Source organism: Pinus tabuliformis, chromosome 9 (genome assembly GCF_031772625.1).
Source record: "Pinus tabuliformis cultivar Carrire ecotype Pingquan chromosome 9, CPIR1, whole genome shotgun sequence".
Taxonomy (NCBI): Eukaryota; Viridiplantae; Streptophyta; class Pinopsida; order Pinales; family Pinaceae; genus Pinus; species Pinus tabuliformis.
In genome coordinates, this window is record NC_142307.1 from 1,433,596,674 (window position 1) to 1,433,885,031 (window position 288,358).

At 36.9% G+C, this 288,358-nt stretch overlaps 2 pseudogenes; both read right to left on the reverse strand.

Annotated features, from left to right (window-relative positions):
- Window positions 1–111,008: 111,008 nt before the first annotated feature.
- LOC149153944 (putative purine permease 11 pseudogene) lies at window positions 111,009–111,803 on the reverse strand (annotated as a pseudogene).
- Window positions 111,804–245,202: 133,399 nt separating this feature from the next.
- On the reverse strand, window positions 245,203–246,308 carry LOC149153945 (putative purine permease 11 pseudogene; annotated as a pseudogene).
- Between the last annotated feature and the right edge of the window lie 42,050 nt (window positions 246,309–288,358).

Here is a 288,358-nt window from a genome sequence, read left to right on the forward strand (position 1 = left end):
TAATCTAATTAAAATCATATTAGTATTTATGAATATAAATCTATGAATATAATAATTATTTATTAATTAATCTTATTGCTTTCAATAAGAAATTTTAATCTTATTTTTCTTTCATTATCAATCTTTTTTTAGATTTTATTTTTAAAGCTATAAATTTATATTCGTAAATAATTATTACATTTCATTTCCAATTAAATTGTAAACTTTTTTAGTTATTCATATTTTTATTTAATAATTTTAATTATTTAATAAAAAAATTTAATATATTTTAATATACATTTTAATCTAATTAAAATCATGTTATTTGCTTATATAAGTCATAATGTTTGTTAATGACTAATGTTATAATTAGCTTAAGAGAGGATTAGGGGAGGGGTGTCAAAGGTCTAGGTCAAGGAGGGGGTTAAAAGGCTAGGTATTAAAAGGGTTGACAGGGACAATAGAGAATCAGAGGGAGAATGTGAAATAGGTGAGATAGGGTGTGGAGTTGAGGGATCAATAATGGTGAGGATGATAAGCAAGGGGAGGCATTTTAATCTTTGGTACTATGGGAGAGAAGGGAAATCCAATTTCGGCCGACCTCTAAGCCTTCATCCCTATTAAGGTTGTGATGGTGTTTGATGATTTCAAGAGCCTCCCGCATTTTACATTTAAAATGATGTTTTTCATTGGCAATGATCTTCGTATCTTCAAGGCAGATATGGTGGTTAGTCTTGCCTACATGCTCAGCTAAAGTTGAAGAACGAATTCTTTCATTTCAGATATCTGCACCATGTTCTTTAAGCCTGATCTTAACGGACCTACCTGTTTCCCCAATGTAGTATTCTCCACAAGAACAATTGATCATATAAACACCTTTTTGCTAGAGGTGATCAAGGTTATCCTTGACAGATTTCATCCTTTGTTTAATAGTCATCAAGGGTTTGAATGAAGTTTTGATATCTTTCTTCATGAGAACTTTGGCTAGCTTGTCAGTGACTCCACAAATATATGGGAGGTATGCATTAGCAACCTGGGGATTTTCAGATTTATCTTTTCTGCTTCCAGATCTGGCTTTTCGGATAGCCTTGATGATGTCTTTATTACTATATCCTAAGCTTGTGAATACTCCTCTTAAGTAAGAAATCTCCTCTTCGGTGTGAAACTCATCTGATATTCTATAGGCTCTGGTAAAAAGGGTTTGGAGAACACCCATCTTTTGTGTTGGGTGGCAGTGTGAATCAGAGTGAAGGTAATTGTCATTATGTGCCTTCTTTCTGAACAATTTGTGCCCTAGAGACCCACCTTTGTTTCTTATGAGGAGGATATCAAGGAATGGTATGCAATTTTGCTCTTCGACCAACAGATAGTATGCTAATTATTTTTACTTTTATTAAAAGTTTTTTTACCATAAGTAATTCCGATAAAGAATGTCAACATACGTCAATGTAAACTGAGATGGAGAGTGGGTCCCAACTAGCCACGTAAATAGCGTGTTGGAATCTACAATCAGGATAAGGGTTGCCTCTGTTGAGGGGACAGGGTGGAAACAAAGGTCACAAGACAATCTAACTTCAACGTGTCTCCACATATATGGCATGAATTTTAATATATTGAATGGAATTTACCTTAGAACATAGCTAACGTTTCCTGGAGGGGCCTCATTTGTCCTTATAGTCCACTCCCAAATCAATTTTTGATGAATTCTCTCATCCATTGACTAAGGAATAACAAAATTCAAGGGGGTATAATTCTTGACGAGATCCCCTTCATCCAAATTTACCACTTCTTCTGCAAGTTGATCTGTTGCAAAGTTGTATGGTCACAACACATTAAAGAACCTTATGCTTGAGAAGGTTTATTTCATATCTTGAATTTCATTGATTATACTTTGCAATTTGGCATCATTAAGTAGTGTTTCTTGAACAAGATGGTGGATCATTATTAGAGAGTCTTCCAACACCACCAAGTCTTACATTCTTGATTTTTGGCCAGAGTTAGACCTTCCAATAGTCCATAAGCCTCTAATGAGTTATTTGAAAGTTTGTCTAGACCCCATTTACACTCCATTTTAGGTTTTTTTAGGGTTAAGAATAACCCCTCCAACTCCTATTGCCCCTAAAGATAATATTAATTATTATAATTAAAATGTTGACAAGTTATTATCTTATTGTATTAGTTAAGCCAAATACATATAAATATAAATATTTTAAAGGAGAATTTCTTAATCAAAATTATTATTATTTTTTATATTTTTTAAAAGGTATTATTTCTTGATATATAATACATTTTGTTAATAAAGTGAAATAAAAAATAAAATATTATTGTATAATTAAATCTCAATGAAATTAGGTGAAGGATATATCGTCAACTAAATAAAATTGTGAAAAAAGAAAAAGGAAATTAAACATTTTCTTTTTATAATTATAATTTAAAATTTATATTTACATTGTTTTGGAATAAGGTTTTTAGAATTTTAATTTAATTAATAATAATAATTAGGTGGATGATAATGATTTAACTTCCACGAATATTCTAAAGTTGAAATTTATCTCCAAACTAGTTATGTCATTTTTACTCTTTTAATGAAATCGATTAATTAAAAACAAATCATATGAAAAAGTGGTATATGAAGTGAATTATGGTTTTTAGATATGTGATATTGATAAACCATGCTATTGGCCCATGGTACCATATTAAGAATATCCATGGTAAAGTGGGGATATTCCCCATGGTAAATAATTTTGTTGCATGTTTTTTCAAATGTATATATATATATATATATATATATATATATATATATATATATATATATATATATATAGATAGATAGATAGATAGATAGATAGATAGATAGATAGATGATAGATATTACAACATGAGATGTACCATTTAATTTATATGTTTTGATATTTTATTATAGATTGGCACCTTTTAGTGTTTACAAACCATTTAATTTATATGGTTGTGCTGATATATTTATTTATATTATAATGAAATTTAGAAAATATAAAATATAATAAAAGTATTATATTAATATGTAACTAATATTATCATAAAATAATATTTTACTATGATATATATATATATATATATATATATATATATATATATATATATATATATATATATATATATCTAGGGGGGGTTCGGTCGTCCGTGCAGGATTAGGGTAAAACCCTACGGTTTTTACTGCAGATTACTACAGTCTACTGGAGCTATGTACTGTAATCGACTGTTGTTGCCCGCCATTTCTGTTTCTTGCCTGTCACTTTTGACTGTCGATTTCTGGCTAGGAATATGGGGGACACTATGGATGTTGAAGAGCTCGATTATTCTAAGGAGCCCTTTCTGGATCGTGTCATATTTGGTAACCCCTAATTTTCCTCGCCAGTATCTGGCCCTCATTCCTTATGTGAACCTGCATTGCCCTTAACGTCGCAGGTGGTCTCATTTTGGGGGCATTTCTCTGCGCCTCCTCTCTCTCCAGGTCGACTCGATTGATTCATCTGCTTTGGATTGTCCTCCTCTTTCTCCAGGTACCCTGCACATATTAACCATGAACACACCCCCATCGCCCTCATTTGACCCTCATCCGTCCATTTCAAATTTTTTCTCCATGCCTCCTGCAGACATTCCTTCCTCTAAACCTCCAAACCCTCCCTCCTTAGCTCACCTGCCATCGAGTTGTTTTGAGACCCCTGTAGTCAAGGTTAAGTCTGCAAAGTAGTTTCCTCCAGAAGGAGTCCCTGATCCATTGGTGGACCACCCTTCCACTCCTCACATGGGCAAGAGGAAGACTAAGTGCGTGAAGGCTACCTCTAAGGATATCACCATCAAATTCGGTGAGACCTCTGCAATTGGGGAGGCTGCTTTCATGGCTAGTATGGTGCTTGTTGGGCATGTGTGTGGTAGAGCATAATCGGCCAACAGACTCACCCTATGGGTTAAGGAGATATGGGGTGGTTTGCTGAAGGAACTGCCTGAGGTGCAAATCTTTCCCAGGGGATGGTTTTCTCTACACCTTGCAAAGGAAAACTACACTGATTTGGTTCTTGCCAGGTATTGGCACATCGAGATGGCTACGATCCTTCTCAAGCAGTGGAGCCTTTTATTTGACCCTGAACGTGAACAAATCGGGGCAGGACCTCTCTGGGTTCGCTTGCCAGGGCTTCCATTATAGTACTGGTCCATGGAAGTCTTTATCAGGATTGGAAATGCTCTTGGCACATATTTCGATCATGATCATACCTTTGTGAAATCGAAAAATCGAACCCTCACTCGTATTCTGGTCCACTTGGACACCCGCGAGGGTATGGCGGAGAAGATAACACTACAGTGGGGGAAGTACATTAGGGTCCACATCCTGGACTATGAGGAGGTTCTGTTTCGCTACCGACGATGCCATAAGGTGAGACATATCTTCGAAGATTGTCTACTTATTAGGAAAATAGAGGATACCCTAAAGGCAACACCTACTCCATCTAAGATTGATCCACTAGCTGCTTTGCGCTCACCTGCTCTAGGTCCTACCCCTTCGGCAAGTTCTCCTCTACATAAGGTGGTGGATGCAGTGCACAGATCGATCTCGCCACTGCTCACCAGGCTTGAGCTGCTGCTGATGTAGTGAAAGCTTTGGGTATTTCTCTAATCTCTTCTAACTCATCTTTTGCTTATTGCACATCAGTTGTTGCATCTTCCGTTTATACCTCCATGGCTCACTACACAATGTTAATTCCTCCTCTTATTGCCACTACTGCCCCCTCTCTGCACTCTCTTTCTACTTCCTCCACCTCGCCATCATCCTCTAGGGTCTCACCATCTCATCATTATTTTCTCCATTCCTGAACCCTTGCTAAAGGTACCCCGGTTCGATAGATTGGACTGGGCCTCACCCTTCCTAGTTTGGTTCCTTTGTCATCTCGGGGGAGGAAGTCTGATCTCTCCAAAGCCATTAAGCATGTTGGGGCTAAGGTAGCCTCTGATCGTCAATCCATTCTTGACGGGGTTCTTAGAGCTTTGAATACCTCAAGAGGAGTTCCCCCATGAAGTGTTTGTCTTTTAACTACAGAGGCATGGCTAGTGCCTCTAAGAAACTAGCCCTACAGAGACTATCTGAGGTTGAGTCGATTGATATTATACTACTTCAAGAAACCCTTGGTTCGGGTAATCACATTACCTGCTCCTTGTAATCTCTTGCCCTGGGTTGGACCTTCATGGCTATGGATGTTGTGGGGAGATATGGAGGACTTCCCATTGGATACAACCCTCGAACCATCAAGGTTGATGCATCATGGGGGGGCTTAGGATTTATGGGCATTGATATTTTCTCAACTGGGCTTGGAATTAACCTTCAGATTGTAAATGTTTATGGACCCTGTCATCAGAGGGAATACTTCTGGCAACATCTGTTAACCCTCTCGATCCCTGCTCCTGACCACATTATCATTGGAGGAGATCTAAACTTTTCCTTGGGTTTCAGTGAATCATGGAGGTCTTTGGCACAAGTGGATTCTCCCTCTGGGTATATGACAAATCTTTTGGAACAGACCAATTTTGTAGATGTCCCCATGCATAAACCCCTTCCCACTTGGAGAAATAGAAGGGTGGGTGAAGTTGCACTGGCTCGAAGACTAGACAGATTTTTAATGAAAGGCCCCCTTCTACAGCATCTGCACCATTACAAACAATGGGTTGTCATAGGGGCATATCAGATCATTTCCCAATCTATCTGGAGATTCTGGGACCTCACCAAAAACCTAAAGCCCCCTTTAAATTCAACAATGTTTGGTGACAGGATCCCGCTTACATTAGTTTGGTTATGGATTTATGGGCTGCCAACCCGATAAATAGAGCTAAATCTTTGGCAAAAGGATTCTATAATAATCTATCCAAGCTCAAGCACCTTACTATTAATTGGGCTAGAGAGAAGCATATGAGGGAGAACTCACATCTGGTCCAAATCGAATATGAGCTGAGCTCTTTGCTTGATGAAAGAAGTCCAAGGTTCATTTCTACTGAAGACAAGTCTCATTTGATTGAGCTGGAAAACCAAAAGGCACATATCTTAAGGGGGTGAGAGGAACCCCTGAGATTAAGGAGTAGAGCCATTTGGTTGAAAGCTAGTGATGACAACACTAGATTCTTTCAAAATTATGCAAAGGGAAGGAGGGTTTCTAATACCATTTGGAATCTTCCTCTACCTAAGGGAGGAATTGTTGACTCTTTCAATAAGCTCTCCCACCTTGGCTCATCGCATTTCCAGAATCTTTATAAAATCCCTCCTGGAGAAAATCTTGCTGATATTATCAATGTGGTTGGACATTTCCCAAGATTTGTCAATGAGGAAGAGGTAGAAGAGCTATATGCACCAGTAACTACTGGGGAACTTGAAAGCATGTTAAAATGGTTCAAGAAGGACAATAGCTCAGGCCTGGATGGTTGTACCATTGAATTATATCTTGCTTTCTATGAGATTTTGGGACATGATCTGCTGAAAGTTGTGGAAAGTGTAGAATTACTGGATCTTTATACAATGCCATAAATTCGACCTTCATTTCCCTCATTCCAAAGTCCAACTCTCCATCCTCTTTCGATGATTATAGGCCTATATCTTTGTGCAATTGCTTGTACAAGATTATATCTAAGATCATTGCCAATAGACTCAGGCCTATTCTCTCCCAGCATATTGCACCTCAGCAATTTACCTTCCTTGAACATAAAAAAATTCATGAAGCCATTGGATCAGCTCAAGAAGCTATTCATTCTATCTATACTAGACACCAAAAGGGAATCATTCTCAAGATCAATCTGGCAAAAGCCTTTGATCGAGTCAGCTGACTTTACATTAAGATGCTCCTTATCCATTTAGGCTTTCCTCAACACTTCATCACTTGAATTATGGCCTGCATTACTTCCCCCACCTTCAGTGTCCTCATAAATGGCTCTACTTCTCATTTCTTCCATTCTAAAAGGGGGCTTAGACAAGGCTATCCGCTCTCTCCCCTCCTTTTCCTGATTGTCATGGAGGGACTTAGTCACTTAATTGCATCGGCTAAGAGGGATGGAGATCTCTGTAGTCTTAATATTTCTGATGATTGCTTTCTTACTCATCTCCTTTTTGTGGATGATTTTCTTATCTTCCTTGATGGTAGTATTTGGGATTCTGGTACTTTCTCCAAAATCCTCCTTCTTTTCTCGTCTACCACCGGGATGTTAGCCAATGACTCTAAATCTACCATCACTTTTGCCCGAGCCTCCATTCATGAGTCCCACTTTGCTCATCAGCTCTTTCCTTACTGTATCCACCCTATAGATAGGGGCCTCAAATATTTTGGATTTTGGATAAAACCTACTAGTTAGAAGATTGCAGATTGGGTCTGGCTTGTTGCAAAACTCAAGAAAACGCTATCCATTTGGAGTCATAGATATTTATCCAGGGCTGGCAAGCTCGTCCTTATCAAATCTGTCCTGGAGGCTACGCCAATTTTCTGGATGGCACTTGCATGGATTCCCAGGAATATCTTAGCTCATTTGCAACAACTTTGCAATAGATCTCTTTGGAAAGGGAATCATGACAAAAGAATTTTTGCATGGATTAGCTGGAAGAACATTGCACTGCCAAAGAAATGGGGTGGTTGGGGATTAAAAGATCTCCTTCTTTTTGCACAAGCCCTTGCTGTAAAAATGGGCTGGACTCTATTGACTGGACAGAATCTATGGACCTCTATTTCATATCATAAGTATATCTAGCCTCAACACATCATGGATTGGGTCCGACTGCCAAGTTCTCTAACAACAGGCATCTCAACAGTGTGGAAGGCACTGCTACACTCTTTTCCTCATATCATGAACGATCTGGTTTGGAGAATTAATGATGGTTCCCTGGCCTGCATAGGTCTGGATCCTTGGACTGGAGGAGGTGGAAGACATCAGCTATCTAGAGATCTCATATAGTATCTACACTCTCATGAGATCAAGGCAATTGCAAATATAGTAGATCAACATAACACATGTATATTTTCCCAAGCATGGAAATCTGCTCGCCGGCTTGAACTACCTCCATGTTGGCACCAGGAATGGCAGGATTATATCTTTGATCTATCCGAATCACACATTAGGATAAAAGAGGGCCCTTACGAACTTGTATGGTGTCATGCAGAGAACGGTATCTACTCTCCAAAGTCAGGGTATATATCCTTGATTCTCCACAAAAAACTAGATCAGATTTCATCTTGGTGGAAGTATATTTGGAAACTTACAGCACCTCCCCAGATCAGATTGTTCTTCTGGTGTATTCTTAGAGATAAAGTGCCTACGGGGGAACACCTCTCTCACAGATCCTTTTATGGGCCAAACTGGTGCATCTTATGAAAATGCGCATCCGAATCGACTACACATCTCTTTTTGCATTGCTCTGCCCTGAACACTCTCTAGTAAAACTTATCTTCCTCCATACATTTTTCTAGGCAATGGACTGGCGATGATCTTGGTAGAGCTTGGGATGACTGGTCTAATCGACACAAGGGATCCAAACTACAAAGCCTCCCCTTGATTACCAGCTGGTATGTCTAGTTGGCCCGCAATCGATCCATCTTTGAAAATAGACTGTTGTGTTGGCCACACATTGTCCCAGGTATTGTTTCAGCTTATAACGAGATGCTCGACCCTCTACCATCTAGAGAGCATAGACCACATGCACCTCCTCTCATTGACAAAAACACACCTTGGGCGTTTTTTGATGGCACTGCTAATCAGCTGGGATGTGGTGGTGGTTTCATTCTTTATATCAATGAACAACATTTCTACAAAGTAAAGATGGGTTTAGGAGCTAGAAATAATAATTTCGCTTAACTCATTACCCTTCGACACCTCCTGCATTTCTCCTTGGGACACCATTGCATCAATTTAAATATAATTGGAGACTCAAAGATCATCATAAATTGGTTCAATAATATTACTACTTGTCACATTCACACACTCAATAATATATTGAATGAAGTCAATATTTTCAAGGCACAATTTAATAACATCTCTTGCAATCATATCTACAAGGAGCATAACAACAGTGCTGACCAGCTATCCAAGGAGGCCTCGGCACTACCCAGAGGAGAGTGGATGATTCAGGAGTAGTGAGGGTCAAATGAATACCGCTATTTCCATTATCCATATATAGATCAGCACTACCAAAGGGCCGTGAGCCCTTGATCACCAGTTGTTTTTTGTTTACTACTGAAAATCATAATTTTTGATATTGTACATAGACATATATGCTAGTTTTTATTTTCTGAAATACCCTGTGTGGCATATGTACAGGCTTATAACATACTCTTTCACTGATATTATAGTAGATCGCCCTGCGTGGTGAATCTGGATAGTATATAGTCTTTTTGTGTCATATTTTGAAATAGTCCTTGGTGACTAGAAAGATACAGCATATGCAGCTGCATCTACAATATGTAATTTTTCTATGATTAATGAAAAATTAAGGATTTTTCCAGTGGTATATATATATATATATATATATATATATATATATATATATATATATATATATATATATATATATATATATATATATATATATATATATATATATATATATATATATATATATATATATATATATATATCTATATATATATATATATATATATATATATATATATATATATATATATATATATATATATATATATATATATATATATATATATATATATATATATATATATATATATATATACAGACACACACACACACACACACACACATATAGCATGATTTTTTAGGGGTGGTAGGAGCGGGTGGGGTTATTTTTAAATCAAATGGAAAGTTTGAAATATAATATAGCTAGGTCTAGGGAAACTCACAAATAACTCAGCAGAGGGTTATGGGCTATTGTAAGGGTTATCCTTGTCTAAAGAGGCAAAAATTATAGACTTGGCGGTGTTGAGAGACTCTCAAGTAGTAATCTGACATCTTGTTCACATAGCCTAGCCTGAGGACTGCAAATTGCAAAGCATAATTGACCAAATCCAAGCTTTTAAATCAACTTTTTCAAAAAGAAGGTTCTTTGATGTGTTGTGATCGAACAATTCTATAGTAGATAAACTTGCAAATATAGGCATAAACTTAGAGTAAAGGGTCCTTTTTCAGGAATGGTAACCCCTCAATTTTTGTTATTCCATAGCAATGGTTGGGAAATTTCAACGAAAATGATTTTGGAGAGGTTTGCAAAGTCCCTTGAGGCTCCTCCTCTAAAAATCAACTTTGTTTTAAGTTTACATCATTCCATTTCAATTCCAGCTTGTAGTGGAAATGTGGAAACATGTTGGCATTGGACTACCTGGTGGCCTCCGCTACCACCCACTCTACTCAACTTTTTCTTTTTCTATGATTAATGAAAAATTACAGATTTTTCCAGCGGAATATATCTATATATATATATATATATAGATATATATATATATATATATATATATCATCATTTTTTAGGGGTGGCAGGAGAAGGTAGGGTTATTTTTAAATTGGATGGAAAGTTTGAAATATAATATAGCTAGGTCTAGGGAAACTCACAAATAACTCAGCAGAGGGTTATGCGCTATTGTAAGGATTATCCTTGGCTAAAGAAGCAAAAATTATAGACTTGGCAGTGTTGAGAGACTCTCAAGTAGTAATCTGACATCTTGTTCACATAGCCTAGCCTAAGGACTGCAAATTTTAAAGCATAATTGACCAAATCCAAGCTTTTAAATCAACTTTTTCAAAAAGAAGGTTCTTTGATGTGTTGTGATTGAACAATTCTATAGTAGATAAACTTGCAAATATAGGTATAAACTTAGAGTAAAGGGTCTTTTCTCAGGAATGGTAACCCCTCAATTTCGGTTATTCCATAGCAATGGTTGGGAAATTTCAACAAAAACGATTTTGGAGAGGTTTGCAAAGTCCCTCGAGGCTCCTCCCCTAAAAATCAACTTTGTTTTAAGTTTACACTATTCCATTTCAATTCCAGCTTGGAGTGGAAACGTGGAAACATGTTGGCATTGGACTACCTGGTGGCCTCCGCTGCCACCCACTCTGCTCAACTTTTTCTCTTGCATCATCCTTATTAAAGTTAAATTATCTACCTTAATGGAATTTGTACGGGGTTCACTGCACTCTACATACATGGGAATCATGATCGATTGATAGCTTGGAGCACATTTAATTTGTATAATAATGTGTATTGGTTCCTATTTAGGCATGAGACACTGAATTGGGAGTGTTGGTGTGGTGAGTGTGAAAAGTCCCTTTGCGTTTCCTCCTTCCTTAGTTTTTCGTTTTTTTTCAAGTTGAAGGAAGTTTGTGGAAACAATCACCCTTTCATTGGAGTTTCTCCTCCTCAGGCAAGTTGCAATTTCGATGAGGATCTCTGGTGGATTGTAACTCAATCCCTCTTTGTTTATTTGGTTTACTTCCTTATTTACTTTATTTTATTCCTAATTTCAATTTAAAATGGTAGTAACTAGTCAAAGGAAGCTTTTGGATGCAATCACCTTTCCAGTGGAGTTGTTCCTTCCCTGACAAGTTGCAATTTTGATGAGGATCTCAAGTGGACCATAACTTAATCTTTATTTGATGATTTGGGTAACTTCCTTCCCTCTCTTATCTCAATCCCACTTTTAACTCATAATGATGGTGTGTTGTTAATTTAGAATGGTGCTTCAAACTTATAATTTTTCTCTTCTTAGTGGAACATGAGTCTATCTCTAGTTATAGCTCACAGCTTTGGCTACCTGATATGGTTCTAGCCATGACTTAGTCTCTCTTTACATAAATTCAAAACTAGTAGCTAACTATCAATTCCCCCCTCCACCCCACCCCCTCTTACCCTCCCCCCATCAGGTTCAAGGCAAGAAGAAGAAAGTCTCTTTGCTACAAGATTTCTCCATACTCGAGAATGAATTCTTTAATATGACTAATATATCTTCTTGGTTACTGTATAAAATTACCAAGAAAAGGTCCACCCAAGGTGAATAATTGTTCTTGTAGGGTTCTTGTGATTGGAAAATTTATCTTAATTGTGAGTATGCTTTCTACATTGGTCATAAGGGAAAATATCAAACACAGATATTTTATGTGGCCAACTTGATGGAAATGTTTTCATTAGGGAAACTGATGTGGAAGTGTAGAAAGTGAAGATGAAATTTCCCAGAGAAACCCAACACTATAAAACTATATCTATTTGGAGATGGGAATGTGAAACATCACTTTGTTTTCATATCGAAGACTAATTTTGTTCTTGTTGTTGATGACTTCTTCCCAGTAAGAACTTCTTCATATTCATTTGAAACTACTTTGGAAGTGGTGTCATTAATATGATCAAGTGCCAACTATTGATGGGAATCAATTTCAAACAAATAAGTATTATGAATAAGAACTAGTTCATATGATCACTCTTTCTATATAATTCATCTCATTGGATCTATGATTCGAGTTGGAGAAACTCATTTTTTACTTGTGCAACTTGTAAACAAGTTCAAACATTTGTGAGAATGAATTTGTTGATACTTACTGTATCATCAATAGTAGAGAGAATATGAGTATCCAATAGCTCTAATAATTTATTAATTTGAGTCATTTTTCAAGCTCGACAAATGAAGGGATGTCGTGGAAAATTCACCCGTAGACTTATAAAAAGATTAATTCTGAAGAAGAGAAGATAGTTCCCTATTAATCAAGAATCCATATATCTGGATGTTGCATGTTTTTAGAGATGCATATGGAATAGAAGTTAAATCTAGATAATAATAGAGGAAAAGAATAAATTAGCTAGAGAATAGAGTTGATCGTATTTTATGATGCTCATGTTTTTGAGATTTTCTCCTCCTAGTGAGATATCAAGGTATATTCTTAAGCAGACATAGAGACTTAGGTAGATTTACTTCAATAGAGCAATGTGTCTCTTGATGACTATATTTGAAGCATCATACAAACTACGAGATGAAGATAAAACTTATTCATTCAAAAAATAAATGCTTATCAAATTATGAAGAAAATCTTCACATTTCTACGAAGAACACTTTTCTCTCAAGTGTAGCCCCATCTATGTTGGCCTAGATTTTCTTAGGATGAAAAAAAAAATGTTTCTTTGTTGTCAAATTACAGTGTGTGACAGAAAAGAACAACAAGCACAAATGCACCTGGTGATTTCCTCATTGTAACCATCTTCCCTTGAGTAACAACAATGACATGCACCCATTTTTCTTGTTGATTCTTTGATCTTTCTCTTTTGCTTGTTCAGGAGGATTTCCAAAGACCCTTTGTACACTCATCTATGTAATTTTTATATATCCATAGTGAGCGATGAAGGAATTCTACAAGCCTCAACATGATTATCACAAACCTACCAACTATATACTAGACACCGTTATTACTTGTGATAAAATTTGACACTATGTTTTATAACCAATAGTCATGTAGTTCCATAGACATTGACATGTATTTGATTCTTTACAAATTCTAACTCATGCTTGGTATCACCATCTTCTCTTTTGTATTCCTTGTCTACAAATTTCATATCGTGGTTTAACTTCTCATATTATCTAATAATCAACAAATACTTCAAGGAATTGCTCATAATACTTAAAATTTGGATCAATATGAGGCTACCTATAATATCTAAGACTCTTGAAATAGGTTGAGGGGAAGAAGAAATTAACAAGTCAATTCTCGCTTGGTATACACAGAATCTAAATTATGGCTAGTTCTTGAGAATAACTCTCCAACATTGGTCTAGTCTCATTTAAAGAGGAAGAATATTGTTGCATTTTGCTTCACGAGGAAACACATGTCCTTATTCATAATCTCCCATAATAATAATTTCCTTGGTACTTTTTCCATATATTGTGTACTGATGGTACTCCACTACATCGTGAACTTCTTACTTGTTAGTGAAGTTATGACCATCATTATTTCAACAACAAGAACAAGGAAGCATAATAAGCTTGTGAATTTTGTCCATAATTCAATTTTGAATAAACAGTTCCACAAAATGGCTAAGTGGTGTAAACTAGGTCAATGAGAACTATTATTAGCATGACATTAGCTCACTATTGGGGCTCCCATGCATCACTTATGCATTTCACTACAACACCAAAGAGGTGTAGCTTATGAGCAGTGAAGGTGAGCCAACATGAGTGATATCCACTAAATCAATTTCATTCCCATTTCTTTTGGTCCTTCGACCTATTAGTACTCCACATTTTAGATCCCTTCACACCATTAAATATTTTTTAGATGACCACAAAGCCATGAAACTTCCATAAACATGGTTTTATTTAGTACTCTCTACGTAAGGGACTCTCTACTATCTAGAGAGTGAACGATTGTTGGGGTCATATATGAATACGTTATTTGGATGCAACATAAATAATCGAGGGGTAAAAGGTGCATGAGTACAAGTCAAACATAGTTAATATAGAGTGGAATAGGGGAAACATTATTGCCATGGGGAGTGGAGGCTTTGATGTAGTGCACCACTCTAGTTGTCTAACCTTGGTATTACATTAACATTGATTTAACCTTAAGTATCACACATTATTCTTTGAGGAACTTAGGTTGAGCATCCATACACTTTACTATAATATATTGATGGATGTGATGGATGTGTTTATTTCCCAGTCGGTGTTTTGATGATGATAACTTTGATGGATATGTATTTTTTATAATAATTTTATGATGATGATACCTTTAATGGATAGGTATGTTTTCTAATAATGTTATGATGATGATAGATTTGATGGATATGTATGTTTTATTGCTGATATGATGATGATAGTTGTGATGAAAGTGTTTAGTATGTTGGCTACTTACATTAGTTCTAGTTCACGATGAACAACGATGTGGATAAACATGTCATGTTGATAATTTAACATATGTTATAATTTTAATGAATAACACTGTGAAACATTGTTAGTGATGATTATCAAGTATAAAAAGAAACCACCAAATGCACTAGCATGTGATGAGTTGACAAAATCTGGTTTAATGGGATTAAGTATTTTATTTTTGAAATTTTAAATCATAGTTGAATCTTACTATAAATTCTAATGACATGTTAGTGGTTGCCAACATAGATTAGTTGCTTGGATGAATGAATCACACATAGGTGATGAGGCTATACAAATAGATGGAACTACATGCGAGGGGTGCGACAATGCCCCTACTTTCACCTGATATCACTGCCGCCATGACTTGGGTTGGAAGGGTTAGGACACCTTCACCTTGAATATCATGATGTCGTGGGGGTAGGTCTCAAATTGGGTGACTCACAACGATTTTACTAGGGGCGGGCACATCAAGGTAGATTCCTTAATACCTAGCAACATTGGTCTAGCTATAAATGGAAATACAAGAGATGATAGCAGTCTATGTTATTGCACCTAGATTTTCCCCCTCGTAGTCATGGGATGCTTGAAGGGAAAGCAGCGTGGCACCCGTTGAAATTCAAGGGAAGTTCTTAAAGGGAATGACCGAATTGGCACCCTTGGAATTAAGAAAAAACTATTAGGAATGGCACCCTTGGAAATTTAAAATGAAGTTATTGATGGGAATGACTGGCTTGGCATCCTTGGTAGAAAAAATAAACTACTATAATCAAGATATGAAAATACTACTAATTCAAATCAGGTGGTAAATTAGATTAGAACCAAGGCAATTAAGTCAAGAATAAACTTGGGGTAAAGGGAGAATAGGAAGAAATAAAAATATTGTACCTTGAGAACTCTACCCTTCCCATGTTGGAAAATTTTAGGTAGATAATGTACATAAGTATTTTAATAGGAAAAAAAGGGGGGGAAAGGGACATAGAGTTAATTATAAAGATTCATCCTAAAATAGTCAAACTTCATTAAGAAAAGAGGGTGGTGAATTAAAATAAAGATTAATAATTAAAATTAGAGAAATTTAGAGAACCGCCATGTGGCAAGAGGCAACATAATACTATCCATATAAGAGGAAAAATGAGTTAAATTAGGAGGTAGTTAGGTGACAAAAAGTGATACATATTAGTTGAATTCATTAATGAACACAAATTAAGGAGCAGAAAAGGGGGATCAAGAGACAAATAGGAGAAAAAATGGGGAGTCTTGTTGGGGTGAGGAAAAATATTATTTTTGAATTAAAATTTAAGTAAATAATGTTTGATAGGTTTGGTGAGAGGGTTACACATGGGTGGGTGAATAATCAAACTTTTGGATTAATAAAAATAATTAATTATTCATGAATTTCCAAGTGTCACCTATGAAGCCGCTTATAAAAGAAGGGGCAAGGCATGGTAGAATGGAATTTTTTCTTACCCTATTATTGGATGGATGATATTATGTCATTTTGAGTGGCTACAAGCTATAGTAAGTTTGTTGAGGTAGAGGTACTTAGAGGGGAATCTTCAACCAAGGAGTGCTCACCTCTAACAACTAGCACACTTCCTCTATTATATAGCCCCATTGTAGCTTGGGGGTCTATGGGGAAGAAGTGTACCCAAGGAGTAGGTTGGGAGGTCAACTGGTGGATCTCATTATTTGGTTGGAGCATGTCAACATTCACACTTGACAAAAACGACAACAAGGGAGTGCAAGTAGAGGCAAGGCCAAGATCGAATCTCCACTGCGAACGAATGGTACCTATTGTATTATGATGTTATATTACATGATTTTGTTGTATCTATGTTAATAAAATGTAAAACAAATGATATGTGGAATATATTGTAATTCATGGATGTTTGATGTAAATGCCTTAATATCTTTGAGTTTCCAATGTTGGTGGGTGTTAAGGTGTTTCATGATCATGGTATGGATGTTGCTAGCTAATGATTAGTTAAATTGAAATTACTTATTTGCTTAAGGTTGTAATCTAAACTTAACCACATTGTTTATTTCTTCTGTTTAAAAAACAAAATAAGTATTGTCATAGTGAGGGTCTCTACACTTGACATGCACAAATAATTGATAGAGATGATAAAGAAATGACAAAGAAAGAAAGGAAAATGTTATGTGCAGAAAAATATTTTATAATGGCGGCTCTACAAGGATCTTACCATTGTAGCCTCATAAACCCTTTGAGAATGAGCACATTGGCTAACTCAAATCTCGTCATCATCAAGAAAGAATGATATTGCATTGGAACTAAAGGTTCATGCAAACCAATGTTGATGGGAAAAATAGGCATGCGAAGAAAGGGAAAGATCATAATGAGAATTCCCATGTCAAGGGCCACAAAATTAGTATCTCAAACAATCAAGCAAGGTAGGAATATCCTTGTTATTATGCCACTTTTAGATTCATGTAAATGGAAAAGATAGATTTAGATAATCATGAGATACAAATATTATTCATGTGATACACATAAATGCACAAATTCATGACCCTTGGTTTCCTTTTCTAAGTGGTCGCTTGGACTCTTTATGATTATTTACATTCACTTGTGACTTTTCGTTTTCCTCTCAAGTGAATAATACAATTTTACATAATCCCCTAAGAATTATATGTCCAACAAAATTAAAGTCAAAATCTATTTTAATTTATGTTAAACTAGCCTAGATCCATCTTAACCCTAGATCTGTCAAGCACCAAGACAGATCAAATCTCTCGAGGTGCAAACCTTTTTTTAGTGCAAAATTTGAGGAAAGGATTGCAAATAGAGAGATTTGATTACTCTCAACGCTTGATAGATCTGGGGTTAAGATGGATCTAGGCTAGTTTCAGTAATGCATGATCACACAAAATTTGTTGAACATGTAATTATTTTGATAATTTTAAATATGTTAAATATGCCTAAGATTAATTTGGTCATTTTAATATTAAATTTTCTTTGTTACCTTAATTTGTTGAGATGATAGAGACTGTTTATGACTTGAATGATGAAATAAAAAATTTGAATGGAAAGTGACAACGCAATAGTGGTGAATGATAGAAAATGTGAATAATAAGATTGTAGTCATTTACAAATAGTCTTTGTTGTGATAAATCTCAAACTATTTTCTTCGACTGTTCCTATTGTCACTCCTGTTACCTTTTCCATCTTTTCATATCGATCATATGAAAATGGTGGTTGAAATAATAGACAATTCAAATCTTTAGCTCGAGCTATTGTAGTAAATGTCATACATTGTGTCTCTTGCTCTTCAATATTAATAGTAACTTTCTTCAAAGTCAGTCATTGTGACTTATGGAGTGTTGAACCCCAACTAAGTTTTAATGGTAGTTGTTTTCTATTTCCTTGTTTGAATACAAAGTGAGTAATTTTTTTGAATGATGGACAATGAGAATAATAAGAATGTAGTCAATTAAAAATCACTTACAACTTCAAGAGGCCAAAATTTCAGCTAAGTGAACATTTTTTTAGATGAAAATTCAAGTATTTTATTTATTGTTGAATCACTGTACAAAAAAATCAATAGACGTCGTTAATAATATTTTTGTGCTTATACTAAAATCAATGAACACTATTAATCTAACTACTTTGAAATTATTGTACATCATACATCTAGCTACATATAATTAGAAATCAACGTCTACATTTAAATCAATGCATCTAGTGCAAACAATCAAATGGGATTATAAATCAACATCTACACTAAAACTAGTGCATCTAGTGCAAGCAATCAAATAGGATTAGAAATAAACATCTACATAGAAATCAATGCATCTAGTGCAAACAATCAAGTAAGATTAGAAATCAACATTTACACTAAAGTCAATGCATCTAGTGTAAGCAATCAAATAGGATTAGAAATCAACATCTACATTGAAATAAATGCATCAAGTGAAAGAAATCAAATAAGATTAGACACAAAAAACTACACTGAAATCAATTCAACTGGTGTAATCAATCAAATAGTATTATGAATCAACATCTACACTGAAATCAATGATGTTATTTCATGGAAAATCCTAAATATTCATGGATTTCTTAATCCAACTTCTTTTATCTTTTATAAAAGCCTTACTTCCTTTTCCTCTATGGCTAATAATTTTCAATATTATATAATATCTATATTTGTCTCTATGTGTTTCTTTCTTCTTCCCTCTCTCCCCCCCTCCTGTTGATAAATCGATAGGGGCAATAGTTAGGATGATTTGTCTTTACTTGATAATTGTTTGTGAAGTTATGTTGCCTTTGTATTACTTTATTATGTTTTGTTAATCAAACAATTACCAAAACCATAAACTATGAAGGTCACAAATAGACAATGAACACAAGATGTATCCTCCAAGCGAGGGAAAAACCCTCCAAGAGGAAAACCAAAAAAAAACTTCTCTTCTTATAGAATAAGATCAAATGAAAAATCCAAGACCCAAACAACAAAACCAAGACTGCGAATAGGACCCAAGTCAAGAATCCTCCTAATATCTTCCTGAAAGTGAAAGACAGCTCAAGTCAAAACCTTCCAAAACAACTCCAACTTTAGAATTTCAGCCTCCACCTTCAGAATTTTGGCCCCCAGTTTCATAATTTCGGACCTGCAGTGAATTTATAACTTCACGCCTTATAGCAACTTCAGAATTTTGTGCATGTGAGAGATCGAGGGAATATTTTAGGGAAAAAATATTGTCTTCTTCTTTCTCTCTCCTCCTTTCTTGCTCCTCCCTTTCTTGAATTTCACTCTTTTTTTCTTGGGTACAAAAATTACATTTCTGACACAAATAAATTTCCTTTTCTACTTTCTTTTCAAATTCCAAATGGGACTTGACTCTAAGACAATATTTTTTCTTATGACAAATAATATTTTGACTCAATAAAACCTAGAAGCATGAATATTATGCTTGACCTAGATGACAAATCAATTTGAGCATAAAACCCATGCTTGAAAAATAATATTTACTTTTCTTCTTTTTGATCTTTTACATAAAATATATAATGACATAAGTACAATATAAATTATAAATATTGAACCTAGTTACATTTTATAACACCTCCATCTTTGTGTCTATCTCCCTCCCTCTCTCCTTTCATCTCTCCCCCATCTCTTTCTCTTTCTCTCTCTCTCTTCTTCCCTATCCCCTCTTAATACACACACACACACACACAGATATATATATATATATATATATATATATATATATATATATATATATATATATATATATATATATATATAGATATAGATATAGATATATCATTTGTCTCTCTATCTCACACCCTCAAACACACACACTCTATTGATCCATATATATCTATCTCTCCTTCCCTCCCTCTCTATGTATCTCTCTTCTTCCCTCTCCCCCCTCCATCGATATCTCCATCTACCTCTATCCCTCCATATTTGTCTCTCTATATCACCCCCAAAGTAGACTCTCTCTCTCTCTCTCTCTCTCTCTCTCTCTCTCACACACACACACACACACACACACACACTCTCTCTCTCTCTCTCTCTCTCTCTCTCTCTCTCTCTCTCCAACTCTCCCTTGTCACTCCCTTTTTCTCTATCTCTACACCTTTCTCTCTCTATGTATTTCTTCTTCCCTCCCTCTCTCACCCTCGAACTCCATCTCTCTTCCGCTTCCCTATCTCCTCTCTCTCACTTTTTCTCCCACCTCCCCCTGTCTCTCCCACCCATCACACACACACTCTCTCACTATTCCCTCCAACTTTGTCACTATCTTGATCCCTCTCTCCTTCTCTCTCATCCCCTCTCTCCCACATCCACCTCTATGTCTCCCTCTCTATCCTCCCCTCTCTTCCCATCCATCTCCATCTCTCTCTCTCTCCCCCCCCCTCCTACTCTCCTCTCTCCGTCACTCTCTCTCCAACTCTCCCTTATCACTCCCTTTCTCTCTATCTCTCCACCTTTCTCTCTCTATGTATTTCTTCTTCCCTCCCTCTCTCACCCTCCAACTCAATCTCTCTCCCCTTCCCTCTCTCCTCTCTCTCACGTTCTCTGCCACCTCCCAGTGCTTCTCCCCTCCATCACACACACTCTCTCTCACTATTCCCTCCAACTTTGTCACTATCTCGATCCCTCTCTCCTTCTCTTTCCTCCCGTCTCTCCCACATCCACCTCTATGTCCCCCTCTCTATCCTCCCATCTCTTACCCATCCATCTCCATCTCTCTCTCTCTCCTCTCCTTATATCTCTCTTACCTCCTCTTCTCTCTCCCTCACTTTCTCTCTCTCTCCATCTCTCCCTTCTCACTCCCTCTATCTCTCCACCTCTATCTCTCTATGTCTTTGTTCTTCCCTCCCTCTCTCTCTCCCTCCAACCCAATATCTCTTTCCCTCCCTCCATATCCTTTTCTCTCCCATCCTCTCTCTCTCTGCCCTCCAACTCTATCACTATCCTCCTCCCTATCTCATTCTCTGCCCCCCCTTCCATCCATATGATTGAGAATTGTCACTCTCTGTAAGGTAATATATGTAAAGGTATAATATAATAATATATGTATGGTATAATATAATAATACTTATAATGGAGATGATTATTACTATAATATATTGGAATAATAATAATAATTAATATTATTGATTATTATACCATTGATAATATATAATGAAATAACCTGTTAAAGAAATAATAACATGTTAACTTTACATTATAGATAGGTCAATTTCTTCTTATCTAAGTGGTATATTTGTGCCTTACATTTTACATTTTGTGTTTTGTATTTTTCATTTATAGATGTTTTAATTTTAATATTAATCAAACATATGAAGTCGACATTATATATATATATATATATATATATATATATATATATATATATATATATATATATATATATATATATATATATATATATATATCTATCTATCTATATCTATATATATATAGCCCATTATTTAAAAAAAGTTGACATACTTACATTACACCTCAACATCTCCCCCATATTGGGTTGTAGAGAGCTTTGTAGAGAGCTTCTCGTTGTCTCTCCTTATTTGTCTCTCTTTATCAGCCCCCAAGTATATACTCTCTCTCTCTCTCTCTCTCTCTCCTCTCTCTCTCACTCTCTCTCTCTCAATCTATGTCTTTCTTCTTCCCTCACTCCCTCTCCATCTTTCCCTTATCACTCTCTTTCTCTCTCTCTCTCTCTCCAACTTTCTCTCTCTCTATGTATTTCTTCTTCCCTCCCTGTTTCGACTCCCCCTGCATCTCCATATCTCTCTCCTTCCCTCTATCCTCTCTCTTACTTTATCTCCCACCTCACTCTGTCTCCCCCCCATCACTCTTTCTCTCTCTCTCTCTCTCTGTTCCCTCCAAATTTGTCTATATCTCCCTCCCTCTCTCCTTCTCTCTCCTCCCCTCTCTCCCACCTCCATCTCTATGTCTCCCTCTCTCTACTCCCTTCTCTTCCCCATCTATTTGTCTCTCTTTATCTCTCCTCTCCTGATCTCTCTCATACCTCCTCCTCTCCTCTCTGCCTCACTCTCTCTCCATCTCTCCTTTTCTCACTCCCTCTATCTCTCTATGTCTATGTTCTTCTCTCCCTATCTCTCCCCCTCCAACTCAATCTATCCCTCCCTCTCTTTCTCTCTCTCCCCTCCTATCCCTCTTCCTCCCTCCATCTCCCTCTCTCTTCCACCTCCATCTCTCTCTCCTCTCTCTCTCTCTCTCTCTCTCTCTCTCTCTCTCTCTCTCTCTCTCTCTCTCTCTCTCTCTCTCTTCACCCTCAAACTTTGCCAGTATCCTCCTCCCTCTCTTATTATATATCTCTCTTCCCCCCACCCATCCATATGATTGAGAATTGTCACTCTCTATAATTAATGATATATGCAAGGTTTAATATAATAATACTTATAAATGAGATGATTATTAGTATAATATATTGAAATAATAATAATCAATGTTATTGAGTATTATACCATTGATAATATATAATGGTATAATATATAAATAAATAACCCATTAAAGAAACAATAGTATGCTAACTTTACATTATAGACATGTCATTTTCTTCTTATCTAATTGTTAACTCTATGCCTTACATTTTACATTGTACATTACATTACTTTTTATATTTTATATTTTCAATTTTTCATTTTTATATGTTTTAATTTAGATATTAATCAAATATATGAAGTTAACATTCTATATATATTTAATGTTGACATACTTACATTACACCTCAACATCTTCTCCATACTGGGTTGTAGAGCACCCCTCGACGCAACTAGTGTAACCATGTAAATTAAATGGATAAAAAACACATAAATCCTTTATAAGAATCAATACACTTATTATATGATACATCTCACATTACTAAAATTAAAAAAAAAAAAATAAATTATAAATTTATTTTCAATAAATATTATTATTATTAAAAATTTATATATTATATATATATATATATAATATATATATATATATATATATATATATATATATATATATATATATATATATAAATAAGTTAAGCATATATACATTTAAAAAAAATGGAACAATATTATTAATCAAGGATCTATTTACCTCCACTTTACCATGAGTATTCTTAATTTGTGAATATTCTTTGTTATAATGCCATGGTTTATCAATATCACATGCCCAAAATACATAACTCAATTCTTATGTTACTTGTTCAAATGACATTTATCTTTGACTAATTAATTTAATTAAAAGAGGAAAAACAACATAACTAATTTGGAGATAAATCTCAACCTTTTATTCATGTAATCTACTCTAAATATTCTAGAATATTCCATGGAGGTTAAATCTCTACCATCCACCTAATAATTATTGATAATTAAATTAAAATTCTAGAAACCTTATTCCAAAATAAACACAACTATAAACATAATATAAATAACAATTATATCTATTTGTATATAATTATTCTTAATTTATTTAAATAACAATAACTTTCAAAAAATATTTCAAAATAAAGAAATTATACTTTCAAACTATTTAACATTAATTTTCAATAATAAATTTATTCTCAAATTATAATCTATATATCTAACTAAATATATTAATTCTATAAACTAATTGTATATTGATTTATATAATAATAATTTAATAACCAATACCTATCTTTAACATGTTAAAACTTTGTTAATGTAAAAAAGTGAGAAGTCGATATAACGACTCGACACCCAAGGTCTCCAAATTTTGCCAATTTTTCTTCACTTAAAACTTTGATATAGATATCTACAACTCAATCTTTCCCTCTCACTTCTCGCTTCTATTTTAATTTATTTTTTTTGTAGTTTAATTGTTTTAAGTTTTGCATTTTTTCATTGTATATTTTTTTATCAATATTACATTATTCAAAATTTGTGTTGGAATCACAAGTTTTAGTTAGACTATATAATTTTAGTGTTTCTGGACATTTTGATGATACTAAATCCATTAATACATTCAAAACACATTTTAGACAACTAAAAATCACAATCTCACCAAAAACCAAAACATAAAACAAATAGATTGTACCTTTTAAAATATTAGAAATCATCTTTTGCATTAACTCTCAATTGGAATGACATTGAATCTTTCTATGTTCATTTATGGCATGGCACACCTGATTTCTTTGTTATTAAAAAAATAATTTCATATCAAATGCTTTTCAATGTAATTTTTTATTAAATTAATAATTCTTAATAAAATGTAATAAACATTAACACATGTTATACATGTATTTTGGATTTAATCAACATTCATTTTTAAACTTAATCAACATTTTTTTAATGATAAGTTTTTTCGCGTACTATATGTTTCAATAGATACATTATATAATATCTTGATTTCTGTTGGATATTGAACAGAGCAATAACTGAAAACTTTATTGATTTTCCATTATGTAAAATATTCATATATATAAGATTTTGTGACCTTTGGTTTCATGTTCCAAGGTTTGACATCTCTTCTTATTATAACTCTTCAAATTTCTCCTATTTTAAATATTTATAATTCACAACAATCCCTAAAGATTATGTGTTTAACATTCCCTTTTTAATGCAAAGGGTTGTTTGTGTCTAAGGAAAAACATGAAGGACAATTTTTGGTAGCGAAATGTTCTCTCTAAATCTAGTGGTTTTGGGAATACCACAAACAAAATTACTAGAAGAAGCTTATGACTTCTACTAAATGGTGGTTTAAAGATGACCAAAAAATGATGTCTAGTAGAAGCCTTGAGTCTTCTATTAAATCAAGGTTTAAAGATGACTATAAACCGAATCATGTTGATGGACTAGGACTCTAGCTATGGCTCTAATGTAGGTGCTTTAATATTGTAATGAGCAACAACTTAATGAGAATATATGGATGATTTATCATTTGAAAAATCTAATGCTCTATCTCTATCTTCTTTCTAACCTTTATTGTCTTTGATATTCTCCCAAGGGAATATGTATCTCTTTTCCTCATGTCCATTTATGCCACACCAATAATATTGGTGATCAAATCTATTTATTTTTTACTACCTTCTGGTTTAAAAGAGTCATTTGATTAGTTCTGCCATTTCTGAGTAAGGCACAAAGTTTATTTCATGGGTTAAGTTGTTTTCTTACTTTCAACACCTTTCTCATGTTTCACAACATTTTCCACGAAAGATTGAAATGTGATGGAATTAATTTGGCCACTAGTTTCTAGGGATTCATGATAGTGGGAGTATGTAGCGTAGAGCATTTAATTAAGGTTGTGAGAGGAATGTCTATATTCACTCTAGTGGAATCTATGGCATGCATGATGGATTTGATATTAGAGGCTAAAGTCATGGGATCATCATCCTCCAACTACATGTTGGAAAGATTCTCCATCAATTGTACAAGTCCCAATTTTGAGTGAGTCATAGAAGTCCTTTAACTTCTGTATGGCTCCATATGAATCATTAATGTGAAAAATATGGCAATTAACCTTTTCACTTACTATCATAGAGATCAAGGAATATGTTTTCTTTTATTTGTTCTTCCAAAAGGAAAGCTCCTTAGATGATATAGGTTTGGTAGATCCACCAAGATTTCACCACACCTCTCCTTTAGCTAATTTTTTTATCTTTTTCTTCATATATTCCATCCCATAAATCATTAAAAATCAATGTATTTTTTACCTTCCTAGACCACTTTAGGTAGTTCTTGTTAGGCCAATCAATACCACACTAACAATGGAGATGAGAATGCATCTTAAAGTAGTCATATGAGATGGTAGATGAAGAGGATCTAGATTGAATTTAGTACCAAAATTGAATGTGAAAAGATTGGGTTGGCTAATGATGATTGAAAGTATACAGATTCAACATCTAACAATGGATGAGTGTTGAAATCTTAGTTTAAAACTTATGAAACGAATGATTTTTTTTAGTTAATTTAGTCTTCTTTTCATCCATAGATACCCATACACTTGGCACCATTGTCAATCTAAACTATAGTGTGCTTCCGCTAGATATTTCTAGTAAATACCCTAAGGAATTCCCTACAAATTTTTCAATGATGCTATGAGGAACTCAAACAACACGAGGAAATTGTTTACATGAGGCAAAACTTAAATATCATGAAGAGTGAATTCACATGAGGAGTATTAGATCAAATTTTATGTGAAGTGTAACTAGGTAATGGATGAGAAAATGTATAATGTATAAATGGAATGTAGATATGGTATGTAGAGAAATAAATGACTTAGTGGAGCAAACAAAAATGAAATCTTAGCATTTACTAGGGATTTAAGAATCAAATACAAAAATGGAACGGAAAATGGAATGGTAGATCTCAAAGGTTAGGTCCCCAAAGAATATGATAGTGAATACCCTAAAGAGACTATGACAGAGATAGACCAAGAAAGAATGAAACATACCTTGGAGTTATATCCAATTTTGATACCACTGCTAGATATTGGACAAAGGAATAACTCCAAACTTCATATTTATATTATCTTATATGTTTGTATATAAAATATTTCATGACCATTGGTTTCACCTTCAAAGGTTTGATATCTCTTCCTATTCCAACTATTCATATTTCTCCTATTTTAAATATTTATAGTTCACCACAATCTGTAAGGATTAGGTGTTTAACAATTTTTACCCTTTGGAATTTCTAAGCTCAATTATGTATATGATGTATTTATGTTTTTGATTACTATATTTTGATCCATGATATGGGGTAAAATTACCATGGTGGTTTTGAAAGACTCATAGCATGATTGTTTTGAATTTAATAAAAGGTTCCAGGTTTGATTAAGGTAAACACCTAAAGGGGCATGAGCCCAGTAGAGGTGAAATGTGAAGGGGTATAAGGGGATTAAATTATGTCTCTTGGCTTTCCATATCCTAACTATGTTCTAATTTCTAAGAGATTATCATATTTTTCCACATTCTCATAATTTTTATGTTAATTAAGTTAGGAGGCCATTTAAATGAAAAGGAAAATATAAAAGAGGAAATCATGATTACATCAAGTAATTAACCCACTAACTTAAGAAAAAATATCTCATACCTTGAAGAAACTAGCTTGTACTTTCATGGAATTATTCATAAATTGTCGTGGATACTCCCCTAGATAGTTTGTCACAATAGATCTGATAAATTATACTTAAAAATCCAAAACCTATACTATGAGGGTTTATTTATCTTTAGATGTATGCATATATAAATTATTTTTTATTGCATATGCATGCAAATTACAATTATGAAAAAGAAAAGGGAAAAACAAAATAAAAACTCACAAAAAACAATTGACAGAAGATATAACTTGGGAAATCCTTTCAGGAGAAAACCCAACTAGAAGGTGAGGTCACTTTTCCCTCTTTCTCTAAATAGAACATGACTGAAAGTACAAAGAATTAAGGCTCATGGCCCATGGGCTACTATATTGAAAAAATCCTCTCTATGTGCTCTTTCCCTATCCCTCTTGTCTAATCTTTGTATATGGAACAAAATTCCCTCAAAACGAATTGGAACTACTTTTCCTTCTAGTGTCCCAGTTATAACACAGCCTGATAGCCAACTCATGGTTAGGTTGGCTCCTTCAACTCTTAACTAGAGTTACAATATGGACTCTTATAAAGTCTTATCCATTATGATAATGTGAATAACCATTTTTCCATGAATAATTTGGGACGAAATGGCATGCTCTCGAATTATGGTGGACAAATTAGGAAGGTCAAGTTCCTGGTGGCATAAATTTTTCATACAAACTCCAATAGAGGAAATTATTGTGTCGTTGAAAAGGTATCTATGTGTAGAATAGGGAAAAATTGACACAATTGAAAATAGTGTTTAACCCTAAAAAATGATCCATAAATTGTCATGGATATTCCACACTAGACAGCTTGTCACAATAGATCTAATGAAATTATACTTAGAAATTTCAAAAAAATATACATTGTTACAATTTTATATCTCTTTAGATCTATAGATCTGTAGATTACTATAATAGCATATGCATATGAATTAAAATTATGCAGAAAATAGAAAATAGAAAAATAAAATCTCATAAAGGCATTTGACACACAATATCGCTAGGGAAACCCTTTCAGGAGAAGAAACTAGCTAGAAGGTTAGGCTACTCCACTCTCTTTCTCTGAATGGAAATATGGAAATATGGTTGCGAGTAAAAATAAGTATGGCATGTGGCCTATGGGCTACTATAGTGCACAAATCCTCTCTGTGTGCTTTATCTGCTATCCCTCTTGGCTATTTTTTCTCAACTATGGAAAAAATGCACTTGAAAGAATGGAATCCCTTTTCCTCCTAGTGGGCTCGTTATAACACAAGTCAATAGCCTACTACTCATTAGATTTGACTACCTCAACTCTTAAGCAGAGTTACAATATACTCTTTTAGATTCTTGTTCATCATAATCATATGGCTATCCCCTTTTCCATGAATTATTGCGGTTGACATGGCATCCTCTCGAACTATGGTGGTGAAAATAGGAAGGTCAAACTCTTAATGACATAAATTTCGCATAAGGATTCAAATTAACATGATTATTACATCGTTGGAAAGGTATCTATGTGTAGAATATAAAATAAGGGTGTGATGCTAAAGCAACAAATTTTACCCCCCAAAAAACATTGCTTGAGGCCTCAAAACACTCCTAGAAGGTTTCAAATGCCAATTTTCCAAACTGGGTCCCATTAGTAAAAATGGTCATAAGAGTTGATGGGTGAATGCATGAAGATGGGTTACACTTTTGGACAGAATTTGGCAATAAAATTTTAAAATTTTAATCTTTTATTGAATTAAAGCCCTCAAAATTCATATAAGGGTTACGAATTTGTATATATGTATATATTATATATATATACCCATATGAAATTCTTTTCCTTAAATGTAATATATGTATATATATAAAATATATGTATATATATATATGTATATATATATATATATATATATATATATATATATATATATATATATATATATATATGTATATATATATATATATATATATGTATGTATATATATGTATATATATATATGTATATATATATATATGTATGTATATATATATGTATATATATATATATATATATATATATATATGTATATATATATATATGTATATATATATATATATATATATATATATATATATATATATATATGTATATATATATATATATATGTATATATATATATATATATATGTATATATATATATATAGATATATATATAGATATATATGTATATGTATATATATATTTTTTCCAAGGAAAAAAGCGAACTTTTTATTAAGCATAATAAAGAGTTACAAGTATATGCCTGGGCATTCCATTTGCTGTATGATGATCTCATATAGCTGCTACAAAAAAGACAGTCTTTTCTGCATCTCAAAACTGACTAAAGTATCTTCTGAAAACGTAGAAAACTTCATAACAGTTTACGTTTTCAGCTTAACAGTCACTGTAAACAGTCCAAAAATGTTATGCATCTAGAGATGTCAATTTTTCTATTTCCTGGGCCTCCTCTTAAGACGAAAAAAGTGCAAAACGAAAATAGAAGAACCATTCAGGAAACTATGGAGAACTTTGTTCCCATTATGTCTCAAAGTATAAGTATGTTTTCAAGCATTTTTTAAAATAACATAAAAGTCTTTTAGAACTGTAATGATAAAAGAAAAGCACTATGTGTGGGGTGGCTGATCCGACACATGGATCTGTCCATGAGATTCTTCCGCTATTTTCCAATTGCCCATAACCTGCTGTAAACCTTCCTTAGAAAGGTTGTCTGCTGCAACATTTCTCTCCATGTAAATATGGCATATTGAAAACACATTAAAAGAGAGTTTCAAGGACTTAATTTCTTCTAATAAAAGTCTGAGCATATAACTGTGACATCTACTTTGACCATTGACCCATTTTATGACAAATAAAGAATCTCCAAAGATCTGAACCGTGAGGATGTTTCTGTGAATGAGCCAGCATAGAAGGAGTTTTAAGGCTGAGAGTTCTGCGAAGTTGTTTGTCCCCATGCCTAAACCCACTGAAGCTTTTAAAGACTGGTTTTCATTTAGGTGGATGATCATCCCTGCTCCTGCTTTGTTGTTCTGTGAAGCCCCATCAAAATATGCCCATGGGATTCCTTCTTTGAGTTGTTCCTCCCTTATCTGCCTAGGATTTCTTTCCTCCTCCGATTCAGGAATATTTGACAGGATAGAAGTGCATTGAATCGCTATTGATTCAGCTGTGGTTTCCTTTTCCATAAATATACTCCTGTTCCTTGCAATCCAGATTCCCCAGCAGATAATGGGTGGTAAATTTCACATTTTCCCCTCAGGATAATTGCACCACCATTTGTCCCATACCTCCTGAAAATTTTCCCCCTCCCAATCAACCTGTTTATCAATAAGCTTTCCGACCTCTGCCCAAACTTTTTTGACAGATGGGCATGCTAGAAACAGATGTCTTATGGTTTCAGATTTTGATTTGCATAGAGGACATCTCCCCGGCCCTTGTTTGTACCTGGCTTGAAGTATATCCCATGTAGGAATTTTCCTTTTTAGAATACACCAAAAGAAAAGTCTGGCTTTTGCTGGGCATTTGAGTTTCCATATCAGCTTGACCCACCATTCCTGATCTCCCCATCCTTTTTTTTTCATTAGGTATTTGTACCCAAATTTTGGGGAGTAAGATCCATTTTCCGAATGTGCCCAAACCAGCTGATCCTGTCTGTCTTTTATCCTTACATTTGATTGAGTTAGCTCTTCGGTGTATACCTTCCACTCATTCCACCAGGCTGGCCGTAGACCTAGATCTTCTCCAGATTTCCAAGCTTGCCCCCATATAGAAGAGAAACCAATTTTCTCGACCTAGCTTAGATACAAGATGCCTTTTGATTCTAGATGTCTGATTAACCCAGGGGAAAGGGCAAATTTTTCATTGCATCCAACCCAAGGATCTTTCCCTATCCTCAGATTTTCCCCATTTCCAATCTGCCAGGCCAGACCTTGTTCAATCACCTTGAACGCCTCCACCGTGGCTTTCCAAACCACTGAAGCATTTTTCTCCTTCTTGATTGGGTTCCTGATCCATTCTTCTAAGGGAGTAGGGTCTATGTATTTCCTTTTCACCACTTTTGTCCATAGATTTTCCATTATGATTATTCTCCAACCTGATTTTGCTACCAGAGAGATGCTGAAGTCAGTGAGATTTTTTATCCCCCATCCTCCCCATTCTTTAGGTCTTGCCACTTTTTCCCAGGCTACCCATGGAAGTACAGAGTCCTCCTTTGAGCCTGCCCAGAGAAATCTACTGCAGATTCTTTTTATCTTTTCTAGAATCCCTTTTGGGACCCATGTTAATGCAGCCCAATAGACTGGCATGGCTAGTAACACCGATTTGATTAAGGTCAGTCTTCCTACTCTGGAGAGCCATTTGAAGCTCTAGTGTGAGATTCTAGCTTCAATTTTAGCAACCAGCCAGTTCCAGTCTTGTTTCCTGTAAGCGTTAGGCTTCAGCCAAAAACCTAAATATTTGAAAGGATTCTCCATGCTGAGCACATCAAAGGGAAGAATTGAGGTGATCTGGTTTTTCTCAAGCCTATCTAATCCTTCTATGATTAGTTGGGACTTCCTCTAATTTATTTGCATTCCAGTCGCTTTCATGAAGAGGTCAAGAATGTTTTTTATTTCCTTAATTTCATTTAGGTTTCCACTGGTGAACAGTAAGATGTCGTCTACAAACAAGAGATGTGATATGAACATGTTGACTGCTACTTCCAGTCCTTTTACTCTTCCCTCCCTTTTGGCCAAACGGATCAACTGACTCAGTCCTTCTGCCACCAGAAGGAAGAGAAGGGGTGACAGGGGGCAACCTTGTCTTAATCCCTTGTAACCTTTGAAAAAAGGCGAGGCTGCACCATTTATTAGAATTGTGAAGCTGACACTAGAGATGCATCCCATTATCCACCTGATGAAATCATATTTAAATCCTAAATGGGTGAGGAGCATCCTTATATAAACCCAGTTTATTCTATCATAAGCTTTCGACAAGTCAATCTTAATCACTGCTCCCTTCCTCTTCATCTGCTTGACACTGTGAATAGTTTCCTGTGCCACTCCTATAGCTTCGTGAATCTGACGACCATCCAAAAAACCGAACTGCTCATTGGTGATACATCTTGAAAGGATTGGTTTTATTCGAACTGCAATCACTTTGGCAATGATTTTGTATATACAGTTACAGAGGGAGATAGGCCTGAAGTCTTCAAAAGAATTTGGAGCTTCCTTCTTTGGTATAAGTGCTATGAAAGTTGCATTGAATGGACTGTATACCTCTCCTTTTTTCCTAGACTCTTCCACTACCTCTGTTAATTATGTCCCAATCTGATCAAAGAAGTGTTGAAAGAGTTCTATGGTCCACCCATCCGGGCCTGGACTCTTGTCTTTTGCCATTGATTTGATAACACTTTCAACTTCCTCCTTTGAAACTTCATTCATTAAAATCTCTACTTCTTCCTCCTCTACATACCTAGGGAAACATTGGGCAGTCCTGATTACTTCTGCTATTATGATCTCACCTTGCTCCACAAACAGAAAGTGATTTCTCCCCAGAAACGAGTTCCTCAAAGGTGTTTGCCTCTTGCCCTCCTCATTCTTTAATTTCCAAATTGTATTTGAATTTTTCCTCCCTTTTGCATAGTTATGAAAGAATCTTGTGTTTTCATCCCCGGCTTTCAGCCATATTGCCCTACTCTTCAACCTCCATTCCTCCTCTCTTGCCAGTAGAATTTGGTCCCTATGTTTTTCAAGCAGTAAGATTTTCTCTTTTGACTCCTGCGATGCGTAGCCATCTGCCTCCATACATTCCATCCCCCGGAGCTCTTCATTGATTTGGGATAATTCCTCATTCTGTCTTTGCCTCCTAGATTTTTCCCATTCGATAGTTGCTTTCTTTAGCCTTTTTAAGTTTTCCATGAACTGGAATCCTTTCCCTTCCTGAGAACTTCCATCTGGATGGTTCCAGGTTTCAATAAACAGCTTATTGTAGGATTCCTCTTGCAACCATGATGCATTAAATTTGAAAGGCACTGCTGGTTTCCTAGGAGGTTTGGATAGCTCTAGAAAGATTGGGAAATGATCTGAATTCCCTCCCTCTCCCACCCATTGCCGAAACATAGGAATATTGGTAGCCAGATCTTCACTTAAGAGGAAACGATCCAATCTCTTAGCAATTCTGGCTTCTCCCACTCTTCGATTCCTCCAAGTTGGTTTTAGCTTGATAAGATTAACGTCTATCAGATTATGGGAATTTATGGCATTCAGAAAAAAGTCTGATAGAGGGTCCTCTCTTGCCGCAGGTCCCCAGGCCTCGACGCTTCCTATTGAGAAATTTAAGTCTCCACCCAAAACCATATTGTGGCTTCCCATTATAGATTTTGATAGAAGATCATTCCAGAAGTTCATCCTCCCCTAGCAGGGCCCATAAATGTTTAGGATCGTGAAAGGGAAGCCAAATTCTGGAGATTGAATCTCCATTCCCATTGCATGATCCAAGCCCCATTGGTTTATGGTTCTCACTCTTCCTTCTCTGTATCCAATCGCCAAACCTCCCGAGTGGCCGACTGAATCCATTGCTGTGAAAAGCCAGCCCGGGAGCAGAGACATTAGTGTTGTTTCTACTTCTACACTTTTACCTAGGGTCTCTTGTAATAGAATAAAATCTGGTTTCAAACTCATGACCATCTCCTTTAAGGCCAGTTTTCTGGGTTTACTGGCTAAACCTCTGCAGTTCCAGGATAACAAAATCATTTGATAACATTCTCTTGGGGATGCACTACTCTAAGCGCCCCATGGATTGACATCTGTTTCCCATCTGCCACATCAAACTTTGCTCTAACCTGTGCTTTAGATAAGTAGGATTTCCTGCCCCTCACTTTTCTTTTTTGAGGGGATGTTCGACCTATTCCGCCAATCGATCCTAAAAGCACAGGTTTTTTATCTAAAGACCGAAGATTATAGTGACATGTAAGAGAGGCAGAATGTGGTTTAACTTATATGTGTATATATATATATATATGTATATATATATATATCTATATATATATATATATATATATATATATATATATATATATATATATATATATATATATATATATATATATATATATATATATATATATATATATATATATATATATATATATTATATATATATATATATATATATATATATATATATATATATATATATATATATATATATAAGCATGATCTACATAGAGAGAAACACGTTTTGCATATTAAAAAATAGCTCAATCAAGCGCTAAAAAAGAGAGACACGTTTTGAGGGTTGAAAGATTGCTCGATCAAGCACTTAAAAAGGCTCGATCGGGCTGTTTTTTTCACCCACAATGCACCCTCACTTGCTAAAAAGTGTAACTAAAGTTCATGTACAGACTCTGATGCCTCCAACTTTTCCACTCTAAAAGCATCAAGATTGATGAAAAACAACGTAATGATCTGATTCAGATAGAAAAATATCATTTTATGCCTTAAAATGCTCCCAAAAGGTCTTAGACCCCCAATTTTCCAAGTTAGGCCCTGCTAGAAAAAATGGTCTTGTGAGTTGTTTCCTTCACTTTTCCACTTTGAATTAAGCATCAATATGGATGGAAAATAGATCCTATCAGGATCACACCTCCCCATTTTGGGAGAAATTTGGTTCCCAAAAGCTTCTATTTAATGATGTGAGGACATTTTTCCTCCACCTTCTCTCAAGTGTACCATTTAGCTTTTCCTAGCATTTCAACCAAATATAGAAAAGGTCATATCGCCCCCATATTTTAGCTTTGGACCCCTTATGAAAAATTATTTCCTCTATTAACTCTGCCTAAGCATCTAGTGCCAAATCCTCTATAGAAGGTAGGGCATGTTGCTCTTCTTGATCTAATATAGAAGTCTCATAGAGTTTCAAATTATCTATATTCACAAAAAAATTAATGCACATGTATGGGGTAGACTAGATTTATAGGCATTATCTCCCACCTCTTTTAGTATCTCAATGGGACCATACTGCAAAGCCTTGATTTTATTACCAGGACCATGTAACCTCTCCTTGTTTAAATTTAACCACACTTTGTCTTCCCCCTTGAAAAATTATTTTTTCTATGTTTGCTTAAGCAAGAGTCTTACCTTCCAATTGATCAAAGTGTAAAATGCATTACATAATGTACACTAGTTCACAAGGAACTGTGATCTAAGTGAAAAAACAAAAACTACCTTTTACCAGGCCCAAGGCCTAGGCCTCGCCCCTTACCCACAACACTTCTAACCCTTAATAGGAATACAAATCCTCCAAACAGTCAAACCACTAAAGCCGAATCCCCAAGCAGAAGAGGCAACTCTGAAGCTGAGAATCTAGGTCAGAAAGACACCCAAACTCGAAAAGCCGTCAAGAGCCTATTATCGTGCACAACCCACCTTGCATCTTTAATCTCAGCCGTAAGATCCTCTTGATCAATCCAATGGTTGTGGAGGATTTCGCACTGCGAAGATGCCCGACCCTTATCCAAAAGGTCCCACTGACTTGCTCGATCCATCCTGACCATTGATCCGCCATCCCTGATCTGATGGCTGAGGATCATATCGCGCGGGGCAACCCTACTGAACATTACTGCGTGATGAGGGCGGTATTGCAACAGATCCCACTGCCACGTGTTGTCTGATGTATGGAATTGCTCCCAAATCTCCAAAACCGCTTCTCACTTGCTCAATATGCCATCACCGAAGAACCACCCCCTACGTGGTAAGATGATCACCGATGGAAAACTGGGGTTATTGCGGCCAACAAACAATCCCGGAAATTGATAAGTCATCACTTTCAATCTGCACCTATGCCTAAACCCATGAAAAAAATACATCTGCCCTTCAACCATTCTGCTAAAACTCTATAACTCCCCATTTGTTTCCCCCTGGGATTTCTAGGAAAAAATTTTCCTTGGCTGTGGAGGTCAAAAAAAGTTTTCCGCCCATAACCGACCGGACCATGCAGGAAAAAGCTACCCATATAGAAACAAAGTCAACAGGACCTAGCCTCAAAGTCCCTGTCCTCTTCCGCTTACTCATGACACAGAGTTTTTACTCTGCTCTGAGGCCACTCCTGCCACTCCATTGTTACCCTGATATCAGAACAGTTCACCCCTTGGTTGGCCAGAAGATCCGCCAGTTTATTGGCTTTTCTACGAACATGGTTAAAACTAACTGTACAAAGTCCTTGGAGGTGACCCTGAATTCTCTAGAAAACCCGGATTAGCCTCCAATGTTTTGAAACTTTCTCTGGCCCTATTCCATATCTGATTATTTTCACCGAGTTAATGATTAACTTAGAGTCTGCTTCTATAATCACATTCGAGCAATTGTGCTACTTCAGAAGCTCTAAGCATTGCTCCATAGCCATTGTTCCACCATGTTATTGGTAACTTTTCCTAAATGGCCATGGAAGATGGAGATAATACCTCCTCTTTCATCCCTTAAAACCCCACCATAAGCAGCAGTTCTTGGGTTTCCTTTGGAAGCCCCGTCAATATTGTATTTCAAATACCCTTCCGGGGGGATGCCAGAAATCTTTCTCCGTATTTATTGAGATTCCTTGCCTATCCAGGCTTTGAGGAATGAGCCCCTGGATACCTAACTACCTAAGCATTTTCATATCTACCTCTGAAGGAGGATTTTTAGGATAATTATGCACTGTGGTTCCTACTGTCTCCTTCAGCTGTTTCAAAATCATCTCAAATAGGAGATGAGGGGGTTTCTTTTCTTCCTTAAATATTCTCTTGTTCCTTTCTTTCCAAACATTCCATATAATAAAGCTTGGTGTTAGGGCCCAGGCCGAGTTAAGCAATTCATAATCCGAAAATTTTCTTCTCCAATTATTGAGGGTGTTAATAATACTCCCTTTGTCCCTGTCGGATTGACGAAAAATGATAGCAAAAGTATCCCATAGCTAGGAGGTGAAGATGCAACTATTGAGTAAATGTTCCATAGTCTCCTCTTGAGCTTCACAGAGCTGGCATCTAGAAGGCCCCAGAACCCCCCTCCTCCTAATATTATCCCAAGTCAAGATTTTTTTGTGATGTACTAACCACATGAAGAGTTTGATCTTCATCCACCCATGGTGCCCCCATAATTTTGGCCAAGTCTTATCCGGTATAAGGGAATTCAGCTCAAGTAGAATTTCTTTTAAGGTTAAAGGTACCCTCATTATTATTGCCCCATATTAGCTGGTCTTTCCCCCCTGTTACTAAGATCTTCCTTTGATCCAACGTTCTCCTTAGTATCTCTACTTTTGTTTTCAAGGGGCTCTCCTCTCTGCAATCGATGTTTTTCCAGATTCTCCACTTTTCTGTATGTTGAGTATGCTCCCAGAAGTCCTTTACCTTAATTAATCCTTGCATATCTGTCTCGTGCTTAAGGTCTAAAAAGTCCTCTTTCAGCAGTATTGGTTCTTGTTGCCACTTATCCTCCCAGAATAGAGCTAGGTTTCCCTCTCTGATTTCCCAGAAACTATTTTCTTGTACTAGGCTTCTATTCTCCCAGGCTTTGTTCCAGATGTATGAGCCTTTTATATTTCTAGACATTCTTATGAGATCACTAGTTTGCCAGGAGCTAGCATATTTTTCCTTCCAGATATTTGCCCATTGGGCCTTTGGATTTTGAACCCAACGCCACCATAGTTTGGCCCCTAAAACATTGCTAAGAATTTCTTGATCATCCAAGCCTAGGCCTCTGTGGTTCTTGGGCCTACAGATTTTATCCCAAGAAACTAAGGCCCACTTTTTCCTTGTTTCCTCCTTACCCCACAGAAAATCTCTTTGGATGTTTATGAATTGCTGTAAGACCCCTTTAGGAGTTGGGAGGGCTAATAACATGAAAACTGAGATAGCTTGCAGGACTGCCTTTGTGAGAACCGGCCTACCGACTAGGTTTAAAGATCTAATGGTCCATTTTTTGACTTTTTCCTGTAACTTGTTGATCAACGGTTCCCAGATGCTTTTATGCATTGGTATAGCAATAAGAGGGATTCCCAAATAATTCGAGGGGAAGGAATCCCTTTGAAAGCCTAGAATTCTAGAGATATTTCTCTGAATCACAATATTGGTATTAAAGAAATTTATTTTTGATTTAGAGAGATTAACTTCCATACCCGTGGCCATGGCAAAGACGTTTAGGATTTGTTTGTAGGCTGTAGCTTCTTTGACTGTGGGGATTATCTGTAGCATATTATCATCTACAAATTATTGATGAGTCAAAGCCTGACCATTCTCAGTTAGTTGTAGTCCATTAATCTTATCTGTTACTTTAGCATGCTTGATGGACCTACCAAGTCCTTCCATCATGAGAATGAAAAGAAATGGAGAGAATGGGTCTCTCTATCTGAGGCCTCTAGAAGGACTAAAAATCTCAGAGGGAGAGCCATTCACCAAAATTGAAAAGCTGGAGGAAGTCACTAAGGCCATAACCCATCTGACCCAATTATGATCAAATCCAAATGCAATAAGTACTCTCTTCATATAGGTCCAGTTTACCTTATCATAAGCTTTGGCTATATCTAATTGCATGATCAATCCATCCTGCCTTTGCTACTTAACGAGTGAACCACCTCTTGGGCTTGAATGATGTTGTCTAAAATTTGTCTGCATTCCACATAGCCTTATTGTTCCCCTGAAACTAGGGTAGGAAGCAGAGGTTTAAGTCTATTAGCCACTACTATGGATATTATCTTGTAAACCACATTGCATAGAGCTATGGGTCTATACTTATCCGGATTTTGATCAATATCCTGCTTAGGGATACGGGATATGAAGGAGGCATTGAGCACTGTCAAAATAGTTATGTTCAACCTGGAATCCTCCACTACATTCAAAATATCTTGTTTAACAATATTCCAACATGCTTTAAAAAAATCCACGTTGAAACCATCCGGGCCTGATGCTTTTCCATTCTGCATGTCTTAGAGGACATCACCTACCTCCTCTTCAGAAACTGGCCTATTTAGGTTGAAATTGTCCTTTCTGGATACCAGCTTTGGTATGTTTCTAGTTACATCACTGATGGACTATTCTCTGTCTAACTTATTTTCCTGAGTAATTCTTCGGAAGTGCTGAACTAACACAGCTTCAATGTTCTCATGGGAGGTGAGAATATCCCCATCCTCGTTCTTAATTGAAGATATTTGTTGCAAGCTCTATTCGCCATGGTGGATCTGTGAAAAAAATTCGTGTTACACTCTCCTTTTAGCCATTGAACTCGAGACTTTTGTCTCCAAAAAATTTCCTCTTGTTTACACAGATTATCCCATTCTTGATGATTTTCATCTACTTGATTACTTTTAACTTTATCAAATCCATCCATGATCAGAGCTTGGTTGAGAACCTTCATTTTGTTTTCAACAGATTTTTTTCCACAAAAATATTGCTAAAATCATTCTTGTTCCAATCCTTTAGTCTGAGTTTGATGTGCTTTAATCGTTTATGAAGAAGAAACATTCTTGTTCCTTGAAACTGTAAATCTTCTGACCACCATTTTTTAATATTGTTGATGAAATCTAGGTGGGAAAGCCAGACATTTTCAAATCTAAAAGGTCTATTTCTAAGAGTACCTATACCTTTGATCTCCAGTTGAACTGGCCAGTGATCTGAGCCTCCAAAGGGGAGAACTTTCGCTAGTACTTCCTTATCTGTTAGCATAAGATCCTCTAAGATAATGAATCTATCTATCTTTGAGGCTACCTGAGACTCTCTTCCTCTTTTATTATTCCAAGTAAAGAGGTCAGTATTCATATCAGTGTCAACAAGGTTCATATTGTCTATAAAGGATTAAAACTCCAAAGAGTCTTTACTTAGAGTTTTGATTCCTCCTTTTTTCTTCGAAAGAGATTTGATCATGTTGAAGTCCCCTCCCATGATCCAAGGTATTCCAGCATGTCTATCCCTGAGATCCACCAGGGAATCTAGAAACCTGAGTTTGTCGTCTATTCTTTGAGGGCCATATACATTTGTGACCAGATAGGTGTACCTGTCTCCTACAAGATGAATAATTACTGATAAATAGTTCCTGGATGCCTCAACATCTATTATGCTAATTTTTTGTGGGTTCCAAAGAGTGAGAATTCCCTCCGATGTATTCTCTGCTTTGACTTCTAGAAACTCAAATCTACTGAGCCATTTGCTATGAATTTGTCTTAATTTTTGAATGGAACATTTTATTTCATGGATAAAGAATATATCCAACATTTCTTGTTTCATTTTATTACTAAGAATTCTCTTCTTTCTCTTACTCCCTATACCTCTGATATTCCAAGATGTAAACTTCATAATTAAAGATTTGTAAAGGAGTAGCTGGCTAGATCTTTCATCTTACTTGAATCTATCATTAGCTTTCCACACTCCATCAAGAGTTCATTTTGCTTTTTCCTGCCTCTTTTCTTACCTGGGTTTCTTGTTGCTAGTCCCAGAGTTGTTTTCATCATTTTCACACCTCTATTATCCTGCTTGTCTATGTTTTTTCCTTTCTCCAATGCATTAGCCTGCGTTTTCCATAAAAACAACTGTTGTATTCTATTGAACTCTTCTTGAGGTAACGAATCTACTCCTCCCATGGTTCCCTGAATCGAGATCCCTTCTAGATCCAGGTTTTCTTTATCAACAATCTCCTGTAGCTCATGGTCCTCCAGGTCCATTTCACCCTGGATCATTTCCTGATCCATCTCAACTTATGTTTCACTCATCATAGTTTCTTTCTGACAATCAATTTCCTGTGTTTGTTCACGATCTTCTTCTTTTTTCTTTTCCCAGGATTTCATTCCATTGCTTGATCTTCTTTTGTAATCTCTTTGTCTTCCTCAAGAAATTGGAATTTATTTTGGCTGACCTGTAGCCCTTCATCTTGATGTTGCTTTAGTCCTCTTTTGTCACCTTTTCCTCTATTTACCACTTTCTGGAAGCTCTCTGTTTCCTTTTTTGTGTTATCTTTGCTTTTGTTTACAACTCTACTAAGTGGACAGTCTCTAAATAGATGCCCATGTTCATGACATCTGCAACATTTGAATGGACTGTGCTCATAGTCTACTATTTGCATCCATTCTTCATCAAAAACTTCCAAGATCACTTCATCTAGTAGAGCTCCTGATAGATCCATTTCCACACATATCCTAGCAAAGGAAGTGTATTCCCCCTTCTAGTGGCTTAAGAAGCTTTAACAAAACGACCTAATTTATTGCCTATGGTTGTTAACGATTCATTTTGCCAGTAATCAAGAGGTAAAGAATAGAGTCTTACCTAGACCGGTACCGAAGTAAAAGTCTCACGTTCCAGGACAAAATTCATCATCCATGGCCTCATATAGAGTCCAGCTCCTGCATAGAAGTAGGGTCCTCCTTCAAATACTCTATCCTTGTCTTCAATATTTGTGAACACCATAGTGAAGAATCCCTTTGACCCAAGATGTAGGTCAATGCTCCCTTTAGGTTTCCAGTGATATTTGATCCATGTCTGTAATGCTTTTTCAGTGGGCCATAGTCCCATGAATTTACAGATAATGGCATACGTTCGCATGTGATCCCTGTGCACTTGCAGAGCAGGATCGTTTAAAATAACTCTAGGTGTGATCTCAACCTTGGGTTTGCAAGGTCCGTTATGCTTTTTGTGTTTAGTTTCTTGTTTTTTGTCTTCTACCTCCTTGTCCTTTGTGCTATTGTTTTCCTTATTTTTGGCTTCTACTATCTCCACTTCCATATTTCTTTGCCCTTCCTCCGTAGTACCTCTAGCATTTTCCAGAGGTTTCTTGCCTCTACTAGCAACAACCTCCTTATAGGAGGGAGTGGCACTCCCTCCTCTGTGACCCTCCATGTGGAACACTGTCTGCAACTCTCTGAAACCCTCATTGTTCACCCTCCTCTTCATTTTTCCTCCAAAATTCTTTGTTCTATGTTGATCATGCATGGCCTTATATTTTTCTTGTGACTTCTATAGTGTCTCTTGTACCGGTATATGAATTTTCCTCATCTTCTCAACAATTCTTTCAAACCTCAAGGATTCCCCTATAAGATCCTCCCTCATTCCTCCTTTATTCCCATATCCAATATCCAAAGGTGAAGGTGGAAAATATATAAAGCATGCTTCAAATGGGGACTTATGAGTATAAGTGTTGACTGCTCTATTTGTTTTCCTTAAGAGAAAACGTAATTTTATTCCATGTGATGATGATATAAAATTACACTTTATCTATACATTTCCATGAATGCATTTTGACACAAGTAGCAAAGACCAAAATGGCTAAGATGTTTATCCACCTTTCTATGTCACACATATCTGTATCGGAAACTAAATTCTTCCTTATGGAAACAATACATATACATAAATAGGGACTTGAAGAGCCTACCGGTTAATGATGTTTATAAAAATCTAATAAGGAAAAAATAAAATTGTTCTATTGATGATGTGGCTGATTATTTGTTTTTTCTTCAACGAAATGGCGGTAGTAAAATTCATATTGATGTGCACCTCTAGTTTACTTAATTAGCCAATGCCCAAAATCCTTCCGAAGGCCTGCTTTATATATTTGATTGGTGACATAGTTCATTTCCCTGTAAATATGGCAACATGAAAAGAAATAAAAAGTAGCTTTTATATGAAGAAAATCTTCCACTAAGGGTATAAAGTTTAGGTTGTGACATCGTTGCAATCCTATAAGCTAGTTTATAGGAAGTTTAGAGTCCCTGTAGACCTATAGAGATGAACAACCTCTTTCTTTTGCAAAGAGAAATAGTAGTTTTAGACCCAACAATTTTGAAAAATTATTTGAGCCTAATCCTAGCCCCATTTCCATAGTGAACAAGTCTATTTCTGAAAGATAAAGGAACCCCCCCCCCATATTTCCTTTCCTCGCCTTGGTAGGCTCCATCAAAGAAATCCCAAGGTCTTGCTTTGTCAATCTCTTCTTGGCACAATGTGTCTTTCATGACGCATCGAGGTGTTTTGAGGAATATTGGTGAAAATAGAAAAACATTGAGTCACTGTTCTAACAGGGCAGGTGGTGGAAACTTGAAAAAAATCTCTATTTATTGCTAGGAAAATGCCCCAACAAAGGAGTATTGGAATAGCATGAAAATTTTGAATAGCTTTGTTTTCAAGCCAGGTCCTCCATGCCTCTAGTAAATTCCTTCCATGCCAAACAATTTGTAAAGATAATTTTGATCTACATATATTACATACAAACTTTGCAAAGGGGTAATTGAGGAAGAGATGCTAGAAAATCTCACTCCCATCCTTACACGAAGTACACCATCTTGGTCCTTCAAATTGTCTCTTATGTAGATTGTCCCAAGTTGGGACCTTATTTTCAAGGAGACACCACATGGAGAGTCAGGATTTGATGGGACATTTAATCTTCCACAATGGTTTCCACCACCATAATTGTTCTCCTTCTAACCTCTATGCTATTAAATCGATATATCCCATCTTAGGTGTATAATCCCCAAAAGGGGAAAATGACCAAAGCAACTCATTCCCTTTGTCTGTTAAGAAAACATGAGTAAATTGTAGACCAATAGCGTAAGCACTCCATGCCTCAACAAGGTCTTCCCTTATTTTGAGTTGTTCAATCAAAATCCATCCTTGTGCCCAAAGAGTCGTAGTCTCCTGATTTGAATCTAGGTTTAAGGCAAAGGTTCCATCCATGTTTAAATAATTTACTAACGATTGAGGTAGTTGGAATTTATTCCCACAGTTTGACCAGGGGTCAATACCCACTCTCAATTTTTGGCCATTTCCAACCCTCCATGAGAGATTATCTTTAATTAAAGGAAAAAAGGCAAGCACTACTTTCCAAATTATAGGCATGTCACAGCTAATTTTATTTCGAAGTCTTAACCACTCCCCAATTGAATATGGATAGATGTATTTTGAGTGAACCATTACTATCCATAGGCTCCGTGTAGATAATAGGCACCATCCTACCTTTGCTGCTAATGATTTGGAAAAAAGTGGGATATTTTTAAGGCCCCACCCACCCCAAGATTTTTGGAGTGTTATTTTATCCTGTCTTTCCCAGGGCATAAAAAAATGATTTTGAGATCCCACCCACAATAATTTTAAGCATACCTTCCTCATCTTTTCCAGAATTCCTTTCAAGATCCAAGTGAGAGCCACCTGATAGACCGATATTGCTTCTACTACTAATTTGATCAATACAAGCCTTCTTACACCAGATATCCATCTCACACTCAAGGTTTTTAGTGAGTTTTCCAATTTATCTAGGAGGTAGAACCATTAATCTTTCCTGTAGTCGTTCGGTTTCAAGTGGAAACCTAGATATTTGATCCTATCATCAAATTAAATCAGAGTAAAAGAGAATATGAATTGTACAAACTTGACCTCTAGATATTCTAGAAGGTGGTTAGACAACATTAATTTTTTGGAATTTATTTACATGCCTGTGGATTTCTAAAAAACAGATAAGAATTGTTGAAGAAGTTCTATAGCTCTTCACTGTTAGTTCTTGTGGCATCGAATTTGTTCTAGACACTAAATTTGGTGGAGAGGATAGAATACATGAGATATTCAAAACCCAAAAATTGTTTCTTTAAATTCTACCCAGAAGTGTATGAATTAGATTATTAACTATTTTTTAAATATTTCCTAATTCTAAACTTAGGGAATATGGTTAATTAATCATTATTAATGGAGATAAGGCAAGAATAGTTTAGAAGTTGATAGGGATTGATCCAAAGATGATCCTAGCCATCAATTATGTTTTAATATTGGTCGTTCATGCTCCAACAGAGTATTATAAGAGGGGATCAATGTGGTGATGGAGAATAGATCTGAGAGCATGAGAAGTTTGATTTATTGGCATATCAATTTCTAGAGTAGCAGCAGTTAGTTGTTATAGAGAGCTAGAGATCAAAGCAATGTGTGAAGGGTAGAGACAGTGAGGTTGGAGGAAGTATTCTAGATCCAGCGAGTGAATTTATACAGAGATAGAAGATCCACAAAGAAGATGACGTGGGGACTCCGCAACAACTTCTAGATGCACATTTGATTTGTTGAGACGGAAAGACGTATTCAGTTCCATAGGTCGGGAAGGAGTCCTAGAGTGTCGAAGAAGAACTCTTAGCGCCAGAAAAAGGCATAACAAATTCATCAGAGACCAGTCATAGGCTTTACGTCAAGCAGGTTGTGCATAGGCTGACGTAGAGGGTCAGAGGGTTGAGTTTTCTGAAGGCGAGATGTGCTGGGGTTTTCCTATGGGGTGAGGAAATTCCTCACTAGATTTTTTCTAGTATTGTTCTTTGTAGTATTGCCAAATTTTGGCATCTAGTTATACTCATAATTTCTCACAGTTTCATAATAATAAAACACTTAGCTGCTACATTGGTTTTCCCAAGTTGGGTTTTTCTGGGGACTTTTGTCCAAAAATATTTTTCTCATATTTTATGTGCATGCTAGAATTTCTTAGTTTCCAATGCATTATTTTTCCACATTATTTTATTTGTGAAGGTTGCAGTGTGTTTATTTCAATATTTATCGTAACAAATAAAGTGTTAAATTAATTAACAATTAGGAGAAATAATATGAGTTGTTGCAATAGGATTCCAGCTGTGGAGGTTTGGGTATCATAGTGCAATTGATCAACTAAAGAGCTCATAAGCAAAAAGAATGGATTTCACTACTTAGTGTGGGTGGCAGGACGGAATTCCCTGGTGCAACACAGTATTCATTAGGGGACTTTTGAGGTCTAAAATGAGCCTCCTAAGAAAAATGTACAACCAAAATAAACTTTATAAGAACCAATACGATTCAAGATGATGATGTCAAACATGGGGGATGATTCAACATTTTTGGAGTAAAAAAAGTAAAAGGATTAAAGAATAATAAAATAATAAAACTACTTTTTCAGCTCGTATTATCAACTTATCTCTCTAAGACCTTACTCAAATTTCAAGTGGGAGTAATCATTGGATGCAGAATTTAATTCCTCATCCAAAGAGTACCCATGTTGCATACTTTCAATGGACCCTGCTACATGAAAAATGAGAAATACATGAAAAAAACGTTATTGCAATTACGTTTTTCATGTATTTCACATTTTTCATGTTGCAGTGTCCATCGAAAGTATGCAACATGGGTATTCCTTGGATGAGGAATCAAATTATGCATCCAATGGGTGTTTCCACTCTTAATTTTAGTAAACCCATAAGGAGATAAGTTGAAAATACAAGTTGAAAAAATAGTTTTTTCAATTTTCCCTCTAAAATTTGATGATGTAATTTAATATTATTTTATTATTTTCACTATTAGTTTATAATTTCCTTAGGAGCCCCATTTTAGACCTCCAAAAGCCCCTAATGTTTTCTAAAAGGTCAAGCTACTCAAGGAAGTTCGATTTTTGTGAGGGAAGAGTAGAAAAATTCGATCCTTCCAAATGAAGTCATTCAAGAGGCGGAGGAAGCAGCTCAGTCATTTCGTTGGCTAGATCTCTAGCTAGACATAAAGGGTTTTGCAGCAGTACGTTGAAGCAGAAAAAATGTCAGGCTGGAAGAGAGAAGACAACACACAAAGGGAAAATTTTCCTCAGGGAACTTCTAGTCTCAAGAAGTTTGATTTTCCTTGTAGATCGATAGTAGTTGTGACTAGATCTTCTCACTGGAAAAGGGAGTGCAAGTAAGAAAGCAACAACTAAGCAAAAGGAAAGAGGAAATTTTCAACATTTTGTTGAGATGGCAACTGTTGGGTTTCGTGATGAGGACAGGTTGGATGGAGCTTCCAACTACATCATCTGGAAGGCTAGGAAGTCCTTCCTTCTAGATGAATATGGCCTGAAAGAGTGTAATGATAATGTAGTGGAAGTTTCCCAAGATGCAGATCAACAAAAAGAATAAAAGAAAGATGTGGCTTGGGTGAAACAATTGATCTTGTATGGAGTCTGAGATCATATTGTCTCACATATCACTGGGAGAGATACTACCAAACAGATGTGGGATGTTGTCTCCATGTTATTCCAGGGAATTTGTGAGTAAGGGAAAATGTTTCTTGAGGAGAAGTTGGGATGCATCCAGATGCACAAGTTGGAAGGCATAGATCCCTTCCTTACTTAGATTCAAGAGGTCTGATACCAGCTATCAGTCGTTGGGGCAATGCCTCAACCCACAGAGCTAGTGCAATTAGAACTTAACGGTGTCGTAGAGGATTGGTAGGTCTTTGTCCAAAACATATTGGGTAGAGATAGACTACTAGAGTGAGACATGATTTGGGCCTATTTACATCAAGGGGAGTTAAGACAAGCTCTTTTGAAGAGCTCCATTAGTGGGAGAAGTAGTAGGATATCAAAGGTGGTGAAGGAGGAGGAGAATGTGGTCCTCGCATCAAAGGGTTCTAGTCAGGGGCAGGTGGAGAAGAGAAAAAATAAGAAGGGCCTATCAAAGGTAAAGTGTTTTAGGTGTGGTGAGTTTAGTAAATATAACACCTAGTCTCCTCTCAAGAAGTAGTACAAGGAGGAGAAGTAGGAACAACTGGAAACTTTTGCAGTGATTGACAGGTTGTCCTCTAGGTTGGAGGAAGACTTTACGATGTTCGCAGATATACCTTCAGGAGTGAGGTGGGGAGATTTGGTACTGTAGTCCTAGAGAAATACAAATATTGGGAAGGGTCCTTGAGGAGTCCACGTCATGGATCATTACCTACCTACGGGGTCCCATATTATTTAGTAGAAGGATGGATCAGTGGTAGTTGAAGTAATCAGAGACCGAGTGACAATTTTAGAGAGTAGTAGTAGTCAGATGTTGGGGAGCGTAGTGGAGAGTTTCCAACTATGCAGATGGCACATTGTAGAGATAGCAAAAACATATATTCTTTAGTGACAGTGCAAATGCTAGTAGCAGTTAAATACTCGTGAGAGATAGGCATAAAACTAAACAAAGTTGATTTAGTATTTTGGATGCTTTTCAGTTGTAGATGTTGCAGTTGCAACATAAAATGATGAGAGGGAGTTTTATCCAGGTGGATATTGGTGGCCACCCACCTATTACACCTATACCTCCAGTCGGTTTCATCAATTTCCTTATTTATAGAAGAATTTAATATTTTTAGTATTTTTTTGGTTCCTGAACTTTTAGAGCAGTTTTGACCCCCTAAACATTGTTTTTTCAGGTCTGCAGTAGGCTTGTGGTTGTAGAGACTTGGAAATAATCCTATAGTACTCCAAGAGATATTTCCAATGAGGTATCGTACGTGTCAAATAGAGATAATATGACCAAGTTACAACCTTGGGAAGTTGGCGGCCCAACTAACCCCAACAAGATCCACAAAATTTTGGCGTTACATCTCTTGGGGTTAGGGTTTTGGTTGTTTAAGTACATTTTCCCTTGTTGTTCAATAATAAAAAGGCTCTTGAGCCTCATTGTAACATAGTTTAGAGGCATGTAGCCACCACATATATTCTATGATATAATCTACCATCGTCTGAGCTAGTTTATTTCCATTTCTATATGTAAGATTATTTTAGTTCTTGATGTTAATGAAATGAATTTTTATTTGTGCCGCATCTCTATGTTTATGTGTATATATGTATTTTTTTGCATTCCTCAATAAGTCCAGATTAGCGGTATCAGAGCGGTATATATTCTTTCTCTGATTTTGTTTGCATGTCCCCAATGAGGCCAAGGTATAAGGAGTTAGGGTTAAAACTGGTTGAACCTTTGCAAGACCAGCCTTGCCAGTCCCGATGGCCTCCCATGTTGGAAGAAAAGAAAGATGAGGGGGCAGGAGATCCTTTCAAAATATTGCTCAAGGAAGCCCTCAAGTGGAAAAGGAATGGAATGATGGATAACTTTTCCCAAATCCTTCAGTGACCACCCACAAGCAACGTATCTTCATCCAGCATCCACTCTGGAAGCACCACTCCTTCTAAGATACAAGTTAACTTTCACATTCCCATATCTGAAGGCCAGAGAGATGTAGATATCATAGATAGATGGTTAAATCTATTGGAAGGATATTTTTTAGTTCATGACTTTCCCAATTGGGAAAATGTTACCTTTTCACTCCTCGAAGCTACCCCAATTTCATGGAATGGTGGGAAACCTATTGTGAACAAAAGGATGAGAGAGAATCCTCACTATTTTCAGTTGCACCCACTTGGAATTCTTTCTGAGACACCATCAAGGAACAATATTACCCTGTTTTGAGCTATGAAGATAAATACATAAAGTGGACCATGCTGTCGTAGGGAAGGAACCAAGATGTGCTAGAGTTCACAAATGTTTTCCATACCCTTCACACAAAGCTCGGTATCAAAGATTCTAAGCAACATTTGGTACTCAAGTACCATGAATGTCTGCACAAGTATATCTAGGACGAGATGGAGTTCCTGAACATCTCCTTGCTTGGCGATGCCTATCGATATGTTGTCAAGATCGAGTAGAAATTTAAACAGAAGAAGCGAGACATTGGATCTGTGAATTTGAAGTAAGGGAAATACATCCCCAAACTACTAAACAAAGAAAAAATCCAAGGCGCGGCAACCCAAGACAACCTATCAAAGCTTCAAGCAAAAAATAAGACCACGAAGATGAAGAAGGACACAAGGAGATGGTGTGAGTTCCATAAGAGCCCCACTCACAACACAAGTGAGTGTCGAGCCAAACATTCACTAGCATCCGAGTTGAAGGCTTCCGATTCAGATTGATGTTCTGACTCTAATTCAAAAACCAAAATGGGGAATGACAAAGGGAAGCAGATTATTGATGCAGATCCTAGTGGAAATGGCCACCATTTCCACCATAAAGATCCAAAAGGATGAGCCAGAAGATCCAGAGGACGGTGAGAATATCTTCCACTCACATATGTGGGTGAAGGGTTCTCCATTGTAGTTCATTATCCATAGAGGGATCCAAAAGAACCTCATTTTAGAAGATGCTGTGAATCAGTTGGGCTTTTTGACCACACCACACCCGCATCCGTACACCATCAGGTGGCTTCATCAAGGGTGAGATCTTTACGTCAGCCAACAATGTTGCCTTCCCTACAAATCAATCCCTTCATAAATGAGGTACTGTGTGATGTTGCTCCTATTGAAGTTTGTGATGTATTATTAGGCCAACCATACTTATGGAAGAAATATGTTGTGTATCAGTCTAGGCCTCGCACTATTATTATTACTTTGGGAAATAAGATCTATAGGATATTGGAGGTATACCAACTACCGCCATTTCTTTGATCACTAAAAAACAATGCAGTAAGATCATTTCCCAAACCGGAAAATTTGTTTTCCTTATGATTTGCCCTTAGGGAAAGAACAAGATTATGGCCATGGCCTCCAAACAAGGCTCCTCCGCACAGCAACAACATATGGAAAAAGTTGTGGAGGAGAACAGGGACATCTTCACTTCACCTACAGGGTACCTCTACACTGTCAGTTAAAGCACTCCATCGATCTAACCCTAGGCATGCCGCTACCCAATGGACCAATCTATCAACACTTTATTTTGGATAATGATGAAATCAAGAGGAAGATTCAGGAGCTATTGTATAAAGGGAACATCAATACAATTTCATCACCCTGTGGGAGCCTAATCATGTTGGTACAGAAGAAGGAAAAACCTGAAGGCTTTATATTGACTATCAGGTGCTAAACAAGGTCACTGTCTAGAAAGGTATTCAATCCCATGGATTGATGACCTTCTGGACTAGCTCAAGGGGGGAAAATATTTCAACAATATTGACTTGAAGTTTGATTATCACCAGGTATTGATCGACCCCTTTGATGTGTGGAAGACTACCTTCAAATCCAAGGAATACCTTTCCAAATGGCTCATCATGCCTTTTGGGTTGACGAATACCCCTAAAACCTTCATGAGGCTGATGGATGACATCTTGTGACCCTTCACCAACTCATTCATGGTGATTTATTTGGATGACATCCTAATCTTCAGCCAGAGTTGGGAAGAGAATCTCCACCATATTCGACAGGTCCTCCAAACCATGCGGTAAGACAAGTTGTGTGCCAATTTGGAGAAATGCACTTTTGGTATGGCCCAGGTTCAATATATGGGGTACATCATTGATGAGAAGGGTGTGCATGTGTACTCAACCAAGATGCCAATAATTTGGGATTGGCTAGCCCCAACCACTCTAATAGAGCTCCGCAACTTTCTGGGTCTTTCCAACTTCTACCGTAGGTTCGTGTTGGGGTTCTCTCATATAACTTGGCCTTTGAGTCAAGTCACCAAAGGAGGAGTGAAAGAAAATTTATTTTGGTTTGAATCCCAGTAGAATGTGTTTTTAGAGTTGAATCATCACCTCTTCTCTACACCAAAATTCACATTACTAGACTTGCAACAACCATTTGAGATCAAGGCAGATGCCTACAACTATGTTATTGGTGCAATCTTAATTAATAGGGGCATGCAATGAAATATCATAGTGAGACACTTTAGACACAGTCCAAAAGTATCCCACCTATAAAAAAGATATTTATTCCATTGTACAGGCTTTCTGACAATGGAAGCATTACATTATGGGGAAGGAAATGGTCATCCACACAGAGCACCAACTCCTGGAATTCATACAGACTTAAGGGAAGTTGCAGAATGATCACCATCAAAATTGGTCCACATACCTACAATAGTTCCATTTGAACATTAAGTATATAAGGGAAGCACCAACAATATCTCAGACTGCCTTAATTGACCATCGAACATGGCGCTAAGTGTTGTTCTCGACTCTTACGGGAAGTAGACAGTGGGGTAGCTGCATATTTACCATAGTGATCTAGAATTCAACAACACATACCATATGCTCCTAGAAGGTAAGAAAGTTCCAAATTTTCACCTCCAGAATGCACTATTATGCCACCTGAGACACCTCTATGTTCCTTCAAGAAAGAGTGCCAAGATGATTTAGAAGGCGCATTACAGTCAGGTCATTGGACATTTCAGGATAGAGAATGTTGAAAAATATAGGGCATTCAGAGTCACCAAATTTCTCTTCTTGATAATTGCTTGTGATATACTTTTACTTCTAAACTTATAGTCTTCTCTTTGTTAGCTTATTAATGTGTTCTTCTCATTAAGACAATTACCAATATGCCCAATAAAAGAAAAGTGACACAGTATGTAGGCTTGCCAGCCAGGGCCAAAACCTCTCACCTCTTGAGAGGAAAAATTGATCAAAATTCTTCTTCTACATCTTCAATTGACAAGTACCAAGACCATGACATAGACCCTTGACTCTAGTATCTTCCCAAGAATGTTTTCATTGACCTTGATGCTCTTCCTCTCCCCTTCCTTACCTTTCTTCTTGATCTCGAACTACTCCCCTCAACTCCTTATAGAGAAACTCAGTCTCTATCCTTCACACTGATTCTTCTTGAGTTACTCTAGATAATCTCGGTCCCTAGATCTATTTCTACGTCTCCTAGAAGAATCCTTCCTTTTCTTCCCTAGGAGAAACTTCTCCTTAGCTGTTCAAGAAGAAACATCCTCTTTTATGCCCCTAAATAATCTCTTCTTCGCTGCCCAAAAGAAACCTCCTTCTTCACTAGTCCAAAAGAACCCTTCTTCATTGTCCCAGAAGAAAAACTTTTCGCTTCCCTTTCTTCGCTCCTCTTCTGCCTCTTCTTCACACTTCTGCTTCACCTTTGCTTCACACTTTTCCTTCACTTAGTTTAAGTCAAGTTTCTTGATCGAATTGTGTTTTCAAGTGAGACGGAGTTTGGTTATTTATACACTTCCACATTTTTCCTTTAGGCTGACATGTTAACTTGTGGTTAGGCCAACTTCATCTAGCAGTTTCTCCCATCATTGTAGGCTAACTTGAAGAGGATAGGTGACAAGGTATTGGAGGATAATTTAAATAGACAAGATTAATTCTTTTACAAAGTGTAACATGACTTCATTACATGACAATGATCTAACATTTTATGACTAGATGAAAAATAAATCCTAAAGACTCTCAATGGGATTCTTCACTTAAAAAAAAAACCCTTGCTCATGAGACCCATGAAGCAAGTTAACATAATAAATTTATTTTTATTATTTACATCTCATTACACAAAATCATATTTATATGTCATTATGAAGACCAAACCTAGTTACACTTTTCAACACTTCCTCTTAACTAGGGAGGCATTGATAATGGTACTTCGACTTTCTCAATTTGAAGAATCTCTCATAAGAAGAATTTGGATTTGTAACTCATTTTTATAGCACCATATCAACCAGCATTGTGACATAGCAAGTCCTTGACTAACAGCTACAACTCTCGATAAGATCTGATCTCAATGACGGGGAGACCAATGATTTATAGACACACTCATCATTGTCTCTCTTAGAACATACCCCACTCGGGTTCTCTCAGGATATATTCCATGAGGACTATTCTTATATTGGACTCCCCATTCCCACAAAGAATATCGGTCCTCCACAACTACTCTTACTATTGGATGCCCTATATCATCCTCAAAGAGCATGAGATTCCAAATGATTACACAACCCTCCATCTTGTCTTTCCAGGTGACGACCAGAAAAACATATCTATCTCTCCTTTTCCAAACCAAGAGGAAATATTCCATTAAAGGAATGTACTCATTCCTATCACAAAGGAATGTACCTAAGCTCCCTTCTTAGGATTTTTTCCAAGTTTATTCCATGTAAGAAACTTATTTTCAGGCTACCTCTTAACTAGAGACCTACCTCAACTCCTCATGTGGAGGTCCTGGAACAATCAGCTTCTTGAAGAGCTCCTTCCTTCAATGTCACGAATTTCTTCTTCATCAATGAGTCTTCATCTTTTGGGAAATTCTACATAGGGCACAGATCATCAATCAATTTTATCCATGAGTTAGTCATGTCCTCAACTCATTAGAAAGTGATCAATTAGATTTTCCATCTAGCTTTGCTTCATGTCATTATGCTTTCATTCCATACTTTTTGGAAGGACATTACATCCTTCTATATCGTCTTCTTGGAATTCATCCACAGATTTCCCTTTGGAAGTATTACATAAGCCCATCCATATATTAGTTCAAAAATAATGAATGAACACTTTGAATCAAAATTAACTTCGTGCTGATATTCCAGCATGACATCTTCCTATACGTATCAACATCCTATAGGTTTTAACCCTGTACATAAATTACCTGCATACTAATTCTAGAAAACATAAAATAAACAATGTGAGAGCATAACACATAAAACACATATACACAGAGAGTTTCCACTGGATCCCAAAACCGGGACTACTACCTTCATTTTTCATTATGTTCCTTTCAATGTTATAATACATATTTATACATGCTGAAGCATCTCATACCATGGACTAAAAACCATCGTGTCCAAAAACATGTGCAAAAATCATACACAAAACCATAGGTGGGTCTACCCAACCTAACATAGGTTCCAAAGCCAAAATTTTCTGGGGTGCTACCCCAAGCCCCATAGAGTGGGGTTACCTACACCCTCAAACCCCCTGTGACCCCCCCACTGTGCAATCGGCACAATGAACAGGGGGATCCGCCCCCCCCTAACCCCCCAATTAACTACGTGGGCTACTCGCGGAAAGAATATAACACAACCCAACATTCTCCCACTTGTTTTTTTCTTTCCACAAGGGGCCACAAGAGAGCTTAGTCATTTATCCAGCCCTGCAATGCCCATTGTTTCTCTACACCAAGAGAACTTCTCAGAGCTCATAGATTTTTTCAATGTATCCCTAGTATTTTTCAAAGTGTCCACCTTTACTATCAACACCCTTTTGTCTTCTATCATATCCCTCACAATGTGATACTAAACATCAATGTGCTTTGTCTTTGAATGATATGTAGGGTTCTTTGCCAAGAAAATTGCACTTTGGCTGTCACAGTCTATCCTTATAGCTCCCTGTACTAACCCCATACTTGAACACAATCTCTGCAACCACAATGCTTCCTTGCTTGCATGAGTGGCTTCCATGTATTCTGCCTCTATAGTTGATAGTGCCACTCCAGATTGTTTCTTACTCATCCAACTGACTGCACCTCCAAATAGTTTAAACACATAGCCACTTGTAGATCTTCTCTGATCCAGATCTCCAGCCCAATTTGCATCAACAAAGCCACGAATATCCAACACTCTGTCCAATCTTGGTCTTCCTTGGTAGCACAAACCATAATCACTAGTGCCACGCAAATACTTGAAAACCCACTTCACTGCTATCCAATGCTCCTTTCTTGGTTTTGACATAAACTTTCTCAATACTCCCACTGCATATGCAATGTCTGGTCTAATACATACCATTGCATACATTAGGCTATCGAATGCACTTGCACATGGAACATGGGACATGTCCTCTTCCTCTTATTATGTCTTCGGACACTATTCAGCAAATAACTTTACACCTACAAGAATAGGAACCTTCACCGGTTTACTATCCTACATATTAAATCTCTACAATATTGTCACGACATACTTCCTCTGGTTTAACTAGATCTTCCTATTTGCCCGATCTCTTTTAATTTCCATGCCCAAAATATAGTTTGCAGCACCACGATATTTCATGTCGAATTTGGACAATTGGGTCTTCAAATCCTGGATAATTTCTCTGTCATTTCCAACCAGCAACATATCATCCAGATACAAGACCAAATAAATAACATGGTCACCAATTAATTTAAAATACACACAGTGATCTGCTTTGCTTCTGGTGAAGCCAAGTCCCTATATAAATGTATCAGATTTCTGATACCACATCCTTGGTGATTGTTTTAACACATATAGAGACTTCTTTAACTTGCATACCAGTTCTTTCTTACACGTCACCGCAAAGCCTTCAGGTTTCTTCATGTAGATTTCCTCTTCCAGATCCCGTGAAGAAATGTTGTCTTCACATCCACCTGTTCTACCTCAAAATCAAAAGCAGCAGCAACAGATAAAAGAAATCTAATAGAAGTTACCTTGGAAACAGGAGAAAAAATATCAGCCAAATCAATTCCTGACACTTGGGAATAACCTTTTGCTACCAACCGAGCTTTGTATTTCTCCACCTTTCCTTCTACATTTGTCTTCTTCTTGAACACCCATTTGCTGCCAATGGGTTTCCTTCCAACCAGCAACTCCAGTAGATGCCAAGCCTCATTTTTGTGCAAAGATGCGATTTCATCAACCATGGCCTCCTTCCATAGTTCTGGGATCATCATCAGTAATAGATAAAGCAAAATTTGAACAAAAAGCAGATGGACTATACCTTTCTAGCTGCCTTCTTTCTCGAACTGATCTTCTAATTCCTCCTCTGTTGTAGAGTCTGATTCTTCCTCCTTTAGCTCAAACTCTATCTTCTTAGGTTCCTTTGGTTGGACTTCATGTTTAATAACATCTTTCACCTCTCTGACCACCACATCTCTGTTGTACGCAACCTTCCTTGTTACTGGGTTCCAAAGCTTATAATGCTTTAAACCATCCTTATACCCAATAAAGATGCACTTTTCAGATTTACTATCCAACTTGAATCATTTCTCCTTTGTAACATGTACACATGCATCACATCCAAATACTCTTAGATGTGAAAGAGAGGGTTTCTTATCAGTCCATACCTCTTGTGGAGTTTTATCCTCCAACACTGATGAAGGTGATCTGTTGACCAGGTAACATGCTATCTCCACCGCCTCTGCCCAGAATTCCTGTCCTAACCCGGCACCACTGAGCATGCTTCTTGCCCTTTCCATCAATGTCTTGTTCATTCTTTCTGCAGCTCCATTTTGCTAAGCTGTATATGGAGTAGTCTTCTGCCGTGTTACACCACACTTCTTACATAATTCTTCAAATTCCTTACTGCAAAACTCTCCACCGTTATTTGTCCTCAGCACCTTTATCTTCTTCTCTGTCTGGTTTTCCACCAGAGCCTTGAATTCTTTAAACCTGTCAAAGACTTTAGATTTCTTCTTAAGGAAATATATCCATGTATTCCTTGAGAAGCCATCTATAAATGATACATAGTACACAGACTTACCCAGTGATGGAACCTTCACAGGTCCAAACACATCACTATGCACAAGCTCTAATATATGTTTCACCCTCTTACCACTAGAGGGGAAGCTCACACGGTTATGCTTCCCATATACACAACTCTCACAGAAATCAAAATCCAGAGAGCTATTACTCATACCTTCTACCATACCTTTACCATGAAGTATTCGAAGGCCCTTCTGTCCAATATGTCCAAGCTTTGATGCCACAACATGGTCTTCTCTCTAGAGGCCACTAGATTTTCTACTCCACTTTCAGGGACCACAAAACTATTGCACCCATCAACAACTATGCTACCTTGCAGCTTGTACAGAGTTATAATCCAAACTCCTCGCATCAATACCAGTGCTCCCCGAACCATCTTGCAGGTATCCTTCTCAAACACTATTTTTACACTTGCATCATCCAACTTGCTTACAAAAATCAGATTTCTAGCCAATGTAGGAATATGCAGAACAACCGGCAGTGTTCTAACCCTTCCACCTTGCAACATCAACTTTACTTTTCCACGACCAACGATTCTAGCCTTCCTATCATCCCCTAAGAAGACATCACCACCATCATATTTCTCATACTCGCAGAACCACTCTCTATGGGGAGTGAAGTGAAAGGATGCACCTGAGTCAATCAACCATGCCTCATGATCTACATGTGTACTTGAAGAAGCCAAGTACACATACCCACCTTAATCTGAGGTGGTTTCGCCTCTGCAGAAGGACCATCATCAGATCCCTTTCCTTTATCAGGAGCTTTAGATTTACAGTCCCTTTTGTAGTGCCCTTCCTTTCCGCATTTCCAGCACACCACATTTACAAGTTTTCCTGGAGATTTAGATCTCTCTCTAGATTTAGATCTCCCACTTGATGACTTATTTTTGTTTTTGTTCTGGGATAGTCCTCGTATAGACAAGGCATCACCATTCTGGCTCTCCATATTTTTTTGTCTCATCTCCTCCATCAGCAAGGATGAGACTATTTCATCAAACTGCAAGGCAGTTGCATTGCTACCTATTGCAATAACCATACTATCCCACGAATCTGGTAGAGAACACAACAAACTGATGCACTTATCTTCATATGAAATTTTAATATCAACAGATGCTAACTGACTTACCACAGTATTAAATTCGTTCAGATGCTCTGTCATCGAGTCTCCATCTTTCATCCTCAGGTTATACAGCTTTTTTCACAGGAACAGTTTATTCACCAGAGACTTAGATTGGTACAAAGTCCCTAACTTGTCCCACAAAGCCTTCACCGTAGCTTCCCCTGATACATTTAGCAATATTGAATATGAGATACACAATCATATTGTGCTCTTTGCCTTCCGATCCAGCTTCATCCATTATTCATCAAACACTCTCGTTGGTTTAATACCCAGATCTACTGCAATCCACTGATCTTTATCCACCAACAGATCCTCCATCTTGAGTTTCCACAACTCAAAACTCTAACAATTAAATTTCTCAATCTCTATCTTTCCATTGCTCACCATCTTCTTTCACCACTAGAATCGATCTCGCAGATCTCCCATTGAATAGGGTCTACCAAAACAGCTCTGATACAAAATGTAGGTTTTAACCCCGTACAAAAATTACCTGCATAAGAATTCTAGAACACATAAAATAAACAATGCGAGAGCATAACACATAAAACACATATACACAAAAATTTTCCCCTAGATCCCAAAACCAAGACTGCTAGCTTGATTTTTCATTATGTTCCTTTCAATGTTATAATACATATTTATACATGCTGAAGCATCCAATACCATGGACCAAAAACCATCGCATCCAAAACCATGGACCGAAAACCATCGCATCCAAAAACATGTGCAAAAATCATGCACAAAACCATAGGTGGGTCCACCCAACCTAACATAGGTTCCAAAACCAAAATTTTCCAAGACACTTCCCTAGATCCCATAGAGTTGGGTTACCTGCACCCCTCAAACCCCCTTTGACCCCCCCGCTACACAATCGGCACAACGAATGGGGGGTTATACCCCCCCTCTAACCCCTAGTTAACTACGTGGGCTAGTCGTGGAAAGAATATAACACACCCCAACACATCCTTCATGTAGATTGACACATTTCCCATAGATATCAATTTTCAAGGGTCTCTATCCTTTTCCGACTTCCATCCGAGTCCTCATATCTTTCCGGGGGATATCCTAGTCAAATATTCTTAGACTTTGGATGTTCAATGCCTTCTACCTTTTTTGCAAATTATCGTGATCTCTTCATATCTTTTCACACTTCTTTCCTAGGAGCTTCCAATCAGAGTTCCTTGATTATAGTCGGCTTTCTCATGATTCATATGAGAACATATTATGTTGATTTCATCTAGTGTGCCTTGTGCTTTTCTACAAGCTTTCGAAGGATGAGATCCCTTATTCTCTTTATCATACTTCCCAAGATGGAAATAGTAATCCATATTATTTGCAACCATATGACATGAATTTCATAATATCCTACATAAGCATACATACCTCATCTTTCTTTCGGTCATCCAGAGTTCGAAGGAACTTTATCCTTTAGACTTTCTTTTATGTTATGTCATCATACCATCATCCCTTGAATCCATGAGTTGGAATTCCTAATGAAATATTTGCTTCCTTTCTTTTATTAGTATTTCATTAGAGAGACTTGAGGATCATTCATATCCTCACCCAATAGATGTTTCCTTATTGACCATGATGATCCCAGTCAATGATGACCTTCGCTTCTTTTTATAAGGTTTCAATGAGGTTTCCAAGGGCTCCCATTCTTTGTAAATACAATTTCTTTTAGACATTATTTCTACTACACATGTCACGAGATATTTCTTCTAATGCTTCTACCATGATGATATTTTCTCAGTCAAATGCATCCTATCTTATATACATTTCTCCCTATCTATAATTTACAAGTGAAAAGTACCCTCTAGTGAAGAAGATCATCTCAGTCATAGTAGAGATCTTTTTTCTTCTTTCTTATTAAGCTTATTTGTTTTAGGTTCTTCCACTTCCTTAATATGGGCTTCTTCCCTATCCCTCTTGTGATTAGGATAATCTCTTCTATAATGCCCATGTTTCGGACAACCATAGCATCTTTCCTTAGTAATGTTCTTTTTATTTTCGTTCAGAGTATCAAACTTTCCAAATTTTCCGTTTCGTCTTGCCACTAATTGTTCCCTTCTATTTGATCTTTTGTCCCTTTATTTCTTCATCCTATCTTATTCTGCCTTAAAAAGAGACCATAATTTGATAAATCATATAGCTTCCTTTTCATCGGTAGATATGAGGTTACCTTTTTCATCAGTTAGTGCATTTATAATAACAAAGATCATTTCTTTCTTAGATACCATCTCTCCTAGATCCTGCAATTGAACTTTTATTTTAGATGCTTTTGAAAGACATGACGATATCCCTTCATCCTTTCAAACCTTCAATTTGTATAGATCAGATCTAATTGATATGGTCTTTCCTATCATTCTTTCATAGAAAAGTTCTATCAACTTATCATAAATTTCATTAGATGTCTCCAGCTCAGCTACATAGGAAAGGATAGGACCTTTGATGGATTCCTTGAGAATATTTTGAGCCTTTAGATCTCTTTCCATGTACTCAGATAATTCTTGTTCTTAGGATGACTTGGAGACTTGTCCATGGAGATGATCAATGACTTCATTTACTTTGAGGAATGTGTCTATTCTTTTTTTTTTCCATTCAAGGAAGATTGATACCCCAACCAACTTATGGTTCTCCTTGAAACATGAAGTCATTTTTACTAGATTAGATTATAATAAAATGTACTTACTTGTGAAGATAGAATATTCAACTTGATGACGAAATTGGTGTTTCAGATGATCTCTTTCAAGTGAGATCCTTGCTTCAATAAATGGAATATTTAATTTTCATCTATCCTTCCTTAGATTTTAAGATCTTCCACTTCTTTGGTGATGATGATCTCTAAAGTGCTTCTAGGGTTTTAGTATTTATTCCTGATTTCTTCTTGAAGATAATTTTAATAATCTTGCTTGGAGTATTCTTTGATCTAGGGTTTGAGTTTAATGAAGATCTAGATCTCTTGCTTGATCTTCTTTGACTTGGTTTTGTCCTTTTGATTCTTATGTGTCTACTTGCTTTGACTTCCCCTTCTTGTCTTCAGCACCTAAGCTCTGATACCATGTTGAGAAAAATAAGGCATTCAAGGTCACCAGATTTCTCTTCTTGATAATTCTTGTGATATACTTTTACTTATTAAGTTATATTATTCTCTTTGTTAGCTTATTAATGTGTTTTTCTCATCAAGAAAATTACCAATATGCACAATAAAAGACAAGTTACACAGTATGTAGGCTTGTCAACCATGGACAAAACCTCTCACCTCTTCAGAGGAAAACCCAATAAAAATTATTCTTCTATATCTTCAATTGATAAGTACCAAAACCATGACACACACCCTTGACTCTAGTATCCTCAAAAGAACTTTTTCACTGACCTTGATGCCCTGCCTCTCCCCTTATTTTCCTTTCTTGTTGATCTCAAACTGCTCCCCTTGACTCCTTCAAGAGAAACTTGGTCTCTATACTTCACACTGCGTTTTCTCAATTTCCTATAGAGAATCTCAATCCCTATATTTATATCTCGGTCTCCTAGAAGAATCCTTCCTTCGTTGCCCTAGGAGAAGCTTCTCCTTCACTTCTGTAGAAGAAACCTCCTCTTCTCTGCCCTAGAAGAATATCTTCTTCACTTCCTAGAAGAAACCTCCTTCTTCATTAGTATAGAAGAACCCTTCTTCACTACCCTAGAAGAATGTATTTTGCTTCCCTAGAAGAAACTCTTTTTGCTGACCTTTCTTTGTAGCATGACTTCATTACATGAAAATGACTCTAACAATTTATGACTAGATGAAAAATAAATAATAAATACTCTCAATGGGAGTTTTGACTCAAAAATAGAAACCCTTGCTCATGAAACCCATGAAGCAAGTTAACAAAATAAATTTATTTTTCTTATTTACATATCATTAGATAAAATAGTATTTACATGTCATTATGAAGATTGAACCTAGTTACACTTTTCAATAGAGAAAATAGTGACAGTTTTGCAGAAGTATTTTTATTGGCCGAACCTTTGACAGGATGTTGGGAAGTACATAAAATCCTGCACTCCCTGTGCCATTTCCAAACCGACCATCAAGAAGCAAGGCCTATATACTCCTCTTCCTACTCCTACTTGATCTTGGGAATCCATATCCATGGATTACATGTTGGACCTTCCTTCTACTAAGCATGGAAATGACCGTGTTTTCATGCAAGTCGACAGATTCTCTAAGATGGCCATTCTAGCAGCCTGCAAGAAGAGTATCATAGCAGGAGCCACTACTAATCTCTTCTTTGAATGAGTGTGGGTACACTTTGGGATCCCAAATTTTGTTACCTTAGATAAAGACAATGGGTTCCTATGTACATTTTGGTCAAGTCTCTGGTCAATGTTGGAAACCAAGCTCACTAGGTCCATGACTTTCCACCCCCAAACTGATGGCCAAACAGAGGTCATGAATAGGATGATCATACACATTATTCACATGTACAACTCAAAGCATCCATGCACATGGGATGAAATCCTCCCCTATGTCCAACACAACTACAACAGATTTCTCCATAGCTCTACTACACGTAGCCCCTTTCAAGTGGGATTGGGATTCTAGCCACTATGTCCCATTGATGTAGCCATACCATTTGGAAATACTCAAGGAGATTAAGATCATGTCTAGTCCAAAGCTAACAAGGCTAACAACTTCTTTGAGCGCATTCATCACATCCGCCACTAATTCCATGACATAATGGACAGAGCTAATGCTAAGTACAAACAATAGCATGATTAGCATTGAGTGCCACACAAGTTCGGGGTGAGCGACAAAGTTTGGCTACATCTGCAGAAGGAACGCCTCATTGGGACCCATTGCAATATTTTCCAACTCTTACATGGGACATACACTATTAGCAAGGTTGTAGGGTACAATGCCTTCGAGCTCAATATTCCATTGTTCCTTGGCCTACACCGAATATTAAATGTGGACTAACTTCGACCATACTTTCCACAATTGCCAGACACATCAGATATTGCAGAACAACTCACACCAATGGAGTTAAACCTAAAATGCATGGAAAAATTCATAAATGATTGGATCATGGACACATAGATCGAGAAAACTCACCAACAGAGGATCCAACTATGTCGAGTTGTCAAAGCGAACCAACTCCTTCACCAAGGAACATGTTCAACAGAAATTTCCTCACCTCATGAAGGCTCTGCACACAATGGGGACCATTACTTGTTAAGGAGGGAGGAATTATCCAGGTGGATATTGGTGGCCACCTACCTATTCCACCTAGGCCTTTAGTTGGTTTCATTAGTTTCCTTGCTTATAGCAACATTTACTATTTTTAGAATTTTTTCGAGTCCTGAACTTCCAGAGCCGTTTTGACTCCCTAAATGATGTTTTTTTGAGGTCCACAGTAGGCCTGTAGCCACCAGCATGAATACAACTACGGGCCTATGGAAACTCATGTATTACTTAGATATATATTTCCAACAAGGTATCGTATGCGCCAAACAGATATAATATGACGAAGTTACAACCTTGGGAAGTTGGTCTCCCAACTAACCCCAACAAGGCCTAGAAACTCGTGTCGTTCCATATCCTAGAGTTAGGGTTTTGGTTGTTTAAGGTTTTCCCTTGTTGTTTAATAATAAAAATACCCTTGAGCCTTATTGTAACACATTTCAAAGGAATGTAGCCACCACATCTCTTCTCATAGATAAGCTACCATCGCCCAAGCTAGTTTATTTTCATTTTAGTATGTAAGCATATTTCAGTTCCTGATATTAATGAAATGCAATTTTATTTCTGCTACATCTCTGTGTTTATGTGTATATTTTTATCTTGTTGCATTCCTGCATCAGTCCATTAGAGTTGTAGTGTGAATGCAATGTTGGAAACAGTATGGTAGCGTTAGAAGCATCATGTATGCATCGCATATCGGAGTTACGTAGTGGTTGGTGGGAAGTACGGCCAAACATCAACAATGTGACATGAGATGATGCAGAGATAGGATGTTGTGGTAAGGAGTACAAAACTAGAACGCATTCCTCTCTAATAGGAAGTGTTAGTTTTTGTAGCATGAGATGTTTTCTAGCCACAAAATTTTGCGAAAAGGCTAGAATACATGAGATCTCCAAAACCCATAAATAGTTTCTAAAAATTCCACTTAGAAGTGTCTCAAATAGATTATTAACCATTTTAAAAATATTTCCTAACTCTAAAATTAGATAATATGGTTAATTAATTAGTATTAATTGATATAAGGTGAGAATAGTCTAGAAACTCAGATAGATCGATCCAGAGATGATCCTAGCCATCGATTATGTTTTAATCTTGGTTTTTGGTGCTCCAACAGAGGATTATAAGAGGAGATTGATGTGGTGATGGAGAATACATCTAAGAGCACCAGAAGTTTGATTTCTTGGCACCTCAATTTCCACAGTAGCAATAGTTAGTTGCGGAAGAGAGGCAGAGACATTGAGGTTGGAGGAATTATTCCATATCCAATGAGTGCATTTATAGAGAGGTAGAAGAGCCACAAATATGCTAACTCAGAGACTGCACAATAGCTTCTAGAGGCACATTCAATTTGCTGAGAGGGAAAGATGTCTTTAGTTCCAGAGGCCAGGAAGGAGTCGTAGAGTGTCAGAGAAGAACTTTCCTAGCCATCGAAAGGCATAATGAATTGATAAAAGAGCCATCAGAGGCTTGATGTTAAAGAATTTGTGCAGTGCAATGTAGAGGTAAACACAAAGGGTCAGAGGGTCGAGTTTTCTAAAGGAAGTTGTGTTGGGGTTTGTTTGTGGGCTGACAAAATTCCTCACTAGATTTTTTACAGTATTTTTTTCTCTGTAAGATTGCCAGATTTTGGCATCTAGTTGTACTCAGAATTTCTCGCTGCTACATAATAATCAAACCCTTAGCTACTACACCAGTTTTCCCAAGTTGGGTTTTTCCGGGGATCTTTGTCCAAAAATAATAGTCTCAGATTTTATGTGTGTGTGCTAGCATTTCTTAGTTTCCAGTGCATTATTTTTTTGCAATATTTTATTTGTGAAGGTTGCATTTGTTTATTTCAATATTTTTGTAGTAGATAAAATGTTAAATTAATTAAAAATTAGGAGAAATAATACCAGTTGTTGTAATAAGATTCCATTTGTGGAATTTTCACATTCACAATCCATAATAAAAAATTAGAATGTCATCTATGAACAATAGACATGACAAAATTAAATTTTCTACGACCACTATTCATCTATATGCCCCTTTTTTTCTAGCATCAATCAATAGATAACTGATCCCTTTAACTACAAGAGGAATAAAAGCAGGGAAAGGGAAATCTTTGTTGTAGTCGCATTTGAGTGTGGAAAAAATGAGATGTAAAACCATTGATCAAAACCACAAAGGAAGTTGTCATGAGACAACTCCTAACCCAAGTGATGAAAGGAACTTCAAAGCCAATATGAGTTAATAATAGGCAAAGATAAATCCATCTAACCCAGTAATGGGCTTTTGAAAGATCAATCTTTAGAGAAACACCCTTTAGTTTCCTTGTTTTAAGGTTGTGTAGACCTTCCTAAGCCACTCCAATGGCTTCATGGATTTAGCCTCCTTCCAAGAAACCAAATTTTTATTTTACCATAACTCTGGAGAAAATGGTTTTTAGTATTTGGGAAATAAATTTGGAAATAATTGTAAATGTAATTTCAAAGAGAAATTGGTTGAAAGTCATTAAATTTAGCATGGTTGTCCACCTTTGGGATTAAATCCATGAAATTTGACTTGAAAGAGTCTAGCACTTTCTATGACTATCTAGAATCCTCTGCAACATTCGGAAAATAATTCCCCAAAAAATCATAGAGGCCCAAAAAAATCTCTATGGGTGATCCATCAGGACCTAAGCTCTTATCCTTCTAAAATTTGGGTAAAACTTCCTAGAGTTATTCATCTAATATTTACTCCATTAAATTTTGATTGTCTTCCTTCATGACAAATATGGGAAATAATTGATCTACTCTAATAACATCCACTATGGAGGAACCTTACTCATCTTTGAAAAAGGGTGCCAAAATGATGTTTCCCTAAGCTCACCAGCTCCTCAAAAGAAGAGGTAGATCTCCTTTCCTCGTTTCCTAGCTTCTATATTGTGTCATACATTTTCTTTCCTTTAGCCTAACTTGGGAATAATTTGGTATTTTCATCCCCTATGTACAACCAAATAGATCTTCTTTTTAACCTCTGCACCATCGCCTTATCTTCCAAAAGTTTCATTTTCCTAGTCTCAAGCTAGAGAAGTCTTGTCTTTATGTCATCATTGAGGAACCCACCATCCTTAGAGTTCCCCAGGTTCTCCATCAACATCATTCAACTATTTTACATCCCTGATCCTGTTTAAAGTTTCCCACTAATTTATAGCCTCCTTAACCTTGGAAATATTTATTGCAAAATGGACTCCGGCAGAAACCCCAAAGGTAGGGTTATGAGGGACCCAGATGTATTTAACCAACTTTAAAAAATATTCTTCTTTTGACCATGCCGCATTGAACTTGAAAGGACTCCTTGGTTTCTTTCCCACCCCTTTTATTTCTAGGAATATCAGATGTTGTTAAGATTCTCCCTCTTGACCAACCCATTCTCACATTATGGGAAAACTTTCCACCAATAATTCAGAGATTAGGAACTAGTCCAATGCTTTGGTTGCCTTGGCCTCTCCAACTCACTTGTTTCTCTAGGTTGTTGGAATATTTTTCATCTCAACATCTATTAAATTATGGCTCGGAACTAAATGCTCAAATAAATTTGTTAGAGGATTTGGTCTTGCATGTGGCAACCAAAATTCAGTTTCTCCTAAAGAGAAATTGAAATCCCATCCCAAGATTATATTCTCTACATGCAACAATAGCCTTTTGGAAAAGGTTTACCAGAAGTTTGTTTAATCCATAAAAGGTCCATAGATGTTTATAATTATCAATTCTAGGTTTAAGTATACAAATATGAAATCCATGGCTAAAATTGATTCAAAACCCCGTTAGTTTAGGGTTTTGATGTTCCGAGGACTCCATCCAATAGCCAAGCCACCCAATCACCCTCATGCATCAGAACTGAAGAAACTCCAACCTTTAAACAAATTCTTTAACACATTTAAAATCACTTCCCCCTCTCCCATCGTCTCCTGTAATAGAATAATATGGAGAGATTTAAATATACTAACCTCCTAAGGGCCAATATTTTAGAGGGGTTGGTTAAACCCCTACAATTGAAAGAATGTATAGTCATTGGGTGACTCCTCATAGGGCCTTCACTTTTGTAAGTGCCCTAATGATGGAATGTTTCTTTTTGATGGCCATGTCCAAATGTGCTTTGAATTGGGATTTGACCAAGTGAGTTTTTTTTCTGCTTTCCTTCCCCTTAGTTATGAAAGAGTTTTTCCTCAACTGAAGAGCGATTTTATCTTTGGAAGCTTGAGTAGGTCAAGCCTAAGAAGTAGCGTGCAATTGAGGTAGAGGATTCTTCTTTGTGGCCCTCCTCTAGGGATACTATTGTTGGTGTCGTAACTATGGTGACTGGGGGACAAAGGCAGGGTTGAATGGAAGGTTTGGTGAGAGTGGGTTGTGGGGAGATAACAATGTCACAACCATCAGTGTTTTCCCAACCCTTATCCATTTCTACAGTTGAAACATGTAAAGAGGACATGAGTTTAGAAACAAGTGTATTACCTAGTACAGGAGCTTCCATTTGGGTGGGATTTGAGGGAATGATACAATTTTTAGGTGACCTTATGTTCATTTCAACCATCTATTTATTTTTCTCCTTTGCATGGAACTTGTTGGAAGGTTGAGGGTGACCCAAGAGGATCCCAAAAGGAAAAATATTCAAATTCCTCAAAATGAAGCTAAACTAGTATCAAATTAAAGAGCTCATCATTCTGAATCCAATGGCACAAATGAAACCTCAATCTAACATTGTATGAAGAATTTATGGCCCACTAAAGTTTTTCAAAAATAACTAAATGTTTTACAGGTAGGACCCATAGGGACACTTGGCATGCTGACATTAGCAGTATGGGTGTTAACTTTAGCCATACGGACGACGACGTCAAAATGGTGACGTGGTTGAATGCATCGAGGAGAGCCAACCAGTGCGTGACATGTGGCAGCTGACATCGACATGATGTTAGTACCCCGGTCAACAAATAGTTCATCCATATAGCCCAATCAAAGCACAACACGTGATATCCCAGTAGCAACAAATTACACCATTCCATCGACCAGCCGTTGGGCAGTCAATCCTCATCGACCAGACAACAATGTGAACATTATATAATATATGTAATAAAAAAACACCAGTGGCAGGTGTTGAACCCACCCAGCGGGTCCATTGGCTAGTCCTTTGGCACTAGTCACCATACATAAAAACACACCATTAACCAACACCAGTTTAAAAACATAATCAGTGGGTCAGTTGGGGGGTCGACCCCACAAACTTCGTCAGCCCAAAGACTTCACAACATTCCACCATCAATGTTCCAAGTGGCACCACCTTGTTGGTAACGCCACCCACATATATTTAAATCACTTCAACTTGGCACCAAGGAGGAGTGGATGCATGGAGAGTGAGGCCAGATTTTAGAGCATGTAGACCAGAGTCGAATTTACACCCCTCCTGGCATGTTTTTCGAGAAATATTCTTTTGGAATATTAGGAAATATTCCCACAAGGAAACTAAAAGTTTCCCTAGAGCCCCGAAGGTCACTAGCATAGAACAAGGCCAACTTTAAGGTCATTTTTCTCAAATTTTCACCAGGAATCCAACTGTGAAGTCTCTTTCTTTAGTAGAGGTCTACATTTTCAGGCCATCCATGGAAGTGTACATATAAGGTTTCATTTTGTAATTGCTTGTAATTTGATTTCATTGCCATTTAATGAAAGTGGGCTCCCCACATTGAGCAGGGCCTGAAGACGTATACCACACTGGGTGAACTCCATTATCAAGTTGTTTGTGTGCCTTTGATCTCATGGTTTATTTTTATTTATGCTTCTTTTATGTGTATATGTCACTTGGTTACATGCTCTTTTAAATGCAATTTTGTATGCATCCTTGAAGTAAAATGTTTGGATCAAGTTTAGTATCAGAGAAGGTCTTCTTAATATGAGTTGCATTTGTGAATGCTAACCAGGAACAAGCTTCAAAAAGGTGAAGGAAAACTCAAATCCTTTGATCCAAAAGTGGGGCGGGCACCATGAAGGTGGAAAATGACAGGTGAGGAAGCTCAAATAAAGGAAGATCGAAATTATCGCAAGATCTCCTTCATCATGGAAGAGAAAGGGACAAATTGTTTGCAGAATATGAGAAGATAATCAAGCCTAAGAAGAAAGAGCTAGATGATCATGCCTCGGTAAACCATGGAGGTGGAGGAGAAGAGCCCTATCCCTCTCCATCTTCTAGTTATAGTTATTATTCTTCCTCTTCTCATCATTCTAACTGACATCATAGGAATGCATCTAAAAAGCCATTTTTTAAGCTAGATGTAAAGTTTGATTTGCCCACATATAATGAATAATGTAGTGTAGAAAAGTTAAACAATTGCATTAGATATATCAAGGTCTATTGCCAGATTCAGTAGATTAAGGAAGATGAGCCCAAGATCGAATTAGCATCACTTTAGCTTAGGGGCACCACTCTCGTTTGGTGGGAGAGAAGGTTGCATAAATGTAGCAAAAACTTGGGTAATCTCCTTTATTCTTGGTCCAATTTTGTTTCTACATTAAAAGAACAATTCTATCCTTTGGCTTATCGAAAAAAGGATTTAATGGAATGGAAATATTTGAGATAAGGAAAGGCTCAAAATGTACAAAGCTTCATAGATGAGTTTAGAAAAAAAGCTTTAAATTTGGGCATTTCACTCGATTCACCAGAAATTATAACAAAGTATATTGGTGTTGTACATCATGCATTCCTTATTGTTATTTGAGCCTACTACTATTGATGTGGCTAGTGTGAAGGCCATTCAACTTGGAATCCTGGGCAAGAATGACAAAGAGGATCAACCAAAGAAATCATCTTTCAAACCTCATAATGGAAATTTCAAAGGAAAAGGCAAGGGAAAGGACTAGAAGGAAACTGTAACCAAGAAAGAAGAAGGAGTAAAGCCATACTACACACATTTCAAGAAGGAAGGCCATGATGATGAACATTGTTGGAAGATTTATCCATATTTGAAGCCAAAGATATTGTAGGTTTTAACCCCATACAGAAATTACCTTTATACAAATTCTAAAACACATAAAATAAACAATGCGAGAGCATAACACATAAAACAAATATACATAGAGATTTTCCCCTGGATCGCAAAAGTGGGACTACCAGATTGATTTTTCATTATATTCCTTTCATATGTTACAAAACATATATATACATGCCGAAACATCCAATACCATGCACCAAAAACCATCGCGCCCAAAACCATGTGCGAAAACCATGCACAAAACCATAGGTAGGTTCGCTCACCTAATATAGGGTCCAAAACAAATTTCCCCGGGGTGCTACCTTGGACCTCATAGAGGGGGGCTACCTACACCCCTCAAACCCCTTCTGACCACCTCATTTCACAATCAATGCAACGAAGGGGGGACTATGCCCCCACTCTAACCCCCCGGTTAATTAGGGGGGCTAGTCATGCAAAGAACATAACACATCCCAACATTCTCCCACTTGTTGTTTTCTTTCCACAAGAAAGCTTAGTCATTTATCCAACCCTGCAATGCCCATTGTTTCTCTACAACAAGAGAACTTATCAGAGCTCATAGATTTTGTCAATTCATTTGCAGTATTCTTCAAAGTGTCCACCTTTACCAACAAAATGTTTTTGTCTTCTATCATATCCCTCACAAAGTGATATTGAACATCAATGTGCTTTGTCTTTGAATGGTAAGCATGATTCTTTGCCAAGAAAATTTCACTTTGGCTATCACACTCTATCCTTATAGCTCCCTGTATTAACCCCATACTTGAACACAATCTCTGCAACCAAACTGCTTCCTTGCTTGCATGAGTGGTTGCCATGTATTTTGCGTTTGTAGTTGATAGTGTCAATATAGATTGTTTGTTACTCATCCAACTAACTGCGCCTCCAGATAGGTTAAACACATACCCAATTGTAGATCTTCTTTGATCCAGATCTCCAGCCCATTCTGCATCAACAAAGCCACGAATATCCAAAACTCTGTCCAATCCTGGTCTTTCTTAGTAGCACAAACCATAATCACTAGTGCGACACAAATATCTGAAAACCCGCTTCACTACTGTCCAATGCTCCTTCCCTGGTTTTGACATCAACCTACTTAATACTCCCACTGTATGTGCAATGTCTGGTCTAGTACAGACCATCGCATACCGACTGCACTTGCATATGGAAGACAGGACATGTCATCTTCCTCTTCTTGTGTCTTGGGACACTATTCAACAGATAAATTTACACCTATAGGAATAGGAACCTTCACCGATTTACTATCCTACATATTAAACCTCTAAAATATTGTCTCGACATACTTCCTCTGGTTTAACCAGAGCTTCCTCTTTTCCCGATCTCTTTTAATTTGCATGCCCAAAATATAGATTGCAGCACCAAGATCTTTCATGTCTAATTTAGAGGACAATTGGGTCTTCAAATCCTCGATAATTTCTTTGTCATTTACAACCAACAACATGTCATCCACATACAAGACCAGATAAATAACATGGTCACCAATTAATTTAAAATACACACAGTGATCTGCTTTGCTTCTGGTGAATCCAAGTCCCCATATAAATCTATCAAATTTCTAATACCACATCCTTGGTGACTGTTTTATCCCATACAAATACTTCTTTAACTTGCATACCAATTCTTTCTTACCCTTCACCGCAAAGCCTTCAGGTTGCTTCATGTAAATCTCCTCTTCTAGATCCCTGTGAAGAAATGTTGTCTTCACATCCAGTTGTTCTACCTCAAAATCAAAAGCATCAGCCACAGATAAAAGTAATATAATAGAAGCTACCTTGGCAACACAAGAAAAAATATCACCAAAATCAATTCCCGACACATGGGAATAACCTTTTTCTACCAACCGAGCTTTGTATTTATACACCTTTCCCTTTGCATTTGTCTTCTTCTTGAACACCCATTTGTTTCCAATGGGTTTCCTTCCAGCCATCAACTCCACCAGATGCCAAGCCTCATTTTTGTGCAAAGATTCCATTTTATCAACCATGGCCTCTTTCCAGAGTTTTCCATCCTCTAAATATACTACTTCCTTCATAGTTCTGGGTTCATCATCAGTAATAGATAAAGAAAAATTTGAATATAAAGTAGATGGACTATACCTTTTTGGTTTTCTTCTTTCTCGAACTGATCTTCTCACAACCGAGGTTTGTGACTCTTCATCTTCTGATTCCTCTTTTCTATAGAGTCTATTTCTTCCTCCTTTGGCTCAAACTCTATCTTCTCAGGATCCTTTGATGTGACTTCATATTTAATAAAAAATTTCACCTCTCTGAACACCACATCTTGGCTATAAAGAACCTTCCTTGTTACTAGGTTCCAAAGCTTATAACCCTTTAAATCATCCTTATACCCAATAAAGATGTACTTTTCATATTTACTATCCAACTTTGTTCTTTTCTCCTTTGGAATATGTACATATGCATCACATCCAAATACCATCAGATGTGAAAGAGAGGGTTTCTGACGAGTCCATACCTCTTGTGGAGTCTTATCCTCCAATGCTGATGAAGGTGATCTGTTGACCAGGTAACATTCTATCTCACAATCTCTGCCCAGAATTCCTATCCTAACCCAACACCAGTTAGCATGCTTCTTTCCCTTTCCATCAATGTCTTGTTCATTCTTTCCGCAACTCCATTTTGCTCAGTTGTGTGTGGAGTAGTCTTCTGTCGTGCTATACCACACTTCTTATAGAACTCTTCAAATTCATTGATGCAAGACTGTCCATCATTATCTGTCCTCAACACCTTTATCTTCTTCTCTATCTGGTTTTCCACTAGAGCCTTAAATTCTTTAAACCTATCAAACACTTCAGATTTCTTCTTGAGGAAATATATCCATGTATTCCTTGAAAAGTCATCTATAAATGATACATAGTACACATACTTGCCCGGTAATGGATCCTTCATAGGTCCAAACACATCACTGTGCACAAGCTCTAATATATATTTTGCCCTCTTACCACCAAAGGGGAAACTCACCCGATTCTGCTTCCCATATACACAATTTTTACAAAAATCAAAATCCAGAGAGCTATTAGTCATACCTTCTACCATAACTTTACCATGAAGTATTCAAAGGCCCTTCTCTCGAATATGTCCAAGCCTTTGATGCCATAGCATGGTCTTTTTTCCAGAGACCACTAGATTTTTTGCTCCACTTTTAGGAACCACAGAAATGTTACACCCATCAATAACAGTGCTACCTTGCATCTTGCATCTAGTTCCAATCTGAACTCCCCACATCAATACTAGTGCTCCCCGAACCATCTTGCAGGTATCTTTCTCAAACATTGTTTTTACACCTGCATCATCCAGCTTGCTTACAGAAATTAGATTTCTGTTCAATTCAGGAATATGCAGAACAACCAAAAGTTTTCTAACCCTTCCACCTTGCAACTTCAACTTTACTTTTCTGTGACCAATGATTCTAGCCTTCCTATCATCCCCTAAGAAGACATCACCACCATCATATTTCTCATACTCGCAGAACCGCTCTCTATGGGGAGTGAAGTGAAATAATGCACCTGAGTCAGTCAAGCATGCCTCATGATCTACATGTGTACTTGAAGAAGCCAAGTATACATCCCCACCTTCATTTGAGGTGGTTTTCGCCTCTGCAGAAGGAGCATCATCAGATCCCTTTCCTTTGTCAAGAGCTTTAGATTTACAATCCCTTTTGTAGTGCCCTTCCTTTCCGCATTTCCAACACACCTTTATAGGTTTTCCTGGAGTTTTAGATCTCCCACTCGATCACTTATTTTGGTTTTTGTTCTAGGACCATCCTCATACAGACAAGGCATCACCATTCTATCTGTCCATATTTTTCCATCTCATCTCCTCCATCAGCAAGGATGAGACTATTTCATCAAACTGCAAGGTAGTTGCATTGCTACCTATTGGAATAACCAGACTATCCCATGAATCTGGTAGATAACACAACAAACTGATGCACTTATCTTCATCTGAAATTTTAATATCAACAGATAATAACTGACTTACCACAGTATTAAATGCATTCAGATTCTCTGTCACCAAGTCTCCATATTTCATCCTTAGGTTATACATCGTTTTTCGTAGGAACGGTTTACTCACCAAAGACTTAGATTGGAACAAAGTCCCTAACTTGACCCACAAAGCCTTAGCTATAGCTTCCCTTGATACATTCAACAATGCTGAATTTGAGACACAAAATCCTATTGTGCTCTTTGCCTTTTGATCCAACTTCTTCCATTCTTCATCGAATACTCCCATTGGTTTTAGTATCTGAATCCACTGCAATCCACTGATCTTTATCTGCCAACGGATCCTCCATCTTGAGTTTCCATAACTCAAAAATTTGACCATTAAATTTCTCGATCTCTACCTTTCCACTACTCGCCATCTTCTTTCACCACTAGAATCGATCCTTTCGATTTCCCACTAAACAGGGTCTACCACATACCCAAGCAAAACCCCTCAGCAATAAATGCATCCTCTTGAAGCCAAAATAGCTCTGACACCAAATGTAGGTTTTAATCCCATACAGAAATTACCTGCATACGAATTATAAAACCCAGAAATAAACAATGCGAGAACATAACACATCAAACACATATACACAGAGATTTTCCCATGGATCCCAAAACTAATGATTTTTCATTATATTCCTTTCATATGTTACAATACATATATATACATGTCGAAGCATCCAATACCATGGATCGAAAACCATCACACCCAAAACCATGTGCGAAAACCATGCATAAAACCATAGGTAGGTTTTCCAGCCTAATATGGGGTCCAAAAAAAAATTCCCCGGGTTGCTGCCCCGAACCCCGAACCTCGTAGAGGGGGGCTCCCCATCCCCCTCAAACCCCTTATGACCCCCCATTGTGCAATCGATCCAACGAATAGGGGACTCCACCCCCCCCTCTAACCCCTTGTGACCCCCCGCGTTGCACAATCAATGCAACAAAGGGGGGGCTCCACCCCCCCTCTAACTCCCCGGTTAACTAGGGGTGCTAGTCGTGGAAAGAATATAACACAACCCAATAGATATTTGGTGGAAAGGGCATGCAAAATCTAGTGGAAACCGTGTAGCAGGACCTTGGATCTGATTTCGGTGACGAGACACAGATCACAATAGTGGGCATACAAGGTTACCTTTCTCTTCATGCCAATGAAAATTCTAAATTGGATGCAAGTACAAGTTCTTCAAATGGGTCTCTTGTTAGTGAATGAAAGAGGATTGAATTGTTCCATATTATAGTTGTGATGAAACATACCAAAGTGGAATCCTTGTTTGATCTGGGCTCACAAGTGAACTTGATTTCAGAATCCTTGGTTAAGAAACTAGGGTTGGAGACCAAGCCTCATCTGAAACCATAACCTCTTGGTTGGGTGTGTGACAAAGCAAAATTACATGTAACCAAACAATGTAGGGCTATATTTGTGATTGCATCCAAACTAGTACATGAGGTTGAAATTGATGTTGTACCTTTGGATTTATGTGGCATTGTATTGGGCAGTCCATATTTGTATGATAAAAAAGCAGTTTTCTTTCGCCATGAAAACAAGTATCATCTCAAGAAAGATGAGGTGGAATGCATTGTTAGAACTCATCGTGCCAAGATCAGTGCAAGTCTTATAAGTGTAGTTCTGATGAAGAGATTGATCAAGTTCAGCAAAAGGGTCATGCTCATGGTTGTGAGAGTGAAAGATGCAGAGACATCTGAATCTTTTCAAGGTTTTGATCCCACTCATAAAAAAGAATTATATGAAATTGTTTCTAACTATAATGGGGCTTTTTAGGAACAAAGTGGGTTGCCTCCAAAGTGTGATATCCAACATGAAATTCACTTTTAGCACGATTCTCCTTTACCAAATATTGATATGTATAGGTTGTCAACCATTGAGATGGAGGAGATAAAGAAACAAATGAAGGAATTGTTGAAGCAAGGGGTCATCAGGCTAAGTTATTCTCCATTTTGCTCACCCATCGTGTTGGTGCCAAAGAAGGATGGAACATGGAGGATGTGGGTGGACTATAGGGCACTCAACAAAATAACGGTGAATAATTGATACCCTCTCCCTTGCATTGATGATTTATTAGACCCATTGAAAAATGTTGTGTATTTCACAAAACTAGACTTGCACAGTGGCTACCATCAGGTCAAGATTTTAGGGAAGGATGTATGGAAGAATACATTCAAGACAAAATAAGGGTTGTTTGAATGGCTAATGATGCCATTCAGACTATCCAATGCTCTAACCACATTCATGAGGGTGATGAGTGACATTTTTAGATATTTTCTTGATGATTTTGTACTTGTGTATCTTGATGACATTGTTGTTTTTAGTAGAACATGGGAAGATCATGTGAGTCACATTAAAAAGGTTTTTGATGTTTTGAAAAAGGAAAAATTCTATGTCAAAATGTTTAAGTGTGAGTTTGGTAAGACCTTTTTGGTTTACTTGGGTCACGTTATTGGAGGTGGAAAATTAAAAATAAATGTTGCTAAATTTGTTGTGATTGTGAAGTGGCCTAAACCCACCAATTTTACTGAGGTTCATAGCTTTTTGGGTGCAATATAATATTAGAGAAGATTCATCTCCAAATTCTCCATCATTGCATCCCCATTACATGCGTTGAAGAACGTGAAGCAAACCTTTCAGTGGGGAGGAAAGAAGTAGAAAACCTTTAATACACTGAAAGAGAAGATCAGTACCGCACCATTTTTTGCCTTACTTGATCTCCAACAACCTTTTGAGATCGAAATAGATGACAGTGGGTATGCCATGGGAGTCATGTTGATGTAGAAAAGGAAACCTATATGCTACCATTCAGAGACATTCACCCAAGCCATTGTGAACTATCCCACCTATGACAAGGAGTTGTATGACTTCTTCCAAAGCGTGAAGAAGTGGAGGCGCTAGTTGATTGGAAAGGAGAAAATTATTCACACCGATCACCAGCCCTTGCACTACCTCTAATTGCAAAACAAGCTTCAATAGACACGTCATTTTAGGTGGATGGGGTTCCTTTAGCAATTTCACTTGGTAATAAAATACAAGAAAGGAAATAGAAACAAAGTGGTATTTATATGATTTCTCACCCTCCTATTTATACATCTATTGTTTTGAAAAATGCCTCTTTATATTTTGAAATTTATGTTGAATAGTATGTTGATGATGAATATTTTAAGGATATTTATCCAAAGACGACTCATGGATCGCAGGTAGACAATTACCATTTGCAAGGAAAATTGTTGTACCACCTTGGCAAACTTTGTATCCCAACCAATGAAAGGATACATGTAATCAGAGAGGAACATACCTCTCTTTTGTCAAGTCATTTTGGTGTATGGAATTTTTTTTTTCATTTGCAAAGGTTTTGTTATTTTCCTCACATGAGAAACATTGTAATAATATATGTAAAGGGATGTGTGTTCTGTTCAGTTTGCAAACCCACTAATATAAAATTGGGGCTCTAGACACCACTCCATGTACTGAGTCGTCCATGGTAGACTGTGTCAATGGATTTTGTTGCTAGTTTTCCTTTGTATAGGAGAGGTAAGGACTATTTGTATGTCGTGGTGGATCGATTTAGCAACATGTGCATCTGAATGCATTGTAAAAATCAGATCACTACAAAGCAAAATTCTCATCTCGTCTTCCAATTTGTATGGCTCCACTTTGGGATTCCCACATCCATTATGTTTGATTGAGACTCTTGTTTCCTTGGATATTTATAGATGATTTTGTGGTGAATGATGGAAAGCAAGCTAAAGAGCAGTATGACATTTCATCTGCAAACCGACGGGAAAACAAAGGTTGTCAATTGCACAATTATACATCTACTATGGGGCTATTGTGGCAAGCATCCCAAGTTGAGGGAAGAGAAACTTCCTTATGTACAACATGCATACAAAAAGGTTGTGCATTCATCCACTCAAAACTCACCATTTGAGACATGCTTTGGATATTTTCCAAAGGATCCCTTAGACATGGTATTTGGGAGAGATGAATATTTAAGTGAGCCAAATGATAAGGACAAGGCACAAAAGTTCATTCAACGAATTTAGATGATTCACAAAGGAGTGCAGGAGAAATTGGAGAAACTTCAAGCTCAATACAAGGCTAGACATAACAAGCACCAAGTTGATCATCAATTATATAGAAATTCCCTATAGATTTAAATTGTTAATTGTAATTTACTAAAACAATAGACTTGAATCTACTATACTTATTAGCAGAAACAATTAATCAATTTGAGAAATCATGAAGCATACAAGAGAAAGAATTCAATCAAAACATTACACAACGATTTCCTAGGGAATACCATAGCTAAAAATCCATGGTATCTGTATATTACATTAGTCATAAAATATTAGAAGATTACAATGCTTTGCTCAAGCTCGAGCAACCTCTACACTATCTTTATCTATCTCACTGCTTCCTAGACAAGCTTGGGTCGATACTTAACCAATTTCTCACTTTCCCAAGTCCCTATTTCCTTGCGTTGTTTTGTTTGGAATTACCCCCTATTAATTAGGGAAATTCCTCAAAGGAATTGGGCAATCCATCATAGGCCTTCCTTTGACTGCATGCACCACCTGTACAATTTAAATGATTATACAATTGATAGTGCAATGTCCATGAACTCCAATCTCAATTGGGTAAATCTAAGACTTTACATGCACAAGTTATTTATGAGTGAATCATTATTTAACTAGTTGATCACTGCAGAAAACACCACACTACTAGACCTCCCACAATTCCTCCAATAGTTGGAACTAGTTTAACTAACTTTAACACATTTAAACTGAATTAGTTAATCACAACTCAAAATAAACTCAACCAGAGATCCTATAATGTAGGAGGAACTCTACACGACTCAAATTAGACCCTCAAATCGAATTAACTAAACCAACTAAGTCAAATTAACTTATTTAACTAATAAAAGTTGTCATGAGATGTGGAATTACAATTTTATTCCTAGTTTAATTCAAGGAAAAAATTAAAATAGGATTTTCTTGTTGCATTTTCAACACCCCCTCTCAATAAGAAAGGGATTATCTTCTACCCGAATCCTGACTCTATGAAACTAAAATTTACATCTTGACAATGTCTTTGTCAAAATATTTGTATTTTGTTCCTTTGTAGGAATGCACCCCGCAACATGATTCTCCTCTACACATAATCTCATAGATGGTGATATCGAATGTTGATATTCTTGGACTAATCATGAAAAATTGGATTCTTAGAGAGTTTTATACAAATCTGATTGTCACATTAAATCACTATAGGATTCATCTACTAACCAAATAACCCAACAAGTATCTTCCTCATCTAGATAGCTTCACAAGTTGCTTGACTAGTAGCCATTTACTCTCCTTCTACTGAACTAAGTGCAACTGATATCTACTTCCTATTGTACCAAGAAATTGTTGTTGACCCAATACTAAAGATTCCCCCTTATGTGATCATCCTGTTAGATGGACTCCCTTCCCAATCTGCATCTGTGAAGCCCTAAAGCTTCACTCCCTCTATCCGTCTACACCAAATACCAAGCTGAGTGGTGCCTCTGAGGTATCCCAACACATGTTTAGCTTCCTTCCAATAGAGTTTGGTTGGCTTAACCATTTATTGACTAATCTTTTAACTAAAAAACATATGTTCGATTGTGTGTTCACTAAATACATAAGTGAACCCACAAGCTTCCAGTAAATAGTAGCCTCCACTACTTCACCTGAAGTAGCATCTTCCTTCCTCCAATTTCTTGCTATAGGAGTCTCCATGGGTTTGTTTCTCTCCATGTGGAACTTCTTCAATATCTTGTTGGCATACTTTCCTTGAGAGACAAACAATTCCTCATCTCCTTGTCATACTTACATACCAAGGAAATAATCCATGATCCTAGGTCCTTCATCTTCAATTCTCTTGTAAGATCCTCTTTATAAGATTTTACCAGCTTCTCGACACCAGTTATAATTAAATCATCGACATATCAACAATTTACCTTCAACCACAATATGGTAAAAGTTCGCATATGCTTCACTTTTGGTGAAGCCAAACCTTGTGAAATAGTTAGTCAAACCTAGTGTACCGAGAACGGGGTGCTTTTTTTAATCCATACAATGCTTTCTTGAGTCGCACACATGTGACTGTCTATTCAAGGTCTCAAATTCATCTGACTACCTAATGTAAACCTCTTCCTCAATCACTCTGTTGATGAATGTTGTCTTCAAATCCATCTGATTTATCTTCCATCCCATCTACGTTGAAAATACTAGAATAGATTTGATTAAAGAGTGCCTTGCTACTTGAGAAAAGGTCTCCTTGTAATCAATTCCCTCCACATAAGAGAACCATCTAGCCATAAATATGGCCTTGTGTTTCTCCAAACTCCCATCTACTACTTTCTTTACCTTATAAAGCCATTTGGAACTCACCATTGACTTGTTTGCTAGTCTTCGGACCACTTCCCAAACATTGTTTCTAATAATGGAGTCATACTCCTCTACTATGGAATCAACCCATGCTGGTTGTTGCACTACCTATTGGAATGAGGATGGCTCAATCTCTATACTCTCGCTCATCAGATCCATGTAGCCAGTGTACCGATCTGGTGACGTCCTCTACCTTCATTGTGATGTGAGTGCTCCCACATTCTCTCTAGCATCATGCATCAATATTTCTACTTCTCTAGTGTACTTCCTTCCATCTCTATAAGTCTCTACATGAGTGGGTTCTTCCACTCTTTTCTCATCTACATGTGTCTACTCCACATCATCTTGCGGTTCTTCCTTTGGAGCTAAAAGCTCCTCATATGTATGTAATTGAATCTCTCTCTCAAGGGAAAATCTCATGGCGTTATTTTCATTAAACTTCACATCTCTACGAACCAGTGTCATCCTGTGAGATGGTAGGTACACCTGATAGTTGTGAGGTGTATCAATGTACCCCACAAATATGCCCAACTCAGCTATTAGTCATATATTTTTCCTTGCATCCTTGGTATCATGACAGTAAATTGATGAACCAAAGATCCTAAAGTGTGCCACATCTAGTTTCTTACCTGAAAAATATTCTTCTGGTGTACTTATCCCGAGGGTCCAATGAGGAATCCTTTTCTACACATATACGTTTGTGTTGCATGCTTTAGCCCACAAGTGCAACAGTAGGCCTTGATCATGTAACATTGTCCATGCAACTCCCACAATAATTTTTTTCTTCCTTTTAGCCACCTAATTCTGCTTTGGGTTATGGGGTGCTATTAACTCCCATCAAATTCCTTCTCATACATAGAGTTTCTTGAATTCAATCGACACATATTCTCCATTATTATCTCTCCTGAGAGCCTTCACTTTCCTGTGAGTACGTTTTTCAACAAGTGGTTTAAATTCACAAAATTTAGTGAACGCCTGACATTTCTTCTACATGAAGAAAACCCACACTTACGAGAGAAATCATCTACAACTATTACATAATACCTATTGTTCACCATGGATGTTGTTGAGAATAGTCCACACACATTTGAGTGAAATCTTTCAAGGATCGCTTGCGCTCAACTGTCCTTATCATGAAAGGTGGCTTTGGTGTACTTCCCCAATGTAAAACCTTTGCATGTATCTCTCTACTCTAGTGTACCTTTGGGAAGTCCTGTAGAAATCTGTTTCATGATCTTCAAAGCTCCGTGGTGCAAGTGACCCAATCTTTTATGCCACAACTCACCGATGTCTCGGCTCCACACCTTCTCTTCTTTTGTACTTAGTGTTGCACAATCTTCTACATCCAATTTTTAGAGGTTCTTCAACTGAGCCCCTATCTGCTTCACTTGTCCTAAGGCTATGTGATGAAGGAAGTACTTTCCCTTACTAAATATCTCATTGTAGCCACAATCCTCCAATATAGCAACTGAAACCAATTTCTTCTTCAAACATAGAACATACATGACATATTTTAATGTGAGAGGAGAACCAGAATCCCTCTGAAAAGTAAAATATTGATGTCGGTTGCACTATAGCTTCCATCATAATCCATTTCGATGTGCATTTGGAAGTCCTTCTCCTCCAAGTCACTAAAGAATTCTTTGTTATCGGTCATATGGAAAGAGGCTCCACTATCTAGATACCACACACTACCCATCATTGATGCCACCATGCAAGTTATGAGGGTGAAATACAACTCAAATTATGAAGCAATATCTTCACCTTTTGCTCCTCCTAAGGGGTTCTTGTCGACTTTCTTGTGTGGACACTTCCTGGCATAGTGTCCTAGCTCATGATGGTGAAAACATTTAATCTTTGACAAGTCCTTCTTCTTTCCACCCTAACTAGAATCTGATTTGGAATGGGATTAATTCCCTTTCTGTCTCTTCACCTTTCCAACTAAGGTACAATTCTCCTCATCGCCATGTTTGGATGACGATCCACCTCTGGTGTTTCGTTGAATCTTTTCTTGCACCAAGTTAGACCAAAAATGCTCCCACTCGGGTAGCTTCTCCCTCCCATTTACCAAGTCATGGTAGCTATTATAGCTCTTGGGAAGGCCTAGAAGTGCCAAGCTGAACAAATCATCTTCAACAACTGTAACACCAACACTTCCAATCTCATCCCAACACTGGATGAACTTGGTAAGGTACTTTGGTATTGTGTTGCCCTTCTCCATCTTGATTTTTCTGAGCTTTTTTTTAGTGCTAGCTTCCTGTGGTCACTATTGTTTTGAAACAGGTCTATCAAGACCTTCCACATTTCATATGGAGACTCCTTACCATGGAGGTTCGAGACAATATGATCTCAAACTCCTTCTAGGATAATCCTCCTTGTCTTTGCAACACATTTTCTCCACTCTACCAGATCTTGAGCATCAATTGCTAGAGGCTTAGGAATATCTTTGTCTATGATTTTCTTAATCTCATTGTCTTCCAACAATGCCTCCATCCCTTCAAAGAAATATAGTTCGAACTACCCTCAAGGGCATATTCGAGTCTCAATCCGTAGAACGACATCCTATTGGATCTAAAGTATGATACTGCAAATTGATTTCACTTGTAAAAGACAAACTGTTATTCTCCTCTTCTAGAGTGATTTCTGCTCTAATACCATCTAGAAATTCCTTGTAGATTCAAACTGCTAATTATAATTTACTAAAACAATAGAATTGAATCTACTCTACTCATCAATAGAAATAATTAATCGATCAAGAAATCATGAAGCATACAAGAGAAATAATTCAATCAAAACATTACACAATGATTTCTTGGGGAAAGTCACAATTAAAAACCCCTAGTACCTTTATATTGCATTAGTAAGAAAAAAAGCGAAGATTACAATGACTTTCTCAAGCCCAAGCCACCTCTGCACTATCTTTATTTGTTTCATTGCTTCCTAGAAAATCCCAAGCCAATACTTAACCAATTTTACACTTTCCCAAGTACCTATTTACTTGTGTTATTTCATTGGGAATTAGACCCTATTAATTAGGGATATTACTCAAAGGAATTGTGCAATTCATCATAGGCATTCCTCTGACTGCATGCACCACATGTACAATTTGGATGATTATACAACTGATAGTACACTATCCCTGAACTCCAATCTCAACTGGGTGACTCTCAGATTTGACATGCATGAGTTATTTATGAGTGAATCATCAGTTAATGGTTGATCACTACAGGTAGCTCCACACTACTAGACATCCCACTAGTTTCTCCAATAGTTGGAACCAGTTTAACTGACTTTAACTCAGTTAAAATGAATTAATTCATTACAACTCAGAATAAACTCAACCAGGGCTCCTATAATGTAGGAGAGACTCTACATGACTCAATTTAGACCCTCAAATCAAATTAATTGAGCCAAGTAGGTCAAATTAACTTTGTTAACTAATACAATTTGTCATGAGTTGTGGAATCACAATTTTATTCCTAACTTAATTCAAGGACAATATTAAATTAGGATTTTCTTATTTCATTTTCAAAAAAATTCCAGATTGGAGACAGGGTGTGGCTCCACATTAGAAAATATTGAATGAAAGGGGGAGGAAATAAGTTGAGACCAATTCATTACGGCACATTCATCATATTAGAGAATACTAGAGACAATGATTTTCACCTTGATTTGCAAGTATACATACAAATGTACTCATTAGTGAACGTTGAAAACATGAAGCTTTATGAGCCTCCTTTGATCATGGATATCGAATAGGTTAGAGAGGTTCCTACAATGGACAATTTTTCATCTGGATACTTGGAAAAGCTACCTGAAGATATTGTTCTTGATAGGAGAACTGGGACTTCAGGACGAGGAGATGTGGAGTACCTTTGTACTAGTTTCAAGGGAATGCATTCAAGTAAGGCTCATTGTATTGAAAAGGAGAAAGTGAGGGAGAAATACTATCACTTTCCAATTGACTTATAAATATTTTGGCAAACCACAAGTTCATTAGTGGGGAGGAATGATCCAAGAGGATCCCAAAAGGCTGAATTTTCAAAGTCCTTAAAATACAGTGAAACTAGTCTCAAATCGAATATCTCGTCATTCTAAATCCAACAGTGTGAACGACACGTTAATCCGACATTGTATCAATAAGTTATGGCCCACTGATGTTTTTCAAAAAAAACTAAATTTTTTACAAGAAAGACCCATAGGGACACTTGGAATGCTGAAATCAAGAGTGTGAATGCTAACATCATTCTTATAGATAATGACATCAGCATGGTGACGTGGTCGTACGGATGAAGGAGAGCTAACCATTGTGTGACACGTGGAAGCTAACATCAGCACCCCAATCAACTGTATAGTCCAAACAGAGCCTGACATGTGGTAGCATAGTCATGATCACCGAATTTTGCTAAGGATGTGACAAATTACACCATTTCAGCCACTGACATTGACCAAATTGTCGCCGGTTTAAAATTACTAGTAACCCTTAAAAAACGGTGGGAAGAGCTAATTGTCGGGATTATAATTTTTTATTTTTTAAAAAATACGGTTGTTGGCTGGCAGGTGATTAAACCTCGTCGACTGGTCAGCCGACCGGCCAGCTAATGACCAATGGTAGGAACAATATATAATATATATAATAAAGCAACACTGGTGGCGAGTGTCGAACCCGACCAACATGTCTGTTGGCATCAATCACCAAATATAATAACATGCCATCAACCAATGCTCATTTAAAAACACATCTCATGGGTCAGGCGGGGGGTCAACCCCATGACCTCCGATGACCCAATGACTTTACAACTTTCTACCACCAATGCACCAAGTGGCGCCACCTTGTTGTTAATGCCACCCACATATATTTAAATTACTTCATCCCAGTGCTGAGGAGGAGCATGAAGCCATATTTCAGAGTGTGTGGACCAGAGCCAAATTGGAGCCCCTCTTGGGCGCATTTCTCAAGAAATATTATTTGGGAATATTGGGGAATATATAGGGAATCTAAAAGATTCCCTAGAGCCCCAAAGGTCACCAACAAAGAACTAGGCTAACTTTATAGTCACTTTTCACTAGTTTTCATCGGGAACCCAACCATATAGTCTGTTCCTTCAACAGAGGTATACATTTTCAGGCCATCCCCAAAAGTGGACGTATAAAGTTTCATTTTGTAATTTCTTGTAATTTGATTTCGGTACCATTTAATGAAACATGCCTCCCCACATTGAGCAAGGCCTAAGATGTAACCCACACTGGGTGAACTTTGTTATAAAGTTGTTTGTGTGTCTTTGATCTCATGGTTGCTTTTGATTTCAACTTCTTTTATGTGTATGTGTCACTTGGTTACATAATGTTTTAAATAAAATTTGGTATGTATCCTTGAAGTAGAATATTTGGATCAGAGGGTCATCTTGAACTCTCTCTTGTCTATCCTTATATTCTTCTATAACATTTGTTAAGTCTACCTGGGGAAGGCTTATTTTCTTTATAGTGAGGCAACTCTAGTTCCCTTTTTCTCCATGGAAGGGGAATAAGAAAGCCTTAAAAAAGTTCTTAGTCTTATGGCACCTCCTCTCATCCTCTAGGATCTGTGTGTGGGAATAGTCATGCCACCCAATTTCCAATTATGCTAGCAAGCCTTCGCGAATGCTAATATTTAATAAAATGTTTGCTATTGTCATCACCCATGTTAAGAGGAAGGACAAATATTCTTCTTTGAATTTCGCCAAATAATTACCAATATCTCAAGATGCATCCTACGACCATAATTACATAGGTAATCCCATAATTTGCACCCAAATAGGTGCCTTCTCCATGACTTCTTTTTTGGTGGAAAAAAGGGGGGATCCATCTTTTAGAGAAAAGGGGTTGAGTATTACCCAATTTTTAGACAACACCCATAAGTAATTTTGTCAAGTGCTAAAGAGGAAGCATAACCAACCACTTTCTAAAGTGGTTACCATTAGAAGTGGATCAATCCAGTGCCCCCACATCTGGTTTACCCATGTCTCAAGAACATACATATTAAACCAACACCCTTGAGCTCGACCTACTACATAAAAAGCCACCTTCCTTTCTACCTTGTGCATCAATACCTCCTCACTAATGACCATATTATAACCTCCTTTCTTGATGATGACACACTTGGGTTTATTCTTTTTCTTATCACCCTTTGATATTTGGCTAGTATCAACCCTTGCCTCTTCACTAAAATTTGTTGTTGGTTCCAATGAATCCCTACCAGTCGAAATGGGTAGCTCATGGCCCTTTGGAAGGGTTTCCGCATAGGATCCTGGAGCCTCTAGCAACTCTACCAAGTATAATCGGGGGTTTAAGTTTGGATTACCTTTCCATGAGAGAACCGTACTTTCCCCCTTAAGAGCTGGATCCACCAAAAAATCCTCTGCCATAAAAGTCTTCAAGTATTTTTTCGATTAAAAGGGATGCCCCTTAGAAGACTATGTTTGTTGCCAAGCCTTCCAAAATCCAAACCAAATCCCCTGTCGCCAACCAAGGCTCCAGATAACTGGTAGGAAGAGGGATGGGGAGAGAGTCAAGACACGAGCCTCTTGTTGAACCAAAAATCCCTAATTTATGTGTCAAAAAAACCTCAGGGGGGAAATATACCCATCCATAGGCCATGTCTAAGCCTCCCCCATAATCCAGCATGGAAACAACAATGGGATTTGACTATATTTGGAAAAACGCAAGCATGTTGAAGGAATAATCTACTTGAATATCTTCCATGCCAACCCCCCTGAATTATCATCACCATATTTATACTTCTCTATTACAATAGTTTTCTATATATACTTGATTTTTATCCTAGGTCATTGGATGCTTTTGATTGGAATACCTCAAAATCCACATCAAAGGCATGTTGACTACTTCTATCGGCAAATCTATTTGTGGATAGAATGTTGTAGACCTCTTCAAATTCATATTAATTTTCTCCTATAATTTATTCGAGAAGGAATAATTAATTCCATTTAATAACGGAGGCATGTTTGAAGAATAGCATTGTTGGTTAGCCATTTTCTTGTAGGATTATCCTTCCAACTGTTAGATTGTATTTGAAGGATACCCACTCTTATACCAATTTTTGAAGACAAAATAATACTGATAGGGGGGAGGGGTTGAATCAACATTATATAGTTTGCAAAAATATTTAAAACCTTTAACCTATTTCTAATAGGACATACAAAAACACCATAAATAAAAATGAACACACATAGATAAGGAGACTTAGAGTTTTATGTGGAAACCCATATGAAAGAGCCACAAAATAACTTATTCTTTATAGGTGAATGTAGAAACCAACCTAAAGTTACATTAATTTATTTTCACTAACTAGAAGGAGACACCCATCACCTAATTTATAGGAACCAACCTAAAGGAGACACTAATCCCTTGATTTACAGGGCGAATGCATCAAGATGGGTTACACTTTTGGACCAAATGTGGCAATGAAATTTCAAGTTTTATCTCTTATATCGAATTGAAGCTCTCAAAATTCATACAAGCATTGTGAATTTTGATTCAGAGTAAAAAATACAAATTGTGGAGAATTATGTTGTTGTACTAATGATATTTTTTGTAAAAAAAATTATGTTGTATAATATATCAATTTTCTATTAAATAAAATGTTGGTCCTTGCAAATTTTTACACATCTTAAGAGGTATGTCCGTGTTCATGTAGCGTAACTTAGTCTAAAATGTGTATATATATATATATATATATATATATATATATATATATATATATATAGATATATATATGAGTGTGATGTATAGGGAGAGAGCTAAGTATTCCATATTAAAAAAAATATTTTGTTGTGCAAAATTATGTTTTTTATTATTTTTTGAACTTGATGAAGTAATATTTCAATTGCATTTTGCAGACAAATGCGTTTGGGTAAGGTTTTTTCAACTATTAAAATAAATTGAAGAATCAATACTACACTTTTGAAGAGTTCTCGTAAATGAAGATAGTGGTATTTAAAAAAAAATTGTTTTGTATATTTTAGGATATTGATTTTTCATTCAACCTCTTCAAAACTGTCCAAAAACATTTCAAGCATTATGTTTAAAAGAAATTAGATGAAAAATATCATATGAATTCGAAAATGTCAAATTCATATATCATTGGATAGAGGACTCCTTCATGAATCCAACATGATCAACTCCACCACCTAAGGATAATTTTTCCCCTAAGTTCGCTAGGGTACAAAATGTTGTTGCAAGAAATTTTGCAAAAGGAGTGCTGAAATTGTGGATTTTAGGATTTCAGAGGCTCGATCAAGCATTTGAATTTCAAATTCAAGTAGCTCGATTGAGGGTTTCATAAATCCTCGATCGTGGCTCAATTGAGCCTCTATAGGAGAACTTGTGAATCCCATAATTTAGATTTTAGAATCAATATAGATCTAAAATTTAGGTTTTTATCACATTTTCAAATTCCAATTATAATTTTTGTTATCATGTCATGTAGATACTTTATTAAATTTAATATTAATATTAAAAAATTATTACTATTATTATTATTAAATTAAATTATGAAACCTGATATTATATAATATATATATATATATATATATATATATATATATATATATATATATATATATATATATATATATATATATATATATATATATATATATATATATATATATATATATATATATATATATATATATATATATATATATATATATATATATATATATATATTATTGTTAACATTAAATTTATTAATTTTGGATTAATATAATATTATTTACTTTAATATAATATAAAATTTGTTATATTATGATATATATTAGCACAACCACATTAATAAATGTGGTTGATATATGTTGTAGGCATTAACAAAAGAGTCATACAAGCTGACTCAATATGTTAATTTTATTTAACCTAATCTTTTTATAAATCTAAAATAATAAAATATATAATATTTTTAAAATCTTGAAGTAATCATAACTTTAAGCTACCTAAATAAATAAAACCTAAACAGGTTCAATTGGAAGACATGAAGCGCTCTATGTATCTTTGATGGAGGTAGCTGGAACATTAATACTTTGAGAAAAAATAGATAAGATTTTAGATAAATTGCTTGCACTAGATCAATTGATTTCAGCGTATAGATGCTAATTTCTAATCCTATTTGATTTATGTGTAGATTTTGATTTCTAATTATATTTCATTACTTGCACTAGATGCATTAACTTCATTAAATATGTTAATTTCTAATCTTTTTTGATTGAGATTGCATTAGATGCATTTATTTTAGTGTATATGTTGATTTCCAATCCTATTTGATTGCTAACACCGAATGAATTGATTTCAGTGTAAATGTTGATTTCTAATCATATTTGATTGCTTACAACATTAGATACATTGATTTCAGTGTAGATGTTGATTTATAATCCTATTTGATTTTTTGCATTAGATGCATTGATTTTCTAGTGTAGATGTTGATTTATCATCCTATTTGATTGCTTGCATTAGATGAATTGATTTCAGTCAAGATGTTGATTTCTAATTTGATGTAACTAGATGTATGGTGCACATTACTTTCAAGGTAATTAGTTTAACATTGTGCATTGATTTTTGTGTAAGAACAAAAAAATTATTGATGACTTGCATTATGACTAAGCTTTTGTAGATAACCTCAAACAAAATAAAATCAAATAAAACTTGTATTTGTAACTTTTACATGTCCATCTCTTTTAATATTTAAATATAACTTAATTCAATCATATTTAAGTTTTTAAAAATTGAATAAAACTTATTTCAATCATGAGGAATTGATTGAAATACTTGGATAACTACTCGTAAATTTAAAGGAAAGTTAATAACATTATACAAAATTATAGAAATGTTGTCATATATTGTTCTTTTACCTATATATTAAATTTCAATACGATTGACTTATATCATGTTATGACTAAGCTCTTTTTTATAATCTAGAAAGAAATAATTTTGAATAAAACTTCTTTGTTGTTTACATGACATTTTTTAAAATTGAATAAAACTTATTTCAATCCTATTTGTATTTTAAAATGAACCTTGAGATAAAAGATTGATTGAAATACTTTAAAAAGTTGTCCATGCAAAGCTATATGAGTGAGTTATATATATATATATATATATATATATATATATATATATATATATATAGATATTATAATATGGATGATTATAATTCAAATAATTTTTTTTAAATTGAATTGTAATAACATACTTGTTGATCAAGAACTAAAAGAAACTTTCTACAAGCCAACATGAAGCATGATTGTAATTCTTTATGTTATGTCAAATAATTATAGAACTATGTTAGGTTAAGTAGTTATAAAATTATGTTAGGCTATATATATAAAAAAGATGTTATAACTTTAAAATAGATAAATATATATCGTTATATTTAAATAACTATATAGTTATGTTACATGCTATGTTATACGTAGGTGTTTTATGTTAAATAACTTTATGTTATATATGTTAAATAATTAAAGAGTTATATATATATATATATATATATATATATATATATATATATATATATATATATGTATGTATGTATGTATAACCAACTTAAATTTTTTGTTATAGATACCGACATGATGTTATATATAACAATTTTTCATTTTTAGACTTTTGAATTTAAAGATTAATATTTTATTTTTAAAACTAATTGTACCATATTTATTATTAAAAAATATTTAAAATATAAATTAATTTAAATTTAGATTAGAATAAAATAAAAAATCTTATTTTATAAATAGAAGTTCACCATCAACAACCATAACAATCTTAAGCTCCTAATTTACTTATTTATTGATTATAGTTTCATTGTTTTTTATTTTGGAGTTTTTTGGGGTATATTTTCAGTGAAAATTGTGAGAAACTTAAAATGCATTTTAAATAACAAAGAATTAAAAAAAATTGAAAATTTATTTCAAAAATTCCTAAAGAACAACTTTAAGACCTAAAATAATTAGAAAATAATATTTTTACCATTCAAAATCAGAAAATATGCATTTAATAAACAAAACATTGCAAGTAAGGAAATAATTTGAAACCTAAATTATAGCTTTTTTGGTGGGTTCAAAGCGCTTTCTAGGTTTGCTTTTTATAGTTTTATAAGTTTTTTTGAGGGTTTTTTTATGGTTTTATTTTTTTTTCTAGGTTGGTTTCGGGGGTTTCTAAGCTGTTTTGAAGGATTTTTTTTGGTTTTCATGATTTTATATGGTAAGTTTTATTTTCTTCAAATTAATTTGTTTAATTTTTCAAAAAAATATGAAAAAAGATAGAATATCTATAGTCATTTGCGCCTCTGGGACGTCGGCAGGGTCATTGGCGAGATTGGTTTGAATGCTCCATCCTTCAATTTCTCGATCAAGCTCCAATACTCTCAGTCGAGCTACCTAAAAACTCTTGGTTGATCTCTAAAATGCCCCATGATCTGTGTAAATGGTGTGTGCAGACTGCAGGTAGGATATTTAATTGAAAAAATGGCTCAATCAAGCCCTGAAGTTTGATCGAGGATTAATACAAACCCTTGGGCGAGTTATGTTTTTAGCGCTCGAGGAGCTCAATTGAGCCATCTTTTTTTCCACCTAAATGCGACCTCTCTTGCCAAAAAGTGTAAACCGGCTCCATGCTACCACCTTAGAGACACCAACATAATGTAGACACCAATCCCTTCACTGTTTTATATTTTGAATTTTAATTTTTATTGATCCAATCAACTCCTTCTTCGGGTTCATTAAATATGTTTCAAGTTTTTACATTTCACTTCTAATGTAGTCCCTCTTCAACTCACATTTTTTTATATGACTCAGCTTAGCATTCAACCGCAACTTTGATTTGCATTCAAATCTATTTTGGTCTATTTCTTTGTATAATGTTGACTTTCATGACACTCTAATTTGTAATTCAATCTATTCAGGATCTCTTTGCTCAAATTATCTTACTCTCTTTCACTTGGTCTACTACTTTTATGTAAATATTATTGGTTTAAGCAACTCACCTGCATATATGCACAGTCTCAACAGCATTTTCAATTTATTTACCTTATATGGCCACCTTAACCATGGGTATTGATCCATGGTATTGATCCCGAGATATTTTTTGGTTGAATAGGTTACAAAAATTTCCTGCACACTCTTATTAGTCCCTTGACTCCCACAAATATCACACATTTCTCTCCCACTCCTATGGTGCAATTCATATTCGTAATGTTGTCATCTTTAATTTTTTGTTATCCGATAGTTCCCTTCTGCCCATCCAATTGAATCATAGTGTTTAAACCAATTTATCTCAATATGACCATATTATATGACCATGCCCTTTGATGGAACCGTGACAACAAGAAGGTTTTCATTTCATATTACATACCAGATTGTTTTCATATCACCTTAGATTTGAAGCTCTAAGCCATCAAGCACCTTCTACTACATGTTGTGACCTTGGTCCTAACATACCACTATAGTAGCCTTCGAATTGAAAATGTCCTGGTACTAGTACTTTAGCTCCAAGTGATAAATTGTTAAGCACCCATGACATGGCATCATCACCAAGTGCTTACATACTAGATCACCTCATATCGAAGGATAATGCTTGTTATGCATCCTGCTACCATGGTACTCTGATACCTTGGTATAGGGCCCATACGGGTTGAGCCCATGGCCCTGTGAGTTTTCACCCATAACCTTGATTCTCAACATTTTCAACCAAATCTAAATACATAGGAACACCTTGTCAAACTAGGTCTTGGCATGAATCCCGAGACCTCTGATTCTTCCACATCAATCCATGATGACCAGTCACTGTCTTCCACATGGTTCTTTTAATGTACCACTTGTGCCATGTCATACATATTGACCTTGATGTTTATATCTAAATACAGATTATGGTCCCTGGTGCTCCAATACCCTATTATGGGACCCACATTCAATGCATCACTTGCCGCTTTGCCTTCCATGTTATTTTTTAGGACCAATAAATGTCTTCCACATGTCTGAGTGGTGACATGTACCTACCACATGTCACTTGTTATTGTTGCCATGTCAGATAGGCTGCAACTTGCACCACATCATCTCTTCCATGTCACATCAGATATTGGCCTCTGCTCTTCAATGTTTATGTTATATGCCTAATGTCAAATATACTTAAGCTACGATAATTTAGATCCGATATTTTTTAACTTAACATAAGCATGGTATAAAGCACTAAAGAAGCACTCAATATGATCCCCTCTGGTACCCATATGCATTAGCAATTTAAATGTATCTAATACTTCTAATAATGATTTAATTATGGTTAAACATAGGTAAGTGGGTGAGATTAAGAAAACAACGTGGGTGGAAAAGTTCATTTGATCTAGTTATAAAGTTTCACCCTTATTTTACATACTACATCATGCCTTTTGGGCTTATATATTGGAACCTGCCTTTGCCTTGTGGAAGAATGTCAAGAGGGGGGCGTCAAAGGTGGTTTCCAAAATTTTCTAAGGGCCCCCTCGATATGCTTATACAACTGCCACATATCCTAGTGGTTTACCACTTAGGAAGCATCTTGAACCCCCCTTTCAATTACAGATCAAGCATGTTGGCCCCCTAAGAAGTGGAAAAGAGCCATTAATCTCAATCCCCTACCACATTTGAGTTGTCTACTAGGCCCTTTGTTGTCCTTGTTGTAGAACTTCCCTTGACATCATTTGTGCCTCAAGTAGTTTTCTCGCCCAATTGTTTCCTCTGCTACTTGAACTTCAGAACCTTTTTTGACATCAATGAGAACACTGCAGTTGATATCAATGACAATATATGAGAAACATAATTGCTATTACATGGTACATGAAATGTATAGGAAGAAGAATAATATGAGGTCATAAGTGGCAAGCAAGCCATTAGATGTCAATATTATTAAATCACAAGGTAGGTCTACATGATCATTCCAAATCCATGTAGTAATAAACCATTGGTGCATTCATCATGCATGTGGAGGCAATATATCAACATGAGGTCACATACATATGCCACATGCATATCAATCAAATCCTACAACAACAATACAAATCACCATTGTCAAAATCAAGTAACATGTGTTCCATATCAATGCTTAGTGTTTCAATCCATATATGCAAAATATACCATTAACAACCTATGTTTTTTGTATGCAAAGACTCACCTTGTATCATATAACACATATTTAAATGAAATTTGATAAGGTTGAAACAACATTATGTGTGTGCATATATATATGTGTGTGTGTGTTTGTTTGTGTGTGTGTAGATATATATGTATATGTGTGTGTGTGTGTGTGTGTGTGTGTGTGTGTGTGTGTGTGTGTGTGATGTTGGTTCAGCCTTATCAAATTCCATTTGAATAGGTATTATATGATACAAGGTGAATCTTTTGTATACAACAATAATTGGTTGTTAATGGTATATATTACACATACACACACACAATGAGAGAGAGAGAGAGGACTCCTAGACTTGAATCTCTAGGATTTTTGTTTTATGAGAACATGATATCACCCACCAAATAATTTCCATACAAACTATCACTTTGGGTGAATGTCAACAGATGCTTCACCAACAAGTAATATTCAATAATCAAAACATGCTAACACATGCAGAAGCTATATGGTATGATAAAAATCCATGATCATAATGCTATGTAATCATAAGAGATGTGACAAAACCACAAATTAAAGCTTCACCAAGAAGCTATCAATGTCATCAAACCAAGTAATCCTCCTCTCACCATGCTCTCCAATGATATATCTTAAGATCCTTAATGTAGTATAAGTGATGGAACCCCCTTTGTTTTTAATAACTAGTCAAGGTGTTATATAATGAGGGTTCAAATCAAATGTTCCAATTAAGTTAGGTTTATAATATTAGTTTTTTTTTCAAAATATATATGTATTTATTAAATAAATTTGCAAATATTTATGAAAATATTATCATTAATTATAAATTAAATCAATAAAATATATTAAAAAAATTCATATAAAATGTATTTAAATAACATTTATAAATTTTACCCCTAACAAATTTTAATTATAAAGAGTATTAATTAATACAATTATGAAATGAAAGCACTCTTAATTTTTTACGTAATCCCAACATCATGTCATTAAGTGTCCAATGACATTAAATCTGCTCGTTGAACAACATTAAACTTTTTAACATTAATAATTACACACACAATATAAAGACTTGAACTATGTTATAAGGCTTAGAGATGGAATTTTAACCCTATAAAAATATCATTAACATAATTTCATAACTAGACATAATATACATTATTTTTGTGACATAAATCATCAGTTATATTAATAACTAATTATTTTTTATCAATATATCATTTTGGGGCTTATAATCCATTTATATAGTGCTAGACTATAATTTGTAGTTATATTATGGAATTGTAATTTATAAAAGTACTACAGAATAATTTCTTAAATTAAAGACATTGATTCTGATTGTTGTGCATAAAAAAATGTTTTTCCCTCTAAACATAGAAAAACACCTAATTAATATTTGAGCTTTAAAAAAAAAAGTATTTATAAGTCCTTGAACCACAAAATGGCCGATGGATGTTTTTCATGAAAGAAGGATTCAAAGCCCACTTTTATAAATTAGGGGTAAATAAATGGTTCTTGTGGCACATATTGATCCTAGGCTTAATTGTGGATTTTGTTCCTCATCCATGATTTTTTAATTTAAAATTAATATATGAAACACCAAACTACACTACAATCCCTTAAGATTGAATTATCTCTATTAAAAATATTATCAATTAAATTTCATAAATAATATGGGTGATTATTGTGATTAAAACCATAACTTGTTTAAATAACTTTATTTCTTATAATTCTTTTTTCTATATTAAAATCTATCATTAAACCTTAGCCATATATTTAGCCTCGGAGATTTAACTCTCATGTTAGAAATTTAATTAGTGACCGAGGAACTAATTTCATATATGAAAGGCAATATAGATAATTCGTATAGCACAAATCATACTTTTAAATATATACATAATCAATATCACAAATTAATCACTAAATTTAAACCCTTGAAAACATTTCCAAATTCTTCAATAAATTTAAATACTTAAACTTATCTTCAAACTCCACAATAACATCACGACCATAAAAATATATATTGTTATTATGTTTATTTTTATTCAAATCCATTTGTGTATATATTGTTTTAAAGATTCGTATGCTTTAACAAGAGCTGCATGCTAGAGTAGTAATAGTCCTTGCCGGAAAACAATAAACCTTCAATATCTGCATTCATAAGTTAGGGGTTTAGCTTTGAACTGTACTCAGAGTTTTAAGTACACAAAGGGCATAAGCCTATGAATTCTCTATATACATAGATGAGTTTTAAGTTGATATTAATGACCACAATGGACCAACTTTGCTGCCCAAATCAATCCAATTAAATGTGAATACAAAATAAATTTCCATTGAGTTATATTTTTGTCTTTGTAATTCAATTGGCCCGAAATCAATTCCCAATTAAATTTGAAAGCAAAATAAATTTGCACTGAGTTACATTTTTTCTTTATGATTCAATTTGCTAATACCAAATCACAAAAAAAAAATATTTTTTTTTTTCAAAAAAACAATAATTTTTTTTTTAAAAAGCTAAACATTTATGGTTGCTTGGAGGAGAATTTTTACAAACAATTTGTATACAATCACTACATTTCCACACATTGTTAACATAATACAACATATTCAAAATGAAATGAAAAGGTGGCTAAAACCATATATAATGTTTTATAATACACCAACTTCACATAAATCAATTTGATATTTCTAATGCATGATATGACCATTATAGCCAAGTAGAAAATGACAGTGTAAAGAACTCTTGCTATAACTAGCATAAGTAAATCGATTTAATTCACATAAGCTATATAAGCAATATGGTATTTTTAAAAACCAACACAACAATTTCAATTGTGATTTTATGCTCACTTCACAAATCCATGAATTCTAGTTGTGGCATGGTATCAAAAACCTACCTATGATCCTTGTATAAAATGAATGTAAAATATTTATGCCACCAAAAATATTCATATGATTTGGGTGAAATTGTCTATCTCACTCTAAGCATTTTATATCTACTACAGGGCGGGCTGAAATTTCATAACCCTAAGATGTAATCCCATGCTTTGAGAGAGATATTTTTAATGGTTATGCTAGTTGTCTAGATTACTTATGTTTTAGTCAACTTTGAGAAACTTGATTTGAATAAACCATATATGACAATCAAAGTAAATTCAAGATTAATTGGTAATGCAACATCCAAAAACAAAGTTAAATAAAGGAGAATATAAATGTTAGCTGCATATAAACCATATACGATTGGAATTAAATGTTAGTTACATTTGTCTGCACTAATGAGATAGGCTAAATAAAAACAGAGACAACATAACATTCCTTGAAATTTTGAACATTATATTCATAAAAACAATCTACATTTTAGTTGTAATGATAAAGAAATAAAGCCATCGTTGTTCCCTTGTCAACTCAATGCAATGGAAATTATTTGTTAAGTGGATGAAAAAAATTGAATTCATTGATCGATTGGATTAGGATGGGTGAAATATTGAAAGGTTCTATGAGTTTGACAACCACACTACCATGATTTCTCCCAATGAAATCAATAGATGTAAATTTTCAAAACATAAATTCATGTAGAATAAAGGGAACTGAGAAGTAACTTGCATTGTATGAGACGTTGGTATGAAGGGGAGAGAGAGCGCTATGAATGGTACACTTAAAAATAAGTTCATATGGGTTGTAGAGTTGTTATATGCTAGTGGTAGGAAGAAAAAAAAACCCAAAAACAATAATAATAAGGGAAGTTGTCATGAGCACATGTCCTTGGATGTGTATCTTTATGGTACACCTTCTTATTATTCTTCATGTTTATATTACCTTAACTTTTTCTACTAATGGAGATCTCAAGTCTATTGTTTTTGCTTCCTTCTATGAGAACTTCCTCCCCTCTACCAAACTTTTTGCTACAAACCCTAGAGTCTTAGAAATTTAAGCAGACAGGTGCCCACAAGAACAAACTAAAGTTCATAATTATCTTTCATGGAAAAAGGAGACAAGATCATGTAGTTGGGTTTTTTTGAAGAGAAAATATCTTGGATGGCAATACACATGAGCTCTGAGTTAAGATTTCTATGTGTACCTGCATTGTAATTCAACCTTTCAACATTGGTAGCAAGTTCAAACCCAACATGGAGTCATGCACTGAAGAATTAAATTATTGGTGTTGGAGAGAATCAAACTCTTACATACCTCATGATTATTAATATTATGTGGTTTCTACTAGAACCAATGATGGAAAGTGTAGGAAGGATATTATGCTATAGAACCCACAGCTTTACCTTTGGACAACTATCCAACACTCACAGGTAGACATGCAACACTTAAATAACCATAAACAAGTATCATTGTACATTAACATTAAATGAAAGATTCCATACAAAGGCATATCATTACTCAGGAAAGGACATAACCATGTTAATCTACATGTTTTCATAATAGCTAGTACCATGAAAGGATGGAAAAAGTCTTAAAGAGTTTATTCCCATTGGATTAGGGTGAGGTTTCCACCAAGCATTGACAAGTGTTTCTTCTTTATCTTTAAACTCTATTTTGGTCTAAGACGATGATGATAAGACGATGACGACAATAGGGAGTACAATTGTCTAATATACCTTCCATAGCATTGTCCACTATCTGATAATAACGTAATGGTTTCTCCCAATACAATAGTTACTAAATGCACATGACACAACAATCTAGATGGAGAGCTTAGCCTCCACACACAAACTCAAATTATGTGTGTCAGTGCTGGTCAAGTCAAACGCAGACCTCATAAATGCTTGTAATTGTTGGTTCTACATATGCGTGTGTATTCGATGGCTTATTATTTACTATTAAATATTAGAAGTGGAAGTACACAATCGATATGCCAAAAAAGTGGATGAGGTTGGTATCTAGTAAATTAGCAAAAACCATTCATATGCATGCACTCAACAAAAATCCACTATTATGAGGATGCTCGTTGATTGGCATAATAGAACAATATTTGACAACTCAATGCCAAAAATTAAATTACCTCTTTCTATACCTCAAAAAACTCACTCTTAGTTTCTTCTTCCTAACAACCTCCTTTTCAAAGTACCTTTCTGTGAATTTGCTCACATCAATAGTGATTATATCAATCTTGGTGGAGGTTGCAATACCATATGCTTTATTTACCCTTTTGACTAGAAAACCATTCAATTTAGATGGGGGTGGAATAAACCCACACAAAACAATAAAGAATAAACATAACATAGAAACTATCAAAATACTGACAACCCACAAGGAGATATAAAGATCCCAATTCCATGTAAATTATATTACTGTTTCTCTATGCATGGCACCAACTTATGAACACTAGTAAGGGAGCACAAGAAATTTAATAGACCCATCAATTATAAACCCATAGAAAGCATGAAATATAATTGAGCCCAAATTTTACAAGAGAATGAAGTTAAATGATGAGGAATTTTACTAACCTTGAAATTTGTGCCTACCCTTATCTTTTGCCTCAAGGTTTCTATAAACCTACTAAGAAAGGTTGATTTCAAGTAGAGAATTTTAAAAACCACTGGATCATAAAGGCAAAGTAGCGAATCCCTCGCATCCCTGCCTTTTCCCTTGCTTGTGATGTTTCTGACCTAAAATGTCGATGGGAGATAGAATGTCAAAACCCAAAAACAAGCTCCCTTGATTATCTTGTCAACCTTAGGAGACAACGAGTAGACTCAACCTACAATCAACACAATAGGTAGGATCTTACTTGGATGAAGCAAGGTAGTAGTCAAAGACAAGTTGTGAATATTGATAGTCTTGACATGAAACATATATATTCTCTTGGCCCCACAAGACATTTTTTCCATTCCAAATGACATAATCATGAAAATAAATGTTATCTAGGTGATCGTCTGCAAAGTGATTAAAGTTCTCTTTAAACATAATGTGTGGAATAAAAAAAAATGCATTAAAAATGACTCTATGGACCATGTGGTCCCTCGCATGAAGGTCATGTGTGTCACCATTCCAGCCCCATAACATAGCATGGAACTCTAAACCATGCCACTTAACATTGCATCATGCTAATATGTCTATATGGGGGGCAAATGATTGTCTCACATGTAGTATCTGTGTCAAATTGGACTGGTGGAAGCCACAAATTCGGTGAGTGATGCCCATACCACCTTAAACTTCATATTATTGGTGTATTCATTGATCACAGATTGGTGGAGCCTACCTCTCCAACAACACTCACCCATTGTGGGGAAAGAAATCTAGACATCTCAAACCCATGACCTGCGATCCATGTGTTGTGCCAAATAATTGCAAGGATTTTGAGTTAAAAAATTCCAAATGGTTCAAATTCATGATTTACCCCTTCATTCAAACCCACAAACTTTGAAAAACACAAAACTACAATTATTCCTTTGTTTTTCTGAAATACACAAAGATATGATTTGGTTGATTGTCGTAGTGACTACTCTAGTAATAACCATTCTTGTAATTGGCATAAGATTCTTTCACAAGTACCATATTTTTTATGTTTCTAGAGAATTATGCATGAAGAAATAACATCCAAAAAACCCATGGAAGATGACCTCATTCTAGTGTTTGAGCTTCACAATACAAGATATTTTGCAGTGCTTGAAGCCTGATAACATGATTGGAATTGGAGTAGCCACTACAATTTATAGGTTTGAAATATCAGGAGGTCAAGTCATAGCCATGAAGAAGATATTGTTGGTCGATAAAGAGAAAGAGAATGAAATAAAATGGTATCAGTAGAGGTAGAAGTCCTATGAAATGTTAGGCACATGAACATAGTTAAATTGTTGGGTTGTTGTTCGATCAATTAGGAGGCTCTTCTTCTCTATGAATACATTCCTAATGGAATTTTAGCTAACCTCTTGCATGGGATAAAGGAAGAGAATATGCTCACTGTAGTGGGAGTGGCTCAAGGTTGATGCTAGCTTCATCAAGATTGTCATCCTACCATTGTACATAGGGATGTTAAGCCTAACAATATATTGCTTGATTGTTACATGAATACAAGGGTTGCAAATTTTGGAGTTTCAAAGCTGTTTTGAACTGTTTCAAAGACCATGTCCTTTGTTACTAGCTCATATGGCTACATTACTCCAGGTGAAGTAGTTTCCAACTTTATAACTAGAAGTGATTTTGTTATTTATGGTAACTTTAATTTCTTTTTAGAAACCATATGCATTCTAACATCTTAGGATATATATCTTTTTGAATGATACTTTGCCAATCCATTTAATGTTAACATGATTGTCTCTTATGTGATTTTTTTTTTAGAAATTGTCTTTGGATAGTATAAGTGTATTTTTTTTTTCAGTTTCATGTTTGAAGTGTATTATGGAAATAATCTAAGCCCGTCAAAAAACCACATCAACAAAAATCTTGGATGTGTTAACTAAGGTGACATGGCCATTTTCACTTAGTTGTCTTAGTCAATTCGAGTTAGGGGAATGAATTTCAGTTGTGTGTAGTGATTCCTAAATTTTTGGAGCCTAGGTTGAGTTAATTTTGATTGTAATAAGTTAAACTAGTTCTAACTATTAATTGAACTAGTTGGCGGCTAGTTAAGCAGTAGGACATCAGTCTAACTCAGACATCATATTTAACTAATCAATCAACTATAAATCAACTCATGCATGCGAATAATATGAGTTTCCAAGTTGTGGTGGAATGGCCAAGGCAGTGAACCAACAGCTGTAAACTAGTTGAGTGTACATGTGTTGCATGAGGTTAGGTGGACCATCCTTGGGAATTGCGCAATGAATTGGAGGAATTGCCTATTTAATAGGGGCCCAATTCCTCAAGGAACACCACGATGAAATAGGGGTGTGGTGTACTGACTCGGTTAAGTACTAGCCATAATCAATCATTCATTAATACAGAACAGATAAAGTAGAGTTTTCCTTTTGTAGGCTAAGCTCTGGGATTGAGCTGACAATTGTAATAGATTCTCTTGAACACTTTATTAATGAAAACAAGGTTGAAGGGGTGTTTAGCAGTTTATTTCCCCTTAAATATGTTTGTGTTCTCATGTATGTGATTAATGTATGTTTGCCAGATTATTGTTCTAAATTGTGAATTGAATTCTGCAGTGCAGTAGAGTGGGATTGTGCCTTGTGAATTAGATTAAAATTTCATGAGTCGTTACAATTATACACATAATTTCTACATGATATCAAAGTAGGATTCACATTATAACCAATCCTTGAAATCCTCATGTACAGTAATCATTGAAGAACTAATGAGTTGTTAGGAGGTAGAGTTATGGAGCCCTAGTTAAGGGTAGATCCAATAGACCCTATGTGCAAACTTCTTAATTGATCTAGAAAGATGGTAGTGGGAAGATAAGTGAGCCAATATTTATTGACACAAAATGGATTTGTGATCATTGATATTGGTAGATTCAGGGGTAGAGATATTTCCCACAAGGAGATCGAGACTTAGAGGGAGTCTAGTTTTAGAGGGAGCAACCCTGTGGAAGTCTATACGTCAGGATCTAAGGATATTAGATCCATTATTGTAGTAGTTACAGTAGCAGGGTGGAAGTAGCAATAGGGAAGCAGTAACAATAATATGTGTATATCATATTTTTCTTTTCGTGTAGTTATACCTCCAGAAGCGAGGTGGAGTGATGTAGATCCTTAGTCGAAAAGTTGCAAAAATTTGAACAGGGTCCATTGAGGTGTTCTCCTCATGGATCATTACCCTTGCTATAGGGGCCCACAATATTCAGTAGTAGGAGGATCAGTTTCAGTCATATATTAAGGAGTGAATAGGAGTGTTTACAAAAGAGTAGGAGGCTCAGCAACAGAGTCAACGGTAACACAATTTTCTGAGTAGACAGTTGTAGATTGATTCAATTTTATTGTTTTTGGGTGCTTCTCAGTTGCAGATGTTACAGTAGCAACAACAACAACTATGAGAGGTGTTTCATGTAGTACATTCCATAGATGCATAATAGGGGTGGGCGGTAATCACTTTCTTGTTGAGAGGGAGTGTTGAAATATGCAACAGAAAATTCTCAATTCGATTTTGGCTTAATTAAATTTGGAAAATATGAAATTCCACATCAACAGATAGCTTGGATGAGTTAATTGAGGTGGCATGGTTTTTTTCACTTAGTTATCTAAGTTAATTCAAGTTACAGGCATGATGTTTACTTGTGTGCAGTGGTTCCTAAACTTTAGGAGCCTAGGTTGAGTTAATTTCAGTTGTAATTAGTTAAACTAGTTCTAACTATTAATTGAACTAATTGGTGGTTAGTTAAGTAGTAGGACATTAATCTAACTCAGTGATCATCTAGTTAACTGATCAATCAACTAATAATTGTCTAATGCATGCAAAGAATACGAGTTGCCCACTGTGGTGGAGTTTCCAAGGCAGATAACCAACAATTGTAAGCTAGTTGAGTGTATAGGTGTTGCATGAGGTCAGGTGGACCATCCTTGAGAATTACGCAATTAATTAGAGGAATTTCCTATTTAATAGGGGCCTAATCCCTCAAGGAACGATGCAAGGGAATATGGGTGTAGTGTGCTAGTTTGATGTGTTGAATTGGTTAAGTACTAGACAAAATCAGTCATTCATTAACATGGAAGAGATAGAGAAGAGTTTCTCTTTTGTACATTGAGCTCTTAGATTAAGCTAAAAATTGTAATAAGGTTTTTCTGTTCACTTAATTGATAAAAAGAAGGGAATGGGTTTTTATTAGTTGCTTTCCCCTTAGATACATCTCTGTTCTCATGTATGTGATTGATGTATGTTTGCAAGATTATTGTTCTAAATTGTGAATTGAATTCCACAGTGCAGTAGAGTAGGATTGTGTCTTGTGATTTAAATTAAAATTTCATGAGCACTTACAATTCTACACATAATTTCTACATGAAATCAGAGAAGGATTCACATTAGGACCATTCCTTGAAGTCCTCATGTATAGAATCATTGAAAAAATAATGATCTATTAGGAAGCATTGTTATGGAGCCCTAGTTCGGAGCAGATCCAGTAGACCTTATGTGCATACTTCTTAATGGAGCTATAAGGATTCTAGTGGGTAGATAAGTGAGATGTTTAGTGACATAAAATGGAGTGTTGATCATTGATATTGGTAGATTAAGGGGCAGAGAGAATTCCCACAAGGAGATCAAGACTCAAAGGGAGCCTAATTTCAGAGGGAGAATCACATTCTAAGGAGATTGGACTCATTATTGCAGTAGTTGCAACATCAGTGTGGAAGTAACAATAGGGAAATAGTAGAAGCAATCTGAGTATATCAAAGTTTTCTTTGCATGAAGCTATACCTCCAGGAGTGAGGTGGAGTGATGTAGATCCTTAGTCCAAGAGTTGCAAAATTTTGGGAAGGGTCCATTGAGGTCTTCTCCTCATGGATCATTACCCTTGATACTAGGGCCCACACTATTTAGTAGTAGGAGGATAAATTTAGTCAGATATTGAGAAGTGAAGAGGAGTGTTGATAGAAGAGTAGGAGGCTCGGTAGTAGAGTAAACAATAGAAAAGTTTTCCCAGCAGAGAGTTGCAGATTGATTCGATTTTATTTTTTTTGGGTGCTTCTCAATTGTAGATGCTATAGTAGCAACAACAAAAGTGACAGGTGTTGCACGTAATAAATTCCTAAAAGGAATGATAGGGGTGGGTGGTAATCCCTTTCTTGTTGGGAGGGAGTGTTGAAAAATGCAACAAGAAATTCTCAATTTGATTTTTCCTTAATTAAATTTGGGAAATTTGAAATTCCACATCAATAGATAGCTTGGATGAGTTAACTAAGGCAACATGGATTTTATCACTCAGTTAGCTTATTTAATTTGAGTTATGGGCATGAAGTTCAGTTGTGTGCAGTGATTCCTAAATTTTAGGATCCTAGGTTGAGTTAATTTCAGTGGTAATCAGTTAAACTAGTCCTAATTGTTAATTGAACAAGTTCATGGTTATTTAAGTAGTAGGAAATCATTCTAACTCAAAGATCATCTAGTTAACTGATCAATCAACTAATAATTACCTCACGCATGCAAAGAATACGAGTTTCCTAGTTGTGGTGGAGTTTCCAAGGAAGTTAACCAGCAGTTATAAACTAGTTGAGTGTATAGGTGTTGCATGAGGTCAGGTGGACCATCCATGGGAATTTCGTAATTAGTTGTAGGAATTTCCTATTTAATAGGGGCCTAATTCCTCAAGGAATGATGCAAGTAAATAGGGGTGTGGTGTGCTAATGTGGTGAGTTGACTTGGTTAAGTACTAGCCAAAATCAGTCATTCATTAACACAAAACACATAGAGAAAGGTTTTGCTTTTGTAGGTTGAGCTCTGGGATTGAGCTGACAATTGTCATAGCTTCTCTTGTTCACTTGATTAATGAAAACAAGGTTAAAGGGGATTTTAGTAGTTTCTTTCCCCTTAGATACATTTGCGTTCTCATGTATATGATTGAAGTAGGTTTGCAAGATTCTTGTTTTAAATTGTGAATTGAATTCCGCAAAGAAGTAGAGTAGGATTGTGTCTTTTTATTTAGATTAAATTTTCATGAGCAGTTACAATTTTACACATAATTTCTACAAAGCCACTATCTGGTTTTGTATTCACTCATCTTGAAAGCCTAAAGGGTGAGTTTTGCTTCTCTCTCTCTCTCTCTCTCTCTCTCTCTCTCTCTCTCTCTCTCTCTCTCTCCCCCTCTCTCTCTCTCAATTTTTTCCTTCTATTATTTCAACTCAATGTGGGAACTTCAAATTTGTACACTAAATACTATGGGCATGGAGTTACCATTCTCTAGCTTTGCATTTTCCAAATTTACTAGGAAGAAGATTGCCCAACCGAGGCTTTTGGAGAGAAAATATGCTTCACTTATAAGGCACATATGAATCTTTGTTCTCTACCTCTTCAACCTAATTTTGTGATCATTTTATATTTGAAGGAAACTCCTTCGGTGTTAGTGGTTGTGAATAGGGGTTTCTGAATTGTCAAAATGCCTATTCATATACCCTGATCTTGAAACCCAATTTACATGTGTGTTATTTCTTTTGTAATAGTTAGGATTTATAAACTAGTACAACCACATTAGTAAATGTGGTTGATATACAACAAACCCATCATTTTCCATCATTTATATGCCAATAAACTTTTATAAATGAGACCAATCAACATAATTTAATATTATTTATTAATATTAATATTAATATTAGTAATATCTATATTAAAAACGTTAATGTCATTAATAATATTAATATTAAATATTATTAATACTAAAGTAATATAGAACATAAACCTAATTTTAGTGTCTAAAGTGTCAATGCTTTTATTTTCCATTGACAAATTACGTTTACTCTTTCTACAATCATAATGGATACCAATTTTTTATATGATTGACAAGAAGATAAAATTCCAAAATTTGATAAATACACTGAAATGATTCATAAAAAGTATTACAAAGTTATCTGTATACTTTATCTATAAATAACTATGAATACATTGTATTAATCACCAAATAAAATATATCCTATCATGAAATTATATTTAAAAAAAAAAATATGTGAAATGTTTAAAAAATATTTCAAAAAGAAGAATTAGAAAATGAGTTAAACATATAAAATAATGAACCCGAAAATGGCCTTATCTAAGAATTAAACCCACAAAGCTTACGTGTAAAACCTCTGGAATAGAACCTGATCCTTTCTAAAAACTCCTCAAATTAAGTTTAACAATTTAGTAATCATAACAAGAAATTTAATAAACTAAATGTCATAAACTAATGGCCACTCAATGACCATTCCAAATGATAAATATTATAAACTAATGGACACGAACTCAATCACAAATGATAAATGTTTTAAACTAATGGAAATGCACTCAATCACCACTCCAAATGAAGTAAATTGAAGTGCTAGAACAACTTTTGATAAATAAATTTTTAATAAATTATAATGCCAACCACTTTTTATTAATGATTTTTTAATAAATCAAAGATAGGAGCAGACCAAAGAAACTACAAAATCATTCACATATTTTCTGTACTATCTGTTAAATCATGTATTAGACGAAAATTATTCTTAGATTATCAAATCTTGGCCATTCATAATTTAAAATTTTGAAATTCCTCAAGTCCAATCCCAAAATAAACTATGTCAATTATGAAATTAACAAAACTTACTTACCAATTCTTCTCTCAAATATCTTCGCATGTTCACTTTGTCTGTCGTTATCTAGTACTCTCGATCTAGCCATCGTAATAGGATCTTTGCTTCTAGTCTTGGATTTACTCCTACATTTGCTTCATCTACGGGATGAAAAAATGATTCCACGAAGGCTAGACCAAGAGAATTGAATCAACCTTGACCGAAACTAGTTCTGCTTCAGGTGACTTTGCTGCTTGAACTACATCTTTCGAACATATGTGATGTTGGTGTGCATGTGTACAAACACTAACTCATTAGTGACAATGGCAGTCCAATCTACTTATTGTGCAGTATGGTTTAGATAAGAAACTAGAGACAAAATTGTATTAGCTAATTGGTTGTGATTTATGCAGGATTTCAAGTAGACGAAAGGTGTGATGTATATAAGTTGCATTGGGACTAGGAAACTGAAGCTCATGTGACATAAGTGGAGAATCATCTCACTATTGGAGAGAATTCAACTAATTATTGAAATGTTGCAATGGAATAAAAAGGGGTAGGAGGATGTAAGAGGTGAAAGGAGACAAGAAGAAGTGGTAAGTGGCATGTTGTTAGAAGTTGTGGCAAATTTTGGATATATATGACGATTTACAAATTTGGATATGAATAGGAGTTTCAAACTTGAATAATTTTAAACTTTGAATAAAAATAACATGATTTCCCTTTCAAAAGTCGGATAAATATCCAAAGGTTGTTAATACTCTTGAAAACTTTGTATAAAAGAATTAAAATTTTGATTTTTTTAAATATGTAAAGTTATTCCAACCTAGCCATAAAACCTCCAAAACTGAAATTTTAGATAAAAGGTATTTTTTTAAATGGAATACTCTCGTTAAAATATTGATTAAATTGACCATATAAAAATGGTCAGCCAATATAAATCAATATACATCTTGTTGATTACTTCAAGGGTATTTAATTATTTGTTAGGGAATATGTGACTTACTATATTTAGTTTTTTATTCAAATTCATTTGCAAATATACTATTTCAAAAACTCTTCTAAGTTTGTATATCTTACAACTTTATAGTATATATGGTTTAGTTTTTCAAAGATTTTGGGTTTCAAAATTTGTTTATGAGAAATAATAATAATGATAATAAATTTTGTTTAATTAACAAATGTTTTGTTGGAATTTGTTTATATAAATTTAGTAAAATTGTTATTTATTGTTATTTAAAATGAATTTTTGAATATATAAATAGATTGAACACTTAGAAAATTTTCTACATTTTTTCTTGATGATAAATTTATTTATGCATTAAAAAACACATTGTAAATAATAAAAAATAAGAAAGGAAAATTGTATCTATTAATTAAGTTGAATCTATTTATAAATTATTTTATGTATTTAATCCTATATACTAAATATTTGAAATGCAAAACATTGTTCATATGTATGTATTCTATAGATACTATAAACTAGCGCAATCATATAATTTAAATTCTTAGCAAATGTTGATAGATATCAATTCATAATAAGCATAAAAAACTCATAATAAGTTACTTCTTAAAATTACACAAAAATATTAAATGAACTAAATTATAACATCATCATCATCATTATTATTATCTATGGAGATTTAGCCCCACTTTATCATGGAGATTTATTTACAAAAATTTATAAATAGATTTTGTTACAATACAATGGGCAAATACCGTGGTTAATTAATATCACATGCCCAAGAAACGATAACTCATTTCATATGACACTTGTTAATATGATACATTTTTTAATTAATTTTAAAGAGCAAAAAAAGCATAACTACTTTGAAGATAAATCTCAACCTTTGATTTGTGTATACTACCAACTTATATCCATTAATTCCAGATCTACTAAGGGCTAAGGGAGATCAAATCTTTTTCACTCTTAAAAAAAGGTTGTGTATCAAGAAATTTGATCCCCATACTTGGTAGATCCAAATTTAAAAATAAATATAATTTGGTTTATTTCCCCTTTAAATAAGCTATATTCCATATAAATAACATAGATTCTCCCTACCATCATAAACATGACTATATCTTTAAAATAAATAAATACAATCTTTGATTGGACTATATCTTTAAAATGAATAAATACTATATTTGATTTGCACCAAATAACTCATTGGGTCAGGTATTTTATACTGTAAAGTTGTAAGAAAGTTGTAATAATCACAGAACACATGACTATGTATCACAAGTCCATTTTAAATGTAGAAGACTGGCTAACTAGTTAAGTCTCAGTGACCGTCCGAGCACCAGCGTGAGCAGCAACCTTGGAGTCGTTGTATCCACCGAAAACATAGGAAACAAACCCCCATATTCCCAAGAGCATGGCCAATACCTTGATCCCATCCAGCTTATCATGGAAGATGAACACAGCCAAGATGGGAACAACAGGCAGAGACAATGCGACGATGACTTTAGAAAACAACGAAGAAATCAAGAAAATCAATCCAAATGTCCCCAGGGAATACATTTGATATGCTATAGCATATCATAGTAGAGTCATGACGTATCCCATTTCCCCTGACCTAAAATCATGGGACTCTGGTACCAGGTCTCTGAATTCTCCGCTGGCTAACAGACCCAATACACAAATGAAGGTACCAACAATGTAAATGAGCGCCTAAGATATCATAAACACAGTGAAATTTTGTGCAACATGTTGGAATACAAGTTGCAAGAGTGCGAGGAAGAGACCATAAATGGCACAGACCAAAATGGTGTAAACAAAGCCCAGAATGAAGTGGGTTCTGTTTACTCCCTCCGGTCTTTCGCTGCTCAACTGGATACCTAGCAGAATGACACTAAAGGTAAGAAGCACGATTGAATTCAGAATATATGGAGTTATCCTCTGCTTAACCACAATGAAAGAGAACAGGGCATTGAAAGGCAACTGTGTGGCGCAGGGAAGAGAGTACGTTGATACTGGCAGATATGCAATCCCAAAGGAGTAGAGCAGACCATTCCCACCTGCAATATCACCCAAAGCTCCACAAACCAGAAGATATCTAGTGGTAACAAATGCAAGCATGGCTGATTTTTTTGTGGGTTCAGCAATGGTGGTAGCAGAAGCAATGGCGATCCCGCGAAGCAACAGCGATCTGAGCCATAGGCTGTGCCCACCCTGCTCGAAATAAAAGCGACTCAAAATCAACGCAGCAGACTGCCCCACCACAAGAGCAATAACGCTCATGCCAACGAGCAACCAGTGCATTCTCCCTTTTTTAATACCACTGTAGCTTTCACTGGACTCTGCGCCTGCAATTCCTTCTCCATGGGAATCCATCACAACGAACTGGACCGAACTCTCAATGAAATTTCTGCTGGGAGACAATCACCTCTCCCACGTTAGCTTGCACCCAAATCAAATTTATAATATAATTCCGAGAAACAGAACTGAACTCACTGGTTCAAACTGCACAGGTGCAACTTTGGAACGCATGCGTCCTTCGCAATCCGACATGTCTACAGAATCCGATCGGATCACCGAAGACATAAGTTGATAGCGACTTTACATTGATTTAATTATAAACTTTTCATTTTGTTATGTAATGTGATGTGCTTATTAAGATTTGGTTGGACATTTTTAAGTGCTTTCTAATTTTTAAAACAAAATATTGAACTTATTTTTGCTTTTTATTTTATGAGACATGGTATTGGTTAAAAATTTTGAAGTCTTATTGATGAATTGTGATCATAAACTAGGTTAAGCTAGTTTGAGATTCATTTCATATTAATATAAAATTTCCTTATAAAATTTGATTATGAAATTTTCGTATTGGATGATGTCCTTGTTAGAATTCACAAGGTTTTATTTAGTGCCTTTCAACCTTGCCAATAAAAATAAAATATTTAATGATTTTGAACTTTGCAATTCCACCCATGATATGTTTTCCACTTCTTTTTGTTTTATGTGGCATGGTATTAGTTATAACTTTGAGGTCTTACTGTTGTGTTATCATTATAACCCTTAAAATGCTTGGATGATAAGTTTATTATAACCTTTAAAATGTTTGGATGATAAGTTTGACACAACTTCTTTCACAAAACCCTCTTGACATATAATAATTACAACATTAATGTTTTTAAAATATTGTTTATCTAGTAACAATCAATTATTAACAATGTTAGGATTTTTCTTAAAGAGCTCTTTTTCACTCTCGATGCATTTAGCTTTGGTTTGCCAATGCATTTTCCACTTGGTGCGAGTAGATGAATGCATGTCCAATCTAAATCATTTCCAAAAATAGGCATGACAATCTATTTGCTATCTTTTATATATCGAAGATTTGTACATTATAATCTTACTCATCCAAAGGGCATTTATTCATTAGGTAATCTACATATTCCTGATTATATCTTTCTTTGCTATCAAAATTTACATTGATCTTATCTTCTTACACTCCAAGAGAAGAAACCAATATCACTGACAATGTCATTTACATAGTTCATTTATTAGTATACAACAACATCCATCCACGAAGGCTTTGTTCAAATATGTAACTAGGTTTGGTCTTCATAATGACATGTATGATCATGATTTTATGTAATTAATGCCAATAAGGAAAATTAAATAATTTTATGCTTGATTCATCGGTTTCATGCTCAAGGAATTTTATTTAATAGATAAAGCTCCCATTGAGAGCTATTAGGTTTGGCCATTAAGTCATAAAGTTAATTGAGTCTTTGTCATGTATGAGAGACCCTTCTTGGGCATGTTACATATTTATTTGAGTCATTGTAAGAGACAAAAGATCCTCTGAGACCAAGTCCAAGAGAATCAAACAAGTCGACCTTCAAATGAAGCAATAAGTCCACCCCAAGTTAACATGTTAGCCTCGGCTCAAGTCAAGTCGACCTACATGCATGAGGAAGAAGTCTATATATAGAAGAACTCAGGCTCACTTGAAGATTCATTCATTCAAGCATCTAAAATAGAAGATCAAGTGCAAGAAACACAAGAAGAGAAGCATCTCATCAAGCAAAGAAAGGAGAAGAAGGAGCTGAAGTGATTTTAATATGTTTTGGGGCAAATACCTCTCGCACGTGTGAAGAAGATTGGTACCATATGCTACAAAAGAAGTCGAGCTATCACAGTCATCCTAGAAGGTTGAATCATGAAATAATCCAAGTCACTTATCAAGCCAAATTACAGAAGAAGGAAATACTATCCAAGCAAGAAGGAAATTAATGGATAAAATCGTTGTTTGTCCCTCACACATGTTGCAACTAGGGTTTTTGAAGAGTCGAGAATTGCAGGTATGTGTCAATCATGGCGGCTTTACTCAATGAACCTCTAACATATCGTGTGCATTGGTGGAATACTAAATAATACCCTTGATTTAACTACATACTGAAACATACCTCTAAAAATCATATTCTTTAACCCCCTACCAATATGAACCGAATACACCTTCCCAATTTAAAAAACCCTACTTTCACCAGATATTATAGGTATCCTTTTTTTCATTAACATTTTTTATATCCCTTTATATTTTTTCATTAACATTTTTTATACCATTTTATATTTTTTCATTAACCTTGAGCTCCATTTTTCATACCTGCCAATATAAAAACCCTTTACCCCCTATTATATGCTCAATACATTATGTCCTTTTTTCCTCAATATATATCCCCCAATATTAATGCACATGGTATGGTATTTCTCCCTAATGAAGCCACCTATGGTGTCAATAGGCCAAAATCTGAAGAGAAGCCAAGAATTATGGTAAAGAAATTAGTTTGACTAGTGTTGACTCAAGGAAGAAGAATCATTTCGAGAAATTCTTGTGACTTGGTCTTGGAGAGATTGTTAGGTCAAAGGTTTTGGTCTTGGACTTCATTACTTGAATATTCTATAAGTAGAAGAATTTGTTTGGGTTTTCCTCTCAAGTATGAGAGGTTTTGGCCCTAGCTGATCGCCTACATCTTGTGTCCCATGTCTCATTGTTGTTCATAATTGGATAGTTATTTGATGGAAAAAACGCTATAATGATCAATCTAAAGGAGAACGTAATCAAATGAAGTAAAAAGTATTCACAAACAATTATCACCTCTATAGAAATCACTTCTTATCTCTGCCCTAGATTTCTCGACAGACTTTACCGTGTTGACCAACATCTTCACATGTTGATTCATAAAGGGGGTTTTTAAATTGTGAAAAGTAGGGTCAATATATTGCAGGTATTATGGAGTAAGGATATGGGGTGCATGGGGGTTTATAGGTATTAGAGAGTATAAAAATGGGAATCGAGTAAAATAAAGGGTTTTTAATATTGGAAAGGTTTATTGGGAAGGGGGGTTTCAATGAAAGAATTTTTGAGACACTTTTCAATATCTAGTGAAATAAGGGGAGTTTTTCAATCTCCTGTGAATGCACATGTTGTGTCATAGGATCATTAAATGGAAATCCTATGAATCCATCATAATCGATTATTGCAACATAATTACCCATCTCACTTTACAAAAGAACATATTACTTCGCACAAGGACATATGGTTCCATTATTAATAGTTATGTTACCCTTTCTTGGTAGGTAAATAACTTTTAGATACTTTATTTGCTTTAATGTTTCCTTTGCTTCTTTAACTACATCTTTCACCATTGTTGCTTATGTAGGTGAATTTGGAACCAAGCAAAGCAATGCTAGGAGAGGTACTAATGGTTGTTCAACTTAAATTAATGTTTCAACTACTTAGTCAATCACATATGGTGTAAGAGTATTGCAAGGAAACCCTTTTTGGACTTAATTTTATTCTGTCTTCAAGTAATGAAAATTGGCAAATCTATACTAATGTTTTATTTTAATTATAAATCAAATCCATAACTAGGGTGGTCTCAATCTATTAATTTCCATAGTGAATTCTTAAACATAAATAGAGGTGCACTAACCCCAACAAACTAGAAGTGCTAGTAATTAATGGTTTTTCTCAATTGTGCCAACATTTATCCATACTAAGTTTTAGGCTAACCTTTTTGGAACTTGCCAAGATCTTTGCATGGATTTTCTTAATGGATAGTTCCTAAGTAAGTGTTTCTTCTTCAACCTGAACTAGATTTTCACATATCAAGATCTGATATTTCCACCTCATTACCATTTTCCTTCTTAGAAAAGCCTGACTAAACTCAAGTGTATTGAACTTAGGTGTGATTCCCTTTACCCTCATTACCACATCCCATCGATTTCCATGTGTTTAGGCCTAGTCATCTACACCCTCATTATGCATGCTCTATGGGTTGTCGCCACTACTCCAAGGAAAATGGGTTTAAGTAGTATTGGGTTGGAAAAATTATGAGAGACCATTGGTTGGATTATTGGTTTCCATGACTATGTTAAGTTTTTGGTGGTTTAGCTAGCCTCCTGATCAAACCTCATGGGCTCCCAAACTTCATTTTGTTTGGTTATATAATAATGGAAAAGCATTAACCAATTCGTCATTTGCTAAAATTAATTGGAAAACTGGGTGTTGTCATGTTGCGGCCCTTGGTTAGTCCATTAAATGTTGATTTTTCCAACCAATTTTCCCACATGGTAGCCCCAGATTGATCCATTCAATGATGAGTAGCCTACTAATTGTGGTTCCATGTGGCACCATTTTATTAGGTCACATGGTAGGACCAACTTACCACTTATCTACTACATCATTGACACATGTCGACACTAGGTGTTGCCACATCAGATGCCAACTTAGCCCCTACCATGTCAGCTATACAGCCCTGCCACGTGGCAGATAAGTTGATGTTTTTCCCTGTTTGACCAGAACTTTGACTGTCCATAACTAGATGGTATATGCATATACAAACAACAATTCAATTAACAATTTTAACAGAACACAAAAGAAAATTGATATCTATATATATATATATATATATATATATATATATATATATATATATATATATATATATATATATATATATATATATAAAGAAAATTCAAACATGACGAGCTTCAATTCATCTAGCCTATTAGTAATATGATCCCTGAGGGATTCAATGTAATCATTCAAACATTTCCTAAACTCAGCCCCAATATTCAGGTCAACTGTTGATAGCCAACCTTGATGCCACAAAGGAGAAAGATTTGGATTTGTGATATGATCCAATCTTTGCAAACCACGATCATGGAGACAATTAATCAAAGGAGTTGGTAGCCTATACCACATATCGTAGTTAGTCCATGGATCCAGGCCTAGTCGAAGCTTATCACCAGAACCAATATTCCAAGCAAGCATGTTCCCAATTATATAGAAAGTGTTAAGGACAACCCTCCAGATTATGGAAATGTTTGATCGAGGTGAGATTTTTAAGTTGCCACCCTCCCAGCTATTTTGGTTTGGAAATTAAATCCCATTTGATCCATGGAAAGACATATTTATCACTCTTACCAGACCACAAAAAATATGAACATAGCTTCTTGATTCTTTTAAGAATGCATTTCAAGATCTAGGCTAGAGAGGCCTAATAGACCAGAATGACTTCAACGATAGATTTTATGAGCATCAGGTGACCCACTCTTGATAGCCACATGTGGCACTAATGATTTAGAATGATAGTCCACCTTTTCCACCAACCACGCCCAGTCCTCTTTAACATAAAAATTGGGCTTAAGATGAAAGCCCAAGTAATTTAAGGCTTAATCCATTAGTTTGGCAGGATGAGGGAGAAAACCATATAAGAGATGAAGCTCCAACTTAGAGATATGTAATGGAAAACTTTCCAACATTGATGGAAATGCTAGTGGCATGGCCAAAATGAGATAAAATATAAGCAAGCCTTGAAAAATCCTATAACTTCCCACTATAGAAGATCAAAATATCATCCACAAATAAAAAATGTGAAATATATAAATTTATTGCAATACATATGCCCTTGATGAATCCTCTCCTCTTTGCATAATTTATTAGTTGACTCGTACCTACCACAATTAAGAGAAAAAGGAGGGGTAATAAAGAACATCCTTGCCTTAATCCCCTCTATGCCTTAAAAAAACGAGAGGTGACTTAATTTGTCAAAAAAGAAAACGAGAGAAATTGTATGCAGGCCATCACATAGTTGATGAAATCAAGTCTGAAGCCCAAATGAATGAGAAGAAATTTGATGTAAATCTATCTCACTTAGTCATAGGCTTTTGATAAGTCAATTTTTATAATGGCCTCCTTCATATTCTAAGATTTGAGGCTATGTAGGCCTTCCTTGGCTGCCACTATGCGCTCATGAACCTGGGGACCCTCCAGGAAGGAAAATTGATCTAGAGAGATATACCTGGAGAGGACAGACTTAAGTCTGTGCAATGACTTTCACTATTATTTTTTAGATTGCATTACATAGAGAGATAGGCATGAAGTCAAAGAAGGAGGAAGGATAACTAGATTTAGGAATGATGGAAATAAAATTATATTTTATAGTGGAGAAAATACACTCGTCCATACGAGACCCTTCAATGACTGCAAGTAGGTCCTGACTAAAGAAATCAAAACGCTCAAGAAAAAACTCCACACCCCATCCATCAGGTCACATACTCTTGTCCCTCTAAAAATTATGCAAAGTTTATTTCAGTTCCTCCATCAAGACCTCATTCATTATAACATTATTGTCCTTTACTTTAACAATATGAGGGAAAACCTAAGCCATTTGGACAACTTCAACAATGGAGGAAACCTAGAAAGCTTTAAAATGGTTCTCGAAAAATTATTTTCCCAAATTTTCCAGACCATTGAAAGAAGAAACCTAAAATCCTTGATCATCATGTAATCTCTAGATAATTTTCATTATTTTCATTCCTTTTGCAAAATCTTGAATTTTTTTTGTACTTTCATCCCCGCCCTTGAGCCAAATTGCTCTACATTTTAACCTCCATTCCTCCTCCCTATATTTTAAAAGGCATAATCTCTTCCCTTCAAAAGATCTTCACAAGGCTAATGATTCTAGAGAGGAGAAACCCTCCCCCTCACTAGAAGAGAGGGAAACTAGTGCTTTCTCCATCTCTTCTAGCTCTTTTACCTCCAACCACTTTTTCCTCTTAGCCCATTCCTTCACTTTGAATTTTGTCCTTTTTCAGGTTTGATTCAAACTGGGCATCAACTAAGGCCTCCTTAATCCGTGAAAAAACAACCCAATGTTCCTTTATTAGGGAAACAAAATCCTCCTTTTCTAGCTAGGTGGACCTAAATGTAAAGGGACTAGTCAGCTTCTGGGGAAAACCCCTAATATATAGTAATACGGGAGAATGGTTAGAAATGTCTCCCTCCCTAACCCACCTCCTAACCATAGGAAGGGACTGCATTAGGTATTCAATGATCAAAACCCTATCAAGATGCTTCCCAACCCAATCCTCCCCTACACGTCTATGCCTCCAAGTCGGGGAGAGCTTTGAAAGTTCCACATCAACAAGCATATTGTGAAAGAGTCGGGTCCTAAAAATTCCCCTTGAGGATCAGGATGAGCTTGAGCCCTCGATGATTCAGCAATACCCAAGGATAAATTGAAGTCACCAATGATAATCACATTATTCTTTCAGAGGACAGACTTGCTAAGAGTAGCCTCCTAGAAATCAAACCGGTTTTGAGTAGGGCCATAAATATTAACAAGAGAGATAGACTTCCCCAAAATGAGAGGAGAAATATCCAAACCCATGATCAATTATGAGCTTCAAATACTAGATACCAAGTCCTTATGAGGTAACCAACTCATAGCAAGACATCCAAACTAGCTTGAAGCATCCACAACTAAAAAAGACCAACCCTTCAACAGGATTTCGAGACATGATGAAATGAGTTCACCCTTTCCCAAAGTCTCTTGAAGAAATATGATATCTAACATAGTGGATTCCACAAGCCTTTTCAAAGCTTGTCTTTTAGAGGGACAAGACAAACAATGGCAATTGAAAGATAGAATTTTCATTGAGGAAGGGTTGACAAGGTTGGGCTAGATATAAGGGCCATTTGGATGGAAAATTGTTTCTTCACTTCAAGGTCAAACTTGGATTTCTTCTGAGCTACATAAAGGTAATCTTTCCTACCTCAACAACAATTTTCCCTAGCCGAAAGGGAAAGATGACCCAAAGCCCATGAAAAACCACCCTACTAGGGAATTGTGATTTAAGAGCATAAATTGTAGTGCACATCATCAGGAAAGGGTTGCTATGAGGATAGAAGAGGAATACAATGATGGGGAGGATAAATCACGCAAAGCAACATAAAAGGGGCACAAAGACAGGGAAATATGAGGAGAAAGCTTCATAAACAGAGGGGAAGAAACAACAAGTATTAGGACCACTGGTGATGAAGAAATTACAGAAGAGCATAGAGGAATAGATGAAATGACATCGAAAGAAATAGAATTTGAAAGAGAAGAGGAGGGACTTGAAAAAGTACCTTCAACTATCGGGGGAGATGGAGTCAGAAGAATGGACTCTGGCTACAAGCCTTTAGAGACAGGATAGAATTGTGAGCCATAATAGAAACCCCATGCGATACAGAGCATGAAACTAAAGGAGAAGATGCCATAGAGTAAGAGGTCGAGCTCGAGACATCCCCGACATATGCGCTCGAGGGCCCATTACCCTTCTTTTTCATCGACAAAACACAGTCCTTTACACTACTACCATGTTGGTGGCGGTTAAGTGGGATTCCTTCATAATATAACACGACTGGATCCATTCCTTAGCCCAAGTCCATCGCACTAGGTAGACCATCTTTAATATCCACTCTAACTAGAATATAAGCCACACAGGTGTCACTAGAGGTAATATAGGAAGCATCATGATCCATGTAAGATCCTAATTTTTTTCCAGCCAAACAAAAAAAATCTTCAAGCCATAGATGTGCTGGAAGACCAAGAATACAAACCCACACCAGCACCATATCATTCTTCTCAAAGTATGGCATAGTTAATAAGCATATAAACACTTAATACTTACTATATAACAAAATTCTTAACCATAGATATTCACCTCCATTTTACCATGGATATTATTAAGTTGTAGATAATTTTTTTACAATACCCTAGGCCAATATTACATCTTATCAATACGGCATGCCCAAAAATCATAATTCATTTCAAAATCAAAATTTAATTTTATAACAATTTTTAAATTAAATCTAAATGTATGGAAGAGATGTTGTATGTAAACCTTTATAAACATTTACATGTGCTTTAATTAAAATATAATAAAAAGTTAAAAGTAATTGCAAGGAGAGGAACTCTTGAGCTCAGAGTAGTAGAGATGTTGCAATGTCTTATAAACGTTTTGACTCTGTTAAAATGAAATAAAAATAAAAATAACAAATATAATTATTAATTACATAAAATTCAAATAAAAGAAAATAAGTATATTATAACTATAATTAATAGTAAAACAAACTTAGATCTATATTAACTTTCTAACATTATCAAAAATCAGCATATATCAAATCTCTTGAGATACAATTTTAAATTTTCTTTAAAATGAAAAGAAATTTGATTTTTCTAAAAATTAAAATAAAGATAAATATAAACTAATTTATAATATATAAATATGGAATCCCATAAACTAATTTCTAAATCATGAGACTCTGATCCTAGGTATCAGAATTCTCCACTGGCTAACAATCCCAACGCACAAATGAAGGCAGTAACAATGTAAACCAGCGCCTGCGAGATCATAACTACAGCCAAATTTTGTGCAACATTTTGGAAAACAAGTTGCATCAGTGCCTTTTCTAACGCCATTCTAATTTTCACTGGACTTTGCATCTGCAATTCCTTCTCCATGGGAATCCGTCATTACGAAACAGTATTGAACTCACTGGTTCAGACTGCACAGTTCCAACTTTGGAATTCATGCAGAATCGCCTGGAATAAAAACTGTAAACTCCTGGTTCCTTCTCCATGGGAATCCGTCATTACGAAACAGTATTGAACTCACTGGTTCAGACTGCACAGTTCCAACTTTGGAATTCATGCAGAATCGCCTGGAATAAAAACTGTAAACTCCTGGTTCTGCTGGGAAGGCGATTTGTTTCGGGCTGTTTAATGAGGGATTATTTTTGTTCAAAATATTAATAGAAATTTTGGTTAAAATTTGATAAATTTCTGCATATTTTTTTGGGAATTTGAATTTTCTAACTTCAAAATTGTGAATCCTCGATTTTTTTGATTGATACTGAATCCATTTCCACATAAAAACAAGATTCAAACAATGACAACGTTGTAGTAAGTTTTGGACATCTGGAATAGACAACGGTCGTTGTTTTGCTTGTGTACTATTTTGGGTTCGAGCTTCGGACAGATGGTAGTAGAATCACTAAACGTACAATAAAATTAATTTATCTATAAAGAGTACAAGGCATTATATTACGTTTGGTACAATTTTTTTGAATTTTTGAATACCCGTTTCTTATTATTATTATTATTTCCCAGATAACTTGGAGTCTTGAAAGTGAAACCATGAATCCACAGACGTGTTCAGTGAAGGCGAGGTGGAATTGTCGAACCTTTTTCAGTAGCTCATCCGTGCATGCATCAAGATCCAATAGTTTGATCGATTAAAGAAAATAAAAGTAGCGGTCTGCAAGACTTGGCGTGCTCTGCCGTAAATTTTGTCGGTTGTCGCTTCAGCAGAAGTCCCGATTGTCGAGCTTGGCAAATATATCAGGGTTTGAATGAAATTTGTGGCACTGGTGTGGTTTGGTATGTCTATGCAGCGGTTCATGGCTGATCTTTAACGTACTAAACAGTTACACGAAGATTATTTCTGCTTTTTCTCACTTGATTCTCATTTCTTCGCGGGCTGATGTAACATTCTTCGGAAGGCGAAACGATGTCAGCCTAAAGTACAATGAGTTTGTTCTTTGAGGACAATTTTTAAAACTTTAGGGCTCTATGGATGTTTCCCACTGTGTCTCAGATTTGGAGCGGGGTCCTAGTTTCAAAAATTGGAAACAAGTTGTTCGTAGAAATTTATCAGTGTTGTGGCTTAACCAAGCTGGGATCGTTGCGGAGCGAGGGATAAGAAGGATAGATGTCGAGCTTTGGGCCACCTGATTGGCTGTTGCTTTTATCTTCAAAGTTTTCTGTTGACAAGCAGTGAGCAGCGTGGTTAGTAGTGGGAGCAGCAAGCAACGAACAATGAACAGTATGAAAGCAGGGAGATTTTATGCAGGAGTATCCAGTAGCGATAACCTGAACAACAAGCAGTGAGCAGCGTGGTTAGTAGTGAGAGCAGCAAGCAACAAACAATGAACAATATGAAAGCAGGGAGATTTTATGCAGCAGTATCAAGTAGCGATAACCTGAACAATCCGGGGAGCTGTACGAAGTAATCTTGGCATTTTATAGACCTACATCTTTCTCTAAACAGGTTGGACGGCAAATATATTCAAACATGACAACCTGAACAATCGGGGGAGCTGTACGAAGTAATCTTGGCATTTTATAGACCTACATCTTTCTCTAAACAGGTTGGACGGCAAATGTATTCAAACATGACAACGGGAGAAGAAATTTTAAAACATGTGGAGACAAAGGATTTAGGACAAGTAAAAGTTAACTCATCCACAAAAAATGGGAAGTGGGTTTGGGTCAATCCAAACAATATCAGGGCATTTTAAAACGAAGACTAGCCCGTCTAAAATGGGAACAGACAAGGAAAAACAGTCTAAAAAGGAATGTATTCGACACCTTCGCAAGAAGCACTCAAACAATTCCCCTCTACAAGCACGTGGCAACAAGAAGTCTAAAGGAAAAGCCATCGATGATTCTGTTTATATAGTCTCACATCTACACTTCTCACCTAGTCAAGTGATCTTTATGTGAAAGAATTGTTAAATGCAAAACAAAGGTTGGAGGTTTTAGAAGCTAAAGAGGAGGAAAGAGATCATAAAATTCATATATAATAACATTTGAGAACAAGGTTTTAGCAGAAAGCAATATAGTCTTAAAAGAAAAAGTGTCATTGCTACAAGGAGCTCTCCTGATAGGGAAGACAGAATGGCAACACATGAAGGCGGACGTGATAAACATAAAGAAATCTATAGTGGAAAGTACAAAGGTGGTGAATGCGAAATCATCCTAGGATAAAGGGAGACAGAATGGCAACACATGAAGGCAGACGTGATAAACATAAAGAAATCTATAGTGGAAAGTACAAAGGTGGTGAATGCAAAATCATCCCAGGATAAAGGGAAAATGATTGCCCAAACAGACAACCATGAAGAGAAAGCAAGAGAAGAAAGGAAAGGAGATTCCACCAAAGTTTCCAAAACTTGGTTTTAAGTTATTAGCAATTCTGCTAATAAGGAAGGGAAATATTCAGGTTGACAACATGCAAGATAGAGAAGGCAAGGAAAGACAAAATAGAGCAGCAAACATTATTAAAAAGGTGAAAGACTATGAGAAAAATGAATGTACTCCTGACTTTGCAAGAGACTTCTTGAAAGACAAGTTGCTATGGCAAGGACAAATATGTCAAGCATATAGGGTGGGTAAGTTTAACGGCGAGAGAGACAGGCCCATAAAAGTGATCATGCCTAGCTTGCATGATAAATATATCATTCTAAGCAAGAAGCATCTCTTGAGGGGTTCTTGCTTTTTCCTAGAAGAAGATTTAACTTTAAAAGAACAGGGGGAAAGGAGGGAGGAAATGTTAAAGGTTAGGGAAGCAAAAGATGAAGGCAAGAGAGCATGACTTTATAAAGCCAAAGTCATAATAACGCGATTTGGACCTCCTTCCAAAACAGAGAAGCAAGATATTAATAAAGAAGAGGCAACAAACTCTTCAACAGGAAATCAGGAAGCAAGGTCAGTATGGGAAAGAAGGGACAAAGACTCAAATGTGAGTCTTGCATGTCGAAATAAATAGTAATCAAGTCATACATAGGGTTCCTTAAGATTAGTTTGTTGGAATTGCAAAGATTACCCATGGAGACGAGGACCTGGGTTAAGGCCTATTGCGGTAGATAGAAACATAATTTGTCTCATAAAAACACATGAGCATGAAGGGTGCAAGACACATGTATTTGAAGGATAGTAGAAGATGGAAGTGTGGAACAAGGATGCAGGGAATGGCAAAGGGCACGAGGGTATCATAGTTTTCGTAAGGGAGAAAGAAGGTCGTCTCATTCAATTAGAAAAAGAAGACTCAAATAAGCAATTCATTTGGTTTAAAATATAAAAAAAAGGAAACCACATCAGAATTGTAGCATGCTATTTTGCGCCGCAAGTTTCAAAAATCTACAAAGGTAGAGGGCTTGACCACAAAGATCCATTTGCAACCTTAAAAGCGGATATTGTAACATATTTGCAAGTAGGTGAAGTTCTTATAGTGGGTGATTTCAGTGCTGGACTGCAAGTGAGCAAGCTAGCATTCTTTGTTGTAAAAGTGATTTTGACCCTATTTCGCTTACACAAGAGAGTAATCATCAGTAGGAAAGAATTTCAGAGGACAAGGGCTAAAATCTCTTGAGTGAACAATTTCTTACTCTATGTGGGGCCTTTGATTTAGTCATTTGTAATGGCTTGACTAGATGGGCAAAGTCCGATAATTTCACTTGCAATACTTACAATGGAGAAAGTGTAGTAGATTATGTAATTTTCTCGCATGGTTTGTGTCAGAAAATGGAGAAAGTTTTGATTGGAGATCAACTGTGGGACTTAAAATCAGATCACAAGCCAATTTATTTATGTTTCTCTTGGACTAGAAAGAAACAATTAGAGTCAAAAAATCAGCATGTCCAACAAAATCTCCCACAGGGCAGAATACTTTTGACTTCAAAAAATTGTAATATCTTCAAAATGATGTTAGAGAGGCCCTTCGAGAATGAGAAAATCACAATTCACAACCTTCATAGTCATGAATTAACACATTTAATTCAATGCATACTTGCAAAGTGCAAAAGAGAAAAAATTAAGAACCCTGAAACAAATTGCTTTCTGGTTAATGCTTGGTTTCACAAGGAATGCAAAAAGGAAAGGGGAATGTGGAAAGAGTCAAACAATGATAACATAAAGCTTAAAGCTTACAAGCAGTTATTAAGCAAGAAAAAGGTCAATTTCATGGTTTCAAGGAGGGAAGAACTAATCTTCCTTGGGAAAAATAATCCCAAATTATTTTGGAAGGAGCTCCAATCGAAAAAGGTACAAATTAGAATTAGTATCACAACTTCTAAATGGTTTGACTATGTAAGACAACTCTATGAGCAAGATCCCAAGGTTGACCCTCGCCCCTTGGTCAACAATGATACTAAACTCTTCACAATGCAAGAGGTAGAAATGGGTATCAAGCAATTGGGTGTTGGAAAATCAAAAGACTTAGTTGAACTCCAAGTAAAATATCTAAAGTGGGGCTCAAAGATCTTTGCACCTCAAATTACAAAAAAAATTGACAGCATCATATAACAGGGGCTCCCCAGAGATTGGACAACTAGTCTGGAAATACCTCTTTTCAAGAGCGGTGACGTCAGTAATCCCTCCAATTATAGGACCATCATAATAAACCCTTTCTTTGCAAAGCTATTTGGAAGCATGCTAGAAAATAAAATTACCAAGTGGGCAGAACAAAGAGATAAGCATGCTAAATGGAAAGCATGTTTTAAACCTAAACATTCCATAGTTGATCATTGTATAACTTTAAGGCACATCCTTGAAAAGGTTTGGGAGGAAAAGGAAGAAGTATTTTGTTGCTTTGTTGATTTCAGAAAAGCATTTGAATCGGTTCCTAAGGATAAGCTTTGGCATAGAATGGAAGAACTTGGGGTTCCTAAACATTTGAGAGCAGTTGTGCATAGACTGTATGAAGAGGTGAAAGTCAAAATTAGAACTTCAGCTGGCATTTCTGAAAGTTTTAGAAGTGATATCGGGGTCAAGCAACGTTTCTCATTGTCTCCTACCCTTTTTGGTTTATATATTGACAAGCTTGAGGAGTGGTTAATTTCGCAATGGGGTGATGGTACCTATTTGGGCAAGTTTGTTATAAGGCTTATTTTGTATGTAGATGACCTTATTACAATTGCTAAATAAACTCTTGGTTTTCAAGAGAACGTACTATCCCTTGAGCATTTTCGTAAAAGTGTGGGCATGCAAGTCAATATCAGCAAACCAAAAGTAGTGGTTTTCTCTAAGAAAATAAAACATAACCAACATAAGTTCTACTTTGAAGGAAACATTCTCGAAGAAGCTACGGATTACAAATACCTCGGAATTGACTTCAACAAAATCTAAGATGGGATAGTTGTAGAAAGAAAAGAACATTTGGGGGTTGGAAAGCATTTTATGCTTTTCAAAATAGGTGTAGAGAGGTAGAGTTATGGGACTGGAAAACCACTCAAACTCTTTTCGGGTTTCTAGTGATTCCTGTGATTCTCGATGGTTGTGAACTATGGGCCAGTAGTACATCCGACATGCAGTGGAGACAAATTGAGAAAATTCAAAAGCGTTTGATTACAAACAAATTCAAGATTAAAAGTGCAATTCCTTATGCTATCTTGTTAAGTGAAATAGGGGTTGCTCCTATTGAAGCAATTTATATGGTGCGAGTCATAAGGTATTTAAAAAAAATTGAGCAAATGGTTGAGGGTAGATGGCCTAAGGTTGTCTTTAATGACAGATTGTGAAAAAAAATATAAATAAAAAATAAAAAATAAAATTGGATGTAGCAAAATAACAAATGGTTTAGTAGATGGGGTATTTGCTTGAACGCGTGTCCCATAAACAACAAAGAGATAAAATCTTTTTTTATGGAAAAGTTTCACAAGTGTACTTGGGATAAGGAGATAGGAAGAAATAAAAAGTACTATATTGAAGTGTTTAATCCCACTCATAGTCATCAACCAAAAGCATACATAGAAGCCAATATCTCTTGGAGAGCCAAAATTCTTATTGCTCAGTTTAGGACTAATTCTCATCAACTCTGTTGTGAAACAAGGCACTGGAAAATGCCAAAAGAAGTGTGGGAGGAAAGATTATGATTTTTTTTTTCTTCCGGAAAAGTGGAAACAAAAAAATATTTCATTTTAGAATGTGAGGCCTTCGAAGACAACATGGAAAGTTATGCAATATGTTGGCAGCTAGCTCTTGGGATAATCTATTTAGTGAGGGGTTTATCGAGAAGTTGGGAGCATTTATTGTGAAGCTTCACAGAAAAATGGCCAAATACATCAGACAGATGAATAAGCAATCTGTCCCATACGCTATATTTAGCCTCGTGGATGTTAAAATAATTTATTTCTTTCAACAAAGTGAAGAGAGGTGTTTAGTACATTTTCTAAGTTTGTAATATATAAAGTGAACAGAGAGATAATTAGGGCCAATGTGATTAAGTTGTTAAACCATGGCTATTATTATTATTATTATTATTAATTGAGTTAGATATTAAATTAGTGTATTAGATTATTTTATTTATAGAATAAGGTATTCATTTTCTATGATTATTTAATTATTAAAATTTATAAAAATATACATATATTACTTTCAATAAATTTAAATATATAACATATTCTTAACCATTATTACAGTGAATTTAATATTTATTTTATACTAATTTAAAAATTGTAGCAATAAATTTTATTAATTATTTTAAATTATTTTAAATATTACAATAAATTTCTACTGATATTATATTAATTTGAAAACTGTTGTAATGAGTTTTATAATACCTTTACATTACTTTGAAATTTAATTAAAAAAAATCATATTTTTAAAGATGCTCTCATTAAAATTTGATTGGACATCTTTTCAATTACCTTTTTAACTTTTTAAACAAATTCTTTATTGATACTAAACTTTACCATTCAGTTGCATGGTATGATATGTTCTCCACTTGTTTTTGCTATGTTTTCCACTTGTTTTTGCTAGATTATGATTATAATCTAAGTTACTTTGATATTGACTTTATATTGATTATAATTTTTTATATTTTTAATGAGTTTTTCATTGGAATTCATAACAATATATATATATATATATATATTTTTAAAGTGCTTTTGAATTTTTTTCAATAAAATCTTTAATGTTTTTGAATTTTTCAATTCCACTATATAATATGTCTTTTATTTGTTTTTGCTTTGTGTGGCATGTTATTAGCTAATAATTTTGAGGTCTTATTATTGTATTAAAACACCATGGGGTCTTCACTCAATGAACCTCTAACATAGCACGTGCGTTCATGGCATACTAAACAATACCCTTAATTTGACTACATATTGGAAAATACCTCTAAAAATCACTTTATTTAACCCTCTACCAATACTAACCCAATACACCTTCCCAATTTAAAAAACCCCTAATTTCACTATATATTGTAGGTATACACTTTTTCATTAACATTTTTTGTACCCCTTTATATGTGTATCCCTAGTATTCCATTCAATTGCACCTTCTCATGTTCTTATTCTTCTTTTGATTCCAACTTTTAAGAATTCAAGTGAAATGTATATCTATCCTTCCTTGATTTCAAGAAACACTCTATGAAATATATCCCCTCAGGCACATGGTATCTTGTGAAACTAGAAATTCAACGTGATGTGAGTGTTAGGGAAATGTAAACACGATAAATATTTATCAATTGTGGCCTCTAATCCAAGGGCCATAAGTTATTCAGGTTTGAGATAACTAAAATGGAAACTTCTTATCCTTTCATTTTTAGATGAGATGAAGTTCAAAGTTATCACGAAGCTTCTACTAGCATTAGATTTTGCCTATTGTACTGTAGTGGTTCCAGCTAGGGTGCTAGACTGGACTCTATATTTAATATCGACCGAGGTGCGTAAGCTTAGAGGCGTGGTCTAAAATATATAGACATAAAGAATTACCGCCCAGGTGATTATGAGGTAAATTGCAAGGCTTCTTTACGGAAGACCGTGATATGCAGCCTATCCTTCACACACCTAGATTACCCTACTGATGTACTTGACTACAATGCTGGTTATGAAATGCATCTATCAAAGCAAACTGTGAATCTAAAGACTGTGTATGATTGTGGCAATGATTCTAACCCCCTTACAGAGGTATCACTCAGAAAACCTTTGCTTAGTAAACACACACAGCATGCAAGATATTTACACTATGAAACTATATAAAAAGAACATGAATAGACTGTGAAATGAGGCAGAGTTTATGAGCATGCATCTGTAAATCACACAAGGACCAAATCCCTTACAAGATTCTCGTTCCAGATCCTAGTGCTGACCATTCAACATAACAATAAACCCTTCGGATGCGCACACCATATACATGTAATGAAACTCAAAACATAAAGGAATCGAAAGCTCATATGACTGCAGCGTATATGCTATGTGAATCAACAGTTATGTAAATCGAAACTATGATGCAACCTGTGTGATACATAAATCGAAACCAATACAACGCTGTGTAAGCATATAGATTGAAACTAATACAACGGTGTGCAAACATATATATATATATATATATAAACTGAAATGAAGTGTAACAAAATGAAGAGCAGTATATCAAACAAAGGACGCAGGGCCCGTCCGCGCCTAAGGGTATACTGACTACCACCGTTCAGCAATCAACCAATGCAAAAGAGTGAACACACATTGGGACTGTAACCGGTTTTGTGTATTAACTAAACTCTGTTCTGAGCAAATGTTTCAACAACTGATTAATTAACCTTCAAAACATTTAACTAACTGTATTTACACATGCGTTCATACAGCCATGTCATCGATGCAGTGAATGTACATAGTGCTATTGCCGCGTTTTTTTACATAGCTTTTTGCGAAATGTTTCCATACCATAAGTTTCAAAAAGAACAAAAAATGAAAATGAAAATAGAACAATGCTGTTGCTGCTTTTATGCGCCAGAGTACCCTGCTTTGACTGAAGTTGTCCACATGCATAGGAGGCTCGATTTGGATGGAAGATAGGTGTTTGTCCATCCTTGGACATTCCACTTTTCGCCCATGCTTTTCGTTCTCGCTCATCCGCTGCGCCACATGTCAAACGGTAAACTCATTACAGGTTGTGGGTACTTCCTGTAGTCAAGTCATCAAAAACCTCTAATTCTGGAACATAAAACTCCTAAATTAATTCTTATGCAATTTAATAACTATAGAACAATTAATAATCAATATTCAAGGATTTTGAGGGGTAAATGGTGAAAATGTATGGATAAATGATGTGAAACTGGGAAGGAAAAAGGGGCTTAGGATGATACCAACATCTCTCCCCGACTTAAGGACTTAGCATGTCCTCATGCTACCCCAGAGGTACTCCCTTTGAACTCTGTGCCTGCATGGATCTCTGCTGCCTTGAGCAGGGTATCTACATTCTTCTCCACCTGTTGATCCTTCTGTCCCTTGAGCTCTTGCTTCAACTTTTTATATTTCTCTTTAAGAGCCTTTTTCTGGTTGTATCACTTAGTGGCCCAGTTGGAAATCTCAGATTGCTCAGTCTCTAACTCACTGATCCTTTGCTTTAGCTTTTCATTTGTCTTATGTACTTCTTTGCTTTGTGCCCTGAGCAGTTCATTTTCTCTTTTGATAACCTTTTCCAACATGTTAGCTTCCATGAGCTCTTCTTTTAATTCCTCAATTTGCTTTTCTAACTTCTTCTGTCTCTTGGTAGGAGGTGGTGAAAATTTCTCCTGCTGGTTATGGCTTTCAACCTCTATGTTAACTTCTGGTGCTGGTGGTGAATGATCACCACTTTCAACATCCAAATGGGCAGGGGCAGGAGATTCAAATTGGTCTTCTTGCAGCTGAGTTTTTGATGTCCTCCTTGATCTTCGGGAGTAGGTGGTGAAGATTTTGTCTTTCTCAGCTCTCTTGACATCCTCTTTTTGCATGTTTCTGGTCCTTATGCTGCCCTCAGGTTGAGGTGCTCTGCTGGCCTTGGACACTGGAATTTCCTCATCTATATCCTTCATAAACCCAGAATCTTCTTGCAGCTCTTCTTTTTCCTCCTCCTCTCTGATTTGGTTGACAGTTAAAAATTCTTTCCATGGCTTCCCTCGCTTCTGCAACTCATGTTCAATGAGGATTTTAATCAGGCCAAAATGGTATAGACTTTTGTCCTCATTCCCTTTTTGTTTTTGGATAGTTTTGGCCATCTTTATTAAACTTTGCAGCAGAAAATATGGCACACTGATTACACATTGTTTCTTTAGATGGAGGAGTAGCTTGATGTGATAGAGATAAACAATGCTGTATCTACCTTCACATGTTATAAACTTTTGGATAATGTAGACCATTTCATCCCAAGGATGAACTAACCAGCTTCTTGGAACCCCCTTTTTCCAGTTTACTGAGGAAACTCTAGACCTGGACATGAACTGTGTCCATGATTTCTCCTTGAATTGTTTAGTTTTAAAGTACTTTTCTCCCTCAGGGCTGAGTCCAATTGCCTGAGCTATGGTATCCTCTGAGATTCTGAAGGAGAAGGTGCCTATTAGGGCCTTTTCTCCATTGAAGGTAAAGGCAAATTGTTTTGTGACTTCTTCATTGCTCCCATGGAATTTTTCCAGAAAAGGTAACCACTGTGCTTCTTGAAGAATCTCAATGCAATCGTTATGGTACTGTGAGCTATCGAATGTACTAGGTTCAACTCTATTAGTCATGGTGATGGCAGAGGGTTATGCCTCTAACCCTTCTCTGTCTACACTTTTAGAATTTAAACACAGAGATGTCAAGTCGGTTACCTGGTATATGTAGCTTCCTTCAATCTTCAATTATGGTGCTTAGCTGGTCGATATGACTGCTGTGGGTGTTAGAAGTAGAATGGTGATGCTTCCCTTCTCGGCGCTCACCGGTCTCACTGTGTAAACCGACCCCAAACAGTGATACTTTCCTCTGCGCTCTTTGTTCAAATTTTCACTTTGTAACCCCACTCAAATGGTAACAATTGCCTCGGCGTTCCTTGCTTCACTCCTTTACGTTGTAACTCTACCCATATGATGACAATCTCCTCGCGTCCCTTGCTTCAAACTTTCGCTTTGTAAGTTGTGGGAACCGAGGATGTGAAATACCCTGTACTCGCCTTACAATGTAATCATACAATTTAAAAACAGAGGGCTGTACGCTTGTATGCATATTAGCATAAGGACGCTGAGAGCGTACCGAAAGTGCTGAGCTATAATGCTGGGTAGCAATGCTGGGTGGCAAGGTTATAATTCGGGTGTGTGTGTGGTGTAAAACATATAGGCCGTTTGTTATGATTTGACTGTATGGAGTAAAGAATATATATAGGCCGCTTCTATCTCATCCTTTGTATTTTTTTTAACAAACACACAGTTCACCACGTGTCCTTTTCAATTATATTCAATCATGTAGAGAATGTTGGTATGTCTGGAGGGTATATGTGTTGGTGATGGGTGTTAGGGATAGGTGGATGTAGGGAATGATGAAACTTGGTGGGATAAAGGGTGGTAAGTGGATGTATGAAGGTGTCCTTGAAATTAATTACAACAGCTTATAGTCACCAAAATTACATTAAAACTAATCTAGGAAATTAAATGCCCAAGAATAGAAATACATTACTCCTTTGTTGATCATTTGACATGCTGAGTTGCTAATCCTTTTGACTGTTCTTTTGACAGGTCCTCTGAGGGAGGTTGAATACACAGGTCCTTTGAGAAAAGTTTTGAAGATATAACAGGTCCCTTTTGAAAAATTTGAATGTACAGGTCCCTTTTTGAAGACTGAAAATGTAATAGGTCCCTTGTGAAAACTGAAGATGCAATAGGTTCCTTAGGAAGATTTGAAGATACAGGTCCCTTGAGAAAACTGTAACAGGTCCCTTGAACAACTGAAGATGTTCATGCAGCTCTTTGTATTATTACAAGTTTACTGAGCTTGCAATTTGCTGGAGTGTTTTTAACAGGTCCCAACTGAATGTTTTAAACAGGTCCCTACTGCTGGCTGGAATGTCTCAAACAGGTGTCAATTGCTTAAAACAGGTCCCTTCTGAATATCTTAAACAGGTCCCATTGCACTAATGGTGTTGATAGCATATGTGTCTGAACAAAACAGGTCCCCCTGCAAACTATTTATAACCAGGTCCCTCTGAAAATCATGACAGAACAACTTATTTGTTAAAGTCTAGAATGCTGGTAACAAGCTGCTGTTGGAAATTTACAGTGAAATATAGAATAAGAAATCTGAAGAATTTACAAGGGAGAGATAAAAGTAACAGAACAGATGTCTCCCTCTCCCCGACTGAAAGTTTGACTTGTCCTCAAGTCATGAAACAACTGAGAAATGAAACAATGAACAACAGAAATAGAATTCATACCGGCCAATAAATTGGTTTTCAGGTAGGAATTTGGGGTTAGATTGTGCCAGATACTGGTTTTCACATCTAACCCATTATTAATTTTTTTTTTTTTTTTTTTTTGAGTTTTTGTTTTATTTAATTTTTTTATATATATATTTTTTTTATTATTTTTGTTTTTTTTTTCTTATTATTTTTTCTTGATTTTGAAATTGAAAGAAAATGAAACTAAGGCAGTGATACTGCAGCTGAGGGCTGCAGTACCTCAACCTCTTCTTGCTGAGATAATGTATTGAGAAAATCTTGTTTGCTGATGGGCTTGTTGTACAGCTTCAGGCGATGACCATTGACTGTGAAATAATGACCTTTGCCATCAATAGTTTGGAGTTTTACTGATCCATTGTCATAAGCCTGAACGATTTCATAAGGGCCCATCCAATGGGTGGTGAACTTAGCTTTATGATCCTTGAATTTTGAATCAAAAAGCAGAGCCCAGTCACCTTCTTTAAAGTGCTTCTTCTTAATGTGTGAATCATGCCATTGCTTCTTGTGCTTTTGCATGAGGGTGGTGGTTTGTTCTGCTTGTTTCCTCATCTCATCCAGTTGGTTCAACTGCTGGATTCTCTCTTTCTGTGCTTGATCCAAATCAATGAGTAAATCTGCAGCTAATTTAAAAGTGTGAATTTGGAATTCAATAGGAAGCATGACATCCTTACCATACACCAACTGGTATGGTGTAAATCTGGTGGTATCTTTCCAAGTAATCCGATAAGCCCAGAGTGCCTCCTTGAGCTTTTCCTCCCAGTTTTTGCGGTTCATTGCAACAGTTTTGGTAATGATCCCCTCCAAAGTCTTGTTGGTTGATTCCACCTGCCCATTGGCCTGTGGATGGTAGGGGGTACTTTTCCTATGCTTTATCTGGTACTTGTCTGTGATGTCCTTCATGAGCTTGGAGGTGAATTGGGTACCTTGATCAGTGACAATTTTTCTTGGCACTCCATACCTCACAAAGATCTCCTCAAAAAGGAAATTGACTACTGTGTGTTCGGTTTCTCTTACCAGTGCTTTTGCTTCTGCCCACTTTGTGACATAATCAGTACACACTAAGATGTACTTCTTACCATTAGAGGCTGGGTTGATCGGTCCTATGAAGTCCAGAGCCCACTTATCAAATGGTTCTAAGTGAACATGGGGCTGAAGGGGCATCTGATCCGTAGCTGTGGGTCTGCCCATCCTTTGGCAGCTGTCACAACTCTTTACATACTTCTTGGCATCCTTGAAAATAGATGGCCAATAGTATCCAAGAGTAAGAACTTTGAAGGCTGTCCGCTTCGCTGCAAAATGCCCACCACACGGTTCATCATGGCAAGATTTTAAAATGTCAATTACCTCATCATTTCGGACACATCTCCTAATGATCATATCAAAACCAGTGTAAAAGAGATCGCCATTGAGCCATGAATATCTAGCACTTTGTTTGATCAGTCTTTTCTTTTCCTTTGCAGTGAAATGTGGAGGTGTCCTACCTGTAGACAAGTAATTAGCTAAATCAGCAAACCGAGGAGTTACTATGGAAATTGCGAATAAGTGCTCATCCGGAAAAGAGTCCTCAACAGGAACAATCTCACCTGGATTTTGTAGTCTAGAGAGGAAATCTGCCACCTGGTTTTCTTTGCCTGGTCTATCTAGCACTGTGATGTTAAATTCCTGCAGCAATAGTAACCATCTGGTAACTCTGCCACTAGTTATTGGTTTATTCATGAGATGTCGAATGGCAGAGTGATCAGTATGTACAAAGACTTCATAACCAGTTATGTAATGGCGAAATTTGTTCACAGCATAAATGATGGCAAGTGTTTCCTTTTCTGTAACTGTATAGTTAAGCTCGGTAGGTGTGAGATTTTTACTAATGAAATAAATTGCATATGTACAAGATTCTTCTTTTTGGCCTAAGCATGCACCTATGGCAGTGTCAGATGCATCGGTAAAAATATGAAATGGTAAACTCCAATTAGGCCCTCTCAGGACTGGTGCAGTAGATAGTTTCTTCTTAAGTTGTTCAAATGCATGTTGGCAGTTCTCAGTCCAATTAAAAAGTACATCTTTGGCAAGAAGTTTAAACAAAGGTAAGGCTATCTTGCTAAAATGTTCAATGAATCTGCGGTAATAGCTAGCATACCCAAGAAAACTTCTTACCTCTCTCTGGTTCTGTGGAATAGGCAAATCAGCAATAATCTGTATCTTGGCTGGGTCAACCTGGATGCCTTGAAAAGAGATATAATGGCCCAACACTATCCCTTCATTTAGCATCATGAAGCACTTTTCGTTGCTGAGGGACAGGTTAGCTTCAATACACCTTTTCAAAACTCTTTCTAGATTTTCTAATGCATGTTCAAAAGAATTGCCATATACTGAAAAATCATCCATATACACTTCAACACAATCATGAATCAAATCAGCAAAGATAGCTAACACAGCTCGTTGAAATGTAGCTGGAGCATTACAAAGTCCAAATGGCAAAACATTGTAGGCATAGGTGCCCCAAGGACAGGTGAAGGTGGTTTTGTCCTGGTCTTCAGAGGCAATCCGGATCTGGTTGTAGCCACTGAAACCGTCAAGAAAGGAAAACGATGATTTGCCGGCTAGGGTGTCTAACACTTGGTCAATGAATGGCAGTGGGAAGTAGTCTTTGAGTGTGGCTTTGTTCAGCTGTCTGTAGTCAACACAGATACGCCACTTGCCATTCTTCTGAGGCACAATAACCAATGGGGATACCCACTGACTGTCAGAAATAGGATATATAAAGTTGACTCTCAAGAGTTTTTGCAACTCTTCTCTGACAATGTCTTGGAGCATGGGGTTCATTCTTCGTTGCGGTTGCCTCACTGGTTTAATGGTGTTATCAGTGTAAATGTGGTGAGTGCATGTGTCGGGGTGAATCCCATGCATGTCAGTGTAATCCCATGCAAAGGCTTTTTGGTACTTTGTCAAGAGTCTAATCAATTTTTCTTGTTGAGATGAGTCAAGGTGGTTGCCTATGTTTAAAGTTTTGCCTGGACTGATCTCTATGACTTGACTCTGAGTATTGGTGATGGATTGAACTGGAAAGATGTCATGAAATGTAGACTGCAAGGAGTGGATAGTGCATGTTTCTTGAAAGTTTTGAGCTAGAAGTACATCTGCAGCATTATACTGTTCATTTCTCAAGTTTTCAGATATATCAGGCTGTGAGAGAAATAATTCTACCAAATCAGTATTATCTTCATGGAAATCATAGATCTGGTCAATGCTAAAAATAGATTGTACCTCCTCTTTGTCATTAAATTTGTCATCAAGCCACAAGTTATGTGTGACTGCAGGTGATTGTGCTGATGGATATAGGGTGAGCTGTTTCCTTTCGGTCCCTCTAGAGATAATCATGTTACCTGATCGGCATCCAATAAATGCATCAATAGTCGCTAACCATGGTCTGCCTAGAATGATAGGATGTCCTCCTAGATTGGATTTGGGTTGAAGGACTAGGAAATCCACCGGATACTCCCAAGAGTCCAGTGAAACAATGATATCTTCCAAAATCCCCTCAGGAATGACTTTGGACCTATCAGCTAGTTCAAGAACAATTGTGGTATGTTGCAAATTCACAAGCTGGAGTGTTCTCATAGTTTCAAGGGTCATGACATTAATTGCAGCTCCAAGATCTATCAAAGTGTTTGGGATCCGTATGTTGTTAATGATGGTGGTCACTTTTGGAATGCCCGGATCAACATACTTCTCCATGGAGATGGTATTGGTCATAAGGCCTGCTAAATTTCCTAGAACATGAATGGTCTGAGGATCAATCCTCTTCCTAGCAGGTTTCTTTAGACACATATCTTTGATGGCTTTGGTGTAAATAGGAATGTCCTTTATAGCTTGCAGCAAAGGGACTTTTATGTAGACATTTTTAAGTTCATCCAAGACATCAAATTGTGGTGGAGGCAATGGTGGTTTGACTTGGACCAAACGGTCCGGAAAAGGTGGTTGCAGTGACTGCATTTGTTTGTCTCTGGTTTCACTGCTTGGTTGTGTTTGAGTGGTCATTTCATTTTCTTTTTCTAAGTTTTCTCCTTGCTGATCTGTTATTGGAGAATCCTTTTGGAGGATCCTACCAGACCTCAGGTTAATGTTTTGTAAAGGCAGTGTGGAGTAGGAAGTTCCTTCCTCTACATTATAAGCTGGCCTCTCTGCTCTATTGTTCGGATTTGGGACAGTTTGAGCAAGTATTTGTGTGGGTCTGGGAGGTGGTGAATTAGTTGGAAATTGAAGTTGTGGGACATTTATTTGTGGAGGAGCAGGAAAAGTTTGTTGAGAAGGTTGGGGCTGATAAACAACTGGCTGAGGGTGCTGCTGATATGGCTGTGAATGTGATGGATATGACTGAGGGTACTGCTGATATGGCTGTGAGTAAGGTGGGTATGATTGAGGATACTGATGGTAGGATTGGGGATATTGTTGAGATGGTCTCCATTGATTTTGTGATTGGTTTCCATGCTGCCATGGCATAGGTATATTCCATGAGTTTTGTGCATACATCTGATCATTCATAGGAAATTGCATATTTTGATTAGGAAACATACCTTGGGGTGCTTGCCTTGGTTGCCATGGTCGCTTTGCACCCATGTAGTACACGTTCTCCATCTCTGTGCTGGCTGCCATGTTACAGTTCTGCACAATTTTAACTTTAGGACAGTTAAATATATCATGATGCTCAGTACAGAAAGCACATACTTGTATATTGTCTAAAGGACAGTCTTTTAATGCATGCTTCTTGCGACACTTGGGGCAGAAAATGGCCATGATATTGTCTTCTTCCTCTTGTTTCCTTTTGGCTTTTAAGGTATCAATTTGATTTCCTAGAGTACTCAACAAATCTGTTTTGAACTCTTCTAAAAGATTACCAATTTCAGCCCGAGTGACACTAGCAGAGGCAGTTTTTATGACCCTAGATGACAAGGTCCTCTTTCCCATTTTGGCTTTACTTCTTGAATATTTCTCACACAGTTCAGCTATTTCTTCAAAGGGTAGGGCAGAGATATCACCTTTGCCCATTAAGTTGAGATCATCCATGTATTCTTCCCTGATACCTTTCAAAAAGATTGTGCGGACTAGATCAGGAGGCATGGTTCGGTGTTTAGATTTTTGCAAGTTATAAACAAACCGTTCTAGATATTCTTCTAAGGTTTCATCCCCCTGCTGACTCATTCTAAAGATGTCATCTTTAGATTCTTTGGATCTGCAATAAGGCTGATATTTCCTCAGAAATATCCTCCTCATGCCATCCCAATCTACTATGGCATGTTCCCCTAGCCCCATAAACCATTTCAAGGCTGCTGCCTTTAATGTGGCTGGAAACAATCTCAGTCTGTGAGCATCATCTGTATAACCATAAGTGCGACACACAATGTCGAACTCGAATAAGAATGAGTCCGGATCCTCTGATGTCATACCATAGAAATTGGGTAACACGGATGGGGGTATATTTTTCATTTTAATCTCCTCATCCTCCTGTGGTTCTTGTATAGGGAATTTAAAAGTGGATTCCTCTTCCTCTTGATGGGGAACTGATCCAGATCCCTCCTCAGCCATTTTTCTTGGTCTCTTAGTGTCTCTTGGTGGAAAAGAGAGAAAGGAATATTGTTTGGTAATGGTGCTACTTTTCCCTTGGGTAGAAGATTTAGGAAAAGGGTGTTGCTGTGATTTATGTGCAAACAGAATTTCTCTCTCAGCAAGAGTAATGTGTTGTCCTGAATAAAATTTCTCAGCTAATGTTTGAATATCCTCCTCAGTTGGTGTTGAGTCTGCTCCAGATGATGATGGATTAGTGTTAAGATGGTGGGGGGGTTTCACAAATCTCCCTTGATTGTCCCTAAGTCTAGGCATATATGAACATGATTCTAACTGTGTTTTGGTTTTTGTGAATTTAAATTTTTTTCTTTTTGCTTGTTTGAATTCTTCACGTACGCCTCCCCGGCAACGGCACCAAAATGTAGTGGTTCCAGCTAGGGTGCTAGACTGGACTCTATATTTAATATCGACCGAGGTGCGTAAGCTTAGATGCGTGGTCTAAAATATATAGACATAAAGAATTACCGCCCAGGTGATTATGAGGTAAATTGCAAGGCTTCTTTACGGAAGACCGTGATATGCAGCCTATCCTTCACACACCTAGATTACCCTACTGGTGTACTTGACTACAATGCTGGTTATGAAATGCATCTATCAAAGCAAACTGTGAATCTAAAGATTGTGTATGATTGTGGCAATGATTCTAACCCCCTTACAGAGGTATCACTCAGAAAACCTTTGCTTAGTAAACACACACAACATGCAAGATATTTACACTATGAAACTATATAAAAAGAACATGAATAGACTGTGAAATGAGGCAGAGTTTATGAGCATGCATCTGTAAATCACACAAGGACCAAATCCCTTACAAGATTCTTGTTTCAGATCCTAGTGCTGACCATTCAACATAACAATAAACCCTTCGGATGCGCACACCATATACATGTAATGAAACTCAAAACATAAAGGAATCGAAAGCTCATATGACTGCAGCGTATATGCTATGTGAATCAATAGTTATGTAAATCGAAACTATGATGCAACCTGTGTGATACATAAATCGAAACCAATACAACGTTGTGTAAGCATATAGATTGAAACTAATACAACGGTGTGCAAACATATATATATATAAACTGAAATGAAGTGTAACAAAATGAAGAGCAGTATACCAAACAAAGGACGCAGGGCCCGTCCGCGCCTAAGGGTATACTGACTACCACCGTTCAGCAATCAACCAATGCAAAAGAGTGAACACACGTTGGGACTGTAACCGGTTCTGTGTATTAACTAAACTCTGTTCTGAGCAAATGTTTCAACAACTGATTAATTAACCTTCAAAACATTTAACTAACTGTATTTACACATGCGTTCATACAGCCATGTCATCGATGCAGTGAATGTACATAGTGCTGTTGCTGCGTTTTTTTACATAGCTTTTTGCAAAATGTTTCCATACCATAAGTTTCAAAAAGAACAAAAAATCAAAATGAAAATAGAACAATGTTGTTGCTGCTTTTATGCGCCAGAGTACCCTGCTTTGACTGAAGTTGTCCGCATGCATAGGAGGCTCGATTTGGATGGAAGATAGGTGTTTGTCCATCCTTGGACATTCCACTTTTCGCCCATGCTTTTCGTTCTCGCTCATCCGCTGCGCCACATGTCAAACGGTAAACTCATTACAGGTTGTGGGTACTTCCTGTAGTCAAGTCATCAAAAACCTCTAATTCTGGAACATAAAACTCCTAAATTAATTCTTATGCAATTTAATAACTATAGAACAATTAATAATCAATATTCAAGGATTTTGAGGGGTAAATGATGAAAATGTATGGATAAATGATGTGAAACTGGGAAGGAAAAAGGGGCTTAGGATGATACCAACATGTACTATGTCTTAGTTAGTACTCTATCAACAACACTATAAGTGGTTAATATAAGTGTGCACATAGGTGTGTGCATGTGTGTATATAATCTTTTCATGTATTATATAAATTTTAAATTTAGATGTTATCCCATTTAGTGTGGCTAAATCTCTTTACCATCTCATTTCATTTCAAAAAGTCACAGATTGACAAATAAATTACCTAATATTAAGGATATCTGGCAACAAACAGGTCATATTATTTTAAGGTGTGCTTAGGTAGATATGTTAGACAAGTTTCTTATTAATATGGTAGTATTTTTTTTATTGAGGGGTATTTTTTTAACATGTGGTTGACAATGGACACAATGAGTTGAATGAAGAGAACAAAGTATATTTTCAATATCTTTGGGAAGCATTACTTAAGGTTGGAGAAGAAAGTGTTTCCTAGGTTTCCATGGATGGTGCTTTAAATTATGTGGGTGTTAAGAAGCTGATCATGGATGAATTTAAAATAATTGATGACATCCCTTGTGTCATAGTGCCACTCATTGTGTGGATTTATTGCTTCATGATCTAGACAAATTGCCTTGGCTGAATGGGGGATTTGTAGACGAAAAATAATTATGAATTTAATCATCATCCATTAATTTTCAGTGAGCATCTCCAGGAAGCATGATAGCAAGAACTTAATGAGGCCTTTTGACAACATTTTCCCTATTTACATCATTTCTGCAAAGAGCGGCTAAGGAGAGGTTGACAAAAATCTCTCTTCTCCATGCCTATATCTACATGGATTAGTTTACTTATATGATGCACATATATGGGCAAAGACAATGTAAAATTAACCTGTGTAAATTGACCTGGGATTACATTGTTCAAACATTTAACTAGTTTGTAACATTTCCGCATTTAAAAATATTTGTATTTTGTGTTCAAAATGAAAATTCATTCAACCTTTATGGAACACAAACCACTAACCATTTTATCTAGCCAATTCTAGACTATTCTTGTGAACAATATCAATAAAATCTCTTTGGGTCGCTTCATCAGTTGCAAGCTTAACACACTAATGTTAAGCCAAATCCATTTTAGATTGATTAATTGGCGCATTAGTCAGGATGTGCAGCCCACTAAACTCTAAGCCAAATGTGTTTTCAGAATAAATATCAAGTGTAATCCTGGAAATTCCACTCATATCACTTTATTAAGCTATGATGCCAAACCTATTTCAAATAGCTTGCTAGTTTATTATTACAAAAATCACCTCGACACTTCATCAATTACAAATCACTCACAATTGAGTATTTTCCGAAGTGTTGCAACCTTGTGGTAACATATTTACAGAGGTTGTTTTTCATTGTTGAATATGTTACAGTGTCATGTCAAACATTTATTAAAATCTCATGCAATACTCTATTGGCCTCTTGGGGTGTATCTTCCCTTGCATGGTCCATTTGTAAGGATAGTATATGTAGTCATATCAGGGAGATGCATGTTACCTTTCATCAGTTTAAACAACTTTATTCAATAGTTAAGAATCTTAAATAATTTGTGGATAATTTCCCTCATATTCACAACCACCTCTATCCACCAAGCTTTGTAACATTCAGTGCTATGAAAGGTGATATATAGATCGTTTGATTTGAATAGTTGAATTTGATGGTGTATATATCATTTACAATGACATTCATTAAACCTAACAATTTGTATACCACTGGAAATAGCATTGAATATTGCATAATCAGATGGATGGATGTGGCCACAACATAGTGAGGTCGATTGAAAGCAAGGTGGGGGTCAATGAAAGTGAGGTGGTATTATTGTATTTAGTAAGATTTCATTTCCATGTTAAATTGTAACATGAAATCCCACATTTTGATTGGTTGTGGATGCTAAACAATCAAATATCAAGCATCTTACAAAATCTTTGAATCTTGAAATACCTCCAAATGAGAGAAAATAACGTGTCACAAGAGATGGGATGGGTTGAATAATTTTTCAATCTCTCCAAATGAGAGAAAACAACGTGTCACGAGAAATTAGATGAATCACTTTCAGAAGGGTTAGATAGCACTGAAGATGAACGTGTCCACTACAAGGTTAGGTAGAAAGTTCAAATGTTTCGTTGTCCAACATATTAGTCGATTAGGTCCATGTCTATACAATGACATGCTTGAGCCTATGATCATGCTTGTGTGCCCCTATGTTTGTAGAAGACAATTGGGTCTAGGTGCATGCCCTAGGCAACTTTGGCAAAAAGATAACCCCCCTTAGCGGCCTCGTAGTCGAATGGTGATGTATGTAGCATGGTGTTGGGATGAGAAAAAGGTACATTTTCTCCTTTTAAATATCTTATTTAACATTCGTCTTCATATATCTAACTTCGTTTTATAGATAAAAGTAGAGGAAACAACAAATGAAGTTGGGTAAAAACAATCAGTAACAAATTAGATAAATCTAAGCATGAAAAGCTAAATTTTACTATCTTTATGTGTAGAAGAAGCGAATTGGACGATGGTTGTTCAATCAATAGTACATCAACATCCCGTAAATAAGAAAGACATCATCAGAGGCAAAGCAAGATAGCGGAAGATCGAGCAGACTAATGCTATTTTATGACAGAATCAGATCGAGTATTGTGAAATCCTCAGGATCCCCCGATCCTGAGGATTCTCTTTTATTTATTTACTTTTCTAAATGTTATATATAATGCCGAAAGGAAAACTACATGGCTAGTTCAGAAATTCATAGTTTGTAACTATTATTTTGGACATATAATACTTTAATCTTGGTGATGTTGTAACTCTATTACTTGTTTTAATGAAGAAGACTGCGTTTAATTTGTAATCAGCTTATGAGTATCTAAGAGCAGGGACTTCTAGAGAGTTTGGGCCCAATCAAGAGAAGATATGCTACTTTACCTGTGTTATAATTCTTTCTGTGTATTCTTTAATTTTTTTGTTGTTAAGTTAATATCATTTTGGTTACTGTGAGGATTGACTATTCTGATTCATATTTGTTGTTTATTCAAGATTCAGATTTAGTTGTACGTTAGATATGTGTGATGCTCTTGATTGAATTGGTTATGATTAGATTGTTGTTCATTCCAAATAATGTTATCATATATTTTAAAGACATAATTGATTGCCTCCTGTAAGATGTTTACAGGGTTATTTGTTGTTCATTTATTACTTGTTGTTCATTTATCATTTGCTATTCAATTAGTGTTTGTTGTTCAATTACTATTTGATGTTCAATTGTTATAGTCCCTTTCATGATTAAGCAACTTAGTTTCAATTCCATTTGATATTTCCAAGTGTAATTCTTTACATTTGTATTCAAATTCATTTACTTTCATAATAGGTTAAGTAGAATTGCAAAGTGTGTTATGAATTTCTTTCAGAGTGGTTTGGATTGGATTTAAAAGAGATAGTCATTAGCTATTGCAACGATTCCAATTTCTTTCATTATCAGTTAACCTCTGAATTCACTGCATATATCGTGTTGACACTCTTGAAATAAAAAGACTTTCCTTGGATTGACGATTAATGTAGGAATTAATATTTCCTGTAAAAAGACATATTAGTGCACCAACATTTTGGCGTCGTTGCCAGGGAGAGTGTTTCAAAGTGATTTCCTTTTTATCTTGCTGTAAAAGAATTGGGTTTTAAAAATGGGAGGTAAGAACCTGCATACCTAGAAAATAAAGTGCTTGCTCACAAGCCCTCTTTTTAGTAAAAGCATAAAGGTTAAATAGGAATAGTTTTTTTATGAATAACTAGGAATAAAAAGATAGAAAAAGATCAAAACCCCCCACCTAAATCCACAAAAACCAAGGGATCGGTGAACCTTGGGAGAACGACCTTTATAGACGAAATCGTAAGAAAAGTAGAGTCTAAAGCATCAGTAGGATTCCAGACTATATCTGGAAAAAGTCCTACTATAATCCCTCTGGTAGTTGGCTCACCATCTGTAACTTATGCTGAGATTCAAAGCCAAACTGGAGGATCTGAACAGAGTCTTCAGGTTATAGCAAATTTACATTATGATCCTCTACAAGAGGGAAAATCGTGTAACTTAAGAGAAGGAGAGGGAGAAACCAGTGGAACTACTAAGGCGGGACCTCAACTGTCTAAACAAGGATCTTCTGTGATGACAGCTCTAGGCAGTGCTACAAAACTAACCCGGATTTCTAATCCTCCGCTTACTTAAATAGCACCCCTTGAAATCCCTGAAAGATATTGGCACATATTTGACCAAATGGTAAATCAAGCACCTCAAGGTCAAACCTCGACATGGCAATATCCCATAGTCAACCAAGTGGCCAATGCCCCTATGAAGGTTCTTCCTTTGCAGAGCATCCCAACAACTCATGGGATGATCATAGAGGATCTAGATGACTTCCTATTCGAGTTTGAAGTCCTCTGCAGAGGGTATGACTACACCACTGACCCTCAAAAGCTAAAACTGTTCCCTTCTACTTTGAAAGGAGCAACTTTAAGATGGTTCATGGGTCTGGGAGGACGTACTATTAACTCTTGGGATGATATGAAAACTTCCTTCCTCACAAGATACCAGGACTTTTGCAAGACTAGGGAACTAAAAGATGAAATCTTTAAGATGGCTGCAAAGGATAATGAAACTCTAGAAGAATATGTTGAACAGTTTCATTATAATTTACAGAGATCTCCACACACCACCTTATGAAAAGAAGTCCTAAGAGATATCTTAATTAAAGGAATAAAAGAAGAATGGATAGAAACTCTAAACTTAATGGGGAAATGAGATATTTCTCAAGAATATTATGATGAAATCATTTGCTTATGTATCAGGTGTTCACAAGGGAGCAGACGCACAGGAACAGGAAGCAAATCACATAGTGGAGGCGTACAAGAATAGAAATCGATAACCTCCTGGAAGATTTCAAGACAGACATTCTAGGCACCCTCATAATACAGCTGGACATCCTATAAGCTAAACAAAATCAAGCCTTAGTAGAACAAAACTTGGTCATTTTCTGCCCACGCTACCAGAAGAAGCACAGCCAACAGGAGTGTCCATTGGATATGGTTCATACATGTGCTATCTGTACTAAGGATCACATCACAGAGAAATGTCCATCACTTCCAAGGCCGAAAGTAGTCTTCAAGGAAGAGAATAAGAGATAGAACCAATGTATCTAATGAACTAGCATCAATAGTGGCAGGCAAAACCTACATATATGTCACAAGATGCATCCCAGTTCTTTCCTTCTTCACAGTTTAATTAGCAACAGAACCCTGGGGCAGCATGGCAAGGCCAATCACCTTACTCGAATTGGAAATCGCAGCCATTCCCCATGAAACCATGGTCAACTCAATCCTTTCTGGGTAATAGCTGGCCAAATTCTCCTTTTACTCATGTTTGGCAAGGTAATCCCTATCCATCCTAGTGGCTTGCCTCCACTTCTCAAAATTTGAACTGGTCTACAAATTGGTAACGGCCTTTGGGAATATCCAATAATCCTATGGGGATAGGTCCTCAACCTCAACCTGCGTTATCAACTACTTATACATTACAACAAAATCCTCAACTTGTTTTGCACCCTCAATTGCGAGCTCAACCGAATTCGAATCCAAATAACAGACCAGTTCAACTGGTGCAAATTGTTGAAAGCTCAAACTATGAGATTGAACAAAAAGAATGTAATGAACTTAGATTGAGGTCGGGATGTATCATTACCCCTGAGGAAAGCAGGGACCAACAATCAATTGAGATCGAAACCCCACTTGTACATTTACCGCCACCTGTAATTGATATCGAAATAAAACAAGGAGAATAGATAAATCAACATAAAGATCATGAGGAACTCATAGTCACTTCTCCCCCGTTCCCTAAAAGGTTAACGATACCTAAACCAATTGTTTACCCAGATTTTGATCTTTTAGGGGAACTAAAAAGTCTTTTTATAAAAATTTCTCTCCTCCAGACCATCCAAGATATTCCCATCTATGCTAAAACAATTAAAGAGCTATGTGTAAAGAAGCTTGTGAGGAAAGAAAAAATTTCACCCACCATTCATGTTGTAGGAAACTTATCTGATTTACTCTTGGGAGGGGAAACTCTGGTAAAGTATGAAGATCCTGGGAACCCCATAGTTACAGTTCAGATATATGGTCGTTCATTTCCTAATACACTAGTTGATCTGGGTGCAGCCATTAACATTTTAACAGCAAAAACCTGTCAAGCGCTTGGTATTACAGCTTTGGAACCAACCACCACCTTACTAGAATTTACTGATTGTTTGGTCGAAAGGCCAGAAGGAACTTTATAGGATATTACGGTTTTTGTTGATTCATGGGAGTATCCAATAGATTTTGTTGTTATAAACCCAAAGAGTCGATTGGATGGGCATCCTTTGATTCTGGGTTGACCTTGGCTGGCAGCAGTTGATGCTTATATAGGCTGCCGAGAGGGCAGCATGACAATTGCTAAGGGAGATGTTGTAAAAAATTTTGTCTTATATCCTCCTGCCAAACCAAGTCTGCCCATTGTAAAAATATGTAGACAACCACTCGCATACCTGGAATAAAGCATCCGTTCACCACTCGCAGTAGTAGAGGTACTTGAATTCAAAGATCAGACTGAAGATGATGTTATCAACAACTTTATCAACCATCCAGCTAATGTGAGCAATGTAAAGTGTGAAATTTTAAAAGAAATTATTGATAATGGAGCCATAGAAGATCCTTTGAAGGATATCGATGATCAACACATCCAGACAATTGTTGTTCATAACAACAAGCCTGTTGGGATTGAACCAGGCAAAGTTTTAAACATTAATGATAGTTTGGACAATGATCAACAACAAAAGCTCATTCAGGTCTTGCAAAAATATAAAGGGGATTTTGCCTGGGATTATCCTGACATAAAGGGTATAGACCCATAATTGTGCACACATCACATCTATACTGAAAAGGATGCTCATCCTATCCAGAAGCCTTAACAGAGATTGAATCTGCATCTCAAGGACATTATGAAGGAAGAGTTGTAGAAGTTGTTGGACATGAATTTTGATTTATCCTATTTTGGATAGAAAATGGGTCTCTCCATTGGTGGTAGTCCCCAAGAATAATGGGAAGTGACATATCTATGTGGATTACCAGGAATTGAACAAGGAAACACATATCACTTCCCTCTTCGATTTATTGATCAAGTCCTTGATACTTTGGCAGGGAAGCAGTTCTTTTCCTTTCTAGATGGCTTCAACGGCTACAATCAAATTCAAATCGCCCCTAAAGACAAAGAAAAAAAATGTTCACCTACCCTGGGGTACATTTTCTTACAAAGTATTACCATTTGGCTTGTGCAATGCCCCTGCTACATTTCAGAGGGCTATACTTAGTAGTTTTGTTGATTTGATAAATGAAGGCCTTGAAGTTTATATGGATGAATTTATTCCATATGGGGATGACTTTGATCAAGCACTGCAAACATTAGAAAAGTTTTTAGAACGATGCATTCCTACCAGGTTATGTTTAAGCAATGTCAAGTGTCACATGATGTTGATCAAGGGCGTAATCTTGGGACATTATATTTCTGTAGCAGGGATACAGGTAGATCCAGCAAAAATACAGGTAATTTGTTTACTACCTACACCCTATACTCAGATGGAGGTACGTAGCTTCCTGGGATATGTAGGCTATTATCACAGGTTTATCAAAAACTTTTCACAAATTGATGCGCCTTTATATGCTTTCACTAGAAATGTTGAATTTAAATGGTCTGACAAATGTGACACAACTTTTACAGGTTTAAAGAAACTAGTCTCAACGACACCAGTATTACATGGACCAAACTAGGAGCTTCCTTTTCACATATCCATGGACGCATCAGATGCAGCAATAGGTGTTTTCCTCTGCCAGGACGATGACAAAAACCTTATGCTATATATTACATTAGCAAAAATATTAATGTTGTAGAACTTAATTATACAGTGACAGAAAAAGAATTCTTAGTTGTCATTTATGACATAAATAAATTTAGACATTATATAATTGGCTACCAATTTTTTCTGTATACTGATCACTCCACCATTACATATTTAGCTAATAAACCTATCATGAATGGTTGAGTGACTCATTGCCTATTGCTTTTGCAGGATTTTTATATTACTATCAGAGATCGTCCGGGGAAGGAAAACCCAGTCGCTGATTTTCTGTCTCGAGTCCCAAAGATAAATGAGCCATTGTAATGGAAGACCAATATCTAGATGAGCATTTGTTTGTTGTAGCAGTCAAGATGCCATGGTATGTAGATGTAGCAAACTTTCTGGCAGTGGAGAAGCTTCCCAGTCATTTGACAGCAAGGGAAAGGAAACAAATTGTCTAGCGTAGCGCCTGATTCTCTTGGATTGGTGGATATCTTTTTCATAGAGGGTCTAACGTGTGTATATGCAGATGCATTCGTGAGGATGACATTTATGACATCCTGAAGGCTTGCCATGACGAGCCCTGTGGGGGACACTTCATAGATCAAAGGACATGGCATAAGGTACTACAAATGGGATATTATTGGCCCACTATTTTTAAAGATGCTAAGAAATATACCCAAGGTTGTGATAGTTGCGAAAGGATGAGCATGCCTAGCCAATCTAATGAAATGTCACTGCAGCCCCAACTGGTCATAGAACCCTTTGAACGATGGGTATTGGACTTTGCTGGTCCATTCCATCTGCCATCAAATAAAAAGGCATACATACTAGTTTACATAGATGATGTGACGAAATGGGTGGAAACAATAGATTTTCCAAGAGCCATAAAGGAAGCTGTGATTAACTTCCTTTTTGGGCTATTTGTGCAGTATGTTTTACCGCAAGAAGTGATAACGGATGGGGGAGGGTGATTTGTAGGACACAAGATTACATCCACTCTTTGAAACCATCACATTATGCACAGGATCACTTCTCTGTATCACCCACAGGTGAACGGTCAGGTTGAAAGCACCAATAAGGTCATTGAATCAATTCTGACCAAAACAATCTCAACACATCCTCGAGACTGGGCTGCTTGACTGCCAGAGGCCTTGTGGGCCTATCGCACGACTTGGAGGAATACTACTGGATACTCTTCATACCAACTTGTGTTTGGAAAAGAACCTATTTTTCCGATTGAATTCGAAGTGAAGACTCTAAGAACAACTCAGGAAGTGGGACTGGATTTAATAGAAGCCCAAACCAAGCAACTTCAACAAATCAACGAACTAGATGAGGCTCAACTACTCGCTCTGCAATGGACTGCAATTATCCAGTAGAAAAGGGCAAAGTGGCATGACAGCCTTATAAAAAAGAAGACATTTCAGAAGGGAGATTAGGCACTCCTCTATGACTCTAGATTCCAAGACTTTCCGGGAAAGTTACAAACAAGATGGCTCGACCCTTATGAAATTGAAGAAGTACATAACAATGGTACTCTCACTTTGACTACCATTGACAGGTCTGGCCATTCTTTCAAAGTGAATGGGCATCAAGTGTGTCTCTATCACAAACCACTCAACAAGGAGTCTTTCTGCCAACATGTACGCGAGGACCCCACTATACAAATTATAGCTGCAGGGAGTGAAGACCGACAACTTTTCTTTCGTAAAATTGTGATTTTATTTAATTGTAAATAATGTATATATTCCTTTTTTCAATTAAGTACAATTCAGTTAGGCATCACCATGTAGATATGCGGATTTTTCTTGTTTTGGGTGTTTGGCAAGTATTCTTCAATCGATTGAACAATTGTTGTTCAATCAATTGAACAACACTTATTTTTGTGTGTATTTGTTGGAAATAATACTGAGAGGGGGGGTGAATTAGTATTAGTCAAGTCAATAATCTTTTTCTTTTCATACTCAAATTCATATATGCTACTTCAATGAAGGTAACCCAAGTGTACACATAACTGTGTTTAAGGCAACTAGCGTATATCCAGCAAACTTGTGATTTAGTTAATTCATCATATGTTGATCTTTAATTAGCACTTAATTAACAATATAAATAATAACCATGTGTAGTAATATCAAAACAAACCATCACATATAAGAAACACACATGAACACCAAGATTTAAGGTGGAAACACAATGTGGGTGAAAACCACCTGCTGCTGTCATCTTTGTCTTCTTTTAATAATAAGAAAATATGTTTACAACATTGTATTGGTGCAAACTCATACTAGTTCATAGTCTTCTACCTGCATAAGGTTACTACCTTCTCTCATTCTCCAGCTTCTACTAGAAGGGAGCTACAACCCCCTAGCTCTTGTACTAGCCAATACGTTTACTAGTACGTAGGCACCAACCTACATAACGCTACAACCTTCTCTCTTCCTCCAGGGACCACGTTTCATAAATTTTCAGACTGGATACTCCTGGAACACAACACCATAATATGAAGGTGATGTTTCATCCAATTTTCATACTAGACCCATCAACAACATTGAAGCTCAAAATCAATACAACCATAAAATATATCTGCATTAACCAATCATCATAAATATCTGAATCACCCACAACTGAATCACTGAAGTCCCATCATCACTGAAGCAAATCACAATCAACCAATTAATCTAAACATTCAGTATATTGTCATCAAAATAGAGTCACCAGAACACAGAGCAGAACCTAGAATTTCTACAGCAACATCAGATCCAACTGCAACTTCAAATATCATATTTCATAATGTATACACTACTCTGATGAGCCTAACCAACGTGTATACGCGCTTTTACCAAAGCCAACCAGCTTATGCATCTGCAAATATTAATTCATAATTTTGCAGCTATTCCAGACTTCAGTTATACCCAAATCATAACATTTACAAAGAAACACGTGCATCAGTATTCAGATCTAGACTATGCATGATCAAACCACATAATGATAATGCATTTCAGGTCTTATGATCCCAATCCATCATCCATCACTAACCACATAGGTGCATCCTTAGTTCAGATCAAGCAAAGCATCAGAAACCCATAACCTGTATACTTGATCTCACACTCCATTAGATATTCAATACTTGCACACCTTGGCCTAATGATCTTCTCCTCCTTATATAGTTTTAGGCCTTTCTCAATACCATGGATCAAAACTACTTAGGACCAATACCTTGGACCAAATACCTAGGGTCAATACCTCTGACCAAATACCTTGGACCAATATTATGGACCAAAATACCTTGGACCAAATACCTCAGACTAAAACATAGTTTTCGAACATATACGTGCTTTTCCTTCTGTGAATGTGCTTGTGTACCATTACACTACTTGTGTTCAGTGAATCTGCATGTATACATAGCTTGGTCAAGGTGAACTTGCATATACCTCTCTTCATTCTTTGTAATCTGATCTATAATTCTTTGTTGTTGACATGCTGCATTGTGATCTTTCATTTGAGTGAGTTGCCATCAAGGACAACACCTATATCATAATGCCAACAATCTCCCCCTTTGAAATCAAGGGAAAAGGGTAGACCAAGATAATTTCTCCTTGGGCATGCTCCCCCTGAGTACATGCTAAATTCTCTAATTAAGCTTGCCCTTTGTACATGCTGAGATGTACTATATCATCCATGCTCCCCCTGAGCATTTGCAGAGTCTGCAAATATTTCCAAAAGAATAACATGACTCTATAACTCAACTAAGTGACTTTTACCTTCCTATCACCAATGACTCATACATATATCAATCTCCCAATCAAGTGGAGATATACCAAATTTGACTCATCATCCCAACCAAGTGGGGATATACCAATTTATACATGACTGAAATGTAGCAATTATTACATCATCCTTCCCATGCATGGTGGGGTTACAAATAACATCATATGATAAAAAAGGACTCATCAAAAGACTACGATAGATAGAGACAAATTATTACATCATGGGTCTTTATATGACCTTTACATCAAATGATATATATGACATTTATAACAGAGACCAAATATCTAAACAAGAACATGATAGTCATCAACAACTATCATACACTATGTATGATCTACTCCATAAGCATCTGTCAACAATATCCAGATCAACAACCTGTATATTTCCATCATTAGTTACCAACATATCATCAACCTGTGACAAAGTATGTTTGCATATATCAACTCATCTTCTTGATCTCATCAAGATCAACTTGCTTCGTTTCCTTAGTAGAAAGAGCCTTATCATAACCTTCCATGAATCCACTAAGCATATGTCATATCTGCAAGAAGTAGCACAAAATCATTCACATCATATCATATGTATGTGAAAACACCATAGACATCATCTATGACCATAAGAATTGCATGATCTTTTCACAAGGACCTTCATTGTATCATCACTAGGGAACATCCCACATCTGATAAGCATCAACCATGATAATCAACATATGTGAGTATCAACCTATCATCATAAGGTAAGAACTCATCATCATTGATTAGGTACCAAAGAATTCTAAACATAATGCCAACCATGCTTTATTAGAAGCATAGCATGTTCTCCCCCCTGAACCTGTTCCACATGTTCATTGTCAGATATGATCATTGCATATATCAGTATCAAGGTATCTTCATCAATCAGATATACATCAAGTTATCAACAACTAGTGAAGATCAAAACACTTCGAAATAACATCCACAGACTGTATTCATCTATGACAGAAAAGATAACTGATAATTTTCTGAATCATATTACATTAGTTTTTCTGAGGCTGTCCCACAGCATTTTTCTCAAACCACATATACGCAACTGTGCAGCTTCGAACTCACATATATACACGACTTGTCTTCATGAAACTTGCATATAAGATTTATAACATTGAAGTTTCATACTTTCAGCTTCCACTGAGTTTGTTATGTCTGTACACTATGCCATGCCACATTTTTATAACTATACTTTGTTCTTCTTCCATATCTTCGAGTGTGATGATGTTTTCTCCTTTTGGTATGGTGCCCGAAATTTTCTCCTGCATTCCTTTTCTATGTGTCCAAACTTGTTACATGGATAACATCTTACATGTTTCATATTTCTTCTATAGCAGTCAACGACTTTGTGACCAAACATATTGCAAGAGAAACAATATCCCTTAAAGTACCTGGAAGCTGATGATCTTTCTGTGTGATGGTCTTGAACCATTCTAATTTTGCATCTCGCTGCAATGTGTCCAAAATTATGCCATATAAAAAATTCAACATTATTCATCAGAGGAAATAACCGACTATCTCTTCCACAGTTAGGAGTAAAAGATTTTCTTTGAATACTTTCTTTCCTTGGTTGTTGATGGGGTTGACCTCTTATCTCCTTGTTCAACATTTCAAATTTTGCATTAGAGTTCCTTGCCTCACCTTGTGAGCTAGATTCACGCTCAACATATTCATGAAAACCAAGACCAGTTTTTATGGTAGGAGACCTTTGACTACTAAGAATATTATCCAAAATCTTAGTACTGTCTTGAAATCGTAATAGTTTATCCTTTTCTTCTAATTTACCTTTTAAGATATTTACCTCAACCTGATATTGATCTTCCTTTTCTAGATATTTCTTCTTCAAGATTTCTTCAGCCTTTCTTCCTTCTTCCACTTGTTGCCTTAATTTGAGAATCTCATTTTCTTGTTCTTCATCTGCTTGAGGTAGTTCTTCATTCTTCTTAATTTCTAGATCTTCTCTTAGAGAAAGGATCTTAGCTTCAAGACTTACATAGTAACTGGTTTTGTCTTTAAGTCTCTTGATTGTTATACTCTGATCATTTATTTCATTTCTTAATGATGTCACTTCATCCTGTAGCTTTTGACATTGATCTTCCTTTTCCTTGTACTACTTCCTTACTTTGTTTCCTTCCTCTAGCTGAGCTTTTAATATGGTAACTTCTTCTTTAAAGGCATATTCCATTTTGTTAAACAGATCTTGTTGATCTCTGATTTTATCTATGAGTCTTTTAACTTTTGTCTCTATGTTTCTCTCATGATCACTTCCAATATCTCCAATATTGCATGAACAAAGAAAAGTATCACTAGAAGACCAAAAATTTGTACATGATGCTTCATTTGCTTGTCCATCTTCCATCTGAGGTGATTCGGAATCTGAATCCTTGCTTTCACCTAACAGCCAATTGTCTCTCCCGCTGTCATTGTTCCTTTGAGTTGTCTTCTTCTTCTGAGGTGCTTTCTTCTTTAGCTTCTTTCCCATTGTTCTATGGATCTCCTTCAAGCGATCAAGCTTCCACCAAAGGACCTAATCTGATACCAGTTGATGGAAATAATACTGGGGGGGGTGAATTAGTATTAGTCAAGTCAATAATCTTTTTATTTTCATACTCAAATTCATATACGCTAATTCAATGAAGGTAACCCATGTGTACACACAACTGTGTTTAAGGCAACCAACGTATATCCAACAAACTTGTGATTCAGTTAATTCATCGTATGTTGATATTTAATTAGCACTTCATTAGCCATATAAACAATAACCATGTGCAGTAATATCAAAACAAACCATCGCACATAAGAAATACACATGAACACCAAGATTTAAGTTGGAAACCCAATGTGGGTGAAAACTACTTGTTGTTGTCATCTCTGTCTTCTTTTAATAATAAGAAAATATGTTTACAACATTGTACTGGTGCAGACTCATAGCAGTATGCAGGCTTCTACCTGCAGAAGGTTACTACCTTCTCTCCTTCTCCAGCTTCTACTGGAAGGGAGATACAACCCCCTAGCTCTTGTACTAGCCGATATGTTTACTAGTATGTAGGCACCGACCTATAGAATGCTACAACCTTCTCTCTTCCTCCAGGGACCACGTTTCATCCAATTTTCATATTAGACCCATCAACAAGATTGAAGCTCAAAATCAATACAACGACCAAATATATCTGCATTAACCAATCATCATAAATCTCTGAATCACCCACAACTGAATTACTGAAGTCCAGTCATCACTGAAGCAAATCACAATCAACCAATTAATTTGAACATTTAGTATACTGTCATCAAAACACAGTCACCAGAATAGAGCAGAACCCAGAATTTATACAACAACATCAAATCCAAATGCAACTTCAAATATCATATTTCATAATGTATATGCTATTCTGATGAGCCAAACCAACATGTATACGTGATTTTACCAAAGCCACCCAGTGTATGCATCTGCAAATATTAATTCATAATTTTGTAGTTATTCCAGACTTCAGTTATAGCTGGATCATAACATTTACAGAACAACACATGCGTCCGTATTCGGATCTAGACTATACATGATCAAACCACATAATGATAATACATTTCAGGTCTTATGATCCTGATCCATCATCCATCATTAACCACATAGGTGCATCCTTAGTTCAGATCAAGAAAAGCATCAGAAACCCATAACCTGCATACTTGATCTCACACTCCATCAGATATTCAATACTTGCACACCTTGGCCTAATGATCTTCTCCTCATGTAGTTTTAGGCCTTTCTCAATACCATCGATCAAAACTACTTAGGACCAATACCTTGGACCAAATACCTAGGGTTAATACCTCGGACCAAATACCTTGGACCAATACCATGGATCAAAATACCTTGGACCAATACCATGGATCAAAATACCTTGGACCAAATACCTCGGACTAAAACTTAGTTTTCCAACATATACGCGCTTTTCCTTCTGTAAAAGTGCATGTGTATGTATACGCTGCTTGTGTTTAGTGGACCTCCATGTATATGTAGCTTGGTCAAGGTTAACCTACGTATACCTCTATTTCTTCATTCTTTGTAGTCTGATCTATAATTATTTTTTTTTGACATGCTGCACTGTGATCTTTCATCTGAGTGAGTTGCCATCAAGGATAACACCTGTATCATAATACCAATAGTATTACTATTCAATTAGTTGAATGATTGTTGTTCAATCAATTGAACATCACTTTTCACATTTTTTTATTTTTTTGTTCAATTGATTGAATGGTTACTATTCAATCAATTGAAAAACACATTTTTTCAATTTTCAATTTTTGTTGTTCAAGCGATTGAACGATTGTTGTTCAATCAATTGAACATCACTTTTTTGCATTTTTTGATTTTTTTTGTTCAATCGATTGAACGATTGTTGTTTAATCAATTGAACAACACTTTCTATGTTTTTTTATTTTTGTTGTTCAATTGATTGAACGATTATTGTTCAATCAATTGAAAAAAACTTTTGTGTTTTACAATTTTTTTTGTTCAATTGATCGAACGATTGTTGTTCAATAAATTGAACAACACGTTCTGTGATTTTTTTTATTTTGTTGTTCAATCAATTGAAAAATGCGATTGCGTTTTTTTCTTTTTAGATTTGTTGTTCAAACAATTGAACTATTGTTTTTCAATCAATTGAACAACACTTTTGCGTTTATTTTTCTTTTTGAATTTGTTGTTCAAATAATTGAACGATTGTTTTTCAATCAATTGAACAACACTTTTGCGTTATTTTTTATTTTTGAATTTGTTGTTCAAATGATTGAATGATTGATGTTCAATCAATTGAACAACACTTTTGCATTTTTTCTTTTTGAATTTGTTGTTCAAACAATTGAACAATTGTTGTTCAATCAATTGAACAACGCTTCTGTGTTTTTCTTTTATATTTCATTGTTCAATCGATTGAACGATTATTATTCAATCAATTGAACAACATTTTAGCACTTCTACAATTTTGTTATTCAATCGATTAAATGATTGTTGTTCAATCAATTGAACAACACTTTTTCTATTTTTGTGTTGTTGTTAAATCAATTGAACAACATTTTTTTGAGTGAATGATGTTCAATCAATCGAATCAGCTTTGTTTTTTCTTTTTGTGTGTAATCGGTAGAATAAACAACGGTGAATTCTCTTTTTTGTTTCATTGTCGGTCACTCTTTTTTCCATTTTTCATTTTCCTTTATGTTTCGAATAAAAACCATCTGGTTCGATTTGTGTCTAAGATAAAGAAAAACAATAAGGTTAATATCATTATGACCTATAAAACCTTTTGATGGTTTGTTACAGATCTATTTGGGCACATGAAATCCCAACATTCAGATCAGTGTTTTAGGGCTCATCAAACCCTAATTTTAGTTTCTACATGCCCTAAACAAGTCACCCCTTTGAATGCCTCCTTCCCAGAAAGTTTCATGACCTAAGACATCTAGAAATGGTCTCTAAAGGGACCAATGCAGGTAGATACACTGCTAGGGTGCTCTGCAGTGCAGGTAGATACAATGTCAGGGTGCTCTACAAAGCATCTAAAACCTCTTTAGGCTACGCTGGGCGAATTTGAACGAAATTCAATTGGATTTTTGGGAATATTCTTATCTCTTGGAGTCATCTAGAAGCTTCCCTCAGTTATCTACTCTTATGAGCTCGAAAATGGATGAGGAATGAGTTAAGGTGCATCCTATCCTCTCAACGCTTCCTCCATGGAACTAATTCTAAGTATGGAAGGCCATTCAATGCCATTAATGACAAAAGCTCCTTCATCCTCCTATAATTTGACCACTCATCTAAGTGATCAAGGGCTGGTTGGCTAGATTATGTTGAATTGTAAGGAGATAATGCTGCTATGAGACTTGACTTTGGAGAAAATGATGTGATGCCGAAAACTTGTCTTTCTTTTGATGTGATGTGGATGGGATCCAAGCTGGAAGAATGACTTCGAATCATACATTGATTTTTGTAATTCCTTCTTCTATCTAATAAAGTGTTTGAACATTTTTCAATATGATGTGCTCTTTCATAATGCTTATATGTAGGAATTGCTTCTGATTCCTTTCATTTATATTCAATGGATCGTATTCTTTGATTGATTTTCGTCTTCTGCTGTGTTGACAGGGTACTTTTCAAGCAGATTAAGTATGGGAAGGAGCAATGGAATCTATGTAAGGGAGACGAGAGGAACGCGAAACTACAAGTAGGCCTTCTATACTCTCTTCTTATCTATTGCTTATAGGGAAAGTCTAAAACACTTTAAATTGTTGTTCTAGGCACAACTACTTGTCTAGTGAATTAGTATTTATCTCTAGATGCTAAATTCTCAAAAACAGATTGGCGACTCCACTAGGGAAGAATCCTATTTCCTAGTAGCTTATCCACCTCCTAATACATCCTTGTAGGCCTTATTTGTTTTCATTGATTGTAATTTAGCTGTTTACATTGAAAAATTGGTCAAAAATTGAGGTTAGATGACTCTTGAGTGGCCTCTCAGAAATCAGCGCAGGCTTGGTCAGGGGACAGTGCTCTATAGAGAACCCTTGAGTGAGAGACAGTGCTCTGTAGTGCAGTTAGGCCCTCTTTGACCTACGTTGATCAACCTTAGGTCAAATTCCCACCTTTGGAAAGTGTTTTTGACAACTTTTCTCTGTCTGTTTTCTTGTTGATTGATCAATGAATGTCATGTCTCAGAGAACAAATTTTATCTCCTTTGCCAGCCCTACTTTGTTTTGGATTGATTAATGTTTATTCATGTTTTCTTTGTCATTATCAGTCTATAGTCAAAGTTAGGATATAATTGATTAATATTCATTCGAAAGAAAGTGTCGTAAAGTCTTCTCTTCCTTCGAATTAGAACTGTCATAAAAGTCTTCGTTCTTATGAAAGATTGATTGATCATATGTTCATATTTCATTTTCGTTCATTTTAACATTAAGGGATTCGAAAAGAAAAACTTGCATCGTTCATATTGTATTTTGTGAATGCTTGAAAGGAATAGCTAGGGAAATTGCATTACATGTGCTCTTTGCTCTTTGTCAAAGATCTGATTGCTCTATCCCTACTAGCTAAGGATTTTCATTGTTAAATTGAATGGAAAGAATGCCTATCATATTAGTTGCATTTTAGGAATTGAAAACATACATAGCGTGGCAAACCTTGAAAGGAAAATTCTAAAGAAGATCAACTTAAAATTTATTTGAATTTACCTAATGGAGCATTGTCACCTAACAAAAAACATTTAGAGGTCTAGGCTAGAGACGTGTTCTAGTTTTGTAAAACAAAGTAGCTGTTGCTAACTTGTCTATGATACATCCCGAGTGTGATACCTCATTCCACATACGTGAGTATATCGTAGCTTGTCCACGTACCTTCAGGTATATAGGGCGGTGTTACAGTACATAAAGTATATGGGAATGCTCTCACTGTGCAGTTTTGCATTAGAGAACACTTATACAAACTAGGTCTCCACATACTTTCGGGTATATGTGGGAGGACAACACTAGGTTGCTATCCATCCTTAGGTAACTAAGTTGGCCACCTTGTACACTATGATACACTGAACACAACATTCAGGGAGATTGCTTGCCTGTACTTCTTGGTTCGTCAGGAGGTATTCTGCAGTTCACAGTTGCTTGGTAAACCTTTTGCCTAGATTATTCCTCTTTTGTTTTGTTATGTTACTTTGATTAAAATAAAATTAATTGACCGTGGATAACATCCTCCATGCTCTCTCCTTAATCGATCTTAGGTTAAAACATATGGCAACAAATCCAGAGTCCACTGATCAAGGAATTCATTTTGATGGGAATCCTAGTCCTTTTCCTCCTTTTGGAAATATTGGTGCTCCATATATGGCTACATTGTCCCTTCTAGGATTGACCATTGGCTTTCTAGTATGGTTGTTTTCAACCTCCTTGGTTTAAAATGTCATGATTTCTCCGCAATTGAATACACCTCCAACTACACAAAATCAACCTCCAGTTGATCCTAAAGTTGACCCTTTGCCTTCTTCCTCGATTGTTTCTTCCTCCCCTTCTTCCTCTTCGCCTAGTGAAAGTATTGGTACTAGTAACCAGGTGGCTAAGAAGAAGAAGAAAGGGAAGAAGAAGAAGAAGAAGAAGAAAATTCATCAAAGGGATAACCAAGCAACCATCGCTTTGAATGCAACATCTGATGAGAAACCATCCGTCAAGCCTCACAAAGTTCGATATCCATGAAAAAAATTTGTGGGAGACCATCTTCTTTGAAATTTTCGTGATATTCCTCAGATCTTAGAAGAATTGTCTTCCCATTCACATCATCCTGTGTCATCAACTTCTAGAGATCATTTTGGTGACACGGCATCAATTACTAGTAGTAAAGTTCATGGAAAGAAGGGTAAAGTTAAGTTTCCCTGTAGTTTATGCGAAGGGAATCACCCCATTCACCTTTGTCCATATCTGGATGAAGCCAAAAAATTGTTGGATAACTGTCCTGCGTCACTGCAGCGACTTCCATCTGGTTATAGGAAACTCTCCCTAAATCCTTCACTAGTTGATGAATTGACTGACCAAAATCAACCATCGGTCAAATCCACTCTCTCTAAAAGTGAATTCTATGAGTCTATACCCGACCCAAATCAAGAAGTCGAGGTAACAGTTGACCCGATTTCACCTTCACCTAATTGTACCTTTCTCGAAGAGAGTGAATATGATATCAATCAGGTTCTTTTTGTTTCTTCAGATTCTAATGAGCTTGGGGGCATTCCTCCTGTTCCAGCAAGACAGGAGGAAAATACTCCCATTCTTGTAACTCAAGGGGTTAATTCTCCCGTTTCTGCGAGACCCCCTCCAAGTAGTTTGGTCACTTCCTTTGATTGGAATCGACTGGCAGGATTTTGTCTTCCTTCTTATGTGCCTTTCCAGATCATAGTACAGGTTTGTAATATGATTGTATTTGGAATTATTATAGATGAAGGTGCATCTGTGAGTATCATTTCCTCAATTGCTTGGCAAGCGCTCGGTTCGCCGCCGCTTGTGCCTATTACCCAGAATCTATTGGCTTTTAACAGAGAAACCAGTCAACCATTAGGGATCCTCCCTCAATTATCTATTACTTTGGGAGGAAAAATCATTTATCTGAAAGAAGGACGACAACCATTATGGATCACATGCAGATTGATTATGAACCTGCGTCAAATATTGTTGATGAGACAAATGACTTGACTTTATATGATGTTAATTCCCAAAACAAGGTCATTTTCCTGTTAATTGCTTTAATGTTCGTTGCTACTATTCTAAACCGTGAAAGTGGAAGAGAAGTGCATGAAAGCAAACCAGTCATAGGAAAACAACAACCATGGGAGGTAGAGCCATCAAAAATGAACCCACAATGCTCATGGTATCAAACCAGGCTCATGCAATTATCAAGCATGCTGGTAGGCTGCAATATTTTGAATAAATTGCAGGGATTTTACAAAGAGATGACACTTGAATTCCTGCAGAATTTGCAAAATAATAGCACCACAGTAAGAGGTAAGAACATAACGGTCTCCGAAGTAGTCATAGCCGAAGTCACTGGACTTCTAGCTGAGTGAACAAAATGGACAGATAAACATGTCCTTCTGTACAATGCGGTCGTAGAATTTTAGGACCCAGGTGAGCAATTGGTGTGAACAGGGAAAGGGATTCACCCTTCAGCGTTAAGGCAACCGTGGTAGGAATTGGTAGTCGTTGTGCAAAGGTACATCACATGTGACAGTCGACAGGATGTGGTAAAGCCTCACCAACTCAAACTGTTAGCCATCTTAAAATAGAAAATTTTAGTTAATTTTCCCTTTTATTTGAATTCCCTATTGCATGATGTTGCTCATCGAGTTAGAAAAGAAAAGCACCCACAAATAGTCATCAGCCATCATGGTCTTATCAAATTGATTATCATGCATGGACTGGCCCAGCAGCAGCTAACTTGGGACAATATTGTAAATCCTACTCTAGCCCCACCTATAGAAAACCCAGCAACAGAATAACAAGGGCCAAGAACCCTAGGTCCGAGAAGGACACTCAACAGGAAGAATTTCTTTGTGCCCATGAACCCAGAAAAACAAAGGTGCTCTGAGTGGGTGAAGTCATAGAAATAGACCCTGATTCAAATAAATGAGGCCGAGCCATCTCACACACCACCTCCAAGTTTGCAAAATGACCCTTTGTAAGACTACGAGGAAGAGGTGGCCAAGGTACTGGAAAACATGGGGATATTTGGTGAGGGAAGAGAAAAATTTGAGAATGTTGAAGGACAGAATTGTGCCCCCAACCAGTCTACCTCTACTGACAGCCCTGGTTATGATCAAACCCTGTTGTTTACTGATTTTTTGGAAGAACAAAGGGAACGAGTCCCTTCTGTGGAAAAACCCCTGGAAGAAGAAGTGCATGAAGAAGAAACCATTAGAGGAAAATCAATCAGCATCTACCGGTCCATTATACCGACTCGTTGAAGAAAATCCTACATATTAAACCATGGGAGATTAATTTCAACCAGGAAATGCTAGTTTTATGAAGTCCCCTAAGGACGAGGCCCACCTAGAAGAAATCTCGGAGAACGATCATTTCTCAGGAGACACCATTCCATTGGGGTCTCCTGAGAGAGAAATTCATGATGAAAAATAACTGGAAGGTGAAGCTCCATCGAGAGATATGGTTCCAATTGAAACCCTCCCTGATGCTGACACAATTCAACCTGAGCATGAACCTAAGGTAAATACAGTTGCACCATCTCCGGTCGGAAGTCTCACAAGAAGGGAAACCTACAAGGACAACCTCAAAAAAATGCTTAAAGAGTATAGGAAACAAAAGAGAATAATTGGGCAACTAAGACAGTGGTTAAAAGAAGTAGTCAGAGTTAGAAAATTGAAAGTGGAAAGGAGACCACAGGGACACAGATAGATTTTTTTTTTTTGTAAAAGATTCTGAAACCCAAACTGAGATTCTTTTGGTTCATTCAAAGGAAACTCAGACAGAGCCATGTCTTGTAGAATACAGTGAAATGCAGACTGAATACCCTTGTGTTTGCCCACAAAAGACCCAAACGGACTTCCTTACTGTGAATGTTGTTGTTCAAACTAATGTTGAAGAAAGCATCCCAATTGATTATTGCATGATTCAAGAAGCAGCCAAGGCTGTTGTTCAGACTGAGCCTGTGGAGATGCAAGATAATGACGCCCAAACAGAGGAGACACCTGCTTACATTCCCCTAGTAAGGGAAGCAGTCATTATAAAATTGCAGGATGAACTAACTAAGGTCCAGCAATAATTAACTCAGCACAAAGAGGAAGTAGTGCCCCTAAGTGTACATTAAGAATTAACAAAGAAGTTTGAGGCACTCGTAGCCATTGAGGATGATACCTTTTCTCAGTACAAGGTTGAGCAGAAAATGGTTGAGAAAGTAGAGGAAAAATTACAAAAGGCTAAAGAGAAATTGGAGATTGTTTGCTCTCTTTATTCAGACACCCTGTCATGCCGAGCTCATGCTACAAACTATGCATTATTCCTCCTAGAATGGTATCTCCTACTAAAAATCAAGGCTATTAAGGCTGGCAAGTCTGTGGAAATCAAGACTACCCTGGACATTATCAAGTGCTTCAGAGATCAGAATGAGCAAGTGCAACGCCTCTTGTGTGAACTTTACATGCATAATTTCTTTTTAGAAGATGACATATATAGCAACCTTGACCCCTTTATAGGGGATGTCCAATTACAAGACTTTCTTTCCTTTGCTACTAACCAAATTAAATGGGACAAGGCCCATAATACTTTTAGAAAATGAGAATATGGCATTGACCTATGGATTAGGGGGAAGCCTACAAAACCCCTGCATCTCTCTGTGAGGCACAAGCAATTTATGAAGCGAGCTGGTGTTGTGGGCCAATTAGGGTTATTCCACATAGACATTTTACAAGCTGAGAAGGATTACTTCTAGGAGATTAAGGAAGAATCCTTGTTTGTAGCCAGACAAAGGTTGGAAGTCTCCAGCAATAGTATTAGGAATAGAGAACCATTCGGATACTGGAATTTTAAAGTTGCCTCCTGTCGCTTCCATAAATACAGTAACATGGTCTTAACCATGGGGCCCAAATGGATAGGATGTTGGTATAGGAGCCCAATCATATGGTATCCCCCAGACATGTACCACTGTGATTATAACTTGACAGATCAAGAAGTGAACCTAGATTTTGTTGTGCTTAAGAAGAAAAATGTTTTCAGAGTTTATAAGGAGGAGGTATATCCTACCTATTCCCTAACTCAGTTGCACCTAAACCATTTAATTGCATGAGGACATGCAATAAAGTAAGTTAGGGAGTATGTTGGGATGAGAAAAAGGTACGTGTTATCCTTGTAAATAGCTTATTTAGCATTTGTCTTCACATGTCTAACTTCGTTTTATGTATAAAAGTAGAGGAAAGAATAGTTGAAGTTGGGTAAAAGAAATCAATAATAAATTAGATAAATCCAAGCATGACTAACTTTTACTATCTTTATGTGCAGAAGACACAAATTGGATGATGGTTGTTCAATCGACAAAACAATAGAATCCTGTAAAGGAAAAAGACAATGTCAGAGGCAAAGAAGGACAGCGGAAGACCAGGCAGGCCGATTCTATTTTATGACGGAATCAAATAGAGTATTATGAAATCCTTAGGATCCCATGATCCTGAGGATTCTCTTCTATCTATTTACTTTTCTAAATTTTATATATAAGGCCGAAAGGAAAACTACATGGCGAGTTCAGAAATTCACAGTTTATAACTATTATTTGGACATATAGTACTTTCATCTTGGTGATGTTGTAACTCTGTTACTTGTTTTAATGAAGAAGACTGCGTTTAATTTGTAATCATCTTCTGAGTATCTAATAGCGGGGACTTTTGGGTACTTTGGGCCCAGTCAAGAGAAGATTTGCTGCTTGTGTTATAATTCTTTCTGTGTATTCTTTATTGTTTGTTGTTGTTAAGTTAATATCATTTCGATTACCATGAGGGTTGACTATTTTGATTCACATTTGGTTTTTATTCAAGATTCAGATTTAGTTGTACGTTAGATATGTGTGATGCTCTTGGTTGAATTGGTTATGATTAGATCATTGTTCATTCCAAGTAATGTTATCATAGATTTTAAAGACATAATTGATTGCCTTCCATAGGATGCTTACATGGTTATTTGTTGTTCATTTATTACCTGATGTTCATTTATCATTTGTTGTTCAGTTAACATTTGTAGTTAAATTACTATTTGATGTTTAGTTGTTATAGTCTCTTTCATTATTAAGCGAGTTAGTTTCAATTCCATTTGAGATTTCCAAGTGTGATTCTTTACATTTGCATTCATATTCATTTGCATTCATAATAGGTTAAGTAGAATTGCAAAGTGTGTTGTGAATTTCTTTCAGAGTGGTTTGGTTTGGATTTAAAAGAGATAGTCATTAGCTATTGCAATGATTCTAATTTATATCATTATCAGTTAACCTCTGAATTCACTGCATATATCGTGCTGAAACTCTTGACATAAAAAGACTAGCCTTGGGTTGACGATTAATGTAGGAATTAAGATTCCCTATAAAAAGACATCTTAAGGCACCAACACATGGCAAGATGTTTCTATCCATTAAAGATAAAAAATAAGGCCATTGTAGTTTTCTCATGTCCATCCGAATACTTAAACCAACCAAAAAAAACAATGGGCGAAAATTAAAGCAGAGTACTAAAGAGGTATTTAACACCAAACTCTTGAAAAACTAAAATTCTAAGGTATGAAATAAATACAAAATTTCCTACCATTTCAAACCCATTAAATTCTAATAATGGTCCTGAGACAATACATAAGATACATATTATAAAAATTATGTTATGTCCTAAGAGGCACTAAACATGCACAAAACAAAACAAAAAATAGCACATGATGTTTTCATAGATGCAGCATTTGAAATGTCATCATCATTGGGCTTAGAGAGTTATCCAACCATCATAGGTGGCTAATTGACAACCAACGTGATCCAAAATATTTTGCTTATAGATGTGTTAAAGAATTACATGCATAAATTGTAGCTTAACATAGAAATTTAATGTGTACATGAGAGATGAGGAGAAACACATAAAGCATGAAAGAAAACAACAAGACTTGATAACGGAGTTCATTCGACTTGGACTACGTCTCTGGGCCCTACTCGATCAATGGGAAGGCCTCCATTCATTAAGTGGCATGAGAAAGAAGAGTACAAGCATCAGTTACAAAAAAGGAGTTTTATACCTCTATACTAAAAAAATGGCTGAAAAATGCAGAACTCTGATAGAGAAGCAAATAGCACCATTGCGTTCGTGCAATCAAGAAATGCTAAAACCATATAAAATTTGTCAAAATATGACAAAGAGAAAATTCACCCTCCTACAAAAATCTACCTCGAACTGTGTGTAATGCCTCCTCTGTCTGGGCACATTGATGAACTACATTTAAATAATAATTCACCGACAAATTTTCCAAAGTTGACGGTTGGCATGCTGGCTAAAAATTTTGGGTTGTTTGAGAGGGGTCGAGGGATCAAATCCCTTCCCTCTATTTTTATTACAGAAAAACGTTGGAAGGTTATAGTGGGAGGCGGGCTGCCGGTCTCAGTGGCCCGCTCCCCCAATTCAAATCAATGGTCCATTGTGTTTGAGTAAGGTGGAGGGGTGGCGGGGTTGACAGCTCGTGCCCCACCATATTTATGTTATATTTGTTAAGGATAAGATTGGGGAGGTGGGGTTGGTGGCCTGCCACCCCTTTTTTTAATATTTTTTTTAATTATTTTTTTAAAAAACCTGCCCTTTTTGAAGATTCGGATTTTTGACCGAAGGAGTCGTTTTAACCAGGCGACAATTTCGCCCAGAATATGGCCAGAGTTGGCAGGATTCCGTCCGCTGGAAAAGTTCAAATTGTGTCTTCGTTAATCTTGCCCAGTGAGCAAAAAGTCAACCCAACTTTGACTGCCTCTATCTCCTTCATCTGAACTCAAATTGGAGTGTTGTTTTCACCATTGGAATCAGGGCAATGAACACTTCGATCTGATGTCAAGTTCATCATCTTTCCACCACTTTGAATTTTGAGCCTTTTCCATGCCACTGGTGTTTGGATGTCCACCTGGATCAATCCTCCCCATTGAGCAGCTTTTGGATGACCAAAAGCTTTATCAGTCAATTGGAAAGTGAGGGAATTGTTCCCTCACTCTTTCTTTTTCCGGCCATTTTGACTTGCTAGGGTGCATCCCCTTGAAACCAACTCGAAGGAATTCCACATCTCCCTGTCATGAAGTCCTCATTCTTCTGTCAAGGATGATGTCTTCAGATAACTCATCGAGATACTCTGTTGCAAAGTCATCAATTGTAGAAATTGTACCCACCTCTTCGGTGTCCATAATCAATGGTGGCTCATACAACTTTAAGTTTTCCACATTCACTACGGAGTACATTTTCATATATATCGATAAATCGAGACGGAAGGCATTGTTTCCAATATTCTCCAAGATGGTGAATGGACCATACCAGATTGGTCACAACTTCTTCCCTTCTCCCTTCATCCTGTCCTTGCTAATATGGAACCACACTTTGTCGCCCACTTGAAATTGATGGTCAACTCAGTGTTTGTCATGCTGAGCCTTGTACCGGGCTTGAATTTTCTCCAATTTCTCCTGTACTACTTGGTGAATCAACTGGATCCGCCAAATGAACCGCTGTGCTTTGTTCCTGTCATCACGTCCACTAGAGTCACCTTCCCTTCCAAAGACCATATCAAAAGGGTCTTTTAGCACGTAGCCAAAACATGTCTCAAATGGTGAAAGATGTGTAGATGAGTGCACTGCTTGGTTGTAGGAATGCTGCACATATTGAAGATGTTCATCCCACAACTTAGGATGTTTCCCATAACAGCCTCACGACAAGTGTACCATAGTGCGGTTGACAACCTATGTTTGTCCATCAGTTTGGGATGAAATGTCGTGCTTCTTTCCAACTTGGCATCCATCATCTTCCACAAGCTAGTCCAAAACTCTCCGAGAAAGTGAGAGCCCCGATCTAACACAATCGATGTGGGAAACACAAAATGGACCCAAACATGCTGAAAGAAAAGATAAGAAGTCTGCTCTACAGTGATCTTCTTTTTAAAAGGCATTAAAATACACATCTTACTAAAACAGTCAACGACGACGTACAAATAGTTGTGACTTTTCCTAGACAAAGGAAAGCCTCCTAAAAAATCCATCGACACACTTTCCCATGGACGACTTGGAATAGGGAGTGTTGTGTAGAGCCCGAGTTTTCTATTAGAGGGCTTTGAAATAGAACACATCACACATCCCTTTACATAGTGAGTCACAATGTTCTTCATATGAGGCCAAAAACAAAATCTTTGTACATGACACAAAGTTTTTTCAATACCAAAATGACCAAACACAAGAGAGGTGTGGGCCTCCCAGATTACCTGTACCCTTTCTCTTGTGGGTATGCACAGTTTTCCAAGGTGATACAACAGTTTCCCCTGCAAGTGATATTTGTCCACCTGTGAACCATGGGTTAGTTTTGCATAAATCTCCTTAAATTCATCATCATTAGCATATTGTTCAGCATAACTTTCAAAAGATAACGAAGCATTATGAAAAATAACAGAAGCAGAAATAAGAGGGCGAGATAGCATATCGACCACTTTGTTACTAGTGCCCTTCTTATACTTTATTACCAGATGAAACTGCTGAAGAAAAGTCATCCACCTGAAATGACGAGATTGCTGCAACTTGGTTTGTGACTAAAGATACTGGAAGGGCTCATGATCCGTATGGATGATGATCTCCTTTCCAATCAGGTAGTGTTTCCACTATTTCACACTCTAGACCAAGGCATATAACTCCTTGTCATAAGTGGGATAGTTTATCACAACCTAAGAGAACTTCTTTGAATGGTAACATATCGGCTTCTTTTGCTGCATCAATACAGCTCCCATTGCATATCCGTTGGCGTTTGTCTTGATCTCGGGTGGCTATTGGAGATCTGGTAAGGCTAAGACCAGTGCGGTGCTGATCTTTTCTTTCAATATTTCGAAGGACTTCTACCGCTTCCCTCCCCATTGAAAGACTTGCTTTACACTTGCCAATTCATGTAAAGGTGTTGCAATAATAGAGAAACTGGCAATAAATCTCCTCCAATACTCTACTGCACCCAAAAAGTTGTGAACCTCGGTTACACTAGTAGGCTTAGGCCAATTTACAATTGCTTCAACTTTAGAAGGATCAATTTTTAGTTGACCATGACCAACAATATCACCTAGGTAAACCAAAGAGGTTTTCCCATACTCACACTTTGACAATTTTACATAGAGTTTTTCTTTTTTCAATACATCAAGCACTTTCTTCACATGGCATACATGTTCATTCCAACTTTTACTAAAGATAAAAATATCATCTAGATAGACAAGAACAAATTCATCAATGAAAGGCCTAAAGAGATCATTCATGACCCTCATGAAAGTGGTTGGAGAGTTGCAAAGTTTGAATGGCATCACCATTTGTTCGAAAAACCCCTGTTTGGTCTTGAAGGTGGTTTTCCACCCATCCTGCTCTACAATTCAGACTTGGTGGTAACCACTACACAAATCCAATTTGGTGAAATAGATAGCATTCTTCAACTGATCTAATAAGTCATTAATGCAGGGAAGAGGGTAACGATTTTTCACCGTGATTTTGTTTAGTGCATGGTAATCCACGCACATCCTCCATGCTCCATCTTTCTTCGGCACTAAGACAATCAGTGAGCTGCATGGAGAAGTTCTTGGTCTATTGACCCCTTGGTTCAATAGTTCCCACACCTACTTTCTAATCTCCTCCATCTCAATGGTCACCATCCTGTACATGCCAATATTTGGTAAAGGAGTGTCATGCTGCAAATGGATCTCATGTAGGATTTCCCTCTTTGGAGGTAGTCCCCTTGGTTCCTGAAACATCGCATCATAGTTAGAAATTAATTCACATAATTCCTTTTTATGCACATGATCACAACCCTGGAAAGCATCGGATAATTCTGCATCTTTCCCCCTTACAACCATAAGCATGCAACCCTTACTGGAATTCACCAACCTCTTCATTTGTCCTGCACTTACAAGGCTAGCATTGATTTTAGTTTGATGAGCCCTTACAATATATTATACCCCATATTTTGTGATTTGGTATTTGTTTTCATGACAGAAGAAGATTTCCTTTCTATCATATAGATATGGACTCCCTAACACCATGCCACAGATATCCAATGGTATCACATCAAGTTTTACCTCATCCACTAACTTAGAAGTGATCACAAATTTAACCTTGCACTTCTTAGTTACATTCAGTTTTGCTTTATCATGTATCCATCCAAGTGGGTAAGGTTTTGGATGTGGTTGGGTTTCTAAGCCTAGCGGACTCCGAAATTATGTTTGCTTGGTATCCGGTATCAAATAGAGTTTCCACTTTTGTATGATTTATGATAACTCTAATATGAAATAGCTCAATTCTCTTTCGTTCATTAGGAAGAGACTCATCTATTAAACTAGTGCCTTCATGTGATTCATAATTAACATGAGGTGTAAGAGTACCTTTTGTTCCTAATGTTGTGACCAATGCTTCATCTCTAGAATCAGATCCAAGGTCTTTCTGCATAGTTCCCATTATCTTTTTCTTGCCTTTTCCTCCATACTTCTTTGGTCTCTTTTCCGAGTACAATTTCCAACAATGATCATCGTCATGACCTTCGTTTTTGTAGTGAGTGCAATAAGGTATTTCTCCTTCATCTTTCTTGCTTGATGCCATCCTCTTCTTCTTTCCTTTTCCTTTCACTTTGGGTTTTCCATTTGGAGGTTTGAAAGGTGGTTTCTTGAAATGATCATCTGTTCCATTTTTTCCCCTGCTCTCAAGATGGATGGCCTTTACACTAGCCGAGTCAAATAGTAGTTGGTTCAAACAATAATAATGAATGTCTATGGTAACTATGTAATGATCTGATATGCTTAGTTACTACTTCAAGTGAGTCATGTGCAATATCCAAATTAAGTGCTTGTTTTCTAAATTCCTCTATAAAGATTTGAACATCCTAACCTCTGCCTTGCCTTAAGTATTTCCAATCCATTAAGCCTTTTTGTTTGCAACCCAAGGGATAAAATTGTTCCTTTAATGCAAAAATGAAACTAGGCCATGAGGAAAGAAGATTACCCACACTCTTACTGCTTCACAATTTTCTCTCCCACCAAATGAGAGCGGTGCTACTCAGCTGAAGAGAGGCCAGCTGAATCTTTGCCTCGTCCTCTTTGATCTGCTGAATCCTGTAGTAGATTTCAATCTGCCTAATCCATTTATTAAGATTTTTTGCATTACTTTCACTGTTAAACATCGAAAGATAAATTTTGACATCTAATTTAAAGAAAGGTTTCTTAGATGCATCCCTTGAATTTCTATGATGATGGTGATGAGAGGAAGAAGAACTTTCACTCGTGGAAGGAGAAGGAGGGGGTTCTTCTCCACCATTTCCATGCACTGAACCTTGTTCTTCTAGATTTCTCTCTTCTTCTTTCTCCAACCTTGAAAGCAATTGACCGACATTTTCTGCCATTGTATAGAAGGTTTTGCGGAAATTTCACTCCTCTTCATGATGAGCCTCTTCATCTGCCATGTTTCTCCTTCGATGTGCATGCCCCACTTCGAGATCGAAAGACTTTAGTTTCCTTTTGCCTCTTCAGAGCCTGTTTCTTGTTAGCATACAAACATGCAATTCACATCTAAAAATACTTGCTCTGATACCACTTGATCCAAAATCTTTTGCTTATAGATGTGTTAAAGAATTACATGCATAAATTGTAGCTTAACATAGAAATTTAATGTGCACATGAGAGAAGAGGAGAAACACATAAAGCATGAAAGAAGACAAAAATACTTTATAACAGACTTCATCCAACTTGGACTATGTCTTCGGGCCCTGCTCGATCAATGGGGAGGCCTTCATTCATTAAGTGGCATGAGAAAGAAGAGTACAAGCATCAGTTACAAAAAAGGAGTTTTATACCTCCATACTAAAAGATGGCCAAAAAATATAGAACTCTAATGGAGAAATGGATAGTGCCATTGTGTTCATGGCATCGAGAAATGCTGAAACCATATTAAATTTATAAAAATATGACAAAGTGAAAATTTGGCCCTCCTGCAAAAATCTGCCTGGAACTACGTGCACTGCCTCCTCTGCCTGGGCACACTGATGAACTGTGTTTAAATAGAAATTCTCAGGCGGATTTTCCAAAGTTTATGGTTGGCATGCTTGCTAAAAATTTTAGGTTGTTCAAGAGGGGTCGGGGGATCAAATCTCGCCCTATTTTTATTGCAAAAAAACATTGGAAGGTTATAGTGGGAGGCGGGTCTGCCAGTCTCAGTGGCCTGCCCCCCCCAATTCACATCAATGGTCCGTTGTGTTTAAGTGAGGTGGAGGGGCAGCGAGGTCGACAACTCGCACCTCACCATATTTATGTTATATTTGTTAAGGATAAGATTGGGGTGGCAGGCTTGGTGGCCCGCCACCCCTTTTTTTTAATATTTTTTTATTTATTATTAAAACAACTTGTCCTTTTTGAAGATTCAGATTTTTGACCGAAGGAGTCATTTTAACCAGGTGACAATTTTTCCCAGAATCTGGCCAGAGTTTTCCAGATTCCGTCTACCGGAAAAGTTCAAATGTGTCTTCGTTAATCCTGCCTAGTCAACAAAAAGTCAACCCAACTTTGACTGCCTCTATTTCCTTCATCCGAACTCGGATTGGAGTTTCGTTTGCACCGTTGGAATTAGGGCAATGAGAAATTTGATCATATGTCAAGCTCATCATCTTTCCACCACTTTGAATTTTGAGCCTTTTCCATGCCACTGGTCCCTGGAGATCCACTTGGATCACAATGACACCAAACCATCATTTTCTTTTTTTGGTAGCTTGACCACATCATAAATGGCCAAGGGGATACAAGATGCCTTATCATCTATAAGTGATGTTGGTGCATCATCATGTCAGTCATGCAACCAAATTTTCCCATGCTCACTAACCTACATGCCTACTTTGTGTTGAGGTAAATATTGGCTTGAACTTTACAAACTTTTAAATAAAATGTCTCTTTAAAAAGTTAGAAACACCCACCTTTATGTCTATAACTTCTCATGTGTGGGGACCACTACAAATCATTATTTCTCAACACAAACTCCAATGAAATCACTAGCTCAAACCAGTGTTTCTCTATACCAATGTTGGTTAATGAACACATAAACATTCACAAGAAAGAGGGAGAGGAATGCAAGTGATATAAATTTTTATTAATGTAATGTACATTGCTACCAAACACGTATTGATTCTCTTATCCAGAGGTTATTAAATGGACTTAGAATTGACCATCTAAACCAACATTCCATGTTGGTTAAATGTTAAGTCACTAACACTAACTAATTGATGGAGGTGTCACTCATTTGAGTATTGATAGTACTTTAACCATAAGAAAACAATTATAGAGCAATTTTTGAATGCTTATTTCCAATACTATTATGATTTATTTAACAACTAGGAATTGAAACTCATATAATAATTGGAAAGCTACATATCAAGTTCCTCGAGCAAATAAATATCAAGATGTAACATTTCCAAATATGTAATGCTTCCAACTTAAAACTGATATAAATATTGTCATGCCTTTCTTGGAAAAGTGAATGATAGAAATCATGATTTTGAGATAAAATCGAGATGTTATCAAGATGTTCACAGCACTACAAATAACAATTTTGAATGGAAGGCATTGGCAATTGAGATTGTCAAAGAAAAGAGCATTGCTCACATTCAAGTGATGGGGGGCCCAAATCTGCTCATTGATTGGGTAAGTGGACTTATTGAGATGGAAAACCATATCTTGAGGCATTACTCAAACAAGTAAAGGCCTTGGAAATCTTCTTCTTGATCAGTTTATAAGCACACATCTATAAAGAGCTCAACTTGTGAGAAGACACTCAATCGAATAAAGTACTTGAGATATTAGAGGGTACATGGGAGATTGATGAATATGAATCTGGGGCATCTCCCCCAGATTCTTTAGGAACCTTATATGTTGATGGATATACATGTTTTTCTCTCTCTTCTATTGTTCACAATATTGACATACAGGTTTCAACTGATGAAGTTAATAACGAATGGGTTTAAAGCTCTATTTCTTTTGATTAGAATAATGGAAGAATGCATGTAAGGGAATCATATGCAATCTCTAGGAATTAAAAGGGAAAATTATGCTCATGGGCATTTTAGGAATCTTTAATAGCTATGTATTTTTGAGGCCCAGCTTTAATTTTTTGCTGAGGTTCAATATCATAGAGTTGTATGCTCTTCATAAATGTATATTTTTTTCATACTAATGTAAAAGCTTACAATTTTTTCCTAGGAAAAAATAAATATAAACAATACAACCCCTTGGTCATCAATATAGGTTCTCGAATGATGACTCACATAAATATAAATTAAAACATTTTCATCAACAGAACTATTGACAAAAACTTCAATGCTAATCCTAATGATCAATAAATCAAATTCCCAATTAATACCTTAATCGATCATTCAAGAATATGGATTAGAAGTTACAAAACTAAATAATTTAATCTATCTCATTCATAATAACTTATTTGATGTAAAAAGACTCAAGTGAATTATGCTTACTATATATTGATTCTATTGAAAGTTCAACCCATGAGTATTTTATTTCTCTCACATTTCGTTTTCTTTGCTTAAAATAGGATAATAGGAAATAATAGCACAATGCTCCTATAAAAGTTTAAAAGAGCATAGGCAATTAGAAAGATCAAAAATAAATAAACCTGGTGAGAAGATCCACAACGATTGATCCATAGCCAACCTTTAGGAAAACAAAAAAAATACAATTAGAGAATAGTAAATCTTTTTTGTTACAAGATGGGAAGTACATTCCATTACTAAGAAAACTGAAACCAAATTCAAAATAGGTGGGAGTTTTTAATAATACCCTAATGACATTTGGAAGAACAGCTATACGAACAATTCGAGCCCTTGAAAGACTTGGGAAATTCACATCCTGGAACTGCTCTAAAACCTTCCATGGTATTTGATGTCTAGAAGGTTGATACCCATCACTTAGACTTTTTGACACTGAATCCTTTGATATTAGTCCCTCTAAGAAAACCTGCAAAATTTATAGAAATATTGTCATGCCTTTATTGGAAAAGAAAATGATAGAAATAATGATTTTGGGATAAAATCGAGATGTTATTAATATGTTCACAACACTGCAAATAACATTTCTGAATGGAAGGCATCGACAATTGAGATTGTCAAAGAAAAGAGGCATTGCTCACATTCACATGCTTGGGGGCCCAAATCTAGTCACTGATTAGGTAAGTGGACTTATTGAGATGCAGAACCGTATCTTGAGGCTTTTACTCAAACAAGTAAAGGCCATGCAAATCTTGTTCTTGGTCATTTTATAAGCACACATCTATAAGGAGCTCAAATTTGGAGCAGCCACTCAATCGAATAAAGTACTGGAGGTATCAGAGGGTACATGGGAGATTTATGAAGAAGAATCTGGGCATCTCCCCTAGATTCTTTAGGATCCCTATACGTTGATGGATATACATGTCTTTCTCTCTCTTCTGTTGTTCACAGTCTTGAGATACAGGTTTTAACTCATGAATTTAATAACGAATCGGTTCAAATCTCTGTTTCTTCTTATTAGAATCATAGAAGAATGCATGTAAGGGAAAATAAATATCAAGATGTAACATTTACAAATAGGTAATGCTTTCAACTTAAAATTTATAGAAATATTGTCATGCCTTTCTTGGAAAAGAAAATGATATCAGCCACTGTAGCTGACCATATCATGCATACCTCATTTTCGTGACATGGGTGTATTGGCTTAAAAAACGTGTACAGGTCAATTGATAACATCACGAGTTCAATCAGAGATGATAAGTTGAGTTGACAGGAAAAATTGGGATAGATTATGCATTAATTGAATACTTTTTAAACCCTTTTAAGAAAATGAGTTTAAATCAAGGTCAAAGCTTGTAAAATATGTCATCTAGTTAGTTCTGACTAAATATAAAGATATAAAGAATGCTTTAACCCACATATTTGGAATGTATATGTCCAAAACCATAGTTTAAGGAATTTCTATTTTAAAAAAAAATAGAATTCTTGGAAACAAACACCCTATCAATTCAATGCAAATATCGTCAGAGTGAGGAAAATACTAACATTCAAATGACATCAAGCTTTCAGTATCTATTGAAAGCATTAACAAGGCATATGCAGGTATGGTTGCTCATTGAACTGAAGGAATGACTTGCTTTGACAAGGGATCCAAAAATTTCTCCTAGAAAATGATTCAAATAAACAATGTCAATCACCATTACTAGTACCAATAATTTTTCACAATTCACATTAAATATTTCAATATTTGCACAAAAAATAATCTGAAAGAACAAAGTTCGAGTCACTTTTTTATGCACATAGCATGCTCTGGTGAAATTTTTTAAGATATTATAAAGAATTGACACCCTGAAAACAGAAGTTGGGATGATCACATATTAACAGCCTTGTGTCAAAAACTACCTCCATCATACAAAATGTGACCTTTGATGTAAAGTTAGGTAGGTAAGAAATGTGTTCCTAGTGTGAAAATCAAGGGCCTTAACAAAGAGATTCTTTTAAACTCGAGTAATAGGGTAGATCTCACAATGAATCATTTTTCATCATACAAGTAAGCCAATTCCTGCATGATCAGAGCCTGTTGTCTCTTCAGGGCACACAGAGGGGAACTAGTAGGGTTTTAACACTCCCACCCCTTCTTTTTGGATTCATGGCCTTTTACCTCAACATGCCAAGAAAATGAAACCAGTTTGATATAAAATTATAAAGAAAACAACCATTTTTTTCCGGTGCTTTTGGTGAATTGGAAATATCTTAAGTCTGTTAGAATCACTTAATTCATTAGTACAAACTATCAATCTTTCTATCACTTGGCAAACTCTTGAGTCCGAAGTTTTTGTTATTAATTATGACAGGTTTTTAAACTTTATCCCATGTCCAATTTTTTCTTCACAAAATGGGCTTTCCCTATGCAAAATATTAATATGCAAAACATATTCAATACCATACAAAAATAGACAAGAGAATTCAATTCTCAACCAAATATTGCTTCACACAAGTGCTCACATCTGGTACCTTTTTCACACAATGAAAATGTAACAAATGGAAAACAGAGATCATACAAAATTTTATAACTTCAAAATATGGCTTTAGGGATATGTTATTTTAGAAGTCCTTGAGGATTTTTTGACCTTACTTTTGAGTAATTTTGGGGTGGTAGATGCCCATTGCCCCAGGGATGTCCCTGAATCCATGAGGTACGTACCCCCAATTTAATGGGAACATATCCAAAATTGGTGGCATATCTTGAGGCTAGCTCAAGCAGTTGAGTCCTTTGAGATTCATGCAAGGGGTCTTGAGATTGATACCCTAAGATGGTTGTCTATGTTTTTTGCCTCACTCAATGTCCCTATAGGGTCAGGCATTGAAATCAGTGCCAACAAATTTGCATTGGGTACCATCTATGAATTCGAGGGACTGGACAAGAGTTTCCTAGCAAGACTTTTCCCAGAAACAATACATATAGTACTATATGTAGTATGTATATTAAAAAAACATGAAACAAAAGGGAGGTGATAAGGAAAATAATAAACCTGATCTTGAGGAAGATGTAATAAAATAAAAAATAGAATGTTACCCTCCACTTGTACCAAGTGGAGAAGAGGGTAGTATTAATAATTCATTTATCAAAGAAAAGGATAAGGAATATAGAAGACAGAAGCAGAAGAGGACTCGTGTCTTGATCATGGAGTGGCTAATAGGTCAGGGTCTTGGTCTTGGTATTCGTCAATTGGAATCTCTATAAGAAAAATTTGTGCATGTTTTCCTCTCAAAGAGTGAGAGGTTTTGGCCCTGGCTCATAGCCTACATGTTGTGTCTCTCGTCTATTTATGTTCTTGCATTGGTTACTGTTTGATGAAGAAGAACAATAAGAATCTAATGTAAAGAGTATCCTAACCTAATCATGTAAAAGGCATTCACAAGTAGTCAAAAAAGAAAAGAAATCATCTAATACTAATGCCCTAGATTTCTCAACACTAGCAAGGGTTACACCCTCTATTTCTACTACACATCATCTTGTACATCTACAACTTAGAGAGAAGGCATTCCCTAGGCCTCACAGCCCCCCAACCAACCCTCTACACAAGCTAGTGTAGAAGTAATTTTTGTGGCCCTAAACAGAGTACTGTTATAGACATTTTTGGGCACTGCAACCCCAATCATATATGTCAATAAACCAAGGACTTCTGAGTCCCTAAAAGTGTTGTTTCATGCCCTAAAGGAACAAGGTCAGCTGATTACATAATCTCCTAGAAGTTCTCCACAGAAAACTACTCAGAATTGGTCAAAACTGGTTCATACAAGTTGCTCAGAGCTAAGGGTGTGATGCATCTCACCTACCCAATGTAAAAGGTGCGATGTATACTGGAAAGCCCTTCTGTAGGGTGAGATGGGTGAGAATGGACTAATGGTAGAGACAGTTTGCAAGGTGGATGATCATGGAATCTTCTAGAAACTTCTGCTGTGACACTTGCCTCTCTAAATTTGCCCAGGGATGAGTAAGAGATCATCAATCTCCAAGTGGAATCAAGAACTATCAGAGAGAAGACACTAATCAAAATCCCAGAAGCTAACTCACCTCCCTGCAAGCATCTATATATGGATCCCTCATCCCAGAGATCCAAAGGCCGGAATTTTGTATGTTGTAAGGAAGTGCTGTTGGTTTCCTGGTGGAATATCATAGTGTTGGGTGATCTAAGCTTTTCATGAGGTGAAGAAGGGCTTTCATGCTGGGAGGATGACACTGGGTCAAAACAATGGGTTGTAATCCTCTCTTATGATCTTTATATTAATAAAGCTATTCAAGTTTTCCTCCACATTCTTATATGTTTGATAGTATATGCGTTTGTGTGGTCGATATATATCTGGTCCTATGTTGTTTATGATTTTAGATCTCTGCACTTTGAAGGTACTATGTTGCTTTGACTTTACAGGTACTCTTTGAAGAGGAGTGGTCAAGGGAGAAGCGGCAAAGACCGGTCGGTGAGGAGAAGGAACAAGCGAAGAACCGAGCAAAGGATTGAGGTGGGTATTCTTTGATCTTCTCCTATATACTTCTCATAAAGGAAAGAGAAAGTAACTTTAATCTATTTGTTTCTAAGATAGCTACCTGTCTTAGTGGGACTAGCAGCTCTGTATAGACACTGGATTTCCTGATAAAAAAATGGCAACTCCGTTGGGGACCGAATAGCTTGTTTTCTTGTCTATATTTGTTTGTTTTATAAACTTACAGACGGAGCCTAAAGTTAAGCCAGCTAGCCTTCAAACTGCATTCGCTATGCAAGTGCAAAGTAGATCAATCCTGCTTCAGTCTATCTTCGGGTTTTGTTTATAAATTGAACAATCGATTTGCAAAAATCCTAATTGCCCTAGTGGTGGCTCTAATAACCTCATTAGATCAGCCCCTGTGATTTCTATTTACTGACTATCATTACCTCAGCCTAAATCCCTGAACTAAGCTGCAAACTGTGACCAAGAACCAAGTTGAAATCTCGTCCCTGGACCAACGCACTTTCTCCTCTTGGGAATCTGGATGCATCGTACCTCCCGTGTGCAGTAGGTGAACTGCATCACACTTTCCCTATGTTTTAGGTGTGCTGATCAGATAAGACCTCTTCTGCTCTCAGATTTTGGTTTCTGTGTTCACTCTCTTCAACTTTATTCAGGATTTTTGCTATCTGTGATCAGTATACCACTATGGAAACTCCCTTCCTTTGCATGATTCCGCCTCCATAGTACAAAGAATTGTGAATGTTTTTATGTATTGTGCACTATTTGCAGTTCTCTTTTACGAAAAGTAGCGTAATCAAGTTGTCGTCTTTTGATTTGGAAGTGTCACAAGTGTTGTTTTCAGTCAAAGAAAAGAATTATTTTGTTCTTGATGGTTGATTATACAATTACTCTTGTATTTGATTTGAATTAGTAGTTTTTCAAGTGTCGAAAGCAGTTTTCAATTCAAAGTCGAAAAGTGTCGTCATTATCTTCCTTTCGTTTTTGAAGAGAAATTTGTTAGTACTGTCGCTTTGAAAAGATAATTAAGATTTGTACATAGCATTCTTCTTGTCATTCACACATTAAGAAAGCTGAAAACAAATACATGCATGTGAATTTGCATTTAGACTGCTTGTTGGTTTGATTTAGGACAGTGCATCTAGTGTGTTCTCTCTGCTCTATGTTGAAAGAATATCATCTCTCTTTCCATAGTAGCTAGGATTTTCATTGCAAAAAGAAGATTCAACGATTGTTTATCATCTTAGATTGCATTTTAGGAATTGTATATCTACATCACATGGTGAACCAAGAAGGAAAATTTCTTAAGAAAGATCAACTGTAAAATAAATTCAATGAACGTAAAAACGCTTTGGAACCTAACGCACAACATTTATAAGTCTAGGATAGAGATGTATTCTGACATCGTAAAGCCTGGTAACTATCAATTTCATTGTTGGTTGGGTGATTCCTCCTCTTTGAGATGACAAGTGCCAGTATGGACTTGTGCTCCCACGTATCGTCAAGTATATATTGGGAGACCACAATAGGCTATATCCTTTATCCATAGGAAGTCGTGTCTGCCACCCTATCGATCGCAATGCACTGAACACAACCACAACATTCGGGAAGATTGACTGTCGTACCGTAAAAATTATTCTGCAGTTTTGCGATTGGTTTGGTAATCCCTCTATCTAAACTTCCAGAGTAGTCTCTTTCATTCCTTTTTAGACTCCTTAAAGGAAAAGGTCCATCTAAGCACTTGTCACTTCAGGCTCATTAAAAATCGAAGGCAACTAGAGTCATCTTTTGTTTTTTCTCGACTCTTAAAAATTCAAAAAACAAGTTTTGTCAAAGCGTCTAAAATTTATTTTAATCGGAATAATATCACTATTCCCGCATTGGTCTTAGGTTGAGGAAAATGGAGTCCACCAACCAGGGATTTCCCCTTGGAGGAAATCGTATTCCTTTCTCTTCTTAGGGAGATGTTGGTGCACCAGTTATGGCCACATTTTTGCTTCCAAGATTGACGATTGGCTTGCCAATATGGCTCTTCTCGACCTCCATCATTCAGAACACCGTGATTCCTGAATAATCGAGTCAGCAACTAGATGATATTAAAGTTACCCCCCAACCTTCTACTTCGTCTGATTCTCCCTCTCCTACTCCCTCTTCGCTTGATGAAGTTGGTAAAGCCAAAAACCAAGTAACTAAGAAGGATAAGGGGAAGGAGAAGAAGGAAAAGAAGAAGAAAGAGCCAAAGGCAAAAAGGGGTAACCGTGCATTGTCTAGCGAAAATCCACACACTGCACCGTCCAAGCCTAAATCTCCATGTGTCATTTGCAAAGGAAACCACTATCATCGAGATTGTCCTTGCATCCCTTGGATCTTAAGGGACTGGTCTTCTCGTTTGCACAATCCGGTGTCATCAACCTCTGAAGATCATGTTGAAAGTACACCATCAACTTGTGAAAGCAAAGTATTTGGACAAAAAAGGAAATGTAAATTTCCTTGTAAACTGTGTGAAGGAGATCACATTGTCCACCATTGTCCCTTCCTAGACGAAGTTAAACGAGTCTTGGATAACCATCCAGCTTCACCGCTACGGCGTCCTCCTGGATACAAGAAACTCTCGCAGAGTCCATCACTAGCTGAAAATCCGACTGACACGCCATTGTGGTCGGTCGAAGCATCTATCATTGAATATAAACACATTGAATCCATACCAGACGAAATTCAAAAGGTTGAGGTGGCAGTCGACCCAGTGTTGTCTTCGAAAGGTCCATCTTCAGATGATACAATCACCGAAGAGAATGAGAATGACACCGTTCAAATTCTTTTCGTAAACACAGACTCCGATGAACATGGGGGCAATCTACCCATTCCTTTACCGTAGGAACAAAGCTCATCAGAGTGATATCCAGCCGTCTATTCAGTCCCACCTCCAAGCAACCTAATCATTTCCTTCGATTGGAATCTACTAGGCAGACCCTGTTTACTGGCTAATGTACCATTCCGAATCATTGTACAAGCTTACAAAATGATCATGGTCGGTACCATCATAGATGAAGGGGATTATGTGAGTATCCTTTCCTCAAGTGCTTGGAAAGCGCTTGGTTCACCATCGCTTCTGCCTAAGATGAGAAATCTGACAGGCTTCGACAAAGGAACCAGTCGACCATTAGGGATCCTCCCCAATGTGCCTATAACGTTGAGAATGAAAACCATTTATATGAATGTAATGGTAGTCCAAGGACCACTAGACTATAATCTACTCCTTGGGCATGACTATATTTATTGCATGGGAGCCATTGTCTCCTCACTCTTTCGACTAATGTTTTTTCTTCATGAAGGCCGAGTGGTCCAACTCGTAGACCAGCTTTCGTTCCCTAGCTCACACATAGAAATTAGTCAAATGCCATCCCTAAATGGTCTTTTCATGCAAGGGATGTCTCATCAATCTCCAGTGCGTCCACCTGAAGAACGCGAGTAATTCGAGGGGTTGTGACTGAAACCCAAGGGGCATGCGCCCTGGTCTGCTCCGGCAGGAAAACTCTGGGTATAGAGTAGGTTTCAGTGAAGGATATATGACTGGTCCAACACCCATCCGTATGGGAAAATGGGATTGGACTAGATAAGACCTCCGTTATAAGGTATGCCTTTCCTGATAGAACAAATGTTTTGTTTGCAAATTGAGGGGTAACTTATAAAAGGTAGGTATTTCCTGACAAAGCAAATGTTTTGTTTGCAAATTGAGGGGTAACATCGAAACTATACTTCACTATACCTAGGGGCATGCAAACCTTTTTGCATGCAAGTGAAGAGCGACCATTTATTTTATTAGTTTGTAGGTTCTCAAACCCTTTAAACTCATAGGATTGGTCATTCCTAGCTTACATAAAAGAAGGATATGGAGCAAAGCTTTGAAAGGTGCAAGCTCCATAGAAATGGAATCTATCGATGAGACATCCTTATTATACGACTGGTACGAGCAGTTTTTATGTGAATTTCAAGCACGTTAAAAATTAAACCTAAGCAATGAGCAAATGTTTCCCTAGAGTTTAAGCTCATTAAAAAATGAACCAATTTCCGGTAAATAACCATTGTGAATGCTTTATCATCAGCTTTTGAGCCTTGGTCATGTTCTCATCATCACCTCCACTCTGTTTTAGCCGATCATATGCCTCCATTTGATTGTTTACCCCTTTTGAGGAACAGTTGCGAAGAGTGATCCTATTAGCCATCCTTGTGACACTGCTGTGATTGGAAAATTCCAAACCTTACCTGGAATCAGTTGCTACCTGAAATTATCACTCATTCCTCAGAAAACAAGTGTCCTTTAAGCTCTTTTCGTCTAACTCATAAAATATGAAAAGATTGCCGAGCAGTTGGCCTCTCTAGCTCATTAAAGCTACCGGGAGTGCTATCCCTCCTCTAGATTTTAATCTTTTTGGACCTGAGGGATTATTACACAAAAAGATCGAGCACTTGTTTTGTTCGGCTCGTTAAAATTATCGAAAATTCATCCCTTTCATATTATTTTATACTTTTTTGGACTTAAGGGATTATATGAAGAAAAAGGATTATTGGAGTTTCCTTTATGTCCCTTTCAAACTCTCTAAAATTGAAAAGGACCGAGTTATCTTTGTCGTTAAACTCGTTAAAACCAATAGCGACAAACTTGTCCATATAAACAAGAACGAGTTTCACTATCGCTAGGCTCGTTAAAACATAGCGACAGGTTTGCCCGAAGGGAAAATTATAGAACAAGCATATGTTATCCTCCTCAAGCTTCATAAGAATAAAGAGGTACTGGTCAGCAATGACTGGGGAAAAATTGGGAAGAAAACTTGAAGAAACTTTATTGGTAGCAAAGTCGCTCTTGAACATGACACTTTCACTCCATGTCTGAGTCGAGTTGGGTTATTCCATTCACCAGTCATATTACCATTGGTCCATCGTACCATCCATCTTTGGGGTTAACGCTACCAATCCATTTCAAGTGTCGCCAATATGTTCAAGAGAAGTTGATCAAAAAATTCACCAACCCATCTTGTGTCTCATCCATTGCAATTCCTTTACGCTTCATCTTTCATGACCGCCACCCTGAACCCTGTATCATCAGATCATTTTCACCTCCAAAAGTCATTTGCTCTATTCCGTGTCATAGATGTGGGATTCATTAAGGCCCTCCTACAAGGGGTCACTTCTTGTCAACATCAGCTCATTATCCAAGAAGTCGACCTAGGAACAACCCTTTCAGTACTTTGAAGCTTGCATGCCTCAATGGCAACTTTCTCACTTTCGGCGACAGGTTTACATCAATGGCCTTTGACCGAGAGATTTTGCATGCTGTTCAATGCCAAGTCCCATTTTCACACCACGTGAATTGTATTATTGTACCTTGAGGGTCATGATCATTATTGGTGATTCCTCTCATGCCTGTTAACAGCTTACATCATTGGCTGGTAATCAGGCAATGGCTTTCCATGTTCGACTCCAGAAATTTTTTCGCATGGATCGACTTGTACTTCAGGCGAAGATTGAATGAGTTTGAAGACCCTGGATCTAGTTTCATCCATCCGGGTTTCAATATATTCAGGAAAATAAAGACATCAAATGTACATCATTGCTGCACAGATGATCATCCGAATCAAAGGATGATGGCTCTATCAGAATCATCAGTCTGCCACACAGAAGGTTGTCTGTCCTATGTACATGAAAATGAATTTATAAAGCTGAGCATGGGAATGCCCGCCTCAGCTAGATCATGAAAAATATTATGAAGATAATGTATTGTATTGTATCTTATTACAAGTCACCTTCCAGTTCGAAAAACCTCAGATCCTCATGATAAAGCATTTCACCCAACATCAAAAGATTAACGACCTCATGCTTTAGGGGGCAACTGTTATAGACATTTTTGGGCACTGAAACCCCAATCATATATGTCCATAAACCAAGGGCTTCTGAGTCCCTAAAAGTGTTGTTTCATGTCCTAAAGGAACAAGGTCAGCTGATTACATCATCTCCCAGAAGTTCTCCACAGGAAACTGCTTAGAACTGGTCAAAACTGGACCATACAGGTTGCTCAGAGCTAAGGGTGTGATGCATCTCACCTGCCCAATGTAAAAGGTGTGATGCATACTGGAAAGCCCTTCTGTAGGGTGTGATGGGTGAGAATGGACAAATGGCAGAGACAGTTTGCAAGGTGGATGATCATGGAATCTTCCAGAAACTTCTCATGTGACACTTGCCTCTCTGAATTCGCCCAGGGATGAGTAAGAGATCATCAATCTCCAATTGGAATCAAGAACTATCAGAGAGAAGACACTAATCAAAATCCTAGAAGCTGACTCACCTCCCTGCAAGCATGTATATATGGATCCCTCATCCCAGAGATCCCGAGGCTGGAATTTTGTATCTTGTAAGGAAGTGCTGTTGGTTTCCTAGTGCAATATCATAGTGTTGGGTGATCTAAGATTTTCATGAGGTGAAGAAGGGCTTTCATGCTGGGAGGGTGACACTGGGTCAGAACAATGGGTTGTAATCCTCTCTTCTAATCTTTATATAAATAAAGCTATTCAAGTTTTCCTCCACATTCTTGTATGTTTGATAGTATATGCATTTGTGTGGTCGATATATATTTGGTCCTATATTGTTTATGATTGTAGATCTCTACACTTTGAAGGTATTATGATGCCTTGACTTTATAGGTACTCTTTGAAGCGGAGTGGTCAAGGGAGAAGCAGCAAAGACCGGTCAGTGAGGAGAAGGAACAAGAAAAGAACCGAGCGAAGGATTGAGGTTGGTATTCTTTGATCTTCTCCTATCTACTTCTCATAAAGGAAAGAAAAAGTAACTTTAATCTGTTTGTTTCTAAGATAGCTACCCGTCTTAGTGGGACTAGTAGCTCTGCATAGACACTAGATTTCCCGATAACAAGTACTAAAGCACGTGAAAACAAGCACAAAAACCCTCACTCTTACCTCTAAATCAACGACTATATTTGCAATGGAATCCATTGTCTTACACAACCCTATCAAGCCTCCATGCTGGCTATTTTAGACCTAACAACATACTAGTGGAACTAGCCCGAATGCAGCATATAAATTAATTGATTCAACTAAAATGAAAATGATCAGAAACAGAAAGCAGTTAGGATGCTTTCCAATAAGTCTTCTGCCAGTTTGAGCATTTCCCTCTTAGCTTTCTCAAAATTCCATTCAACTTGATTTTTAGCAGCAATTTCTTTCAAAAGATATAATTTTATCTCTGTGCTCGATGCTCTGGTTGATAATTTCTCAATGATGTATGATCACAAATTAGCACACTGCAACAAATTTAATATCAGATTTTCAACTAAAACAGAGAAGCCTGAATGAGCTAATTTCTCTACAAGGATTGAAGTGATAATCTTTACTTTCTTGCCTATTAACCCCGCTGTCAAGATGTAGCTCAACTACAATTGTAGTGAACTCAGGACCATACTTTGCAGAAAAAATTGAACGAACTTCTTGAAGCTCTAGCAAGTCTGCACACCTCGGTGCAAAAAAAATTAGACTTGCTATGGCTTCTTTCAAATCATTAGGGCATGTCCTAAAATAGTCAGAAACTAGATAAACACATTTAGTTACAAGGTCCAACCACTTTATAAATAACCATAATATTTTTGGGTCTTTGTGATATACAAAAGCAGATAACAGGTTAAAATTCAAAAAGGCATTCAAGGAATCACAAATCAATTACTTTTGCTTTTCAATGGCCATGATTGTTTCAGTCACAAGATAGCAAAAAACTTCACTGAGAAAATATGCATCCAATATGTTCTGCTCCTTGAATACATGCTCCACCTGCAAACAAAAAATGTAGCTTCAGATTGGAAAGACATTGCATACGATCTAATCATAGTCCACATACAAAATCATAGATGAAAAATATTTTCACAAATCTTTTTAATCAGATAAATTCCGATTTTTATAACCCATTATTGCTTCTAAATTCTAATGAACCATCTTCTCTAAGTACTTGTAAATATTATGCAAAATTAGTATTGGACGTGCTAAATCAACAATTAAGTCAACCAGGAAAAAATATTATATATCCAAGAAAGGCCCTACCATGAAAACAGAACATCCAACTACCAAGTAGAGCAGGTCTGAATCTTAACTCATTGTATTTAATATAGATGAGCTAAGTGAAAAAGTTGTTAGCAGATAAACAGTGACAAGGCAAGATTGTGAACAATCCTACTAGATACAAAAAAGACTATTTAGGAAAATCAAGTATCTCCTTGGTGAGCTTCTATGAGTCAATTCCACTTGCCCCTTTGCTAAGCTGAGTTGAAAATTTCTATAATTTTTGTTGAGTTTTGACCAAACTTGGAAAATATAACCAGATTCAAGTTTCCTCAAACTTGGTGAGTCCACAGTGCAGTGAACTCAGCCAACAGCACTATATATTATAAACTCAAAACTGATTTTTGTCTATTCTTTACATTTGTCTCTGTTTCAGATTCTCAGTGAGGGTTTTGGGCTGTCAAATGTTTTGGTGCATTTAGAGACCAAAACTTGGGATCTTTTGAAAAAATTTCCAACGTTTAGAAACCAAAACTTCACTGGGGAGTACAAATGCTACATTTTTAGATCATAACTTTCTTTGGGTGGCATTTTTTTGCAAGGGAGGCACATTGGGAAATAGATTTGGCAATATCCCTAAGGAAAAATAATGGCAATAAACGAAGCATGCATAGCAAAAGTAGCACAAAAAATTCACACATAATTAAATACTCGGAAATACCCCAAAAACTGCGTATGTGAAAGGTGTGGGTCGACAGACCTATACTTATGAACTAATTGTATATAATACATAAAACTTGGGCTATAAAAGAAAGGGGAGGAGAATATTAGGGTAGCTTTTCTCGTGAAAGAACTTACCAAAGGAAAAATATTGCAGAGATTACCAAGCTTGTGCTAGATTTGTAGAGTTAATAGTTTGAGAATGTTATATTCATTCATAATCCACCAAGATCATAGTCTCAGAGGCCAAAGATTTGTGTAGAATCCCAAGGTTGGTAGGGGTACCAATGTCATAGACCTAGTACCTAGATTTCCTTTCAAGGGTAGGTAAATTGGAATAAATTTAGTGCTTACCACAGCCACAGTTGAGTCAAGAGAAGCCTTAATGACAATGTACTGTGCCCAAGCTGAATTCAAAGAGAAAGTCAGAAGATGACAAACCCCACGTTATGGTTTCTCTAAGATGTAATCTAGGTGGAATCTCTGTCACGACTACCAAGCATTTTCTGGACTCTAAACAAGGTCTTAGGACCCAGTGATTTGTTTTTTATCCACCCCTCATGATGCTCAGGAATTTTCTAAGATTTCAAACTCAAGATGAAACCCATATTCTCCACGCTTAATGTCAATAAATGAAACCTTCTCCACCATATGCCATAATTCTCGTCATCAAATCCTTGCTCATAGGAAAATAATAAAACCCTAATTATTATATAAATCACAAGAATAATTCTCTTTAGCCCACAAAATGAAAACTATTAAAAATACCTGGAATGCTTGTCCACATTCGAAGTCGGTAAACAAACCCTTCTCTATTATATGTCAGGCCAATAGAACAAAGGTTGTGCTCTTGCCCAACAGAATAGAGGTTGCGCTCTCGATTATGGGCCATGATACTCCCTTCCTAAGGTTGCGAACAGAAGTTGTGCTCTTGCTCAACAAACTAGAGGTTGCGCTCTAGATTACTCCCACGGGCCACAATACTCCATGGGCCACAATACTCCCTGCTTGAGGTTGCAAATAGAGGTCTTGCCGAACATAACATAGGCGCTCTCTATTACTCAGAGGTCTCACCCAACAGAATAGAGGTGCGCTCGATTACTCCTACGGCTAATACTTGAGGGGGGTTTGGCCTCCGCATGGCCAATATTTGGTATAAAAAACACCTTATAGTATATATATTATTATATATTATAGAAAACCCCTCTAACCCCTTGTTATATAGTCAATATATTATTTATGTTTTTATTATTCTTTATGCTCCAATATGAACGCACATGATATCATATTGGTTCCTCAGTGAAGCCCCTGTGTATAACACTAGGCATTAATTTTTTTTAAATTCTTGGATGAGAATACAATTTTTTGACATATAATAATTATAACGTTAATGCCTTTAAAATATTTTTTATTTAAGGAACAATTATTTATTAACAATGCTAGGATTTTTTTTAAAGAGTCTTTTTTAACTCTGGATGCATTTAGTTTAGTTTGCCAATGCATTTCCCACTTAGTGGGAATACATTAATGCATGACCAATTTAAATCATTTTTAAAAATAGGCATCGACAATCTACTTACGATGTTTTATATATTGAAGATCAACTTGTGTACAATATAATTCCACGCATCCAAAAGGGTGCTCTTTCTTTACATAATCTACATATTTATGATTGTTTCTTCTTTTGTTATCAAATTTTCCATTCATCTTATCCTCCTCTTACAATCCAAGAGGAAAAACCAATACCACTGACATTGTCATTTCAATAGTTCATCTATTAATGCACAACAACATTCATCCACAAAGGCTTTACCTTTACCAATATCTTAACATGTTGATTTTAAGATTTTGAAAGATATTATAGGTATTAGGGGGTAGGGATATGGTGTGGATGAGGGTTTATAGGTATTTAAGAGTATAAAAATGGGAATCTATTAAAAATAGGGGTTTTTAATATTAAAAATATGTATTGGGTGTAGAAAATCTGTGATAGGTTAACCCGATAATGCAATATAAATCAAAGCAGAATATTATAACCTACTTCTACATCAATTTCCGGAATATTAAAGATCGAGATGAAAAATATAACCAGAAGAAGAAGAATCAATGGCACAATACACATGAAAATACTTTGGGGAAATCCTCAGATAAAAACCGCACACTATTGTATTATCATACATGGTGGAAATACATAGGAATTATACAAAGCCTTAGCTCTCACAGCTAGCCAGCTCTTAGTACAATCCTCACAAATTCTCACAGGAAATCTTGGCTTCTCTCCAGCCTTCCTCTCTGCCCTCCAAGCTCCTATTTCATTGCGTTGTTCCTTGTGGATGATTTTCCTATTACCAAGTGGAAAACCTCCTTCAAAATTGCGCAATCCTCAAGGATAAATCCTTGACTGCATGCATGAGTTTTCTCCATGAGAAAACAAATGCAACTGATAATACACTGTCCTTGAACATTAATCTCAACTGGGTCTTTCTCAAAATATACATGCATGAGTTTCTGATGAGGGAATCTTCAGTTAACTCAAGTAGCACTAGTTGAGTGCATTAATGCATCAACTGACTGTTAACTCACTATTAGTTCCTCAAATAGTTTGGAACTAATTTAACTGGACTTAACTCAGTAAACTGAGTTAACTAATTACAACCCAAATATAACTCAATCTTATCTCCTTAATTTAAGGGATAACTCTTGCATGACTTCAGAAAGACTTCTAACTTGAATTTCTCCAACCAATTAATTTAAAATAAATAAATAAATTATTTCCAAGTATTTGTTAAGACTAGATTTGATTTTAATTCACAATTTAATTCAAGGAAAAATTAAATTGGAATATTATTATTGCCATATTTCAACACTCCCTCTCAACAACCAAGGGATTATCTGCCACCCTGATCCTGTCTCTATGGAACTTGAATTTACACTTTGACAATGCCTTTGTCAAAATGTCAGCATCTTGCTCCTCTATCGAAATATACTGTAGCAACATGATCCTCTCAACCTATGAAAAGCCATGGGCAACAAATCTTGCCTTAAAGCCAACAGGAACTCACAACTGACTTGTTCTTCGGTCTCGAAACCACGTCCCAAACACTATTATGAACTATGGAGTCATACTCCTCCACCATAGCATCAACCCAAATCAGTTGCTGCACTGCTTCCTCAAAGGAAGATGGCTCAGTCTCAACACATTCCCCAGCAAGGGCCATGTATCTAGCATACCTCTCAGGTGACCTCCTCTATTTGCGCTGAGAAGATGGTGCTCCCACATTCTCTCTTGCATCCTCCAACAATCTGTTAGCTTCTCTTGTGTGCTTCCATCCATCTCTGGAAGACTCTGCTTGAGTGGATGTCTCCACTCTTGGAACCTCTTCATGCGGCTACTCCGCATCATTCTAAGGCTCCTCCTCCTTAGGAACCAAAAGTTCCTCCACAGCCTATAGTTGGAGCTCCCTCTCAAGGGAAACTCACAAGGCCTTCTGCTCATCAAAGTTGAGATCTCTGTGAACCACTGTCCTCTGACTGGTAGGCAATTACACCCGATAGTTGTGAGGTGTATCAGTGTACCCCACAAATATCCCCAACTCTGCTGTCGGCTCAAGCTTCTTCCATGCATCCTTTGTCACAAGGCAATATATCGATGAGTCAAAGATCCTGAAGTGACCCACATCTGGTCTCTTACTGGAGAAAGCTTCCTCTATTTTCTTCTTCCCAAGTATGCAATGTGGGCTTCTATTCTACAAATAGACTGTTGTGTTGCATGCCTCAACCCACAAGAGAAGTGGTAGGCCTTGGTCATGCAGCATTGCCTATCCTACCCCTACAATAGTTATGTTCTTCCTCTCGGCCACCCCATTTTGTTGTGGGTTATGAGGTTCCGTTAACTCTCGTTTAACTCCTTCTGCTACACAGAAGTCCTTAAACTCTTGAGAGACATATTCTCCACCATTGTCGCTTCTCAAGGACTTGATATTCTTCCCTAACTCTTTCTCGACCAAAGCTTTGAACTCAAAAAACTTTTTGAAAGTTTGGTCCTTCTTCTGCTTGAAATAAATCCAGCATTTACGAGAATAGTCATCAATGAAAATCACATAATACCTTTACTTCGTTGTGGATGCCGTCGAGAATGGTCCACACAAATCAGTATGAACTCACTCTAAGATAACCTCTACTCAACTGTCTCGATCATGAAAATCTGTACTTTCCCAAGGTACAACCTTTGCATGTGTCAACTTTCTCAAGTTTACATTTGGGAAGTCCTATAGATATCTGCTACATTATCTTCAAAGCCCCATGATGCAAATGGCCCAACTTCCTGTGCCACAACTCGCCAATGTCTTGGCTTTGCACCAATTCTACTTTCGTACTCAATGCTACACAATCATCTACCTCTAGTTTATAGATATTCTTCACCCGAATCCCTATCCTTTTGGTCTGACCCATGTCTATGTGGCTTAGGAACATCTTTCCTTTACTAAAGAGAACATCATAACCTTTTTCCTCCAACATCGCGACCGATACCAAGTTCTTCTTCAGTCTAGGCACATACATCACATCTGTTAAGGTGAGAGGAGCTCCTTGCTCCCTCTAAAAAGCAACTGTGCCCACTGCTAAAACACTATACCTTCCATTGTCACCCATCTCTATGCACATCTTGATGTCTTTCTCCTCCAAGGCACTGAATAAATTTTTATCATCGGTCATGTGGAATGAGGCTCCACTGTTAAGATACTAGGCACAAACCATCGTCGATGACACCATGCATGCCATGAGGGTAAAGTCCATTTCAAACTGAGAGGCTAATGCCTCACCTTCCGATCCTTCCAAGGATCCCTTCTTAGACTTCTTCGATGGGCAATTAGTCACATAATGTCCCATCTTGTGACAATTAAAGCATCTTACTTTAGACATGTCACCCTTCTTCCCTCCATGAGAAGAATTCGATTTGAAATGGGAAGCCTTCCGCTTCCCTTTCCTTGCCTTACTTGCTAAGGCTAGACTTTCTTCATCATCATTCTTGGATGAAGAACCATCCCATGTGCTCCTCCTGATCTCCTCCTGCATAAGATCTGACCACAGTCATTTCCAATCCAGAAGTTTCTCCCTTCCATTCACAGAGTCCTGGTAGCTATTCCAACTCTTTAGAAGGCCAAGGAGAGTGAGGCTCACCATATCATCATCGACAATAGTTATTCCCACACTACCAAGTTCATCTCTGTCGGTGGTGAGCTTGTTCAGATATGTGGAAATAGTATCGCCCTTCTCCATCTTGATTCTTGAAGCTTATCCTTGAGTGCCAATTTCCTTTAGTCGCTACAGTTCTGGTAGAGGTCCTTCAATGTCTTCCACATTGAAAATAGAGTATCCTTCCCATGGAGACTCGAGAAAATATGATCTCGAACTCCCTCAAGGATGATTGATCTTGCCTTCTGATCTGATATCGATATTAAATTAAGGAGAAAAGCTATTTCAGACTCATGTGCAGGAATTCCTATATTACTTAGTGTAATGGATCGAAAATATTGTGAATAATACAAACATTTAACAATTGGAAAACATAACAATTCTACACATCAACACAACAAATAATCAAGGAGTTCACCAGACTTCCTGGCTACGTCTCCTAGTCCAGATTTCGGTTTCCACCTCTATATTATGTCTTCAAGAACATATTTTACAGGTATGAGCTCAATCAAAGCCATAACACAACAACAGTGATACTACACAAGGATTTCACTCGAAAACCTCGAGTCTAAAGAGTGCATAGACTCTCCCTCTTAGTGCCTTTAATCAACTGTTCGTAGCTGTCTGTTTTCTCTGACTCTCTTTCTCCCTTCTATCTCTTAACTTCGACTTGTTTTTATTCTGTTATGGGATGGATTTTTAAGCCTATCAGCCCTGTCTGTTCGTGTTCCCTCTTCAGGCTCTCTGTCTTCCTCTTCTACCCATTCACCTTCCTTTCGGCATTGGACACGTCTTGTTAAGACAAAATGCTTAAAGCACAAGAACTCCTTTGTATTTTGATTTTATAATGGAAATACAACAAAACACAGAAAAACCCGACAAAACGCCGCATATCGGATTTCAAATTTTATAGTGTCATATCTATAATCCTCTTGGGTCCATGTTTTATTGTTGTCGCAAGCCCACAGTTTATCTGCTTTCAATCGGGCGAATCACATCCAACTAGCTTGTGCCTTCTTCACCGTCTGATCCGTGATCGCTAATCCAATGACTGACTGCCATTTCGGGTGGCCCACTTGCACAGAGATTTCCTACCTAAAAACACGATTTTCTCTCTCATGTGGTGTGGTACGTGTCAGCCAGTGTATGGAATTGGGCGGAGCCTCTCCAATACCACTTACCACCTGAAGCCCACCTGAAATACTGTTTACCATGGAACTCAAATTATATAAAGTTGTATTTATAAACCTTTCGGGTCCATGCATATCGCGTAGTCTTTAGCCTGCTGGTTAAGTCCTCGCCTTTGGAATTTGTGATGCAATATACGTGGTCTCCGTCGTTGATCTGCGCATCGATTCAACAGTCCACGTTACATTGTTGGATTGTAGTCTCATTTCCCTTAGGGTTGTCTCTGATACACTCTGCTGGCCCCTGACGATGCGATATCACCGATTTAGTCTGGACCGTTGATCTGGTCGATCCGACGGCTCCAGTGCAATGTTACTTCAACCTTCGCTTTACTCTGTTTTCTGCCATTCTTAGTGTTTTTCTTCTGTGATAGTGTTTTCTGATAGTGTATATATATATATATATATATATATATATATATATATATATATATATATATATATATATATATATATATATATATATATATATATATATATATATATAGATATATATATATATAGATATATGTATATATAGATATATGTATATGTATATATATATATATATATATCTATATATATATATATATATATATATATATAGATATATATATATATAGATATATGTATATATATATATATATATATATATATATATATATGAAGATGTAGACTTAGAGGTTTGATACAAGATCCATTTTGGATCACGCCTTCCCACTGAAAAGATTTTGGACCACCAAAAGTTGGTTTTAGGCATCGATCAAGTGAGGATACATTTCCCTCACCTATCCAATTCCTATCCATCGTGCCTTGCTTGGATTTGAACCTTTGAGTCCTACTCTCAGGTACTCAACATCCCCTTGACACGTAGTTCTTACCTTCCTGTCCAGAACTGTGTCCTCCTGTAACTCATTGAGATACTCAGACAACAAATCCCCAATAGAAGGAAACTGACCTTGCTCTTCAAGATCTTCAATCAGTGAAGGTTCATACAATCTCAAGTTTTCCACATTAATGACTGAATAGATCTGCATATAAGCTGGTAAATCAAGGCGAAAAACATTTTCACCAATTTTATCAAGTATCTTGAAAGGTGCATACCTTATTGGTTTTAGCTTCTTACCTTCACCCTGCATTCTGTCTTTGCTGATGTACAGCCAAACTTGATCACCAACTTGGAAACTATGCTCAACTTGATTCTTATCATGTCTTGCCTTTTACTTGGCTTGACTTCTTTCCAGCTATTCCTGTATTTCCTGGTGAATTTCTTGGATTTGTTCAATGAACTTGGTTGCTTTATCCACATCACTGTGTCTATCAACTACTATGTCTTTACCAAAGACAAAATCCAAGGGAGACTTTGGTATGAAACCAAAACAAGTATTAAAGGGAGATCTCTGAGTAAAAGAGTGCTTGACACAGTTGTAAGCATGTTGCACATAACACAGATGCTCATCCCAAAGCTTGTGATGCTTGCTGAAATAACCTCTAAGCAACTGGATCATTGTCTTGTTGACCACTTCTGTCTAACCATCTATTTGTGGATGAAATGTTGTGCTCTTCTTCAACCTGGTGTCCATCAACTCCCATAAACTTGACCAAAACTTTCCAACAAATCGAGAATCTCGATCAGATACAATAGAAGTGGGGAACCCAAAATGAACCCATACATTCTGAAAGAACAACTTTGTTGTTTGTTCAGTTGTAACCTACTTGTTGCATGGTATCAAAATACACATTTTACCAAACCTATCCACAACAACATACAAATAATCATGACCTTTCCTAAACTTTGGCAATCCCCCAACAAAATCCATGGAAACACTTTCCTAAGGACGAGAAGGAATTCGAAGTGGAGTGTACAAGCCTAATTTACTATTATTGGGCTTTCTTGTAGCACACATAGTACACCCTTTGATATATCTAGAAACTATCTCATGCATTCTTGGCCAATAATAGAATCTTTGCAATTGTGCAACTGTTTTACTTACACCAAAATGACCTGATATGATAGAAGTATGTGCTTCTCAAATTATGTTAACTCTTTCAGTTTGTGGAATGCATAACTTTCCCAAATGATATAAGAGTTGGTCCTTTACATAATAATCTAATTCTTCTACTTGCTTTCCATGACTTAAATTTGCATATACATCTTTAAAATCTACATCTTGAGCATATTGTTCAATGTAACTTTCATGCGTTACTGAGTTATGCTTAAGTATAGTAAATTCATTTATGATTGGTCTTGATAATATGTCTGCAACCTTATTGTGTATGCCCTTCTTATATCTAATGACAAGATGAAATTGTCGTAGAAAACCCATAAACCTATAATGTCTTGATTGCTGCAATTTAGTTTGTGAGTGCAAATATTGAAGTGGTTGATGATCTGTATGTATGATTGTTTCTTTACCCATTAGGTAATGTTTCCACTTTTTCACACTTTGTACTAATGCATACAATTCTTTATCATATGTGGGATAATTAACTACTGCAGAAGTGAATGTCTCATAATGATAACATATGGGTTTTCTTTGTTGCATCAACACTGCTCCCATGGCATAGTCACTGGCATCTGTCTCAATCTCAAATGGATGTTGAAGATCTAGCAGTGCTAGTACTAGTGTTGTACTAATTTTCTCGTTTAAGGTGTCGAAGGCTTTCCGTTGTTTGCCTCCCCACTTAAACACCTTTTTCAATCCCGTTAAAGCATGTAATGGAGCTGCAATCAAAGAAAAGTTAGCAATAAACTTTCTCCAGTATTTTGCTGCCCCTAGGAAACTCCCAACCTCTGTAGCAGATTTGGGTTTAGGCCAGTTCACAATGGCTTCAACTTTAGAGGGATCTATCTTCAATTCACCACCCCCTACAATATGACCCAAATAATTTAAAGATGTTCTGCCAAATTCACATTTTGACAGTTTTACATAGAGATTTTCTCTTTTTAAAACATCTAAAGTCTGCATCACATGTTTTACATGGTCTTCCCATGTCTTACTAAAAACAAGAATGTCATCTAAATAAAAAATTATAAAGTCATCAATAAATGGTCCGAGTACATCATTCATAACTCTCATAAATGTGGCAGGAGCATTAGTTAAGCCAAAAGGCATAACCAACCGTTCATACAGTCCTTGCTTTGTCTTGAAAGCAGTCTTCCATGCATCTTGTTCTGCAACTCTAACCTGATGATAACCACTTCACAAGTCTAACTTAGAAAAGTAAACTGCTTCTTTCAATTGATCTAATAAATCATCAATGCGAGGAAGAGGATAACGATTCATGATCATTATTTTATTAAGTGCTCTATAATTAATGCACATTCTCCACGAACCATCTTTCTTTCTCACCAGCACGATTGGAGATCCACATGGTGATGTTCTAGGTTGTATAAACCCTTTATCGAGCAACTCCTATACCTTCTTCTTTATCTCTTCATTCTCTAAATCTGACAGCCTCTACATTTCAATGTTAGGTAATGGAGCATCTTGCTGCAAATAAATATCGTGTACTATTTCTTGCTTGGGTGTCAGACCTTTAGGTTCTTGAAATAGAACATCATATTCTGAAACAACTTTAACTAAATCAGCTTTATGTTTAGAATCACAGCCTTCAAATGCATTGGGATTTTCAGGATCCTTTGCATTTACAACCATTAGTAAAAACTACTTACTTGAATTCACAATTCTCTTCATCTGTCCTGACTTTATGAGAGAATAGTTACCTTTGAGTTTATGAGCTCTTACAATATATTCTATTCCATCTTTAGTGAGTTGATACTTATTCTCAGCTCTATAGAAAATATTTTTCCTATCATACAAGTATGGACTTCCCAAAACAATACCACATATATCCAATGGAACTATATCTAACTCAACCTCATCTACAAATGTTGATCCAATAGCAATCCTAAGTTTACATTGTGTCGTTACTTGTAGCTTTGTTTTATCACACACCCAACCTAATGGATATGGCTTCTCATGAGATTTTTTTCGTAATCCCAACTTCTTTACAATTGTTTCAGAAATCAAATTTACTTGTGATCCACTATCAAATAAAATATCAATATTATTGTGCTTAGAAATCACTCTAATATGAAAAAAATCATTTCTTTCCCTCTCATTATTTTCATTATCAATAAATTGTGCAGGATTACTTATGGATGCTTCAAAATATTTACCTTTAATACATGTGGCTATAACTGTTGTTTCATCACCTGAATCTGATCCCAAGTCCTGTTGAATAGCAGCAGCATTCTTTCTCTCCTTTCCACCAAACTTCTTAGGTTTCCATTCTGGATGCACAGACTAGCAGTGTGCCTCATCGTGTCCTTCTTTCTTGTAATGAGTGCACGAAGGTTTATCCTTCTTTACAGTGTTTTCTTTCCTCTCCTTCCATTTTAGTTTCTTCTTTTCCTTGCTCTTGCTTACAGAATATTTAGATGATCCCCCAACCTCTAGGTTTACATTCTTAACTCTAGCTTCTAGATGTGTGGATTGAACTGATACATCATCTAAGCTAGTGGGATTAAACATGAGAATAGTATGCTTTAAACATCTATGAAGACCACCTATATACTTTAATAAAGTCTCAGGTGAATCTAATGATATACCTAGAGTTAAAGCTCTCTTTCTGAATTCCTGAGTATAACTTTGTACACTTTGACCTTTCAACTGACGAAGAGTTTGCCTGCTGCATGTAAGCTAAAGGATAGAATTTCTATTTGATAGCAGAAATAAATTCATTCTTGGTAGAAATGATTTTACCATGTTTTTGCAGATCAGCTTGTGTCTTGCCTTCCCACCATACTAGTGTAGTTCCTCCAAGTTGAAGGCTAGCTAGCTGAATCTTCTTCCTTTCTGAATCAACGTTCTATACCTTGCAATATACATCAGTTTGTCTTATCCAATTATCTAGCTTTTCTGCATTGAGTTCTCCATCATAAATTGGCAAATCAAACTTCACATCTAATTTGACTAAGGAATTTTTCTTCTTCTTCTTAGAAGAGCTAGTGTTATGCGAAGAAGATGATGAGGATGACGAAGGTGATGATGGAGGAGATGGTGAAGGAGGCATTTCCCCTTTCCCTTTTCCTTTTGGAGGAGCAACTAGAAAAGGTTACTTTGCTCCTTTGTTTGGTTTAGGTGTTGAAGTGCTTTCACCTCGACCCTTCTTAAATTCTAGATACATCTCTTCCACCATGGCTCGAAGTGTCTTAACTATAAATTGAGATTCTGATCCCAATGGAGCTTCTTCTTCCATTCTCCTCTAAGAGTAGACTCTTCCAATCTCTGGATTAGCCTCAACAAGTTCTCCTTCTCCTAGTCTGAGCTTTAATCTAGTTAGCATTCAAAATCCAGCACAAGCTTGTCTAACCTTAACAAAACCAAATGCTCTGATACCACTTGATCCAATTTGGATATTAAATCAAGGAGAAAAGGTATTACAGACTCATGTGCAAGAATGCCTATATTACTTGGTGCAATGGATCGAAAATATTGTGAATAATACAAACACTTAACAATTAGAAAACATAACAATTCTACACATCAACACAGAAAATAATCAAGGAGTTCACCAGACATCCTGGCTACGTCTCATGGTCCAGCTTTCAGTGTCAACCTCTATATTATGTCTTCAAGAACAGAGTTTACAGGTGTGAGCTCAATTAGATCCATAACACAATAACAGTGATATTATACAGGGATTTCACTTGAAAACCTCGAGTCTAAAGAGTGCACAGACTCTCCCTCTTAGTGCCTCTCATCAACTGTTCGTAGATGTGTGTTTTCTCTAATTCTTTGTCTCCCCTCTATCTCTTAACTCTGACTTGTTTTTGTTCTGTTATATGATGTCTTTTCAAGCTATCAGACCTGTATGTTAGCCTTCCCTCTTCGGGCTCTCTGCCTTCCTCTTCTGTCCGTTCACCTTCCTTTCAGCGTTGGACACGTCTTGTTAAGACAAAAAACTTAAAGCATAATAACTCCTTTGTATTTTGATTTTATAATGGAAATACACCAAAACACAGAAAAACCTGAAAAAACGTCGCATATCAGGTTTCAAATTTTATAATTCCATATCTATAATCCTCTCGGGTCTGTGTTTTATCGTTGTCGCAAGCCCACCATTGATCTGCCTTCAATCGGATGGTTTACATCCAACCTGATCATCCAACTAGCTCGTGCCTTCTTCACCGTCTGATCCATGATCACTAATTCAATGGCTGACGGCCATTTCGAGTGGCCCACTTGCACGGAGATTACCCGTCCAAAAAAGTGGTTTTCTCTCTCCTACGGCATGCTACATGTCGGCTAGTCTATGGAATTGGGCGGAGCCTCTCCAATACCACTTACCGCCTGAAGCTCGCCCAAAATATGGTTTACCACAGAACTCAAATTATATAAAGCCATATTTATAAACCTTTTGGGTCCTTGCATATCGCGTGGTCTTCGGCCTGCTAGTTAAGTCCTCCCATTTGGAATCTGCGATGTGATATACGTGGTCTCCGTCGTTGATCTATGCACCGATCTGACGGTCCACATTACATCGCTAGATTGTAGTCGCATTTCCCTTAGGGTTACCTCTGATACACTCCTCTGGCCTCCGCTGATGCGATATCACCGATTTATTCTGGATCGTTGATCTGGCCAATTCGACGGCTTTGGTGCAACGTTACTTCAACCTTCGCTTTACTCTGTTTTCTTCCATTCTTAGTATTTTTCTTCTGCGATAGTTTTTTCCGATAGTATTTATATATATGAAGAATTAGACTTAGAGGTTTGATACAAGACCATTTTGGATCACCTTCGCCACACACTTCTTCCACTTAGCCAACTCTTGTGCATTAGTTGAAGTTGGCTTTGGGATTTCTTGATCAATGAATTCCTTCAAGCCCTTGTCTTCTAATATAGCCCCCATTCTATCTTTCCATGCTATGTAATTCGAGCTACGTTCCAAGGCATACTTGAGTCTCAAGCCATAGAATTCCATTTGTCAACCTTGAAGTATGATATGAATTTGATTTGCACCTGCAACCCCGAACTTCAAAATTTAGATTCTCTTCTCAGTATACTATTCACAGCTTCGATACCATGTAGAAAATCTATGATAGGTTAACCTAATAATGTAATATAAATCAAACCAGAATACTATAACCTACTTCTACTATCAATTTGCGGAAGTTTAAAGATCGAGTTGAACAATATAACCAGAAGAAGAAGAATCAATGGCACAATACACATGAAAATACTTTGTGGAAATCCTCAGATAAAAACCCCACACTATTGTATTATCATACATGGTGGAAATACATAGGAATTATACAAAGCCTTAGCTCTCACAGCTAGCCAACACTTAGTACAATCGTCACATATGCTCACAAGAAATCTTGGCTTCTCTCCAGCCTTCCTCTCTGCCCTCCAAGCTCATATTTCCTTGCGTTGTTCCTTGTGGATGATTTTCCTATTACCAAGTGGAAAACCTCCTTCAAAACTGCGCAATCCTCAAGGATAAATCCTTGACTACATGCATGCGTTTTCTCAACTGATAGTACACTGTCCTTGAACATTAATCTCAACTGGGTCTTTCTCATAATAGACATGCATGAGTTTCTGATGAGGAAATCTTCAGTTAACTGGAGTAGCACTAGTTGAGTGAATTAATTCATTAACTGACTGCTAACTCACTATTAGTTCCTCAAACAGTTTGGAACTAATTTAACTAGACTTAACTCAGTAAACTGAGTTAACTAATCACAACTCAAATATAACTCAATCTTATCTCCTTAATTTAGGGGATAACTCTTGCATGACTTTAGAAAGACTTCTAACTTGAATTTCTCGAACTAATTAATTTAAAATTAATTAATTAATTATTTCCACGTAGTTGTTAAGACTAAATTCGATTTTAATTCACAATTTAATTCAAGGACAAATTAAATTCGAATATTCTTGTTGCCATATTTCAACATTGGGAAGGGGGGTTAGTAAAATAATTTTGGAGATATTTTTCAATATCTAATTAAATAAGGGGTGTATTTTAGTATCCTATGAATTCACATGCTATGGCATAGGTTCGTTAACTGGAAACACTATAAATCCATCATAATCAACTATTGTGGAACAATTACCCAACTCACTTTGCAAAAGAACATATTGCTTTGCACAAGGGCATATTATGTCATTATTAGTAGTTTTGTCACCCTTTCATATCTTGGTATGTCAATAAATTATAGATACTTCATTTGATTTAATGTTTCTTTTGCTTCTTTAACTACATATTTAACCATTGCTACTTATGTAAGTGAACTTGCAACCAAGTGAAGGGATGTTGGGAGGGCCATTAGTGGTTTTTCAACTTAAATTAATGCTTCTTATACTACTTAGTCAATCACATATCGTATCAAGAGTATTGAAAGGAAATAGTTTCTGAACTTATTTTTATTGTGTGATGCTTATAAATTTAGGTGACGCAAATTTACAAATCTATACTAATGGTTGATTTTCATTTATGGTTTCCATAACTAGAGTGGTCTCATTATACTAATTTCCATAGTGAATTCTTAAATATAAATAAAGGTGCACTGGCCCTAGCTAAACAAAAGAGATAGTAATTGATGTTTCAAGCTCAAGTGTGCCAACATTAAGCCCTATCCATTTTTAAGCTAACCTTTTTGAAACGTGCTAAGATATGTGCATGGAGTTCCTTAATGGATATTTTGTAGCACCCTCCTCCCACATCTACCCAAGTAACCGGCCAACTGGGGTAAACATGTGATGAAGAGTTACTATGATATGATTCAACTCCCTATGTGTCAGTTAAGGAAGTGGAACTGATGGAACACAACAACACAAACCTTCTAGACCTACTGTAGAACCCCTAGGATCCATCCAAACCTTCCAAGTGACTAGCCCTTGAGACAAACTAACTTTTTACTACATTAATCCCCTAGTCGCTCCCATGACATGGGCATGAGTGCGATTGGGACCCTCCAGTCACTCCCATAGCATGGGTATGCCTGTGACTGGGGACTCTCTCAAGTATTTTTGTGCTTGCAACTCTGACTTTTGTACCATTTTTTCAAGCCTAGGGCTCAGGTCACTACTCAGATATCCATGACACTTCTAGAAATGAAATATAATAGTGGAATAATGATACAAATGTAATTACTTGAACAAGGACTTGAATGGACCCCTACTAGTCATGATAGGCATTTCGTTAAACATGTCACAAATATGCATTCTACAGGTTTAAACAACATATATGAGCATAGGGGTCTCATAATTATCTGAGAATCACTAAGAAGCATTGGAGTTTCATCACAATAACTGCATTACCATATATTAAGTCACATATTCATTGTGCATTCAGCGATTGACCAAAACATGATGAGCTCCATACATTTTCACTGTCATAAAACTCATTCATAACTAGCATATAACCAATAGAAATATCAGGGATATAATATCCATATAATCCAAATATAAACGAATATATTTACCCATAAAATACCAAGGAGAAATATAGCTCTTATTGATGATTGCATAGATTGACTAGGTATGTGACTTCCACGAACCACTCGACTGTAGACTAGGCTAAACCAAATCTTTCTTTCAGCCAGTCACCCCCATGCCATATCCTAAGCATGAATGTGGGATCTCATAAAATAAATCAATGAAAACCATCAAGGCTTCCAGAGGCCAAACTACCTCAACCCTCATCTAGTGATTCCACCTCACAGTTGGACATCACTAACCATCACCAGATTGGTATCTACCCAAGTTGTCAAAGGCTCCAGAGCATTTGTTCCAACCAAGGCTCTAGGACTAGTAACTCAAACCACTAAGGGCTCCAAAGAATTTGTCTAACCAAGGATCCAGGACTAGTAACTCAACCTAAGTTGTTACAGGACTTTAGATCATTTTTCCAACCAAGGTTCCAGGAACTAGTAACTTAACCCACAACTACAGGAACATGAGAACTAACCAGAAAAAAATGAACCCACAACACCATGGCTATCTAGGAAATGGAAAGGCTAGGCAATTCCACTATCTCTTCGTGAAATCTGCCATGCCAATGATAGATCATAACCAAGAAACCACATGCATATGCCATGCATGCCAAAACTAGTGCGGAAAATATACATGCAATTTAGTACCTACAAGAAAATCCATTGTAGCTACTAATCCCAATGTCCTCTTATGCTCTCCTGCTCTTCCTTTTCCTTCTTTCTCCAAAGCTCCAAGTATGCCACACTCCTCCAAGAGTGCTCCAACAAAACTCTAAGTGTCGAAGAGTAGGAGAGAGAGAGAGAGAATAGAGAGAGAACTCCAAAACTGAACTGAAAAAAGGTTACAAATTGATCCTCAAAACCCTTTTTAGCATTAAGGCCTCTACTTTCTTCATTTTCCATTATTTTCCTTCATTTTCTTCCTCACATGCAACCTGTGACCTTTCATCATCCTTTTCTCCTAATTTCCATTATTTTCATAAATAAAATGCCAATAAATACCTCATGTCTTTCAAAAGCCTTTGTCGTTGTCTTCGCCAATTTCCTTAGCCATCAATTAACCACGAGTGATTCTCATCACTATGTTTTTACCCACCATTCAGCTTGGAATACGTGTCCCATGACCTTGATTAATATTTTTCCTTTATTAAATGTTTACATGGATTTTTGACTAGGGTTGTTACATATTTCCTAGGTAAAAGATTCTTCTTCAACTTGAACTAGCTTTGCACATATCAAGTTACGATATTTCCACTTCATTACCATGATTTTTCTCCTTATACAAGCATGACTAAACAAAAATGTATTGAACTCAAGTATGCTTCCTTTTATCCTAATTAATCAATTCATAGTTTTTGTTTTTTGATCAACTCTCTAAAATCTTCATAATGAATAATAAATCCAAATTTATGTAGATTTTTGTTGGAACTAGTTTCACAACTTTTGAATCAAATAACATTGAAACCTACTATATAAATTGTGTGGGTAAGAGTAACTTACAAAATTATCTCAATGATAAATGGATTTGACAAAGGAATTTTGGTCTCTCCAATATTTGAACACGTCATTGCATTCATAAAATGCATCAATGTGTAGAGAAGTGGTTTCATAATAATTATGAGCATTAACCAAGAAATGACTCTATTTTAGTAGCTTCTCTATAGTACTTAATTTGTTTATTTACTCATGTTGAAGCATTTGTGATGTATAAGAATAAATTTCCTAAATATCATCTATCTAAAATGAGTTAAGTTATTATTCTTGGTACTATATGATATTGCTCATGAATACTATCAACATCCCCTCGGCATTATATTGCACGTTACAGGTTTGCAATTATTTATATACTTTCAAAACTTCTATATTTCAATTACTAAACCATTAGATGATCATAGAAACATTCATTTAACACTATTTAATTTCTCTATACTAGGAATTTTTCTTCATCTTTTCATCTTAATCACAAAGAAATAAGGAATCTAAATTCATCATCTCTCCAACTATGAGCATAGTGTGATGGTGAGAAAAAGAGACATATCACTAGAATTTCTAAGAAGAGGGTATATTTGCATAATCATCACTTCTTGTTATAGGAAATTTTCTTGTTCCTTTGGGATTTAATAAGTAGATGTGCTTCCATTTACTTTCATTCTAAATGCATTAGCTTCTTAGAAAATTTGGGGAACATAGAGATGGATAAGATGTTATTTCAAGGTATTAATGTTAAGCTTTCTTCATTTAGAAACTGTGGATAAAAGAGAATATGTGCAAGTTAATTTCACTTCTAGATAATTCTAGTAGTCGAGTCAAATTTCCTGTGCATATATATGACAATATTCCTTCCCATGGTTTGGAAAAATTAATATTTGTAATATTGGGTCTTACCATCAACATTGTTAATTTTTCTTAGGGCTATATTGTTCTTTGCTTTAATAATTACATTTCTTCATTAGCACATTACATTCACACCATAGCATCATAACATCATTCATATTTACATCATTATTCGACACCATATGCAACTATATATAAAGAAAAATATCATCATCATCAATGCAAGGAAACATAAAGGAACAATAGAAGAAAAGAATTCACACATAGAGACACTAGGATTGGTTGAAGCGCAGGGAAAAACCCACTATGGGTAAAACCAATTCAAATTATTATTCTTATTAGATTTCCATCTAATGATTCAGAAAAAGAGAGTACAATTATCCATATCTTCATCTATGAAACTATCTAACAAAACAACTACAAAATTCCTGAAATGAACCCAACAACTCTTGTAGTCAAAACGTTAATTCTAAAATTTGTAATTGTCATTGTTTGTGGTCAACTGTTGATTACTGCAATCACTGAGCGAAAATATTCAGACAAATGAATTTTCATCATTTAGGCCCTAGTCGCACGAAGGAGGAGTCGTGCGTGTGACTGGGAAGGTTTGAGTCACTCCTTGGAGCCTATAAGCCGAGGATTGCAATTTGCAACTGTGATTCTGAAACCCTAGATGTCGGTCAAATGGAGGATGAGTTGTGTGTGTGACTGGGATGCTTCAGTTGCATGGATGAGCCTGGTAGCGAGTGACTATAGTTGATATCTCTTTGTCATGTTCCTACGACTAAGGCCCAATACCATAAAAAAAAAAATGTGAGCTTCAGACCTTATAATTTCATCTTCAAGGGAACATGTTCCTCTGCGGACGTGCGTCAAACCTGTGCGAGCCAAAACCAAGAAGGAGAATAGCATAATGTCTCATGATGATGCCCAACTGAGGTCGACGTCACATGTATTTATAACCTTCCAAGGGTGTCCTCTGCTTTAGGGTCAACCTTATCAAATATTCACATGTGGGATTTTCTTCATAAGTATACTTTCCCTTATCCATTTTGAGTGATCTTTAGGTCAATTTTGGTCCCTTGAAAAGTGGAATTAAATGCAACCATCATATCCATCAAATGAGATTTCCAAAGTGGAACTTGACCATCATTGCATATTTCAACAAATATAGTGTCAACATTGTCATGGTTTTTCTTCTTGTAATGTTAAGGTAAACATTTTTAACCTAAACCCACTTTTAGAATAAAATATAATGCAAAGAATATGTATGAACACATTTTACAAATTATTCTTGGTTTTAATAGATTAATGAACACTAATTAACCTTTTATGTTCATGCATCATAGACTCAAATAGTCCAAAATATCCATGACCATTGCAATATGACAATCATTAAAGAATTTATCAAACAATTGAAGGCCAAGCAACAGATTACTTATTAGGAAAATATAAAAATATGAACTCTTATACCATTGATAAAATACTCATAAAGATGTTTTTCATACAACACAAATATACTAAACTTTTCAACAATATTTTTTAGGCTTATAGTTGACATTTAGAGAATCATCATGATTACAAGTCCCATAAAACCTACTATTGCATTTTATATATGGATTCTTCTTTTATATTGATTGTGCAACTCCGCACCATTGTAAATTTAAGTGGATATTATTGGACACTCAATTATTCCACTAGGTCAAAGCATATTTCTCCATCTTAGTAGTTCTTCTACAACTTTTCAAGTCATGAACTTCCAAGATCATTTTGAGGCCCCTAAATGATGTTGTTTTGATGTGGAAACTTTCATGCAGTAGTTGTAGGCTCAAGCCTAAGCGTAGGAAAAATGTGTACTTCTCATTTAGGCCTTTCCAATGGGACACCAAGCGCACCAAGAAAATATCATATGCAAAAGTTATGACCTCAGGAAGTTAACATACCAACGAACCCCATTGAGTCCCACAAGCATTTTGGCGTTTCATCACCTAGGGTTGGATTTTTGGATGTTTAAGGTTTCCTTGTTGTTGATTTATGTTAAAAATGACATTTTAGCATCATTGTAAGGTGTTATGGAAAATATGCATAGTTGTCACATGTCTTCTTAGATATAAGCGACCATCATTCAAGCAACTTTGTTTCATTCCACATTTTTACAGTTTCATCACATTCCATTTATTATTAGAAGTCTTTTTTACTTTATCTTAGTTTTTTTGTTATAAATATGTATTTCATTTCATTCCCTTCATAAATATGGATCAATTATCAGATTATCCTATTATTCATCTTTTTGACTATGCATGTCCCGAATGGGTCATCGTACAAGGAGTTGGGACACAAACTACTTGAGCCTTTGCAAGACCATACTCTCTCACCTTACCAACCTCCCATGTTGGAAGAAAACAAAGATGAGAGAGTGGGTGATCCTATTAAATGTGTGCTCGAAGAAGCCCTTGTGCGACAAAAAAAATGAGATGATGGGAAGTTTTTCCCATATCTTTTTACAGTTATTGACAATTGATGCATCATCATTAAGCAACCACTTTGGAGGTGCCACCCCCTTTAAGGTACAAGTTAGTTTTTATATTCCTATATTTTAAGGAAAGATAGATGTGGATGCTCTAGAAAAATGGTTAAATATTCTAGAAGGGTATTTTTCTATTCACAATTTTTCTGATAGAGAAAAACTTGCCTTTTAACTCTTTAAGGTTGTCCCCCATGCTAAGGATTGTTGGGATACTTATTGTGATAAAAAGGCCATAGAGGAATATATAATGTTTGTATTCCTACCCACTTGGGTCTCTTCGGGGATGCTATTAAATAATAATATTACCCTAATGGAAGCTACAATGACCAGTACATGATATGGACCACACTACAGTAGGAGAGGGACCAAATAGTTCCAAAGTTCACAAATATCTTCCATACCTTGTGCACTAAGTTAGGTATCAAAGACACCAAGCGAAATCTAGTTCTCAAGTACCATAACAGTCTACATAGATACATCAATACATAAATGGAGTTTCTATACATCTCCTAACTAGGCATGACATACTGATATGTTGTCAAAATCTAGATAAAATTTAAACAGAAGAAGTGAGAGTTGGGATTTGCAAATTCCTGATAGTAGAAGTAGGGAAAAGATATCCCCAACCCATAGAACAAAGGACAGAACTAAGATGGACCACCCTAAGACAACCTATCTAAGCCAAAAACAAAAAAAACAAAAGAAATTTGTGTGAGTTCCATAAGATCCCTTAGCATAACACCAATGAATGTTTCTTAAGTTAGTTGTTGATTCCCGAGCTTAAAGTCTTGGAGTCAGTTGTTGGTTCCAATTCTAAATTATATCTAGATAAGTGGAAGTGGATCATTGATGCAAAACCCAATTCTATTGTTGCTACCACCAAGGTCCAACCAAATGAACTCAATGAACTAAAGGAAGGTGAGTACCTTATTCACTCGCAGATGTGGGTGAAAGGTGCTCCAATTCACTTTACTGTCGATAGAAAAAGTCAAAAGAAACTCATCTCAATAGAGGTTATCAAATAATTAAACTTGTCAAAAACACCACACCTACAACTATACACCATTGAGTGGCTCCACCAAGGGTGAGATCTTTGCGAAAACGAACAGTGTCTCCTATTCTTGGCATCAATCCTATCAAGGATGAGTTATTGTGTGAAATTTCCTTTCTTAAAGTTTGTGATGTTCTTTTAGCCCAACCATACTTGTGGAAGCGTCATGTTGTATATAATTCTATACCTTGAAATATTAATATTACTTTGGGCAAAGAACTATACAGGATACTAGAGGAAGCTTCACATACTACCATTTCTTTGATCTCTACTAAGAAATGTAGGAAAGTCATCTCCCAAACTAGGAAATGTCTTCTTCCTGGTTTTCTCACAAAGTGAGTAAAGGTCACATCCACATCAATGGCCTCCACACAAGGCCTGTCCACATAAAAAAGCAAGTAGACAAGGCCATGGAAGAATACTGAGACACCTTCTCCTCACTCATTAGGGCACCTCTACACTACAACGCAAGCATTCAATCGAGATGACCCCCAATGGACCTCTACCCAATGGGTCAATCTATCAACACTTTCTTTTGGAAAATGAGGAAATCAAGTTACAAATCAAAGAGCTACTTAAATAGGGTCACATCCAACTGAGCTCCTCACACTATATAATCCCATTTGTACTCATGTATAAGAAGTACAAGACTTGGTGACTCTGCATTGATTAAAGAGTCTTAAGAAAAATCATAGTTAGGAACTAGTGCCAAATTCCTCAAATTTACGAACTTCTTGACTAGCTCAATGGGGCCATGTACTTTAGTATGATTTATTTGAAGTTTGGTTGCCACCAAGTCTCTATAGAACAAATTTATGCATGGAAGGCTACTCTCAAGTCCAAAGAATTTATTTTTGAATGGATGGTCATGCCCTTTGCTTTGATGAATGACATAGAAAATTTCATGAGGTAGTGGATGATATGTTGTATCCTTTCACTAATTCCTTTCTGGTGGTATATCTTGAGATATCCTCATCTTCAACAAGAGTTGGGTAGAACAATTGGAGCATATTCAATAGGTCCTTCACACTTTGCAACAACACAAGAAATATACTAACTTAGAAAAATTATCCTTCGGCATGAAAATGATCCAATACATAGGATACATTGTTGATGAGCATGTTGTGCATGTGGATCATGTTAAGGTTCAAGCCATCTGTGACTAGCAAACCATGACCACACTGACTAAGCTTTGAAGTTTCCTATGCCTTCAGAACTTTTGTAGAAGATTCATGCTGGGATTCTCCTATATTGCATGGGTCCTCATCTAAGTGACTAAGGGTGGTGACAAAGAAAATTCATTTGGGGAAATTCGCAATATAAATATTTTGATGATTTGAAACCTCACTTGTGGTCAACCCCAATGATCTCCTTACTTGATCTACTACAACCTTTTGAGATTGAAATATATGCTTAAGATTATGTTGTGGGTGCAATTCTCACTCAACACAGTCATTCAATGGCCTACCATAGTGATATATTATCATATGTCATCCATAAGTTCCCCATCTATGACAAAGAAATGTATTCCATTATACAATCTCATCACCAATGGAAACATTAAATTCTTAGGAAGGAGACAGTCATCCAGACTAATCACAAGCCTCTATAGTTGATGCAAACACAAGGAAAATTGTAGAATGACTGCCATAAAAATTGATCCTCATACTTGCACAAGTTTCATCTCAATATCAAATAAGACAGGGAGCACCAGTCATGTCATTAAATACCTCAGTCAACCTTTAGTTGCAACACTAACCACAGTGCTCCACTCTTGCAAAGAGGAGGACAATGAGTGGCCCCAACTCTATGATAGTGATCCTAAATTACATACCACCTGCCAAATGTTGAGCACAACCATATTCATCACTAAATTTCATCTTCAGGATGGCCATCTTTTTGTTCCTTCAAGCGAGGGTGCAAAATCGATTTGGGAAGTTCACTAGAGTTAGATGGTAGGACACTTTGTCATGGAAAAGATAATGGTCATGCTACAAAAATATTTCTATTAACCAAAACTTTGACAAGATGTTAGCAAGTATATTAGGTCATGCACTTCATATGCCATCACTAAACCAAACATTAAGAAGCAAGGCCTGCACACCACTTTTCCTACTTTTGGCAGGCCCTAGGAATCCATCTATGTGGAATAAATGTTTGGTATTCCTTTAAATGAGCAAGGAAATGACTAGGTATTCGTGGCTTTTCATTGATTTTTTAAGATGGTCATTTTGACAACCCATAAGAATAATATCATAGAAAATGCTATTGCTAAGCTTTTCTTTGATATTGTGTGGGGTACATTTTGGGATACCATAAATCATCATATCATATTGAGACAATAGATTCCTAAGAACATTCTGATTGATTATTTGGTCAATTTTGGACACCAAGCTCACCAAATCGACTTCCTTCCACCCCCAACTCTAATGGCTAGACAGAGGTCATTAGTAAGATGATTGTGCATATCATATGCATGTACGACTGCAAGCATCTGTGCATATGGGATGAAAGTATCCCTTAAGTTTAACATGACTGCAATATAACCCTACATAACTCAATTAGCCACAAACCTTTTTAGGTGGGTCTAGGATTTCAACCATTAGGCCCTATTGATGTAGCACTACCAACTACATCCATATAAGAAGAATCTTCACATGCTCACTCTGAGGCCAAAAAAATCCACTAAGTTCATTGAAAAATTTTGGCACATCCATTAACATGTCCATGATATTTTATAGAGAGCCAATACTAAGTACAAGAAGTGTCATGATCAACACCAGCTTCCATACAAATTTTACATGTAAGATAAGGTTCGGTTGCATTTCTAGAAATAACAGTTTATTGGACCCCATTGGAAGCTTTGTCCACTTCACTATGGACCTTACACCATCACGAATGTTGTGGATGATAATGATGTTGATCTAAGTATTCCCCCTCCATTGGCTTACACTTAGTTCTCAATGCGGACCTCCTTTAGTGATACTTTCTACCACTATTGGACACATTAGAGATAATAGATTAATTGCCACCAACAAAGCTCAACCCTAACTGCATGGAATAAGAGACCATTGATGATATCTTGGAGACACAGGTTAAGCATACTTTTCAACATAGAATCCAACTTTATCAAACTATCAAAGCAAGGAAGTTCCTGCACCAAGGCAAGTGGCTCATGCAGGGCCAAGCTTAGCAAATGTTTCCCCATTTGATGGGGGAACTCAATGAAATGGATACCATTTCTTGAAAAGGGGGAAGGAATGATCTAGGTGGATATTGGTGGCCACCTACCTATTCGAGTGGCTCAAATCCCAATTCTCTATCTTAGCATTTTTTCTACTTTTTTTAGGACATGAACTTCCAAGACCATTTTGAGGCCCTAAACAATGTTATTTTGATGTGGTGAGGCCTAGGTGATAGATGTAGTCTCTAGCTTTGGCCTAGTTGAAATATATAATTCTCATTTAACATTTCCAACAAGTTACTGAGCGTACCAAATAAAGATAGTATGTAAATATTAGGACCCTAGGAATTTGGCGTACCAACTTGATGCAGGAGCATTCAGCCCAAGGAAAATCATTGTAAATAGTAGACATAGGGGGTCATGCATTTTAGGAAATAGTTTTCCTAAGTATCAAGTTAAGGCAATATTTAGGCCTTTAAGTGTGATTTAATTAGATAATGGGAGAATATGTAAATGCTCTCAAAAATAAATAAATGAGAACATGAGTGGTAGAAGTCAAATCCAACTCTTAAACAGTTCCATGATTCTAGGAACAAGAGAGAGCTTTTAGGCATTAAATGGGAAGCTGATAAGAAGACTTTTCTGTTTTAAAACAGAGGAAAAGATGGAATGGATAAAGTCTCAAGGAGACTTATCTACCACATATGTATGCATGCAAAGAGCTTTAGGGCTTTTGTTAGAGGGGTGATCAGATCCTCCAATGATCCAATCCAATGCATTCTTATAAATAAGTGAACCTGTGCATTCAATAGGAGGAGGCCACTAATAGGAAATCAGGCTTGTGTGTGTGTGTGTGCAAGACCAAAGAGTCTCGAATGTAATCATTTATTTTTATATTAATATAGGCAGAGTTATTTCCTGACTGTGTCAGAATATTAAATTATTCCATGTATGAGTTTACTGTGAATTCGTAGGTTCTGCAATAGGTTGCAGACAAAATTTTGAAGGATGCAAAGGGATGGATTGATTCAAAGGAATCACAATGGATTTCGAATCCAAGTGAAGAGACAGAGGAAGCTCTGGATAAATGGAATAGCAAGGATGTGCTTAAGAGTTAAGCTCAGAGAAGCTGATTCATGGAATGTGGAGTTCTGAAGGGCAAGCAGAGAAAGAGAAGCATGATTTAGAAGAATATAAAGGGGCCATCAAGTCCAATTGGAGCATTAGAGTGGAGCTTTGAAGAGGAGTGAAGTTAAGCCCTAGCGAGAATGAGTTGAGTAGTAGAATATTGGAAAGTAGAACCTTTCAAGAAGCCGAACTACAAAGAAGAAACTGAAGAAAACACGGAAAAACTAAGTACATAGAGTCGAGTGGAAAAGTGAAGGATGGACGCTCAGCAGCCATTGGATCATTAAGATCAATGGATGAGATTAATTCGCAGCGACGGAAAGCCTTTTAAAGTTTTCGGAGTGAGTCATTGAGTTATAGCGATAAGCGATTGCCGATGAAATGAGGACTGTCGGATCAAGATCCAGATCGACGGTCCAGATCTAATCGCAAATCACATATCGGAGCCGGCAAAGGATTGGCGACAGTGGATTAAGCAAGGGCCAATCGCCAATAGAAATAAATCGAATCGGAGGTATTGGGATATCGGAATCGGCATATGGAGAAGACTTGCAATAATACAAAGGGCCGATGGGTAGCAGACCCAACGCATTTATAGATGTGAGCTCAATGGATTTGAAGTCTAATATATATGTTTTGGGGTGTTTTCCTTTGTAAACAGGATAGCGACGAATGAAGCATTGATAGTGTATTTCCTAGGTTTGTAGGGAAATCGCATATTGGGAAATGGAAGGCATATATATATGTATGGCCGTGGAATATATCCAATAGCAATTGCAATGAGGTTTAGCCTCGAAATCTGTGCCGAAGCCATACGTAAAGCGGAAAAGAGTATATTTGCGTAAGTTTCCTTTGTAAAGGTATTTACGCATATAGAATGGTTGTATGTGTTAGATATGTATTAGCCAAAGGTTGAGAGGACTAGTTATATATATATGTCTAACGATTGAGGGATATGAACAAAAGGCTTTGTTAAGTCTCATATGAAGGTTATAAGAGTAGATAGAGTTCCATAGGAGATAATGGTGTGGTGATTGGGTTCTGATTCAAAGGAATTGGTGGTGAAGGGCCTTAACCATATATACATATGAAGTTTCACTCCGTTTTGAGTCTATTGCCTGGGACAGTTATGTTAGGCACTCTTATGAAATCTGTGGGTATGGGTATAGGTGCAACCCTGCACCATTAGTGGTATCAGAGCAGAATTGAGGTCAAAGAAGAATTACTATCAGAGCATAAATAAAGCGGGCAAGATTTCTGCGAAAAAGAATTTGCAAATAGGAAAGGTAATGTGTTGAATGATAAAGACTACAGTGGGAGATTGTAACAGTTACAACAGAGGCTTGGAGTAAGTAGGAACAGAGGATTCCTTGAAGGAAAGAGAAAGCAAGATTTCTTAGCACAAGTCCTGAAGGAAAGAGGACTTAGAGACGAAATAGAAGACAATCCATTCAAAGGACAGTTGGAATGGTGAAACAAGATCATGTTGAGATATTGGAAGTGAGGTAATGTTTTCTGTTTTAAACTAGGAATGTGTGTTTTTTCTACTAATGCACAGGTGACAGTAAGAGAAGCTGTGAGAAGAATAGGTGAGTTCTTAAAGACAGAGTAAGGAAAATACTCTAAAGGAGAAGTGGCAGTGAACTTGAAGAATCCAACAAGAGATTGGACAGAGAGGACAGCTGAAGTGTTCTCAAGAGAAAGTGAGAGATTGCAGAAGCCTAGAAGTAGCAAAGGTGTTTATCAAGAAGAGGTTCCAGATAGAGGACCCGTGCTTACCAAAAGACTGAGTGAGGAGAGCTTAGTGAGATAAGATTGCAGCCAGGACGACTAGCTGTTGCAGAGGTTTGTTGCAAAAGAGCTCATGAAGAAAGAAGAGAAGAAGATGACTACTAATAGTCATAGCAGAGGTTTAAACGGAAGCCACAGCAGAAGATATGAGAAGAAGGATGCCAAGGAAAATGGAAAGAAGATGAGTCAAGAGGAAATTGACAAAAAGGTTTCTGAATTAAAAGAACAACTCAATGCATTAAGGAGAATGCTTGAGGAAGAAGCCAATAGAATGGCATGAGATGCAGAGAAGGTTGTAGCAAAACAAAGCGAAATGGTTGAAGGGAAAACTCAAGGAAGTTGAGTTAGAAATGGAAGAATCCATTTGTGAAGTAGAACAAGGAGAATTTCAGGGAGATAGTGAAGATGAAGACTTGAAGACTGAAACTTCAAGTAAGGCCGAAGGGTCATATGGTTTTAAATCTGACAATTTGTGTATGTTTGCAGGTGAAGGACAATTGGTTGATATTGTCATGAAGAAGGAAAAAGACCAACAGAATCAAAATTCTGTTCTGGAAGAAGATGAGGTAGATAGATCTCATATACAACTGGTGGAAGATGTCAAGCAACTAAGTGAAGGGCTTGAGGAGATTGAAGAAGATACCATCGAAGAATTTATGAATCATTTGAATGATTTAGAACAGTAAGGAGATATGATAGTTGGACCATCAAGTGAGACCATAGGGTCTTATATTTTTAGAACTGATAGTTTGTGTATGATGGAAGATATTGCAAGAGAAAAATAGCCATTTGAAGATATCTTCAGAGGAGATAAACAGCAAGAGACTGAAGGCAAAATTGAGGAAGAGACTATGTTAGCTAAAAGCATAGTAAAGGATCATCAATTCACTATGATGATAGGCACAATAGAGATAGCCATGGAAACTGTTGAGACAGATAGTAAGGAAGAAGGACATCTACTAAAGGATGTTAAGAAGGAGGAACCCTATGCAAAGGATTTAACCTTGGGAAAAGGAACACTAACAAAGGAGTGTTTTGAAGAGGATGGATAGTCTTTTGAAGATATCGAAAGTCTAGAGGAGTACTCTAGGAGAACAAAGTATGATGGAGAAGACCTCTTGAATGAGGGAAGTAGTGATTTTCTATAACAGAAAGACCTTGAGATTACAAGGATCAAAGGAAGACAGTGTTTTAATACTATAACATAGCATGTAAAGGATGAATCTGGAAGAAGAGAGCATTGTGATAAAGTGCTTGGTAAGTGTGAAGAAGAGATTAAAATGTTGGAGAAACTAATGAGAGAACCTGACAGTAGAACAAAAGCTGCAGTTACAGTTTCTGAAGAAGAAGATGTGTCTCAAGTAGGCATGGAGACAGGAAGATGTAATAATTTGTTTGCAGGTTCATTAAACAACATGAATGAGCATGAGTATGTGATCAAAGATATTGACCAGAGATTGTTTGAAGATGGTAAAGAGACGGTAGGAATCAAACAATTTCAAAGTAAAGATAACCAGCAGCAGGTTAAAGGAGGAGGAGTTCACTACAGTGGACAAGAGTAGGAAGGAATCATTAGAACAGATGGTGTGGAAGAGAGACTAATGGACAGTCTCATGAATTCTACTGAGAATTTGAATCAGCATACTGATATGCTGACAAAGGAAGAGGAAATAGAGCAACAAACTGAAATGTTGCCAAAGAAAGAAGAGGCACGAAGGCCTCATGTTTTTAATTTTAACAAGTGTTTTGTGAATGTAGGTTTTGTTGCAATTGCTGGAGGAGATTTGGCACAGGTGAGCAGCCAAGTAAAGATGAAAGAAGAAGACTTCATGGAAGAATTCAATCCATGGAACAAAGATGTTAAATTGCTGGAGAAAATGTTGAACAATCATCAAAGAGGGTAAGGATGATAGGGAGGCAGCAAAAATGGCAGCAAGAAAAGCAAGAGCAAGTAAACTAAATAATGAATCAAGTAAAAGAAAAGATAGCATAGAAGACAACAACAATAACCTGAAACAAAGAGAAGAAGACAGAAGTAAGATGCAGAAGATGTACCAGCCGAAAGATTTGTTGGACATAGAAATTGAAGAAATATGGCAGTAGATGATGAAGCAATTCAAATGGAGGAAAATGGTAACAGCAGCAAGCAAGATCAATCAGAAGTTGAACTTGATTGATAGGAAGAAGAAAATGGAGCAAAAGACAGCAGAAGTGCAGCGGCAACAAAGGAATAAAGCATCTGGATAGTTACATAACAATGTGTTGATTCGAGGAAGACCAAGACCAGAAGACACATGATCAGGAGATCATGAATATTTTCTACTTTGGGAGTCCGATGCAGGAGCATTCAGCCCAAGGAAAATCATTGTAAATAGTAGACATAGGGGGTCATGCATTTTAGGAAATAGTTTTCCTAAGTATCAAGTTAAGGCAATATTTAGGCCTTAAGTGTGATTTAATTAGATAATGGGAGAATATGTAAATTCTCTCAAAAATAAATAAATGAGAACATGAGTGGTAGAAGTCAAATCCAAATTTTAAATAGTTCCAAGATTCTAGGAACAAGAGAGAGCTTTTAGGCATTAAATGGAAAGCTGATAAGAATATTTTTCTATTTTAAAACAGAGGAAAACATGGAATGGATAAAGTATCGAGGAGACTTATCTGCCACATATGTATGCATGAAGAGAACTTTAGGGCTTTTTTTAAAGGGGTGATCAGATCCTCCAATGATCCAATCCAATGCATTCTTATAAATAAGTGAACCTGCACGTTCAAAGGAGGGGGCCACTAATAGGAAATCAGGCCTCTGTGTGTGTGTGTGTGTGTGTGCGTGCGAGATCAAAGAGTCTCAAATGTAATCATTGCTTTTTATATAAATATAGGCAGAGTTATTTCCTGAATATGTCAGAATATTAAAGTATTCCATGTATGAGTTTACTGTGAATTCGTAGCTTTTGCAATAGGTTGCAGGTAGAATTCTGAAGGACGTAGAGGAACGAATTGATTCAAAGGAATCACAATGTATTCCGAATCCAAGTGAAGAGATAGAGGAAGCTCTGGAGGAATGGCATAGCAAGGATGCACTTAAGAATTAAGCTCAGAGAAGTCGATCCGTGGAAGGCAGAGTTCCGGAGAACAAGCAAAGAAAGAGAAACACGATTCAGAAAAATCGAAAGGGGCCATCGAGTCTAGTTGGAGCATCAGAGTGGAGCTCTGAAGAGAAGGAGTGAAGTTAAGCCCTAGCAAGAATGAGTTGAGCAGTAGAATATTGGAAAGTAGAAGCTTTGAAGAAGCCGAACTACAAAGAAGAAAGTGAAGAAAACACAGAAAAACTAAGTACATAAAGTCGAGTGGAAAAATGAAGGATGGACACTCAGCAGTCGTTGGATCATTAAGATCAATGGATGAGATTAAATCGTAGTGGTGGAAAGCCTTTTAAAGTCTTCGGAGTGAGTCATTGAGTTATAGCAATGAGCGATTGCCGATGAAATGAGGACTGTCGGATCAAGATCCAAATCGATGGTCCAGATCTAATCACAAATCGCATATCGGAGCCAGCAAAGGACTGGCAATAGTGGATTAAGCAAGGGCTGATCACCGATAGCGATAAAGCGAATCGGAGGTATCGGGATATCAGAATCAGCATATGGAGAAGACTTGCAATAATACAAAGGGCCGATGGGTAGCAGACCTGACGCATTTATAGACGCGGGTTCAATGGATTTGAAGTCTGATATATATGTTTTGGGGTGTTTTCCTTTGTAAACAGGATAGCGATGAATAAAGCATATATATATGTATGGCCGTGGAATATATTCGACAGCGATTGCAATGAGGTTTAGCCTCGAAATCTGCGTTGAAGCCGTACGTAAAGCGGAAAAGAGTATATTTGTGTAAGTTTCCTTTGTAAAGGTATTTATGCATATAGAATGGTTGTATGTGTTAAATATGTATTAACCAAAGGTTGAGAGGACTGTCATGCGGAAAGAGTCAATTTTGCGGACAAAACCGACCTCCCTAGAAGCTAAGGCTTTCTAGTGACAAACAAGACAATTAAGCACTATCTTTCCCTAAATATGCATTAAAATACAAGCAACCAGGTGTTTAAAGCATACCTTTAGTCCAATGCTGTTTGTAGCAGTCCAGCTTTCTCTGATCCAGATGAGCTCCTCCTTGTCTTTGAAACCTGCATTCACTAACAAGAAAACGATTACATAGCACCTGAATAACTCATAAAATAAAACATATTCATCATAAAGACCAAGGAGTATATGAAACAAATTATATATAACAACTTGTTGAGAAAAATGAACTTAATTGTATTAAGTGGAAACAAACGAAACCATTACAACCGGTGCCTTGGTGTTATGCAGGTCCCTCCCAGGGTCCAGCAAGAGTTCTCCTTTACTTTGATCAGCTCACCCACTTCCAAATGAAGCTAAGAAAGGATGGGAATCTCTCCTCTCAAGCTCTATAAGGGAGTCCTAATTTCAGCAGCATCTACCCTTAGGAATGTTCAGCTTTCAACCTCCCCTCTCTCTGGCCCAATGCCTGTATTTATAATGCTTTGGAGGAAGTTAATCAGGTCCACCATCAATGGGATAGGCCCCTCTTTCAATGGGATAGCTCCCCTCTTGATGGGATAAGTTCCTCTTTCATAGGGATACATGAACCATCTGGAGGCGCTCAATACACGTCAAACCATCTTCTAGAATGCTCTAGATTCGACCACAAGTAACTTTTTTGAAGTAAAACTCATGCCTTTTGACCTCTACAAGAGTATGCACCCACCCCTTTACAGACAGAGCATACAAGTACGCAGGTATTGTGAACTTGAGGTGTGTACACGCAGGTGAGGTTAAGAGAAACTGCGTAACCAGAGTTGATTGACTTTTTAAGGACTTTCTCTCTTTCTTGGAGTTTGACATGAGGAGCAGAGGTATAAGACTTGCCAAGGAGGATAGTATGCCAATTGATGGAGCCATACTAACTGCAAATAGTCATGGTGACAAATTTTAGTGTAACAGATTGCCCCCTAAAGTGCAAAGCCTGTAGTAGATTAGGGTTTTATATCATCTAGGAAGGGTGAAGTAATTTATCATTTCAAGGATTATCTTGTGGAGAGCCCAGTCGGAACCTGCAAATATTCAACACAAAATACATATGTCAGATCATATCATCACTGAGGTAGGCATTCCCATACTCAGATTGAAAACTTTAACTAACAACTAACTACTGCTCTGATATAGGAATGATTTTGCAGTACATCATAATCATAGACTCTTGTAGACACAGTATGGACGCAGCCATCTATTTATGATTAGTCTACTATACAATGAATACAAAACTCCTCGCAGCCTGGATGGTGGAAACTAGATCCAGGGTCTTCGTTTCTACTTCCCGAAATGGTACGATTCTATCCATGCGAATAAATGAGTTGATGTCGAACATGGTAGAAACCACTTGATTACCAGTCGATGATGTAAATTGTTAACAAGTGTGAGAGAGACCACCAGTGATGTCAATGGTTCTCAAAGTACCCAGTACAATCCATGAGATGTGAATGAATGAGTTGATGTCGAACATGTCATGGAATCCTTCGATCGAAAGTCAATGATGTAAACCGTCGTCAAAGGCGAGAAACCTGCCATTGATGCATGCAGATTTCAAGGTACTGACGATTTCTAGGTCATCTTTCTAGATAATGTGCTGATGTCGATAGAAAGCGACCCATTGCAGGCAAGCCCACAACACGAAATCATAGATCAAGTTGAAGAAATGTAGTTGTAAGGACTGACTCAGGGATGGTCAAAATGGATGACAGGTATTTTGCAGATGAATGATTTATTTGCAGTGACCTCTTGAACACATAACGACACAACAGATGGTTTGGTGACAATTGTCCCAAAGTTAATACCCGGAACCGGCTGAAGATTTTCAAAGTGGTTTGATCAACTGTTAGGCAAATGATTTCCCAACCCAGGTGAATGAAAAGTGTCGTGTTCAAGAGTGGTGATAAGGTTTCTTCTGAGACAAAGGATAACAAATAGGCTCATTTTTCTCTCTTTTCCCCCACCATTTCTGGCAAGTACCTCTTTATTTTTTACAATCTTGAGGAGGATAACATGTGCTTGATTATAAGCTCATCCTTCGGATGAGTCCAACTTAGTTTAGATTCGAACCCTAAGAAGGAGTGGTCCGTTCCTGTTTGTAATCGAACAGGTCCTTTACTGTGAAATTTTAACAAATCCAGTATAGGAGAAACTCGGCGTTTTTCAATTTTAGAGAGTCTGAAAAAACTTAAGAAGACTCCAGGGTTGAACTTTTTCGTAAATTTGTGTCTCCCAAGCCTGAAAAAGTATAAAATAATACTTGAGAGAACCGCTTGATCTTTACGACCAAGGAGTACTTTCATAATTAGTGTCTTCAACCTGAAAAGTAAAAAGCAATCAAGGACACGTCGTTTTATTTCCAGTATCGAATTTGAAACGACAAAAATCCGGCAATCTTTTCCTGTTTTTATAGTCAGAAAAGGGCTATAAGAGGACCGTCTTTTAATTCCATTTTAACAAGTGTAAAAGAAGCGCTCGGCAATCTTCATGTTTTAGGAGTCTGAAAAGGGCTTAAAAGAGTACTCCAAGGTTTCACTTTTTCGTAAGTTTTAACGAGTTCGAAAAAATGATAAAAATGTACTCATGGTTTTCATTTTTTCGTAAGTTTTAATGAGTTCGAAAAAATGATAAAAAATGTACTCATATGGCTGACTTTCAATTTAATTTACGAGCAGGAAAAGACGGAAAGAACTCGGCATTTTCATTTGTTTTACGAGAATGAAAGATAGCAAAATAATCTCGGGATTTTCATGAGTTTAACGAGTCTTGAAAATAACTGAAATTGACTCGAGATAGGTTTCATTTTTACAAAAGCTTGAAATAGAGAGAAACTATGCTTCAAAGTAGTTTCATTTTTACACAAGCTTGAAACAGAGAGAAAACTGTGCTTGATGCCCCCTAAGCGTAACTGCTAGAGCGCATGCCCCCCAGCTTCATTTCATTCAACTAAGTACAAGCTGGATGGAATGAAGGTTCATGTACGAGATCATTTGAAAGACTTGACCTAAAACTGTAAGAAAATTATGCAAAACACTGAAATAACTAACCTAAATATACAACTTAACATTTATGAGATCTAGTCAAACTCTCGACTCAAGTAGAGGAGGATTTGTTTCATTTTTTAACAAGCTTGACACAGGAAAAGAACTATGCTCGGATTCGGTTTCATGTTTACGCAAGCTTGAAACGAAAAACTATGCTTGTTATAAGTTCACATGCCCCCAGCATAATGATGCAAAATGAGGTACATGCCCCCCAAGCTTCATTGCATTCAATGAGGTGGATGTAATGAAGCTTTACGTTCAAGATCTTGGAAAGACTTGAGGGAGTTGTTTCATTTTTTAACGAGGTTGACACAGGAAAAGAACTATCCTCAAAACCCTTGTTTCATTTTTTAAACGAGCTTGACACAAGATAAGTGTAGGAATTTACAGGGTAAGTTCCTCAGAAAGAACACCAAAAGGACACCGCTCACAACCAGATCTCAAATCAATACACTAGTATTTTTGACATGGTTAAAACCCTCAAAGTGCAAGGAGGGAAACAGTCCACGGCCTATGCCAACGTGGCTACTACAGGCAATTTATTAATCAAAGAATGAAAATTTACATAAGCTTCTCTCATGCACGGATTACCCGAACAATGACCCTCCATGCGCTTTAAATAGAACTCATGGACCAATCGGGTGTCAAGCCATGGATCAAGTGTCGGTAATACCGAGGTGAGAGTGAACCGTCGGATCACTACATATCGTGACCGTCAGATTGTAAGTTACAAAATGTACAACGGTAAAGAAAGACACTTTACCTAACTCTATACCTAACTCTATACTAGACCAAGTTGAACTTAACTATATCCTATGTGTCGGAATATCCTAACATCCCCCCTTAAGAACAACTTGGGATAGGATTGAAGGATTTACAAATATGACACAATAGGAGAAGGAAGGAGGCACTAGAGCCTATCCCCCCTTAGTGACAACTTCCTGAACTCCAAGCATATATCGAAGTTTAGTGAACTTCGCCTCTGTGAGAGCCTTTGTGAAGATGTCTGCAACCTGATCATCTGTTGAACAATATTGCACTTCAAGAACATGGTCATGAATGAGCTTTCTGATGAAGTGCATGTGTAGTTCAATGTGTTTGTTGCGCTGATGCTGGACTGGATCTTTGCATAGCTGAATGGCACTTTGATTATCACACCAAAGTGTGGTTGGATGCTGCTGCTCAAAGCCAAACTCTGATAGGATCTGACGAAGCCACAAGGCTTCCTTACTAGCTTCCACGGCACCACGATACTCTGCTTCTGCTGACGAAAGAGAAATGGCAGCCTGTTTCTTACAAGCCCATGTAATAGGTCCTGAACCAAGAGTGAAGACATAACCGGCAGTAGACTTCCGATCATCAGGGTCACCAGCCCAATCAGAATCAGTGAAACCAACTAATAGAGGAGCTGCTTTGGCACTGTAATGAATCCCAAACTGTACTGTACCTCGAACATAACGAAGTATTCTTTTGGCTGCTTTCCAATGACTTTCACGGGGGTTTTGCATAAAACGAGCAACAAGGCCAACAGCAAAGGAAAGATCAGGACGAGTATGGGTTAAATACAAGAGTTTTCCTACAAGTTGACGGTATAAGGTAGCATCAACTTCAGGAGAAGTACAAGAGACTGAAAGTTTGACTCCAGACTGAAAGGGAGAAGGGGCTGGCTTACAGTCTTCCATGTGAAAATGACGAAGAATATCACAAGCATACTTGGACTGGGAAAGGGAAATACCCCCCTTGGATTGCAAGACTTGAAGACCGAGAAAATAGTGTAAGTGTCCTAAGTCTGTCATTTCAAATTTCTTTTTAAGGCTGGACTTCACATGGTTTATAAGGTTGGGATCACTACCAGTAAGAATAAGATCATCAACATAAAGAACAAGGATGATAAGAGAGTGCCCACTTTCTTGGTGTAGACAGTATTGTCAGAATGACACCTAGAAAAGCCAGATTCTAAAAGAAAGCTATCCATTTTGGCATACCAAGCCCGAGGAGCTTGCTTGAGACCATAAAGGGATTTCTTAAGTCGACAAACAAGGCTGGAGTCTGTTTGTATGAAGCCAATGGGTTGTTCCATATAGATTTCTTCATGCAAGTCCCCATGCAAGAAGGCAGATTTAACATCCATCTGATGGACTTCCCATTTTAAAGAGGCAGCAAGGGAAAGAACAAGGCGGATAGAGTTCATTTTGGCAACAGGGGAGAAGGTTTCAGTGTAGTCAATGCCTTCAACCTGTGAAAAGCCCTTAGCAACGAGACGAGCTTTATGTTTATCAACTTTCCCATCTGGTCCATACTTGGTTCTGTAAACCCATTTACATCTAACAAGTTTGCGTCCCTTTGGTAGAGGAACAAGATCCCATGTATCATTTGTCATCAATGAATGATATTCTTCATTCATAGCTGCTTCCCAATGTGGATGGCCTGAAGCTTCTGCAAAAGTGTCAGGATCATGATTTACTGGAGCTTGAGCCAGTAAAGAAGAGGCTCTTTCAAACTGAGAACGTGTACGTCGCTGATCTGTAGGATCACCGGCAAGATCACCTGCTGCATCCCGAGTAGCACGGACCCATCTTGGAAGTTGAGGATCCTGAGAAGGTGGGGGAGGATTATCATCCTCGCTTTCATCATCTGAAGAAGAAATGTTTTCAAAAGTAGAAGGAAGAGGTGGCACATCCGCCGGACTAGGCTCGCAGGCCGATTTATTTTCATCAAATTTTACATCTCTTCTAATGATAACATTTTTGGACTTAAATGGAATAAGTCTATAACCTTTTACATCTTCAGAATATCCAACAAAAGTACATTTCTCACTCTTAGGTTCTAAAGCTTTATGCTTTTCATCTGGAATATGGGCCCATGCTTCACTTCCAAACACACGAAAGTGACTTACATCTGGTTTAATGGAACTCCAAGCTTCTTCTGGAGTGATATTCTCTAGAACCTTAGTAGGAGTGCGATTGATTATATAATTTGCACAATTAATTGCTTCGGCCCAAAAACTAAGACTGAGTCCTTTAGATTGCAGCATACAATTAGCCATTTCCTTTAAGGTGCGATTTTTCCTTTCAGCTACACCATTTTGTTGTGGAGTGTATGGAACAGTATGTTGCATTTGAATTCCATTTTCGGTGCAAAAGTTGATGAATGTGTTTTTAACATATTCTCCACCATTATCAGTTCTTAGCTTAAGAATTTGATGTCCAGATTGTTTTTCAACAAAGGCTTTGAAGGCCAAAAAAGTGTTAAATACTTCGCTCTTGAGTTTTAAGAAGTATACCCAAGTGCGTCTGGAGAAATCATCAATGAAAGTTAAGAAGTACTTGCAGCCAGAGAATGAAGCAACAGGAAGAGGACCACATAAATCACTGTGCACAAGCTGTAAAGGGGTTGAGGCATGCCAAGAGGCACGTTTGTCAAAACTGTCCCGATGATGTACACATCCGGAACAAACACCATCTCTGCAAGATACCATAGGAAGACCTGTCACCATATTTTCTTTACATAGATGCTGAAGGGAGCGATAGTTTAAGTGACCAAATCGCTCATGCCAAAGTTTGCTCACTTCATCATTATGAGCAACAAATACTGAGGGAAGATTAGATGACCCAAAGTTGTGAAACTTATACAACCTTGTGGAATCATCAGCAAGACCAGTAGCTAGAATCTGTTTAGGATCTTTTAGATCCTTGATTACAACATCATGAGGTGAAAATTCAACAATTTTACCTTCACCTGAATGAGTTATCTGATAGACAGATAGAAGGTTGCAGGATAAGGTTGGAACACATAATACATCATTAAACTGACCATTGTCTAGATGAACAGTTCCAGTCCCTACAACATTAAGAGATCTATCATCACCAACATATATATTTTTGGTGTTACAATCATTTAAAGAAGAAAACATGGCTTGGTTTTTGGCCATGTGATAAGAGGCTCCAGAATCAATGAGCCACTCATGAGAATGAGAAGAAGAAGAAGATACATTTAATGCATAACCAGACTGAGATGATTGACAATGACATGCAGAAAGTGCCATTCCAGAAGTTGAAGTTGAAGTAGGCTCCACATGGATGTTATGTTTCTTCATTGCGGCTTCCAAGGCTTCCATCTTCTTAAAGCATTTAGATTCTAAGTGGCCATCTCGATTACAAAAGTTACAATGTCTATCAGTCTTCTTCCATTTGTTTTTATTGGTCTTATCATTTTGCTGAAATGATCTTTCATTTTGAGGCTGAGTTGGTTTAGGACCATTCTTTTGAGGATATGACTTCTTAGGATTCTTTGAATTTGGTTGCTGTTGGGCGGCTAACGCTTTCGTGGAAGAGTTTCCAAGATTAAGAAGACCAAGGTGTAAGAGTTTTTCTTGTTCTCTTATTAAGGAATCACAAAAGGAGTCAAAGGAAGGGGCCTTGTAGTCTTTTCCTTGACAAATGAAAGCTTCCCTTGTAGAATGGAAAGTGGAAACAAATACAGAGTAGGCTGGTCCCAACTTAGTAAGGATGGAATAAATAAGGTTACCATCTTCTTTCTTAACTTTAACACCTTCCAAGAGATATCTAAGGGTCTTGAATTTGGACAAGAAATCTTCAATGCAAGAAAAATTATTAGGATCCAAAGTAAGCAACTCATTTTCAAGTTGATGGGCTCTAATTTCATTTTTAATCCCAAAAACTTTAGCGAGTTTTTCTAATGCTTCATGAGGAGTCTCAAGTTCTGCAATGTGGAATCTAAGATCAGGAGAAATAGACATCCCTATCAAACCACGTGCTTGATCTTGTCTATTTTCCCATTTTGCAGCCTTGTCTTCATCTTTTGGTTTCTTCTCTTGGTCTGTGGCTATTCTGAAGAGACCTTTACTTCTAAGTAAATCTTCCATGTAGGCTACCCATTGGAAGTAGTTAGTGCTGTCAAGAATGACTTGGCATGGACTTTCCATTTTTTTTAAAACTGAAGCTGAAGATGCTGAAAGTAAGTGTTCCAATGGATAGATCTCGAAAAAATAGGCAGTTTTAAAAAAAAACGGCTCTGAAAAAGGCTTCCGAATGAAGAAGTTATGGCTTTTTGAAAAAAAATTGTTGACGTTGCCGGCAAAGTGCGCGAATGTGCGGGAATGAAAAAATCCGCCCCCAAAAAATGGAGACTTGAACCCAAGACCTCTACTCTCTTAAAATAGCTTTGAACCAATTGATCTATACAAAAAATTTGAGAGAGAGAGAGAGAGAGAGAGAGAGAGGGGGGGGGGGGGGGGGGCCTTGGTTTGCGTGCTTGCCTTGAGAAAGCTCTTTTTCCCTACAAAACACAAAACACAAAACCCAACACGAATATGCAAAGAAAAACGAACCTTGCGGCTCGAAGTTAGCTTTAGCCAAAAAACTAGAAATTTTTAAAAAAAATCTCAAAGTTAGCTTTAGCCGAAAAACTAAATATTTTTCTCAATGTTTCTGATTTTCCGAGATCACACTAAGGTGCAGGGAAAAGAGCATACGCATGAGAAAAATCCTTCCTTTCTGTTTCTGATTTGCCCAGATCGCACAGAGTCGCAGGGCAAAGAGCATACGCAGAAATGAAAGGTATAGATCCGGTTAAAAAAAAAGGCTAAATAAACCGAAACCGAAATAAGCAGAGAGAAAATAACAGTAAACTGCAAAAAACACTGTATACCTCCCGATCTGAAAAATGACGCAGCTAGGGCTACCGGAAACCTTTTCACGTGAAACAAAAGGGGTTCCTCACTGGAACAGATGCTCCGAACGCAACAGAGTAGTCCTCTCGGCCCGAAGCAGTCAGAAACAACAGATCTAGGAAACGACAGCCGCATGCAGTTCTACCGGCTTCAGATTTGGATCACCAACGGACGCGGCCCTTAAATAGCTCTGATACCATGTAGGAATTTACAGGGTAAGTTCCTCAGAAAGAACACCAAAAGGACACCGCTCACAACCAGATCTCAAATCAATACACCAGTATTTTTGACGTGGTTAAAACCCTCAAAGTGCAAGGAGGGAAACAGTCCACGGCCTGCGCCAACGTGGCTACTACAGGAAATTTATTAATCAAACAATGAAAATTTACATAAGCTTCTCTCATGCACGGATTACCCGAACAATGACCCTCCATGCGCTTTAAATAGAACTCATGGACCAATCGGGTGTCAAGCCACGGATCAAGTGTCGGTAATACCGAGGTGAGAGTGAACCGTCGGATCACTACATATCGTGACCGTCGGATTGTAAGTTACAAAATGTACAACGGTAAAGAAAGACACTTTACCTAACTCTATACCTAACTCTATACTAGACCAAGTTGAACTTAACTATATCCTATGTGTCGGAATATCCTAACAATAAGGAACTATGCTCATAACTACTCTCTACAATCTACCTAACAAAAAACTCTACTCTAAAAACCTTGATTCATTTTTTAACGAGCTTGACACAAGACAAGGAACTATGCTCTAAAAACCTTGATTCATTTTTTAACGAGCTTGACACAAGACAAGGAACTATGCTCATAAAAACCTTGATTCATTTTTTAAGGAGCTTGACACAAGACAAGGAACTATGCTCATAGCAGTCTGTTTCATTTTTTAATGAGGTTGATACAGGAAAAAACTATTCTCGTAGACACCTGTTTCATTTTTTAACGAGGTTGGCACAGGAAAAGGAACTATCCTCGCAACATCCAGTTTCATTTTTTAAAGAGGTTGAGACAGGAACAAACTATCCTCACGCTCACTGATCATGGCTTCCAACTGGAAGAAAGACATGTCAATGGACACACCTTGATCATGGCTTCCAAGAGGTCTTCATCAGAAGGAAGAATAGTTCTCTGGAAGGAACTCAAGTCAAGGGACTCAAAAGGGATAAGAACATCGCGTTCAAGTAATCCCATAGAGTTTTCCATGTCAATTACCGGATCTAAATCAAAGGAAGATGAGCAAACAGTGAGAGGCTCACTTACATCGGTAACAGAAAACATGGGACCAGTTGCCACATAATTAACCCATGGCGGGATAGATACCACTTGAGAATCAGGAACATTTAGGGCTGTCATATTGTTGGTAGTTGAAACAAGACTAGGGAACGAAAGCTGGTCTACAGTCACAATATTTCCATTGTGAGGGAAAGACATCACGCGAAAGAGTGTCGATACGACAGCTTTCATTGCATAAACATAGTCTCGCCCAAGGAGTAAATTGAAATCCAAGGGACCTCGAACTACCATAAGATCAATACAAATAGTTTTACCTTCCAAGGTAATAGAAAACTTAGGAAGGATCCCTAAAGGTCCACTAATGGTTCTGTTAAAAGCTTTCAGATTCTGCGTAATAGGCGCAAGCTGAGGGGAACCCAAAGCTTTCCAAACAGTTGAGGATAAAATACTAACAGAAGCACCTTCATCTACCTCAGTACAATGTATGTCCCTACCACCAGCCTTGACAATGATTTGGAAAGGGATGGAGGAAGGAAGACTAGGTTCTGTCAGTCTATTCCAATCAAAGGAAAAGACCTCAGTACTTGGAGGGGGCTCTGTAGAAACAGGTGAAATGCCCCCCGGCATAGAAGAATCTGATGTAACAAGAAGAACCTGAGTGGTATGAAATTCACTCTCTAAAGGGAAAGTGGGATCGACCGAATGTGAAATTGAATCAACCACTTGATCAACTAAAGGATCATCAACCTGAATGACATGAGTTTCACTCTCCAATGGAAGAGTGTGATCGACCGAATGTGAAATTGAATCGACCACTCCGTCAGTTGACGGTAGGTTGGGAGAAAGTTTACGGTAACCAATTGGAAATTCTTGCTGTGGAACAGTAAGGTTTTCCAACAATGTTGAGGCTTCATCCATGTGAGGGCAAATGTGAGTTTGATGACTCCCTTTGCATAACCTACAAGGAAACCTAACTTTACCCTTTTTCCCAGGAACCTGACTATCACTGGCTGATGGATCAATGGAAAGTTGATGAGATTTTTCTGACCATACTTCCAGGACCTTTGGAATACCAGGACAATTGACAAGGAAGTGGTCACCCTTACAAAGCCTGCAAGGGTATTTGGGTTTACGATGCATGTCGAAATTTTCCTCAACACAACTAACACTTACAGCCATGGTTGGTTGGTTGACTTCGTTTTTATCTTGCTTCTTCTTCTTCTTCTTCTTCTTCCCTTTCTTCTTCTTCTTAGACACCTGGTTACTAGCATCAAGGCTTTTACCAGGCGAAGACGAAGAAATGGAGGAAGAAAAATTAGGCGAAGAAGGTAAAGGGTCAACAGAAGTTTGGTGATGTTGAGATGGTGAACTCTGTTGAGGTGAAGCATTCAGTTGAGGTGGAACAATTGGAGGACTTTGGGCCAACGAAGTTGAAAATAACCATATCGGTAAACCTATTGTAAATCCAGGTAATGAAAAAGTAGCCATATAAGGAGGACCAACATTTCCAAAGTAAGGAAAAGTACTAGGATTCTCGTTAGGAGGGGTTCCTAGGTTGGTAAATTTCGGAACATTTGCCATTATATTCAACTTCTGTGAATTTTATTAACAATTTATAACTAAAATTAACAATTCACAATTCACACCTAACAATTAAAATTCACAATTCACACCTATGGTCTCTAAAAATAAAAACAAACAAATTAACACGCGCTATCAAATCTAGGAGTCAAACCACACACAAACAGTAGCCTTCCGGACCGAAAACACTAGTTGGTCATGAAATCCAACATCGCAGAATTCAGTACAGAAGTGGCGGGTGGAACAGTTACTCTGGCAACCTGCTTAATGAATAGACTGGACCAAGTTCCTCCACTTTAACCGTCTCGAGTGAAGTGAACCCCCCAGAAAATCCAAGTGAGTCTAGCCGATGTCTGCTCCAGGTACAGTGGGATCTTCCCTCCACCGTCACCTTGGGTAGAACCCTAAAGATAATGGTCACTAAGGTCACCAACAGCAACAAATATACCTGGGGGAACAGTCTACGATCCGATAGCACGCAAGGGCAGAGTATCAAGCTCAATCCCCTTGCCGGCTCCTTGACAATAATCCAAGGTTTACCGACAAGTGACCCCAGGCTCCTTGACAATAATCCGAGGTTTACCGTTTGTAGTACGTGCGTATCTGGCGTCGTTCCCAATGGAGGATTAATCCCCTCACTGGTTCGGACACGATCTCATGCTTCTCCTTTAAGAGGAGCTTTCCCAGAATATAAATGTAACAGTTGGATTTATCCTACCGCAAGATAAGCTACTTGTTTGGTTTTACTGTCTTGGAGAGTTAATTACTCTCCTACTCCAAGACACTAGCCTAAGCTATGTTGGTGTATTAGAGCCCTAGAAATGTAAAAATTACTAGATGAATTTTAATTAAGCGCTGTGTTATTAAGGCTGTTATTACTCAAATGGCTAAATGGATACGAAACCAATGGTGTTATGACCCGACTCAAAACTGAATGCAATCGAATATGATAATGTAATCTTTTCAATTCGATGAATCCTAACTAAGGTAAGGAGAGAGTTTCCATTCACTTCCAACAATGCAAGAAATTGATCACTAAGAGAAAATATAACAAATTCTCTAATGCACTAATTTCATCAAGAAAAACTAATGCAAATCAATTCCAAAAAGTTTTTTTTTATTTTTTATTTTTATTTTTGTGTAAATTCAAATCAAAGAAAACTGATCTAAATCTACGATTAATTTTTCAGAATGTAAACTATGCAATTGTAATCTATGCATAATTCACTTGAAAAGTATGCAAATGTAATCTATGCACATTTTTCATTAATATTCTGAAAATGAGAATTCTAATTATGCAAATGTGATCTATGCAAGAGAATTCTCAAACACAAGATGATTCTAATGTAATCTAAGAACCAATCAAGTGCAGGTCGAGAAAATTGGGTGAGAGTTCCAGAGATCAAAAAATAAAAACACTCAAAGGCGATTAATACTCATACACAATTTAGCCCCCCCCCCCCCCCCGGCGAATGAGGGGGAAATTTTTTTGCAAAAACAAAAGCAAAAAGATGCAAAATTGTGAAAAGACTGAGACAAACCTCCAAGTAATGACCAAAGGAAATCAAATCAAGAATTTCTCAAAAAAGAGACTCAAAACACCCAATTGATAAAAGCTTAAAGTAGGAATGCCAATGAAATTAACCAAGGAAAGGTTTTTGACAGGGAACAAGCAGGTCTGGGCAATGGCTAAAACCTATAAACAAATTCTAAACTGATAAAAAAGAGAAAAATTTAAAATTTTCAAATTTTTGACAGGGTACGCAGGCAGCCTGTTTACACAGGTGCGTCTACGCTCTGTGCACAAAGCAAAAGTGCATACTAGTACGCACTGTGCTTAACTCAGAGGGTGCGTACCTCTCCCAAAATTATGAAAAATGAAAACTAACTTAAAATTAATTAAATTCACCCAATCCCACAATCATCAAGTCAAAAACAGAAACAAATCAACGTTTCTCAAATCAAAGTATCAATCAAAAGAGAACTCAATCAAATCCATGGATTCCCCAGTATGGTCGCCATTGTGTCATGTGGAAAGAGTCAATTTTGCAGACAAAACCGACCTCCCTAGAAGCTAAGGCTTTCTAGTGACAAACAAGACAATTAAGCACTATCTTTTCCTAAATATGCATTAAAATACAAGCAACAAGGTGTTTAAAGCATACCTTTAGTCCAACGCTATTTGTAGCAGTCCAGCTTTCTCCAATCCAGATGAGCTCCTCCTTCTCTTTGAAACCTGCATTCACTAACAAGCAAACGATTACATAGCACCTGAATAACTCATAAAATAAAACATATTCATCATAAAGACCAAGGAGTATATGAAACAAATTATATATAACAACTTGTTGAGAAAAATGAACTTAATTGTATTAAGTGGAAACAAAAGAAACCATTACAACCAGTGCCTTGGTGTTGTGCGGGTCCCTCCCAGGGTCCAGCAAGAGTTCTCCTTTACTTTGATCAGCTCACCCACTTCCAAATGAAGCTAAGAAAGGATGGGAATCTCTCCTCTCAAGCTCTATAAGGGAGTCCTAATTTCAGCAGCATCTACCCTTAGGAATGTTCAGCTTTCAACCTCCCCTCTCTCTGGCCCAATGCCTGTATTTATAATGCTTTGGAGTAAGTTAATCAGGTCCACCATCAATGGGATAAGCCCCTCTTGATGGGACAAGTTCCTCTTTCATAGGGATACATGAACCATCTGGAGGCGCTCAATACACGTCAAACCATCTTCTAGAATGCTCTAGATTCGACCACATGTAACTTTTTTGAAGTAAAACTCATGCCTTTTGACCTTTACAGGAGTACGCACCCACCCCTTTACAAACAGAGCGTACAACTACGCAGGTATTGTGAACTTGAGGTGCATACACATAGGTGAGGTTAAGAGAAACTGCATAACCAGAGTTGATTGATTTTTTAAGGACTTTCTCTCTTTCTTGGAGTTTGACATGAAGAGCAGAGGTATAAGACTTGCCAAGGAGGATAGTATGCCAATTGATGGAGCCATACTAACTGCAAATAGTCATGGTGACAAATTTTAGTGTAACAAGGACTAATTATATATATATGTCTAACGATGGATGGATATGAAGAAAAGGCTTCGTTAAGTCTCATATGAAGGTTATAAGAGTGGATAGAGTTCCATAGGAGATAATGGCGGGGTGATTGGGTTCTGATTCAAAGGATCTGGTGGTGAAGGGCCTTAACCATATATAAATATGAAGTTTGAATCCTTTGTGAGTCTATTTCCTGGGACAATCGTGTTAGGCACTCTTATGAAACCTGTGGGTATGGGTGTAGGTGTATCCCTACACCATTAGTGGTATCAGAGCAGAATTGAGGTCAAGTAGAAACTATCAGAGCAGAAATAAAGCGGGGAAGATTTTTGCGAAAAGGAATTTGCACACAGGAAAAGGTAATGTATTGAATGATAAAGACTACAGTGGGAGATTGTAGCAGTTCCAACAGAGGCTTGGAGTAAGCAGGAACAGAGGATTCCTTGAAGGAAAGAGAAAGCAAGATTGCGTAGCGCAAGTTCTGAAGGAAAGAGGACTTAGAGACAAAATAGAGGACAATCCATTCAAAGGACAGTTGGAATGGTGAAACAATATCATGCTAAGATATTGGAAGTGAGGTAATGTGTTCTGTTTTAAATTAGGAATGTGTGTTTTTTATACTAATTCACAAGTGACAATAAGAGAAGTTGTGAGAAAAACAGGTGAGTTCTTAAAGACAGAGTAAGGAAAATACTCTAAAGGAGAAGTGGCAGTGAACCTGGAAAATCTAACAAGAGATTGGACAAAGACGACAGCTGAAGTGTTCTCAAGAGAAAGTGAGAGATTGCAGAAGCCTAGAAGGAGAAAAGTTGTTTCTCAAGAAGAGGTTCCAGATAGAGGACCGGTGCTTACCAAAATACTGAGTGAGGAGAGCTTAGTGAGATAATATTGCAGCCAGGACGACTAGCTATTACAGAGGCTTGTTGCAAAAGAGCTCATGAAGAAAGAAGAGAAGAATATGACTACTGATAGTCATAGCAGAGGTTTAGAGAGAAGCCACAGCAGAAGATATGAGAAGAAGGATGCCAAGGCAAATTGCAAGAAGATGAGTCAAGAGGAAATTGACAAAAAGGTTGCTCAATTAAAAGAACAACTCAATGCATTAAGGACAATGCTTGAGGAAATCCAGAGACTAGGTTGGGTCTTAAGGAAGAGGCTAGTAGAATGGCATGAGATGCAGAGAAGGCTGCAACAAAACAAAGTGAAGTGGTTGAAGGGAAAACTCAAGGAAGTTGAGTTAGAAATGGAAGAATCCATTTGTGAACCAGAACAAGGAGAATTTCTGGGAGATAGTGAAGATGAAGACTTGAAGATTGAAACTTCAAGTAAGGCCGAAGGGTCACATGGTTTTAAATCTAACAATTTGTGTATGTTTGCAGGTGAAGGACAATTGGCTGATATTGTCATGAAGAAGGAAAAAGACCAGCAGAATCAAAATTCTGTTCTGGAAGAAGATGAGGTAGATAGATCTCATATACAGCTGGTGGAAGATGTCAAGCAACTAAGTGAAGGGCTTGAGGAGATTGAAGAAGAGACCATCAAAGAATTTCTGAATCATATGAATGATTTAGAATAGCAAGGAGATATGATGGCTGAACCATCAAGTGAGACCATAGGGTCTTATATTTTTAAAATTGATAGTTTGTGTATGATGGTAGATATTGCAGGAGAAAAATAGCCATTTGAAGATATCTTCAGAGGAGATAAACAGCAAGAGACTGAAGGCAAACTTGAGGAAGAGACTACGTTAGCTAAAAGAATAGTAAAGGATCATCAATTCACTATGATGATAGGCACAGTAGAGATAGCCATGGAAACTGTTGAGACAGACAATAGGGAAGAAGGACATCTACTGAAGGATGTTAAGAAGGAAAAACCCTATGCAAAGGATTTAACCTTGGGAAAAGGAACACTAACAAAGGAGTGTTTTGAAGAGGATGGATAGTCTTTTAAAGATATCGAAAGTCTAGAGGAGTACTCTAGGAGAACAGAGTATGATGGAGAAGACATCTTGAATGAGGGAAGTAGTGATTTGCTACAGCAGAAAGACCTTGAGATTACAAGGATCAAAGGAAGACAATGTTTTAATACTATAACACAGCATGTAAAGGATGAATCTGGAAGAAGAGAGCATTGTGATAAAGTGCTTGCTATGTGTGAAGAAGAGATTAAATTGTTGGAGAAACTGATGAGAGAACCTGATAGTAGAACAGAAGTTGCAGTTACAGTTTCTGAAGAAGAAGATGTGTCTCAAGTAGGCATGGAGACAGGAAGATGCAATAATTTGTTTGCAGGTTCATTAAACAGCATGAATGAGCATGAGTATGTGATCAAAGAGATTGAGTAGAGATTGTTTGAAGATGGTAAAGAGGCAGTAGGAATCAAACAATTTCAAAGTGAAGATAACCAGCAGCAAGTTAAAGGAGGAGGAGTTCACTACAGTAGACAAGAGTAGGAAGGCATCATTAGAACAGATGGTGTGGAAGAGAGACTAATGGACAATCTCATGAATTCTATTGAGAATTTGAATCAGCATACTGATATGTTGACAAAGGAAGAGGAAATAGAGCAACAAACTAAAATGTTGCCAAAGAAAGAAGAGGCACCAAGGCCTCATGTTTTCAATTTTAACAAGTGTTTTGTGAATGCAGGTTTTGTTGCGATTGCTGGAAGAGATTTGGCACAGGTGAGTAGCCAAGTAAATATGAAAGAAGAAGACTTCATGGAAGAATTAAATCCATTGAACAAAGATGTTAAATTGCTGGAGGAGATGCCGAACAATCGTGATTTAATCATGAAAGAGGGTAAGGATGATAGGGAGGCAGAAAAAATGGCAACAAGTAAAGCAAGAGCAAGTACACTAAAGAACGAAGAAATTAAAAGAAAAGACAGCATAGAAGACAACAACAATAACCTGAAACAAAGAGAAGAAGACAGAAGTAAGATGCAGAAGATGGACCAGCCCAAAGATATGTTGGACATAGAAATTGAAGAAATATGGTAGCAGATGATGAAGCAATTCAAATGGAGGAAAATGGTAACAACAGCAAGCAAGATCAATCAGAAGTTGAACCTGATTGATAGGAAGAAGAAAATGGAGCAAAAGACAGTAGAAGTGCAGCGGCAACAAAGGAATAAATCATCTGGATAGTTACATAACAAAGTGTTGAATCGAGGAAGTCCAAGACCAAAAGACACATGATTAGGAGATCATGAATATTTTCTACTTTGGGAGTCTGATGCAGGAGCATTCAGCCCAAGGAAAATCATTGTAAATAGTAGACATAGGGGGTCATGCATTTTAGGAAATAGTTTTCCTAAGTATCAAGTTAAGGCAATATTTAGGCCTTTAAGTGTGATTTAATTAGATAATGGGAGAATATGTAAATGCTCTCAAAAATAAATAAATGAGAACATGAGTGGTAGAAGTCAAATCCAACTCTTAAACAGTTCCAAGATTCTAGGAACAAGAGAGAGCTTTTAGGCATTAAATGGGAAGCTGATAAGAAGACTTTTCTGTTTTAAAACAGAGGAAAACATGGAATGGATAAAGTATCAAGGAGACTTATCTGCCACATATGTATGCATGTAGAGAACTTTAGGGATTTTGTTAGAGGGGTGATCGGATCCTCCAATGATCCAATCTAATGCATTCTTATAAATAAGTGAACCTGTGTGTTCAATAGGAGGAGGCCACTAATAGGAAATCGGGCCTATGTGTGTGTGTGTGCGAGATCGAAGAGTCTCGAATGTAATCATTGCTTTTTATATTAATGTAGGTAGAGTTAGTTCCTGATTTTGTCAGAATATTAAAGTATTCCATGTATGAGTTTATTGTGAATTCGTAGGTTCTGCAACAGGTTGCAAGCAGAATTCTAAAGGACGCAGAGGGATGGATTGATTCAAAGGAATCCCAATGTATTTTGAATCCAAGTGAAGAGACAAAGGAAGCTCTAGAGGAATCGCATAGAAAGGATGCACTTAAGAGTTAAGCTCAGAGAAGCTGATCCGTGGAAGGCGGAGTTTCGAAGAACAAGCAAAGAAAGAGAAGCATGATTCAGAAGAATCAAAAGGGGCCATCGAGTCTAGTTGGAGCATCAGAGTGGAGCTCTGAAGAGAAGGAATGAAGTTAAGCCCTAGCAAGAATGAGTTTAGCAGTAGAAGAGTGGAAAATAGAACCTTTGAAGAAGCCAAACTACAAAGAAGAAACTAAGGAAAACGTGGCAAAACTAAGTACATAGAGTCGAGTGGAAAAGTGAAGGATGGACGCTCAACAGCCGTTGGATCATTAAGATCAACGGCTGAGATTAAATCGCAGCGGCGAAAAGAATTTTAAAGTCTTCGGAGTGAGTCATTGAGTTATAGCGATGAGCGATTGTCGATGAAATGAGGACTGTCAAATCAAGATCCAGATCGACGGTCTAGATCTAATCGCAAATCACATATCAGAGCCGACAAAGGACTGGCGACAGTGGATTAAACAAGGGCTGATCACCGATAGCGATAAAGCAAATCGGAGGGATCAGGATATTGGAATCGGTGTATGGAAAAGATTTGCGATAATACAAAGGGCCGATGGGTAGCAGACCCGACGCATTTATAGACGCGGGTTCAATGGATTTGAAGTCCGATATATATGTTTTGGGATGTTTTCCTTTGTAAACATGATAGCGAAGAATAAAGCACTGATAGTGTATTTCTTGGGTTTGTAGGGAAATCGCATATAGGGAAATGGAAGGCATATATATATGTATGGCCGTGGAATATAGCTGATAGTGATTGCAATGAGGTTTAGCCTCAAAATCTATGTTGAAGCTGTACGTAAAGCAGAAAAGAGTATATTTGCGTAAGTTTCCTTCGTAAAGGTATTTATGCATATAGAATGGTTTTATGTGTTAAATATGTATTAGCCAAAGGTTGAGAGGACTAATTATATATATATCTATATATATATATATATATATATATATATATATGTCTAACGATGAAGGGATATGAAGAAAAGGCTTCGTTAAGTCTCATATGAAGGTTATAAGAGCGAATAGAGTTCCGATAGGAGATAATGGCGAGGTGATTGGGTTCCGATTCAAAGGAACTAGTGGTGAAGTGCCTTAACCATATATAAATATGAAGTTTGACTCCTTTGTGAGTCTATTGCCTGGGACAGTTGTGTTAGGCACTCTTATGAAATCTCTGGGTATGGGTGCGGGTGTAGCCCTGCAGCACAACTAACCCCATCGGGGCCCACAAACCTTTTTGTATTTATCTCCTAAGGTTATGGCTTTGGATTTGTATTGTTTCATTATTGTTGCTTTATGTTTAAAAGGGCCTTTTGGCCTCATTGTAAGGGAATTTAGTAAATGTGCATAGCCATCACATCTCTTCTTAGAGATAAGCTACCACCACTTGAGTAATTTTGTTTCATTCCACATTTTTACAATTTCAACACATTATATTTATTAATAGAATTCAATTTTTACTATATCTTTTTGTTTTTGTTATAAATCTATATTTTATTTTTTTCCCTTCGTAAATCCAGATTAGTGGTATCAAAATGGCTTGCTCTTTATCTATTTATCTTTGTTTTTCCCCAACAAGGTTAGGGTATAAGGATTTGGGACTAGAACTATGTTAGCCTTTATAAGACTATCCTCATTAACCCCAATGTCCTCCCATGGTGGAAGAAAAGAAAGATGAGAGAGAAGGAGACCTTATTAATTGTTTCTCAAGGAAGCCCTAGGATGACAAAGGAATGAGATGATGGATAGCTTTTCCCAGATCCATCGATGGCTACCAACCACCGATGCATATTTGTCAAGCTTCCACTTTGGAGGCATCATCCCCTTCAAGGTACATGTTAGTTTTGATATTCTTGTATTTAAAGGATAGATATATGCAGATGCTCTAGACAAATGGTTAAATCTACTAGAAGGGAATTTTTCTATCCGCAAAGTTTTTGATAGAGAAAAGATTACCTTTGTACTCCTTAAGGTTGTCCCCCATGTCAAGGATTGGTGGGAGACTTACCGTGAGAAACATAGAAGAATCTAAATTTATGGAACAATAGTACCCTATTACCTTGTTGTAAGCTACGATGACCACTAAACGAGATGGACCACATTGCGACAGGAGATGGACCAAACAATGCCAAAGTTCACAAATATCTTCTATACCTTGCACACCAAGTTCGGTATCAAAGAATCTAAGGGACATATTGTGCTCAATTATTATAGTGGTCTCCGTAGATACATCCAGATAGAAATGGAGTTTGTGGAGATATCCTCACTTGGCGTGACATATCGATATGCTACCAACATCAATCATAAATTTAAACAAAAGAAGCAAGAGTTTGGATATGTGAATTACTCATAGTAGAAGAAAGGAAAAGGCAACCTAAATCCATATAAAAAATGATAAAGCCTGGATGGAACACCCTAGGACAAATTATTTAAGCCACATAAAAGGAAGGGTAATGGAAAGAAAAATAAATACATGGGAAAGTGCTCCAAGTTCCATAAGATCCCTTGGAATAACACCAATGGATGTTGCTCAAAGAATTTGTTAATGGTTGAGTTGAGAGTATCAAAGTTAGATGCAAGTTCAAACTCTAAATTATATCTAGACAAGGGGAAGTGAATCATTTATCTAGAACCTAATGCCACCATTGCTATCACCAAGGTCCAACCAAGTAAAACTGAAGAACCAGAGGAAGATGAGAACCCTTTTCATTCACTGATATGGGTGAAGGGTGCTCCAATGCACTTCATTTTGATAGTGGAAGTCAAAACAAACTCATCTCAGTAGAGGTCAACAAGTAGTTGGACCTATCCATAACACCACACCCACAACCATACACCATTAGCTGGCTTCGACAAGGAAAATATCTCTGCATCAGTCAACAATGTCACCTTCCCTACGACATCAAGCCATTGAAGGATTATGTATTGTGTGATATTGACACCTTTGAAGTTTGTGATGTTCTTTTAGGCCAACCATACTTATAGAAGTGTCATTTTTATATGAATCTAGACCTTGTAGTGTTATTATTACTTTGGGCATACAACTATAAGAAATACCACAGGTACATTTTCCTACCACCATTTCTTTGATCTCTACTAAGAAATGTAAAAAGGTCATCTCCCAAACTAGGAAATTTTTCTTCTTCCTGATTCACTCTCAAATTGAGCAGAATGTTACAACCACATCCATTCCCTCCACATAGGGCCTTTCCACACAACAAAGTGGGAAAATTTATGAAAGAATACAAAAACATCTTCTCCTCCCCACTAGGGTACCCATGCAATGTCAAGTCAAGCATTCAATTGATATGATCCCCAGTACACCTCTACCCAATGGGAAAATCTATCACTTATCTCTTCTAGAAAAAAAGGAAAGCAAGAACTAAATGCAAGAGCTACTCCAAAAGGGGCACATATGACCAAGCTCCTAACCTTGAAAAATACCAATTATACTCATGTAGAAGAATGATAGGAAATGGTGACTCTATATTGATTATAGAGTCGTGACAAAATCACAGTCAGGAACTAGCACCCCATTCCATGAATTGAAAACCTTCTTGACCAAGTCAAGGGGGGGAAGTACTTAAGTAATATTGATATGAAGTTTAGCTACCACCAAGTACCAATATAAAAAATTGATTTATGAAAGACTACTTCCAAGTCTAAAGAAGGTATTTTTGAATGGTTGGTCATGCCTATTGGTTTGATGAATCTCCCCACATCTTTCATAATGCTGATGGATGATATCTTATGCCCTTTCACCAATTATTTTGCAGTGGTATATCTATATGATATCCTCATCTTTAGCAAGAGTTGGGAAGAACGCTTGCAACGTATTCAGTAGGTACTTCAAACTCCGTGGAAACACAAGGTATATGCTAACTTGGAAAAAACTTCTCGTTTGGCATGAATAGGAATACAATACCTAGGCTACATTGTAGACGAGTGTGGTGCACATGTTGATCTAGCCAATATCCGGGTCATTAGTGACTAGCTAACCCCAACCACACTAACTAATATTTGAAGTTTGTTAGGCCTTTCCAACTTCTATCAGAGGCTTGTGTTTGGATTCTCCCATATTGCATAAACCCTGAGCCAAGTGACCAAGAGTGGTGGAAAAGAAAAATCCATGTGGGGAAATTTCAATAGAAATATTTTAATGATATGAAACACCACCTGTGCTCATCCCTCGTGCTCTCCTTACCTTGTCTACAAGAGTCTTTTGAGATTCATAAACATGCTTTATAATATGCTTTGGACACAATTCTCACTCAACATAGTCATCCAACGGACTATCATATGTAGACACTATCAAAAATCGTCCGTAAGTATCCAACATATGATGAAGAAATATATTCCATTATACATGCCTTCTTCCAATGAAAGAATTGCATTGTGAGGGAGGAGATAGTCATCCACACTGAGCATAGGCCTTTGTAGTTCATGCAAACATAAGGAAAATTGTAGAATGGGTGTCATCAAAATAGGTCCACATACTTGAACCAATTTGATCTCAATATCAAATATAAGATAGGGAACACTAGTCACGTCGCTGACTCCCTCATTCAACCTCCAGTTGTAGCACTAACCATGGACCATGGTGCTCTACTCCTACAAACATGAGGACTCCTGGTGGCCCTAACTCTATGAGAGTCAAATTGGATTCACTATCACCTACCAGATGTTGAGCACAACCATGGTTGCCATTGACTTTCATCTTTAGGACTGGAAGTTATATCATTTGGACTAGCTTTATTTTCCTTCAAGTGAGGGTGCAATTCTCATTTGGGAAGCTCACTACAATTGGATGACAGGACACTTTGGCATGGAATGATAGTGGACATGCTAAAAAAGTATTTCTATTGTTCGAAAAGTCGATAGGATCTCATCAAGTACATCAGGTGCTCCACTTCCTATACCATTGTCAAAATAGCCATTAAGAAGCAAGGGATGTACACCCATCTACCTACTCCTAAAAGGCCTTGGGAATCCATCTCGATGGACTACATGTTTTTTATTCATTCAACCAAGAAGTGCAATGATTGTGTCTTCATGGTTGTTGATTTATTTTCTAAGATGTCTATTTTAACAGCTTGCAAGAAGAATATCACATCGAAAGCCATTGAGAATCTCTTCTTTAAATAGGTGTGGGTACATTTTGGTATATTGTACACCATCATATCATGACAATCTCTTCTTTGAATAGGTGTGGGTACATTTTGGTATACTATACACCATCATATCATGACAATCTCTTCTAATTTGAATAGGTGAAAGCCATTGACAATCTCTTCTTTGAATAGGTGTGGGTACATTTTGGTATATTTTACATCATCATATCATGACAATATCTTCTTTGAATAGGTAAAAGCCATTGACAATATCTTCTTTGAATAGTTGTGGGTACATTTTGGTGTACTGTACACCATCGTATCATGACTATATCTTTAAAATGAATAAAGACGATCTTTGATTTTCACCAAATAACTCATTGGATCATATATTTTATACTTAAAATTGTAATAATCACAGAACACATGAATATGTCTCACAACTCTATTTTAAATGTAGAAGACTGGCTAACTAGTTAAGTCTCAGTGACCGTCCGAGCACCAGCGTGAGCAGCAACCTTGGAGTCCTTGTATCCACCGAGAACATAGGAAACAAACCCCCATATTCCCAAGAGCATGGCCAATACCTTGATCCCATCCAGCTTATCATGGAAGAAGAACACAGCCAAGATGGGAACAACAGGCAGAGACAAAGCGCCGATGACATTAGAAAACAACGAAGAAATCAAGAAAATCAATCCAAATGTCCCCAGGGAATACATTTGATATGCTATAGCACACCATAGTAGAGTGATGACGTATCCCATTTCCCCTGACCTAAATTCATGGGACTCTGGTCCCAGGTCTCTGAATTCTCCGCTGGCTAACAGTCACAATACACAAATGAAAGCACCAACAGTGTAAATGAGCGCCTGAGATATCATAACCACAGTGAAATTTTGTGCAACATGTTGGAATACAAGTTGCAAGAGTGCAAGGAAGAGTCCATAAATGGCACAGGCAAAAATGGTGTAAACAAAGCCCAGAATGAAGTGGGTTCTGTTTACTCCCTCCGGTCTCTCGCTGCTCGACTGGGCACCTAGCAGAATGGCACTAAAGGTAAGAAGCACGATTGAATTCAGAATATATGGAGTTATCCTCTGCTTAACCACAATGAAAGAGAACAGGGCATTGAAAGCCAACTGTGTGGCGCAGAGAAGAGAGTACGTTGATACTGGCAGATATGCAATCCCGAAGGAGTAGAGCAGAGCATTCCCACCTGCAATCACACCCAAAGCTCCACAAGCCAGAAGATATCTAGTGGTAACAAATGCAAGCATGGCTGATTTTCTTTGTGGGTTCAGCAATGGTGGTAGCAGAAGCAATGGCGATCCTACGCGGAGCAACAGCGATCTGAGCCATAGGCTGTGCCCACCCTGCTCGAAATAAAAGCGACTCAAAATCAACGCAGCAGACTGCCCCACCACAACAGCAATAATGCTCATGCCAACGAGCAACCAGTGCATTCTCCCTTTTTTAATACCACTGTAGCTTTCACTGGACTCTGCGCCTGCAATTCCTTCTCCATGGGAATCCATCACAACGAACTGCACCGAACTCTCAATGAAATTTCTGCTGGGAGACAATCACCTCTCCCACGTTACCTTGCACCCAAATCAAATTTATAATATAATTCCGAGAAACAGAACTGAACTCACTGGTTCAAACTGCACAGGTGCAACTTTGGAACGCATGCGTCCTTCGCAATCCGACATGTCTACAGAATCCGATCGGATCACTGAAGACGTAAGTTGATAGCGACTTTACATTGATTTAATTATAAACTTTTCATTTTGTTTTGTAATGTGATGTGCTTGTTAAGATTTGGTTGGACATTTTTAAAGTGCCGTCTAATTTTTAAAACAAACTTTTTAATGATATTGAACTTACCTTGACGATGAATCACACTGACTGGTTCGAAACGCGTCAACAAAAGATTGGTTATGTGATTTTGTCGAAGACTATCTAAAACGATATTGAACTTATTTTTTGCTTTTTATTTCATGAGACATGGTATTGGTTAAAAAATTTGAAGTCTTATTAGTCCCTGCACCTTTGGGGTTGCGGGGACTATTGTAATAGGTTTGGTGTACTTCATTAATAGTCTTTTTTGATTGAACGCATTTAATTTAAGGTTTTCATCTCATATTTTGGAAGGGAAGCACCTTTTTCTCTACTTATGAACTTCTTCCAGCCGTGATTTTATCCAATAAAAAAATTTGGTCTGTGTGAAACCTACTAAATTACAGGTATAAAAGAAAATGTGTAAGTTTGGCACAAACATCTGTCAAAATGCATGTGTAAATATGGCTGCAAACATCTGTCAAAATGCATGTGTAAATATGGCTACAGATTGCTAACCAACGCCTATTTTTCCAAAGCATAGAATGCAGATGTCACTTTTATGAATTGCCAGCACAAGGGACACACTCTAACATCATCTCCTTATTTAAATGTCCATTAATTTTAAATCTTCCATATAATATTTTACTTATAACATTAATGCTAACTATGTACAATGGAAATTGTATATCTCGCTTATTTTAAAAGCCAGCTTGTAGTGATCTTGTCTCTTTTTCCACGCTATTCAATAATTTTACATGGTTGTGTTACAGTGTATATGAATAATAATCAGCTACGCCTTATAACATACCGACTTCATAGTCTCTGGCTCCCTCTGGCTCGGGTGTTTTCTCTTCACTCAGCGGACATACCGGCTTCATAGTCTACATACCGACTTCATAGTCTCTGGCTCCCGAGTTTTCGCTTCACTCAGGGGACATACCGGTTGATAGTCTCTAGTCTCTGGCTACAGTGTTTTCTCTTCACTCAGCGGAAGGGACTTGCTAGTCTCTAGCTACGGTATTTTCTCTTCACTCAACGGCAGGGACTTTCTGATTGGCAGCCTCTCTTGTTGATGAATTGTGATCATAAACTACGTTAAGCTAGTTTGAGATTCATTTCATATTAATATAAAATTTGATTATGAAATTTTCGTATTGGATGATGTCCTTGTTAGAATTCACAAGGTTTTATTTAGTGCCTTTCAACCTTGCCAATAAAAATAAAATATTTAATGATTTTGAACTTTGCAATTCCACCCATGATATGTTTTCCACTTCTTTTTGTTTTATGTGGCATGGTATTAGTTATAACTTTGAGGTCTTACTGTTGTGTTATCATTATAACCCTTAAAATGCTTGGATGATAAGTTTATTATAACCTTTAAAATGTTTGGATGATAAGTTTGACAGCACCTCTTTGACAAACCCTCTTGACATATCATAATTACAACATTAATGCTTTTAGAATATTGTTTATTGAGGAACAATCAATTATTAACAATGTTAGGATTTTTCTTAGGGAGCCCTTTTTCACTCACATGCATTAGCTTTGGTTTGCCAATGTATTTTCCACTTAGTGGGAATAGATAAATGCGTGTCCATTCTAAATCATTTCCTAAAATAGGCATTGATAATCTACTTGCTATCTTTTATATATCAACGATTTGTACATTATAATCTTATTCATCCAAAGGGCATTCATTCATTAGGTAATCTATATATTCATGATTATATCTTCTTTTGCTATCAAAATTTCCATTTGTCTTATCCTTCTTTTACATATCAAGAGAAAAAACCAATATCACTGACAATGTCATTTACATAGTTCATTTATTAATACACAACTTTTTTGAAATATGCAACTAGGTTCGGTTTTCATAATCACATGTGTGATCATGATTTTATGTAATTAATGAAAATAAGAAAATAAAAACTATTTTATGCTTGATTCATGGGGATCATGCTCAAGAAATTCTATTTTATAGATAAACTCCCATTGAGAGCTATTAGGTTTGGTGATTAAGTCATAAAGTCAATTAAATCTTTGTCATGTATGAGAGACCCTTGTTGGGCATGTTACATATTTATTTGAGTCATTGTAAGAGACAAAAGATCCTCCAAGACCAAGTCCAAGAGCACCAAGCAAGTCGACCTTCAAATGAAGAAATAAGTCGACTCCAAGTTCACATGTTGGCCTAGGATCAAGTCAAGTCAGCCTACAAGCATGAGGGGGAAGTCTATATATAGGAACTTGGCCTCACTTGAAGATGCATTCATTCAAGCATCTGAAATAGAAGATCAAGTGCAAGAAACACAAGAAGAGAAGTGTCTCATCAAGCAAATAAAGGAGAAGAAGGAGCTAGAGTGATTTTAATCTGTTTTGGGTCAAATATCTCACACACGTGCGAAGAAGATTGATACCATCTGCTACAGAAGAAGCCGAGTTATCACAGTCATCCTAGAAGGTTGAATCAAGAAATAAACCAAGTCATTTATCAAGCCAAATCGCAGAAGAAGGAAATACTATCCCAAAAAGAAGGAAACCAATGGATAAAATTGGTGTTTGTCCTTCACACATGTTGCAACTAGGGTTTTTGAAGAGGCCAAGAATTGAAGGTATGTGTCAATCATGGGGACTTTACTCAATGAACCTCTAACATATCACGTGCGTTGGTGGAATATTAAATAATACCTTTGATTTGAATACAAGTTGGAAAATACCACTAAAAATCACCTTCTTTAACCCCCTACCAATACGAACCCAATACACCTTCCCAATTTAAAAAACCCCTACTTTCACCAGATATTGTAGGTATCCATTTTTTCATTAACATTTTTTATACCCCTTTATATTTTTTCATTAACATTTTTTATACCATTTTATATTTTTTCATTAATCTTGAGCTCAAGGGTTTATACTTGCCAATAGAAAAACCCTTTACCCCCTATTATATGCTCAATATATTATGTCCATTTTTCCTCAATATATATACCCCAATATGAATGCACGTGGTATGGTATTGCTCCCTACTGAAGCCCCTGTGGTGTCAATAGGTTGAAATATGAAGAGAAGTCGAGACCTATGGTAAAGAAATTAGTTTGACTAGCATTGACTCAAGGAAGAAGAATTGTTTCAAGAAAGTCTTGTGACTTGGTCTTGGAGAGATTGTTAGGTCAAGGGTCTTGGTCTTGGACTTCATTTCTTGAATATTCTATAAGAAGAAGAATTTGTTTGGGTTTTCCTCTCAAGTAGGAGAGGTTTTGGCCCTAGTTGATCACCTACATCTTGTGTCCCTTGTCTCATTGTTGTTCATATTTTGATAGTTGTTTGATGAAAAGAACTCTATAATAATCAAGCTAAAGAAGTACCTAATCAAATGAAGTAAAAAGTATTCACAAATGGTTATCATCTCTAGATAAAACACTTCTTATCTCAGCTCTAGATTTCTCAACAGGCTTTACCTTGTTGACCAACATCTTAACATGTTGATTCATAAATGGGGTTTTAAAATTGTGAAAAATAGGGTCAATATATTGTGGGTATTATGGATTTGGGATATGGGGCACATGGGGATTTATAGTTATTAGAAAGTATAAAAATGTGAATCGAGTAAAATAAAGGGTTTTTAATTTTGGAAAGATGTATTGGCAAGGGGGGTTTCAACGAAAGAATTTTTTAGATACTTTTCAATATCTAGTGAAATAAGGGGTGTTTTTCATTCTCCTATGAATGCACATGTTGTGTCATAGGTTAATTAAATGGAAATCCTGTGAATCCATCATAATCAACTATTGCAACATAATTACCCAACTCACTTTGCAAAAGAACATATTACTTTGCACAAGGACATATGGTTCCAATATTAATAGTTATGCTACCCTTGCTTGGCAGGTCAATAACTTTTAGATACTTTGTTTGCTTTAATGTTTCCTTTGCTTCTTTAACTACACCTTTAACCATTGTTGCTTATGTCGGTGAAGTTGGAACCAAGCAAAGCGATGCTAGGAGAGTTACTAATGGTTGTTCAAATTAAATTAATGTTTCAACTACTTAGTCAATCACATATGGTGTAAAAGTATTGCAAGGAAACCATTTTTGGACTTAATTTTATTGTGTCTTCAAGTAATGCAAATTTGAAAATATATACTAATATTTTATTTTAATTATAAATGAAATCCATAACTAGGGTGGTGTCACTCTATTAATTTCCATAGTGAAGTCCTAAAGATAAATAGAGGTGCACTAACCCCAACAAAATAGAAGCGTTAATAATTAAGGGTTTTCCTCAAGTGCGCCAACATTTATTCATAGTAAGTTTTAAGCTAACCTTTTTGGAACTTGCCAAGATCTTTGCATGGATTTTCTTAATGGATAGTTCCTAAGTAAGTGTTTCTTCTTCAACGTGAACTAGCTTTGCACATAACAAGTTCTGATATTTCCACCTCATTACCATTTTCCTTCTTAGATAAGCACAACTAAACTCAAGTGTACTGAAATCAAATGTGATTTCCTTTACTCTCATTACCAAATCCCATCAGTTTCCATGTGTTCAGGCCTAGTGAACTACACACTCATTCTCTATGCTCTATGGGCGGTCGCCACTACTCGAAGGACAATGGGTTTAAGTAGTATTGAGTTGGAAAAATTATGAGAGACCATTGGTTGGATTATTGATTTCCATGACTATGTTAAGTTTTTGGTGGTTTAGGGAGGTCTCTCGGTAAAACCTCATGGGCTCCCAAACTTCATTTTGTTTGGTTATATAACAATGGAAAAGAATTAACCAATTCTTCATTTGCTAAACTTAATTGGAAAACTGGGAGTTTTCATGTGGAAAACTGAGAGTTTTCATGTGGCAGCCCTGGGTCAGTCCATTAAATGTTTCTTTTTCCAATTGATGTTGCCACATGGAAGCCCCAAATTGGTCCATTTAATGATGAGTGGCCTGCCAATTTGGGTTCCATGTGGCACCATTTTATTAGGCGACATAGTAGGACCAACTTACCACTTATCCACCGTGCGAGTTCCACATGTCGACACTAGGTTACACCACATCAGATGTCAACTTAGCCCCTACCATATTAGCTATACAACCCTGCCATGTGACATACAAGTTGACCTTTTTTCCCAGTTTGACCAGAACTTTGATTGCTAGATGGTGTATACATATACAAACAACAATTCAATTAACTATTTTAACAGAACAAGAAAGAAAGAAAGAAATATATATATATATATATATATATATATATATATATATATATATATATATAAAGAAAATTCAAACATGATGAGCTTCAATTCAGCTAGCCTATCTGTAATATGATCCCTTAGGGCTTTAATGTAGTCATTCAAGCATTCCCTAAACTCAACCTCAATATTCAAGTCGACTGTTGATAGCCAACCTTGATGCCACAAAGAAGAAAGATTTGGATTTGTGATACAATCCAATCTATGCAAACCACGATCATGGAGACAACTAATTAGAGGACTTGGTAGCCTATACCACATATCATAGTTAGGCCATGGATCTAGGCCTAGTCCAAACTTATCACCATAACCAATATTCCAAGAAAGCATGTTCCCAATTATATAGAAAGTGTTAAGGAAGACCCTCCAGCTTATGGAAATGTTTGATCGAGCTTTATTTTGGATCCTCATCTAATATTCCACCAAAAATGGTGAAATATATACATATATTTTTTGACCATTGAGGTCCATAGAATATCAGAGGATAAAAGCCTCCATCCACACTTTGCAACAAGTGCCTTAGAAAAAAAGAAGAGATTTTTAAGTCGCCACCCTCCCATATGTTTTGGTTTGGAAATTAAATCACATTTAACCCATGGAAAGACATATTTATCATTCTTACCAGACCACAAAAAATGTGAACATAGTTTCCTGATTCTTTCAAGAATACATTTCAATATCTAGGCCAAAGAGGCCCAATAGACTAGAACGACTTCAAGGACATATTTTATTAGCATCAGACGACCGACTCTTGATAGCCACTTGTAGCACCAATGATCTAAAATGATAGTCCACCTTCACCATCAACCATGCCCAATCCTCTTTAACATAAAAAGTGGGCTTAAGATGAAAGCCCAAGTACTCTAAGCCTAAATCCATTGGTTTGGTAGGATAAGGGAAAAAACTAGATAAGAGACGAAGCTCCAACTCAAATATATTATGATATTTAATGGGAAAAATTCCAACATTGATGTACATGCTAGTGGCATGGACAAAAGGAGATAAAATATCAACAAGCCTCGAAAAATCCTATAAGTTCCCACTATAGAAGATGAAAATATCATCCACAAATCACAAACGTGAAATAGATAAATTTATTACAATACATATGCCCTTGAAGGATCCTCTCCTCTTTGCATCATTTAATAATTGACTCAAACCTTCCAGAATTAAGAGGAAAAGGAGGGGTGGTAAAGAACATCCTTGCCTTAATCCCCTCTGCGCCTTAAAGAAACGAGAGGTAGCTCCATTTGTCAAAATAGAAAAAGAGACAAATTGTATGCAAGCCATCACATAGTTGATGAAATCAAGACCAAAGCCAAAATGAATGAGAAGAAATTTGATGTAAATCTAGCTCACTCAGTCATAGGATTTTGATAACTCAATTTTTATAATGGCCCCCTTCATATTCTAATATTTGAGGCTGTGTAGGCCTTCTTGGCTTGCAACTATGGGCTCATGAATCTGGCGACCCTCCAGGAAGGAAAATTGATCCAAAGAGATATACCTAGAGAGGATAGACTTAAGTCTAAGTGCAATGACTTTCACTATTATTTTGTAGACTGCATTACATAGAGAGATAGGCCTGAAGTCAAAGAAGGAGGAAGGATAACTAGATTTAGGAATGAGGGAAATAAAAGTATATTTGAAAGTGGGGAAAATACACCCCTCTCTACGAGACTCTTTAATGAGTGCAAGAAAGTCTTGATTCAAGAAATCAAAAATCTCAAGAAAAAACTCCACACCTCATCCATCAGGTCACAAACTCTTGCCCCTCTAAAAGCTATGCAAAGTTTATTTCAGTTCCTCCATCAAAACCTCATCCATTATAGCATTACTTTCCTCTACTTCAACCATATGAGGGAAATCTAAGTCATTTGGACAACTTCAACTGAATGGAGGAAACCTAGCAAGCTCTATATTGGTTCTTGAAAAAAAAAATTCTGGGATTTTCCATGCCATTGAAAAAAGAAACCTCAAATCCTTAATCATCATGTAAGCTCTAGATAATGTTAATTATTTTCCTTCCTTTTGCAAAAGCTTGAATTTTTTTTGGATTTTCATCCCCGCTCTTAAGCGAAATTGCTCTACTTTTTAACCTCCATTCCTCCTCCCTTTATTTTAAAAGGCATGATCTCTTCCCTTCAAGAGATCTTCATAAGGATAATGATTCTAGAGAGGAGAAACCTTCCCCCTCACTAGCAGAGAGGGAAATTAGTGCTTTCTCCATCTCTTCTAGCTCTTTTACTTCCAAACACTTTTTCCTCTTAGCCCATTCCTTCACTTTGAATTTTGTCCTTTTCAGGCTTGATTCAAACTGGGAAACAACTAAGGCCTCCATTATGGGAGAAAAAAGAACCCAATTTTCCTTTATTAGGGAAACAAAATCCTCTTTCGCTAGCCAGGTGGACCTAAATTTGAAAAGACTAGTCAGCTTCTGGGGAAAACCCCTAATCTCCAGTAATATGAGAGAATTGTTAGAAATATCTCCTTCCCCAACCCACTTCCCAACCATAGCAATGGATTCCATTAGATATTCAATGATCAAAACCCTTTCGAGATGCTTCCCAACCCAATCCTTCCCTACACGTCTATATCTCCAAGTTGGGGAGAGCTTTGAAAGTTCCACATCAAATAGCATATTGTGAAAGAGTCGGCTCCTAACAATTCCCCTTGAGGATCAGGATGAGCTTGAGCCCTCGACATTTCAACAATACCCAAGGAGAAATTGAGGTCACCATCGATAATGACATTAGTCTTTCAGAGGATGGACTTGCTAAGAGTAGCCTCCTAGAAATCAAATTGGTTTTGAGTAGGGCCATAAATATTAACAAGAGAGGTAGACTTACCCAGAATGAGAGGAGAAATCACCAAACCCATGATCAATTATGAGCTTCAAATACTAGATACCAAGTTCTTATGAGGTAACCAACCCACAGCAAGACCCCCAAATTAGCCCGAAGCATCCACAACTAAAAATGACCAACCCTTCAATAGGACTTCAAGACATGATGAAATGAGTTAACCCTTTCCCAAAGTCTCTTGAAGAAAGACGATATCTGACACAGTGGATTCCACAAGCCTTTTCAAAGCTTTTCTTTTAGAGGGACAAGCCAAACAACGACAATTGAAAGATAGAATTTTCATTGAGGAAGAGTCGACAAGGCTAGGCTAGATCTAAGGGCCCCTTGGATGGACAATTGTTTCTTGGCTTCAAGGTCAAACTTGGATTTCTTCTAAGGTATATAAAGGTAATATTTCCTACCCCAACAACAATTTTCCCTAATCGAAAGGGAAAGATGCCCAAAAGCCCATGAAAAACCACCCTACTGGGGAATCATTATTTGAGAGCATAAAATGTAGAGCACATCATCAGGAAATGGTTGCTTTGAGGAGGTAGAAGAGGAATACAATGACGGGGAGGATAAATCACCCAGAGAAACATGAAAGGGACACAGAGCTAGGGAAATATGAGGAGAAAGCTTCATAAATAGAGGGGAAGAAAAAACAAGGATTAGGACCACCGATGATAAAGAAATTACAGAAGAGCATAAAGGAATATATGAAATGACACTGAAAGAAATATAATTTGAAAGAGAAAAGGAGGGACTTGAAAAGGTACCTTCAGTTGTCAGGGGAGAGGGAGTCAGAAGCATGGACTTTGGACACGAGCCTTTGGAGACAAGATAGAATTGTGAACCATATTAGAAACCCCATACAATACCGAGCATGAAACCATAGGAGATGATGCCATAGAGTAAGATCTCAAGCCCGATACATCCTAACATACGTGCTCGAGGGCCCATGGACCTTCTTGTTCATTGAAAAAACACAATCCTTTGCACTACTACCATGTTGGTGGCAGTGAAATGGGATTCCTTCATAATATAACATAACTGGATCCATCCCTTCGCCCAAGTCCATCGCACTAGGCAAACCATCTATAATATCCACTCTACCTAGAATATAAGCCACAGAGGTGTCACTAAAGGTAATATAAGAAACATCATGATCCAAGTAAGAGCCCATTTGATTTCCAGCCAGACGAAAAAAAATATTCATGCCATAAATGTGCTGGAACTAGGAATGTAAACCCATTCCACCACCATGTCATTCTTCCCATACCTAGCTGTCAAAAAATGCATGGCATGGTTAATAAGCATATAAAAACTTAATACTTACCATATAACAAAATTCTTAACCATAGATATTCACCTCCATTTTATCATGGATATTATTAAGTTGTAAATAAGTTTTTTACAATACCATGGGCCAATACTACATCTTATCAATACCACATGCCCAAAAATCAAAATATTTAATTTTATAACTTTTTTTAAATTAAATCTAGAAGTATGGGAGAGATGTTGTATGTAAACCTTTATAAACATTTACATGTGACTTAATTAAAAGATAATAAAAGTTAAAATTAATTGCATGCAGAGGAACTCTTGAGCTCAGTATAGTTGAGATATTGCAATGTCTTGTAAACATTTTGACTCTGTTAATAAAAAAAATAAATTATTAATTACATAAAATTCAAATAAAATAAAATAATTATATTATAACCATAATTATAATTAATAATTTTATTATAACAAGTTTATACCCATCTTAACTTTCTAAATTTACCAAAAATCCCCATAAATCAAATTTTCTTGAGATACAATTTTTTTTAAATAAAAAGAACTTTAATTTTTCTAAAAATTAAAATTAAAATAAATCTAAACTAATTTATAATACTATAAATATCTAATCTCATAAACTAATTTCTAAATCATGAGACTCTGATCCCAGGTATTGGGATTCTCCATTGGCTAACAATCCCGATGCACAAATGAAGGCATCAACAATGTAAACCAGCGCCTGCGAGATCATAACTACAGCGAAACTATATGCAACATTTTGGAAAACAAGTTGTGTCAGTGCCTTTTCTAATGCCATTCTAGCTTTCACTGGACTCTACATCTGCAATTCCTTCTCCATGGGAATCCATCGTTACGAAACAATAATGAACTCATTGGTTCAAACCGCACAGGTCCAACTTTGGAATTCATATAGAATCGCATGGAATAAAAACTGTAAACTCTAGGTTCTGCTAGGAAGGCGATTTGTTTTGGGTCGAGTTTAATGAGGTATTAGTTTTTTTCAAAAAAATAATAGAAATTCTGTTTTTGGAATTTGAACTTTCTAACTTCAAAATTTTGAATACCCAGAATTTTTTTTCGTTGATACTGAATCCATTTCCACGTAAAAACAAGATTCAAACCATGACAAGACTGTAGTAAGTTTTGGCCATCTAATAAAATTACACCTCATTAAACATAGACAACCCTGTTGTTTTGCTTGTGTACTCCTATTTTGAGTTTGAGCTTCGGACAGATGGTAGTAGAATCACTAAACACAAGTTTCTCAAAATATTTTGAAACGACACGTGTACAATAAAATTAATTGGTACATTTTTTTGAATTTTTGAATACCCATTTTCCATTATTATTATCATTTTTTCCCAGATCGCTTGGAGTCTTGAAACTGGAAGCATGAATCCACAGACGTGTTCAGTGAAGGCGAGAAGAAAACGCTACCAAATATAAGATTCCTGCGACCTGTTGTGACACTGTTGAACCTGTTTTAGTGGCTTATCCGTACATGCATCAAGATCCAATGTTTTTCGGTTGATCGATTAAAGAAAATAAAAGTAAATTATGTCGATTGTCGCTGCAGCAAACGTCTCAATTGCGGAGCTTCGCAAATATATCATGGTTTGGATGATATTTTTGACACTGGCGTGGTTTGGTATGTCTATGCAGCGATTCATAGCTGATCTTTAACGTACTAAACAGTTACACGCAGATTATTTCTGCTTTTTCTCAGTTGATACTCATCTCTTCTCGAGCTGAATGAATGGAAAAGCGGGTGCAATCACCGTAACCTTCTTCGGAAGGCGCAATGATGTCAGCTTAAAGTACAGTGTGTTTCTGGAGTCGTATAATGAGAGGAATTGCCCGGACTGCCAAAAATAGATGGAATCTGGGCAAAAAAAATTCAAAATTTTTTGTAGATGTATTGTTTGAATCGTGTTTTCGATGGTGGAAATGGATTCGACACCATCAAAAACGTCTAGGACACCTGAAATTTTGAAGTTTAACAACTATAACTTGGATTTACAAAAATCCTTGCCGGATTTTCTCTAAGCAACTCCTCCGCCTCGTTAGACTATGCATGTGTTTTTTCTTTGCAGACAATTTGAAAAACTTCAGGGCTCTATGGATGTTTCCCACTGTATCTCGTATTTGGAGTGGGGTCCTAGTTTCAAAAACTGGAAAAAAGTTGTTCATAGAGGTTAAGAGGATAGATGTCGAGCTCTCCGCTGTTCGATTGGATGTTGCTTTTATCTTTGAAGGTTTTTTGTTCATGAGCAGCGAGCAACGTGGACAACAGTGTGAGCAGCATGGTCAATGAGAGAAGCGAGCAGTGAGTAGTGTGAGAGGAGAGAGCTTTTATGCAGCAATATCAAGCAGCGAGCAAGGAGTAGCGATAAACTGAACAACGAGAGCAGTGCGAAGTAATATTGGCATTTTATAGACCTACATCTTTCTCAAAACAGGTTGGACGGCAAATGCATTCAAACATGACAACGGGACAAGAAATTTCAGAACATATGGAGACAAATGATTTAGGACAAGTGAAAATTGCCTCATCCGTCAAAGCTGGGAAGTGGGTTTGGGTCAATGTCAAACAATATCAGGGCATTGTGAAACAAAGACTAGCCCGTCTAAAATAGGAGCAGACAAGGAAAAAACGGTTTAAAAAGGAAAGTACTCGAGCCCTTCACAAGAAGCACTCAAACAAGTCCCCTCTACAAGCACGTGGCAACAATAAGTCTAGAGGAAAATTCATTGATGATTCTGTCTTATATAGTCCTACATCCACACCTCTCACCTGGTCATCTGATCTTTATGTGAAAGAATTGTTAAATGCAAAACAAAGGTTAGAGGTTTTAGAAGCTAAAGAGCAGGAAAGAGATCATAAAATTTATATATAATAACAGCTGAGAATAAGGCTTTAGTAGAAAGCAATAAAGTTTTAAAAGAACAAGTGACATTGTTACAGGAAACTCTCCTGATAGGGAAGATAAAATGGAAACGTATGAAGGCAGATGTGTAAAACATAAAGAAAAATGTAGTGGAAAATACAGAGGTGGTGAATGCAAAATCATCCCAAGATAAAGAGAAAATGATTTCCCAAATAGAAAACCATGAAGAGAAAGCAAGAGAAGAAAGGAAACGAGATTCCACCAAAGTTTCCAAAACTTGGGCTCAAGTTATTAGCAATTCTATTAATAAGGAAAGAAGAACAAACATTCAGGGTGACAACATGCAAGATAGATAATGAAAGGGAAGACAAAATAGGGCAGCAAACATAATTATTAAAGGGGTCAAAGACTATGGGAAAAATGAATGGACTCTTGACCTTGCAAGAGACTTCTTAAAAGACAAGTTGCTATGGCAAAGACAAATATGTCAAGCATGGAGGGTGGGTAAGTTTAATGGTAAGAAAGTCACGCCCATAAAAGTCATCATGTCTAGCTTGTGCGATAAATATATCATTCTAAGCAAGAAGCATCTCTTGAGGGGTTCTTTCTTTTTCCTAGAAGAAGATTTAACTATAAAACAATAGGAGGAAAGGAGGGAGGAAATGTTAAAGGTTAGGGAAGCAAGAGATAAAGGCAAGAGAGCATGGATTTATAAAGGAAAAGTTGTGATAGTGTGATTTGGACCTCCTTCCAAAACAGAGCAGCAAGACAGTAATAGAAAAGAGGCAACAAACTCTTCAACAGGAAATCAGGAAGCAAGGTCAGTATGGGAAAGTAGGGACAAAGACTCAAATGTGAGTCTTGCATGTCAAAATAAATAACAATCAAGTCATACCCAGGTTTCCTTAAGATTATTTTGTTGGAACTACAGAGGTTAGCCATGGAGACGAGGACCTGGGTTAGGGCCTATTATGGTAGATAGAGACATAATTTGCCTCATAGAAACACATGAGAACGAAGGGTGCAAGACACCTCTATTTGAAGGATACTGGAAGATGGCAGTGTGGAATAAGGCAGTAGGGAATGGCAAAGGGCACAGGGGTATCATGGTTTTAGTAAGGTAGACAGAAGGTCATTTCATTCAGTTAGAAAAAGAAGACTCAAATAAGCAATTCATTTGGTTTAAAATATCAGAAAGTGGAAACCACATCAGAATTGTAGCATGCTATTTTGTGTCACAAGTTTCAAAAATCTACAAAGGTAGAGGGCTTGACCACAAAGATCCATTTGTAGCCTTAAAAGTGGATATTGCAACATATTCATGGCTAGGTGAAGTCCTTATAGTGGGTGATTTCAATGCTAGGACTGCAAGTGAGCAGGCTAACACTCTTTGATGTAAAGATGATTGCGACGCTATTTGGCTAATAGAAGAGTGTAATCATCAGTAGGAAAGAATTTTAGAAGACAAGGGTTGCAATCTCTTTGGTGAGCAATTTATTACTCTATGTGGGGCCTTTAATTTAGTCATTTGTAATGACTTGATTAGTTGGGCAAAGTCTGATAATTTCACTTGCAATTCTTACAATGGAGCAAGTGTAGTCCATTATGTAATTTTCTCGCATGGTTTGTGTGAGAAAATAGAGGAAGTTTTGGTTGGAGATTAACTATGGGACTTAAAATCAGATCACAAGCCAATTTATTTATGTTTCTCTTAGACTGGAAAGAAACAAATAGAGTAAAAAATTCAGCATGTCCAACAAAATCTCCCATAGGGCATAATTCTTTTGACTCCAGAAAATTGTAATACCTTCAAAATGATGGTAGAGAGGCTATTCGAGAAGGAGAAAATCACAATTCACAACCTTCATAGTCATGAATTAACACATTTAATTCAATGCGCACTTGCAAAGTGAAAAAGAGAAAAAATTAAGAACTCTGAAACAAATTGCTTTCCGATTAATGCTTGGTTTGACGAGGAATGCAAAAAGGCAAGGAGAATTTGGAAAGAGTCAAACACGGATAACATAAAGCTTAAAGCTTACAAACAAGTATTCAACAAGAAAAAGGTCAATTTGATGGTTTCAAAGAGGGAAGAACTAATCTTCCTTGGGAAAAATAATCTCAAATTATTTTGGAAGGAGCTCCAATCGAAAAAGATACAAACTGGAAATAGTATTACAGCTTCTAAATGGTTTGACTATGCAAGACAACTCTATGAGCAGGATCCCAAGGCTGACACCGAGCTCTTCACGATGCAAGAGGTAGAGATGGGTATCAAGCAGTTCAGTGTTGGAAAAGTGAAAGACTTAGTTGAACTCCAAGAAGAATATATATAGTGGGGCTCAAAGATCCTTTCACCTCAAATTACAAAAATTTTCGAAAACATCATACAATAGGGGCTCCCCAGAGATTGGACAACTAGTCTGGAAATACCTCTTTTCAAGGGCGGTGACGCCAATAATCCCTCCAATTATAGGACCATCATGATAAACCCTTTGTTTGCAAAGCTATTTGGAAGCATGCTAGAAAATGAAATTAGCAAGTGGGTAGAAGAAACAGATAAGCGTGCTAAAGGGAAATCAGGTTTTAAACCTAAACATTCCACAGCTAATCATTGTATAACTTTGAGACACATCATTGAAAAGGTTTGGGAGAAAAAAGAAAAAGCCTTTTGTTGCTTTGTTAATTTCAGAAAAGTGTTTGGCTCAGTTCCTAGGGATAAGCTTTGGCACAGAATGGGGGAACTTGGGGTTCCTAAACATTTGAGAGAAGTTGTGCATAGGCTGTATGAAGAAGTGAAAGTCAAAATTAGAACTTCAGCAGGCATTTCTGAAAGTTTTAGAAGCGTTATCAGGGTCAAGCAAGGTTTCCCACTATCTCCTACACTTTTTGGTTTATATGTCGAGAAGCTTGAGGAGTGGTTAAATTCGCAAGGGGGTGATGGTATCTATTTGGGAAAGTTTGTTATAAGGCTTCTTTTGTATGCAAATTACCTTATTATGATTGCTAAATTGACTCTTGGTTTGCAAGATTACTTACTATCCCTTGAGAATTTTTGTAGAAGTGTGGAGATGCAAGTCAATATCAGCTAAACGAAAGTAGTGGTTTTCTCTAAGAAAAGAAAACATAACTAGCATAAGTTCTACTTTGAAGGCAACATTATGGAAGAAGTTGCGGATTACAAATACCTCGGAATTGACTTCAACAAAAATCTAAGCTGGGATGGTTGTAGAAAGAAAAGAAATTTGGGGGGTTGGAAAGCATTTTATGCTTTTCAAAATAGGCATAGAGAGACAGATTTATGGGATTGGAAAACCACTCAAACTCTTTTTGGGCTTCTAGTGATTCTGGTGATTCTCTATGGTTGTAAACTGATGCGGGAGCACCAGCACCAAAGCGAGCAAACATGGGCCACGACAGCAGAACAAAGGAAAGTCTGCGTTAAAGCAGATTTAAAGCAGATAAAGCAGATTTAAAGCATGCATGCGTCTTTTGTGGGAGAAAAAAGGAGCGGTTCTGATCGGTTCTTCCTTTCAAACACTTCTTATATAAGACAGAGATTAAGAGGGTGTGAGATATCTGTTCTGTGAGGTAATTTGTGAGTGGCAAGATGTAGCCGAGTGTGACCTTGTTTTAAGGCTGAAATCCCTTAATTTTGTAACTGTTTTATAAATATATAGAATCGTGTTCTCTGTTATTTGTATACGTCTGCGTGTGTGTCTTTCGTAAAGAAGTTAAATTCTATCTTTTTGTATCGATGGCGATCTGGTTTGTTGGGTAACTATTGTATATATCTATGTTGACCGAATATAATTGTGAATGTGTAATGCTGTTCGGTTTAATATCAAATTGCCTCAGTCGAACTCCGGATCAGAGCCGTGGAGAACTACATTGGCGTTGTGAAATTGGCATTGGATCGCTTTAACCAGTCATTGGTATCATATCCGTGCGCATTAGAGTATAAAGGTTGCATTGGACCGGAATGGTGGAATCGGCGACAGTTAAGTGACATTCAAATGATGGAGACCGCCGACTAATATTATATCAGTGCAGATTCAAGTCGGAGCGAATTGCGGTTGAGAAGGTGTGGTAACACCGTATCAATTCGTGGTTAAACGCCAAATAGGATAAGTTGTAGCGTATGTTTGGAAGCATCAGTCAAATTGAATAAAAGGCGTGTAGCTTCATGTAGTCAAATGTTGTTTTGAATGGCGTGTGTGAACAATCCGATCGGAGTTGGGATATGTGGGCCGCCGATGTCTATAGCGGTGCCCTATTATATTTTTTAAAATCCATCTATTGCTATATGTATTGTATTACCATGTGGCGGCGAGGTTTGAATATTCATAGTGCATGCTTGTTTTGGGTTAAAGGGATGATCGATATTTAATATAAATCACTTCCGACGGGACTTAGTGGGCCATAACCCACAGGTCCAGGATCAAGATTTTAAAGGAATTGGGATTTTGGGCAACCCCCAAGTTCTCATTTTCATCAGTTGGTATCAGAGCGAGAAAAAGATTCTACGGAAGGAGGTACAGTTTTTGATAAAGTATGTATGGTCTTTATATTTTGTGTAGGTAGCAGCAGAGGAAGGTGAGAAGATTGCAGAGGAAGGTGAGAAGATTGCAATAGCCTAAAGCGTTTACCAAAAGACCAAGTCTAGAGGAGAGCTTGGTGAGGTAAGAGGCAGCAAGGAGGGCTTGCTGTTGCAGAGGTAGATTGCAGCTCACAAGTTAAAGATATTACGAAGACCAGGAGAAGCATATGACCAGGAGGTCATAAATTTTTGTGCCTCGGGAGTATGATGCGGGAGCACCAGCACCAAAGCGAGAAAACATGGGCCACGACAGCAGAACAAAGGAAAGTCTGCGTTAAAGCAGATTTAAAGCGGATAAAGCAGATTTAAAGCAGATTTAAAGCATGCATGCGTCTTTTGTGGGAGAAAAAAGGAGCGGTTCTGATCGGTTCTTCCTTTCAAACGCTTCTTATATAAGACAGAGATTGAGAGGGTGTGAGATATCTGTTCTGTGAGGTAATTTGTGAGTGGCAAGATGTAGCCAAGTGTGAGCTCGTTTTAAGGCTGAAATGCCTTAATTTTGTAACTGTTTTATAAATATATAGAATCATGTTCTGTGTTATTTGTATACGTCTGCGTGTGTGTCTTTCGTAAAGAAGTTAAATTCTGTCTTTTTGTATCGATGGCGATCTGGTTTGTTCCGTAACTGTTGTATATATCTATGTTGACCGAATATAATTGTGAGTGTGTAATGTTGTTCGGTTTAATATCAAATTGCCTCAGTCGAACTCCGGATCAGAGCCGTGGAGAACTACATTGGCGTTGTGAAATTGGCATTGGATCGCTTTAACCAGTCATTGGTATCATATCCGTGCGCGTTAGAGTATAAAGGTTGCATTGGACCGAAATGGTGGAATCGGGCGACAGTTAAGTGGCATTCAATCCTAATGATGGAAACCGCCGATTGATATTATATCAGTGTAGATTCAAATCGGAGCGAATTGCGGTTGAGAAGGTGTAGTAATACCGTATCAAATCGTGGTTAAACGCCCAAATAGGATAAGCTGTGTTGTATGTTTGGAAGCATCAGTCAAATTGAACAAAAGGTGTGTAGCTTCATGTAGTCAAATGTTGTTTTGAATGGCGTGTGTGAACAATCTGATCGGAGTTAGGATATGTGGACCGCCGATGTCTATAGCGGTGCCCTATTATATTTTTAAAAATCCATCTATTGCTATATGTATTGTATTACCATGTGGCGGCGAGGTTTGAATATTCATAGTGCATGCTTGTTTTGGGTTAAAGGGATGATAGATATTTAATATAAATCGCTTCCGACGGGACTTAGTGGGCCATAACCCACAGGTCCAGGATCAAGATTTTAAAGGAATTGGGATTTTGGGCAACCCCCAAGATCTCATTTTCATCAGTTGGTATCAGAGCGAGAAAAAGATTCTGCGGAAGGAGGTACAGTTTTTGATAAAGTATGTATGGTCTTTATATTTTGTGTAGGTAGCAGCAGAAGAAGGTGAGAAGATTGCAATAGCCTAAAGCGTTTACCAAAAGACCAAGTCTAGAGGAGCGCTTGGTGAGGTACGAGGCAGCAAGGAGGGCTTGCTGTTGCAGAGGTAGATTGCAGCTCACAAGTTAAAGATATTACGAAGACCAGGAGAAGCATATGACCAGGAGGTCATATATTTTTGTGCCTCGGGAGTATGATGCGGGAGCACCAGCACCAAAGCGAGCAAACATGGGCCACGACAGCAGAACAAAGGAAATTCTGCGTTAAAGTAGATTTAAAGCGGATAAAGCAAATTTAAAGCAGATTTAAAGCATGCATGCGTCTTTTGTGGGAGAAAAAAGGAGCGGTTCTGATCGGTTCTTCCTTTCAAACGCTTCTTATATAAGACAGAGATTGAGAGGGCGTGAGATATCTGATCAGGGAGGCATTTGTGAGTGGCAGGATGTAGCGAGCGTGAGCTCGGTTTTAAGGCTGAAATGCCTTAATTTTGTAACTATTTTATAAATATATAGAATCGTGTTCTTTGTTATTTGTATACGTCTGCGTGTGTGTCTTTCGTAAAGAATTTAAATTCTGTCTTTTTGTATCGATGGCGATCTGGTTTGTTGCGTAACTGTTTTATATATCTATGTTGACCGAATATAATTGTGAGTGTGTAATGCTGTTCGGTTTAATATCAAATTGCCTCAGTCGAACTCCGGATCAGAGCCGTGGAGAACTACATTGGGGTTGGATAGCTTTAACCAGTCATTGGTATCATATCCGTGCGCGTTAGAGTATAAGGGTTGCATTGGACCGGAATGGTGGAATCGGGCAACAGTTAAGTGGCATTCAATCCTAATGATTTAAAACCGCCGATTGATATTATATCAGTGCAGATTCAAATCGGAGCGAATTGCGGTTGAGAAGGTGTAGTAATACCGTATCAAGTCGTGGTTAAACGCCCAAATAGGATAAGCTGTGGTGTATGTTTGGAAGCATCAGTCAAATTGAACAAAAGGTGTGTAGCTTCATGTAGTCAAATGTTGTTTTGAATGGCGTTTGTGAACAATCTGATCGGAGTTGGGATATGTGGACCGCCGATGTCTATAGTGGTGCCCTATTATATTTTTAAAAATCCATCTATTGCTATATGTATTGTATTACCATGTGGCGGCGAGGTTTGAATATTCATAGTGCATGCATGTTTTGGGTTAAAGGGATGATCGATATTTAATATAAATCGCTTCCGACGGGACTTAGTGGGCCATAACCCACAGGTCCAGGATCAAGATTTTAAAGGAATTGGGATTTTGGGCAACCCCCAAGATCTCATTTTCATCATAAACTATGGCCCCCAGTACATCCAACATGAAGTGGAGACAAATTGAGAAAATTTAGAAGTGTTTGATTACAAACAAATTCAAGATTAAAAGTGCAGTTCCTTATACTATCTTGTTAAGTGAAACAAGGGCTCCTCCTATTGATGCAATTTCTATCATGTGAGTCATAAGGTATTTAAAATAAATTGAGAAAATGGAAGAGGGTAGATGGCCTAGGGTTGTATTTAATAACAGATTGTGCAACAGGGAAAAAAAAAATAACTTGAATGCAGCAAAATAACAAATGGTTTAGTAAATGGGGTATTTGCTTGAACGCGTGTACCATAAACAACAAAGAGATAAAAGCTTTTGTTATGGAAAAGTTCCACAAGCATACTTGGGATAAGGAGCTAGGAAAAAATAAAAAATACTATATTGAAGTGTTTAATCCCACTCATAGTCATCAACCAAAAGCATACAGAGAGCCTAATATCTCTTGGAGAGCCAAAATTCTTATTGCTCAATTAAAGACTAATTTTCATCAACTTCGTTGAGAAACGGGGTGCTAGAAAAGGCCAAAAGAAGTGTGGGAGGAAAGAGTATGCATTTTTTGTTCTTCTGAAAAAGTGGAAACAGAGAAACATTTCATTTTAGAATGTGAGACCTTCAAAGGCAACAGGGAAAGTTATGCAGATATGATAGCAGCTAGCTCTTGGGATAATCTATTTAGAGAGGGGTTTGTCGAGAAGTTGGGAGCATTTATTGTGAAGCTTCACAGAAAAAGGGTCGAATACATAAAGGAGATGAAGAAACAATCTGTCCTATAGGCTATCTTTAGCGTCGTAGACATTAAAATAATTTCTTTTTTTCAACAAAGTGAGGAGAGATGTTTAGTACATTTTCTAAATTTGTAATCAATAAAATGAACAAAGAGATAATTAGAGTCAATGTGACTTGATTGGTAAACCATGGTTATTATTATTAATTGAGTTAAATATTAAATTAGTATATTAAATTATTTTATTTATAAAATAAGGTATTCATTTTTATATAATTATTTAATTATTAAAATTTATAAAAATATTCATATATTACTTTCAATAAATTTAAATGTATATACATATTCTTAATAATTATTACAATGAATTTAATATTTATTTTATACTAATTTAAAACTTATAACAATAAATTTGATATTAATTTTAAATTATATTAAATATTACAATAAATTTCTATTGATATTATATTAATTTGGAAACTATTGTGATGAGTTAGATAATACATTTACATTAATTTGAGATTTAATTTAAAAAAAATCATATTTTTAAAGATGCTCATTAAAATTTGACTGGACATCTTTTCAAGTACCTTTTAACTTTTTAAACAAATTCTTTATTGATATTAAAGTTTACAATTCAATTGCACGGTATGATATGTTCTCCACTTGTTTTTGTTTATGGTTTTATGGAGCATGGTATTGGTTAATTCCATTGCATTCCGTGATATGTTTTCCACTTGTTTTTGCTTTTGGTTTTAGGTGAAATGGTATTGGTTAATAATTTTGAAATCTAAGTTGGTTTGATATTGATTTCATATTGATTATAAATTTTGATATTTTTAATGATTTCCTTATTGGAATAAAGATAGAGATAAAGATAAAGTGATTTTGAAATTTTTCAATAAAATCTGTAATGTTTTTGAATTTTGCAATTCCACTACCTAATATGTCTACTACTTGTTTTTGTTTTTGTTTTATGTGGCATGGTATTAGTTAATAACTTTAAGGCCTTAATATTGTGTTCTTGTTTTTGTTTTACGTGGCATGGTATTAGTTAATAATTTTAAGGTCTTATTATTGTGTTATAATTATACCATGTAGGCATTAATTTTTTTAAAATGCTAGGATGAAAACACTATTTTTTTTTACATGTAATAATTATAACGTTAATGCTTTTAAAATATTGTTTATTTAAGGAACAGTTATTTATTAACAATGCTAGGGATTTTTTTAAAGAGTTTTTTTTTTTAATTTTGGATGCATTTAGTTTCAGTGTGCCAATGCATTTCCCACTTAGTGGGAATAGATTAATGTAGGACCAATTTAGATTATATTTGAAGATTAATTTGTGTATAATATAATCCTACACATCTAAAAGGGTTTTTTTCTTTACATAATTTACATATTTATGATTGATTTTTCTTTTGTTATTAAGATATCCATTCTTCTTATCCTCGGCCTTACATTTCAAGAGGAGAAACCAATATCACTGACAGTGTCATTTGAATAATTTATCTATTAATGCACAACAACATCTATCCACAAAGGCTTTACCTTACCAATATCTTAACATGTTGATTTATAAATGGGGTTTTAAGATTGTGAAAGATATTATAGGTATTCGGGGGTAGGGATATGGTGTGGATGGGGGTTTATAGGTATTGAAGAGTATAAAAATGGGAATCTAGTAAAAATAGGGGTTTTTAATATTGGAAATATGTATTGGGAAGGGGGGTCAATAAAATAATTTTGGAGATATTTTTCAATATCTAATGAAATAAGGGGTGTTTTTTAGTATCCTATGAATGCATATGCTATATCATAGGTTCATTAAGTAGAAACACTATAAATCCATCATAATCAATTATTATGGAACAATTACCCAACTCACTTTGCAAAAGAACATATTACTTTGCACAAGGGCATATTATGTCATTATTAGTAGTTTTTTTACCCTGCTTATCTTGGTATGTTAATAAATTTTAGATACTTCATTTTCTTTAATGTTTCCTTTGCTTCTTTAACTACATATTTAACCACTGCTACTTATGTAGGTGAAGTCACAACCAAGAGAATGGATGTTGGGAGAGGCAATAGTGGTTGCTGAACTTAAATTAATGCTCCTTCTACTACTTAGTCAATCACTTATGGTATCAAGAGCATTACAAGGAAACAATTTTTGGACTTATTTTTATTGTGTGATGATTACAAATTTAGGTGACGCAAATTTGCAAATCTATAGTAAGGTTTGATTTTCATTTATGGTTTCCATAACTAGAGTGGTCTGATTGTACTAATTTCCATAGTGAATTCTTAAATATAAATAGAGGTGCATGAGCCCTAGCTAAACAAAAGAGATAGTAATTGATGGTTCAAGATCAAGTGTGCCAACATTAAGCCATATCCAATCTTAAGCTATCCTTTTTGGAACTTGCTAAGATATGTGCATGGAGTTCCTTAATGGATATTCTGCAGCGCCCTCCTCCCACATCTACCCAAGTAACCAGCCAAACGGGGTAAACATGTGACGAAGAGTTACTATGATATGATTCAACTCCCTATGTGTCAGTTAAGGATGTGGAACTGATGGAAAACACCAACACATACCTTCCAGACTTACTGCAGAATCCCCAGGAGCCATCCAAACCTTCCAGGTGACTAGCCCCTGAGATAAACTAACTTTTTACCGCATTAATCCCCCAGTCGCTCCCATGACATGGGAATGAGTGTGATTGGGACCCTCCAGTCGCTCCCACAGCATGGGTATGCCTGTGACTAGGGACTTTCCCAAGCAGTTTTGTGCTTGCAACTTTGACTTTTGTACCATTTTTTTAGGCCCAGGGCTCAGGTCACTGCTCAAAACTCCATGACACTTCCAGAAATGAAATATAACAGTAGAATAATGATACAAATGTAATTATTTGAACAAGGACTTGATTGGACCCCTACTAGCCATGACAGGAATTTCGTTAAACATGTCACAAATATGCATTCTACAAGTTTAAACAACAGATATGAGCATAGGGGTCTCATACTTATCTAAGAATCACTAAGAAGCATCAATGTCTCATCACAATAACTGCATTACCATCTATTAAGTCACATATTCATTGTACATTCAGTGATTAACCAAAACATGATGAGATCCATACATTTTCACTATCATAAAACTCATTCATAACTAGCATATAACCAACAAAAATATCAGGGATATAATAGCCATATAAGCTACATATAAACAAGTATATTTACTCATAAAATACCAAGGAGAAATATAGCTCTTATTGATGATTGCATAGGCTGACCAGGTATGTGACTTCCACGAACCACCCGACCGTAGACTAAGCTAAACCAAATATTTCTTTTAGCCAGTCACCCCCATGCCATATTCCAAGCATGAATGTAGGATCTCATAAAACAAATCAACCAAAACCATCTAAGGCTTCCAAAGGCCAAACTACCTCAACCCTCATCTAGTGGTTCCACCTCACGATCGGACATCACTAACCATCACCAGATTGGTCTCTACCCAAGTTGTCAAAGGCTCTAGAGCATTTGTTCCAACCAAGGCTCCAGGACTAGTAGCTCAACCCACAGTTGTTTCCAGGATCTCGAGCCTTGTTCCAACCAAGGCTCCAGGACTAGTAACTCAAACCACTAAGGGATCCAAACAATTTGTCTAACCAAGGCTCTAGGACTGGTAACTCAACCTAAGTTTTTATTGGGCTCCAGAGCATTTATCCAACCAAGGCCCTAGGAACTAGTAACTTAACCCACAACTACAGGAACATGAGAACTAACCAGAAAAAAAAAGGAAAATGAACCCACAACACCATGCCTATCCAGGAAATGGCAAGGCTAGGCAATTCCATTATCTCTTTGGGAAATTCACCATGCCAATGATAGATCATAACCAAGAAACCACATGCATATGCCATGCATGCCAAAAATAGTGAGGAAAATATACATGAAATTCGGTACCTATAAGAAAAACCCTTTGTAGCTGCTAATCTTGATGTCCTCTTACACTTTCCTACTCTTCCTTTTCCTTCTTACTCTAAAGCTCCAAGTATGCCACACTCCTCCAAGAGTGCTCCAAGAAAACTCTAAGTGTCAAAGAGAATGAGAGAGAGAGAATAGAGAGAGAGCTCCAAAATTGAACTGACAAAAGGTTACAAATTGATCCTCATAAGCCTTTTTAGCATTAAGGCCTCTATTTTCTTCATTTTCCATTATTTCCATCATTTTCCTCCTCACATGCAACCTGTGACCTTTCTCTGTCCTTTTCTCCTAATTTCCATTATTTTCATAAATAAAATGCCAATAAATACCTCATGTCTTTCCAAAACCTTTGCATTTCCTTTACCAATTTCCTTAGCCATTAATTTAACACAAGTGATCCTCAAGACTAAGTTTTTTCCCAACATTCAGCTTGGAATACGTGTCCCATGACCTTGATTAATATTTTTCCTTTATTAAATTTTTACATGGATTTTTTACTAAGGTTGTTACATATTTCCAAAGTAAGTGATTATTATTCAACTTAAACTAGCTTTGCACATATCAAGTTATCATATTTCCACTTCATTACCATGATTTTTCTCCTTAGACCAGAATGACTAAACACAAATGTATTGAACTCAAGTATGCTTCCTTTTATCCTAATTAAGTAATTCATAGTTTTTGTTTTCTCGATGAACTCTCTAAAATCTTCATAATGTATTATAAATCCAAATCTATGTAGTTTGTTGGAACTAGTTTCACAACTTTTGAATCAAATAACATTGAAACCTACTGTATAAACTGTGTGGGTAAGAGTAACTTACAAAATTATCTCAATGATAGATGGATTTGACAAACGAATTTTGGTCTCTCCAATATTTGAACACGTCCATAAAATGCATCAATGTGTAGAGAAGTGGTTTCATAATAATTATGAGCATTAACCAAGCAACGATTCTATTTTAGTAGCTTCTCTATAGTACTTAATATGTTTATTTAGGCACGTTGAAGAATTTGTGATGTATAAGAATAAATTTCGTAAATATCATCTATCTAAAATGAATTAACTTATTATTCTTGGTACTCTATGATATTGTTCATGAATACTATCAACATCCCCTCACCATTATATTGCAATTATTTATATACTTTCAAAACTTCTATATTTAAATTACTAAATCATTAGAGGATCATAGAAACATTCATTTAACACTATTTAATTTCTCTATATTAGGAATTTTTCTTCATCTTTTCATCTTAATCACAAAGGAATAAGGAATCTAAATTCATCATGGCTCCAACTATGAGCATAGTGTGATGGTGAGAAAAAGAGACATATCACTAGAATTTCTAAGAAGAGGGTAGATTTGCATAATCATCACTTCTTGTTATAGGAAATTATCTTGTTCCTTTGGGATTTAATAAGTAGATGTGCTTCCATTTTCTTTCATTATAAATACAGTAGCTTCTTAGAAAATTTGGCGCACATTGAGATGGATAAGATGTTATTTCAAGGTATTAATGTTAAGCTATCTTCATTTAGCAATTGTGGATAAAAGAGAATATGTGCAAGTTAATTTCATTTCTAGATAATTCTAGTAGTTGAGTCAAATTTCTTGTGCACATATATGACAATATTCTTTCCCATGGTTTGGCACAATTAATATTTGTAATATTGGGTCTTATCATCAACATTGTTAATTTTTCTTAGGACTATATTGTTCTTTGCTTTAATAATTACACTTCTTCATTAGCACATTACATTCACCCCATAACATCATAGCATTATTCAAATTTACATCATTATTCAATGCCATATGTGATGCAAGAGCATCTGGCACTCTTCATTAAAGGAGGAATCCAAAGCGGAGCAAGGAGGACATGGACCATCGGAGCTAAAACAGGGGACATTTCTGTTATAATAGAGCTAGTTTGATGGAAGAGATAAATATCTAGAAGACTTTATTAAATGTAATTTGCCACATATGTATGCATATAAAGAAATTAGTTGAGAGATTTGAGGAGACGATTGATTAGATCCTTTTAGTGATCCGATCCAATATTCCTTTAACGATGAATCTGTGTGTTCTATATATATCGTGAGATAGATAGAGATGAGACATAGAGAAATAGACAGAAAAACTGTGAAAACAGAGTGTGGGATACAATGTAGTCGAGAGGAAGTTTGTTCTAAGGCTGAAATGCCTTAGATTGTAATCGTCTATGTATAATACAAAGTATGTTTAAGTGTTGAATTGTGCATTTGTGTGTGTTTCTTAAATAAGTTGAATATTTTGTGTGCAGGTCTGATCGACCATCGATCACTGTAAGGATCAATGGTGATCAAATGTTAAGCGAGTTATTGTTGTATGGTGTGTTTAAAACAAAGTATGGTAGAAAACGTGTTGAGTACAGAGATCCATCAAATAGCAGAAGATCAACGACGTAGGTAGAAAGGAATGGGAACCGTCAGATCGTTTAGATCGACAGACAGTAATGGTGGAAGGTGAAGAGAATCAGAAGTAGATTTGAGTCGTCAGATCTCATAGATCAACAGTCATCACGAAGCTTAGATGTGTGAGTGTTAGCGCACGAGGAAAGTAGTTTTAAACAGTGGAAGTGGTATTTCGGGTGACCTCAAAACTATAAGTGGTATTGAAGGGTGAGCACCCGATTCCACTCATCAAGAGACATGTAGCAGTGAGGAGGAGAGAGGAAACCGATTTTCGGGTGGTTAATCCTCATGATTTTTGTCTACCCGGAATCAATGTCAACCATCGGATATGATGGAGGAAGATCGACGGTCGAGGATTGCCCTTCTGTTTCATTGATCGGATGTAACGTCAACTGTCGAATCAAGTCCAGATTTGATCAGAAATCGCATTTAGGCAAAGTCAAATGACAACGACAGTGGAATGGCGATGTACGACATTGCGATAAGCGATATCGCCGATAGCTGATAGCAATGGAGCACCAAGCAGAGGAAGGAAGGAGTAGCGCTATGGAAATGACCAGGAGTGCGGACCCGCTAATAATTATGGTTGTGGGTGTAATGTTTTTGAAGTTCGGTTTAAGCACTCGGTCGGGTTTTTTCCTGTGTTTCCTGTGTTCTGATATGTTATATGGTCATGGGTTTTAGAGGCCTAAGCTCAATTAAATGCTTCCAATAGGTTTATGGGCCCATAACCCACAGGCCTCAAGATCGAAATTTATAAAGAAAGGGGAAATTGGCTTACCCCCAAGATCTCCTTTCATCATTTGGTATCAGAGTAGGGAAAGGTTAAGGTTAAGTTTTCCTACGAGAAGGAAGAAGGAGTGCAAGTAGAAGGAGAGGAGGTACAGCTGATAAAGCTGGAGAGTTATGATATTACTATCGTGCAGAGAATGGCAGCCGAAGGTGAGAAGAATTGCAGCAACCTAGAGTGAGGAGTGCTCAATTGGTTCTAGAGGAGAGAAGGATGCCAAAAGACTAAGCTCAGAGGAGGAAGATTGGTGAGGTATCACGTAGCAGAGGAAGACTGTTACTGTAGAGGTTGGTTGCAACTCATAGATGATCATGAAGGCAGTTCCACTGAGAAGTGGGTAGAATTTCTAAGGGCAAGGAGAATCATATTACCAGGAGGTCATAAATTTTTGTGCCTCGGGAGTCTGATGCAGGAGCATCTAGCACTCTTCATTAAAGGAGGAATCCAAAGCGGAGAAAGGAGGACGTGGACCATCGGAGCTAAAACAGGGGACATTTCTATTATAATAGAGCTATTTTGATGGAAGCGATAAGTCTCTAGAAGACTTTATTAAATGTAATCTGCCACATATGAATGCATATAAAGAGATTAGTTGAGAGATTTGAGGAGAGGATTGATCGGATCCTTTCAGTGATCCAATCCACTATTCCTATAACAATGAACCTGTGTGTTCTATATATATCGTGAGATAGATAGAGACGAGACATAGAGTAATAGATAGAAAAACTGTGAAAATAGAGTGTGGGATACAATGTAGTTGAGAGGGAGTTTGTTCTAAGGCTGAAATGCCTTAGCTTGTAATCGTCTTTGTATAATACAAAGTGTTTTTAAGTGTTGAATTGTGTGTTTGTGTGTGTTTCTTAAATAAGTTGAATATTCTGTGTGCAGGTTTGATCGACCATCGATCACTGTAAGGATTGATGGCGATCAAATATTAAGTGAGTTATTGTTTTATGGTATTTTTAAAACAGAGTATGGTAGAAACCATGTTGAGTGCAGAGATCCATCAAATAGAAGAAGATCAATGGCATAGGCAGAAGGGAACGGGAACCATCATATCGTTTAGATCGACAGACAGTAATGGTGGAAGGTGAAGAGAACCAGAAGTATATCTGAGCTCATAAATCAACGGTCATCGCAAAGCTTAGATGCGTGAGTGTTAGCGCGTGAGGAATGTAGTTTTAAACAGTGGAAGTCGTATTTCGGGCGACCTCAAAACCATAAATGGTATTGAAGGGCGAGCATCTGATTCCACTCATCAAGCGACACGTAGCAGCGAGGAGGAGAGAGGAAACCACTTTTCGGGCAGTTAATTCTTGTGCTTTTTGTCTACCCGAAATCAATGTCAACCGTCGGATATGATGGAGGAAGATCGATGGTGGAGGATCGCTCTTCTATTTTGTTGATCGAATGTAATGTCAACCATCGGATCAAGTCCAAATCGACGGTTAAGATTTGATTGGCAATCGCATTTAGGCAAAGTCAAATGATAGTGGCAGTGGAATGGTGATGTGCGAAATTGCGATAAGTGATATCACCGATAGCCGATAGTGATGGAGCGCTGAGTGGAGGAAGGAAGGAGCAACGCTACGAAAATGACCGGGAGTGTGGACCCGCCGATAATTATGGTTGCCGGTGTAATGTTTTTGAATTCTAGTTTAAGGACTCGGTCGGGTTTTTTCCTGTGTTTCCTATGTTCCGATATGTTATATGGTCCCGGGTTTTAAAGGCCTAAGCTAAAATTAATGCTTCCGATAGGTTTGTGGGCCCATAACCCATAGGTCTCAGGATCAAAATTTATAAAGAAATGGGAAATTGGCTTACCCCCAAAATCTCATTTCATCAATATGAAACTATATATAAAGAGCAATATCATCACCATCAATGCAGGGAAACAGAAAGGAACAATAGAAGAAAAGAATTCACACATAGAGACACTAGGATTGATCGAAGACAAGGGAAAAACCAACTATGGGGAAAACCATTTCAAATTATTCTTCTTATTAGATTTCCATCTAATGATTTAGAAAAAGAGAGTACAATTATGCATATCCCCATCTATGAAACAATCTAACAAAACAACTACAACATCCATGAAATGAACCCAACAATTCTTATACTCAAAACCCTCATTCTAAAGTCTATAACTGTCATTGTTTGTGGTCAATTGTTGAACACTACAATCACTAAGCGAAAATATTTAGACAACTAAAATTTCATCATTTAAGCCCCAGTCGCACGGAGGAGGAGTCATGCATGTGACTTAAAAGGTTACAGTCACTCCTTGGAGCCTATAAGCCGATGACTGCAGTTTACAACTGTGATTCTAAAACCCTAGATGTCAGTCAAACGAAGGACGAGTTTTCTGTGTGACTAGGATGCTTCAGTTGCATGGACAAGCCTAGTAGTGAGTGACTACAGTCAATATCTCTATGTCATGTTCTTGCGACTGAGGATCAATACCCTAAAACAAAAATGCGAGCTTCAGACCCTATAATTTCATCTTCAAGGGAACATGTTCCTCCGCGGACATGCCTCAAACCTATGCGAGCCAAAACCAAGAAGGAGAATATAATAATGTCTCATGATGATGCCCAACTTAGGTATAGGTCAATTGTATTTATAACCTTCCAAGGGTGTCCTTTTCTTTAGGGGTGACCTTATCAAATATGCACATGTGGGATTTTCTTCATAAGTATACATTCCCTTATTCGTTTGAGTGATCTTTAGGTTGATTTTGGTCCTCTTGAAAAGAGGACTTAAATGAAATAATCATATCCATCAAATGAGCTTCCTAAAGTGGAATTTGACCATCTTTTCATATTTCAACAAATATAGTGTCAACATTGTCATGATTTCTCTTCTTGTAATGTTAAGGTAAAAAATTTTAATCTAAACTCACTTTTAGAATAAAATATAATGCTAAGAATATGTATGAACACATTTTACAATTCTTATTGGTTTTAATAGATTAATGAACACTAATTAACCTTTTATGTTCATGCATCATAGACTCAAATAGTCCAAAATAGCCATGACCATTGCAACATGACAATCATTAAAGAATTTATCAAACAATTGAAGGCCAAACAACAGATTACTTGTTAGGAAAAAATAAAAACATGAACTCTTATATCGTTGATAAAATACTCATAAAGATGTTTTTCATACAACACAAATATACTAAATTTTTCAACAATATTTTTTATGCTTATAGTTGACATTTAGAGCATCATGGTGATTACAACTCCCATAAAACCTACTGTTGCATTTCATATATGGATGCTTCCTTTATATTGATTGTGCAAAACTCCACACCATTGTAAATCTAGGTGGATATCATTGGACACTCAATTATTTCACTAGGTCAAAGCATATTTCTCCATCTTAGTATTTTTTCTACAACTTTTCGAGTCATGAACTTCTGGGGCCATTTTGAGGCCCTAAATAATGTTGTTTTGATGTGGAAATTTGCATGCAGTAGTCGTAGGCTCAAGCCTAAGCCTAGGAAAAATGTGTACTTCTCATTTAGACCTTTCCAATGGGACACCAAGAGCACTACGAAAATATCATATGCAAAATTTATGACCTCAGGAAATTAACATATCAACTAACCCCATCGAGTCCCATAGGCATTTTGGAGTTTCATCTCATAGGGTTGGATTTTTGGATGTTTAAGGTTTCATTGTTGTTGATTTATGTTAAAAATGACATTTTCGCCTCATTGTAAGGTGCTATGGAAAATATGCATAGTTGTCACGTCTCTTCTTAGATATAAGTGACCACCATTCAAGCAAGTTTGTTTCATTCCACATTTTTATAGTTTCATCACATTCCATTTATTATTAGAAGTCATTTTTTACTTTATCTTTCAGTTTTTTTTATAAATATGCATTTCATTTCATTCCCTTCATAAATATGGATCAATGGTATTAGAGTATCCTATTATTTATTATTTTCACTATGCATGTCCCTAATGGGTCATTGTACAAGGAGTTGGGACAAAAACTACTTGAGCCTTTGCAAGATTGTCCTCTCTCACCCTAAAAACCTCCCGTGATAGAAGAAAACAAAGATGAGAGAGCATGGGATCCTATTAAATGTGTGCTCAAGGAAGCCCTTGTGTGAAAAAAAATGAGATGATGGGAAATTTTTCCCATATATTTTAACAACTATTGAAAATTGACGTAGCATCATTAAGCGACCACTTTGTAGGTGCCACTCCCTTCAAGGTACAAGTTAGTTTTGATACTCCTATATTTGAAGGAAAGATAGATGTGGATGCTCTAGAAAAATGGATAAATATTCTGGAAGGGTATTTTTATATCCACAATTTTTCTGATAGAGAAAAACTTGACTTTTAACTCTTTAAGATTGTGTTGATGGTGTTGGACCCACCAACATGTCAAGGGGATCTTCCCAGTAAGAGCCCCAATTAGACCTTAAACCGTTTGGTGTAGAAGTCCCAGTAGTGGGTCATATGGTAATGCCTTGACCGTAATGTCGCACAGAGGCAAGTAGAATAACTCTGTTAGCAGCAAGGGTGTGACTGATATAATGAGTCAAGGAAGGTGTATGAGAGGTTCCAACACTTCAAAAGGGGAAGGAGGTGAAGGTGAGTTCTAGGTTGAAAGGGATCAGTTCCAACTTGGCTAGGAACACACAACACAAAGGACATGCACAACTTTCGGTCGAGCAGTCCACTTGGTTGCGACAGTCACATCATATAAGGTAAGATAACGCATACATCACTCAAGGATACGTCTGAGGTGAGTGTGAAAATTGTTATGGCAAGGTTCAAGTGAAAGGTCTGTGTGATGTCCGGAAGAGAAGTCGACACAGACGGTGACAACATTAACAACATATGCAACACATTAACAACAAGATTCATATAATTGCATGTGAATCAGTTCATACAAAAGTACGTAAGTTAAACAACATATATCATTAAATCAACCAGAGTAGTCCAACTACAATAACAATATATGCATGAAAATTTGTTATCTCTTATTATATAAAGAAGTGTAAGTCAAAATCATACAATACATCCATGTAAACCTTCTAGCCCCAATAGTGGAACGTTATAGCCACATCCGCTTGCTCCTCCAAAGGGATGTACTAGCTCCGTGCAGTGGAGAAGCCAAGGCGCGTTAAAATACTGTCCAAGCCTTCTTCAAGATAGTCTTAATAGAAGCTTGGCTGACTAAAAGCCCTTACAATGAGTTATGAGGGACCATTTATAGCAAAGGGTGGGGTGACCCTCGACATTCCCCTTTATGACCATTCAACTACCCTCATGACTCTTCACCTACTCTATGACTGTTACATCCACTATTGACACTTGACTTACACTTGACATGACTCAACATTACAATGCACATGTACTCATGTGAGACAACATGGCTTGAGAAAGCCTTGCAAGACATCACTGACACTTGGTCTGTTGTGGTGAGACCAACTCTTTGACATGCTTGTGATGGTGAAGGTGGTGAGCTAATGCCAAGCTTGGTCATCCGTGATGGTGTGCATGCACCTCATGGTGACATCTTGCTGAAGCGAACTCTTGCCTCTATTGCAACCGGTGCATTGGTTCGGCCCCTTCATCCAACTTGTATGCTAACATGTGCATGGTCTTCTTAGGTACGGCTAAACTGACAACACACCAATGCATAGTGTCCATGATGATATTCAATGGTGTGCTGGTGGTCATGCACATCAACTTGCCGAAGTACATGTTCAACTCTAGTTGGACTTGCTTCTTGTCTTCACCTTGGTGAGTGTGCTGAATGGGTTGGGTTGCATGCATGTGCACAATGACATGCATGTTGCTGAATCCCTTGCATGCGATCAACAACACTGCTCACCATGTCTACTCTGTGTTAGTTGCTGGGATGGATCTTTAACTTGTACGGGCACAGTTTCATCTGTGAGTGCATGTTTCACCCACCACTATTCTTGATCCTACTACAACTCATTCATATGTTTATGCAGCTTCATGTTCTTCCTTGAGTTGCTGCTTTAGCACATGCAACTCCTTCTTCATTCCATTCTCTATATTCAGATGACCTTCATGTTGTGTCATCACCTCATAGCCTGAGTCTCCAAAGTTGCCTTCATTATTAGTGGATCTGCTTAATCTTGCAACTGTGTTCCACCTCAGTGTTGTCAACAACATTCCTCTTGCATTCGTTGTGTTCATTGCATTCGCTGCGTTGGCTACATTTGATATGCTACCTTCAGCTGCTATTCATGATGCTGCTTGCCGTGATGATGCTGCTTAATGTCCTTTTCTATGAACAAATTGATGTCTTCTTGAGTAGGCAAGCTCATAGACACTTGATTGACTGCATCACCAAGCGTGCTCTAAATGGTGTCTTTGTCTCTGCTCTCCTAGAAACCATTGTACCTGTACTGCTAAGAGGCAGATGAACACTTGTGATACCTGGAGATATGGCAACACCCATAGAAAGTAATTTGTCAGTTGAAAACCAAAATGAACATGAGAATTGACTTGCAACATACCTGGGTAAATGATCATGAAGGTTACAAGATTTCGGCCGAGAGGTTGGGAGACCGACTGCCAAGGCTACTTAAGGCACAATTTGGGCCGCTGGGAGATTGGTTGATTGCTGGAACTACGCAATGCATACTCCAATCTGGCTATTGACTGCTGGGATTACGTAATGTGCAATTTGAGCTGGGAAGGATTGTTGGGCTAGGGAAATATTTGCACAATTTCTTGGGCCAAGCAGCCACTATCCTCCAGAAATGCGCAAAACAATCTTGGGGGCTAGTACTAGGTAGGAATGCATAAATATGGAGAGAAAGGTGAGCCTTACTTCCCCAGATTACACAATGAAGCCTTGGTGAAGGCAGAGTCTGGGCCAAGGTTGGCCCAACTCATTGACGGGCAACTGAAAGCAACTAATATAGTAAATGCATGGTGACACTAAGTGATAGCAGAAGTGATTGATAGTGCATGAAAAGCATGAATGAAAGATTCAAAAAATAGATCAACATGCATGTGGGTGAGGCAGTTCGTCGGTTGGGCAAACGACCGTGCAAAACAGTTTCATGCATGCGACAATAGTGAGATAGAAATGAAAACTGAAACAGACCTAGGACAATCTAATATATATGTAAATGACAAACAAAGTTCAAAGAAATCAAGCAAACAGTACTCCCACAAGAGAAAAAACAAAAAGCGATAGAAATGCAGCGAAACGCATGGGAAGCGGTCTTACCCCAAAATAGCTGAGTTGAATGTGCCAACTGCTCCTAGATGTGATGTGGGATGTCAAAGCTGCAAGGTTGATGTGAGGAATGAGCTTTGTAGCATTTGGTTGATGAGTTTTGGTAACATTGAGGTTGTGATGCGCATGCCATGAATCTAGGGGAAGCGACACTTGGTGAGAGGTTTCAGAATTTCTCCTTGTATTCAACCTCCAATAGCTAAACATAGATCCCTGAAACAAGGGATGCCCTTGCATGCTGCCTTGGGAGAAGTAGCCCATGCATGCAAGTCTATTTTGCTCAGCCCCGGAGGGAACCGGTAAACTGAGCTGCACATACAAGAGACTGCTCGATTGCTGGAGAAAAATGCGCATTTCTGGCTGGGAGCTAGGTTGACTGCCTAGGAGATTTACAAAATTTCTAGGCAGAGCGGCTGACTGCTACTTAGATTTGCGGAAATCCTGGGCTGAATAGCCTGCTGCTAGGAAAATTTGCTTAAATCCTGCTGGGAGGGTTGGTTGGTAGGATTGCGTAAACCTGGAGCCCAATGAGCTATCATAGAGGATTGCGCAATTCTTGGAGGGAAGGTTGATTTCCCTACAGAAATGCACAATTTTCAAGGGGAATTTGCTTAGCCTGTAGCTGGACCAAGTCCGGGTGAGCAACCTATGAGGGGAATGGATTAACTGTGATCGACAGGCTACCTTGGTGCGAGGAAAACAAATGAGGCTTGAGTACTTGATGAAGCAAGACAAAGTGCTGTGTAAGGTTGGTAGGGATGCTCCAAAATAGGCTGAGGAAAAATTTTGGAGGGTGGTTGTAGCCGCTACAACACTTGGTGACACACTAGGAGAACTCCAGCTCTCTGAATGGACCTTTTTCATGAAAAACAAGTCTAACACCTTCGGAAGTATTGTTCAGCCCTCAACTCATCTTGGCTTCACACTAGCTTGATGTAAGATGTAGCATCTGCCAGACTCTTGGTCGATTGACACACATTCCAATCCAAGGCAACACAGTTGTTTCAATTGGGGTTGAGGGGTATATAGGTGCACAAGTAGTATAATCGTTAGAGTCTTAGTTTCATCTCTGGTGTTGCTCCACTTCCAGTAGGCCTAGACAATACCCTGGTGCAGTCACATAGGAACATAAGCATGGCTCCGCTGCTAGCGAGCCTGGTTAGTACCCCGACAGAGTTACTTGCATCACCTCCCTGCATAGGAAGCCTTTCTCTTCTTTCCCCTTATTCATTTTTCATTTTTAATTTTTTGACTTTTTAATTTTTTTCATTTTCATTTTCATTGTGCATAGCACTTATTCATTTCAGAGGTGGAAGAGGGATCCCAACTTATTAAGAGCAGAAGAGGTTGTTCCAACAGAGAAGTAGTTTATTGTGTCTCTGACGTGCTTGTTAAGGTATTCCCCCTCACCTCACTCTACTTGACTGAGCTGACAAGGGTTAACCCAAAAACAATCAACTTGAGAAGGTGACACTAGTTAGCACTTAAGCATTGTGTTTACACCAAGGTTCACTTTTAATAATACGTATTTTCCTTCGACGTATCATGGACTAAAAGAAACAAGCTCATCATACAGAGGCAAGATGACAGATAACCAAGTAGTGATAGTTGTACAAGCCCTCTTGTAATTTAGCCAGCCTGCTTCAAGAGTCATACATGGTTTCATGCAAAACTAATCTATGAACGAAACAAGCGAACGAACTAACACTAAACAAAGCAAAGAAAGAGTAGAAGAAAAATTGAAAGTGAAGCAAGTAAAAGAACAAGCAAGCAAATCACATAAGGAAACAAGCATGCAAGCAAACAACTGAAAGAAAACACTACTCCTACTCCTACACTAATGGTACATGGGCCTGATCACATGAAGTGATACTTCCAATGCAACCACCGGTGCATTAGTAGACCCATGTTGGTGAAGGCTTGGTCCAAGAGCAACCTAGTTGTGTGAACCAGCAAGCAAGAAAGATATAACAATGAAGACAACCACACTTCATAATTCAAAGCACCCACGGGACATAAGTGAGTGCATGTGCATGATGGGTAGTTTGCGAACTTATCATGGTGTTGTGTGATACTACGTTCAATTTTGAAGCGTAAGCACACTCTTGACAGTGACATGCAAGCAAATGAAAGAAACAAAGATAACTTGTGTCGCGCACGAGTACTTGCAATGTAAGACTCCTCCAATGCATGAGCAATGGGATCATGTAGTTCGAGTGGAGGAAGTAAAATATGAGTGTTATATTGATCTTGTGTGCATACAGATGAGTGATGAGGAGCCTTGAGTGTTTGAACAATTTCCTGATTAGAAGCGAAACCAACCTCAGGACAACGAGGACCTGACATAACCATCATCTCGGGCTAAAGTGCCTCGACGGTCTGTGGGGTTTTGACTTCGTTGACAGATGGATCTTCGTAGACCAGTGGCTTAGACAAATTAACAACGAGTGAATCAACACCGTGATCAGATGATGAGGTGAAGAGATAACGACAACGGAGACCAGAAAATTTAGGATGTTGGTCAACATCCTCATCATTTGATGAATCACATAGAGGGTTAGATGAGGAGGAAGGATTTTCACCCTCTACGTTTCTGGAAAAAGTAGATGAAAGATCAAGTGGATTTCCAATGAATGATTGGTCCTCTCCATTGTTGGATGATGGGCTAACATACAGAGTGTCCTGCGAAAGATCAACAATGGGTGCATTCGTGGATGAAGACACACCTGCGAAACCATGGATGACAGGTTCACCGACGATGTTAGGAAAGAACAGAGGGGGCTCGGACGGAAGGGAGTCATCCTTCACCGAGTGTTGATGCTTAAGCTCCCACTCATACTCTTCATGAATGACAACGCATGTTGGTTGTGCAACAACAACTCCATCAGTGGGTTGTTCCTCATTCACAAGAAGTGAAGAGTCCGGAATGGATGAACACAAGACAACATAATCTGGAGGAACACCCGGGCATGAAGATGGAGGTTGCAGAAAAGAATGCATATGAGGACTCGCAGGAATCACAACCAAATTTGCATGAAAATTAAGCAAAGTGATGTTGGGGGTGTGTGAAGGTTGAACAGGTATGTGAGCATGATCCTCAACATCACTGGGCAGTGGTGGAGCTATTGAATAAGAGGAAGACGGACAGTCAGTTGAGACAGTGCCAGCTTCCACATGAGATTGCGCAGCTCCATCAACAAACAATGTTGAGTGAGGCTTGATCTTAAACTTTCTCCTAGGATGGGCAGATTTCTTAAGGTAGTACTCGAACTGGTCCCAAAGATAAGTAAATTTCATCTCACTCCTCGGAGCTTGAAACTGCAAAGTCACGGAAGCGCTGCCAAAAATCAATAACGGATTCATGTGGAGCCCTTCGTTGCTGTAACAGTTTCCAGTCAATATGGTCTGGATCAAAATGATAGAACCTTTTTTCAATAAGATCAAAGAACTGCTCAAATGAGTGCCCGATGTCAGCTATTAGGCTGAGCACCCAACGAAATGGAGATTCATAAAGTGTGTATGTAAGCAGCAAACCGACCTATTCATTAGAAAACTCATCTTCCTCATAAATCATGGAAAGAAAGTTATGTAAGTGATCAGGCCAGGCCTCTTCACCTTCACCATCATACGTGTGAGTGGATAAGAGATAGAAAATCTTCCCCAAGGTGGAGACATCTTCACGATTCGAAAAACACCTAAAGGGAAGAAGAGTGAAAGACTCCATGAAAGATATGAAAAGGTTCAAAACTGGATGAGAGGACACAACTTGTCATCAAGCCCTCCTTCTAGCGCCATAAATGTTGACATTGCTGGAACCGCCAACATGTCAAGGGGATCTCCTTGGTAAGAAGCCCCAATTAAACCTCAGAACGTTTGGTGTAGGAGTCCCACCAGTGGTTCAAAGGTAATACCTTGACTGCGATGTCACACAGAGGCAAGTAGAATAACTCTGTCATCAACAAGGGTGTGATTGATGTAGTGAGTCAAGGAAGGTGTATGAGAGGTTCCAACACTTCGAGAGGGGAAGGAGGTGAAGGTGAGTTCCAGGTTCAAAGGGATCAGTCCCAACTCGGCTAGGAACACACAACACAAAGGACATGCACAACTTTCGATGGATCAGTCCACTCAGACAGGACAGTCACATCACATAAGGTAAGATAACACATACAACACTCACGGATCAGTCTGAAATGAGTGCGACAGTTGTTATGGCAAGGTTCAAGTGAAAGGTCTGTATGATGTCCAATAGAGCAGTCGACATGGATGGTGACAACATTAACAACATATGAAACACATTTAGAACAAGATTCATATAATTGCATGTGAATCAGTTCATACACAAGTATGTAAGTTAAACAACATATATCATTAAAGCAACTAGAGCAGTCCAACTACAATAACAACATATGCATGAAAATGTGTTGGCTCTTATTATATAAATAAGTGTAAGTAACAATCATACAATACATCCATGTAAACCTACCAGCCCCAACAATCAAATGTTACAACCACATCCACCTACTCCTCCAAAGAGATGTACTAGCTTTGTGCAGTGGAGAAGCCAAGGTACATTACAATATTGTTTAAGCCTTCTTCAAGATAGTCTTAGTAGAAGCTTCGTTGACCAGAAGCCCTTACAATATGTTATGAGGGACCATTTATAGCAAAGGGTGGGGTGACCCTTGACATTCCCCCTTCTGACCATTCAACTACCCCCATGACTCTTCACCTACTCTATGACTGTTACATCCACTATTGACACTTGACTTACACTTGACATGACTCAACATTACAATGCACATGTACTCATGTGAGACAACATGGCTTGAGAAAGCCTTGCAAGACATCATTGACACTCGGTCTGATGTGGTGAGACCAACTCTTTGACATGCTTGTGATGGTGAAGGTGGTGAGTTGATGCCAAGCTTGGTCGTCCGTGATGGTGTGCATGCGCCTCATGGTGACATCTTGATGAAGCGAACTCTTGCCTATGTTGCAACCGGTGCATTGGTTTGGCCCCTTCATATAACTCATATCCTAACATGCACATGGTCTTCTTGGGTGCGGTTGAACCGACAACACACTGATGCATAGTGTCCATGCTGATCTTAAAGGGTGTGATTTTGGTCATGCGCATCAACTTTCTGAAGTACATGTTCAACTCCAGTTGGACTTGCTTCTTGTCGTCACCTTGGTGAGTGTGTTGAATGGGTTGGGTTGCATGTGTATGCACAATGACATGCATGTTACTGAATGCCTTGCATCCGATCAACAACACTTCTCACCATGTCTACTCCGTGTTAGCTTCTAGGATGGATCTTTAACTTATACGGGCACAGTTTCATCCGTGAGTGCATGTTGCGCCCACTGCTGTTCCTGATCCTGCTGCAACTCATTCGTATGTCTGTGCAACTTCATGTTCTTCCTTGAGTTGCTACTTTGGCACATGAAACTCCTTCTTCATTCCATTCTCTATATTCGTGCAACCTTCATGTCGCGTCATCACCTCGTAGCCTGAGTCTCCAAATTTTCCTTCATTATCAACAGATCTGCTTGATCTTGCAATTTTGTTTCAGCTTTGTGTTGTGAACAACCTTCCTCTTGCATTCACTGTGTTCGCTGCATTTGGTATGCTTCCTTCAGCTACTGTTGATGATGCTACTTGTTGTGATGTTGCTGCTTGACGTCCTTGTCTATGAACAACTTGATGTCTTCATGAGTACGCAAACTCATAGACACTTGATCGACTACATCCCCAAGCATGCTCTGAATGGTGTCTTCATCTCTTATCTCCTGGAAACCAATGTACCTGTACTGCTGAGAGGCAAATGAACACCTAGAATACCTAGAGACATGGCAACACTCATAGCAAGTAATCTGTTAGTCAAAAACCAAAATGAACATGAGAATTGACTTGCAACATACCTTGGTAAATGATCATGAAGGTTGTTTAATTTTGATTGGGAGGTTGGAGACCGACTACCAAGACTACTCAAGGCATAGTCTAGGCTTCTGGGACACCAGATGACTACTGGAACTATGCAATGCACAGTCTAGTCTAGCTGTTGACTGCTGGGATTGCGCAATGGATAATTCTAGCTGGGAAGGACTGCTGGGCTAGGGATAGATTTGTGCAATTTCTTGGCCCAAGCAGCCACTATCCTCCAAAAATGCGCAAAATAGTCTTGGAGGCTAGTGCTAGGTAGGAATGCGCAAATCTAGAGAGGAAGGTGAGCATTCCTCCCCCATATTGCGCAATGCATCCTTGGTGAAGGCAGAGTCCAAGCCAAGGTTGGCCCGACTCGCTGACGGGCAACTGAAAGCAACTAAGACAGTAAATGGATGGTGACACTAAGTGATAACAAAAGTGATTGATAGTGCATGCAAAAAATGAATGAAAGATTCAAAAAATAGATCAACATAAATGTGGGTGAGGCAGTTTGCTGGTTGGAGAACAACTGTGGAAAATAGTTTCATGCATGCGACATCAGTGAGATAGAACTGAAAACTGAAACAAAGCTAGGACAAGCTAGTATATATGTAAACGATAGCAAGTGTTCAAAGAAGTCAAGAAAATAGTACTCCCACAAGCGACAACACAAAAAGTGATAGAAATGTAGCACAAGGCATGGGAATCGGGCTTACCCCAAAAAAACTGAGCTAAATGTGTTGATTGCTCCAAAATGTGATGTGGGATGTCAAAGCTACAAGGTTCATGTGAGGAATGAGCTCTACAATGTCTGGCTGATGAGTTTTGATAACATCGAGGTCATGACAAGCGTGCCATGAATCTAGGGGAAGTGACACTTGGTGAGAGGTTTTGGAATTTATACTTGCATGCAACCTCCAACTTCTAAACATAGATCCCTGAAACA